The sequence below is a fragment of the Macrosteles quadrilineatus genome, unplaced genomic scaffold (genome assembly GCF_028750875.1).
Source record: "Macrosteles quadrilineatus isolate MER2022 unplaced genomic scaffold, UCM_ALF_1.0 Scaffold_5__1_contigs__length_97177068, whole genome shotgun sequence".
Taxonomy (NCBI): Eukaryota; Metazoa; Arthropoda; class Insecta; order Hemiptera; family Cicadellidae; genus Macrosteles; species Macrosteles quadrilineatus.
This window is the reverse complement of record NW_026542598.1, coordinates 92,720,141-93,008,498: the sequence shown is the minus strand read 5'-3', so window position 1 is coordinate 93,008,498 and position 288,358 is coordinate 92,720,141. Positions and strand designations below refer to the sequence as shown.

General features: G+C 35.7%; 5 protein-coding genes and 2 long non-coding RNA genes across 14 annotated transcripts in view; 4 read left to right on the top strand and 3 right to left on the bottom strand.

The window, feature by feature from the left end:
* Window positions 1-43,667: 43,667 nt before the first annotated feature.
* LOC128994004 (uncharacterized) lies at window positions 43,668-60,298 on the bottom strand. Of its 2 annotated transcripts, none has more exons than XR_008490861.1 (3): window positions 60,194-60,298; window positions 57,249-57,394; window positions 43,668-43,963 (listed from the first exon to the last, which is right to left on the bottom strand). It is a non-coding gene; the product is annotated as an uncharacterized LOC128994004 (long non-coding RNA). The 2 variants fall into 2 exon arrangements; XR_008490862.1 differs by lacking the exon at window positions 43,668-43,963 and adding an exon at window positions 54,279-54,367.
* Window positions 56,048-61,280, top strand: LOC128994005 (uncharacterized). The gene is made up of 3 exons (XR_008490863.1): window positions 56,048-56,293; window positions 57,271-57,374; window positions 61,145-61,280. It is a non-coding gene; the product is annotated as an uncharacterized LOC128994005 (long non-coding RNA).
* Window positions 61,281-63,032: 1,752 nt separating this feature from the next.
* Window positions 63,033-68,224, bottom strand: LOC128995797 (uncharacterized). The gene is made up of 5 exons (XM_054420816.1): window positions 68,046-68,224; window positions 66,572-67,082; window positions 66,012-66,132; window positions 64,488-65,271; window positions 63,033-64,142 (listed from the first exon to the last, which is right to left on the bottom strand). The coding sequence occupies exons 1-5, from the start codon at window positions 68,222-68,224 to the stop codon at window positions 63,272-63,274; spliced, it is 2,466 nt and encodes an 821-aa protein (XP_054276791.1). The 3' UTR covers window positions 63,033-63,271.
* A 759-nt stretch (window positions 68,225-68,983) lies between these two features.
* On the top strand, window positions 68,984-111,455 carry LOC128993995 (inositol-pentakisphosphate 2-kinase). Of its 5 annotated transcripts, none has more exons than XM_054418175.1 (3): window positions 68,984-69,179; window positions 104,714-104,807; window positions 107,223-111,455. In XM_054418175.1, exon 3 carries the CDS (start codon window positions 107,244-107,246, stop codon window positions 108,687-108,689), a length of 1,446 nt encoding a protein of 481 aa, XP_054274150.1. In that variant the 5' UTR covers window positions 68,984-69,179; window positions 104,714-104,807; window positions 107,223-107,243; the 3' UTR covers window positions 108,690-111,455. The 5 variants fall into 5 exon arrangements, with proteins under 5 accessions (XP_054274150.1, XP_054274149.1, XP_054274151.1 ...); XM_054418174.1 differs by having other exon boundaries at window positions 68,984-69,198; XM_054418176.1 differs by lacking the exon at window positions 68,984-69,179 and adding an exon at window positions 95,796-96,109.
* Window positions 111,456-118,906: 7,451 nt separating this feature from the next.
* LOC128993998 (cystinosin homolog) lies at window positions 118,907-157,960 on the top strand. The gene is made up of 11 exons (XM_054418184.1): window positions 118,907-119,022; window positions 126,441-126,547; window positions 130,945-131,026; window positions 132,511-132,690; window positions 136,769-136,909; window positions 140,459-140,558; window positions 141,683-141,802; window positions 143,537-143,707; window positions 147,160-147,277; window positions 147,999-148,101; window positions 156,824-157,960. The coding sequence occupies exons 2-11, from the start codon at window positions 126,463-126,465 to the stop codon at window positions 156,966-156,968; spliced, it is 1,245 nt and encodes a 414-aa protein (XP_054274159.1). The 5' UTR covers window positions 118,907-119,022; window positions 126,441-126,462; the 3' UTR covers window positions 156,969-157,960.
* A 3,816-nt stretch (window positions 157,961-161,776) lies between these two features.
* Window positions 161,777-240,764, bottom strand: LOC128994041 (uncharacterized). 3 transcript variants are annotated; one of them, XM_054418249.1, is made up of 8 exons: window positions 240,664-240,764; window positions 195,179-195,236; window positions 173,418-173,479; window positions 171,380-171,503; window positions 170,658-170,826; window positions 167,256-170,090; window positions 166,543-166,682; window positions 161,777-162,945 (listed from the first exon to the last, which is right to left on the bottom strand). In XM_054418249.1, the coding sequence occupies exons 2-8, from the start codon at window positions 195,201-195,203 to the stop codon at window positions 162,893-162,895; spliced, it is 3,408 nt and encodes a 1,135-aa protein (XP_054274224.1). In that variant the 5' UTR covers window positions 195,204-195,236; window positions 240,664-240,764; the 3' UTR covers window positions 161,777-162,892. The 3 variants fall into 3 exon arrangements, with proteins under 3 accessions (XP_054274224.1, XP_054274226.1, XP_054274225.1); XM_054418251.1 differs by having other exon boundaries at window positions 170,658-170,814; XM_054418250.1 differs by having other exon boundaries at window positions 195,179-195,233; window positions 240,664-240,742.
* Window positions 240,765-282,886: 42,122 nt separating this feature from the next.
* The window catches only part of LOC128995796 (CCR4-NOT transcription complex subunit 1-like), a 113,535-nt gene continuing 108,063 nt past the window's right edge, over window positions 282,887-288,358 (top strand). The window contains 2 exon segments of the mRNA XM_054420815.1: window positions 282,887-283,265; window positions 288,096-288,305. Coding sequence (XP_054276790.1) covers window positions 283,164-283,265; window positions 288,096-288,305 — 312 coding nt within the window. The 5' untranslated portion in view covers window positions 282,887-283,163.

Here is a 288,358-nt window from a genome sequence, read left to right as displayed (position 1 = left end):
CATAGTGACGTCAGCTTTGCCCAGGGGGTAAAATTCCAGGAGGATAAAATTCCGGCAACCCCTTCTCAAGTTTCACAGACTTTGTTGTTTGAAATTATCCCACGACATGGCGAAAACTCTGTTTTCGGGAATCGGCGCTTTTCACAAACCTTTTCATCAACTTTTCCATCAGTCACAATGCTCGGGCCTCCGCCCTTCGCTTCGTCATGACTCATGAACGTCAGATGCACCATTTCTCACAACTTTCATTCATTATGTTGTTTCCTTAAACTTCACATACTTGGTGAAAATGTCTTTCGGCTTTAAGTTTTTTGTCAACAAAAACCGTATCACCGACCTTACCTCTTAACTGGTGGTATTTTTAATCGCAGCACTAATCTTAAGTTGAAATTGTGAAAAAACCGGCAACACGAGAATGCTCCTGCAGCATGAGAATGCGCATTCACTAATAGATTGTAATATGTCTTCCGGAAATAAATAGGTCTAATGTCTTGCGTTTTGTCTTCACATGACCAGCCTGGAACGTTTGGGGTGCAATGACTTGAAATAAAACACCATTTGGGGAATTAAATAAAACCCGGCCGACTACATGGTTACGGTTTGCTGGAATCTTGAGGACTGGTCAGCAAGGAAACTTTTGGAACGGCGGTTAAACGTGGAGGGAATAGTGGCGTGATGGGTTGTAGCCAATCCGGGAGCTTTATTGAAATCATACGATATGACGTCACAGTCGCCTGATCGCAGTCAGGACACAAATGCAAAACATATTGCCAACTCTTTATAAAAGAAATATAAATTTCGTAAAAATGGCAAAATTATGGTACATTATTATTGTATACACTACATTTCCTCCCCTTTAAGTTTAAAATATTTTTTTCTTAAAATACGCAATTTTATCAACACATCAAACCAATTAAATAATCATTAAATAACCTAAAACAAAAACACTTTTTTAATAAAACAATATTGTATGACTCAATCAAATAATACAAAACAATAAACATTAAAACAAAACAACCTTGATAAAATTGGAAACAAAACACAGAAATAAATATTTACAAATTCAACCCTTCAGGAGGTTTTATTTCTCTGGCAGATCGCCTCAATGGCGATGCTTGTTTGGGTCGATCAGCTGATCGTACAGGTGATGTATCTAGGTCACGTCCGGTGGAGTAAGCGATGAGCGCGTACTACTACGTTTACTACGTCCTGGAGTACGAGGTGTACTCGGCATTTCCGGTCTCATGGGTGAAGCCCGACCAGCTGACTGAGCATTGCTACCAACATCCTGGTCAAACATGTGTTCAGCTGGAGGCAACACTACCTCTCTAGTAATGTCATTCTGTTGATCATTTAAATTTACATTAGAGTTTAACCCGACCAGCTGGTCAATATGGCGCTTCCATACAATACCTGAGTCTAATTTTACTAAATAAGATACAGGACTTAACACTTTAATCACTACACCTTGTGTCCATTTATTTCTTCCCCTGTAATCACAGACTAAAACAGGCTGTCCTATTGACAGTTCTCTAGTTTGACTGCCCCCTTTGTTTACAATTTGTTTGTTTTGGTTTGACAAAACCGTTTTACTAACAGAAGGACGTATCAAATCTAATGTAGATCGCAATACTCTACCGAACATTAGTTTGGCTGGAGTTTCATTGGTTGTATTATGTACTGCATTTCGATATGCCAACAAAAATCTACTTAAAGCTAAGTCTGGATTTTCATTTGAAAACAAAGCCCCTCTTATTCTTTTCTTTACTGATTTTACAGCATTTTCCGCCTGGCCATTACTAGCGGGAAAGTAAGGTGGTGTCAGCGTATGCCTAACCCCATTAGCTTTAAGAAACTTGCTAAATTCACAGGATGTAAAAGGAGGGCCATTGTCTGTGACACACTATTCCGGAATTCCAAACCTTGCAAACATAGGTCTCAATTTATTTATGACTACTTTGGCAGATGTGGAACTGACCTCCTCTACTTCTATCCATTTACTATAAGCATCAACTACAACCATATACAACTTTGAATTAATAGGGCCTAAAAAATCTATGTGTAATCGTTGCCACGCTGACTTTGGGTATTCCCATACATGTAAATATGACCTTGATGGGCTTTGACGTTCCATGAGACATTGCGAGCAACTATTGGCAAGTTCTTCTATGTCTTTATCTATTGAAGGCCACCATAGATAAGAACAGGCTAGAGCCTTCATTTTCACTATCCCTAAATGTCCACAATGTAATTCTTGTAACAGTCCCCTCTTATACATTTTTGGAATGACAACACGATAACCCCACATTAATATGCCATGCTCAATAGTTAGTTCGCTCCGCCTTATGAAATAAGGTCGTAATTCTTCATTTACCTCATTAGGCCAGCCGTACAAGACATAGCCAAATACCTTACTTAACTCGGTGTCTTTTTGTGTTTCCCTCTTAATATCAACAAAATTAATTGGAATATCTCCCTCCGCTAAAAATTGCAAATAGGTTACTACATAAGGATTTTCCTCATACTGCTCGTTAACATGTTTAGCTTGTAAAGGTAAGCGAGATAAACAATCTGCAGAAGCATTTCCCTGAGAGGAAACATATTGTATGTCAAAATCATAGCTGGCTAAAAATAAAGCATACCTCTGTAATCTGCTAGCGGCAAAAGCCGGAAGTCCCTTTTTAGGGCCAAAAATTGACAACAATGGTTTGTGGTCTGTTACTAGTGTGAATTTTCTACCAAACAAATACTGATTAAATCGTTTAACAGCAAACACAATAGCTAAAGCTTCTTTGTCTATTACACAGAGTAGTTTGATTCGGCTTTAGACAATGTTCTTGACGCAAAACAAATAGGTTTTTCAGATCCATCTGATTGCGTTTGACTTAACACACTTCCGACCCCGTAGGCGGAACTATCAGTAGCTAACCTTAAAGGTAAATTTGGGTCATAATGCGCCAAAATAGGAGCTGAAACTAATTTGCTCTTAATTAATTGAAACGCTTTGTCACATGATAAATTCCATTCAAATGGAGTGTCCTTTCTGAGTAAATGATACAGTGGGGATACAATGGTAGACATACTTGGCACAAATTTAGAATAATAATTACCGTAACTAAACCTAGAAAAGCTTTTAACTGAGTTACATTGGTAGGCACTGGGGCGTTTACAATAGCTTCAATTTTACTAGGAGATGTGCCTAGTCCTTGTTTACTTAAAATGTACCCTAAATACTCAACAGATTTACAGAAAAACTGACATTTATTTTGACTTACTGTTAAACCATGATTCTTTAAAGTTTCACACACTTGAATCAACCTCTCTAAATGCTGTTTGTCATCAGTTCCTGTTACCAAAATATCGTCTAGGAAGCAAACAACGCCGGGAATGTGAGCTAAAATGCGTTCCATTATACTCTGAAATATTCCTGGGGCGGATGCTACACCATATGGAACTCGGTTGTAAATATACAATCCTTTCGATGTACTTATTGTACAATACTTCTTTGATTCCTCGTCTAACTTTACCTGAGTGTAAGCCTGAGAAAGATTGATTTTTGAAAATGTCTCCCCTTTTTGTAAATTATTAAAAATGTCCTCAATCCTTGGAATTGGGTGGCGATTGACTACTAAATAGGGGTTGAGCGTTACTTTAAAATCGCCACATATTCTTATACTTCCGTCCTTTTTCAAAATAGGCACAATTGGAGTTCCCCATTCACTATTGCTAACTTGAGTTAAAATCCCATTATTTACTAATCGATCAATCTCAGACTCCACTTTACTTTTGATCGAAAATGGTATAGGTCTGGGTTTGAAAAACGTAGGAATTACATTTTCCTTCAACTCTAATCTAGCTGCATCTCCCTTGTAACAACCTAATGCATCAGTAAATACCTCAGGAAATTTACTGTACAGTTTACTGACAATTACTGGTTTTTGATCTAGCTTTTCAACCGTGTTCAAACTATTTTCTTTAGGGATTTGGATCGATATTTCTAGTTCCCTAATCCAGTCTCTTCCCATTAGAGGATTAGCCCCTTTAGACACAACATACAAAGTCAACTTTTTATGCTCAGATTCATGCTGTACATTTACGTTAAGTTTTCCTACAGGTTTTATTGGCTGGTTTGTATAGGAGCTCAAAACCAAATTAGTGGGCATTAATTCGAGATCAGAGAAATTATCGTTATAACACTTTTCAGAAATTACTGACACGCAAGCTCCACTGTCAACCTCAAATGGCAATACAGTATGTTCTACTTTAAGATTAACCTTGATAGGTTTTATTCTATCCCTCTGTTTAGTTTCCTCATCATTTATGGAAAATAAGTTAGCTAAATCACTATAATCATCGTCATTGTCATTGACCCCTGTGTTCTCTACATAGTTTTGTTTATACTTATGAGACTTGTTACCAGAGGTAAACTTAGGTGTACAGTTCTTTTGTCCATCTTTACGCTTATCATTAAATGCAAATTTAGATTGTGACTCACCATTGTTTTTCTTCATCAGACACGCACTTTCTAAATGGCCTTTCCTCTTACAAAAATTGCAAGATAAACTTTTAAAACGGCACTCACTTTTTAAATGACCAGATTTACCACAACAATAGCACTTTACTTCACTTTTTGAGCGCTGCCACGGCTTCCGCTGGTGCTGGTGCTGCTTCGAAGCGACGTTGTGGAGACGACTTCCTCCCCCCGTGTTGTGGTAGGTCAGGGCCGCGGTGTCTATCGCTGCCAACTCCATCGACGTGGCTATTTGGACCGTCTTCTCGTAGGTGAGATCTTCTTCGCCCAGTAACCTCTTCTTGGTGGCGTCGTCCCTCAACCCACTTACGATCCTGTCCCGAAGATGATCCGGTAGTTTGTCCTTAAACTCGCAGTTGACAGAGAGTTTCTTCAGGTTGACGATGTAATCAGCGACTGATTCATGCTCTAATTGTGTTCGTAGACTAAACTTGTACCTTTCGGCAATAAAAGATGGTTTTGGATGAAGATGTCCCTTAATGATCCGTACAATATCCTCGTAGCTCTTAGTAGCAGGTTTGTCTGGTGTACATAAGTCTTTAAGCAGGTTATAAGTTTTCACTCCGACAACCGTCAAAAGCGTACTAACTTTTTTAGCGTTGGTAATATCGTTACATGTAACAAACAATTCAAAACGCTCGATATATGAGTCCCACGTTTCTTCTGAATTATCAAAAGGACCGATCGCACCGATGAACGACATCTTGAAATTTAATAAAGTTCCAAAGTTATCAATAAGGTTCTCATCAAACGGCATTAATGTTTACACTCACACGCACTGTTCGAAGTTAACTTGACCGAATTCTTCTGTAAACACACGTACCTTCCTACGGTGCACTAGAAGTTCAATTGTCACTTTTAAAAACACACGTACCTTGCTACGGTGCACTTCGATTGTCACTTAAATCACTTAAAAACTTTTTACGCGTTGAGTCATTTTCGTACCTCGTCGCCACTGGAACGTTTGGGGTGCAATGACTTGAAATAAAACACCATTTGGGGAATTAAATAAAACCCGGCCGACTACATGGTTACGGTTTGCTGGAATCTTGAGGACTGGTCAGCAAGGAAACTTTTGGAGCGGCGGTTAAACGTGGAGGGAATAGTGGCGTGATGGGTTGTAGTCAATCCGGGAGCTTTATTGAAATCATACGATATGACGTCACAGTCGCCTGATCGCAGTCAGGACACAAATGCAAAACATATTGCCAACTCTTTATAAAAGAAATATAAATATCGTAAAAATGGCAAAATTATGGTACATTATTATTGTATACACTACACAGCCCATCTCAGTCTCCAACTTTTTATTTGTGCTATTATGTCTGGGTTTGTATAGATTTCCTTATTTTTTTTGTTTCTTCTCTTTTTTTTTTGTTTGTTTCAAAAACAATTATTTTTTTCCGTTGTTCTTCGCCCCAATGTCCAGGTTTGAGATCTGTAGAGTGCTATTGGCTTATTATAGTGTTAGAGTTTTGATTTGGTTCTCATTGACTAAAGTCTACTTTTTAGCAGTGATTTAATGGCCCAATAGCATTTATTCCCCATTTGTAATCTGGCGTTTATCTCTACTAAGATATTATTTTTCTCTTTGTGCCATTTAGATATAATATACATTTTTGTAATCTATATATTTAATACATTATTATTTAAGTTAAGGATTGTATAATTATTATGTAAATTCCACAAGTTGTACTATGCAGTTGGGAAATTATTATTATTTCATTTCATTTCATTTTTACTTATTCTTAATTTTATTGGTCTATGGTCACTCCCAAGTACTTCAACTCTGCAGCCCCAGTTTCGTCCAACTATGAGGTATTTTGTCTTTTCTTCACTGCTCTAGTTTTTCCTTAATTAGAGTCTCTGTGAGAGTTTTTAGACTATTTACATCCTCTGTTTCCAGCTTGGCTCATTCCCAACTTTTGCATTTGCATCACCTAATATGATTTTTACATCAAAGTCTGGGATCCGCCTCATCATCAACTCGTCATACAAACAATTCACAGATATGTTTTTAAATTTTCCTTTCAGTCAGGAGATTTTCGCTCACTGGTTCGAAAGTTAGGATTGCGTCTAATAGTGTTTTTAAACAGCAAATTCTATGTCTGCGTTGTGATTGCCATCATCGCAGCCATTGTAAGAGAGTGTATAACTCTTTGAGTTCAACTTACCATTAAATGGATATCTTGTCTACTACATCTAAATGGTAACGATCAAATTCTTCCATGTCTAGATCAAACTTCCTTGGTATTATTAGCGTCCGAAAATACATAATCCAAATCTCAAATTCCTAAACCGAAGCTTGGGTCTGGTGCCTTGATATCCCTCTTTTTCCGAGGCTTGTTGTTGGTGTTTCTGAACAAGAATGTATAGTAAATAAAAATCTATACTTGATTTATTGTACAAGAAACGTAGGCTACATATTCAACATTAATTCGTCTAACTTCTGGACATTCCTTGTTGCAGGCATATCACTGCGGTGTCTGTCAATCATAGCAAAAGTTTATCGAGGGAAGTAACGGAACTGTAGCCTGCACTATGTCAACTACCTACAACACTAAAGTCGCAGGTGAATATCATATGTTGGATATCCTAATAGAAACAAACAAATCAAGAGTTGTTTCATACATCGACACTGTAAAAGGTTTCTTAAGCTAAAACGTGAGCAGTTTCCTTCTTCCTAAAACGTAATACAGTATACTTTTTGTCATACTGTTGCAAAATCAGCAGGTTGTAGCTTATTGTTGCATTCTTGATAATAGTTTGACATATCAACAGTATAATGTACATAACCGTAACAGACAGATTTATTGAATCACTTATTAAACAGCTACTTATTTGCATTAGCAGTGTTGGAAACCTTTTGGAAGTTATTTTGAGAATTTGAGAGATCTTACACAAAATATATATTTGTTTTTTAACTTAGTTTGTTAAACTATATTGCATGTGATGGAAAATATAGTTCATCTCACTGGCAAAAAGTGTATTTGCCCCCTGCTCAATTTTTTCAATTACCGAACGGTTTCACCTCTTGGTCAAGTATATGGATATACTAATAGCAATAATGAATTTCACAAAAGTTTTTTCAGTGTAACGTACATAAGTAATTACTACTTTTGTAATCACAACATTAATTTGAGTATGTAAATTATTTTGATGTAATAGTTAACAACTTGGTTTGTTGCAGATCAATCACTGTTGTTACCTCGGCCTGGATGAGTTATGAAACATAACAGAGGATCAACCATATCATTGTAACACTAAGGTGATTCAATACTCGATAGTGAGAAGGAAGCAGCAATCTGGATTCCCCTGTTTGCAGGTTTTTGGTTACTGTCATACTAAAATTATTACCTTTATTTTTATATAGGGTGGGTCTTTGACAATCATCCTTTGAATTGAATCTCAGCACTTTTACTGAAGAAAGACAGGTTAACCAGCACTGGTTTTTTTTACCACAATGTTTGAACAACTAAAGTATTTTGAGTATTTTGGCCTATAAAAGTTATGAAATACTACAAGTGGTCAACAATTCCTTCTTTTCCCTGTGACGGGCCAACACATGGGACTGTTATTCATGTAGTTCTTTGATTCAGCAGTTTGCAAGTTTTCTGGGTCCTGTCCTATCAAATGTTAACGTACAGGCTTGTGGATTTGTTACGAGGGGAACCGAAGACCTGTAATCCGGCTGATTCCAAGCACTACATTTATTGCAGTCTTTAAAGTCTGATCATTTCAGAGTTGAGAAGGTATCGGACACCTCTTGTTGTTCATTCATAACTCTTCTGAGCCAAATTTTTCAGGATGGTACTTTGCAGTAAACACAAGTGCATTGTTTACCATGATTTACTCAATTACATATGAAACTATTGAAGAAAATATCACATATAAAGTGAAAACATAGGGTAAGGGACAGAATATATAGTATGCAACTGATCATATTTTACTACGGTACTTGTGTTTATACAAACACAGTGCCTCTCGTTGTTCCTCCATGACTCTTCTGAGCCAAATCTTTCAGGAGAGTAGCTTGCAGCAAACACTAGTTGAGTGTAGACCAAATATTTATCAACAAAACTAGGCATGAATACAAAGTACAAAACATACACTTGTATGTTCTTTTTTCAGTTGATAAAGGTACCTTGCCCTCTTCTAAAAACTGTCTTTTAAGACTCTGTTTTAGATTTCACAATTGTAGTGAGCGACTAGTCTGACCAGGGGAATTTGTTGAATCTGCTTCCTGACATCTTAGAACTTACTATACAAAGGCGGCGTGAGCTCTGCCTCTTCTGATAAATGCTAAGGTAATTTTGTTTGATTTTGGAGAATTTTCCATTATAGAAAATGAGCTACAGTATTACCTTTGACTATTAATACACCCAATAGTCAATGGTATTACCTTACCCTAGGTGTCATGGTAAGACCTTTTTACCACACTATGATGTGATTAGCTGTTTTACATACGTTAATTGGTGGGTGAAAATTACATATTGCTGGCCATGCCAGCTGTCATCCTCATTTGGGAACCGAGCTGGTTTTCGCATCACTAGGGCCGCAAAATCAGATTCCCAGATCAGATTAGCAACTATATTTATTATTATTTTTACTGATTCCTCAAATTATTTTTTCAAATAACTTTGAAGTCGTAGTTGTGTTGTCTATCAGTGTGCATTGTTTTATGGGGTTAATGTAGGTTATTCCCATTTTTTAACCTAAAAATGTACAATTTTAGCAATTTTACGCCTTACCGTTATGGAGAAAGTAAAAAAGTGTGAATTCAACATTTCCATGCTCATTTTTATTGAGAATAAAGTAAACTGCTGTAGTTTGCTTGTTTATGGAAATATTTTAACACAATTTGTCAATTTTTTTTATTTCATACTAAGTTTTTGACAATTCAATTAAAAACACACATTCCCTGTAGCAGCAAAGCTAAGTGCTCAATAATAATAAGGTTATTTGAAAGGTCCGAATTTTTGAAATCTGGTAATTTTTAGTTAATATTTTAGTGGACATCTAGCTAGGTAAATGGAAATTGGCTTAGTCTACAGGTTTGCTGCGGTAGAGGTACTGTACTTTATTAATGATATTTAAAATTATTTGTATATTACAAATCAGTCATAAAGATAAACTAATAATCAACATTGTAGTATAAAAGTAAGTGTGCTGTTTGTCTAACCTCTGGACGTGCATTGTTCCAGGCATATCACTGTGGTGTCTGTCAATCAACGCAACTGTAGCCTTCACTACGTCCATCTCCTTCAGCACTTTGGTGCCAGGTGAGTAGCAAACGTTTGATACCGTATCCTAATAGAAACAAACGAATCAACAGCTGTTAGGTACATTGACACTGTAAAAGGTTTCTTAAGCTACATAATTATTAAGTCATCAGGTTAGGTTAGGTTCTTGCCCCGAGCTGATCTGATTCCCATACAAGGTTCAAGGACACCCTTGATTTAACCAACTTTACTTAAATAAAAATGTCTTTCTTTTCTATTCAAAGCAAAGCTTGCCAGTATTCAAAATGTTGTGAAAGAAGATTTACCACCATGGATGTCAATGAAAGGTTTTAGGTGAAAACCAAAATCCCCATTCTTAGTAATTATTTACCAAACACTCCCCACATTTAACTGCCAACAACATAAAACAGATTGCATCGTTCCACACAGGCGATTGAAAGCAAGTGCCTGTCAATTTGAGATAACTTTTACTAATTATTTGATACTGTTTTAGATTGTCTATAGTTTTAGAAAATTGTCTATAGTATATAAACAATAAATCAACACATTATTTGGTATTAAAAACTAACAATTAAATTTACCTGACAGTTCACTAGCGTTGGCCCAGAAAAATCAGAAGAATCAATATATGGTGAAAGAATATATGGTTATTAAAATTCTAAACTAGGTTTATTTTACAAGAAATATTTATAAGTAAGTGTAATAATCGTTTAACCTCCTGACGTACTTTGTTGCAGGCATATCACTGTGGTGTTTATCAACCATAGCAAAAGTTTATCAAGGGAAATAACGGAACTGTAGCCTGCACTACGTCAACCTCCTCCAACACTTAAATCGCAGGTGAATATCCTATGTTTGATATCCGAAGAGAAACAAATGGGTCAACAGTTGATTCATACATTGACACTATAAAAAGTTTCATGAGCTACCCGATATTAAGTCATCATTTGGTGGACAGGTTCTAGCCTTATTGAGCTGATAGAACACAGACAACATTCTTTATTATTATTTTCTCAACTTTGGTTGAGTAAACATTTTTTAGTTGAACTGTTTAGCATATTTGGTTCAATGACGCTCTTGTCAGTGGTGGAGCAAAGTGCCATACTTCAAAAAGACTAATCTGTTCAACAATGTGGATAGAACATTTAGTTGAGATATGCTAGAATCAAACCCTCCTCCATGAATTGGCAAGGGACATTAATAGCTGATGCTGAAAACTGACGCCAAACAAACCTAAACATGGAACATGGTGAAAGCATCAATTCTCTTTCACTATGTTTTTGAATACTACAAAAGTGGCTCTAAAGGTGGGATACTTAAAAATTAAACACATATAATTAAAATTGATTGCCAGTCAAGCTAGTGTTTTTACCAAACAAATACAGGATATACATGACTAATAATCTTATAACAGTGGGACCACCAAAAATAGTAGAATCATTTAACACTAGTAATTAGAAGTGTATGCCGGTCTAGTAAGGATACATGTTAATAATTCTTTGATTCTGTTTTAGATCTTTCCGACTTTTCGTGCGCGTTAAATTTTTCAAGAGGATCACACATGAACTTCCTTTACATAGATGTTGACATCATGTGTCTTCTGTAAGAATTAGAGGTAATTTTTTTATATTTCTTGTAACTAAATATGTAAAATGGTTCGATAAAAACAGTGCCGGATTTAGGGTACTTGCGGCCCTTGGCCAAATTACTTGAGGGGCCCTATTCCTGTGGTGGAAATTCCTTGCGATCACGGAAGTAATCGTGTATATATCCTATGCATCAAGGGACATCATCATCGACACCCGTGATCGTGGATGAAATCGTGGACATCTCTCCTAAACCAAGTCAAAGCCATCAAAGGTATCCATGACCCCCGCGGGCTGCAACAAAGGGACATCATCCTTGGCACTCACGACCGCGGCGTAACCGTGATCATATCCCGTGAGTTGTGACCTTGAGGACATCATCACCGTCACCCGCGACCGCAGTAAAATCGTGAACATCTCCCTCGAAGCAGCAATCACGGGGACATCAACATCGACACTTGCGATCACGGCAAAGTCGTGTTAAAAACATCTCCCGTGGACTGCAATCATGAGGACATCATCATTGTCACCCGCGGCCGTGCCAAATTGTAAACATCCCCCTCGGGAAGCCATCACTGAGACATCCTCATTGATAGTAGGCTTTCTCAATTAAAAGATAAAATAATTGAGAAAGCCTACTATTCACTTGACGAATTATTGGAGAACCCTATAGTGTAGATAAAAATTCTCTGATATCCTAGATGAGTTTATTTTAATTATTTTAACTATTAATTTTACTAATACATCACTATGACGAAACACCTGTTCTAATGTATGAAATGTACTTTATAAAGAACGTTTTGTGTAAATAAAATATGTCTATGTCTATGTCTATGATACCCCCAGCCGCAACAAAATCGTTATAATCTCCCGTGAGGCGCAATCGCGAGGACACCATCGACACTTGCGACCGCTGCTACTTATTGAACGTCTCCCGTGGGCTTCGATCATGAGGATACATCACCGTCAACCGCGGCCACGACTAAATCGTGAAAGTCTCCCGAGGGCCGCAATCACGGGCACAACATTGATAGCTCGCGACAGCGGTTAATTCTTATACGTTTCTCGCGGCTGCGATCATGAGGACTCATCATCGTCACCTGCGGCCGCGGCTAAATCTTGAAAATCTCCAGAGGGCCGCAATCACGGGCACAACATTAATAGCTCGCGACAGCGCCTATTCTTGAACGTTTCTCGCGGGCTGCGATCATGAGGACACATCACCGTCACCTGTGGCCGCGGCTAAATTGTGAAAGTCTCCAGAGGGCCGCAATCACGGGCACAACATTGATAGCTCGCGACAGCGCCTATTCTTGAACATTTCTCGCGGGCTGCGATCATGAGGACACATCACCGTCACCTGTGGCCGCGGCTAAATTGTGAAAGTCTACAGAGGGCCGCAATCACGGGCACAACATTGATAGCTCGTGACAGCGGCTAATTCTTGAACGTTTCTCGCGGGATGCGATCATGAGGACACATCACCGTCACCTGCAGCCGCGGCTAAATTGTGAAAGTCTCCAGAGGGCCGCAATCACGGGCACAACATTGATAGCTCGCGACAGCGGCTAATTCTTGAACGTTTCTCGCGGGATGCGATCATGAGGACACATCACCGTCACCTGCGGCCGCGGCTAAATTGTGAAAGTCTCCAGAGGGCCGCAATCACGGGCACAACATTGATAGCTCGCGACAGCGGCTAATTCTTGAATGTTTCTCTCGGGCCGCAATCACGTGGACATCATCACTGGCACCCAGGGCCACGGCAAAATCGCAAACATCTCCCGCGGGCCGCAATCACGTGGACATCATCACTGGCACCCGCGGCCACGGCAAAATCGCAAACATCTCCCTTGGTCTGTGGAGAAATCATTATGGTCATTTGTGATCAAAGCAAACTGGTGGTTTGAAAAAATTAATTATTTTTTAATCTAAAATAGTAGTTTACGCAACGATTGCGTTAAGTGAGTCTTTACGACACGAGTAGAAAATTTAAGGCACGAGCCTTGGCGAGTGCCTTAAAAACTTCTACGAGTGTCGTAAAGACTATTAACGCGAGTTGCGTACACTACTTTACCTACGACCGTTTTTTAATTACTATCAATCTGGATTTAATTACTAACAATAACTACTGATAACTTTTTAGAGAGGTTATGTTTTCGTGTATTGTCATTGCCACTGAAAGTGATGCAACGACTTGTTGTATAATCAGCTGATTTCCTGTAATTACGTGTTTGTTAAACTTCGTTAAATATTACATTACTAGCAGCATTCTTACCATAAATAATATTGTATCAGGTACAATTCGGCAAATATTTTTTAATTTATTTTTGGACTTCCACCAACTTAATTAAGAATACGCGAGTATCAACATGAACAAGTTGGATCAACAATTAAATTGGTCAACTGATCAGCTGATCAGCTGATTAGTTGACGTTCGAAGTATTACAATTTTAATTATTTTCTCTCAATACTTGAACCTCATTGGTCCGTTACCTGTGTGGATATGAGAAAACTATGCGGATATGAAATGAAACTATGCGGATATGAAAGTAAACAGCTGTAAAGTGAAACTTTTCAATTCTAAGAACTGGACTGAAATTGCTACTTTAAAAAACGGTCGTAGGTAAAAACTTTTTTTCAAACCCCTGCGGCCCCCTTTTGCCAATCGGCCTAGTGGTAAATCCGGCACTGGATAAAAATCAATTGGATGAAAGATATTTTTAAAAAGTAATACGACCTCAGGTGTCTTATTTGAACTAGTCTGCTTTACTGGGACGTCAGTTCGATGGAGACTTTATCTACGAACAAATCCATAATCTTTCATTAAATTTAAACCAACCTTTTGGTTTCATGGGATCTTATTTCATGCATTTTGCATTGAAGTGTACTAAAGAGATATATTTTAAAAGGTAATATTGGAATATCTTTGTAATTATAAACTCACAAAATTTAATTTTTAGATGATGTTTGCTCACTTGCACTTTGCTATTACAGGGTTTGAGTTGCCGTCGTACCAAAGGTAGGAACTTTCCTTTTGTGTGCATTATATGTTCTGCCATCATTCATCGGATTGAGTCTTCGCTTCACTGAAGAAATCCCCGTCATTTAGTTTTAGGTTATTACAAAGAGGTTAGGGATGGTTAGAGTTATCACAGATAACTAAATTCATTTTATTTATAATTTTTTATTAGATCAGGGATTTTCAGGTTTTTTAATTAGATAGTGTTAGGTGAAATTTTACTATTTTTTTAATAGGTTAGCCACAAGCTTTTAGAACAGATTAGGGATTTTCAGGTTCTTTTTATTAGATAGTGTTAGGTGAAATTTTACAATATTTTTTCACGAATAAGTTAGCCATAGGCTTTAGAACAGATAGAAAATGTTTAGGTTTTTTTTACCATACAGTGTTAGGTAAAGTTGTCTATATCTTTTCATGAACAGATTAGCCATAGGCTTTACAACAGATCAGGGATTTTCAGGTTCTTTTTATCAGGTATAGAGTTAGGAAGATAATTAAGATTACAGTAGCTCAAAAACACTTCATAGCTATGATAGGTTAGTGCCAGGCCATCCTCTACGAGACATCTTCGAGAGCAGATCTACAAATTCAAGACGCTTAATTAATTGTTTGTTTGTTTTGTGTGTGTGTGTGTGTGTGTGTACTTATATTTGTTTCCATGTCCAGTTTCAAATCATCTGATATTGTTGCACGAACATAATGATGAAAGTTGATTTGACGCGATTTCAGATATGAGTCATAAAGTTGGATAGTTTGAGTTGATTGTTAATATTAGTTAAATGAACCAGAAAAAGAAGAAGATTAAGGAAATCGCGAATGAAAAAATAGAGGTAAGTTGTGTAGTTTTTTGTAAATTCCAATTTTATTGATTCCTCAAATGTTGCATACTGTACATATATTTTTATTATTAGATATTGTTTTTCTTTAACTAGGTGTTATTAATACGCCTTGTTAAGTTAGGGAATAATTGTAGGATATACATATATTTTGTATTAAGTTATTTATTAAGTCATTTTTCAGTAGCCTGGTAAAAGTTTAAGAAGTTTAACCATGAAAAGCCATTATATAACTCTTATCTACTTAGGCAAAGCCAATAAATAGAGAATTATTTACGCCTTCAGCAGATGGGGACATCAATTGACCAAAAAATAGATACAAAATAGATTCCTATGTAAGGTTTCGCATGATTAAACTTCTAAGATTCTTACCAGGGGTGGCAAGGAGGGATAAATGGGCTTCGGCCCTCAAATTATTTCAAAACTCATATCGTAAGATATATTTGATAAATTTCAAAATTTTTTCGGAGTTTTGAAAACAGTTTTTGATTAGTAATTCACACCTTAAGCTTGAGTTATGGCCCTACCACAGTACGGTAATATTATGTGGTATAAACAGGAGGCCCTCCACCTGAACATGGCCGAGGGAGCGCTTGTGTGTAGAGAGAAGAGGTAGATTAAAATAATTGTGTCTGGACCTCTTCTCCCTACCACGGGTGTTCTTTATCGAAAGTATCCCTTGAACCTTATTCCAACCCACTGTCATGATTTCCTTACTTTCTTCCATATTTAAAAATACTAATACTAAGAAGGAACTGCCAACTATTAAACTGTTCCTTTACGATTCGGATCTCAATAGCTTGGAAATATTGAACAAAATATCACATATAAAGTGAAAACATAGGGTTAGATACAGATTGGAAGTTCAAAGTATGCAACTGATCATATTTTACTACTTGTGTTTATACAAACACAGTGCCTCTCGTTGTTCCTTCAAGACAAATTTTTCAGGAGAGTATAGTTTGCAGCAAACACTAGTTGAGTGCAGACCAAATATTTATCAACAAAACTAGGCATGAATACAAAGCACAAAACATACAAAGTACAGGAACAAAAACAATTATGTAGGTTCTTTTTTAATTGATATACCTCTTGGCCTCTTCTAACAACTGTCTTTTAAGACTCTGTTTTAGATTTTACAATTGTAGTGAGCGACTAGTCAGACCAGAGGAATTCATAGAATCTGCTTCCTGACATCTTAGAACTTCCTATAGGCGATGTGAGCTCTGCCTCTTCTCATATATGTTTAGGTAATAATTTTGTTTGATTTTGGAGAATTTTCCATTATAGAAAATGAGCTACAGTATTAAGCCCCCCATACACGGGCGAGCATGTTCGCGAGCATGCTCGTGACGGTGTTGGCGACGAGTTTTCTATATCTTTTCATGAACAGATTAGCCATAGGCCTACCGAGCGACAAGCAAGTTCACGAGCATATTCGCGAACATGCTCGTCCGTCTGTTGGAAACGCTAAGCATGTTTGCGAGCATGCTCGTCCGTCTGTTGACAACGCCGAGCATGTTCGCGAGCATGTTCGCTAACATGCTTGCGAACATGCTCAGCCGTGTATGGGGGGTTTTACCTTAGCATAGGTGTCATGGTAAGACCTTTTCACCACACTATGATGTGTTTAGCTGTTTAACATACGTTAATTTGTGGCTGAAAGTTACGTTTTATTGGCCATGCCAGCTGTCAACGTCATTTGGGGATCATTCAGGATACCCTTCGTACCACGGACTGAAATGGTTTTGCAGCTCTCAATCGTTTTAAGTTCTTGACTTCGTCTCGAGCTTAAAAACTATCTCCAGCCGGCAAAACCTTATTTTCAGCCTTAGGTACGAAATATACTATTACTCAGGCCTTTTTTGTTTTAAGGTCCCCAGAGGCCAAAAACACCATCTGTTCAAATTTATCTTTATATATATGTATATATGTCCATTAGTGCGATAACTTAAGCAAAAATGATCGGACTCTTCTAAAATTAGGTACAAACAATTTAACATATCGTGTAAACATGTTTATTCAATGATGTTTCAAACCAGTGTGATCTGACTATGGGAACAGGAATTTATGGGTCGTTCAATGGGATTAAGATAGGTTATTAACATTTTTTACCCTAAAAATTTTCAATTTAGCAATTTATTTTTGAATTATTTTATAGAGTTAAAAAAAGTGCATCAAGCATTGTTTTACGCCTTACCGTTATGGAGAAAGTAAAAAAAGTGTAAATTCAACATTTCCATGCTCATTGTTATGGAGAATAAAGTAAACTGCTGTAGTTTGCTTGTTTATGGATATATTGTAATACAATTTGGCAAATTTTTGTACTTCATACTAAGCTATCAACGATTTAATTAAAAACACACCTCTGTAGCAGCAAAGCTAAGTGCTCATTAATATTAAGGTTATTTGAAAGGTAATAAATCTGGTAATTTTAAGTTAATTTTATCGGGAATCTAGGATAGGTAAATGGAAATTGGTTTGGTCTACAGGTTTGCTGCGGCGGAGGTATTTTAATAATAATATTTAAAATTATTTTTATATTACAAATCAGTCATAAACAAAAACGAATAATCAACATTTTAGTATAAAAGCAAGTGTGCTGTTTGTCTAACCTCTGGACGTGCATTGTTGCAGGCATATCACTGTGGTGTCTGTCAATCAACGCAACTGTAGCCTTCACTACGTCCATCTCCTTCAGCACTTTGGTGCCAGGTGAGTAGCAAACTTTTGATATCCTAACAGAAACAAACAAACCAACAGCTGTTATGTTCATTGGCACTGTAAAAGGTTTCTTAAGCTACATAATATTAAGTCATTAGCTTATTTGGTGGATAGGTTCTTGCCCCGTTGAGCTGATCTGTTTCCCGTACAAGGTTCAAAGACACCCTTGATTTAACCAACTTTACTAAAATAAAAATGTCTTTCTTCTCTATTCAAAGCAAAGCTTTAAGACAATTAAGCTTTTTATTCAAAATGTTGTGAAAGAAGATTCACCACCATGATGTCAATGAATAGGGTTTTTGGTAAAAACCTAAATTCCCCATTTTTAGTAACTATTTACTAAAAATGTATTTTAGTAAATATTTACTAAACTCCCCACATTTAACTGCCAACAACATAAAACAGATTGCATCGTTCCACACAGGCGATTGAAAGCAAGTGCCTGTCAATTTGAGATAACTTACTAATTATTTGATACTGTTTTAGATTGTCTATAGTTTTAGAAAATTGTCTATAGTATATAAACAATAAATCAACACATTTTCTGGTATTGAAAACTAACAATTAAATTTACCTGACAGTACACTAGTGTTGGCCCAGAAAAATCAGAAGAATCAATATATGGTGAAAGAATATATGGTTATTAAAATTCTAAACTAGGTTTATTTTACAAGAAATATTTATAAGTGAGTGTAATAATCGTTTAACCTCCTGGCATACTTTGTTGCAGGCATATCACTGTGGTGTTTGTCAACCATAGCAAAAGATTATCAAGGGAAATAACGGAACTGTAGCCTGCACAACGTCAACCTCCTCCAACACTTAAATCGAAGGTGAATATCCTATGTTAGATATCCAAAGAGAAACAAATGGGTCAACAGTTGTTTCATACATTGACACTATAAAAAGTTTCATGAGCTACCCGATATTAAGTCATCATTTGGTGGACAGGTTCTAGCCTTATTGAGCTGATAGACAACAGACAATATTCTTTATTATTATTTTCTCAACTTTGGTTGAGTAAACATTTTTTAGTTGAACTGTTTAGCATATTTGGTTCAATGACGCTCTTGTCAGTGGTGGAGCAAAGTGCCATACTTCAAAAAGACTAATCTGTTCAACAATGTGGATAGAACATTTTGTTGAGATATGCTAGAATCAAACCCTCCTCCATGAATTGGCAAGGGACATTAATAGCTGATGCTGAAAACTGACGCCAAACAAACCTAAACATGGAACATGGTGAAAGCATCAATTCTCTTTCACTATGTTTTTGAATACTACAAAAGTGGCTCTAAAGGTGGGATACATAAAAATTAAACACATATAATTAAAATTAATTGCCAGTCAAGCTTGTGTTTTTAATCAAACCATAATTGTGGGACCACCAAAAAGTGTAGAATCATTAAACACGGGCTTTGCCCCGTTTAACTTCTTAATTTTCAAGATGAGCTAGTTCGCATGGCTCAATCACGTCCTGGTTGAAGTTCGTTCGCTACGCTCACTCACCTTTTCATTGCAAATTATCTGTTGTCATAAATTAAAAAAAAATAATAGTGCTGCACCCTGTTGGTAATCCTTGTAACTTTAATGCTATTGAACATCATAGAACAGAACCAACTTGTTTAATTGAAACAGCTGTTAAGATTCATTAATTCCTTTTAAATATGAAAAATCATAAGGTTAACATGGGAAACTTCAGAGCCACTGGGGCGGAGCCCGAAAGCCCGATCAGAATAAAAACTACTTAGTTTTCCTATTAAATGCCCAAAGAATCGAAGAAAGAAAAATTAAATGCCCAAATTTCAGCCTCCTAGGTAAATGGGAAGTGGGAGAATTAGTGATGAGTGAGTGAGTGTGTCAGTGAGGGCTTTGCCTTTTATAAGTATAGATAAATCAACGCATTATTTGGTATTAAAAACTAACAATTAAATTTACCTGACAGTTCACTAGCGTTAGCCCAGCAAAATCAGAAGAATCAATATATGGTGAAAGAATATATGGTTATTAAAATTCTAAACTAGGTTTATTTTACAAGAAATATTTATAAGTAAGTGTAATAATCGTTTAACCTCCTGACGTACTTTGTTGCAGGCATATCACTGTGGTGTTTGTCAACCATAGCAAAAGTTTATCAAGGGAAATAACGGAACTGTAGCCTACACTACGTCAACCTCCTCCAACACTTAAATCGCAGGTGAATATCCTATCATTGTAGTTGTTAGCCTCTGGATTGCCAAATAATATTAGAAAAGGTTCAAATACCTGCTATTAAGCAATCCAAATTTGTTGTTAGAACAACTAGTTTCCGTGTCTGTGTGACACCATCATCAGGCTGCACAAGGACAGTTGTCTTTCTTCATACGAAGAGCGTCATATTTACACGAAAATAAATAAACATTTAAAGACGACTGATCAGTTAAGAAAACAGACGACGCTAACCCGGCGGAGTTTGAGTCCAGACTGCAAATTTGGATTGCTTAATAGCAGGTATTTGAACCTTTTCTAATATTCAACAACGCCAAACAAACCTAAACATGGAACATGGTGGAAGCATCAATTCTCTTTCACTATGTTTTTGAATACTACAAAAGTAACTCTAAAGGTGGGATACATAAAAATTAAACACAGATAATTAAAATTAATTGCCAGTCAAGCTAGTGCTTTTAATACTATGACAAGGCTATTCAAACCATAACTGTGGGACCACCAAAAAGTGTAGAATCATTAAACACAGGTAATTTAAAATAAGTGGCGGTCTAGTTAGGATTCATTTTAACAATTCTTTGACACTGTTTTAGATCTTTCCGACTGAAGTGGGTGTCAACTTTTGGGAGAAGATCATCATAGAATGAATTACAACTTTAAGCCAGACTTGAACTCACAAAATTTGCTCACTTGGACTTCGCTATTTGCAGGTTTAGAGTTGCTGTCATACCAAAGGTAGGAACATTCCTTTTGTGTGCATTACGTCTTCTGCCTTCATCGGATTGAGTCTTCACTTCACTGAAGAAATCCCTGTCGTTTAGTTTTAGGTTATTACAAAGAGGTTAGGGATGGTTAGAGTTATCACTGATAACTAAATTCATTTTTTTTAAATTTTAATTAGATCAGGGATTTTCACTTTTTTTTATTACCTAAACAGTATTAGGTGAAATTTTACTTTATCTTCTCATGAATTAGTTTGCCATAAGCTTTTAGAACAGATTAGGGATTTTCAGGTTCTTTTTATTAGATAGTGTTAGGTGAAATTTTACTATATTTTTTCATGAATAGGTTAGCCATAGGCTTTTACAACAGATTGAAAATGTTTAGGTTTTTTTACCATACAGTGTCAGGTAAAGTTGTCTATATCTTTTCATGAACAGATTAGCCATAGGCTTTACAACTGATCAGGGATTTTCAGGTTCTTTTTATCAGGTATACAGTTAGGAAGATAATTAAGATATTATTACGGTAGCTCAAAAACACTTTATAGCTATGATAGGTTTGTGCCAGGCCATCCTCTACAAGATCTTTGAGAGCAGATCTTCTCATGCAAGACGCTTAATTATTTGTTTGTTTTGTATGTGTGTGTACATATATTTATTTCCATGTCCAGTTTTAAATAATGTGATATTGTTTGCACGAACATAGTGATGAACGTCACTTTACGCGATTTCAGATATAAGTTATAAAGATGGATAGTTTGAGTTGATTGTTAATATTAGTTAAAAGAACCAGAAGAAGAAGGAGAAGAGGAAGAAAATCAGACATAAAAAGTTACTGGTAAGTTGTGTAGTTCTTCAAAAGTTCAATTTTTATTGATTCCTAAAATATGTAGCATACTGTACATATATTTTTATTATTAGATATTGTTTTCCTTTAACTAGGTGTTATTGATACGCCTTCTTTAAATTTATTTTGTATTAAGTTATTTATTAAGTCATTTTTCAGTAGCCTGGTAAAAGTTTAATGCCCAGTTTCAAATCATCTGATATTGATGCACGGACATAGTGATGAACGTTGATTTGACGCGATTTCAGATATGAGTCATAAAGTTGGATAGTTTAAGTTGATTGTTAATATTACTTAAAAGAACCAGAAGAAGAAGAAGATTAAGGAAATAACAAATTAAAAAAAGTGGTAAGTTGTGTAGTTTTTCGTAAATTCCAATTTTATTGATTCCTCAAATGTTGCATACTGTACATATATTTTTATTATTAGATATGTTTTCCTTTAAATAGGTGTTATTAATAAGCCTTTTTTAAGTAAGGGAATAATTGTAGGATATACATATATTTTGTATTAAGTTATTTATTAAGTCATTTTTCAGTAACCTGGTAAAAGTTTAATCTCCAGTTTCAAATCATCTGATATTGATGCACGGACATAGTGATGAACGTTGATTTGACGCGATTTCAGATATGAGTCATAAAGTTTGATGGTTTAAGTTGATTGTCAATATTAGTTAAAAGAACCATAAGAAGAAGAAGAAGAAGATTAAGGAAATCACAAATGAAAAAAGTGGTAAGTTGTGTAGTTTTTCGTAAATTCCAATTTTATTGATTCCTCAAATGTTGCATACTGTACATATATTTTTATTATTATATATTTTTTCCTTTAAATAGGTGTTATTAAAAAGCCTTAAGCTAGGGAGCTTTAAGTTAGGGAATAATTGTAGGATATACATATATTTTGTATTAAGTTATTTATTAAGTCACTTTTCAGTAGCCTGGTAAAAGTTTAATGTCCAGTTTCAAATCATCTGATTTTGTTGCACGGACATAGTGATGAACGTTGATTTGACGCGATTTCAGATATGAGTCATAAAGTTGGATAGTTTAAGTTGATTGTTAATATTAGTTAAAAAAACCAGAAAAAGAAGAAGATTAAGGAAATCACAAAAAAAGTGGTAAGTTGTGTAGTTTTTCGTAAATTCCAATTTCATTGATTCCTCAAATGTTGCATACTGTACATATATTTTTATTATTATATATTTTTTCCTTTAAATATGTGTTATTAAAAAGCCTTCTTCAAGTTAGGGAATAATTGTAGGATATACATATATTTTGTATTAAGTTATTTATTAAGTCACTTTTCAGTAGCCTGGTAAAAGTTTAATCTCCAGTTTAAAATCATCTGATATTGATGCACGGACATAGTGATGAACGTTGATTTGACGCGATTTCAGATATGAGTCATAAAGTTGGATAGTTTAAGTTGATTGTTAATATTAGTTAAAAGAACCAGAAGAAGAAGAAGATTAAGGAAATCACAAAAAAAAGTGGTAAGTTGTGTAGTTTTTCGTAAATTCCAATTTTATTGATTCCTCAAATGTAGCATACTGTACATATATTTTTACTATTAGATATTTTTTCCTTTAAATAGGTGTTACTATTTAGCCTTCTTTAAGTTAGGGAATAGTTGTAGGATATACATATATTTTGTATTAAGTTATTTACTAAGTCATTTTTCAGTAGCCTGGTAAAAGTTAAATGTCTATTTTCAAATCATCTGATATTGTTGCACGGACATAGTGATGAACCTTGATTTGACGCGATTTCAGATATGAGTCATAAAGTTGGATAATTTAAGTTGATTGTTAATATTAGTTAAAAGAACCAGAAGAAGAAGAAGAAGATTAAGGAAATCACAAATGAAAAAAGTGGTAAGTTGTGTAATTTTTCGTAAATACCAATTTTATTGATTCCCCAAATGTTGCATACTGTACATATATTTTTACTATTAAATATTTTTTCCTTTAACTAGGTGTTATTAATACACCTTCTTTAAGTTAGGGAATAATTGTAGGATATACATATATTTTGTATTAAGTTATTTATTAAGTCATTTTTCAGTAGCCTGGTAAAAGTTTAATGCCCAGTTTCAAATCATCTGATATTGTTGCACCGACATAGTGATGAACCTTGATTTGACGCGATTTCAGATATGAGTCATAAAGTTGGATAGTTTAAGTTGATTGTTAATATTAGTTAAAAGAACCAGAAGAAGAAGAAGATTAAGGAAATCACAAAAAAAAGTGTTAAGTTGTGTAGTTTTTCGTAAATTCCAATAACAATATTTTGTATTAAGTTATTTACTAAGTCATTTTTCAGTAGCCTGGTAAAAGTTAAATGTCCATTTTCAAATCATCTGATATTGTTGCACGGACATAGTGATGAACCTTGATTTGACGCGATTTCAGATATGAGTCATAAAGTTGGATAGTGTTTAAGTTGATTGTTTATATTAGTTAAAAGAACCAGAAGAAGAAGAAGATTAAGGAAATCACAAATAAGTGGTAAGTTGTGTAGTTTTTCGTAAATTCCAATTTTATTGATTCCTCAAATGTTGCATACTGTACATATATTTTTACTATTAGATATTTTTTCCTTTAAATAGGTGTTATTAATAAGCCTTCTTAAAGATAGGGAATAATGTAGGATATACATATATTTTGTATTTAGTTATATATTAAGTCATTTTCCCGTAACCTGGTAAAAGTTTAATGTCCATTTTCAAATCATCTGATATTGTTTCACGGACATACTGATGAACAAATATTTGACGCGATTTCAGATATGAGTCATAAAGTTGGATAGTTTAAGTTGATTGTTAATATTAGTTAAAAGAACCATAAGAAGAAGAAGAAGAAGATTAAGGAAATCCTAAATAAAAAAAGTGGTAAGTTGTGTAGTTTTACGTAAATTCCAATTTTATTGATTCCTCAAATGTTGCATACTGTACATTTATTTTTATTATTATATATTTTTTCCTTTAAATAGGTGTTATTAAAAAGCCTTCTTCAAGTTAGGGAATAATTGTAGGATATACACATATTTTGTATTAAGTTATTTATTAAGTCACTTTTCAGTAGCCTGGTAAAAGTTTAATCTCCAGTTTCAAATCATCTGATATTGATGCACGGACATAGTGATGAACGTTGATTTGACGCGATTTCAGATATGAGTCATAAAGTTGGATAGTTTAAGTTGATTGTTAATATTAGTTAAAAGAACCAGAAGAAGAAGAAGATTAAGGAAATCACAAAAAAAGTGGTAAGTTGTGTAGTTTTTCGTAAATTCCAAAAACAATATTTTGTATTAAGTTATTTACTAAGTCATTTTTCAGTAGCCTGGTTAAAGTTAAATGTCCATTTTCAAATCATCTGATATTGTTGCACGGACATAGTGATGAACGTTGATTTGACGCGATTTCAGATATGAGTCATAAAGTTGGATAGTTTAAGTTGATTGTTAATATTAGTTAAAAGAACCAGAAGAAGAAGAAGATTAAGGAAATCACAAAAAAAAGTGGTAAGTTGTGTAGTTTTTCGTAAATTCCAATAACAATATTTTGTATTAAGTTATTTACTAAGTCATTTTTCAGTAGCCTGGTAAAAGTTAAATGTCCATTTTCAAATCATCTGATATTGTTGCACGGACATAGTGATGAACCTTGATTTGACGCGATTTCAGATATGAGTCATAAAGTTGGATAGTTTAAGTTGATTGTTAATATTAGTTAAAAGAACCATAAGAAGAAGAAGAAGAAGATTAAGGAAATCCTAAATAAAAAAAGTGGTAAGTTGTGTAGTTTTACGTAAATTCCAATTTTATTGATTCCTCAAATGTTGCATACTGTACATATATTTTTATTATTATATATTTTTTCCTTTAAATAGGTGTTATTAAAAAGCCTTCTTTAAGTTAGGGAATAATTGTAGGATATACATATATTTTGTATTAAGTTATTTATTAAGTCACTTTTCAGTAGCCTGGTAAAAGTTTAATGTCCAGTTTCAAATCATCTGATTTTGTTGCACGGACATAGTGATGAACGTTGATTTGACGCGATTTCAGATATGAGTCATAAAGTTGGATAGTTTAAGTTGATTGTTAATATTAGTTAAAAGAACCAGAAGAAGAAAAAGATTAAGGAAATCACAAAAAAAGTGGTAAGTTGTGTAGTTTTTCGTAAATTCCAATTTTATTGATTCCTCAAATGTTGCATACTGTTCATTTATTTTTATTATTATATATTTTTTCCTTTAAATAGGTGTTATTAAAAAGCCTTCTTCAAGTTAGGGAATAATTGTAGGATATACATATATTTTGTATTAAGTTATTTATTAAGTCACTTTTCAGTAGCCTGGTAAAAGTTTAATCTCCAGTTTCAAATCATCTGATATTGATGCACGGACATAGTGATGAACGTTGATTTGACGCGATTTCAGATATGAGTCATAAAGTTGGATAGTTTAAGTTGATTGTTAATATTAGTTAAAAGAACCAGAAGAAGAAGAAGATTAAGGAAATCACAAAAAAAAGTGGTAAGTTGTGTAGTTTTTCGTAAATTCCAATAACAATATTTTGTATTAAGTTATTTACTAAGTCATTTTTCAGTAGCCTGGTAAAAGTTAAATGTCCATTTTCAAATCATCTGATATTGTTGCACGGACATAGTGATGAACGTTGATTTGACGCGATTTCAGATATGAGTCATAAAGTTGGATAGTTTAAGTTGATTGTTAATATTAGTTAAAAGAACCAGAAGAAGAAGAAGATTAAGGAAATCACAAAAAAAAGTGGTAAGTTGTGTAGTTTTTCGTAAATTCCAATAACAATATTTTGTATTAAGTTATTTACTAAGTCATTTTTCAGTAGCCTGGTAAAAGTTAAATGTCCATTTTCAAATCATCTGATATTGTTGCACGGACATAGTGATGAACCTTGATTTGACGCGATTTCAGATATGAGTCATAAAGTTGGATAGTGTTTAAGTTAATTGTTTATATTAGTTAAAAGAACCAGAAGGAGAAGAAGATTAAGGAAATCACAAAAAAAGTGGTAAGTTGTGTAGTTTTTCGTAAATTCCAATTTTATTGATTCCTCAAATGTTGCATACTGTACATATATTTTTACTATTAGATATTTTTTCCTTTAAATAGGTGTTATTAATAAGCCTTCTTAAAGATAAGGAATAATGTAGGATATACATATATTTTGTATTTAGTTATATATTAAGTCATTTTTCAGTAACCTGGTAAAAGTTTAATGTCCATTTTCAAATCATCTGATATTGTTTCACGGACATACTGATGAACAAATATTTGACGCGATTTCAGATATGAGTCATAAAGTTGGATAGTTTAAGTTGATTGTTAATATTAGTTAAAAGAACCATAAGAAGAAGAAGAAGAAGATTAAGGAAATCTTAAATAAAAAAAGTGGTAAGTTGTGTAGTTTTTCGTAAATTCCAATTTTATTGATTCCTCAAATGTTGCATACTGTACATATATTTTTATTATTAGATATTTTTTTCCTTCAAATAGGTGTTATTAATAAGCCTTCTATAAGTAAGGGAATAAAATTGTAGGATATACATATATTTTGTATTAAGTTATTTATTAAGTAATTTTTCAGTAGCCTGGTAAAAATTTAAGAAGTTTAACCATGAAAAGCCATTATATAACTCTTATCTACTTAGGCAAAGCCAGTAAATAGGGAATTATTTACACCTTCAGAAGATGGGGGCATCAATTTACCAAAAAATATATATAAAATAGATTCCTATAAGTAAGTAAGGTATTGTGTGATTAAACTTCTAAGATTCTTACCAGGGGTGGCAAGGAGGGATAAATGAGCTTCGGCCCTCAAATTATTTCAAAACTCATATTGTAAGATATATTTGATAAAATTCAAAAGTTTTTGGAGTTTCGAAAACTGTTTTTGATTAGTAATTCACACCTTAAGCTTGTGTTACGGCCCTACCACAGTACGGTAATATTATGTGGTATAAACAGGAGGCCCTCCACCTGAACATGGCCGAGGGAGCGCTTGTGTGTAGAGAGAAGAGGTAGATCAAAATAATTGTGTCTGGACCTCCTCTCCCTACCACGGGTGTCCTTTATCCAAAGTATCCCTTGAACTTATTCCAACCACTGTTATGATTTCCTTACTTTCTTCTCTTCATCCTGCTAGCTTTCATAAAGGCATCATCAGAGCTGTATTCGACTACCTAAGTAAGTATCTACTCTACAAACAGAAACAATAATACAACAACCTTAGTGTAAGTAGATAGCAGAAATTTTATTATCTCAACTCCAGCCAGTTCACTACAGGTTTAATGGAAAAAAATGGATGTCAGCAAATAAGATTTTAGGTCAGCTAAATGAAGAGACTCAGGTAAATACAAGTAAGTTTTGGTCAAGATAGGATTACTTTTAATAGTTCGTTGATCCTGTTTCAGATCTCTCCGATTGTAGCGGGTGAACTTTCCTGAGAAAATCTCACAGCAAGAATTTCAACTACTTCCAAGTATGAACTTCCCGCTTCGAGAAGCTGTTAATATCAGCTGTCTTTTTTATCATTTGCAGGTAGTTTTTTACATATCTAATAACTAAATGTTTAAATTGATAAAATACGATACTCAATGGATTTACGTTACGACGTACATGCTACATAACTACACAGCGCTCCCAGTGGTGTGTGCCAAAACCTATGGTAACCGCAGCTCGGCTGACAGTTTATATTTAATTGTTTTAGTCTATGAAGATACACAATGGATTTACAGATCATCATTACTAATTGAACAGTAAACATGCAATAGTATGTTAATAAACCGATGTATAATTTGGAAAAATAAACTGACAAATAAAATAGATCTCATGATAGATTTAAATTACCTAACTGAGTACTGGCGTTTGTCCAGAATAATCAGTAAATCCTATATAAATCGAAGATATGATAAATTAAATTCTAGACTTGGTTGCTTTTACAAGAAACGTATATATTTATTCATAATTGTGTTAATCCTTCTAACCCCTTGATGTGCCTTGTTGCAGGAATATCACCGTGGTGTGCTGCTGTCTGCCAATCGTACCAAAAGCGTAGCATGGGATTTAACACAGCTGTATATTCTGCCCCACGTCAGGCTCCTTGAACAGTTTCGTCCCTCAAGGCAACTATCTTACAAATGATTTACTATTTAAAACAAAGAAATTAATAGTTGTTAAATACATAGCCACTTTAAATGGTCTCTTAATTTTTTTAAGGTTCTTGCTATATTGAGCTGATCTGTTTCCCATATGAGGTTCAAGAAGAATCTTGTCAGTGGTGTAGCAAAAGGCCAAACTACATAAATACTCAGGGCTGTATTTCCCTAACAGCGGACACGGCAGTTGCGGGGACCTTGGCCTAGGAGGGGGCCCATCTTTTTTTATAAATTAAGTTCACTGATTTAATCTGTTTTTCCGCAGTTGAGAGAGGCGTTGATAATCGATAATGTCCATATGGTCGCAGGAAAAAGATAAGAATTTCGCCTCATTTGCTGAAGACGATGATGATCTCCATATGACCGTGGGAGATGATTACCACTTTGCCGCAATAGCGGGAGGCAATTACTATGTCCACACATGTGCCCATACGACCGTGGGCGACGATATAATGATTTCTACACGGCTGCGAGGGGTGATCAGAATTTGACCTCCCCGGCTATCGCGCAAGACAATAGTAATGTCCACACGAGTGCAGGAAAAGATCAGAATTTTGCCTCATACACGGTAGACGATGATAATTTCCCCAAGACGGCGGGATTTTTTTATATATTGTCACGATAATGGAAGACGATAATAATGTCTACACAGCCGTGGAAAATAGTCAAAATTTTGCCTACAGGACTGCGAGGATTATCATAAGATTACCACAATCGCATGCAAATATAATCACTATTTTTTAATTTACAATTTTTTGCCACCCACCAAAAAAGCCAATTGCCTCGCACCTTATATCGGCCCTGCACATTCCAATTAGTAAACCAATGGATCTTATGAGCGCTTGCCCACTGTACTACAGTCTAACAACCACATCATTCTGTCGTGGTGCATTTGTCCACTGAATCTGTGATCCACGACTGTCGTCAGACTGTCGTGCTCGTAATGGCGTACATGATTAAATGGGCGTTCACCCACAGCACAATTTTTTTGTCGGATGTCGTGCGTTCTCCCCAGTAGTCCTAGTTCTCGTTGCACCTTCTCTCTGTGCACTTTGCATACTGCGTTTGTTGTTTGGAGTGAATAGTGACAGTTGTGAGTGAAAATAGCTTCAAATGAATTATCGTGTAGATCGAAAATAGCAACTGAAGTGATAATCGACAATGATGGTTTGATTTAATTAGGGGAAGCGAACCCAGTACTGTGGAATGAAACTTTAAACTATTATAAGGACAGAAATTAAACAAAAGATGCGTGGAAACTAGTTTGCTCTGCTCTGAGAGAGGATTTTGAACAATTGGAGGGTAAAGGAAAAAAAAGTTGGTTTAATAACTTGATTAATTGGGTGAATCCAGTACTTCCGCTCAATCCTACGCTGCCTAATTGTGCGCCACATTGCAACATCACGTAAAGGATTCATTGTTTTGCTATTTTTGATATAGAACCACAGTTAGTACATTGCGCACTCACTTGTCCACAGCTACCGAGCAACTGGTCATTTACCCGATAAAAATACAGTAAAAAACAGTAAACATGAAATTGAACATAAATTAACTGATGTGTAAATTGGAAAAATAAACTAACAATTAAATTAATTGTTGATTTAATTTAAATTAAAATAATTGTGTTAATCCTTTAACCCCTTTATGTGCCTTGTTGCAGGAATATCACCGTGGTGTGCTGGTGTCTGCCAATCAAACCGTAGCATGGGATTTAACGCAACTGGATTCTGCCCCACCTCTGGCTCCTCGAACACTTTTGTCCCTTGAGGTAACTTTCATACACTTGATTTACTATTTGAAACAAAGAAATAATTAGTTGTTAAGATACATAGACACTAAACTGTGCTATTGAGAAACAGTTAGTGTCCAGTGAGTGTAAAAGCCAGTCTGTGCTCCCCCAACAGTGTTCTCCTCCTAAGCCTTCCAACACCTCTACTCCCTATTCAACCAAAATTGTAAATTTTTGTATTTCCAATACCCAAGCAACTGAATGTTCATCCCAAAATAGTTCATCCCAAAGTAATAGTAGTAGTGGTAATAGTAGTTTTAATTCACTAATGTCCAATGTTCCTGTTATAGGACAACCAGTAATTTCAAAAAACCTGCTATTGGTAATTAGTCTCAGAGAAAACATGAAAACCACTTTCAAAGGTTGTCAATTAATGCACTATAATATTAGAGGCATCAAAAATAAATTTGAGGAATTGTACACTATTATTAAGGATATTGACCAAATTAAGATAATCTGTTTAAATGAACACAAATTGAAAGAAAGTAACAAATCTATATTGAATAAATTACCCAATTTTACTTTAGCTGATGGGTATTTTAGGACAAAATCGGCTGGTGGTTCATGCATTCTAGTGCATGAAACAATCAATTTTATTGTGAGGCAAGATCTCAAGGAATTTAATGACGAATACTGTTTTGAATCCTCTTGTATAGAAATAATAGATTGTAAGATTATTGTTGTTTCCATATATAGAATACCAGGTAGTAGTGTTACACAGCTATTTTTATGTAAATTTAGATCTTTTCTGGAACTAATACAAAAAAAGGATTTCTCAAAGAAAATCATAGTAGCAGCTGATTTCAACATAGATATTTTAAAAAATTATAATGATACAAAAATGTTTGAGAACTTGTCTTGTAATTTTGGTCTGAAAATAAATTTTAGACAGCCAACTAGAGTATTTAAAACATCAAAAACATGCATAGATAATATTCTCACAAGTGTAAGCTATGATAAAAACACAACCATAAATATTGATCTTGGCATGTCTGACCATAATGCATTATTTTTACAATTGCCTAAAACCTTAAACTTGCCTGAAAGTGTATACAAAAGAATTCACTTTTTTCCTATTAAAAAATTACCACTTTTTATTAATTCATTAAGTGACAATATCAAGTCTTTAGCTCTAGACAAATCTGTGAATGACAACTACAAATCTTTTTTATCTAGTTTTACACTTTCACTGAATGAAGTTTATCCTGTGAAATTAATTAAAGAAAAGAAAAACCAATGTAAGGAGAATTGGATTACTCAGGGTATAATGATTTCTTCAGAGACTAAAAGAAGATTACACCAATTGGCAAAAACATGTAGACAAAAATCATTTTTGAACTATGTTAAGAACTATAAAAGAATTTTCAAAAAGGTAGTTTTGCAGGCTAAGAGATTGCATAATAGTAATTTTATTATTAAATCTTGTAACAAGAGTAAAGCTATGTGGGGAGTTGTTAAAAAAGAACTGGGCATTCAAGTAAAAACGGAGACTACTACTAAAATTGATGTTGGTGATAGGGTGATAAATGAACCCAAAGAAATTGCAGAATATCTTAATTTTCAATTTTCCAACATAAAGGAAATATTAAATGTGCCAAATGTCTCTTTCATCAATAACAAGTACATCAGTCAAAACTCTTTAGAATCAGACAATACAGATAAATTACAGTTTTTGGCTTTTACCAACAAATTTGAAGTTAAAAATGCTATCTTAAGTTTAAGTAATAGTAATTCTTGTGGTTGGGATGAGATTCCCACTAAATTATTGAAATGGACTGCTGACATTATTTCTGATATTATAGCTAGACTCATCAATCAATCATTTAGTGAGGGTGAATTTCCAGACTTGCTAAAATTGTCTGAAATCAGACCAATTTTAAAAAAAGGCAAACATAATAATAGTCAAAATTACAGACCAATTTCTTTACTCAGTAATATATCTAAAATTTTTGAAAAAGTTATTCATCTTAGAATTGCAAATTACCTAGAATGTAACTCAAAACTGTGTCAAGAGCAGTTTGGTTTTAGAAGAAATCTAAGCACACATAATGCTCTTTTTACTTATATTAGTAGTGTCCTTGAAGCTCTGGATCAGTCACAGTTGACTGCAGGAGTTTTCTGTGACTTATCCAGGGCTTTTGACTGTGTGGACCACAGGTTGCTGCTGATCAAATTGAAGAATATTGGCTTGGAGGGAATGGCACTAGAATTATTACGATCATACCTATTCAATCGAAAGCAGCGCACAATAGTAATAAAAAAATCAATAAAATATTATTCTAACTGGGCCAGCGTTACATATGGTGTTCCCCAAGGTTCCATACTTGGGCCTTTATTATTTATTATATTTATTAATGACTTGCCTAATTGCCTTTCCACAAATTCCTGTGCTTTCACTTTGTATGCTGATGACACAACTGCTCTTTTAAAAAGAAAAACACTAAGTGAACTTAAATTAACTTTTGACAGCACAATTAAAAAAATCAATGAATGGTTTGAGAGCCATGGCCTGAAATTAAATGAATGTAAAACTAACATTCTTCAATTTAAACTCAGAAACAGAGTTACAGACACCACAATCAGTAATACAAAAATTGTTAAGTTTTTAGGTCTAAATTTAGACTCAAAATTAAGTTGGTCTGATCACATTCATCATCTAAATAAAAAATTAAGGTCAACAAGGTATTCACTAAGTGTACTATCCAAGGTCACGCCGCTAGAAGTCTGCTTGACAGTATATCATGCGTATGTTCATTCTTTGCTGGCTTATGGCGTCACTCTATGGGGTAACTCTGCAGAGGCCAAGAAAGTGTTCACTTGCCAAAAGTCAATTCTCAGAACTATTTTTCACCAGAAGTCTAAAAACAGCTGTAAACCTTTTTTCAAAAAACATTCCATTTTAACATTACCTTCTCTTTATATATTTGAAATAGCAAAGTATGTTCATGCAAATTCCTTCTTTTTTGAAAAATATAAAATAAATCATAACTATCAAACGAGAAATAATAACAAAACTTTTCAATATCCCAAACATTCGCACACAAAATTTGAAACTGGGCCTCTTTACATGGGATTAAAAATCTACAATCATTTACCTAATTCATACAGAACTTTATCAAAACCAAATTTTACATATAAACTGAAAGAGACTTTGAGCCAAAAAGCGTATTACAAAATTCAGACGTTTTTTAAAGATAAATTGTAATAGTTTTTACTCTTGTCAGGGTATAATTAGATTAAGGAACCTAGATATAAATTGACCATGTACCAGCTTAGGAATTACTTTTGTAATTATTGTATCAGGCGTGATGTACAATAAAGCTTTGTCTATTGTTGTCTATTGTCTAAATGGTCTCTTAAGGTTTTTATGTTCTTACTATATTGAGCTGATCTGTTTCCTGTATGAGGTTTGAGAACAATCTTCTTGTTACAAGTAGAATTGAAAATATATTTCTAACAGTGCATTTAGAGTGGAGTCAACATTTTAGTAGCCCCAGTTACCAAGCTTTTGTGTTTAAAAAAAATACACAAATACCAGCTGCCTCGAAACAAAACAGCTGTTCAATTAGAACCCTATTTGCGACGTGCCACTTCAATGGCTGTGGCCTGAAGTTAAAGGGGGCATCAATGTAAAAGAATATTACAATAAAATGTTTAAATTACCTGTATCCGTCACGTTTGTAGTTAATTGACTACAGCCGTTTCGTGTTGTAAAAACATATCTTCAGGTCAAACATACATTGATTTATTCCATGGTCGTCATAAGGTTTAAAGTTCACAGAAATAACACATACACACACGAAACATTAAACATAAATTGGTCAATACAAAAAATACAAAAACGCCTATGACCTACCTTCTACCGGCACCGTACGTGTCCGATGTCTATTATGCGTTTTTCGTATTTTTTGTTTTGGCCAATTTATGTGTATGTGTTATTTTTGTGAACTTAAGACCTTATGACGACCATTCCATGGGATAAATGAATGTACATTTGACCTGAAGATGTGTTTTTACAACCCGAAACGGCTGTAGTCAATTAACTACAAACCAGGATCACTTGACGGGTACAGATAATTTAAACCTTTTATTGTAATACAGTATTCTTTTATCCAGAGGCTATAAGCTACCATACAAATGAAAAGAATATTCATTGAAAGAGACTATGTACAAGTAGTTAGGTCCCAGGTCCTACTATCAGAGTAGCGGTGATTAAATATGAAACATGTGTATTATGAGCGACTTATCAGTATTCAAAGTATCAGGTAGTATGTCCCTGATACTAGTGATGATATTGTCTTTCTTCTGTTAAGATGGAGGGAGAGTACTAGTTGCCGACATGGACCTGCTCTATGTCGCCATCACAGGAACAGTATAACCACAGGCTGTGCAGACCGACTCGCCACTCTGAACGACTTGGGAAAGCGAAGTATTGGAACATGCTCTGTATATTTCTAACCTTTTTTTGTATTAAACTCCGTTTACAAAATGTTGGTGGTTATAGGGGGTTCTTTAAATTTAATTACCTATTGAAAATTCATTAGACTTGACTTGATGAAAAAGTACATTTTTAACTGAGATAAAATTACAATGAATGAACATTAAAAGTATAAAAGTGTATTTATTATTTATTCATGCAACAAAAGATTATAAACAAAATACATTTCATACAAAGCTTCAAACGCCTCAGTAGGCTATCTGTTGTTGTGTAGAAAAGTACATAGAAAAGTAAACAAGCAAACAGATGTTAATTCAAACATCTGCTTATTACAACATCTCTCCCTTTCAGTTTCACTCATATCTTTTTACAGGTTTCACTAGTCTTCCAAACTTTGTTCCAATTTCTTCATTAGATCGTAAAGAAGGATGCTTTTTGTTATTATTACTATTATTAATAGATGGACAGATGTCAATAAGCTCAACCGCTTAATCAGCTGTAACATACATTAAGAGAAAAGTGGTAGGGAAACCCAGAAAAACTTCCCCTTAAACCGCCTGCATTTTGTAAACGGACTATAGTGATGTGATTGTTTGTATTAAATTATTGTTTGGTACTGTGTTGTCCATTCATGTAAGAAGGGTATAAAAAATATGCTATACTCTAACATAGTTTGCACAGAGTGTTCCGTTTTTTGTTTGTAACAATATTTTGGTGCTAGACTTAATTAAATAGAATCGGAAAAATTCACAGATGTATGGCTGGAATGGAGGAGCTACGAAAAGGTTAATACAGCGCTGTGCCTCACTAACTCCCAATACCCTTTCCTAACCCATCCGAAATAACAAGACTGGATCGTAGTCTCCTCTACTCCGAGTTAGAGCTCTGAGAGGTAAAATATAAACAAAAATGTTTAGGGAAATAACTGGCGTAAGCCTAGATTGGCCTTGTTTAGAGAATAGCCGGCTCTCTAACCCTGGCTACTGAGCCGGAGCACTCCATTATGTTATTTTCATTATTATTTTTTTTTTTTGTTATTTTGTGTAAGTTGTTACACGAGTAGTTTTGGGTTACCCATGTCTTTTATGTAAAATAATCATTTGTATGGTCTCATGTAGCACATATACTTACAATGTATAATACAGTAGGCCTACTCTAGTTTTTTGTGTTGTAGTGTATTTATGTATGACTGTTTTTAAGATAAACAAGTTGATACAAAAGGGACTTAGTAGACTAACCATGGACAGGAGTTCGGTGAAAGCTCCTGCGGTGTGTGTGTTCTTCACAGAGGGAACAGATAGCTTTCAAAATATAAACTCATGCGCTCGAACTCACCCATTAAGTATATCTTTTCCGACTGTTACCAAATTTCCGTTTTCCAATATAGGGGATAAGCTATTACCGTAATATCCGGACCTGGGACAGGTTGACTTATTCGTTTTGATGTCCCCAGAGAACAAAAACACCACCCGTTGAAATGCATTAATTCCATTAGGATGATAACCAAAAACTTGCGTAACTATAACCCGATTTTGATCATATTTGATGTAAACATTTAGTAAACCTTGTGTCAAATATATATACTGTTTTGTTCTAAGTATTCTTATATTAATTTTTAATTTTAATGCACTCTAATAATATGTAACTGATTTCACCACAATCTCCATTTAAATACCATTTCAAATAGTTAAATGTTTTCCTCATAGAGTGCATCAGTATCTTCAAATCCCAATGGTTTCAAGACTAGCTCTCTGATTGGTCACTGATATGTATCACATGACCAACTCCTTCCTTCAGTAGAGTAGTGGCACACTCTTGGGCAAGTCCTGTTGCTATGAGGACTTAACATGCCTTTTCTCCTACCCATTTTTAAATATCATAAACCTCTATACAAACACATAAATATTTACTGCTGGCTTATAACTTATTATAAAGACAATTGAAGTGTTTTTTAACATCATATAGTGTGAAAAAGTGAACTTATCAACATTATAGCATTTCAGGATTCATCAAAGGGGGCCCCCAGTCTACGCATCAGTTTAATAACAAAAGGTTAGTGTATCCAATTCAAAATTACTATAATACAGTCCACATTGCTTTCTAATTAACATAAATTCCCCACATTTTTGGTCCTTCGAGCCGGACGGATAAACTCAGTGCGTTGGAAATATTTAAAGAATTGTTAAGATTTAATTTCATTGTGAAATACATTTTTTATTTCACAAACACATTTTTATAATTTGTGAACATTTATTAAATAAGCCAGTGTTGTTTTATTGATTTTTAAATCATAGGACATTGTACTATATATTTTCAAAATCAAACATATTTAAGTTTGATGATTTTTCATATTTCATTTCCAAACATGCACAAAAGTGAAAGTCTAGTTTCATGTCCAATTTTAAATATTCATGATTATATCTCAGCCATTTCATGAGCCTTATCTCTAGCAGACATACCCCCTTCCCCTCTCAGTATTCTGTTTGCATTCCAGGATATTCATTGTGTAGCCAGAAATAATTATCCTTCCTTTCCTTGTTCTGATTATCTACAAATGTTATTGATTCTCATCTATCACGAAAACAGCTGATTGCTTTGTACAATTGTCGATTGATCATTATTGTATTAAATGATACTTCTGGAACTTCTGGAAAGAAAATTAAAATGTAAATAATTTAGTGTGATTTTATATTGCAAATACTTTGCAAAATAAGTTATTGAAATTTCTAGTGAAGAAATAACTTTAATTTATAAATTCCAAGGTGGATTTTATACAGACTTTTTGAGTTTTGTTTGACTATTCTATTCCAAAATGAGATTTTTATCTTTTGTCAAGCAAAGTCAACTTATTGAACAAAGACTTAGTAGTATCGACAAGCAAGTTACAACATTAAGTACTGTTCAAGCCCTTGAATCTTTAAATGATCAACAAATAAATAGAATAAAGTTACTTTCAACTGCAGCTTCTCAAAAACATGCTGAATTTGAAAAAATTGTTAATAAGTTGTTCTCTACAACTCCCCTACCTGAAGACATCGTAGATGAAAAGGTAACCAAACTTCAAGATAAAATATCTGACCTGTACATAAATATTAGTAGCTTATGTAGCACATTGATACCTACACCTGCAGTATCTGAGCAATTGAATCAGTCCACCGCTAGTTCAACAGCACAAGCTGTGGCTGTACCTCCGACAATAAAATTGCCTTCATTGGATTTAGGTAAATTCTCTGGTCAACCAGACCAGTGGATGTCGTTTCATAGCATATTTGAAAATGCAGTTCATACTAATGAGTCACTCAGTAACATAGAAAAATTTACATATTTGCTATCCTGTCTCTCAGATGAGCCATTGAGTTTGGTGAAATCTTTGCCTCTTAACGCTGCGAACTATGCTATAGCATGGCAATCTCTGATAGATAGATACCACAATACAAGGTTGCTAATCACTCTTCATACTAACAATATCTTAGATTTACCTCAACTTACTAGGCCTACTGTCAAACAATTGCGGAAATTTCTCTCAGTTTACAATGAAAACTACCAGGCCTTAAAAACTCTTGGTCATGATATTGCTAATGAAAGTTTGCTTTTGACAACGCATATTTTGCGTAAATTTGATTCTGCTCTCCGCACTAAGTTTGAACACTCACGTAATGACTCAAAAAAGGTCCCTACTATCAATGAATTAATTCATTTCTTGGAAAATAAATGTACACAAGAGGAGGCTGCGGAGTTAGCTTCTGTTTCGAACAAAACATTTTCACCAAATGAAAATAAGAGCAACCACCCAATCAAATCTAATTTTGCAAATAAGGCTAAAACTAATACTGCTAATGTTGTATTGTTGTCGTCTAATGACAAAGATCGAATGCTTAAATGTATTTATTGCTCCGCTACTACTCACATAGTATTCAAATGTCCTAAATTTGGGGGCATTAATACTAAAGACAGGTTTGACTTCATTAAGAGTAAGGACTTATGTGTAAACTGTTTTGGTATGCACAAACCTAAAATGTGTAAATCTAAACAGACTTGTCTTACTTGCTCAAAACGACATCATACTCTCCTGCATTTTGACCAGGCTCAAACAAGATTGAATGAAGCAAACACTGATCCCTGTACAAGTAATGTTAAGTCCCCTGATCATGTCAATCAATCGAATACTCTTATGGGTTTGGCTCGTACTCAGAATAATACTGTATTGCTTGCAACCGCTTTAGTGAAAGTTTCTACTCACAAAGGAAACGGTCTCGTTTTGCGTGCTGTTTTGGATAGCGCCTCACAAACCACACTTATTTCAGAAAGTTGTGCAAATATATTAAATGTAAAACGCTCTGCTGTTGGCGTCCCTGATATCAAAGGAATTTCTGTGGCTAACATAAAGCCTAAAGGTTTCACACATCTGAATATCTCTTCCCTCAGTGGGTCAAATTTGGCCTCTTCTCATCCTGTTCTTATTCTTGATCAGATTACAAGTAACCTGCCTCGAGTTCAGCTCTCACCCTTCATCAAAGCTCAGCTGAAAAAATACATGCTAGCCGATCCAACCTTTGACTTGCCAGGTCCCATTGATTTATTGATAGGAGCGGATCTATTCCCTCAAACTTTACTTGAGCCGCCTGTAAGTATGGGAGAAAATTTACCCTTCATTATGAGAACAATTTTTGGCTTTGTTGTGCTTGGTGCCGCACCTATTGCTCCCTCCAATCAACCGCTTCAATTTAGTGGAATATCCACTCTTCTCTCAACTAACGACTTAGATCTTCATGCTACTCTTCAACGATTCTGGTCAATTGAAGAACCGCCTCAAACTTTGAAAATTTCGCCAACTGATGCAGAGTGTGAAAAACATTTCCTAAACTCACACTCACGTGACAATACCGGTAGATATATCTGTCGTTTACCGTTTAAGGAATCCCCTCAGAAATTGGGTCTTTCAGCACCTGTAGCTAAACGTATGTTTAACTCACTTGAAAATAAATTTGCTGCTCAACCAGACTTCAAGATGAAATATGTTGAATTCATGCAAGATTATGAGACTTCTGGTCATATGGAAATTTGTGAATCAATTCCGCCCTCAGACGAACCTCACTTCTTCCTACCTCATCATGGTGTTTTTAAAGGAGACAAGCTAAGAGTGGTTTTTAACAGTTCGGTCCCAACTTCTACTGGAATCTCGCTTAACAGCTTACAACACCAAGGCCCAAAACTGCATAACGATCCCACTGATATAATTTTTCGCTTTCGACAACATAAATATGTCTTCACATGTGACATAAAACAAATGTTTAGGCAGATATTAATTCATGAAGATGATAGAAAATTTCAATTGATTTACTGGAGAGAAGAGCCCTCTCATCCGATCAAAGTGTATCAGTTAACCACGGTTACATACGGCATGAGTTCAAGTCCATATTTAGCCAATCGTGTTATCCAACAGCTAATGGCCGATGAAGGTGATAACCATCCGCTAGCAGCCAAAGCTCTGCAAGATCAAATCTATGTTGATGACGCTTTGTTAGGTTGTGACACTTTAAATGAAGCCCTTGACTTACAGCAAGATGTTATCGATTTACTACTCAAAGGAGGATTTCAGCTACGAAAATGGTCTTCTAATAATGAAAAACTTCTTGAAAATGTTCCGCTGGATCATCGTGAAACTCCCCTCATGCTTCGAAGCACTGATCAACCTTGTCACAGTGTCCTTGGCTTAAAATGGATACCACAAACAGACAAATTTTCTTATGCTATACCCAAACCCTTAGGAGTACATACAAAGAGAGCACTTCTTTCTTTTATTGCTCAGATTTATGACCCCATGGGGCTAATTTGTCCGCTGGTTTTTTGGGCAAAGGCATTAATGCAGCACATTTGGTGTTTAGGGTTAGAATGGGATACTCAGCTTCCTGAGACACTTTCTGAGAAATGGTCTCAATTTATCAGTGAGCTCTCAGAAATTGACAATCTAAAAATACCTCGCTACCTTCCCATGGTAAACGCCAGTAATATACAATTACACGGCTTTTCAGACGCTAGTGAATCAGGCTATGCTTCATGTGTCTTTTTAAGGTTAGAAGATTCTGATCACAATGTTTCAACTCATTTGTTGATTGCAAAATCAAAGGTAGCTCCGCTTAAACGCACTACAATACCTAGGCTTGAACTATGCGGCGCTCATTTACTTGCCAAGTTGCTTCACTATTGCATCAATAAGTTTGATAAACAGTACCATATTACAGCTATCAATGCGTGGTCAGATTCTATGATTGCTCTGTCATGGATCCACACCCCATCTTACAAGCTAAAACTATTTGTAGCAAATAGAGTAGCTCAGATACAAGAGCTTACTCCTTCATGCATATGGAGACACGTTTCCTCAGCAGAGAACCCTGCTGATTGCGCCTCTCGTGGCCTAACACCATCCGCTTTAATGAATCATGAGCTCTGGTGGTCAGGACCTAAGTGGCTTAAATGGGACTCAATTACATGGCCACAAACTAAACTTTCCCCAGATCCTGTAGAATCTCTTAATGAACTGAAATCAGAGACATTCAACCTCATAACATCAACCGATGACTCTAAACTACATTTTTTAAGTAAATATTCCTCATGGTCTAAACTTGTAAACGTTATGGCTTATGTTCTTCGTTTTATTAAATGTCTAAAGCTAAAGGCAAAAATAACCACTCATTTAACCAAACAGGAATTTGAAAGTGCAACAAATCGCATATGTTGGTGTGTGCAAAAGGAATGCTTTGCAAATGAGATCAAATCGCTTCAAGCTAAGAAAACATGTTCTACCCAAATACAACGGCTTGCACCTTTCTTAGATGGAGAAGGAATCATACGAGTTGGTGGAGGACTGAAAAATTCACCACTTAAGTACAGTGCAAAACATCCCATTTTGCTTCCCAAGAACCATTTTGTAGTCCACCTGCTGATTGATTTCTTTCATAAAATATATCTACATGCAGGACCACAACTCCTTCAAGCAATGTTAATGCAAAACTACTGGATATTGTCTCAGAGAAGTGTTATACGCTCCAGAATATTTAAATGTATTCGATGTTTCAAAGCTAAGCCTAAAATGACAGCACCTTTAATGGGCGACTTACCTGCTGGACGTGTTACGGCTACTCGTTGTTTCAATGTTTCCGCTATGGATTATGCTGGACCTTTTACAGTAAAGGTTCACATCTTACGTCGACTGCAGCCAATTAAAGTCTATCTCTGTTTATTTATATGCTTTGCCACAAAGGCTGTACATTTGGAGATGGTCACAGATCTTTCAGCAGATGCATTCATTGCTTCCTTAACTAGGTTTACTGCCAGACGAGGCACTATATCAGATTTATATTCAGATTGTGCCACCAATTTCATTGGAACAGCCTCAACGCTTAAAAAATGCTTCCAAGACCTAATGATAAAACCTGAAACACAACAGTTTGCCCAGAACAACAAAATAACTTTCCATTTCATACCACCTCGAGCTCCACACCAAGGAGGCTTGTGGGAGCGGGCAATAAAAAGTGCCAAATACCACTTGAAGAGAGTCATAGGTACACAAATTCTAACCTATGAAGAGTTTCTAACACTGATTGCTCGTGTTGAGTCAATGTTAAATTCAAGGCCTATTACACCCCTCTCTGCAGACCCATCTGACCTTGAAGCATTAACTCCAGGACACTTCCTGACAGGAGGACCTCTGACGTCTCTAATAGAACCTCATCTCACGGATATCTCTGTAAATCGCCTGAAACGGTGGAAACTTGTGCACGCATTTGCTCAACACATATGGAACAGATGGCATAGAGAGTATCTGCAGACCCTCCAAGAACGATCTAAGTGGACTACTCCAGAAGAAAACCTCAAGATCGGAGACTTAGTAATCATTCATGAAGACAATACTCCACCTCTTGCTTGGATGCTTGGTCGAATCATCTCAGCCTCTCCTGGTCAAGATGGCACTGTAAGAGTCGTTCAAATCAAGACATCTACAAAAACCTTAACACGACCTGCAGTTAAGGTTTCCCGCCTTCCTATAAACTAACCTAACATAACTCTGGCTACCAACCCCCTTCCTTATTTTTATTCCTCATATTTCAATCATGCATGGTTCTTGTTTTTCTGTTGAACCGGATCGGTTCAAGGGGGCCGGTATGTCAAATATATATACTGTTTTGTTCTAAGTATTCTTATATTAATTTTTAATTTTAATGCACTCTAATAATATGTAACTGATTTCACCACAATCTCCATTTAAATACCATTTCAAATAGTTAAATGTTTTCCTCATAGAGTGCATCAGTATCTTCAAATCCCAATGGTTTCAAGACTAGCTCTCTGATTGGTCACTGATATGTATCACATGACCAACTCCTTCCTTCAGTAGAGTAGTGGCACACTCTTGGGCAAGTCCTGTTGCTATGAGGACTTAACATGCCTTTTCTCCTACCCATTTTTAAATATCATAAACCTCTATACAAACACATAAATATTTACTGCTGGCTTATAACTTATTATAAAGACAATTGAAGTGTTTTTTAACATCATATAGTGTGAAAAAGTGAACTTATCAACATTATAGCATTTCAGGATTCATCAAAGGGGGCCCCCAGTCTACGCATCAGTTTAATAACAAAAGGTTAGTGTATCCAATTCAAAATTACTATAATACAGTCCACATTGCTTTCTAATTAACATAAATTCCCCACACCTTGTGTTTATTCAAATGAGTTTGCGAATCAGCATGCTTGGGCTATGAGGACGGAGTTCTAGGGAGCCGCAGTAAAAATTGGTTTTTCTTTTTCATTCCTAAAACATAAAATTGTTTTTCAAACATTTTTGTAAAACTTAGAAACCCAAATGATGATTTAGTAGATTAAAGTGTACTTTATATGGTTCCGGAGAAAAACGGTAAATCTGAAATTTCCATGTTATTTTAAAAATAATAAATAATCTTAAGTAATTTTCTTTTATGGCAAATTGATTTATTTCATACTTGACTTTTAGTATTCCACTAAAAACACACTTTACTGTCCAGTAGCAGCAAACCTAAGCACTCACTAAACCTAAGGTTTGAAATAGGAAATACATTTTACAAGGTAAATGACATTTTTAAATATCTTTTGCCATCCCAGATTCAAGAACTTCAATTATATGTATTAGATTTACCTTTGTAGTAGAGTTCTTCTAGGTAAGATATTTGTATTACCCCATGAATTTCTTCACCTTGTGTTTCATCTTCAAAGTCTTCTTGAATTCATCTTATTACTACACTAATTTATATTTACACACATGGTTACTGGTATTGCGGTCGGGTCGATCGGACAGCGACGATGTACACGTGGCAGAATCATGGGGGATGGTCTTTTTTCCTCCGTTTCATGAAAAAAGACTTAGGGATGTCGGCATTTGGGCCGATCGAAGGTTGAGGATAATTTTACTCTCCTGGTTTATGGTCGGTGATTTGATCTCTGTTGTTGCTGTGTTTTCAGTTTTGTCCGTTTCAATGTCGTTGTCTTATATTAATTTGAAAATTGTAGGACTGGTGTAGTCTTCTTTTTTGTTTAGGAGGGTGTTCGATCCATTTATATTTTGTAACTTTCTTGTACTTTTGTTAAGTATTTTGAGTCGGTTTTGTTCTGAATTGTGAGGGAATCGGGAATTGTAGAATTCTAGAGCTGTTATGATGACTTGTGTCATGATCTTTAAATCGTTGATAAACTGTTCTGTTGGTGTTGGTGTTGTCCTATGGTATTGGTAGTTATGGGAAATATTTTTGTGATTCTCCCATTTTTAATTAGCCTGTCTTTTATAAGGAATTTCGTAATTTGGAATGAGGATGGTTTTTACTTTATAGGTAGGTGTGTGTCCAACTCCTTGGAATTTTTAGGCTGATTTGTCTATATAGTTGGTGGATACGTACGTATCTTTTGGTTGGGTCATGTACGTCTGGTTGTTATTATTGCTTACTGTGTTGGTTGTTTCCTTTTCCATTTGGTTGGTTATCGTGTCAAACCTCGGATGGTCTAATGCTTACAATCCCAAGTCCAAGAATTGAAACGGAGGAGGAAAGGCCTACCGCCATGACTACGCCCCTTATTCATCGACGTGTTGTCCGTTCGACCCTACCGCTATAGTAGTGACCGTTTATGTATCAATATTTTTGTAAATTTAGACATTAGTGTAGTAATAAGAAGATACAAGAAGACCTTTGAGGATGCCACACAAGGTGGAGGAATCCATAGGGTGACACAAACATCTTACCTGCAAGAGATCAGGCAACAACAATCATAAATGTGACATTTTTTGCCAAACACCAATCAGGCTAATGCAAATTTACTTAAATTAACGGTGAATTTATTCCTCACAATTTCTAAGCGATTTACTGGCAAGTCTGCTGGTCTTTGTGGAATGTAATTCAATTCCTATCTGGATTTGGGGTATATGTACGTTTTTCTGTTTTTGTTAGCTGTTTTTCTGTTCTGTGTACTGTAGTTATTTTTGTTACTCGTAAACAATATTTAGGTGGTTTTAGGGGAAGAATCCCCTCCACTTGACCCTTACTTTTGAAATAATAGCTCAACAGCTGATCAAGCAACATATGGTGCATTAAATACAAAAAAGTGGTGGGGGAACTTCCCCTCAAACCCCTTAAATATTGTAAACGGAGAAGTAATGCAGATTCAACAACAACAATCATGTACACCATGTAGTTATAAGTTTATTTTCTGTTTGGATATTGTTCTGTTAACATTTCATTCTACATGATGACGCTATCTTAATTTAGTTTGGAAAAAAGTAAAGTTTTCAAAGTCAGTAAATCTTAATGTGTTAATTGTAGTCTTGTAGAATCAACATGTAAAGAAAATTGTTCATGTAGTTTTATTTTTTGTGGTATTCAAAGGAAAGAGTAAGTGATGTAAGTTCAAAATTTGAAAGGGGTCAAATATTTTGAAAGAGGGAGAATTTTAATCTGCTAGGGGCAGACATCATATACTAACCCTGTCCAGAAGTATTATATTTTAATTTACTTCCTATAAGTATCCAAGTTATTTTTAAAACCTTCCAGCCTAAGCTTGTATTTAAAAAAACATTTGCAAATATTATGACAGCTAGCCTGACCATACTACTGGACCGAATTACTTGGGGGTGTACCAAAAGACAGGTTGTTGGTCCTATGCAGATTTTATTTGAATTTTTAAAATATTCATGTTAGTTTTGGGTCAAAAATGGAGATGAAACTTTTTTATAGCGATTTAACATGGGGCCAAATTTCTAAGCTTACGACAGCCACCCTACCCTGGTGGACCTATTTACACGTTAGTTATACAAAAATAAAGATTATCGGTCCTAAATGTGTAAGTTTTATTTGTATTTTGAAAATATTTATGTAAATTGGATTGAAAATGGAAATTTCTTTTTCTTTTTGAGATTTAACATGGGGCCAATTCTGTATATTAACAGACAAGCGTGTTTTTGAAACCATTTTTTCTCAGATCCTCTGCATCACAGGGATAATCTGTTAGAAAGATATTTGCCTGTAGATGTGCAGAATACTTTTATAAATTAAAAGAGGCTCAAAAATAAGGACAAAAATGAATTTAAACTTTTAAAAAACTTACATGGGCCTTATGGGTTGCCATTTTGGTGATTAAATAACAACAAAATATATTCTGAAAATTTAACCCTTAGAGTGCCAGGCGAGAAATAAAAGTAACGCTCAAAAAATGCCGATGATTTTTCCCGAAGGTCGCGCTAAAAATGCCGAGCGCGATCTGGCGATTTTTAGGTTAAAATTTCGTAAAAATTGAATTTTCGATATTTCGACCAACGAAAATCGATGTATCGCATCTAGTAACTTTTGACTCAATGTTAATATATGGGTTAAAAGAATCCGAGTATCCATTCGGTTGTTATGACAACTGTTCGATCATTACGAAACGTCCGGTCAGCCGGACGTTGGCACTTTTGGCTCATTCTAAAAACGTCCGGTCGGCCGGACGTCGGCACTTTTGGCTCGTTTTAAAAACGTCCGGTTTCCCCGGACGTTGGCACTCAAAGGGTTAAAAAAATGGAAGAAATTCCAATTATAGATTTTGTTTTCAGCGTGTGGTGAAAATACCGAAGTTTGCAACAAACATACTTTTGGTCGAGTTTTTGACCACAGGACGAGCTCTAGTTCTAACCATCATAATTCTACACAATTTATTAATTTATTTTTTTAGTTTATTTATTTATTTACAATCCTAACAAGACGTCATGGCCTGGCTGGCTATACTGTATTATAAATTGTGCTAACTCTGCAGAATGTGGTGACTTGAAATTACGGCAGCGTGAAACCCAAGCTGACCGCAATTAATTAAAGAAATAGGTTTATTGTTAACAATTTAAGATATTTAAACCAACCTAGGGGTAGGTCCGTGTCGCGACTCTTACTTTTTCCTTACTCCTGAACTTTATTGTAAATTATTATTGTCTAAATTTTACTTTTATTTTAGTTTCACATTGTTTCAAATTGTTTTCATTAAACAAAATGTATTTATTTTAGTTAAATTAATAAATTGTAAATCCACTTGGTGAGTTTTTCTTAATCTTCCCACTCCCGTTGGGTTGAACAAGCCAGCTTCTACTCGTAGCTAGGTAGAAAAAAGTCATTTACCGTTCCTTTGGGGTCAGTTTGTTTTGCAAATATATCTGCTGTTTTATTATTATTCATTCCAGTGATAAATTGATGATACTGTAGTTACAATTGTTAATTAAATTACTTAGAATACCGTACCCCCAAAACTACGGTACCTCCAGAGTAGGTAATAAATTACCCTACATTTGCAGACACAACTAACAGTGGTCAATTGAGTCGAGGGTTGATTTTGAAGATCAAATTCATTCGCAAATAACTTGTAAGAAAATGCGAAACCTGTTTCGCCACTTTAGCAGAGATGGTGTTATGAAAGAACCTTGTGATTTATGAGTGGGTGTCAGATGGCTGTTTTCTTGCTTCCTTGTTGCTGGAATTCAGTTCAAATTTGTCTAATGAATCACTATAAAATATTACATTCTTAAACAAAATAAACCCAATCAAAAACAAATAGTTGCATTATTCAAGATTGCAGTATAGTAGCCTAAAGCTTGTTTGAATACAATTTGAGAAGCCAACTGTTTATTCTATTCATCTTTCAGATGATAATTTTTTTTTTATTTATTGACATTAGGATAATATGTTGCATCTAAGCAGTATCACATCTTCTCAAACAACTAATTCCATAAGAATATCTGGATGCTAATCAACACCTTGTATATAGAAAAAGAACATAATTATGTTACATGCAAATATATAAACAAGCTGAAATACAGCCTTGAGTAAATACAATTTTTGTTTTTTGAAACAGTGGTAGGATCGACTGCCAGTGGCTCTTGAATCAAAAGTAAATCAATTAAAATCAAACAGTCAATATGAAAGCTACAGCGATTGAAAGTTTAAACTTTTTCTTACAGATGAATTATTATTTGCAACTTATAACCGATTTACATAATTATAAATTATTTTTACTATCCTCTCTGGTAAAACAACTTGAGAGTTTGCAGAAATCGTAAATCTAACTTAAAAAAATAAACTTAAGTCAACATCATGGTGTATTTTCATCTGACTAAGTACAGATGTTTAAGGCGTAGGGGTTGGCGATCCCATCGCCCGGTGGCTTGTCCATCGCAACCAGCCTCCCTGTCTCCCTACTCTTCATCTGAGCAGGGGCTGTCCTATTAATCCATGTTTCTTCAGCTTCCTAACACATGGATTAACTTTCTCACCTATCCATCTTCCACTCTTCACCTACATTTCTGGTCCCTTTCCTCAAGTTATGTTACAGACCAACCTAAGATGTCATGTGGACCGTGCCGAGGGGTGGATGGCCTCAGGAGGACTTATGAGTGTCTGAAACAGTACCCTGCAGGTGCGGGATACCAGAGGACCTCACTGCAGAGCTTATGGTTTCCTGGACGCGTAATAGATGCACTGTGCTTTTCATCCAGGTCTCAAAACGCAGACACCGTCAGTGGTTTCCTAGACTGCGTACAATACACACGGTTGGTGCGCAACATAAGTTCACAGGAGAGATTACTTGCGGTTGCTATAATGTTATACCATGATTTAGATAATCACATGGGTATTTTGGTATTACAAGCTTCGAAAAAGCTTAAGCAGTGCAGTGTACATGATTAAGAACTGTATGTGGCCCTCACGGGTGTTTTAACTATAGTATTAAGGCAAACATGTTTATTTAAAATGTAAACAATAAATCCTTATTTAATCTCTCTAACTTTGCTTTTACTGTTATTATATTTACCTACTTGGGATTTACCCAGTCAATGAAAACATTCATATTCATATTCAAACATCTTTATTCATCATAAATCACGTACATTGGTGTCATAATACTTAAAATAAAAATACTATTATTTCTATTTATGGGAGGTGGAAAAATCATCAAAAGAATTGAATGCTAGATTTATTATATGTTCTTTTAAAATTTTCTTGAATTTAGATAGGTTTGTTTATTTTTTTATGTGTTTAGCAACAAATTTTAGAAAATCGTTACCAGCATATGAGGATTAAACAAAAATACATAAATCTATACAGTGAACCAACAGGTGATAAGTTGAGTGGCAGTTGGTATAGAGGTAAGAGTGTTATAATGTAGTGGGCGATAAGTCTGATGGGTGGTTACATGGTAATTAAACTATGCCAGCTTTAAATTGTTTTCTGGTTAACTTTTTTATTCCATCAAAGTTGTGTTTTCTCCCATAAGGTTAATATGGAGGAAACTATTTATTTAATTGAAAACATTGTTGCCAATAATTTGAGAATACTGCTGGGCTTAGAAGCTTGGTAGAGGTGTCCAAAGAAAGGTCTCAGTCTGTAGATGAACCATCAAAAGAAAAATGCTGAGGACAAGCCTTTTTTTAAGGCTTATGCAGTTTGGTATTGTAAATTCATTGTATATGTGCTGTACTAAGTAATAAATAAATAAATAAATATTTTGTTAAATCAATATTGGTTTACAGCACCTGAATAAAACTTAGGCCCGGTTTCCCCAACTCATTTAAACTTAGTTTTAAGTTAAACGGTGATTTAAACTTAGTTTAACTTTGATTTGTGTTTCTCCAAATTTAAACTAGGTATTAATCTAAGTTCAACCTAAACCACCTCTCGACTTGGTTTAGGCCCGGTTTCCCCAACTCATTAAAACTTAGTTTTAAGTTAAACGGCGATTTAAACTTAGTTTAACTTTGATTTGTGTTTCTCCAAATTTAAACTAGGTATTAATCTAAGTTCAAACTAAACCACCTCTCGACTTGGTTTAACTACTGGGGATAAAATAAACTGAGTTCAAATTAGTAAGTTACAACAGTAACATAACCTCAAATAATTCCAAAACAATAGGTAGGTTAATAATTGAAGCATCAACAAATTTATTTGAACGAAAATAGGCTTGGCTTAGGGCTAGCTTATATTGTAAAGACCTATAATTATAAGTTAAGTTTTATTTATATTTTAATTTATTTTGTTTGTTAAGTTCTTTTTATTTGTACATTTATTATTTTTGCAAGTTAGGCTACTAATAATTGCAGTATTTGCCTTAACTCAAATGGAGGAGTTAATTGACATTTTCAAAGAAGTTGAATATGAAGATTATAACACTTTGACTCGCCTTTGGCTCGCTGGGGGCTCCGCCCCCAGGCCCCTTTTTTGGTTGGGGGTAAATGAGCCACGGGGGACAGGGCGCAAGACCTACAATCAGGCCAAATTTCAGACATCCAGTTAATCTAGAAATGGGTAAACGTGATTTAGACTTACGCACCTGTTACAATAACATTGGGGTGGGGGAGGATATAATATTAGGGAGGGGGGGTTGGAAATACGATAGGGGGATTAAACTTTAAGTAAACCAGAGCATATACAAAATATTAATAATGTTTGCAAAAAGAATTTACTTAGATTGGGAAAAGTAGCGAAAATTGGGGGTAAAATTTTGTAAGTACAAATGTGCCACAGGGGGACAGGGTGCAAATTTCAGGATTTTTAGCTAATCTAGAAATTGGTAAACGTGATTTAGACCGATTAATCTGTGGTGGCTATAGGATAGATATAAGGGGGATTTCGAGAGGGGGGGGACTTTTTAAATGGTCCTTATTATATTCATACCTTGGTGTTAGCTCTAATACAGTAAACTTTGTATAGTTTTAATAACCTTGTGCATACAGAAAAGGTAAAGAGTCTATTATTACCTCGTGAAACTGGTAAAACCTTTTAAATTTTGATATTAAACTTAAGTTTTGGGGGTCAAGGAGTAAAGTTACGAAAAAACATGTATGATTAAAACCGAAATTAAGCCAAGGAAAATACAAAGCATTGATAACATTTGCAAAAAGTGATTATTTAAGTATGTAAAAATAGCGAAAACCGGTAAAAATTTTATAGAAATTTACCAAATTTTGAAAGTAGGGCATTTTTTTAAGCTGAAGGAGTGCAATTTTCGGGTAACGCTTAAAAGAGTTTTGTAGAAAATTTAATTCCTGTTCATGAAAAATCTTTCAAATCTTTTCTAGCTCTTACAGTTTTCGAACTATAGCCGATTGAAAAAAACGTGTTTTGTCGTTTTCAGAGGTCCGCCATTTTGGATTTTTGGGTGTGTTAAAATTTAAAAATTGGACTTTTGCAAATTTCACCATTAACTTAGGATCCATTACTAGAATACTAACAAATTTCAAGTCTCTAGCACATTTCTAAACGATTCATTTGACCATACCAAAGTCATCAAATTTCAATCTTATTCTGCATAAGAATAATATGGGGCTCATAAAAGTGGTAAAAACTTAAGTATTTTGGGTCAAGGAGTAAAGTTACGAAATAACATGTAAAGTGTAAAATTTCAAGTAAAGTAATGAGAACACAAAGCAATAATAATATTTGCAAAAAGGAATTGTTTAAGTATGAAAAAATAACGAAAACCGGTAAAAATTTGAAAGAAATTTGCAAAATTTTGAAATTAGGGCGTTTTTTGAAGCTTAAGGAGTGCGATTTTTGGAAAACGCTCAGAAGGGTTCAGTAGAAAATTTAATTTCCTTTCGCTAAGATCCTTTCAAATCTTTTCTAGCTCTTACTGTTTTCGAGCTATATCCGTTTGAAAAAAACTTGTTTTATCGTTTTCAGAGGTCCTCCATTTTGGATTTTTGGCGGGGTTAAAATTTGAAAATGGGACTTTTGCAAGTTTCATCATTAATATAAGATCCCCTACTACAATAATACCAAGTTTCAAGTCTCTAGCACGTTTCTAAACGGTTTAGATGAGCACACCAAAGTCTACCATTTTCAATGTTATTCTCCATAAGAATAACATGGGGCTTGTAAAAGTGGTAAAAAACCTTTAAAATTTGACATTAAACCTAAGTTTTGGGGGTTAAGGAGTAAGGATACAAAAAAACATTAAATGAGTAAAATTTAAAGTAAATTAAGGGGAACACAGAGCACTTATAATATCTGCAAAAAAGAATTATTTAAGTATGAAAAAATAGCGAAAACCGTAAAAAAGTTCAAAGAAATTTACTAAATTTTGAAAGTAGGGGTTTTTTTGAAGGTTAAGGAGTGCGATTTCCGGAAAACGCCGAACAGGGTTTTGTAGAAAATTTAATTTCCTTTCGCTAAGATCCTTTCAAATCTTTTCTAGCTCTTACCGTTTTCGAGCTACATCCGGTTGAAAAAAAAAGTGTTTTTTCGTTTTCAGAGGTCAGCCATTTTGGATTTTTGGGGAGGTTAAAATGTGAAAATGGGACTTTTGCGAAACTAACCGTTAATTTAAGATCCCATAGTACAATACTACGCAAATTTGAAGTCTCTAGCACGTTTCTAAACCGTTCAGATGGGCACACCAAAGTCGGCCATTTTTAATGTTATTCCCCATAAGAATAACATGGGGGGGAAACCCTTAATTTCGGGGGGGGTTAAAATTTAAAAATGTCACTTTTTGGAATTTTCCCGGGGGTTTGGGCACTAGACCTACAAAACACCGAAAATTTCAAGTCTCTAGCTCATCTAGAAGTGGTCTAGAATTTGTATCCCCCAGTGAGTTACACATGCGGCTGTAGAACAAGGGGCCTACTAAAATAAGGGGCAGAATTAATTCTTCTTGTTGTAAAAGAAAAATCAACTTTATAACATAACATAACCTTAAACAGTGATGTTATTCTAGCAGCAGCATTTGCACTTTGCTCGTCTGCTCTACCGAGTTGTAGCGTAGCGTAGCGAGCGTTGTAAGAAACACTAGCCCAAAGCCCACCGAAGATTCTTTGCAAATACACATTCAGGATTGCAAACCGCTCGAATTGCCGTTTATCTTAAACGAAGCTAGTAAAATGTCGGAGAAACCAAACACACATTTTAAACGGAGTATAAAAATAAACTAGTTTATTATAAACGAAGTTTACACCATTTTGGGGAAACCGGGCCTTAATAATTTTTAAGTAGGAATATTATGTGCATGATTTAGAAAGTCTTTAAGCTAGAATACGTACTGTATTTCCATGTCCCGTATAAGAGGTATCCTACAAATGTGCCCCATTTCGTTGCACAATTGCGATTTCAGGTACGTACACAAAAGTTTGGGTTGGTATTAGTTTGAACGTTTGAAGAAGCAAAACCGCCAAAATACACACAAAATAGGAGTAAGTTGTATAATCTAAATGTTAACACAAATTTCATTTATTCCTCTAACATAAGTAACATAAATTTTTATTATTTGATATTGGTTTCTTATAAATAGGTGTGATTGAGTGTACTTTACGTTAGGGTGTAGTTTTAGGATAGACATAGATTTTGTGTTAAGTTATTCTTAAGTCATTTTCCAGTTGCCTGGTAAAAGTCTCAAAAGTTTAATCATGAAAGGCCACTATACTATACATAAAGGGTTATCTACAGGGGCAACCTTGTTAAGTAAATTAGAAACTCCTCCCCTTACCCAAAACAGCATAATTTTAAGTGTGGGCAGAACTCCTAAACAAAATTCACTAACTTTTCCAGATTTCCTAATAAAAAACCTGGTTTTCCCGGACGTGATTACTAGTCGCCAAGTGTATCTTTTACTAGTGGTCTGCGAGTACTCCATTGGTCCATATTTTTGGATCTGGTCGGACCTCGGACCAACAGTCAGCACAAGAGGTCTGTACGGACAGAAAATATCACTCAGGTCAAGCTTAGATCAAGTCGAGCGGAGCGTAAATTTCTGTGACCGCTGAAAGTTTTTATGAAGATACACATTCGAAAAATGATTTTACCCTGATCGTGGGGGACGATGATGTCACTAAATAATGTCCAAGATTTTTTTTTACCTCAAGAGTTTTGAGTGATTTTGCTAAGTCTGTGTATGAAGTTCTCAATTTTGCCATGACCGCAGAAGATGTTAACAGTTTTGCCATGATGGCATACAGTGATCTCGATTTTACTGTGACGGTGGAAGATATTTACAGTTTTGCCGAGATCGCAGATTATGTTTGTGATTTCGCCGTGACTAAAGAAGATATTTCAATTTTCCTGCGAACATGAAAAAGTTGATAGTTTAGCCGAATTCCCGTATTAGCAAATGTTCTTGATTTTGCCATTACTGTGGAAGATGTTCTTGATTTTGCCAAGACCTCGAGGGGTGTTAACGATTTTGCCGTGACCACGGATGATGATCACAATTTTACCAAGACTGCAGACTAAAACCGGTTTTCCTTCAGTGCAAAATTTAAAATTCCTGCATAGTTCCAATTTCAACATGAATTTACGCAAACTTCATAAAATTCTCAGTCCGTATGGTCACACTGGTGGGGTCTTAAGGGGGAGGCTCCTTGCCCCATTTCAATATAGGCTTATGAATACATTAAATGGTAAGTTTAAATATACTCTTAAGTATCGTTTTGCATGATTAAACTTCTAAGATTCTTGCCAGGGGTGGTAAGGAGGGATAAGTGGGCTTCGGCCCATACAAAATTCAAAACTCATAAACTGCAATAGACATTTGATAAAATTCAAAATTTAATTGAGAGTTTTGATACCAGGATTTATTTTTTTAAGTACTGATTGGTAATATACGCATTAAGCTTGTGTTACGGCCCTACCATAGTACAGTAATGTTGTGGTAGAAACGGGAGGCCCTCCAACCGAACATGGCAGAGGGGGCCTGTCGATAGAGAGAGGAGGTAGATCTAGATAAATGTGTCTGGACCTCCTCATCTCTATCTTAGTTGTCCTTTATCCAAAGTATTTAAACCTTTTTCCAACCCACTGGCCTGGTTTCCTTAGTATCTTCCCATCATCCCGCTGGCTGTTATCAACACATCATCAGAGGGGAAGAGCTGTATTCTACTATCTATGTAAGTATCTATTCAAGAAATAACAGTCATAGGGAGTAGAACCTTAGTGTAAGTTAGAAACTACACTAAATATAGTGGAGCCACAACACGTTACATGAACATCATTAGATCTTGAAGAAGAAGAAAAAAGGAAGTTGTTTGATTGGTATGGGAAGATTTGATATGTTACGATCTTAACCTTTTTAAGTCCAAAACGTGTAACATCCGCATTTAACACTTAGGGCTGAATTGAACCACAATTGCATATTTTAGAGCTCAAGGAGAGTAAACTCATAGAAAAAATTTTAAGCGAATAAGGTTTTAAGTGAAATATCCTATTCCATATTTTTAATTGCTATTCAGTGATAATACACAGTTAACTGTCTCTTTAGGATTTGGATGAAGCTACAAAGACTGGCTTTTACACACATTTTACTGTTTCAAGAATTAAATTATTGATCATTGACAAACGATGTATACTTATGTGAACCAATTCTAAAACTTAAAACAGATTGCACTGTTTAAAACAGGTAATTAGAAGTAAGTTCCGGTCAAGTTGGTATACCATTTAAGAATTCTTTGATACTGTTTCAGATCTCCGACTGTAGTGAGTGTCTACTTTAGCAAGAATCTACCTAAGCGAGAGTCTACTTTAAAGAGAGGATTGCATATCACAACTTCTGGCCTTCATTTGAAATCCTTTGCAAATATGTTGTCATCAGCTGGCGCTGGCATGTTTTCTGTAATTCTAAGGTAATTTTTTGCATTTCTTGTAGCTGAATGTTTAATTTCTGTTTAGGCTCCAATAAGTAACAATTAAAATAGAAGATAATTTAACAATGTAAATCCATAGGTTTGTAGATAGATTTACTTGGGTAACAGAACCAAGTGATGATTTTGGTCAGATATAAGACCGGATGGTTTGCGCTATGTTTTGATTGGGTATTTGGTATTAATCAAATAATTAGCTGAGCAACATTTCAGTTACCGGTAGTTGCAATGAAATTCTCTATACCATAAGAATCCTCAGAAACTTTTAAAGTAACTGGAATGCACTGTTTCTAACATGAAAGAAAAATATTGAAAAATCCTTAAGTATATTCCTGCTTGTAAATCATATAAAATCAAATTATCATTTATATCACAAAAAGGTACTAGGCCTTTGCGATATTATCTCCCACAAAGGAGAATTTAGTTACTCCTGTGAGTGGAAGAGAGACGTTACACTTTTAAAGATTTTTAAAATTTAGGGATGAAAAAATTGGAGTTTTTAAACAGATAAGAAGCTATGCTGGTGGACCTCAGTCTGATTGGTGGCAGACATGATATTAATTGACAACTGGATAAATGTAGACCTTTTCTCCTCTCCCTCCATCCTTCCCAGAAAAGACAAATAAGATATGTACAAAATTGAATCCCAGCGATCGAAAGCATACCTTGATTTGGTTTCTATAGTTCTTGTATTTTGTTCTCTTCGCATTACATTACATTACATTACATCGGCATATTAATCGTAAATGTATACAAACAATTAAATAGAAGTCATGATAAATAAAAATTACCAAGAACTGTTGACTGTTGTTTGCCCGGAAGTCAGAAAATCATTACATAAATTGTATGTATCTTAAATATAATTTCAGATCTAGTTGACATAAAATAAAATATATGAAAGTGTATAATATATTTATAAATATGTTGTTTGACTAACCTCTTGACTTGCATTGTTGCAGGCCTAACACTTTAAAGTGCCCAATCACAGCTAAAGTGTATCAAGCGATGTTATTCCACTGTATGCTATACCACTTTTACCTCCTCCAACACTTTAGTCGATCAGGTGGATATCCAACGTTCATCCTATAATAATTATTATAATTGTTGATAATTTTCCTAATAGAAACAAACTAAACAACAGTTTAAAAAGGTTTAAATAGCTATTTTAAATGATTACTTATGATGCGATCAAAATATAAATTGTTTTGAAAGAAGTATCTGTACGGCAATTCTATGACAATTTGAATTACTCAAGCAGTTTGTCCTATTCTCAACTCGACTGAAAAATCAACCACCCAATCCATCTTTTTGTACAGTAATATATGTTTTTACCAATTCTGCAAATTTGATCAAGAGTTTTCTTTATGACTTGAGTAAATAATTGTACATAAAATGCACTGGTATATTGCACATGTACATTTGATTACTGAACACTTAAAATTATTTATAAAATTCTCAAATAGGCCTAATTAGGTATTTTACATTATAACCAAATTAGCCCTTTTCAGAAAAATCTGCCATTTAAATATGGTTGAAAATCTGATTCAAAAGCTGAAAGCCCTATTAAAAAAATTGAGCACCCGCATTTTAACTGGGGAGATGCCTGGATTCTCCCAGCATGGGTTGAACATCGAATTGGGGGGGGGGGGATTCTGCGACCTAGGCTCTAGTGAGGGGGGGGGCACCCCTGGTTAGGGTATTAGGCTAGTTGTCTTCTATATTATACTAAAGAACATTAAGAACTTCATTTTCATTGAAATTGTTTGAAAATTATCTGAAGATAGATAATGATAAGGTAATGATTTGATCAAGTGTAAAGTAGGCTTGTTTGATTGATTGATTCTGTAGGGGCGGACCTTGTCCTGTTGCACGTCAGCCACTGTTGGGCTTTTTGCGCTCCCCACATGGTACTTCAGAGTCCGTCAAACCTGAGTTGCTTAATGAACTTCAGCATCCTGTCTATGAGCTCCTCCTGAGGAAGGTGTCTGCCCCTTGTCATTGCACCAAGAGTACTGTCCCTTACCTCGGTCAGAGCTGTGCTGTCGTAGAGTAGGTGGTCAGCAGTCTCCTCTGATTGCCCACATTTCCTAGTGGATCTCCATTGTGGATCCTCAAGCGATGCAGGTGCAATTTTAGGAAGCCATTGCCAGTGACCATTCCTGTGATCTGTCTGAGTTTCCTTCTGTCTAAACGTAGAGCATTGGAGGCGACCGTCTGGGAAGGAATTCCAGCCCCTGTCCCACTTTTTACCTTTGAACCATCAGTACCTACACCTACCATTCAAGGTCGCCTTGTGAAAGAGGATTCCCACCCAACACCCACTCATCCCTAGATGAAAGGACGGTGAATGGCCTGGCGAAGAAGAATCGAGTCATATGGTCCGAGGGCATGTCCATTACCTCCCCTCTTACCTGCTGAGTGATCCGATAGTGACCTCAGGATCCTCCAACATCCAACCAAAGGTTTTCACACTGGAGTCTGTAGGCAGTCCTCCTCGCAGTGACCTTGACATGCAGGTCAATTGGAGTGAGGTTGAGAAGGCAGTCCAGTGAGGCAACCGGACAACTGCTCATTGCGCCCGTGATGATGAGACAGGCGAGTCTTTGGACGGCAGCCAGATCTCTCACCGCCGACACCGAGTCCATCTTGGGCTACCACACGAGTGAGCCGTATGTCATGGCAGGCCTTACCACAGATCCAGTGCATGAGCCCCGGCTTGAGCCCCCAGGTTCCTCCCACCATCCGTCTGCATGCCATGAGTGACCACTTACCTCGATCAATGACCTTTTGGAGTTGTGGTCCCCATTGCAGCTTTCGGTCCAATACCACACCCAGGTACTTTACCTGATTCTGCATTTCAAGCACTGTGTCTTGTATTCTCAAAGGTCCTATGCCATTTAGATCGCGCCTCCTGGTGAAGGAGATAACCGCCACTTTGGAGGGGTTGATAGAAAGGCCTACTGTACCTCTGTGCACCACTGTCCAACTGACCTCAAAGCTGTGTTCAAAGTAGGCTTTGTCTTGAAGTGAACTTAGCGAGTACTGATCGAATGTTTACCAAAAATAAGGGATAAGCAACAAACTTGTTTTTGTGGATAGAAGTAGTCCTACTATCAAAACAGTTCTTTACAAAATTTGTGTTTTGAGACTGTGTCCACCGTTGAAGGACATCAATTCTAGCTTAGGCAATTTTACAATAGGCTAAGTTACTAAGAGTATCTAGAAACTAGAGGGTTGGTTTGAGGTTGTTGAAGTGTTCATCTTTAGAGTTCTGAACCAAAAGAGATTTCAATCGGAATATTTACTATTGAAAGTTCTTATAGGTAGTTCTTCCTGACTCCTGAGGCTTCAAAATGGCTTCTTTTTTGCCAGAAAAACGTCAGAGTTATCATAAACAGTAAGAAGTATAAGTAGGCCTAGCTTAAATTAGAAGATACCTAGTGTTGGCTGTTCGCTCCATCTAAGTAAAAGTTTAAGTTTGGCGTTTGAGCTGCGGTTATTTCTGAGGGACATGATTGAATTTAAGTTTAGTCACTGATAGCATTCAATGTTTCAGAATATTTTGAAAAACTCATTTATAAAGCTAGGTCTACTCAAAGAGTAGTCTACCATACCTCAGCAAGTTTTTATAGGCTAGGCTATTGTAAATAGTTGGAGTTAGAGCATTGACTATGTTGGAGGTATTTGAGAAGGACAGATCAGGGTTAAATAGAGGTTCAATCAATCAATCAAAATAACTGTATTCATATTGCACATTTTGTACAGAATGGAGTCAGTTATAAAAACACAATATTAAACTTAAGACTACTTACAAAGAATATTGTTAAAATCTTAGGTTTCTTACAAACTTAATTTCTGATATAATATATTGAATAAACTTACGATGAGATGCGATGAGTTTTTTCATTGACTTTGAGGTTTGAGATATAAACATAAACATAACCCTTCTCTACAGTTTTCATCGTAGCCTCTTCTTCTATACCTCCCCTGAGTAAATACCCTTCTATACCTCCCCTGAGAATACCTGACTGCATGGTGGAAGGAAAAAACACCTTTTTTCCCTTTTTTCCTTCCACCATGACCTGACTGGGTATCATCATTTACAACTTCATTGACTAAAGAAAACAAGAGCTGAAAAATATGAAGCAATGAATATGGAATACCAGAAAGAGAATGGTTGAAGCAAAGCGATGATAAAATTAATTATTGTGTACAACGAGGAATAACAACAGGACCTGAGTGTGTTGTACGACGACAATATTATTCCAATCCAATTCCGTGTGCACATAGCGTCCACACTATTAATAGTGAGTTTTATGACGTTCAGCAATGGTTCCTCAGGTTGCGGAATCTCCGCCGTGCGGTGCGTAATTTTTCGCATCGAAAAATCTAGAGGGGTGGTTCTACAGACTGCGAAAATAACGATGCGGAGATTCAGTTCTGTGTCTGTCCAAACTAGCGACGAATATGGATAGAAAGAGGATCGAAAGCCCTCTTGGCTTTGATGCTATATGATGACATTGATGATGATGTTGTCGATCTTTTATCTTTGTTAGTGTCAAGTCACAGTGATCGAAGTGACATATTTAAGAATCGAGACAGTGAAGGGGCCTATTTTTGCTATTTATTTAACAAAAGTTAAGGGGTGTCAATCATGAGATCCCGTTTAACACTTGATACCCAAACATCTCAGGATAATTGTTCGTCAGGTCTATCATTTTCGACAGTTTATGTTAAATGTATTATAATAATTTTTTTAACAGTTAGTTTGTTGAAAATCGGTGTTGCGATTATAGGTGTTACTTTATAATCGTTTATCTACTCTTTTTACAGCACAAGACATAATGAAACTGCATGGTCACAATATTTGATGGCTCTTCTCCGCTGGCGGAATCCGCACTGCTACTGCTCTCAGACCAGTATGATTTCTCCGCCATGCGGAACGGAAATTTCGGGATGCGGAATCGCAAGTCAGTGGAACCGCACACATGTATGGGAACTCCATTAAAGCTATGGTTCCACAGGATGCGGAATCTCCGCCATGCGGTGCGTAATTTTTCGCAGCGGAAAATTACGCAGCGAAAAATCAGAGGGGTGGTTCTACAGACTGCGAAAATAACGTTGCGGAGATTCAGTTCTGTGCAAACTAGCGACGGAGTATGGATAGAAAGAGGAAAGCCCTTTTGGCTTTGATGCTATATGATGACATTGATGATGATGTTGTCGATCTTTTATCTTTGTTAGTGTCAAGTCGCAGTGACCGAAGTGACATATTTAAGAATCGGGACAGTGAAGGGGCGTATAACATTCTGGTTTGTAATCATTTAGTTGACAACGAAATTAAGTACTTCCGTGTGTCAAAAGACCAATTTTTCTTTTTGGTTGATCTCATCAAAGATGACTTACCCACCAACACTACTAATCGAGACATACAACCATTGAATGCCGAGATAAAACTAGCGTGGTACCACTAAGGTATGTACCAATATTTAATATTTTTGCTATTTATTTAACGAAACTTAAGGGGTTTCAACCACGATCAGATCCCGTTCAACACTTTGATACCCAAACATCTCAGGATAATTGTTCGTCAGGTCTACCATTTTCGACAGTTTATGTTAAATGATAATAATTTATAATTATATAATAATTTATTTAAGCAGTTAGTTTGTTGAAAGTCGGTGTTGCGATTATAGGTATTACTTTATAATTGGCTCAAATGTTGTGTATAGGTAAACGTGACCTAAACTAAACAAACCATTACTTTTATCATTGAATGTATTCTGGTGTGATTGTGTGCATACGTCTTCGCTAATTTCTCAAAAACCCACTGACATGCGATTTACACATCATGTTGGTCAAGACACCAACTCGACAAGTTCTTCCTCTTCAGTCGAAGAAAAACGTTCATCTATAACTCTTTTTACAGCACAAGACATATTGAAACTGCACGGTCACAATATTTGATGGCTGTTCTCCGCTGGCGGAATCCGCACTGCTACTGCTCTCAGACCAGTATGATTTCTCCGCCATGCGGAACGGAAATTTCGGGATGCGGAATCGCAAGTCAGTGGAACCGCACACATGGGAACTCCATTAAACCAGTGTCGTTTTAATTCCGCAGCGGGAAAAATCGCACCGCACGGCGGAGATTCCGCATCCTGTGGAACCAGGCCATAAACCAGTGTCGTTTTAATTCCGCAGCGGAAAAAAATCGCACCGCACGGCGGAGAAAGACTCCGCATCCTGTGGAACCCGTGGGGGGCGTTTGGACGCGAGCAGACACTCACAGTTGAGATGCCGTAGTTCCCAGAGTCGCCACGCGGCGCGCTGGGGGCACCGTTCGGAGGCTGCTGGAACTGTGTGTGTTAGCTGGGGGTGGGATGGGTGGGTGGAAGGGGGGAGTAGGGACGGCCGCACCAACGCCACAACCACACCACACCACTCACCAGTCACTAGTCCGTCCCTTGTACCTGAGTGCTCGCAACTACACAAGGCTCTCGCGGCACATGCAGCACCATTAGCCAAGCGAGATAAAAGTTAAAATTGGCAGCCAACGTAAACTCTGTATAGACATTTTTCCAATTGGTCATTATTTATATTATTAGTTTGAAGAACATGCATTATGGTTTTAAGTTAGGCCTATGTTCATTTTTAAAAGTAAATAAGATGTTCTCTCATTTATAACAATTAAACACTATAAAAATGAATGAAGGTGTTACTAAACATTGTAAGTGAATGCAGTAGTGAAAGCAGTAAATATTTTTTCATTGATGTTAAACAAAACCAATGAGTTAAACCCAGAATAAACTACTGTATTTGCTAATGTTTGATTAAGGTTTACAATAAAATATAGTAAATTTAGAATTCACAAGGGAAATGTATTTCATCAAAAATAAACATTAAGATTGGTGATATTTTTTATAATGAAAACTTTAAAAAAGTCACAAACTTGAAGGCCTAATTAACTTTTTTTCGTTTTTCCTGGGCCATGATTATGTAGTCAGGGTCTCTAACTCTCATTTCCCTTGCAATTCTGCTGTCCGCAATTTCAGGCAACATGCAGTCCATGTAAAATCTTTTCAGTTTAGGAAGCATTACTTGACGCCATAACTCACTATCAATATAGATCCTTTCGATAAACAATTGTTTAATCGCCGTATACACAATCAGATCACACCACTTCCTCCCAGTCACATTTAGCTGTCCCTGAATTTGAAAAAAATAATTGTGCCTTTTCTTAAGACTAATTATTTCCTCCTTGTTTATTTCTAAGCAGAGGGTTTTCTTTTCTTTTACACATTCTACCAAAGGAGCCTTCACTGAAGGTAAACATTTCACCTCAACGAGTCCTTCGTCGCCAACTAATCCGTCCGGCGAAGCGCCCAAAAATGGATATGCGTTATCAATAAATAGGCCGCATTCTTTGACAACAACATTGTGCTCTTCCTCGTATTTAGATATGGCTTCTTTTTCATGGAGTCTTCCAAAAACAACTGCTGCACTGTTCAGGTTTTTGGGATATAGCAGGTTCTTGACCAGGTTGTGGCACGGTGTATGGTCTTTCCGTTTTACGATTTGCCCAAATTTCGAAGCAGTTAACCTATTTTTTCTTTTTTCCTCCCAAAGGCTGTTGTTGTGTTGTCCAATTGTATCCTGCTCAAGTTTTTCACTTTCTCTAGCATCCAGCTCCAGCAGTTCTAGAACACTTTTCTTTTTTATCTCTAGTTCCTCTTCAGACACATCTGGTTCCGTAGCACTCGGTCCGTAGTTCTTATCATAGGAGTTCATTTGGGATGATTTCCTTTTTTTTGGCTTCTCAACTGAGTACCTGAAACAGATTAAATATATATTCATAGCTACAGAATTATTAGACGTATACGTTAGTTTTTTTTTTATTATTAATTACAACAAAGTTATATTGTCATAAATAGGGTACTATACAAGACAAATACTGGTTTTGTTTGCAATAAAATTTACTAGATAAAATTTTGTTGGTTTAACAAAGCATAATTTATTTTTAAAATGCTTTTGAATTGGTTATATTTGTATTCAATTGAAAATTGATGTTGCTCAATGAATTGTTGAAAAAATATATATTGCATGTTGAAAGTATTGGAAGATAATCGAACCTCGAACACATGAGATACATTTTACGTATATATTTTGAACATACCTTAATGCCCTTCTGGCACGTGTGCGTTCTCTAGCTAGGATCTTCCTCTTGAAATTCCCACCCGGGCTTCGGCCTTGAAACCTCTTCCAGGGACTGAGATGCCAACTGGGTCCTTTAGTATGGCTAAGGCCAGCGGCAAAACACCTGCGCTTGTATGAGCCTCTCGCGGTGAAATTAATCCTTTTGCCTCCGATAAACTTAGAGACCAACCCCATATATCGTTCCGCAGCATTGGTCGTTTCATTCAGTACTAAGGTCTCTGCTTTTCTTTCAAGTTTGTCGACCAGCTTCCTTATTTCTGTAATAAAGTCAGGGTCTAGTTTATTTAACATGTTTTCCTCTTCATCTGACTGATTAACACAATATGTTTGTCTGCAGACACTATGATCTCCAAACACATGGTTCGGAGCATTCTTCAAATCTTGCCTTAATAAGGCGATGTCCTGCAAACTTCTCGTGGGGCCAGCATGTTTGATTGCCGCTCTGACCCCTTTCACTAATCGCTCCAGGCGAGTGATTGTTTTCCCTTCAGGAACCGAGGTTAAAATCTTCCGCGATTCCAGAGGGAATTTCGTGTTTGTACATAATTTATGAAGACCGTCACTTAGACATCTTGTCATGTGATTGGCACATTCCACTTTCGTTACAAATCGCCCATATCTACACTTCTCTTGTATCCTGGCAAATACACTGCTATCGCCGTCTCCGATATAATGTTTATACACCAAACCATATTCAGCCTCACTTTGTCTAAATGCCTCTACAATTACATTGCTCTCCATGCCTGTTGATGGACCATTGTAATTTAAAAAACATTCATGAGGCGGCGTTTCTTTTTTAGCAGTTTTTGCTTTGGTGCATACATAACAAAATTTGTTTCTAACACCTAAAAACAATATTTTCTTTGTTTCGGCACCAATAACGATTCCCTGAAATATAAGGAAAATATTAGTTAACATTATACAAAGCAATAAACCCAAAACTCAGAATACAACAAGGTAGCCTACTGAAATGAAAATATAACAAGTATAATACAACCTCAGCAGTAGATTCTAAATTTAAATGAAATGCTTAGAAAATAAACTAGACGGAAGTTTGTAAAATGTAATTGTAATTTTTTTAAATTTAAAGTTACAAATTATGCAGTACTCTAGTTTTGGTTGTTATTTCAGCTTCAATTTTAAGAAAATGACAGTCAGTATATACTTCAAATCACCAATGTTTTTGGTTCTGAAAGTAACGTTCATCTCTGTGGTAAATTTCAAATTACAGTAGAGGTTTGACAACAGATTAAAATATCACTGTTAATATAACGTTTATACGTTCACTGGTTTTTGGCCTTTATCCAATTTATTTTTAGTTTGAATGGTTACCGACCGTTAAAGTGGACCAAAATGGGTTTGAAAGTTTATGACAAACTTATAGGTGATAGAGATAGGAAATTGCTTATTTTTGTTTTGCAGTGTTAACATACCACGCCTGATGAAGAGTTCATCCCGTGTCCATATGACCGTTTGGCCCAACCGCCATCACCAATCACAGTAATGAACGGTACACCATTTAAATAGTTTCCCTTTTCTATAGCGATTTGCTTTTCCTGCTCAGCGTTTTCTTTCATTTTTTTGATCATTTCCTCTTCCCAAACCTACAAAATATAAAAGAAAACATTGAACAGTCAAGAACAGTAGCTAGTTAGACGTGGTATAACACCTGACATGGTATCAAGGACAAGGCATGGTATTATGTGTATCCATATATTGAAGCAATGAAACAGAACTGTTGCACATAGACAAATAAAAATTACTTTAATATAATGGATAAAACCCGGATATATTAAAACGGCTAGCATGAAGGTTATTGAAGGTAATATTATTCATTTATAAGCATAGAGAAATATAAATACATTTAAGTAGCCTGTACATATTAGCCTAACACATTTCTATTAGCTCTAATTACTGTAACCAAACGGCTCTTAATTTAATCAATTAAGTTATTGTATAGAAAGTAAACATTTTCCACAATAAGCAATAAAACAAAGATATGTAATATTAAAGTTTCATTACTTTTTAAAGACTTTTACTCACCTTTCCAATTTTATTTTCATGAGCCCTAAATTTCTTCGCCGACATTGCAGGTACATCTAATATACTCAATAATTCGGTTGCTTGAGAGTGGCCTATGCCTACCGATAGAGATCCCCAAACAAGAGCATCGTTTGCCTCATTTTTATTGGTATCAGGTTCACTGGTAACTGTAAATTCTTTATCACAGTTATCACAATGGTAAACAAACTTTGAAAAAAGGCCATTAACAATCTCACGATCCAGTCTATATCTACCCATTGTGCAATGTTTTCCATGATTGGCCACTATTTCGAGTTGAAACAAAATATGGTTGATGTCCACTAGCCTTCTGCCTGAGACAACGTTCGCCTCTTCAAGCTGCTCAAATGGCACGCGCTCAACTAAAAGTTCTGCTAAATCATCACATGTACTGCCGTCATCCCCGCTACGACTAGATGTGTCTATATCCATGTCTTCGTCGACAGAGGTTGTTTGGCAATTCAATGGTGTGATTGGAGCGTTTTGAACCGACCTAAAAAATTAATACATAAATTAGCTAAATTTATTCTTATACTCATACGTTATTTATTGTTTGTTTCGACCTTGAGGTTGTCTCTACGACAATATGGGAAAGACTTTGTATTAGCTCAGTTTTTAAATAACCATATATACATATTACCATACCTATACAACTATGCCTATAGTTCACCGTACCAAACTGTACTATGTGTAACAAAGAAACGAGAACTTTAACATATAAAATTAAATCCGGACCCTGTTAGGTATTTATTCAGGGGAGGTATAGATGAGCTCACGATGACAGCTGTGGGCTTCTCATTAGCTGAGGGAACACCATTACCGTAACAATACGAATTGCAGCCATCGGCCTCGGTGGTTTAGTGGTTAGCGTGACAATAATACACGATATCAGCATTCCGACACATACTTTCTCCCATAAGGTTGTAAACAACCTTTATCATGGGTAAGCGGTGAGAGTAAATATGACATTTTATAGTAAAAAATCACAAAAGTCACAATAACTGTTAAACTGTACTTTTTACGGTAATGGGATTTGTACCATTTTGTTCAGAATGTAAAGGACTATTACGTACTTAATTAAAAAAACATTTTTCGGGTAAATTTCGAGAAAATCTGATTTCCCATTATTTTATGGAAAAAAATCATTAAAATCACAATAAAAATATAAAAAACATGTCTGGAAATACCATGAGCATACATAGCAATTTTCATCATAACCGGACTACATGTGTGGTCTGTGGCTCTGTACACATAAAGACACACATCAGACATCACTTCGAATACTGTACCACTTTTTTTGGGTTCAGGGGGACCCAAATAGAAATACACTGAAAACTTTGACGAAAACAATACTTTCTCCATACACTACATATACGGGGAAGATATTAAAAATGTAAATTTTCCAAATACGTAAAAAAACAACAATTAAATATGATTTAATTCAAATACAACTTACCTGGATGCCACAAGACGATCAAAAATTTCCTCGCTAGTTTCTTCGGAGAGATTTGAACTATTGTTAGTAGTGTTTACATCCTCGCCCTCGCGTTTCCGTTCATGGATTCTTCTAAGCACTTTCGAGCGTTTACTGCGTTTACGTGGTTTGTATTTACTATGCGGTTTTTTGGTTCCCATCGCACCTTAACAATACTAACAATAACCACAAACAAGAGAAACAAAATTTTATTTCCTTAGTCAATGCTATAACACAATCACAAAATATAACTACAAAATACAAAACACGTGACCGGTGACAGGTTGGCAGCAGGTAGCTGAGAGTAGGTAGCGCGCGGGAACCAGGGTAGGCGCGGCCGGTGCGGGGGTTGAGGAGGGAGGGGCGTGCGCCCGCGCGCCGTGAGTGCGCGTATGAGCACTGTACACACTCACATCGCACGCCACGCTGGTTTTACGTTATTTCTGTTTTCTTTCCAGTTTCAAAACGCTTAAGAATTTTCCATTGGAGTATTTTTTTATACATTCTGTACATCATTGGCTTTGTTCTGATATGTGTCTTGTCTCGATTCATTTAAAAATAAACAAGTTATCGAATTTTCAAAAAAAGGTACTTTTTTATTTATAAACGATATGGGAAATAAAATGTTTTAGCTTGTAAAGATATATTTTTTGGAATTTTTAAGACTAGTTTGGTGAATATAGTCGAAACCGTTTTTGAGCTGGAAAGCAAACGGAGTTAGCACTTCAAAGCCCCATAACTCTCTTATTAGGCCACTTAAAAATTTCAGGTGACATTTGTTCTTACCCTTATAAGGACCCTAACAATTATACTTTAAAAAAAAAAATAAAAAAAAATTTTTTATTTTTGATCGAAAGGACTGAAACACTGAATGAAGAAGAAGTAATGAAATGAAATGAAGATAAATTTGTGTACTCACTTCACTTGTAGGTTATGTTATCAGGTGTTTGTGTGGGTCGTGTTGTATTATTGTATTAATTATTTAGCTATAATGTTATCTATTTGTCTTTAATAATTAAATTGTTTTAAAATGTTTCGTCCCAACTTTATTACTACACATTTAGAAGAGAAAATTTTTTCATTAGAAAAACTCTGCTGGGAAGTTAATTAGCAAAGGTATGCATTTCCATTTTGAGTAAGTAGTCCTTCACTGTTTTAAACCTCTTGCCTCTTACTTATGTAGGCCTACAAGGATATTCTTGTGCAACACCCAATGGTCTTAAAATGTTTGAATAATGACTCAATTAGTTGAAATTGAGGAAGGAGTTCAATACAGTAACTTATACCTAGCCTAGTAATATATAGCCTAGGTTAAGTTAGTAGGCTATGAGAATGTAAAATGGGTAATTTCATCAAGGCCAAACCAACATAGGCCTAACATATTAGTCTGTTGAGTAAGTTAGTCCTACATGTCTTTCCAACTTTTCATGGTTGTAGGCCTAGTTAATTTATTGGTACGTAGGCTAAGTTTTGTGTGCAGTTTAGGTTTGTGTAGATTTTATTCATTTCTAAGGTCTTTTTAAGTTTGGACCTATAATCTAACTGTTCCACTGTCATTGCTCGACCTTTTAGCGAATTTCCCATATAGGGAATAAGCTATTACCGTAGTACTCATGGTAAGACCTGGACGCGGGACCGATTTTTTTTTTCGTTTTGAGGTCCCTAGAGGCCAAAAACACCATCCGTTCAAATTCATATATATATATATATATATATTTATATATTTATATATTTATATATATATATATATATGTGTCCGTCAGCACGATAACTCGAGCAAAAATGATCCGATTTTGATGAAATTTGGTACAAACGTGTAAACGTACGTTTATTCGAACGAGTTCGCGATCCAGCATGATCGGACCATGGGAACGGGGGTTTACGGGGGGTTTTATGGGGTAAAAATAGGTTTTTCTCATTTTTTACCCAAAAAACATAAAATTTAGCAATTTCTTTCCAAACCATTTTGTAGAGCTTAAAAAAACAAATAATTTAGTATATTGAAGCGTTATTACGCGCCTAATGGTTACGGAGAAAATTCAAAAATAAGTAATTTTAAAATTCCCATGTTATTCTTATGGAGAATAAGTAAACTGTTGTAGTTTTCTTGTTTGTGAACAATTTTGATCAAATTTGGAAAATGTTTTCATTTCTTACTAACTATTCACATTTTACAAAAAAAAAAACATTTTTACCCTCCCTGATGCAGCAAACCTAAGTACTTGTTAAACTAATTCTATTTAAATCAAGAATAAAAATGTTATATTTTTAAGTAGACATTTCAGTGTAAATCCAATCAGTCAAATGGAAATTCGCTTAGTCTGCAGGTTTGCTGCGGCGGGGGTATTTGGCAAATAGCCTATAAGGGCTTCGAAGGTTTTCTGCTAGGCCTATACAGGGTGGCTGAAAAGGGATACAGTTTCTTAACTGGGCTATGCTAGTGATGTGCGTATCGATACAAGGACCGCTAAATATCAATATTTTGTATTTGAAGCGTGCTACTATAGTTTTATAGCAACGGTACTGGACTCATAAGGATCGTTAAGGCTCAATATAATCAATCTAGTGTTGCTAGCGATATTCTGAGTTGAATAATAAGATCTTAAATTAATTACTGAGCCAAACCACATCCATATCACAGCCATTTTGATGATCTAATAATTTCTAATGCTTCTAATTTAATATAATAAGGAAAAGAACACTGAAAACTTCCACTCGTACCTTAAGGGTACGAGTGTGCTCAAGGTATAATTTACATATTAAGCTGAAATAAAATTATAGTTCACTAACCCCTTAATCCCCCCCTTTTACTGAAAAGTTAGAACATATTATTAAACATCTTATTCTAAGGTTAACTTATCAATTCGGCGATTCCAGTCTTGACCATCGAAGTCCGTCCGCTCGCCCTGATATCCGCCGCACGACTCTGACGCCCTCCCCGCACTTCATAACCTCCCCCCTTGTTCTCCAGCGACCAGCTGATTTACCGTGACGCGTCTTCGCTGTGATACGTGGGAGTGTATCGATACACCTATAGCCAATATCGTATCGAATATCGTATTGCTTATTTATTAATATAAATCTTATTTTATGGTAAGAAATTTGTCTTCCCATCTTCCTCTTCTCAAAAGAAGTATTGGAAATTTTATATTTTACCCTAATCTTCAAAAACACTGATAAAACATGTTTGTTCAGCTATGTTTTGCAAATAACCTCAAAACTAGGGCCACCATTAATGGAAGTGGGGACCCTCATTGTCCATATTTTCACGGCCGCCTTTAACTCCAGTCCAGGCCGCGGCCTTCGAACTGGCAACGTCGCAAGTGGTGTTGTAACAGCTGATTTTTTTGGAAGCAACTAATGGTATTTGTGTATTTACGAAAGATTGATTACCGTACTGGACTATGACAATATTGACTCCGCTTAAAAATGTACAGATATAGATTTTAATTCATATTGTTTCAATTTTCAATATTTTAATACATTTATGCTCATAAATTAAAAACTAGGGTTGCTTTCAGAGAGGTGAAAGCCAGTTGAGCGGAACAAACGTGATTTGATATTTGTATAAGTAACTAAATGTAAAAAGGTCAATAGATTTATTTACTAATGCTGGTTTTAAAGATTAAAATTATAATAACTCAAATTTACCTCTTCGAGAAGTGCATTATGGTAGTTTTGACCAGGAAAATATTACAGTAGTTGGAATCTGATATTAACATCCAAAAAGTAGGCTAAAGTATAAAAATGAGAAAGGTAATTTAACATTCAAATGCAACGGTAGCCTACAACAAAAAAACATTGGACTACATTTTTCACCCTTACAATCGGTTAAAGTATTTAAGTATAAAAAAAACAGTAACTATAAAAAAACGAGTATTAAAGTATAACAACAGGAGGGGAAATTTGACATTTAAATTCAACCGTGTAACATAAAATGGCTGAAATGTAGGCCTAAACATAAGTAATAAGTAAACATTGCATTCAGCTGATTTAAGTGAAAACAGAATAATATAATAAGTAGGGAAGACATGCCTTAAATATACAATGTAGATAATATAATTAGAAATTAGTAGCCTACTTCTGGACAGGCCTAGACAATTATCCATACCGTGGTTAAAAGTGTACTTCTATAAGCCCAGGTTTACTTATCAACGGTTGTAACTGGACGTATGTATAGTCCGTGGCTTGGCAATCAAATAACAGTATTTATATAGGATGGGCTACTGTTATCAACATTTGAAATAACTGAATTGTTACCAAATTACTGTTTCACAAAATGCAGATTCCATTTTCAGCCGAGCCATTAAAATGAGGATTTGCCGAACAATTATTAATATTACAGAATAGTATATATAATGATATACAACTTTTCACATTCCATAATTATATGTTAGTTTTGCTATGGTCAAAGGTACAAATCCAAAAGTTCTCTTTTCTTTTGGTCAGTATGTAATAATTTGCTAGAATCATTGACTTTATATAAAGTCAAAGCTAGAATACTGTAGATGGTTTGTTAAGTTAAGACCATATGCAAGCATTTTTGAAATCGTTTCCCCGTTTAACCTTAACCAACTATTCCATTCCAAAAGTTAAAAAATTATATGGTGCAACACAAATAAACAACCCGATCACCTACCTATAACTGACGGGTGGCGTCGTCCTGTAATCCAGCTACATGGAGGTCACGGATTGTGGAAATTTATAGGCATGCGCTGTGGATGGGATACTCCCTGGTGTGGATTAACGTCCGCACTAGTGAGTACTACTACTATCCGCAGTACTATCCTGATAATTAGACCAATTCGTATATACCAAGGAAAAATGTGGTTCGGATTCCACTATAAACTGTAGGTCTCTTAGTTGCCATTAGCTGTTTGGGCTATTAATTAACAGCTGTGTCTAAGGAATGTCGGCCTTAGTCACTAACAAGACTACAAGATCGCGCCACTCATCCTACACTCATCTCCATTCATACTTGGCTTAAAATACCTACATAGTATGGTCACCGGGGACGCGCCAAGGTCCGCGGCCAACAAGGTCTACGACCACCAACCTGACCTACGATTGGTGGTGCGAAATGTCCGAGCTGAACCAGTTCCGTGACGGGTGAAGGGGATGTAGTCGTGTTTGCTGCCGGTAGACCTTGTTGCCAGTGGCCAACGCATCTGTTAGGCTGGTGCGGTCAGGACAAAGTCTCCTTTACATAACTAATATGCATTTGTTTATTGATACTATCATTATCATAGCATTTAAATGGGATAAGAGTAAGACTAATACAAAAGTAACCCGTGCTATATATTTGTATAGCATTTTTGCTACTAAGATAAATAAATCTGGTTTCTGCTTATTTTCTTAGAATAAAAAAATCCTTTTGTATTTTTTGAAGTTAATTACCCTTTTCGAAACCCTCCTATAGTAGGTGAATAATTTACTTTAAACTTTGCAATGTTAAATAAATATTTTAAAATCAGAACGATAATTAAACTTTTGGCCAGAAGATATCATAATAAGTTTTATTTTAAAAAATGCAACTTAAATTTTTGGGGAATGCTATTATTGTATTAATTGTAATAATAGATGAGTGAACAAATCTTCTTACTACACTTATATTAACAATTGAGTTATTTGATTTTACAAGGAAATCATTGTAAAAATAAAGCTTGTTATACATAGCCGGCACTTATTGTATATGTATGGCTGAGTACCATACGAAACAACGCCTGCAAAAACTAGTATAACTTTTGCAAACCCCGCTGTATTGTGGGATGACAGGAACGCCTTTTCCATTCATTTAATCAATGGATTGTTAATCTTTGTTGCTTTTAATAATATTTTATTTATGCGCTGCTATGTTGTAGTTTTGTAAAATTTCTCAAAATGACATCATATTTTCAATTATTGTATTGTACTAGAGAACCCGTGAGGCTCAATGAGCCGCATATGAAACATAACGCCAAGAAAAACATTAAGCTTAAATTCAAATAGTTTTAGTTACATCTTAGAGTTCTTTGAAAACTTATTAGAAACTAATTTTAAATATCTCTATTTGCGTCGTCAAGGCTCACTTACATTACCGGTATTTATGCTCTCAGTTTTAACTGATGACTTCTAATGAATGCTAAACGATCTGCTTCAATTCGAGGTAACATGCTGCAACAAAGTGTTTCCAGAATCGAGAACTTAAGAAAACCTTATATGCCTTACTGATAACCTGTGTTAAGTAATTTAAGTCGAGTCATTTTATTTCTTTGATTTGAGACATACGCCAACCTACTCAAACGAATTTTCTCCGTAGAGTAGAGAATCCTGAAAAATGAGGTGATATCAACCATTTCATGTGCTACATGTTTTAACACAGAATACAGTACCTAATACAAAAAAAAACACACTTATTTTAATAAGGAAATAAATTGAAAGAATAACAAACAAATAAGTACAGCTAAGGTATTTTTAACATTAGGTAGGTATATGGAAAGTTCGCTTTAGAAATGAATTATGACCTTAAAGGGCAATTTACGAAATAATGGATAGTTTGGATAGTAATGGAAGTTTGACAGTTTGCTACAAACACTTGGTTGAAATGAAACATTTTACTACAAGTGTACATGTTGCTCGAAATCGAGCAATTGCGAAGAAGTAAAGTACGGTAGTTGTTTAAAAACAAATAACTTATTTAAAACCTAATAAAAGTCATAATTTCCGATGAGTTTAAAAGACTCAACTCATAGATCACGTACCTAACAGTTCCATATAATCAACATTTCTTGTAAATATTTTATAATTTTTCAAAAGCTGATCTAGTTTTTTAGTGTATTCTACAAATATTTCCCACTTATAGCCGCATTAGGTTGTCCATGTTGATCTTCGTCAATGATAATGTAGTCTGCATGGTACTACCCATTGTTGCCAGTACGTTTACAAATTTCTGTAATTTTTTTACAACGATAACATTTTGTTTACATTACTTAAGAACTGCCTGATTTTCTGCATAACCTCTCTATCACAATTGTATTTGCTTCAATTGGGAATAATTTGGCTAGTTACTGTTATAACGTATGTTATATAATTGAGTACACGTATATTCAATTATATACGTGTATACTCAATGGATAAATTTACCTGAAAAAATGCAGGATTGAAAGGCCTAATATTGTTTAGATGGTTTTTTGTTTCCCTTAAATGTGAATAATGCAAATCCTTCAATGAAAGTTTTATTAAAGTTTTTTAGATGTAGTCATATTATTTTAAATCTCTTGACTTTTAATAAAACATATATTTAATGTCCTTGCCGTAACAGTTTAATTCAGCCTTAGATTGTTTTCCTTTGCCAATAATCATAAAGTTAAGTCCGTGTTTCCTACAAAATAGTAACACTTCGACTAACATCCTTGTTCATTTTTTGTGGGAATATTCATACTGTAGGTGTTCTTCATTATATAGGAGGTAAAATATATCAAATTGCCAAGGCTTTTTCGATTATTTAAATTGTAAATTAAAGTAGTACATTTATTTCATTTCTATTCAGCCAAAATCAGTAAATGAACCCAATGCGTTTCGTTGAATTGAAAGATAAATAACAGCAATTAAATTATACAGCTGATCAAAATGTAAACAATTATGTTCTTCATAAGGAAAACATGGGAACCTTTAAAGCCACTGGGGCAGAGCTTAAGGGACTTTTTCATAAATGTAAGGCCAGTTTGCAGATCTACTCGACACGCTCTTTCCAATGAGACGTCAATGGATAAAATCGGTTAAGAAATGGCGGAGGAGTTCAACCGACAAGGTGTAATGTAGCGTATTAATTATAAAGATTTGAATTTGGGTTGGCGCAAATATTACAATAGAAAAAAGAGAGAGAGCCTGGATGAATTGATATACTAAAAAGAAAACAGCAACAGGGACACTATAACAGTATATCTATCTATTACTTATTTAATACGCAAGCAGGTTTTTTGTGACAATTACTCCTCCGAAACTACTGAACCGATTGGCATGTTTTTGGTATCATTGGAAAGAGCGTAACGTGAAGTTGTGCAGGAAACCTTCTGCTTAGGGAAATAATTAGAGAGTGAGGCCCAGAGGTCCTTTAAAGTTTCGTATTTCTCCATAAGATTAACATGGGAAACAAACACTGTTATGAAATTCCAACCACTGTTGGCAGAAACTAAAAGTGAGAAGAAGAACATATGTTAATTATTGTAAACAGTCAATACGTTTGCTACGAAACTATTGATTTCCTATAGGAAAATTTGCTAAAAAAACCAAGTGTTGCACGTGGTAGGGACTTAAACGTGAAATCTGTCCATAAAGCACATTTGTCTGATATAAGGTTTTTGCGTAACAATTAAGCTCTTAATTAGGACATTGAACTATGATAATTATTATAATTCATTTTTATTTTAACAATATCTATCCACCACCGTAAATGCGTCGATGATATTATTTAGCTACAACTGCAGCGACCCTTGTCGCGGCTGTAGCTACCAGCTACCTGCCGCCGAGAGAAAGCTCGCACCCCAACACATCAGTCTTTGTTTGGGTTTCAAGGAACGCAAACTCTTTGTTCTCTTGCTCGCAAAACTGGACGCTCTGGTCATCGAACCGCCGCGCCGCTCCGCTTCTGCGGTGTTATGCAGCCCACGAGGCTTTGCACCCCCTGTGGCCACCCCGTGTTTTGTAGTAGGTGTTTGGTGTTTGAGGGCATTTGTCTCTCAACAGTTATTCTCTATTAATGGAGATGGTACTCAAGTAAGAGTACCGATAACGTGCCCGGCATGTCATTCCATTGTGGACCGAATAATTAGGGGTTGTTATTTAAATTAAATGAATTGTTGTTTTTACATATTTTATTTTACCCAATCTGGCTGCTTCCATAATTTATGTTACTTCAATTATACATACACTCACTCACATTTACGTACGGAAAACACTTTAATCTGTCATATTATTCGTTATTATAATATGTCGTATTATTATTATATTAAGAATCTACACGCTGAAGAAACACTCTTTTCCATTTTGAAATTCATAATCTCATATGTAATAATTTATTTATCTTAGGAAGGTGGCTAAGGGATGAATGCGTCCTAAAAATAGCCTACTATTATGGAGGGCCCACCACGAAAAGCAGTTTTCTTTTAATTAAAAAAGTTTGCTTATTGACACTGGGGACATTGGGTCACTTATTCTTGCCCCATAAGGAAGCCAATGGGCCCCATTTTTAGGTAAATCTTCTTCTAATTAAATAACAAATACTTATCATTCTATTTTCACTCACAATTTAATAACTCTTTATAGGTGTATTTAATCTTTTAACGGTGATTGAAGGGGTATACTGTAAGACATAATAAGTGGGCCTACAACGTATGAAATCACTTTATAATGCAATAATCATTTTCGAATTAAATAATGCCAGAGAGGAGATAGGATTACCAAAAAGCTAGCTGAAGCCGGCAGACGTTGTCTTGCCTTTGGCTATTTATATAATTTAAGTATCGAGTAATAAAAACCCAAACTAATTCCAGGAATATTACAAAAATGTGTACGTTATCTTATATATTAAAACGTAACAGGTTTTTTTTATTTCACAGTCCATATTTTATATCTAATGATAAAAGGAATTGCTTTATAGATCTATAGCCCTAAGGTAGACCTGTAATTGAAAGTTACTTTGCGACGACACTTTCTGCACTGGACAAAATAAAATATTAAAAGTGCAGCAGTCGTCGCAACCGTTTGCCTAGGATAGCTCAGCCTACAATGGCTGGGTAAAGTTCCAGGGTCTGCGATCAGGTCAGGGAAACCACTAGGCCAAAAGCCGGGTCTAACCGGTATAGGACTGGCTCATACACGGGCACTGTGAACAAGTCAAAAACAAGTCACCAAAACAAACGTGCAATAATCACTACCAGGCCTACGCCGATTCTCCACACTCCTAGGGGGTCGTTGCTGACTACGCAACTCGGGCTTCGTCCTAACTATCCAATAGTCAAGCCCAGAGTGCCTAAAACACGGTGAGTTACACGACGACTTGCCAATAAAAACCACAACGCGTGTTATCACCAGGCGGGGTCTACTAGGCCACTATAATCCAATACACAACTCTAACGCCCAAGCTAAGAATCAAACAGTTCACTCAATAATCGTACCACATAATAATATACAAGTACACTATAGGTAGAGTGACTACACCACTAGTAGCTGGTCTCAATAAATACCAAGCCAAACAAGCAAAACTAAATGGCAATTGCACTATTAAAATATTGAGCTACTTAGTAGCAGATAAATAAATATTAAATACGTTCCAAACACTAGATAAATATATTATCTGATAGCCGGTACTCCGCTATCCAAGCTACCAAGCTAACGTGTTGGGTTACTAAGCAAGCTGTTCAGGTTAAATTAAAATAATTAAATGATTAATCAATACCAACCCTACTGCTACTACCACTACTGCTACTATATCAACGTTATTGCTTAGCCGGGCTTCTGTTAATAGGCTAATAAAACTAGCTACTAGCCTACTGGCCTCGTGCTTCCAACTACGCACGCTAAATCGTGCACTGTGCAGCCTAGGTTTGTCGGGCCTCAGAGTTATTAGTAATATAACTAACTCTAGGTACAACGCAAAATAATATCTACTACAGTCAATTAAATTATATTATTTGCGCTCTAGCACCTACCCAGAACCGTCAGGAATATACTTTTATTCCTGACACCTGTAAATAAATCCTAACTACCGTCAGGCTTTGACCAGCACGGTTACAACTCTAACTCTCGCAATAAAACCAGATATTAATATTATGAAACTAATAATATCAAGTCGTCCACTCACCTCAAGTGGGTCACGGTCACTGACTTACTACCCAACTTGACACCAACACGCCTTGATCACCAATATCACACCGATGTCACCAAAGCACTTCACGTCGCACTCGACAATCACGAACCACCTGTCCACTGCACGGGATCCACGACTAGAATGTCTGTCCTAGGCTATCCTGAGAAACTAGGATATCCCAGGCTTATCGGCACTGATAAGCCGGGTCAAAGGGCGCTAGCCAGGTTCGCCGCCGCCGCTTGCCTACCTCAACAATCGGTGCGCGGCCAAATAGCAAATATTTACCCCCCTAGGAAAAATAACTCGTTACATCCCCCACTTACATCGGGATGAAAAAAAAAGAAAACGGCCAAAAAGAAAAAAAAAAATCTTTGAACTCCGGCCAAAACAAAATACTCCAACCCCTAACCCAATGGTGAACCCTACACCACAGGTCTCAAACTTAAAACAAAGAAAAACTCTTCTACTCGCCACTACCAGCCAACGTGGTGCTGAATGATTTAGCATCATAAACCAGACGGGGATTTCCATTGCAAGGGCCTTCGGGGTCTTCGTCACCAATTTTGACACTGTCTATGCGGCCACCTTGGCCAGAACAGTAATCACCCACGCCCATTCTTACTACCTCTGTCCCACATGTCACCAATCCGAGGTCTCGGATGACATCCATACCCAGAATCATGTCTATGGTGAGGGTGGGGACGTACAAGGCATCTCCTACCCACCGTCTTCTCGCAGCTTCTCCTGCCAATCGGAATGAATACTCGGCTCTAGACCGTGACCCATCTGCCATCCTTAGAGGAGTGGGTTTCTTGTAAGGCTCTATCCCCTGGCGTTGAAGATGTTCGGCGACTCCTCGCCCAACCAAGTTGACGACGGACCCAGTGTCCAGTAACGCCACAAAAACGCTGCCCATCAGCACAACTTCAACGAAGGGCCTAGAGTCCAAAGTTAGCCGGTCCTCGTCTACTCCACCAACCAGGCTGTTCAGTTTTCCGAGCCACTCGGACCACTCTTCTGAGGTCGTTCGTTTTCGGTGGCCGTGCCCAGTTGACCTCCTGATGTCTGAGCTGGCCTGCCGTTTCCTGCACGACATCCACACTGGTTCACAGTAAGACCGGGTTTCCCACACCCAAAACAGGAGACGGTCCTCGGCTTGCCACAGCCTCTAGCAAAGTGACCAATCTCCTGGCACCTAAAACAACGCACATCCTTTGCACCATCTGCAACTTCCCTAGTCATTACGGGCCTTTGTTCATGGACCCGGTTAGAGTCAAAATCTACTCTCTGCCCAATCGACTTTGCCTCAAGGGATGGTCTCTGAAAATTATGTCTTTCGACCGCGGCCGTTTCAAAACACTTCCCAGCCTTCTTCTTGGGAACATAGGCGGTTTCCAAAACCAGCGCTACGTTTGGTGAAGGAGGAGGTCGGAAGGCTGCCTTCTCTCGCAGATAGGCCTCGTAATCTTCAGCCAACTCCACCATCTCGGCCAGGTTGCTGAAGTCACGCCGGCGTACCATCAGCTTGTACTCAGGACGCATATTGTTGTAGATCAAGTCCAATCTACCATGCTCTGACAACGTACCGCTACGCCTAAGCAAGGTACTTATGGCCACGACATAATCTCGGAAGTGTTCGGTCTCACCCTGCGTCCTTTTCCGGATCTCCTCATCCAAATTCCTCTGATAACCAGGTGGAAGGAACTGGATCTCAAATTGATGCCGGAAAGCTTCAAAAGAATACAGGAGCTCCTTGCAGTTCCTATACCAAAGAAGTGCTGAACCTTGCAGCAGCTCCGGTAGCGCTCTGAGCAGGTCCTCCGACGATATAGAGTACGAGACCATCAGCTCTTCAAGACGCTCCAGGAATGACACAGGGTCTCTACGTCCATCAAACTTCAAACCCCACTTTCGGACCATGTCACATATCTTGGAGCAATTCTTCGGCTCCACCCTGCTGGCCTCATTTGAGAGCATATCCGAGCCTCGAGGCAGCTCCAAGCTAGAAGGCCGGGCTGGTCTCTCAGAACTATCATTGGGCCGCTGCCATCCCTCGGGTCTACTAGGTAACCCAAAGGTTGGCATTGGAGCAGCCACAACAGGGGACGTAGGGTTGGCGGGTCTTCCGAACCCATAGCCGACCTCATTACTCGGCGAGCCCCTCGCCTGTCGCACCACCAATGCAAGTTGTTCTCGAAGAGTCCGGGTATCAGTCTCCAAAGACAACCCAAGAATCTCTTTGACCACCTCTAACTCCCTGCTAAGTTGGTTAGATTCCGTATTACCCAGTACCTGAGGTACGGTTCTCGGGGGGTCAGGAAGCTCCACAGTCGTAGTAGCGGGCGGTAAATATGTCGGTGCAGCAGCCCCAGCTGTACACAGCCTATCATCGCTGTACCGACGGGCATTCCGCTGCTTCCAAAACGACGAAAATCTCTGCCGTAATTCCGCAGAAGTCCCAGTGGTCACCAAACCATACTGGTCCATCGTTCTCATGAGCTCCCCTTTCGAGAGGTCATAGATCCAACCCACGCGACCGTCCCGGGGCTGCAACCCCAAGGACATACCCAAGCGACCGTCCCGGGGCTGCGACCCCAAGGACATAGTCGCTGGCGCGGAATAGGTCAACGAAGTTGTCACCGTCGTAGCCACTACCGAAGAAATTGTCGGCCAAACGGGCGAAGACGCCGGCCACAATGACGATGTCGTCATCACCGACAGTTCGGAGCTAACCCCAGAACTAGTCGTAGCAATAGCAGACGTAATAGGCGTACCGCCCAGCACAGACGTCGTACTCGTAGTGACAACCATATTTAAAACTCAAATACCACGACTAATCCGCAAAAATAAGAGCGAAACCGATTAAAATCTATTTAACACCGTACTATTAAATCAAACCCATTATAGGTGTGAAAGTCAAACCACAAATGCACAGTAAGGGTTCTCACTCAAATAATATTCAATGATAAAGCTCAATTAATTAGCAAAATAATAAATCAAACCAATTATGGGTGTGAAAGTCAAACCACAAATACACAATAAGGGTTCTCACTCAAATAATATTCAATGATAAAGCTCAATTAATTAGCAAAATTTAAATTACTAACTAATATCTATGTATACAACCACTAAATAAATTAGGGTTCACAACACACCACGCTGTAACAGAAAACAGGTTAGGCCTACCCAACCGACTATAAAATCACAGCAGGTCTGCCTAAAACTCTGCTCAACAGCTCAGGTCCGCAGCCAATCTGCACAAGTCCGCAGCAAATCTGCACAAATAAAATTATTTTGTTCGGGCGCCGTTAATATGTCAGCAACTCAGCACCTCTGCCAACCTCAGTCCCTGTTCGCAGGCGCCATCTTGCGACGACACTTTCTGCACTGGACAAAATAAAATATTAAAAGTGCAGCAGTCGTCGCAACCGTTTGCCTAGGATAGCTCAGCCTACAATGGCTGGGTAAAGTTCCAGGGTCTGCGATCAGGTCAGGGAAACCACTAGGCCAAAAGCCGGGTCTAACCGGTATAGGACTGGCTCATACACGGGCACTGTGAACAAGTCAAAAACAAGTCACCAAAACAAACGTGCAATAATCACTACCAGGCCTACGCCGATTCTCCACACTCCTAGGGGGTCGTTGCTGACTACGCAACTCGGGCTTCGTCCTAACTATCCAATAGTCAAGCCCAGAGTGCCTAAAACACGGTGAGTTACACGACGACTTGCCAATAAAAACCACAACGCGTGTTATCACCAGGCGGGGTCTACTAGGCCACTATAATCCAATACACAACTCTAACGCCCAAGCTAAGAATCAAACAGTTCACTCAATAATCGTACCACATAATAATATACAAGTACACTATAGGTAGAGTGACTACACCACTAGTAGCTGGTCTCAATAAATACCAAGCCAAACAAGCAAAACTAAATGGCAATTGCACTATTAAAATATTGAGCTACTTAGTAGCAGATAAATAAATATTAAATACGTTCCAAACACTAGATAAATATATTATCTGATAGCCGGTACTCCGCTATCCAAGCTACCAAGCTAACGTGTTGGGTTACTAAGCAAGCTGTTCAGGTTAAATTAAAATAATTAAATGATTAATCAATACCAACCCTACTGCTACTACCACTACTGCTACTATATCAACGTTATTGCTTAGCCGGGCTTCTGTTAATAGGCTAATAAAACTAGCTACTAGCCTACTGGCCTCGTGCTTCCAACTACGCACGCTAAATCGTGCACTGTGCAGCCTAGGTTTGTCGGGCCTCAGAGTTATTAGTAATATAACTAACTCTAGGTACAACGCAAAATAATATCTACTACAGTCAATTAAATTATATTATTTGCGCTCTAGCACCTACCCAGAACCGTCAGGAATATACTTTTATTCCTGACACCTGTAAATAAATCCTAACTACCGTCAGGCTTTGACCAGCACGGTTACAACTCTAACTCTCGCAATAAAACCAGATATTAATATTATGAAACTAATAATATCAAGTCGTCCACTCACCTCAAGTGGGTCACGGTCACTGACTTACTACCCAACTTGACACCAACACGCCTTGATCACCAATATCACACCGATGTCACCAAAGCACTTCACGTCGCACTCGACAATCACGAACCACCTGTCCACTGCACGGGATCCACGACTAGAATGTCTGTCCTAGGCTATCCTGAGAAACTAGGATATCCCAGGCTTATCGGCACTGATAAGCCGGGTCAAAGGGCGCTAGCCAGGTTCGCCGCCGCCGCTTGCCTACCTCAACAATCGGTGCGCGGCCAAATAGCAAATATTTACCCCCCTAGGAAAAATAACTCGTTACAACTTTTCACACTGGTTAAAAGAAGTTAAAAAAACTACCTCAACCTCACTACTGCACACTTTATTCGGGTTGAAATTTTCAATAACAAAGGTGCTCTTGTCTTTTCCAAGAAACACTGAGAAATAAGGACATTAATGCGTTACCAACAGACATACACACACAATAGCAGTTAGGGGATTTGCTACGCTTTAACCAAAGCAAATTACAAACAAAATAATTATTTGAAAGTTTTGATAGTGTCATCAAATATTATGATAATCGTTTTTAGGCCTAATCAAACTGTAAAATTTGTGTAAATCCGTTGGTAAATATATAAATAAGTAAATAAATACACAGTCCACAAAAAATTTATTCGTTAACAACGCCAAGCTTTAAAAATTCATGATGGTTTGCTAAAAAATCTTTCAATAATGTTTTATCATTTCATAGCATAAACTAACATTTTGGAGTCCAGACAGAAAACGCAAAAATTATACAGTAGGACATCAATTAAATTTAATAAGAAATAAGGTGCAGCACTAACGATAACTATAGTTGTAAATAGTGATGTGTTTCTACATAAAAATGATTCTTACTGCTACCACCGGTTCTAAGGAAAAGTATCAGTACCATAAACCAACGTTTACATTTAAGAAAAGAACTATAGTACTTGCAACCAATTCAAACTGTCCTTCTAATCAAACTGTTTTATATAGGTTTTAATCCGTTGGCAAATAAATAAATACACAGGCCACAAAACATGTAACATGTAACGTTAACAACGTAAATAGTCCAGTCAAGGAATGAGGTGTAGAGTGCGTGAGCAGGTAACTAAGCGATTCCTTCAGAAACTTGTTCAGGGGGCTTAGGGTGTTAACATACCAAAAGTCCTGACTCCTAGGTGGTGAGCCAGGGGGTGGAGAGGGGAAAAAGGGGGGGAGAAAGGTACGCATTTTGGGTTTTTTGATTATATCTCGAAAACTATCAACTTTTTGTATACTATAGTAAATTATAAAATTGAAGAAGATTAAATTTTCTACAAGAAAAGTATATAATGTGTTTATTTTGGTTCAACAGATTACGAGTTATAACTTATTTAATTGATATCTTATTAAAATACTCCTTCCATAAGAAATACATGTAAATTAGTATGTGAAATGGGGCGAATCCTATCCGCCCAAAGGAAATATAAATGATATTCTGGAAATCTTTACAAAATTTCCAGTAATTTGACACTTTAATCATTAAAATTGATCCAAAATTAAGGCGAGGGCGAGGTAACAAAATTTCGAGTTTTGGTGTTTTTTTATTGGAAATATAAAAAAAAACCTTAAATCATCCCATTTTTAAACGCTCACCCTCGCTTTAATTTTTGACAAAATTTCATGATTAAAGTGTCAAATTACTGGAAATTTTGTCAATATTTCCAGAATATCAGTTATATTTTCTTTGGGCGGATAGGATTCGCCCCATTTCGCATACTAATTTACATGTATTTCTTATGGAAGGAGTATTTTAATAAGATATCAATTAAATAAGTTATAACTCGTAATCTGTTAAACCAAAATAAACACATTATATACTTTTCTTGTAGAAAATTTAATCTTCTTCAATTTTATAATTTACTATAGTATACAAAAAGTTGATAGTTTTCGAGATATAATCAAAAAACCCAAAATGCGTACCTTTTCCCCCCCTTTTTCCCCCCTCCACCCCCTGGCTCACCACCTAGGAGTCAGGACTTTTGGTATGTTAATACCCTAAGCCCCCTGAACAAGTTTCTGAAGGAATCGCTTAGTTACCTGCTCACGCACTCTACACCTACTTTTGGATCATTCATTGACTGGACTAAAAGCTTTAAAACTCACTATGGTTTGCTAAAAAAAAACTTTCACTTGATGTGGTGCAGTACCGAAGTTATTAATCTCCCTTGGTTTTAAATGTCTTTTAAGTTTTCTAGAATCAAAGTTATTTCCCAATAATAGCATTAATTGTAAGCAACTTTCAATGTTAACATATTAATGACAGTTTGAAGAAACCACCTTTATCCAAACAAAGGTTTCTTATGTAAAATATTACGTAATCTCTCTCTAAACGATAATTGGTACATATATCTAGCAAATATTCGGAGGAAATGTGACAAAAAACGCACAAATCTGGGGTTTTGGACGTTTGTAGTTTTAGTTCCTAAGTAGGAAAAGTACCGATATCGTTGTCGAAATGTAAGTAGTAAAAACCAAAAGTGACACATTGGAAAATTGAGTTTAGCTACATCTGTAAGTTAAACCTCTGTTACGATCACAGCAAAATCAGAAAGATCTTCCACGATCGCAGCAACATCCACGATCACCCAGTCATCCACTGCAGCTGTGATTTTTTACTTTGCACTTACCACAACTGTCCTTGAAGCGCCGTCAATGAATGGAAACCTTTTTTGTAAGGCACAACGTTTTTAATCTCACTTGGTTTGGATGTGCTAACAAAACTTGATCGGAAATGGTTGCGGTATTTGTAAACAACTTTTACTGTAAACATATCAGTGACAGCTAGAAGTGAGAACTAATCCAAACAGCTGATCGTTATTTCATCAAATGTAATAGTAAACATTAGGAGAAAATTTGACAAAAATCGAACAAAATTGGGTTTTTGATAACACGTTATTTGGTGTTCAAAGAAGCGAGGCCAGGTTTTTATAGCCAAAGACACTCTCACCAATCCAGTAAATACAGACAAATGATTAGAACCTTGATCGGTACTCTAGTTTTCTAGGAGTAGGCCGCGTAAAATGACATTTTGGCGTTACAGACGCAACCACAGAATGGACGGACAAACAGATAAACAGACATACAGACAGAAATTGAGATAAGACTCGTTTCGGCTTTCTTAGCCTATGAAACGTAAAAATAACCAAAAACTGCATGATTCTAAGCAATGAACAGACAAAACTGTAATTTTATTTATATAGATATTTAAATTATCTCTCGTCCTCTAACCGATTAAATAAACGTATCAATTATTAAAGCATTACACATAGTATAGAAAGTCAACCCTACGTATGTCATTTCATTTTCATCCAAATGCTGAATTTGTGTCGAAAACGCTGATTGTTCAGCTGTTACGTTAAGCAAATTGTATTATACCAAAACCTAGAGTAGAATGATAGCGTCGGCTGCTGGACTTTTTAAAATTTTAAACTTAATTTAAAAAAACTGAAACCCTTAACTAAAATTGTGGCTTCGACATTCCCTAACACGATCGGGTGACATTTAATTGCGAAGCATTCGTTTTGGCTTTGAAACTGTCAGATATTGTATTTGCGAAGGATTATATGTATTCCTATACAGTAATAGTTTTGCTAGCATATCTGGAAAAATGCACACTATACAGGGTGTTGAAAATGTCTGGAACCAACATTATATCTGGTGAGTGGTTAAAGAAAAACAACTGATATTTTGTGTACGGATATACTATGGTTTTACCTATCTTTTGGTGCCTTATGCAATTTTTTACCACTTATAGGGAACGTCCTGTGGAGGATGCAGTAAAAAGTTTTAATGGAAGCCTATGGTAAATGATACATCATTTTAAAGGCCATTTTTTTCTGAGTAAGGAGCCATAAGTTTCATCTCAAAAGGACCACCCTAGCAAAAATGGCGACTGTTTGAAATTTAAAAACCCACTTATAGGGAACGTCCTGTGGAGGATGCAGTAAAAGGTTTTAATGGAAGCCTATGGTAAATGATTCATCATTTTAAAGGCCATGTTTTTCTGAGTAAGGAGCCACAAGTTTCATCTCAAAAGGACCACCCTAGCAAAAATGGCGACTGTTTGAAATTTAAACCATTGCTATTTAATTATAGCAACATCTTTCAATTATTTTCAAAAACTTCAAACAGTCGCCATTTTTGCTAGGGTGGTCCTTTGAGATGAAACTTGTGGCTCCTTACTAAAAAAAAATGGCCTTTAAAATGATGTATCATTTATCATAGGCTTCCATTAAAACTTTTTACTGCATCCTCCAAAGGACGTTTCATATAAGTGGGGTTTTTAAATTTCAAACAGTCGCCATTTTTGCTAGGGTGGTCCTTTTGAGATGAAACTTGTGGCTCCTTACTCAGAAAAAAATGGCCTTTAAAATGATGTATCATTTACCATAGGCTTCCATTAAAACTTTTTACTGCATCCTCCACAGGACGTTCCCTATAAGTGGTAAAAAATTGCATAAGGCACCAAAAGATAGGTAAAACCATAGTATATCCGTACACAAAATATCAGTTGTTTTTCTTTAACCACTCACCAGATATAATGTTGGTTCCAGACATTTTCAACACCCTGTATATGCAAACCAACTCCTGTTCTGAATATAAGCATTGACTATGAATCCTTAAAAGACAATGCATCTAGTACTAAAAAGCGTACCCAGCAAAATATCCTAGCGGAGATTAGCAGAACTAGTTCAGTACCTCTATGCGGTGGCGTTCCTAGCGGCAATGGCTGGAAACTCGTGTTGTAAGTGCTGCGCGCGCACGCGTGCATCCCCGCTCCGCTGCCGACACTCCAGCCAGGTCGCGGTCCTCTTTGATCTCCCTACCGTCCGACTCACCGGCGCCGCCACATGGTCACAGAATATATGGCATGGTTCGCCTCCATAGGCCCTGCGCGGTGATCGATCCCTTCACAATATTCTCTAGGCAAACGCGTGGTCGTTTTTATATATCATATTAATTATATATAAATTAATGTATTTATTATATGCATTATTATTATCACGTACACAGATTTATGCTATATTCGAACCTTCGTAAAAATAGATCCAGCTGTCATTACTGCTATAAATATGGCCGTTACAAATGCTGGTAGATTGGTCATGTACAGCAACAAAAAGCTGTAATAAACATTGAGAACTGTCAAAGTAGGATTGTTTTGAGTTATGTTTATGTTTTAATAAGAAATATGTGATTTTGTGCATGTAGAAATTTGTGTAGAAATGTATGGGGTAGAAATTGGTTTTTCCCATTTTGACTAAAAAAACATATGATTTAGCAATTTGTTTCCAAACCATTTTGTAGAGCTTAAAAACCCAAATAATTTTGTCTATTGAAGTGTTATTATTCATCTAATGGTTACGGAGAAATAGTTATTTGTGCAACTAGTGAGCAAAGGGAGCAATTGACTCACTCGAGGAAATACTTAGGCCTAATGAGGAATGGTTTCCCGAGTGAGGCAATTTCACTTTGCACTCGAGTTGTAGGCCTACATTACATTTTTCCTACAGTTACCATAAAACAAATACATTGGTAAAGAAACGTGACATATTTTACACAGAAGTGAACTTTTAATATGACATTTAAAAACATAAACTTAGAAGATAAAACTACAACATTATACAACAGATTATACAACAATACAACAGCTGTTTATGAACATTAATTAAATTGATAAAATACATACACCTACATTTCTTACTTAACTGTATACCCCTACCTTGTAGCCAATTAGGTAGTATACTTTAATTTAGGATGAATCTAAATTAAGCTGGTAGTAGAAGTGAGATAAATTAAAAGACAAAGTAGGCCAAAGATGCATTTATTTTACGGATGTCAAATTTCTCAAAATACACTTTCCAAATGAAATTAAATATCCAGTTGTTACTTCCGAAAATTATACTAAATAATAAAATAGTGGAAAGATCTTACTTTAAACAGAGACACTGGTTTAATGGTCAGAACAGGCACTAGCAGATACCATGCAAACTAGAAGTGGTGCAAAAAGCTACTGGACCAATCATAAGAAGGTGAACAAGAAGTGGTAGTACCAAGAAGTGGTTGATTTCTGTAATTTTCTACAGCAACCACAACTTAGATGACCATATTTCCAGTGAACTTAAAACTGACAAAGTTGAACCTAGTTATCACTAACCACTACCAACCCTACAAAACTAAAACTTCTAAACTGCTGGTCACTCTTTCTTAATCTTTCTAGCCAATGATTAAATAATATTGTTTTGTTATTTCAAATAAAAACTAACTACCATCGGTACAACTGCAGTATTTAAACTTTACAATAAAAAAAAACTTTTTTACCCTCCCTGTTGCAGCAGACCTAAGTTATCGTTAAACTAATTATATTTGAATAGGTAATAAATATGTTATATTTGTAAGGTGACATTTTAGTGTAAATCCAATCAGTCAATTGGAAATTCGTTTAGTCTGCAGGTTTGCTGCTTTGGGGGTGTTTCTATGGTTTAAACGCAAAGAACTAGTAACTGCAATACGCATTTGATACGTATACGCCTATCCCGTACGAAGGACCTTTGCAATACCTCTATATATTTTAATATCTTTATATATTTTAACAGTGCAGTGACTAAAAAGGTGCGTTTTATAATATATATCGTTTGGGCGTTGACTGTATATAGTTGACAAGTTACGGTATGGGCAACGTCGGCTTCCGCCAACAGTGGGGGTTGGGTTGGGGGAAGCTAGACCAAGGACACTTCGCCCGCCCCGCAGTGCCACTGACTGTGAGCGCAATCCAGTACTCCAGTAGTTCTTTAGTTCTTTGTTCTTTACATCACTTCGGTTTGTTTGCTGAGTTGAGACTGTCGAAAGTTAGTTTATTGTTGCTTTGTTCGTTTATGGTTAGCTGCAGAAGTGAGTGGCACTTGTCCGCCAGGTGAAATTTTCTTTGTAAGAGACAGTGCATTGTATTTTTGAAATAATAATAATAATAATTTAGAAAAATAATTACATTTGATTTTTAGCAGCAAACGTCTTGATTATGTCAGAAAATGGAACATTTGCCGCTCTTACATATTTAGCACAAATTGTGAACTACTTTATGATTAACACTCGACGAGTTATTTTGAATAAATAGTCATACCATACGACAACCAATTGTTGTGTTCTGTAAGGGCTGATTTGTTTTATGGTTACTAACAGCCAGCGTCACTTTGTGACTACAAAATCCGTGATATAGCCTATTTGAAATAATTTACGGATTTCTATTGCAAATCTTAAAAAAAAGAAAAAAGCTAACGTAAGTTCTTATTTACAATTTATACAAATAAGATTGCAATATTTTACTTGAATTCACTACATCACCAACTCTAACGATTTTCGTATGGATGTAAACGAATTTGTAGCATTTTTATCTGTTGTTATGTAAACAAATTAAAATCTATATAAATAGAATTACAGTTTTGTCTGTACATTGCTTAGAATCATTCAGTGTTTGGTTTTTTTACGTTTCATAGCCTAAGAAAGCCGAAACGAGTCTTATTTAAATTTCTGTCTGTATGTCTGTTTGTCCATTCTGTGACTCCGTCTGTAACGCCAAAATGTCATTTTACCGGCCTACTCCTAGAAAACTAGAGTACCGATCAAGGTTCTAATCATTTTTCTGTATTTACTGGATTGGTGAGAGTGTCTTTGGCTATAAAAAAATGCCTCGCTTCTTTGAAAACAAAATAACGAACCACCAAAAACCCAATTTTGTTCGATTTTTGTCAAATTTTCTCCCAATGTTTACTATTACATTTTATGAAATAACGATCAGCTGTTTGGATTAGTTCTCACTTCTAGCTGTCACTGATATGTTTACATTAAAAGTTGTTTACAAATAACCATTTCCGATCAAGTTTAGTCAGCACATCCCGCACATCCAAACCAAGTGAGATTAAAAACTTTGTGCCTTACTTACCGGTTTAATTAATCGCAAGTGCAACGATTGTTCTTGAGTTTTGATAACCGGGGAAAATGCCGTGAATTAGTGTTGTATCAGTGCAAGGAAACTTACATTTTTTTTTATCATCGTCACCAATACCGTAGCTTACAAAGGTTTCCACTCATTGACGGTGATTGAAGGACAGTTATGTAAAGTGCAAAATCACAAGTGCAGTCAGTGCCGGATTTACCACTAGGCCGATTAGGCCGCGGCCTAGGGCCGCAAGCAGAAGGGGGCCGCAGAGGATTGAGAAATAACATTATTTAGATAAAAAATATATTTTTTTACCACCAGTTTGCAGCGATCACAGGTGACCCTAATGATGTCTCCGCGGACCAAGGGAGATGTTCACGATTTTGCCACGGCCGCGGGTGACGGCACAGAAAACATACTACTACAACCTTATAGTATAAGGTTATATTAGTATGTTTTCTGTGGTGACGGCGATGTGTCCTCATGATCGCAGCCCGCGGGAGACGTTCAAGAATTAGCCGCTGTCGCGAGTTGTCAATGATGATGTCCCCATGATTACGGCCCACGGGAGACGTTCACGATTTAGCCGCGGCCGCGGGTGACGGCGATGTGTCCTCATGGTCGCAGCCCGCGGGAGACGTTCAAGAATTAGCCGCTGTCGCGAGTTGTCAATGATGATGTCCCCATGATTGCGGCCCACGGGAGACGTTCACGATTTAGCCGCGGCCGCGGGTGACGGCGATGTGTCCTCATGGTCGCAGCCCGCGGGAGACGTTCAAGAATTAGCCGCTGTCGCGAGTTGTCAATGATGATGTCCCCATGATTGCGGCCCACGGGAGACGTTCACGATTTAGCCGCGGCCGCGGGTGACGGCGATGTGTCCTCATGGTCGCAGCCCGCGAGAGACGTTCAAGAATTAGCCACTGTCACGAGTGTCGATGATGTTGTCCCCGTGATTGCGGCTCACGGGAGTTGTTTACGATTTCGGCACGACCGCGGGGGACAATTATGATGTCGTCATGATCGCAGTCCACCGGAGATATTTTTAACACGACTTTGCCGCGATCGCAAGTGTCGATGATGATGTCCCCGTGATTGCTGTTTCGCGGGAGATGTCTACGATTTGGCCACGGTCGCGAGTGTCGATGATGATGTCCCCGTGATTGTGGCTCGCGGGAGATGAGGGTGATGATGTCCTCAAGGTCAAAGCCCACGGGATATGATTTCGCCGCGGTTGTGACTGATGTTGAGGATTATGTCCCTTTGTTGCAGCCCGCGGGGGATGTTTACGATTTTGCCGCGGTCACGGATACCTATGATGGATTTGTCTTGGTTTAGGAGAGATGTCCGCGATCACGGGTGTCGATAATAATGTCCTCTAGATGCATAGGAGATATTCACGATTACTTCCGCTATCTCAAGGAATTTCCACCACAGGGGGAGGGCCGCTCAAGTAATTTGGCCTAGGGCCGCTAGTACCCTAAATCCGGCACTGAGTGCAGTGAGTGGGTGATCGTGGATGTTGCTGCGATCTTGGAAGATCTTTCTGATTTCGCTGTGATCGTACCGTAACGGAGGTTTAACTTAACAGATGTAGCTAAACTCGCTTTTCCAATGTGTCACTTTTGGTTTCTACTTACTTACATTTCGACAACGATATCGGTACTTTTCCTACTTAGGAAGTAAAACTACAAACGTACAAAACCCCAGATTTGTGCGTTTTTTGTCACATTTCCTCCGAATGTTTGCTAGATATATGTACCGATTATCGTTTAGAGATTACGTAATCTTTTAAATAAGAAACCTTTGTTTGGATAAAGGTGGTTTCTTCAAACTGCCATTAATATGTTAACATTAAAAGCTTCTTACAAATAATGCTACTAATGGAAAATAACTTTGATTTTCGAAAACTTAAAAACTTTTAAAACCAAAGGAGATTAATAACTTCTGTACTGAACCACATCAAGTGAAAGTGTTTTTAGCAAACCGTAGTAAGTTTTCAAAGCTTTACGTTGTTAACGTTACATGTTACATGTTTTGTGGCCTGTGTATTTATTTATGTATATATTTGCCAACAAATTAATTAACACCTATAATACAGTTTGATTAGAAGGACAGTTTGAATTAGTCGTAAGTACTACAGTTCTTTTCTCAAATGTAAACGTTGGTTTTTGGTACTGCTACTAGTTCCTTGAACCGTTGGTTCCTTAGAACCGGTGGTAGCAGTAAGAATAATTTCAACATATCACTATTTTCACTATTTATTTATAAACACTGCACCTTATTGCTTATTAAATTTAACTGATGTCTTACTGAATAATCTTTAGCGTTTTCTGTCTGGACTCAAAAATGTTGTGTGAACTCAATTCTGTATTTGTGTGTGTATGTCTGTTGGTAACGCATTAATGTCCTTATTTTTCGTGGAAAAGACAAGAGCACCATTGTTAATAAAAATTTAAACCCGAATAAAGTGTGCAGTTGAGGTTGAGGAAGTGTTTTAACTACTTTTAACCTGTGTGAAAAGTAACTTTAAATTACAGGCCTACCTTAGGGCTATGCCTCATAGATCTATACTGTAAAGCAATTCCTTTCATCGTTTGATATAAAATATGGACTAACACGATCGGGTGATATTTAATTGCGAAGCATTCGTTTTGGCTTTGAAACTGTCAGATATTGTATTTGAGAAGGTTTATATGTATTCCTAAACAGTTATAGTTTTGCCATCATATCTGGAAAAATGCACACTAAATATGCAAACCAAACTCCTGTTCTGAATATAAGGGGTCTTTTATAGTATTCGTGGGTTTTAACTTACTACTAGATTCCCGTACGTAGAACGGGCAAACAGCTAGTGTTGACATGAAAAAGTTAAGATGATTGACAACTGATTGATGATTGATAGATGATTAATAAACTCTGAAATGGTAAAAGCCTATTGGACGAAGGGCTTTCACGGGTTATCATCTAAACCCACAAAAGGCACATCTAAATAATTGGAGCTTTAAAATTGATACCCAAAATGCCTAGGAAAATAAATATTTAGGGGTCAATGTGCTGAATACAAACATCCAACAAATTCTTTTAATAATATAAATTTCAATGGTATAATATATTTGGGAATTTACCGCTAAGCTAAAATCCATTCCGTAAAAAATAATTTTTACTATATTTCAATTTTTTTATATCCCTGGATGCAGATTGAAAATTAAAGTAGTTCTGGGTAAATGGGTAGTAGGGGTATGGTGTTGGTATATGTGTGTGTAAGTGTGAAAAAATGTGTGTGTAGGTATGACAAATTTAATTAAACCATAGGAATTGGGTAGGTAACAATGCTCGGTTGCGGTCATAATATAATCGCATCGTTGGGGTACGATGCAGTATCAGTGGAACTGGAAGTACGGTGAGAGGACAGAGAGTGAAGGGACTGTGTGGTGTACGTGTAGGTACGTGCGCGTGTGCGCTGTAGCGATTAGCGAACCGGCAGCACGGCGTACTCTGTCTAGTGTCTGTACTGCGAGTGCGCCGAGTGCGGGCCGGGCCGCCGGGCGCCGGGCGCCGGGCGGGAGTGCGCTGCCAGCACTCTCTGGCAGAGAAGGAATAAAACAATTGACGCACGCGCTGTCTTTCGGAGGTGCAGACCAACTAACTGAACCCACGGACCTGGCTCAGCTCCGGCCATTACAATGGGCCCGTATGTATGCGTTGTCTTTTAAGGATTTATAGTCAATGATATAAGGTTTCAACTTACTACAAGATTCCCGTACGTAGAACGAGCAAAACAGCTAGTACAAAGTAAAATTAAAATAATAGATGTTCTAATTTATTTTTTCAACAGTCTATAAAATCTTTAGTTTGTTTTAGTGCAATATAATTTGTTATAACTAACAGCTGGTTGAATATACAAATATTCTAAGAACTATGAGGTTAGTTTATGAACGAGTTAGTTTATGAGTTTTGCATAACTCGAAATATACGTCAATAAAAATGAATGCCGATTCTTGATTGCAAATCTGTAGTGCGTCCATACCTTTAGTTTGAGGCCAAAATTATGAAAATCGGCCGAGTAGAAGAGCTAACCCGACTCGGAAAAGAAAACCCAAATAAATATTATTATAGATGGCCATAGGTGGTTTATCAGTATGCATAATCTAATCATACGAAACCTTTTGTGTTAATAATTAAACGGCTTATTGTTATTTGATTGATTTGTCTTTAATTAACAAATGTAATAATGTTGTCGTTGACAATTTGCATTTGTGTTTAAAGTGAATTATTATTCTAATGTTATGTGCTTAATCTGTACCATTAATATTAGTGAGTAAAGTGGTGTATGGATTTCAAAACCATTAATAATCGTGGAATAGATATGACAATTGAATAATTATTTTCTCGTAGCCAAGCAAGTGTACGGTAATTTGTACAATTACTACTTTACAGAAAACGGTCTCATTAGTCAGCCCGCAATACAGCAGTGCTTTGGTAAAGTATCCTACATTTTGCAGGCGTAGTTACGAGTGAAGTAGTCTCCAGTTGTCCGCCGCACCGTTTGGTTAGGTCGGCCAAACCAAACTGTGCGACTCAGAGGCAAGTGGGAGGGATTGTTGGTCTCATGCTCCGCCGGCCGCAGACCTTGCAGAAACTAGCGCGGGGGAGATTGACCGCGGTGGACCTAGGTATGACTCCATGGTCACCATTTCATAAGAAAGTATAAAGTATACCTACACTATACCTTCCTAATCTAACCTTACTTCAAAACACTTAATGTAGTCACGAATACTCATAAACCCCGACCTACCTCCCCACATGCCTAAATCAGTGTTCAATCTGCGTTTTATCAATAAGTGTAATAACTTACTGTACCGTCGATGTAATTAAACATAATATAACCTATGAGGTATTATCGGATTAAATACCGATTTCGATGCGGTTCGATATATCGCTTATTAAATCCTGATTTCTAACATTGGCTGTTTCTAATCAGCTGGCATCACAAATAGGTTCCCAAGAAAGTAGTCACCGGTCCGTATCCCTCCGCTCCTTGTTTATGCTCCGCGCATTGAGAAAGTAGTTCAGTATATTTTCTCGATTTTCAGTGAATTCCGTGCCTTAAAAAATGTTTTAACGGCATTTTCTTGTTTATTAAAATCATAGGAATGGTTTAAAATCGTTTAAAAGAAAAGTATAGAAAGTTCAGAAATACCTTATGATTCTCTTGTTTACATTTTTCTTGTAAACAAAAAAACTGTCATAGCTACTTTAGTCCCATAAGCCCAATGTTAAAAATTTTAAATTTTAAGTTCGTTTTAAATTGCATTAGCATTATCTAATTGAAATTTGTTTGTTTACAAACCATCTCATTATTAGTCTAAGTAGTCTTGTTAAGTTTGGCTGAAATGTGTTCAGCCGTTATTGAGTGATGGTGTTATATTGTTTGCATTGAAGTTGATCCCAAAGAGCTTCGCTCAATTAAATCAATAAAGTGTGAATTAATGAGCTGATGTCACCTGTCTGCCATGTTATCTTATGGGACGTCTGTCACTGAACAACACCACTTGCAATGTTGCCAGTTCTACCAGGCCTACCAGGCTACTATTTAATGTGTAAGTGGCATACCCACCATCATTATTAGTACTTTTTGGTCCAATTAATTAACTTATCCCAGTGTAAAAACTAGGAAAACAATAACAAAATGTTTTCCAATTAGAGGGTTTACAGGAATTTGGAGGTTATGTATGTATGTTTGATACAAATAAAAAGACACAGGAAGGTCTTATAATATAATAAGTTATTAATAACCTATTATAACCCTCTTCACAAGCTTGTAAGTAACATAGCCTAGTATTTGTCTATGCAGCTTGTATATTTGAGATATTTAATTTTTTTATATAAATTATAAATAAACAATACGATACGATATTTTATCCGATACAGATAAAAATCGATACATGAGGATACGATACGATACACCACGTTCCGATACGTATCGATACGCAGTATCGATACATTGACCCGTATCGCCCATCACTAGGCTATGCTAATATTGATTGAAACTTTCGATTTGATTAATAAACTTTCATGCGAGTTTTTCACCATCAGCAAGTTTGGTTGGTTAGGTTAGGCTATGATAGTTTTATTTAATACTTGAATACTTACTTACTTGAATACTTGTTGTCTTAATCTTTGAACCAAAGTATATCGGATAGATTGCGTCGTTATACTAATATTTACAAATTTATTAAGTTAGGGCCTGTATACAAAACTTGCTTTACAAAGTAGATAAATCTTAAAAACTTAAAACTTGAAACTTAGGCTGTGGTAAGCGTGTCTGTTTCTCAACCTGGCATCAAAGGATCATAACTCATAACTCATTTATTAAACCAAAATAACAAATACAAAATTTGCATTGGTCATGTCAATTAGAACTAAAATTAGAATAAACAATAGATGTTGCTTCAATAACTTAAAACAATTACCAATCATCATTTGATCATAATTGACAACTTGTCAAGACTATACAGGGGCCTATTTGTGAGCAAGTTCTTCAGCTCGGACTTAAACGCTGTACAGTCAAGGTTCCTTAGGTGGTTTGGAAGGGAGTTGTAGATTTTGATAGCCGAGCGGGGGTGTCTCCTTAAGGTAGGTATGGCTCAAGCGGCAGCAAGGCATATCCTGGTCATGGGCCCTTCTTATTCCATACTCATGCCTACCACCTCGGGTCACAAAATCACTAAGGTTTTCCTTTAGCAAGACCAGACTATTAAGTACGTACTGGCTCACCACTGTGAGGATTCCCAATTCTTTGAAGATGGGTCGGCAATGTTCTCTTTACCTAATAGATATATTAAAAAATATCGATTATTAATCAATATTTTCAATTTGATAGTTTCAATCAATATTAGCATAGCCCAGTTAAGAAACTGTACCCCTGAAAAGTAACTTGCATCCCCTTTTAACTTTTTAACCATTTGAGATATTTGAAATCGGTTTGTGGCAACCTTCTTAAATATGAGGGCTACAATAATTATGGTCAATTTTGAAAATTTTGTCCTTAGGGGTAGCTGAAAATTTTTAAATGGCAAGTAACTTATAGTTGAGTTTGGTATAATTTTACAGGTCTTGAGGAAACAAAACAATTGACCTAAAGAAAACCAAAATCGGCCTACTAAGTTAATAACAAAATGGTGCCCTAAAACGTATCAAATCCAAATAACCATGAGGGTGGCTGAAAATTAACTTGCACCCCTGTTAGCCTATCTTTTTAACTAGGCCTACCTATAAGAGATATTTGAAATCGGTTTGCGGCAACCTGTTTAGATATGAAGGGTGAAGAATATGGTTAATTTTCAAAAATTTTTAGGAAATTAAATTTATTTCAAAATATGTAGGCCTATAGGTAATAGTTTTGTCTTTAAAATATAGGGTAAATAACAAGACTCTATTAAAAATTTCAATTAGAATTTTTGAAATTTTTTGTATTTTGCCAAAAACATTACCGTAGGCCTACCTACCCAGATTTAATTTGCATGTATGTATTTATACTCCCCTGGCTCTTCTGAATGAAATGAATAGGCCTATGCATATTGATAGGTTTACGCCATAAGACAGAAGACATTTATTCGTTAATTTTACATGTATAATGCATAGACAAGTCAATTATTTTTTGTAAATACATCTTACGGAAAGGAAAAAAAAAGAAACGTCTTATAGGTAACACTTAAAACATATATTTACGCTTACTGTTACTCACAAAACGGCAAATATACAAAAAAGATGGTAAGTGGTGATCGATTTCGATTGGACACTCCAATTATCATCAGACCCAATAGGCGAATCGCATCAAATCATCAGCATAGCCTATACAGTCCAACCTCGGTATAACGAATCTGAAGGGACTGATCTGAATATTCGTTTTATCAAGGATTTCGTTAAAACGAGATTCGTTATATTGAGGTTAGGTTTGCAGGAATTTCGCTAAGTCGAGGTTCAGAACCAGCATCAGTCAATATAGGTCGTGATTTGATCTCATTAAAACACAATTAAAGTAGCATAGGCTACAATACTTTACAGTAGTACAGTGTTTACATTGTAAAGTAGAACCTCGATTATCTGGGGTACTAAAGGGTAGGAATCTTTAATATTGCGCAATCATGACATTTCTAGTCATTAACCTTGGTACAGTTTACAAACTGTAAGTTTAAAATCACAGCTTACTCCAACCCACCTAAAACCTAGCCAAACACTGTATTGTATAGCAATAAACCACGTAAAGAACAAATCAAAACAGTAGTAGAAAGTTTTGTAAGCTACTGCTCGTGATTGGCCGGTAGGCTACAGTGCTACAGTACTGCTTTAAATCACAGAGGTATGTCAATACTCATCAATATAATAATCATCAACTATGGAATTGGTGTTGCCTTAGTTAAAACAAATCGTATTGAAAATAATAAAATTATTAGATAAGTCTTTATAAAAGTGTATAATAATAGGCCTAGCCAACTTGAAGATAATAAAACCACTCGTAAAAGGAATGTTAAGATACTGGTAACGATGTTTCTATTCTTTCTCTTTGCTTTGTTCTTCTATTTTTTTCTTTCTTAGGTTTTTCATCCTCAAAAAATTGTACAATTGACCATATATACTTATCACCCAATCACAGCTTACTACACATTACGTCGTCATCAGTCCTCAGTGAATGAAATCAGTTCTCGTTCTCAGTTGTGACATAGCGCGCATGCAGCGACGACAGCAGACGGCAGACAGCGATGTGTTAAAATGGAGCAGACGAATGTTAGCGCGAGCGATGATGTCACCTTTCTATTTCATTTGATGAAGAAACTGCTTTTTCAAAAACAATAATGGGGGTGGGGGGTTCGTTGTATCGGGGTTGCAGATTTTTATCCCCCTGGAATTTTACCCCCTGGGCAAACGTGACGTCACAAACCAGGGGGTAAAATTCCGGCCGCGAACTTTTGAGTTTCGCGAAATCAGCTCGATGGATTAACGCGGAATTAAACATATATTTTCATGGTTGTGAATTTAATCAGAACACATAAAATTATAAAAACCTAGAGTGTACGGCCCGGATTTTTACCTCCGGAATTTTACCCCCGGAATTTTACCCCCCGGAATTTTACCCCCCGGAATTTACCCCCCTGGCCAGATATATAAATTAGTGAGAATGATTAATTATCTTCATTCTGTTTTAATTTAATAGCAAACATTTTATTATTAAGTAGCCTACTGTATATTAATTTATTTGTAACATTAACTAATTGAACAAGTTTTTAATTTTAATTTTGAGATTCTAGTATTAGGATTTGATCTTTTAAGCCAACAGTTGTTTAAAAAAGGGGTATGACGTATAAAAAATCAACTGAATGATAATTGTTTCGAACATTTCTTTACAAAATAAATAAATAAAGATTGACTACTAAATAATAAAATGTTTACAATTAATTAAAAACATAAATAAGAAAATCAATCATTCAATTTCTAAAATCAGCCAGGGGTAAAATTCCAGGGGGTAAAATTCCGAGGGTAAAAATCCGGGGGTAAAATTCCGGGGGCTAAAAATCCGGGGGTAAAATTCCGGGGGTAAAAATCCGGCCCGTACATTTTTAGTTGTCTAAACGCTAGTTATATGGACAGGGGGTAAAATTCCGGTTTTTATCGCTAATCTAATTAATCACGCTCTGGCTATTTTCATTAGACTTCCAAATCCGCGGGGGTAAAATTCCGGCCGCGAACAAACTTTTGGCCACTCATGTTTCTACGTCATAGTGACGTCAGCTTTGCCCAGGGGGTAAAATTCCAGGGGGATAAAATTCCGGCGACCCGTTGTATCGAGGAAGAGACGCAGACAATTCGTTAAGAAGAGGTTAAATTCACTATGTTGAGGTTCTGACAATGACAAATTCGTTATATTGAGGTGTCTTGTTTTAGCCGGGATCATGAAAAATTCGTTAAATCATGGTTGTTGATATGGTTTGTTCGTTAGAGGTAAAACATACATTGTGTCTTATGGAGAGTTCTAGGGGATTAAAAAAAAAATCTTTGTATCAAGGAATTCGTTATATATCGAGGTTCGTTGTATCAAGGTTAGACTGTAAATAGGTACCCTACATGGCTACATGGCTTGTTGATAAACCGTCCTTGTCTGAGATATGTGGCTTGAGTTTAGTTTGAATGCAAGTGGTCTAACACATGTACCTATGTGCCAAGAATTTGTTTAAAGCCCACCTTCAGTAGACCTAATTAAGTCCATTGATAGAAGGGAACCTAAATTTTCACATATCTATATGATATCCAAAGCTTTTGAAGGATTTTTAAAGATCCAAGTACAGGTACTTACATCTGGGAAAGTGAAAAGTATCGTCAAAACACATACAGTTACTACTTACAACAGAATATTTTATAAAAAAATCTAACTTGGTCATTTAATATATAGGCTATGTTTTCTCTTGAAAAAGCAGTTAGGCCTACATATTATTTTTAAACATTTATAATTAGGTGAACATGTTTTAATTTTCAATCTGTCCACAAATTATATTCTGATTGAACATTCAGTGAGTCATGGTGAATCTTTATTTTTTGAGTCATCACAACGACAATGTGATATCTTCTTGCATCATAGTGTACTTATGATAATTTTCATACATGAATCATTAGAGTCTTATCTATTGACCATTCATTGAGCTGTTGTCTGACATGGATTTAGCTTCTAAATAGTTTCTGGGCTATTTTAATTCAACAATGCCATTGTATCAAATGGAATGTAGGTAAGTTTACAGTAATTCAGTCTTTGTTATTGGGCAGTTAACTTAGTCATATTTGAAAAATAAGAATTTGTACAGTACTTAATATATTATTGTTCAATATTTTGGTATTAATAAAAAAAAGTTTAATATTGGCCTTGTATCCTTTTAGCTAATTTCCCTATAGGGAAGTAGCTATTACCGTTGGTGGCACGGGAAGACCTAGGCCCGGGACCTAATTTCTTTTTCATTTTGGTGTCCACAGAGGCCAAAAACATTATTTGTTCAAATTTATGGTAGCCTATATAGATTTATACATCATGTATACGACTGTGAACGCGATAACTTGAGTAATTTTTGTTCGATTTTGATGGAATTTAATTTAAATGTGTAAGGCGGGATAAACTTGAAAGAGTTTGCAAACCAGCATGATCATCGAACCATGGGAACGGGGTTTTTATGGGTTAAAAAATGGTTTTTCTCAATTTTGACCCTCAAACACAAAATTTCCCAATTTCTCTTTAGACTTTTTTAAAGAGCTTAAAAAAACAAATAATTTAGTCTTATTAAAGTGTTTTTGTAAAATTATTGGTAACGGATAAAATTTAAAAAATTGTAAATTTAAATTCACATGTTATTCTTACGGAGAATATTGTAAAATGTTGTAGTTTGCTTGTTTATGGATAAATATTTTGATCAAACTTGGCAAATTTATTTATTTTATACTCTTAGGCCTATTAATATTTTACAAAAAAACACACTATTAGTTTCCTTGTAGCAGCAAATCTAGGTAGCCTAACTGGTTTAAAAAACCTAATGTTATTTAAATAGATTTGATTGAAAATCTTATCAATCAGACATATGGAAATTCGCTTAGTCGGAAGGTTTGCTGCAGCGGGGGTATTTAAAAGATTTTTACCAGGCCTACAAATGTTTGTAATACTAATTTTATTTAATTTTCTGGACTAGAAATACATTTTCGCTTTAGTTTTAAAGGTCTATAGGCAACTCATATTAAGTTTTCTATCAACTCATTGACATAGAAATTGTGTTACCTATATGTATCTTTTAAATAATATTTTGACAAAATTTGCTATAGGCCTATAAAAGTTAATGTAAAACTAAGTAAAACCGGTGTTCAATTCAATTAATTTATATACGACATTTAAACCAGTTTATTTATTTAGCCTGGATTTTTTTACTGTTAACTGGTGTTGGGTGGACACTGTTTATTACACGTATTAGTAAGCTTTACATGGATTGCACATGTACGAGAATCGAACCAGCATAATGTAGAAAGACCTCAGATCTACACTGGTCAGTACAACAGCTTAGTCAACTGAATCACCAGATCACTGTTGCCCGGCGTGGACAAGTTTAATAATTACTGAATGTGACACTAGCACTCGACTAGGTTGGATTCAACCATCTACTGAAGCACCAGAGAACCAGCATAATGTAGAAAGACCTCAGATCTACACTGGTCAGTACAACAGCTTAGTCAACTGAATCACCAGATCACTGTTGCCCGGCGTGGACAAGTTTAATAATTACTGAATGTGACACTAGCACTCGACTAGGTTGGATTCAACCATCTACTGAAGCACCAGAGAAACAGCATAATGTAGAAAGACCTCAGATCTACACTGGTCAGTACAACAGCTTAGTCAACTGAATCACCAGATCACTGTTGCCCGGCATGGACAAGTTTAATAATTACTGAATGTGACACTAGCACTCGACTAGGTTGGATTCAACCATCTACTGAAGCACCAGAGAAACAGCAGTATGACTATCACACTGTAAAACGCCGTGACAAACTACACTTTATGGAATAATTCCAGTTAAAAATATGATTGTATCGGTATAATTAAGTAGTCAGGAATTACTTTTACTTCCTGGTAAAATGTTTTTTCCTCCTTTTGTAAATGCAACTAGGACTGAAACTCATTCCTCACACACAGGCTTACTATGTGGGGATCATCCATTTATTTTTAGAATTATTGCAATTTATGTAAAACATTCAATTTTTCATGGAATAAATTATATTTGATTTGATTTATATGTGAAACAAAGAGGAATGTTCTGGGCCCTCTTAAAAGAGATCAACCTTTAAGAGATTTTCAAGTATTTAAAGAAAATTAATGATCATGTATGTTGTTACTGTGTTTGGTTGCACTTATAGAGGAGAGGAAATTAGAGAGATTCAGAGAAGGGTCGTAACTCCCTCTAGGTTTCAGTTCCGGTTCTCAAATGTCAGCATTCAAAGCACCTGCCACATTCCATAAACTTGGCACACAAGGAAAATTATCAAGAAAGAAAAAAGAGAGTTTTTTTTTTTGTAAGAGCAAGGTGATTTATATAGTCAAATGACAGTTTAGGGTTTTTGTCAAGGTCTACTCAAATTTCAAGGTAAGCCAGCGTTAAACCATAAAAACTATCGATAAAATAAGACTATATATTTGGATATACAGCTTCTACATTCTCTTACTATCTTATTTTGACCCGTGGCTTTGATTTCAGATGGGATTCGGAACATAAGTCGGGTGTTCCAAGTAACCTCCAACTGGTAGGAGCTCTTCACTGTTATGCACCTTCTGACTGTTTAATTTCACAGGTTAGTTTGTTAAATTAAACTTACACTAGGCTAAAACCAATTATTTTACGTTGATTTTATTGACTCTGATTAGCATTTTAAATCTTTTAATACTTTGCCGTTGGTTTGAAAAAAAAAATTAAAACCTAATAAACCAGGAAGCACAGTTTTCTTGACTTTAATGACTATCTCAATGAAAACTAACGTGCACCCTCGTTGTGGATTCATTTTACAAAATATGAATCCTTTTCAAACTCCCTACGCCACATGCACTATTGTCTCAGTTTTCTGGATACAAATCCGTGTAATGGATTTCAATAACAAGTGATTTATTACTTTATCAGATTTTTCATCATTATCAGCTACTGTAACAAAACTAACTGCAGGTGAGGACCAGCTAGAATAGTTGTACCGGTAGGGAAAGTGTAAAGAACCATCTGGTCTTGCTGCTAACACTCATTGGAGACTTAAATTTACAGACAACCTTTGTACTAAGGATACAAGTTTCCTTATAAAGTGTTATGAAAAGCATTTACATATTTTTGTTACCTTACAGTTTTGATCATTTGAAATAAAATTAGCTTTTTCAAAACTTATTGTACCTTCATTTTTTTCACTCCAAACAACGTTAGCAACAGAATATTTTGAGTCCACTTGTTGTTTTGACACAACAAACTGCTTTAGTAATGAGTCAGAGTGAGTATTGCTCAAACCCCACCGATCGTCAAGGAATCCACTTTAAGCTTCACCTTTCTATACAATCAAAAAGAATGTCTCTCTTAAGGTTAAGGGATGTATTTCCTAAAATTCTAAACACAGTATGATTTATAATATAAAATATTTGACAAATCAAAAACAGTTCCATGAGAATACTCAAAACACTGTAGAACAAACTGATGGATGATATGATAGGTTCTGTACCTTTTGTATGTCTTCAGTCTTTAGGGTCAAATACATATTTTCAAACCCACATCAAATTGGTTGTTCTATGGATCCAATGGAAGTTTTCTTTAATATTTAAACACATAAAGTTCACATTTAACATTAAAAAAACATTTGATAACTGTTGGCCAGTCACATTTAAACAAGAGACAAACCGACGCAGATTGCATGGCGGACTCAATAGAACTAGCCCACTCCAGTTAACAGCTGACATACCCCCACCCCCATGGTCAATGTCACCGCTTCAACTACGGCTAGTTCCGCTGCGTCCAATATGCAATCTGCTTTGATTTACCCCTCGTTTAACGGTGACCCGGTTTACTGTTATTAACAGTTGTTTTTTTAATAAATAAATGTGAACTTAATGTCTCAACATGTGTTTATATAACGAAGACTTCTGTCAGATTTATGGAGCAACCAATTCAATGTGGGTTTAAAAATGGGTCCTTGACCCAAAACTAGTCACCCTAGACTAATTAAAAGATTGATGACAGACAAAAGGTGCGTAACTCATCATATCATTCGTATAATCTGTCTTGGTGTCAAAAATGTTTAAACTGACGGATACGTTACATTCACCTATGTTGCCTTATAGAAGTTAGGCCTACTCAGGATACACAGCTTTGTCTTTCATGAGACATCTTTACATTTGGCCAACTTGAACTGGTTTGTTGCCCTCTTGTCTGACATAGAATGAAGTAACATATGGAATCCTTTATCGTAGTACCAAAGCAGGCGTTACTGTATAATTTATTGTCAAGCCATCATGCATAAAATTAATTTTGGTTGGGACAGGTAATCTGTGCTCTTTTTACAAACATTGAAATGACCGTCAAACGCTAAGTACTGAATTCAGTACATAGCTTTCCCCAACAATAGTCCATGTTGATTTAGGCTACAGTTTGATTTGTTTATATTAAAAGTAGTTCTTTATTACAGAGGACGAAATATCAACAGTGGTGAAAGAAACCCTAAGTTTTAATTTGTTTAATTTAATGTCAGCTCAGTTTTGTTTGCTTCTTGAATAAATGCATTTTTATTTCGTTCTTCATATTACAACAACCATAAAAAACCATGTATTTTCAAGATAAGGATTTATTTTTAGTCTTTTGCAATGCATTTTCATCACGAAAAATCTAAATATGTTGTAAGACATGAGTGGAAACCTAATTATTGTTTGAGTTCCAGTATATTGTTTTTGAAGATAGTTAAACTTGTCAGTAGTTAAAAGTTAATGTTAAAAACATTTTTAAATTAGAAAGAGACATTTAAAACAACATATAAGTCTACTAGTTTCAATTTGCTTAGTCCAGTCAATGATCCTAACTCATAAGGTTATTAGTTGTCTCTTTTATGGAAAAACTCCAGGTTTTTATTAAAAATATTAACTTTAATACAGTAATGAAACTCATCTATTGTACATTTATAAGTAGACAACATATTTTGCCTGTAATGCCATGTTGCATTGGAAGGTTAAGAGTTTGTCTCTCCCAGGACCAGGTGCTGAGTGAGGAGATGATGTCTCCCGAGGTCACCCATCTCAGTATACTGAAGAAGAAGTGGAAGTACCGAGGAGAAGGGAACGCCAACTTGGTAATAGCATTGCCTGAAGACAGAGTCATCCTCCGACTGCACAAGACCCGCAGAGACGCACCCGTCTCTGAAGACGTTGAGCTGGATGAGCTGAGGCGAGTGTGTCGAGAAGCTTACTTCTGTCGGGCAGTGATGGTCCGTCTCCTGGGAGCAGCTTATATTCAACCCCCGGTGGTTGCTAGGGTGCCCCATGAAGAGATTAGAAAACTTGACCGTCTTCTGATACCGCAGCGACCTAATTACCGCCATCATAAGGGAATCAGCTTCGGTTATGTTAATATCTACCCGGATTATGCCTTGTTACCCGAGTGCTTAACTCAGCACACAGCATCGGCTAGTGAGGAAACACAAGTTTGTTTCAATGTAGAAGGTGCCTCCTCTCTGCCCTCTGCTGACTCCAACTGTCGTGAAATAGATTTAGTTTTAGGCGCGAAGAACAATCCTACCTTCTGCGTAGAGATCAAACCGAAGCAAGGATGGATACCGAATACTCAAACTCATCTCACCAAGTGCACTTTTTGTCTCAACCAGTACCTCAAGCTATCTAACGGTGCTGTCAGTAGAATTAGCCAATACTGTCCTCTAGATCTGTTTTCTGGTGACGAAAAGCGCATGAGTAAGGCCATGAGAGCACTGTTGCGGACTCCTCAAAACAATCTGAAGATTTTCAAAGAAGGTATTTTAGTGTACAGTGACGAGTGTGACGATCTCACAGGAGTTCTCAAGGATTGGTTAAAACCTTCCCCGGACAGTTCGCTTGTAGATAGTTTTTGTAGGTTAGTTCAACAAGTCTTGACCTCAAATTTGCTCGGTTCCGACGAGTTCCCACCCATCAAAGATGAGTTCTATCCCATAATATGTCCTCCGCACATTCATCCTACCAGCGATCACGGAGTAAAAAAATTGCAACCCTGTGACACCTCCAGTCAAGTTCTCCCGGAAAATTGCATCCTCGACCGTATTCTGAGGATACAAAAGCTTCAGACGTCGGACACCAACACCGTCTACCACATGTTGCGGCAAGACAAGAGTTGTGATGATTACATGGTGAACTTACGTGATCCGGACACGGACTGTCTCTGCATGGACACTGTCCAGAGGTACCTGTTGGCCACCACAGCTAAAGACTGTTCTATTCTCATCGCCTTTCAACGTCTCGGGGACGACTCGTCAGTTCCGCCTCAACATGTTGTGGTGGACAGAGACTCCGGGGCTCGGTTTGTGTTTAACATAGGAGTATCGGACTTGGATCCGAAGCCAATCTCTTGTGTTGAGAAACATTACCAGAGAGATGCTGACATCAGGTTTGTCTGCTCTCAACTGAATGCATCCTCGGATCCAAGTACAGACACAAGCGTGTGTAGATAGTGCTTTAGGTTAGTTATTAAACAGCCACCACTCTTGTTTTTATACAGCTCTTCAAATTCACAATCAGTTTTCTCAATTCAAGTAGGCCTAGCACTATACGTCAAGCTTTGTTGAAATTTTTTATAAAGCGCATCTGATATTCCCAGCAAAGAATGAGTCTAATTTTTTTTTTATAATCTACAATAACAAGGTCATTTTTAAATGCTTGATGTATGATAGTATAGACCTACTATGGAAGAGAATTCAATTTGTTTAAATAAATGAGTTGTGGCCGTGTTTTCTCAGTACATCTTGAATTAAGATATTATTTATTGGTTACATAGATTCTTAGATCTGATAATTAAAAAATGAAATCATCATGGATAATTCTATTCCCTAATTAAATCACTGTAGATATCTCCATAAAACCATAAGTAACCGATTAGATACATTTACGTTACCATAACTGACAAACACCCATTAATTGTATTTAATTGTATTTTTAATCGTTCCTTTGTTTTACCATCAATACAGTCACTAAATATGACATAAACTTTTAATTATTTATTTGCATGTTTAGTTTATGTTAGTACTGTAGTATTTATATATGCATTTTAACTTGAACTATTTTATTTATAGATCGGTTATAAACAAAAATTATTATATAAGAATGATTTTACAATATTGCAGTACCCGTGATGATATGATTTTAAAATAGTGTTGATAATAATTGTAACTTTTCTCAGCTGGTTAAAATCATTCTCAGTAATACAAATGACTCAACATCTGTTTTATTGTTATTTATTTAAATTTATTTTGTTTATACCTATGTCAACACCAGGTGTATTACTTTATGTAAGGAAGCTGTCCAAAATTTAGTATTGTTACTATATAATTGCCTACCTGTTTACTGGAAAGTGTTATCATATAACAGTCCAATGGAAAATAACAATTAACTTTTTTCATGATGTGAAATGTCATCCTCGTCCATCACTGTTAATACAGGACTTGTTAAAACTAAAGTAGTTAGACAGTCTCACGTAGCCAATAGATTGAAATGAAATACTAATAACAACAATTTACTGAATTAAAGTAAATACTAATGCTCGTCTATGGATTATAAATTAACAAAAATTTTGTTGGTTGATAGGTCTAATAGTTCATTTTGTTTTAATTTAAACCATAAATTACTATTTTATGGCTATTAAAGTGAAGTTGCCTTTAAATATGATATAATTGTAGATAATTAAACTTAATTTCAATTTGGTTAAGTAAAAAATAATACTCAAACGGTAAGATTCTGTTGGCCTAATATGCATTATAGAACGTAATGCTGTTAATTGTGTACAATGTTGATCTAGTTATAATTTTATGTAAAAATGGTGATGCCCTTAGAGTGTCCTTGGGTCCATGGAGTTCATAAGCTATTAGACACCCTTCAAAAGTCTATGGTACCGTATACAGGTAACAAATTGACAGAACAAATTAATGTGAACTTCCCCCGCACTACATAGAGAGTACCTAGTTGGTTTCTGTACTCGTGGTCGACTAGAAAGTTGTTTTTCAAAGAAAGTGTTTTGTAAAATCAGCTGATATATGCAGATACTGTAAGATACCTAATACCATACAAATAGAATTAAACATACATTGTTAGCAGTGCTGCGGTTAGCATAAGTTCTGGTGTCATAAGTTGCTGGGAGCGCCGTGTAGTTGCGGCGCACGAGATACGTAACTTATGCTAACTGCAGCACTGCTGACGGTCTGTATTTAATTCTATTTGTCTATGCTAATACTTTCTTAGTTATGTTGGCAAATTAGGTTTGAACATGCAATTCTAAGTGAAAGGAATAGTATTATGGTTAAACCATGGCGCAAGTTGTTCCAGAGTGAGTCGTTCAAACCTCCTGGTAGAAGGACAGTTGATGTTGTAAATGAAGCCTTCTCCCTTAGTTTAACTTCAGTAGACACTTATGTTTTACTTTGGTGATTATCACCTGTACTGTTTATGAATAGATTTAAGAAAGATATTTTGACTGAGACCAAACATTTAACTTTTTAAATTGTAATTATTGTGAGCCAAGCCACAAAAAGTTCTTCTTGTGTTACTCATTAGATGAAGCAGGTTTGATTTTCTGATTGATTTCAAACTACAATCCCTGTGTATTTTAATTTATGTGTGATTTTTTTAATAAATCCGTGTGTCTAATACCTTATGAACACTTGTGTGTTTAAGATCACATTCAATTGTACCACTGTCAGACGTACACTATCATGTCAATTATTTATTTACTATTTTAGCTTTTTGTAAGAAAATAACATGTACATTGTGTTGACTGTAATTGTGTGAATGAAAATGTTTAAATTTAAGAATTATTAATTAAGTATTGAATTGTAGTCTGTTGAGCATTGCTTATAGAAACCTGATCGGCCTCTTGCTAGTGAGTAGGGTGGTAATTTCATTTGGCATGATCACTTTGTTCATTGTTTTCGAGGAAAAGGAGTTTTTTCACCGAATTGCTAAAGAAAGGTGAGCAAATTTCGAAGCCTATTTTTAAAATCCCAAAATGTTATAAAATTGATAAAGGTAACTGAAAAACTCCCGACTGGTTTCTATAAACAGCGCTTTTGGGATTCGTATGATTGTTTTAGGCAACTATGTTTTATTAACGGTTGTAATATGTTATGATCAAGTATTTATTAAAGATTTTTGCATGTAATTGAAGGAGCAACAAAACTAGCTCTGTTTACAATGATTGATCATTTAATTCATTGTGTTCAGTAAATCTAATTTTAAAACACGAGTTGTTTATTATTCCATATTTACTCCCAGGGTTGCTTTAGTATATGGGCATGGTGGAGCGTTAGCCTAGGGGCAAGCAATGAGCAAATATGTAAAATCGTGCACCTGTTAGAATTCTCATCCCACTCGGTTTTTGCTCATGACTCATTATTGCCATTGTTTGCATATTGCTACTTGATCTTGCTCTTTCTTTGTCAGTTTGTTCTGTCCAATCTCATTAGGCAGCTTATTATTTTAGTTGTGAATAAGTTTCTTGACCTGATTTGCTAATTAATTCAATATTACCAAATCAATAATTTCAATGACAGCTTTGCTTAATATGATTGACGAAATTTACAAAGCCAAAAATAACAAGCAATGCAGCGTATTGTCGTCATTAGATTATACACAGGCGTTTGATTCTGTAAACCATAGCATGTTAATTTCAAAGTTAAAATACGTCATATTTGACGGTACGGCTCTAGAGTGGATGACCACATATTTGAGTGGGAGATCACAGATTACAAAGGTTGGAAATCAGCTCTCATCGTCACTGGCAAAGACAGTCGGTGTTCCCCAGGGATGTTGTCTTGGTTCTATCTTATTTAATATGTATATAGTAGGTATTGAATCTGTATTGGATTTCGGGATTATGTATTCTTATGCTGACGACTGCCAAATCTTATTATCATACCAGCCTACTTTGGTTGGGGAGGCATTACAACACATGAGTAGTGACCTTTCAAAGGTTTGAGAATGGTCTAGGGATCATGGGTTAAAACTAAACCCTGAAAAATGCTCCGCTATGCACTTTGCCAATGCAGCAATCTATGAGCAGTTGGAAAAACACAGCATCAAAGTCACAGTTGATAATTCAGAGCTATCAACTTCCAAAAGCATTAAGATTCTTGGGGTGGCGGTTGACTCACAGCTGACCTTTTCTAACCATGTCTAACAGATAAGCAAAAGTGTTGTTGGAAAATTAATAGTTCTATCAATAGAAATTGATGGCCATACATTTTAAAAAGTCAACAGTTGTAAATACCTAGGAGTAATTATATCTAACCAAAATACTGATGAACTAGAAATCCAAAGCCGAATAAATTCAGCAAATAAATGTTTTCATGCTTGCAATAAATTACTTTCATCTAAATCTTTGTCCCGCAAAACAAAAATCAGGCTGTACAAAACAATAATTTGCCCAGTTCTCCTATATGGATCAGAAACCTGGAAATTGAATAAAAGAGATGAAAAGAAACTAATAGTATTAAAAAAAATTTTAAGGAAGATTTTTGGACCAATATTTGAGCAAGGAGAATGGATAATAAGACACAATAGGGAATTAAGGCAACTGTATAATAGCACAGATGTAATTGGAGAAATCAAGTGCCGAAGAATCAGATGGGCTGGTCATATATTATGAGGAGGTGAAGATTGTAGACTGGGAAGAGTTTTAAAGGGAAACACTACAGGAAGGCGACCCTGGGGAAGACCTAAGCAGAGGTGGTGGAAGCAAGTGCAAGAAGATTTGGAGAGAATTGGGGCAATGGAGGATGATGCGAAAGACCGGTTAACTTGGCGAAGATTTGTTGGTGTGGCCAAATATCACCTCCGATATAAATGGCCCTGGGAGTAAGTAAGTAATAGGTTTAGAACATTGCTCCCAACAAACATCAAGTTGAGGTTGGTCAAATCCCTGATTTTCCCTACCTTAAATTACTGCCTACCTGTTTTTGGATACAGTTTAACACAGGAACAGATCACTATACTACACAGGCTACAGAATTGCTCTCTAAGGTTCGTATACAAACTTAAAAAGTATGACCATATCACAATTCACCGTAGGATGTCGAATACAATTTCCGTCCAGGAGAGCTGTGATAAGCAGGTTGTCTGTATCGTCCACAAGACACTTATCACTGAGGCACCACAATATTTAAAGGAAAAACTGAAAGCGAGGTCGGCCGTGAGAGAGCGCAGAACTAGACAGGACTTGTTGCTTGACATACCAAAAATTGTTCTTGATGCTGGTAGAAGGGGGTTTTCTTACTTCGGGCCGGCTCAGTACAATGCACTTCCTTGTACACTAAAAGCACTGTCTTACAAAAAATGTAAAGCTCGCCTGAAGAATTTATAATTAAATTTTTATTTTGTTTTGTAGTGTTAAGAATGTTTGTTTAGTTTTAGTCCTGACTTGAGTCAATTTGTAAAACAGTATTGTTACTGAAATTCGCTCATGAATAAAGACCTTATTTATTTATTTTTTATTTACTGTATATAACTATATTTATTAGGGATGGATAGGTCCCAAAAGTTTGGGATATTTTAGGGATAAATGTACTGTAATTCCGATCTTAGAGCGGGATCATATTCAATTCAGTATTTTCTCAAGGCAGCGTTTGTTCCAACTATTAGTTATTTTGTTGCGATCTCAAAAGATGATGACAATGTCTCTGAGACCGATTAAGGTGATCACCAATTCATCGCTGTGGCGGATGACGACAGTTATGTTTTGCGATTGCGAGAGATAATAACGATAGCACGGCAATTACAGTTACGATGGATGACATAGAACAGTGCATTAATGAATAACATTTTTTTTATCATTACTGCCTGCCATAAGCTGGGAAAGTGTACATTTTACCAGTTGAAATTAAATAATATTTTACTGAAGATTTTAATTATACAGTAGAGTCCCGCAAACTCGGCGTAATGTGGACTGGAAGGGTGCCGAGTCTGTGAAATGCCGGGTTATGGGGAACTAGGGTTAAAAATAAGAACAATGCAATTTTAAAGCTTTTAACCGCCTTTTTTTATTTATATTTATATTACAAGTCAGTATTAAGTCATCAGATATAGTACAACAAATCTTTGGTACGAGTTGTGAATGATTTGACTTGAGCTGGCTTGAGTCCATGTTTAACTCGGATTCAAAAAATCACTAATTATCTGAGCCAGGTGATGGCCGAGTTATCCAGACTGCCGGGTTATCGAGTGCTGAGTTTGCGGGACTCTACTGTAATTCATTTTGATAGCCCCAGGATTGCGTTTCATGACTAATAATGGTTAAACGTACCTTGTCAGACAATCCTTATCATGTACGTAGTATCAATTTTTGCTACACTCATATTTCGGTGAATCTTCATATGACTCCCCCCATTGTCAGGCTTACAAAAGGACCCACTTCTTGAGTTGTGGTCAGAATAAGTTTTAACATTTTACACGTAACACAAAATGAAAATACAAACCAATTACAGATAGGCCATCAACTACAGGCGTGTACGTACATTGCCGCAAGCAGGACTGAAAGCAGACTCTGAAGAAAAAAAATAAGTATCCCTTGTTGCACGGAAGGAAAAATCCATTCTTTAATCGAAAATTGGGAAGTACATGAAAACCCCATCCTGAACAAAAAGTACAACTCTGACAATCTCTAGTATTTATGTTTGATATGATAGTTTACTATAAATTGTCTTTGGTGTTGTGAATGTGTGTGTCAAATCATCAAATACCTATGACTAGAGTATTTTTTATGGATGATGCATATCAAGAGAGAAGAGGTCTCTGGCACCTACCGTGTCATACAAAATGCAGGCCTGTTTTTGCCAGAAGACGGAAAAAAGCTATACATTAAAGTTTTCAGACAGAACTGTGTAGATATTAAGTTAAAAAGGAATATTTTCTATTATAAAAAAATAAAATAAGGAAATGCTTTAAAAGTGTTAGGACTTGCTGTCTTTGGATCTGGCTTTCAAACAAACATTCAACTCTCTACAAAACTTAAAGCTCAGAACATTTTTACATTACTTAGATTTTAGATATTTTTTGAAATTTTCTTATTGAACTAATATCATATAAAAACGTCTTTCCTTTTTCGACACCATAATTTGCATAAATAAGGTATATGATGAAAAATATAGTTCCCTACACGGGCAAAAAGTCTTTTTTCAACCTTCGCTCGTTTTCCAACCTCGGTTTTGCCTCGGTTGTGAAACATGAGCTCGGGTCCAAAAGACTCACTTTACGCCCTAGTGATGAAATGTAGCAAATTCCTTCTCGCAAATACCTGCAAGGATAGGGATGAAGTACCAACATACTATTCCGTTATTTTGGTGGAATATGGACAAGTTGTTAAGTTATAGGATGTGTTTTATATTTAGAACGTTGTCTAAAACAAAATCTTGTTATTTTTTGCTGACAGTCACAATGAATTTATATTTTTAATATTTTTAGAATTTATAACATGGGTTGTCAATAAAGGTTTATTTTTTACTTTAAACAAGTTTGTTTTGTCCCGTCTAGATTTAGTTTTTCTCCTCTTATATTCCTCTAAATTAAGGGAGAACACAAAGACATAAGATAATTTATTTCCCTTAAAACACAATTAATTTATACAAAATGATAGTAATACTAGGCCTATGCACCTGCAAACCAGGAGATGTTATGTGCAATACAGAGTTGTGATGCAAAATGTAGTCTTAGTTTTGAAGGCTGCATGATATAATTAATATTCCAAAATAGGTGTGATAAAAATATTATCCGTTTATTTCATAGAACTCATTTATTTTTCAAACGAAGGTGACTCCTCTTATACTTATAAAACATGACTTGTAGTTGATTCCAATATTAATTCGGGGGAAAACATTTTTCCTACGTGCAAAATTGTAATGCAAATGACCAATTAACTAGATTAAAAGGAAACATTTTAAGGATGAGGTCAAATTTAAGCAAATTCCATCTCGCAAACACCTGCAAGTGACGTCGGGGAATTGCCAACATCAAATCGTGGACCGAGAGAGAACAGCTGATGACGCATGTCTATGACGTCATTGATGACAGTCATGTTTTGTCCCGCTTTACTCGCCAATCTAGAAACAGCTGATCGTGTAGTTTGATTGTTCGAAAAGTATATTACTTTAAAAACTACATTTGGTCCAAATAAATTTAATTATCGATGCGAGCTCAAGTTTTATAGAGATAGGCAAATTTAAAATTTTTTTGGAACGATGATGAATAGTTTTGTCGTAATTAAGTATATATGTATGTGGTAAAACTGTACATGTAACTTCTGAACTTAATTGACTGGTTTACCTTTGGCCTCAACCCCAAAAATAAATCCGACAAAACTAAAAGATAAAACTGTATTTTATCACAATGCCACGTAGCCACGTATATGTTTCTTGAGTTTATGAGTTATCGTTATACTTCTGGCAGGTGACCTAACCGTGCAGTGGTTCTAGGTCTAGTATTTGTTCCCCGTGTTCATGACGTAACTGTAAACCAATCTAGAAAGTGATGGCGACTTTTCAAGGACTCAACATAGTCAGCCGTGTAGATATGATAGAAATCACTTAAAATAACTAATGTGGTGAAGTCGCGTACCAGGACAATCAAACTATGGGAACAGGGTTTCTTGGGGTATACACTTTTTTTATCATTTTAAACATAAAAATTTGCAATTTCTTTCCAAACAGTTTTGTAGAGTTCAAAATATATTTGTATGGTAAGCGTGTGTTACTGATTTTTATTTACAGTAGACTAGCTGTTACCCACGGGGTTCACCTCGTTTGACTTCATAAGTATTAATAAAACTATAGATTGGCTATTGGGCTGAAATAAACCAAACAGAATACAATAATACAAACAAACAATCACGCCGGTTTTAATAAGGTAGTAAATTGAAAGAATAACAAACAAAAAAGGAAAGCTGAGGTATATTTTTAACATTAGGTATATGGAAAGTACCCTTTGGAAAGGAATTACGACACTAAAGGGCAATTTATGAAATAATGGATAGTTTTGTGCAAGGTTTCTCGTCATTACGAACATTTTAAGTATATTTTTTATGGAGGTGTGACTTTTAGTTTTCTCAAAAGTTTATGGGTACTTTGGGATTTATATTTGGAGTTTGAGCCCCACATTTGGTCTTAAGTAATCGTTCTTCACATTATACTCATTTTAGATTTCTTGCCTCGTTGTGAAGCACGGACAGAACAACTAGCTAAACATAATTTTGTTTAAATGGGGAATAATCCAGACATTTAAACGATATATTTGAGTGAACGTCCAATCAGGCAAATGGAAATTCAAATATTCTGCAGGTTTGCTGCGGCGGGGGTGCCAAGATTGTTTTGCATACATTGTAATGCGTAGTTCCAATTTGTGTTTCTGTAATTAATCAGACAGAATTGTGATCAAACGGTTCAAGTAAACATTGCTTCCTACCGCAACTGTATGCAAATAGATGAACGTGTGTCTGCTATTGTTAAAATAGGATCAAGGGTCAAAAACGTGACTTCATACTCAGACTTGACCAACAACTCAGCGCTCATCAATGTGTAAGAACAGGAATGCACTGATTGTTTCCAAATTAGTTTAAAAATTATGTGAACTAAATAAAACATGTTCCAACCTATATTAAACATTCGTGAGTTTCTAATGCCCACAATTCTTCTATTGTGGGCTGGTAGAAATGGAACATCGCTTGTTCGCAGTACTATAAAGCTGTGATAAAATAAGCGGAATAAAAGAGTTATTGAATTATAAGAATATAAAAATTTGAATCTTCCAAACGACTACAGTGCAACCTGCAACGCGACCAAACTGGAACTGCACACCTATTGAAATTGGTTATTACTTTATTTCATATGCAATTTTTTTATATCTACGTTCTGCAGCGATGATTGGTAAAATGACAACGATCGTTGAGCTCATCCATATCTGCTTAGAGAGTTAAATTCAAACTCTTGGCTCTTGGGTCGTCTGATTTTGTCATCAAACGGGGAAGAACAGAACGTGGCAAGGTTAGTAAACAAACCGGGAAACAATGATACTTATAAACATCACCACAGCTTACCATTCATTACCTACAACAAACAGAAAAATTACCTATATACAGTATACTGGACAATTTTTTAAGGAAATCTAAACTTGAATGAATGAATTGTCGAGTTCATTATCAATCGATATAGGCTACCTACTTAGCTGTGTAATTTGGAGTAGTCTTAAAGTGGGGTTTCGATTGTTGAAATTAAACATGTACTTGATGAAACTACTAATACCTACTTAAGAAGACTAGTTAATCCATTGAGTAAATACATTTTGTACGAGCACGATTAAAATTAACGTGTAATTTACTTAGAAAAACGTGGTGCGTTAGCGTTAGAATACCTGTCATGTGGTGATGTTTCCCAAGTCAACGATCCCAACCCAATGAATGCTCAGACCACACTTACTAATATAAAGTGTTTGTATTCCAAGAAGATTGTAAATCTTTTTTGCTAATTCTAATGCTTTATAAAGCGATTGCAGTATCAACTTTTATTTTTCAAACTCGGTACTTTTCCTGAAGTAGTTGGGAAATTTAAGTTTATCCGTATAAACAAGTAACCGTGACCGTGTACCCTGCGGTGTGTTTTCCTGATTTTGAGGTTATGTTTTCTGTTTACGCGTGTTTGAGGATAATCAATGCGCGAACGATCAGCTGTGAAGTATATTATCAGCTGATCCAGTGGGGCGGCTCAGTCTCAGTCGTCGCCGAACGACCGGCCAGTGCATTCCGTCCACAGACATAAGGTACGTCCGTGCTTATATACCGGATGAATAATGAAATAATTCGATTGTTATTTTGGTGTGTTGCAGTACAGTTAAAATAATTTTTCCATGTTTATATAAGACATGTGTTTTTTTGCTCTACAGTTTGAGTTGGTAAAGTTAGTAAAGTTGCACGCAAAATATTAAGATATGATTTGATACTTTAAGGGGGGGCTCCACCAAAAAAACTAGGAATTTAAAAAAGTATCAAATTTCAGCTATTTACCAAAAAGTGTTCTACAGTAATTCCTGAACATTTTAATGTATAACAGGTAGTAAAAATATTTTTTATGCAGTGTTATTTTACAAAACAGTACCCCATTACAGGATTTACAGAATTTTCATTTTCAACGATCTCCTACCATTCTTTGAGGTATTATGTTGCAATAAAGTTTTTTTTTTCATGTACCTACTAAATAATAATATGTAATAGATTTTTTATTTTGGTAGAGTTCCCCTTTAAACTTTGTTAAAACAACAAACAACATTGGTGATATATATGTTTCCATAGCGATTAACTAAAGTTTGGTTTTTTATTCGGGTAGTACAGAAAAATACATACCGTACGGTATCTCAAGTTCTCACATACATTATACAATTTTTGTTTTGTTTTGAAGGGGACATTCTACTCTAGGGTACAAACTGTAGAATGGAATAAGCCAAGTTCAGAGAAAAGTGTTGTGATGAATAAACAAAAATATTTCATAATAAAATTGAAAAATAAATTGATAATAAGATTTTTATAGAAATATTTATGTTTAGCAATTCCCAAATTACAGTTTGTAGATGTACATGTATTCTTTAAATTAAAAATTATCTTACTGTACTTACCTACTTAGGTACTGTACCTAACTCCAGATATATCTGTCCCCATAAACATCTGTTTTTTTAGGAAAAAAACACCCACTAAGGGGAGGAATGCATTTGATTTATCATATCAGTCATATTTTTGAACAAGGAAAAATGTTAGTAACTGTACTACATTTATGTCATATTCAACTAATTGTATTAATAATAAAAAATACGGATAACTTTTAGCATTTGATGCATTTATAATTTTAAGTAAGCAAGTACTTTATTTTTTATTTTAACGTCCAAGAACCAGTTTACAATAACTATAAAAAGATGAATTATTCTAACTTTTTTAACAAACATAAATTATTATTTGAGATTACCTGCAATAACGAATAAATACGATTGGACAGTAACAAAAAAGTTAACGAATGGTACTGTTTTGTAAAATAACACTGCATAAAAAATATTTTTACTACATGTTATACATTAAAATGTTCAGGAATTACTGTAGAACACTTTTTGGTAAATAGCTGAAATTTGATACTTTTTTAAATTCCTAGTTTTTTTGGTGGAGCCCCCCCTTAAAGTATCAAATCATATCTTAATCATTACAAAAATGAGCTCACTACATAATCAGGTACAAAGAAATTAGATAAGAAATTTAAATTAATTAACATAAGAAATTTGCAAAACAAATCAATAAATAAACAACCAATAAACATTATCAACAAACAAGAAATACAAATACTACATTTATGCGTAGGGAAACGGAAGAAATCAATTAGTTATTACATTGTAAACCCACTTAAAATAGCAAAAATATTAAAATGTTATTAACAATACAAACATATTTTCAACTACGAAAATGCCTTTACACACAATTAATGTGTTCTTGCAATTTGTAGGCATAAAAGAAGCTCTACTATGTAGTTTGAAGTTTTGACAATGTATTTTGTTATAGCTTGCCTGTGTAGGCCTATTTGCTCGACCAAAAACATTTTTGACCTTAAACCTGTTCCAAACTAGCAATTTGCCAAGTCACTGTAATTATGTTTGTTTTGTTATCCAAGCACATTAGTTGATTTATTTATAACCTCTAATTACCTTATTGTTGTAAATATAATAAGTCGGATGTGAAATAGACTGTTGCAGTTCAAATTGTGGAATTTGTTACTCGGATTAAAGTTTTCTTTCCATATACGTCAAGTTAATTCAATATTTTTATTTGGATATATTTAAATATCACGTTGAAATGTAACATAGTAACTTATAATCTTTCTCACACGTTTCAGAGGACTGCGCAAAAAAAGACCGAAAATGATTATTAAAGAAATACTTTCCGGTCTCACGATATATTAAATAAAAAAATATATAATAATAGTAAATGTTGGATCCGCTAACGCAACTAGAGCTTAGATAGTCATTGTGCTGTTTTCCCAACCATTCAAGGACGCCGCTGAAAAGACGATTTGAAACGGTTGGAATGGTTTCATTTTGGAGCAAAACTTTTATTATTTATGGTTTTTATGCTGAACAATGGTTTAAGTATCTTGCCACCCCTATCTAGAGTTCTTCCTATTAAACATTTAATTTAATGGATTTTCAAAAATTTGGTTTTAAATAGTTTTTAAATAAATTGAGTTAATTTAAAAATCACGTAAGTAAATGTGACGTAAAAATCACTTTACGTTATGTAAGGCATGTGTCAAGTTGAGTATATGTATACATATACTGGGAGGTCCATATATTTTACATGTTTCATGTTGAGAGCTAATCCATTCAATCTTTACCTTGATGTGCCCTGTATAACACTACACACTTACCACACGTAAATTGATGATAAATGTCTGAGATATAAGTAGTTTATACATTTTTGTCTTTTGAAAAAGTATAGTTCCACATTATTATAGAATTGTCTAATTGCAACTTGTAACTTAGTAACCATCCACCATTTCAGTTTAGCTTTATTGCAAATAATTATTCATTGTATCTATTAGACTCTTTAATTGAGAAAACTAAATAACAATTGTTTTATAAATGTGTCTGTATAAGAAGAAGTACCTACTCTACAGAATTGTCTTACTGTGAAAATATTTTAATAAATATTTCCTTAGATTTGTCTACTTTTATTATATGAATTACAGCTTTTTGGTTTTGTTATTTAGTATTATAACACCAAAACTATGTGTTGAGTATGTTAAAATTGAGTTTTTATTCAGTTTGAAAGCTGTTAATTTCGTAAGGGCCACTAGGCCTAGATAAAACTTGATATGTGTTTCAACATCTGGCTGTGTTTCGAAGTTTCTAGTTTTTGTGTTGACAAACCCACAGGTAGACAATTCAACTTTTCACTTGAGTTTCATGTTTCATTTAATATTTTTTTATGACGCTTGATCTGTTGTTTTGTTGACTTCAGTTAATTTAATCTTGGTTTATGTTATTTGTTTATATTAAGAAGTTTTTTTTTTAATTGTTTTGTTTTAATTGTTACCATAAACATTATTGCGTATAAACTAATTTGTTGAGATTGATTGATTGTACCATAGATAAAACATTGTACTCACTAGTAGGTTATCATGTAAGAGAATTTATATCAAGTTTAATCAATTATGGTGGTTTAACATCTTTTGTCAAACATCTATATATAGGTACTCAAGAACCCAACATTTCAATTGTGATTCTCTTAACATTTGTGTACATTTATTTAAATCTGTAATGTTTTGTATAAGTATAGTACTTTTCTGTGGCTCAGTAAAACAGTCTTAAGAAAATAACATAGCCTCCAACTATTGATTTAAATTGTTATTTTTGGGTGTTAAAGTTATTAATTTTTTAAACCTTTACTACATGACAACCTATTGTTCAATTTTATTAAACGGTATCTTAACACAATTGTATACACTAGGTCTATTTGTGAGACTGTATTTTCGGGTAAATGATTGTGTCGATTGAGGTTTTTTTCAATTTATACCAAACCCAATTAGCTATTGAGCATGCTACATAAAGTGCTTTTATGGCTTCTATTTAAGTTGGAATTTTTAATGTCTTGTTGTTTAACATCAATTAACAAAACAAATTACAGTTTATTTAGCGGAGGTTGTCACTGAGAAACACCTATAAAAGATTCCACTCACTTATTTTGTATTACGAGGAGTTTGTACCACTTACTCTGTGGGGGAAAATACAATTTGAAACAAGAAATTAAACGTTGCGTCACGACTCTAGACTCTTGTGCTAGTTTACTGACCAATCAGTAATCTCAATCGCCATCATGACCACAGTTTGGCATTGGAAGGTAATGAACCCCTCTCTCTGCACTTGTCCCAACAAACTTAATGTCAAACTCAATCTAATTGCTAATTTATATAGTAGGGGAAATTATTTTGCCTATTAGGCTAAGTTCCACAAACATATTCTAGTTTGTAGTAAAATAATGTTTAGATAATAGTACAATAATAATAGTAGTGTTAGCATGAAGTAATAATGTACACTTTGGCCCCAAAGACTCCAGTTTAAATACAGTCAATCTCTGTTGATTTAAATAAGACAGTGTGCAGTTTCTGGTCACATGGCTTACCCTAGAAACCAAAACAGTAAATTAAAATTACTGAAATTCAACTATCGATTTACTGGTGAGTTTGTGGCTCATTTGGTGACTCGGTAGCATCAAGGCAATGTATTGGGTTCAAGTCCTTGTGCTGGTGTCATCTCTTAAAAAATGTATCGTTACAGTTGATTCTTGTTCAGTTTCCGCTCATCCCTTTCTTTGCCTGATACTTTCTACCCACAAGCCTTTTATGCCCATCTGATCGGGTAATGGAAAATAAATAATACTAACTTAGTTTTAAAGATAAATAAAATAAAACGCTTATATCGAAATTTATAATATGTTCCAAAACTGCTGCATGGAGTGAAAGAGGTAACTGTCCTTTCAGGAAGTGAAGTTTTCTTCCTGATGTGGCAATGTAAATGTGAGGTCTGACCTCCATAACGGGGCCAAGGTCGTATCTGATATAATAAGGATGCGAGTCCTGGTGTACTGCACCTGACCCAGACCTTTGGGATCCTTACTTCTATGGGGCTGAAGGAAGCTATTTAAAACAATAAAGGTCCTTTGGGCTTTAATATAAAATAATTTATGTTTTCATGCCAGTGGCATTAAGGTAGGATACACTGGCCTGGTGAGTATCTAATGTCATACCTTTGGTTGGGAAGCATCATTAATTGATATGGGATTAGAAGTGATCCAACATGGTGGCATCGTCCTGTAATCCAGCTACAAGGAGGTTATGAATTATGTATATTTATAGGCATGCACTATGGATGCGATACTCCCTGGTTGAACATATTGTTGAACATATTGTGGATAAATTAGACAAAGGTGACCATACTGTTTCTGCATTTCTAGATCTGACTAAAGCGTTTGATAGTGTATCCCATTCTATTTTACTAGAAAAACTAACTTCTAATGGAATAATTGGCAAAGATTTAGCTTTATTAAAATCATACCTAATAGGTCGAAGGCAATATGTGGAAACTAAACACCTCAATGGCAATAAATTATTTAAAATAAAGTCAAAAACTAGATTAATTAAATATTCCGTTCCCCAGGGATCAGTCCTGGGACCATTCCTATTCCTTGTGTATTTAGGAAAGTTACCAGAATGTCTTTCAAATCTAACATTAAATAACAAATTTTGTATTTTTGCAGATGATATTAATCTAACGATAGCTAGTAGCAATAGAAGTAATGTTTTTGATCAATTATCCCAAGCAACAAACAAAGTCAACGAAAGACTAAGTAACTTGAACCTTTTAACTAATAAAAATAAAACAACAATAATTAAATTCTCTTGTAAAAATGGTAATTCAAGGAATGACACAGAACCAACAGACTGCCTTAATACTGTTGACCTTGCCGAAAAGTCAAAGTTCCTTGGTATTCTACTGGATAGAAAACTGTCTTGGTCAGATCATGTAAAAGAGGTCTGTTCAAAAGTTAGTTCAGGAGTCTTTGCTCTGAAGAGATTGTCCTCTTTTTGTGACATCAAAACATTGCAATCAATGTATTTTTCAATGGTCCATACCCATATTGGGTATGGTCTTGAAGTATATGGAGCAACATCAAATTTTAACCTCAAAAAAATTTTACATCTTCAAAAAGATGCAATAAGATCAATGCTTAAATTGGATTTTGATGCACACTGTAAAAAACATTTTATTGGATTGGGTATCATGACAGTTTATAGCCTTTATATTTACAAAACTGTTCTTCATGTTAAACGTAATATTTCAACATTTACTAGAAACGTCGATAATCATAATTACAACACAAGAAACCGATATAATTTCCAAATTAAAAAGCATAAAAAAGAAATATTTAAACAAAAACCATCGTACATTGGAATACAATTTTTTAATCAATTACCAATAAAAATAAAAAATGAAACAGATGACAACAGATTTAAAAACGCTCTAAAATTACATTTGACACAAAATGCTCTCTATAAATTCAAAGATTTCTGGGCTAAGCAATAACAGCATTGACTTAAAATGTTTTAGGCCTATTGCTGTTTCACTGAACTATATTTTTGTTTTCACTGAAGTATGCTTTTGTTTTATACCTACTTGAGAGATGACTGTATTATTTTGTTGTTTTGTTCTTGTGTATTGTATTTGTCTTTTATTTGTGTTTATATTTTATGTAATGATGAATTTGACACCATTCTTGTATATACAATTTTATATACTAATGAATAAAGATGTTTTGAATTGAATTGAATTGAATTGGTGTGAATTAACGTCCGCACGAGTATGAGTACCTACTACGATACGACTATCCGCAGTACTATCCTGATAATTAGACCAATTCGTATATACCAAGGCAAAAATGTGGTTCGGATTCCACTATAAACTGTAGGTCCCTTAGTTGCCATTAGGGCTATAATTAACAGCTGTGTCTAAGGAATATGTCGGCCTTAGTCACTAACAAGACTACAAGATCACGCCACTCATCCTATACTTACCTCCATTCATACTTGGCTTAAAATACCTACCTACTTTGTATGGTCGCCATTTCATTGAAAAGTATTAAAGTATTAAAGATCTTGCTTGGAATTAAACCAGTAACCCTCAGATTTGAAGGCCAGCACTATAAACACTCAGCTATCTAGAAAAATAGTCATGCTACAATTTAATCAACTGGTTGAAATATCTGTGTTACAAAATATCTCTTATTCACAGAAAACGAATTGTAGTATGCATATTCAATTTTACTTGCTATACAGATGGTAAATATTACAAATTTTCTTAAACCATAGGAAAATAGTTCAATCCCTAAAACCGCTGCCAATTCCTCATTGCCTGAATCATGAATCAGGAAATTAAGTCCTCAATAAAAATAAACCTTGAAATCAGTGATGAAACTTTTACTCAGCCTTATCAATATTAGTTCAAACACTTGATATCAATACATTATCAACCCAACTGCAACCAGCTCACAGCTGTTCTGTTCTGCCACACAGTTGTGTAGAAATGTACTGTTTATAGTTGTGAAGCTGCAAGTTTACAACCATGGATAACTGTTATTGCCTCGTATGTTGCAGATAATATCACACTTCTAAGAATATGTTCCCGACGCCCATCTTCGGTTTTGGAGGCAAAACTCCAAAAATGCTGTTTCTCACTTTCACCTTTGTATTTAGTTTTTCTGGTAAGTTACATAATTTCATGTATTTACAATACGACTTGTAGCATTGATTTTTGTTCACAGTTACATATCTAGTTCTATAAACCTGTGGGTGTACCTTAAGTTGTTACCTTATCAAATTTTGAAGGTAAATTGTCTATGAACAAATAAATTCTCTTACAGTTCTCTAAAACTCATTTAAAATTATAGTTTTAGAGAACTTTCTTATTATTCGTCGTTGAACTTCCGTGTGATAGAAGGTATTGTACGGTTTCAGTAAAACACAGCATACAAACTTAGTTTCTCAAGTTATTGCTCAGTCACTGTTTGCGACATAACAAACAAATGTAATTAATTCTGTTGTAAAATACACTCATCCGCAATACCACAAATGTTGAAGACATATCAGCTATTCAGCATTATTGCGGTTGGTCCAGGTTTTCAGGCAGAGATTCGGAAAAGCCAAAATAGATTTCTGCAAGCTCATGTTTAGTCTGGACATATCCAGAGGCTGCCGGCCTTGTACTTGAGTTGAACTTGAGAGTGCCCAGTGACCCTGGTCTGGCAATGCAGACTCTTTTTAGTCATAAAAATAATCAACAAGCTGATCTAAGCTTTCCACTTACTCTCGATACCGTACTTCATTGATTCAGTAGGGCTGCCACAATTGGAAGTTTATTAGAATCAATAAGTTTGAGTTTGTTATTTTTGGTTCTTTTGTAAGGATCAACATTTTGTCCAGCTTATCTGATCGGAAAAGAGTTACCCTAAGCACAAGAATAAAAAAAAACCTTTCAATATACACAAATATTCTAATTTTTGTGCCCAGTATGAAGGTGTGTGTGTTTCTCTTGCCAGAATTGATTCTTTCCCATTCCAGTTAGCCTGTCATCCTAATAACAATTCTTAAAACTATTCTTGTGTGGATTTATATAATAATTATTTTGAAAAACTTGTTTTCTCTTACAAAATTTTTTAACTTAAAACTATTGTTTTGTCCCCTTAAAATCCTTAACTACAAATGCTCTGACATTAATGTACCACACATTGCCTTATTCTGCCTCTACATACAAAATAAAATAATTAAGTAGGAACTTAACTTAAAAATGTTGATGATCCATACATTGTAAAAAACTGACAAACAATATCAAAACCCCATGAATTCCTCACTTTCGTACTATCACTTTCCTAGGTCTCACAATTGTAGAATTTGAGATAACCAGCCAAACTTAAAACACAACTCATCCTATAAATGGGTAGAAGATAGTTAATGACGTGAGTGTTAAGCTAACTTATTAGCTCATAAATCTTATTGATGGTTTTTGTTTTTACTTTGTTGGAACAGTCGCTACTCGCTACTTGCTACCTATGCAATAAGTTCTCTTCTTTAAGTCAATTGTTGTGTTCTTCTTTAAATCAATAAGTGTCTGTTTTTCTTGGTAATCTCTCACTACCACTACGACCAAGCAGTGTATAAATAATCTGAACTACCCTTGTACCAAAAGTAGTAGTACAAAAAAGCAAACTTTTCCAGAAAGATCTACTGAACACTTCTGTTACTAAGGTTTGCCTTGCCAAATCTTTCATCAATTATTTACAGACACTACTGGTCAGTAGACCATGGAACAGGTACATTACGATTTCTCCAATCACTAATGGCAACTTAATATGTGATAATACCAATAACAGCCTACGTAAGGTGATGTTACGTGTGATCTAAGGTGACAAAAACTGTGTCTATGTTGACTTCTCTCCGTACAAAAAGTCAAACAATAACAATAACTATTATTTACTTAGAGTTTTGGTTTACAATAAGTAAATTACCCTGTAAAATTGTGATTTACAAGCCACAAAAAGTTTTATTTAGCTAATCCATCACTGAGGGATAAATCTTGAGTAGTGAGGGCATTAGACAGGAGATAAGATGTTTTATGACAAGAACAAACTGTGATCCACAATCAGTGTTCCTACAACTTACACAATGGTATCTAAAGTAGTTGGTAATATTAAACAGACTATTTTAAAATCTAATTTATCACTAAGTATTGACATATGATGCCTTGTGGTAATGGAGACTAGTGTATTCTTTCTTCAACTTCTCAACTAAATTTTAAAACTCATATGTTTTATTACATTCAAGATTAAATCATCATTTTTTTCAAACTACCCAATTTTCTACCTTCAAAACTAAAAAAAAATACAAATAATACAAAACGATTCCCAAATACACCTATTCATACCAGGAAATGCGGATATGAATTTTAGGAGGAAGAAAGAACACTCACTCAAGGTATGATTTGCTTAATAATTGTAATTGAGACTTAACGATACAGAATAAATTAGGTAATACGCCAAAAACCATACAACACTCGTACATAAAATAAAATAATCTGAAGGGTGGATGAATTAGAGTAGGTTTTATTGTTAGGGTTAATAACTAGACCACTGACTTGCTAATTCATTAGGTACCTGAAAAATCAATATTTAAACTCAGCAAGTGTTTAGTGCTGATGCCGATCCAATGCCAACCAGTTTCAGCACAGCTTCAGCCGCTGTCAAGGTCATGGTTCTGGAATGCTGTCTGTCGGCAAATCACATCACTAGCAACACTTTTCTACGCAAACAGTGTGTTGCGCAACATTTTCATTCTTTGTTTGCTTAGAAGAATGTCGACTGAAAGTTTAAACCAGTTGTGTTCTATAGTAAAAACCGTTACGTGTGTTGATGGAGTTCAACTCTTTAATACGAGTCTTTGTCTTCATGTATTTAGAGTATTTTTACCATAAGAAGTAATGTAAATTTTGCTTTCTAAGACTGAGGCATTTTGAATACAGACACAAAATATTTTACGCAAAATAAGTCTAAACCCCAAAACCTTTTGTCTATATAGCTGGTGTCCAACTTATCAATTTTGTACAAAAGTCTAAAATGTACCAAAAAAAAAACTTTGTTGTTGAGGTTTGAAGTTTTTTTTTCCTTGGAGATATGTTAAACCTAGTTAAGTTAATGTTAGTAATAGTAAATTCCTTAAAGAAGCGTCTTATACTACAGTACAGTACTAATGTTGGTTTTTTTTTTTAATTGATAAAAGAATAGGCCTCAATAAGGAACAGAAGGTAAACTCATTACTGTTCTGATAGTGGCTTAAATGAACTATTTATTTTTTACTCTAAAGCTGACTATAATGTTTTGATGAAAGTGGTATGTCTTATCAATGGTACTGTTGAAGACATTAAGACTTTTCCCCTTTGAACTGTCTCTATCATGTGTGTGTATTTGTCATATGTTATTATTTATTTTTGTTTACTTTTTTATTACATTGTTTTCCTTGCTCATGTTAACATGTTTTTTTTTATTTCTTTATAATAATTTAACCTTTCCCAATCCAACAGGACTGGAGTCTAAACCTTCGCTAAATCATCACGATGTTGTCCCCTGGCGCTGCAGAGTGGGGGAAATGATTCTCCCTCCACCTCCCCTCTAGACGGCGTCCAAACAAGCCCGCGTTGTTTTACATGCATAAACCTATGCTGCAGTTTTTCAATAAGTTAAAAAATGAATATTTATAAAATTAAACTGTCATAAACTAACCTAACCAACCAAATATGCTGATTATATAAAAAAAATATATAAAATAATAATCGAATTAAGGTTTACTAATCGAAAAAATAGTTCTGTTCATAAAATAAAATTATAAATGCCTTGAATTCAATTTTAGAATTTATTAATTATAAAATTAAACTGTCATAACCTAACCAAACCAACCAAACTTGCTGATAATGAAAAATCTAACAAGGTTTACTAATAGAAAAAAAATAGTTCTAAAATTATAATAGCTCCAATTGAATTTTATAATGTTTTAATTAACAAATTAAACTGTCATAACCTAACCAAACTAACCAAACTTGCTGATAATGCAAAAATCTTAGACAAAAAGTTAGTGCTACCGAGAGGATTTGAACCTGGAACCTTCAGATTCTCAGCCCGGCACGTTATCCATTAGTCCACCGAGGCCGGTGGCTACAAATCGTATCGTTGCGGTAATGGTGTTCCCTCAGCCAATTGAATGCTTTGCTTCCCCCACTCCGCAGTGCCAGGGGACAACATCGTGATGATTTAGCGAAGGTTTAGACTCTAGTATCCAACAGGTACTGTGTCTGTATTCAAAACTTGTGTTATGACCCTACAAAAGTTTTCTTTCATTATCAACAATAAAGCTTCCTCAAAACTGATCTTTTATCTTTATAAACTTCCTGATTTGTCATTAAACTTGGAAACCCCAATCTTGGTGCATTTCATGCACAGGTAGTTATGTCAGAATTTTATGTTTTAATATTTGACCATAAGTTTGATTCAGGTACATCATGATCAATGGTTATAAAAACAAATTCTATAGGTTTAATGCTGATTTATTGTTGCAGTGGTTAGTGGAGACCTGACAGTCCTTGAAAATGAGTTGACGATTCTCGTTGGAAACACATCACATTTTACTCTTAATCTGACGTAAGTTGAATAACTATGAATTAAGGTGTGAAAAATTGCTTTGATAAAAATAACCACAATTAATATAGCTACTTACTCTTAAGTGATAGTTCATTTGTGTTTTTAAGTGTTTTATGTGATCCATTTTTATATTTTATACAAACAGATCAATTTGTTTCCTTTAACACAATGTGGTTTGTGTATATCTATTGTTGGAAACAGAGCTTAGGCCAAATTGGTACTAAGATATATGCAGATTTTATTGAATGTTTCAGTCTTCTGTTTGCTATCCTAGAGTTGAAGATGAAAGTGGTCGATTAACTTTCGCCTCTTGATGGGTCCAGGTCGTGATTTAATATGTTTACTAATCAGGCCAAGTTTATAGATTAACTCTAAACTAGAATCGCTGGAAAATTTGGAAATTTTTTCATTCCTTTATAGGTACATGTCTATAAAATCTATTGGAAACTTGGATTTAAGTGGTAAAATGAATTGTCTTTAATTAGGAAAGTTTTAAATCACTAAAGAACACCTGGATATTGTTTTATTTGTTTTGATGAAAATTCCGGGTTCAGTAGCATTATTATAAAACACTCTTTAGCTCATGCAATTATTCTGTAAAATATAATGGGCATATTTATCCCTTAAAAACACTACACAATGATCTACGCTTTTTATAAATGTCATTTTGAGCGATTACAAAACTGGTTTTTCAATATTTTAGTTGACATAAAATGATTATATTTCTGATTTTGTTTTGACACTGTTAAAATAGTTTCACATAATTCCGCATTTAAATTTACTAATTTCTCTCACGCAATTTTTCATATTAGAATTTAAATAAATAACTAATTCAATGCTATTTTTATTAAAATATGTTACTCGAAGGGAGACCCCTTTAAATAGTTTCATAGCTGAAATTCTTAACTGAACGGAAAAAGTTGTGCTACTGTACATTTAAACTCTTTTACCATTAAAAAGGTTAAAATTATGTAGATGTAGCTCTAGGGCAAAAAAGTGTTTAAAAATAATATACAAGATTCTTTATTTGGTCAATTGAACAGTAATACAGTTATAGACCACGTCAAATTGTTAAGTTAGGCTAAATGAAATATTGCATACAGTAACAGGTACATAGTGAATGGACATTTTTGCTTGACTAGATTTAAGTAGAAACATTTAAGCTGCAAATACGATACCCAAAGGAATAAAAACATAAATATTACGAGACACAAACAATGATATAGTTCTAAACAATAATTAGAAGTTGTGTTCTATAATGTATTCTTTACAATAATTAGTCGGTTATAGATTATCACCTAATTTTCTGGATTAACCTTACTTAGTCAAATATTTTAACTAATTTTCAGTATCATAGTCCATCACACTCTGTATCTGTATGTAATCATGTTGCAGTACATTTTAGTTTTCACTAACTTCTCAGGTGGTGAAATTCAAATTCCATTTCTCCAGTCTTGGTGTTAATTTCATTGATTGTGTTTCAGAGAGCCAGTTGCTCAGGAACTGGACGTATCATTGATAGTTCCGGAGAAGGATGTTCTCAAGATTGACCCTTACCAGATCACTGTTGCCCCTCGGTCTGCTGGGCCGTGGAAGATTGATGTGACCGGTGAAGAAAGAGGTCACTTCCTAGTGTATGCCAACGTCACACCTCACGTCGTCAAGTGAGTTACTGAGACACTTAGTGACATTGTTACAATGTCACTAGTTTGTTTAGTATCGTAGATTGTAAGTTTCAGTGGTGTAGTTGTAATTTTCCCGTGTGGTAGTGCTCACTGTCTGAAAACAGTCTATCATCGAAGATTCTCGCAATTTCATTGTGAAATGCTCTCAATTTTACGCAGGGTTGCGAAAGATGTAGGCGTCTCCACGACAGTGAGACGCGGCCTTGAGAAATGTTCACAGTTACGATCACATGAGACGTTCACAGGTTTATCATAATCTCTGGAGATTTTAACTATTTTGCCGCAATTGCGAGAGATGTTCATAATTCATTGGATAACCACGTTCTCATCTCCAGGACCACGAGGTCATTACTCATTTTTTCATGAGCTGGTCCTCGACCCCCTTTCATTGTAGATCTTTACTGTTTTAGATATTTTTTATTCAACATACACGTTTAAATTCCATGCATTTACCTAAATAATATGTGATTGAAAGTGGAATCGCACCCTTTATCATAGATAGTCTGAGTTTTACTGTTCTTAGTCAGTGATATGTTATGTTATGAATGATGAACAAAAAAACAAGTTTACCATTGTTGAGTGGCCTATTTTAAAATCTTAAAATATTCATTCAACTTTTATTGTTTGCATGTGCTGTGTGCAAAAACAGTTCATCATTTAAATAGCAGAAGGTATAATGGCCATAAACTGACAACAGATTATCCTCACTGAATTATCTTCAAGGTTAACATATGCGATGATCCGTCATGGCATCTGTTTACACTCTTCTGTTATGGTTATGATCCATTAAATGTGTGAAGAATAAGTTTTTATCAGTCAATGAAAATTATATGCTTAATGTACTGCACCTATAATGATTTAATTAATGTGCAGATTTGTTTGTTGCTAGGTAGTGAAACTTATCAGTTGGGATATAGAGCGTGAAATGTCAACGGTGAAGTTACTTCTTGAATTGTTTGGATTTGATTTATTTTTATGGCTTGGAAAATGTTAATGTATTGTAAATAATTTATATTGTGAAATAAGACACCTTTGTGCAGGCATGACACAGAATATTTACTCTTAAACAATATTATTGTTAACAATATAAATTGTACAGAGCATTGTTACTATTGACATATCGGTTTGAATTAAACATTTTCATCAGATCTTATTGAGTCTTGTCCAAGATACAGATGATTTTTGAATATTATCAACAAAGAATCGTCAGATAAAAGAACAGGAGATTGCTGTTTTTGCAGCTTTCTCAAGAGGAAGTGAGGCAGGAGTTCAACGTCTTTGCACCTTATATTTTGTTCTGTGATGGGAGATTTTAGTTTATTTCATTTCATTAATATCAAATTTTTTTTCAAAATCTTTTTTCTTGTTCATTTTATTAACTTCAAGGTTTTGCCTGAATTGACAATGGTTCTCTGTACCAGTCAATGCTGTCTTAATTAATTTGGTGACTCATAAAAAAAGCCAAATAATAATACCAATCACCTCTTGTCTTCTCTTTTTGTATTAGATTCTTAATCTTTATGTTATCTCAGTTAGTGAAGCTTAGACCAATTTTCAATAGTCAAGATTAAAGAAACAAATTATTCAATACTAATGGCAGTTTACTACTTCTAACTAATGTTTTATCTCTTTAACAACTTTTGAAGTGTTCCGAAACAACTGATAGTCTCCTACTGCTTTCTGTCATTCGAACTATTTTACATAGTAGTTATCTGAGTGAATGTTTTACTATTTTGACCAAAAGTTGATGTACCTACAATTCAAAATTTGACATTAAACTAAAAAAAACTCTTTATAAAAAACACAAAACATTGATTACTACAAACCACCGTATTCACTTTACTCTGTAAATCACACAACATAACTTTGATTTTCTTGTTGATTTTCTTTCATCATAATTTTCACTGGTTGCATTTAACGCCTTAACTCTCCCCATATCATCATTGACTCAGTACTGTATGTCTTAAGTCATGCATTAAGAAAAATTTAGTACTAATTATGGACGAACAAATAAATAGTATCATAAAGTAATAATGGAATCACTGAGAAGACTTGTAATGTGGATAAACTTACAAGAAATGGTTGTTGAAAAGGTTTTTTTTTATAGTTTTTGTGTAGAATACAGAAACATTTACACTGCTTTGACGTGTGCCCACAAGTGGCTGCTATATGTATTCAGGTGATTGAACTGTTTCATCATTATTTGCTCAGTTTGTGGATGAATCACTTGTTTTTGGCATATCTTTCTCTTTGCATTTCAATAAGAAATCAAGTTTATAGCTTAAGCCAGAAAAGCTAGTGTACATTTATTATATCATCACTTTCTTAATATTGACCAACAATATTCATGCCTCCTGCTATTGCTTTTTAAAGGAACATTCATCGACAAGTTAGGTAGGATACCAGCTGATTATTTTTTCATCATGAAGCTATAAGCACTCGAATATAACTTCCATACGCAATGTAGCCTATACAACATCGTATCATTTTTGTACATTGGTTTGTCAGTAAAAATCTTGATTTGATCGATTTAACATATTGTGCAAATTAAGTTTATTTTAAACCATCTGCAATTCATCTAAAATAAAAACTGAAGCTATAAAAATTCATTCAATTACATTTCAACGATAAAATATTATCAAAACCAAAATCTTCAAGATTAAATATTGGACAATTTTCATAAAGTCTGACATGATTTATGAGTATGTAATCTATCTCTTATCAAGTTGAGGTACTTGAGATATCTATTCATCTGAGGTAATATCCCTCAGTTTTACGTTGTTTTACTTGTTTTCCTCTTGGTTAAATATTAGTTTGTCATACCTTGTGTAGAACTGTGCCACAGACAAGGTCTTGTCACAATACAGGTCAAATGTCAATGGTTAACAACTCACTCTCACCATAGCAGACATTGTTCAGACATAATTACAGTCAAATAACTTCCGTATTAGGCGCAAGTCATCTCTTGTTTGTAAACACTAGTGGGCCACTCTACTTCTTTGTTCTCATAATGTATACTTGTATTGAGTGGTTTCAACAGTTCTTTGTGAACTATGAATAGACCAATGGTTGGTTCACCATTGTTCTATAGACCTTCATTTCAATTTTTGGTGTTCATAAATTGTTTTACCAGTTTCTTGATTTTTGATTCTCAAACAGTTTTTTAATGTTTTTAAAAATGATTTCTCCCATCAGAATGTTAATGAAAGTAAAATTGAAAACCAGAGGTACATGACAAGCTGTTACGATTTGACCAGAGTAAAATGATTCTCCACAGATTTCTAGAAGTGATTAAATCTTGTCAAAAATATTTCTGAAAATTTATCTTCCTAAACAGTATTAGAAATTTAAAAGTACAGTAAGTTTATTTGTGTTTGGATTTCTTATACAAACTTATAAATACAATTTGGAAAAAATGTTATTACACAAATAAAACCAACTAGAAATTAAAAGGGTCAAATAGTGGGATTATGATTTGCCAATAAAAACTCAACATTCATTAGAAAACCCAATTTCTATACTAATGCAGATAAATATGACAAAAAATACTTCTTTCTACCTTTACTTTTTATAAATTTGTATTGATAAAAGTTGGTTATAATTCTTATATTTAGCAAGTGGGGAAGAGTAGTGTGGAAATGTTACCTAATCCACTCAAAGATTACTCATCAAACAACCTTTCCTGGGGTTTTCAAGCTTTCTATTTTGTGTTAATGATTGAAAATCCGAGGAAGTATATATATGCACAGAAAACATATTACTATAACCCAGAATACCAACCGCATGGTAAAAAGCATTAAGTGTTTTGAGAGAGCTTTGCCTGTCAATCGTAGGCAGCGCCACCAGCGTTGCTATGCTGAGTGCATAGTAATAAGTTTTCTGTGATATATGTGGGGCGAAGTACAAAAATATAAGAATCAGCTATTTTGCATTTTAGGTACAAAAATATTGCTTGGTTAAGTAATCAAGGAAAAATCTTAACAGTACTCATGTTCTTTTAACAATAAAACTGTGAAACAAAATTTGTAAATGCTTAGCACTGTTCTGTTTGTTACAGTGCAGACAAGGCATTCATCCGTGTCACTGTGCAATACTCAGAACTTCTCTCTCTGATCAGTGTGATCATTGGTTGGGTCTACTTCATAGCTTGGTCCATCTCCTTCTACCCTCAGATCTACGAGAACTTTGTGCGCAAAAGGTGAATCAAAAATTTTGATTACGTACAAATAGGCATTCAATAGTTCAATAGCTTACCTATCTTTCATATCGTGGTATTAACTTGAATGAACAATGTATTCTATGGTGAATGCAAAACACAGCTTGTGCGATCTTAATGATTATAAACTATTAGGTGTTGTTATGTATCTTCTATTATTATTAATTGACCTTGAGGTAGACTTTTAGAATAAACCTATAGACTTCCTAATTTTATTTGTTTTCATCAGCTGTGTGTTAATGTAAAATATTTGGCAAATGAATATAAAATATGTTTGGAAAATTTTAACCAAACACAAAGAATCAACTAACATCCAGTCTACAGGATAGACCATACTACTCAGAAGCCCATTCCTGAACAACAGCGCCAGTGAATTAATTATGTTAAGTGTGTTGGAAACAATAACACCTATCTATCTTTGTATAATTTTTCTTAACATTGGGTAAAATTTGCAAAAATTGTAATGTTTTACCAAATTATTTATATGCACTTGTCATGATTTTTTAAACATCTTAATTGAAAATCCAACAAGTCACCCTCTGTTTACTATCAAAAGTAATTTAGCATAAAAACAGAAATATGAGCGAAGCAAGCCTTGATTCCTTGATTGCATTTTTAACTTCTCCATTGTTATGATTTATCACACAATAAACATATTTGAGGCAGGTAGAGTATAACCATTACCCTATGTAATTTCACTTAAAGTCATACAATGGGTCGTATAACTATTAAACCTACATGAGCTAAATATGTAGATAAGGAAAAAGAAGTTGGAAAGGGTAACAATGCAACCAAAAAACAGCTGATGGGGTAATCTATATTTATATATATAATACGCTAAGCCGATTTTTGTGAACAGAACTCCTCCCTCATTTTTGGACCGATTTTGATGATTAAAGTGTCAAAAGAATGGCCCTGATCTGTAAGTGTTTTTATTTTTTTGAAATCTTTATTAGTTCGGGCTGGATCTTCCATCAAAGTTGGGTTTTCTCCCATAAGATTAACATAGGGGGAATAAATATTTTTAATTAGAAACTTTGTCTCCACTAATTTAAGAGAACGACTAGGCGTAGAAACTTGGGAGAGGTGTCCAAAGAAAGGTCATGGTCTGTAGATGAGTTATGAAAAGAAAAACGAAGTAAATCCCCTTAGGGCTCTGCCCGAGAAGCCTTTAAAAGATCCCTCCACAGATTTGTTTACATTTTGGCCATGTGGATAATACTTTTTAATGAAACAACTGTTAATTTTTAAATTGTCTTTTAAACAACACACATTTATTAGGAGTTACTGAATTGTCCAAAATAAGTATTTGCAATGTTATTTTCTGATTTTAAAATTGATTTTCTTCTGTATTATGTCATGTTTTGCAATATAACGTTACATTACGAAATCAGTGGAAAATCCTTTTATCACAGTAACTCTTACAATTATTCCTTATTGAACTATCTTATATCTATTAATTGGGTTGGTGTCTGCCTTTTCGACCACTTTTGCCAATATTTTGTTAGACAGATCATCACAGGTTAATGAGATTATTTCCATACACGTTTTCAATTATTGGAAAAGTTGTCCATATTATGGAGCCAAGTCCATATTTTGTCAAATTAATATAGTAGTGGTTTACAGCAACTTGATTAATTCCTTAATAATTTTTATGAAAAAATATGTGCATGATTTAGAAAGTCCTTAATCTGCAAAATTGTTACATTGTGTATTCATTCAGCTTAGTGAAAACACAATAGAGCCTTTGAATGTTATTAAAAGTAACAAAAAGGGTTGTACATGTTTACTAGCGCTACTCAGCACAACAAAAACCATTTGATTTATCTCTAAAGTAGTTCGTTGAATCATGCCTAAGAGCACTAGTGTAACGTGAGCTCGCTTATAACTGCAAACTACCTGGTCTTTCGATGGTGGCATGGTAGCTAAGTCGGCTGAGGCATTGCACTGACAAGTGTAGCGCTGAGGTCTTTCTACATGCGCGGGTTCGATCTCTGACGTGTGCAATCCTGACTAAGCTCAATAATGTGTGGCTAAGCTAGGGGAGTGGCCCACCTTAAATAAACGGTGTCCGGCTTAAGTGGAAGTTGATTGAGTTTAAAAGGGATTGCACACAACACCTGTTTTGCTACTTTTTCCTATAGAGGAGGAGGACATGATTTTTTTTTGCTTTATTTAGGTTAAAAATGGGCATATCCTGTTTCAAACTGTTAACAGCAATAACACGATATAACGTAAAAAAAATACTTCAAAAGATTGGGAAATAATTTAAAAATTTTTGATCATTTTTTCAGTCACATTCCCCTTAATAAAATATATTTAAAGATTTTACAGAGAGTGATATCTATGATCATATAAGACCAATAGATGGAGCACGTCTATCTAACTAACATTAAAGTAGGTGAAGCCAGGTCCGCCATCTTACTGTAGGTTAGAAGTGCTAGATGTCGATGAAAACGGCACTAAAACTCACTGTTCCGCTTCCAAATAACTGAACATTTAGCCTACTTAGACTAAAGGTACATCGTTCAAACTTCGTATGAGTGATATCAATAAGTCTGTCTAGGACACTATTGATTCTAATTAAAAGCTTAAAAGTTAATATTTTCTATTTTAAATCTTCAAATAATACTATACTTTGAAATGAGTTTAAAAATATGACATTAAAAAGTTTGTCGGCTGCTACGTTTTTTATTTTTTGGTCAGGTAAGTTGAAAAACAGTGGATTTTGTAGCTAAAGAGTTGAATTTTTGGATCATATTTTTTTTTAATTTTTAGCTGGTGTAGTTTGGTTGTAATTCAAATTGTAATATAGGGGCTACCCGCCGCGCCGCGTTGCGTCATGCGGGCAGATTCTGCCTAAAACCTCACTTGTAATACAGTTATTACATACTCAAGTTTGGAGCTATACAGAAAAGTTACAAAAATAATTAGAAAAACATGGAGTACATATAAATGTTCTTGATTTTATTTTTTGTAGGTATTCATCTAAAAATTAATATTTTTTAGCTCTTTAACAAAAGTTAATATGCCCGTCTGAATATTAAGGAGAGTTGTTTATAGAGTTTCAGAAACTATCTTGTGACTTTGAAAATTAGTACATTGTAAACCAAACACCCGAACTTTACCAAACTTTAATACAATATAGATACATATATAATAAATGAATTTGTAGCTTTTCAAATTTTTCTTTCACCCAAAAAGTTTTTGTTGTGAATTATTTAAACTAACTTTTTCTAAGAAATGGTTAACGCTAGAAAACAAATAAAAAACGTATTTTGAAGGTCATTGTGTTAGTAATAAAAAATGTATAATATAAAGGCGTATTGTCACGGATATCTTTGATATAAACTAACATTTAATTAGTTGCGCTCGCTATTAGGGCTCATCACAGCCGGCAGCCCCATCTTAGTGAAAATTGGTCAAATATACTGGCTTCACGTTGCGGCCAACATGCTCCATCTATTGGTCTTATGTGATCGTTGAGTGATATAAAGTCAATTTTATACTATGTCAAATTCTGTGTTACAGTGTGGTTGGGCTGAACTTTGACTTCCTCGCTCTCAATATCGTCGGGTTTACAATGTACAGCTTGTTCAACATTGGACTCTACTATGTTCCTCAAGTTGAGGTTAGGAAATTGTGTTTTGACTCATTCTTCCTTGTTTTTGCGTGATTGGTTTATGAGCACAATATGACCAGATTTCATGATATAACTAAATTGGGTACACGATAGTGTTGTATCAGTCGAGCATAGTAAGAGATACAGCTGGTTTATCTTGAGATTGGAATCCTAATCACGAATGGTTTTTACTGTTTTTAGCTCTGTGATGATTCTGTAAAGCCGGGTTTACACGATGCCAGTAGGCGAGACAATGGTCTTAGCCAATTGCCATCATGTGGTTGCGGAATTGTCGTAGGCCAGGCAAGTTGAACAAGAACCTGTTCACACGTTGTCAACACTTGTCTAGGCATTTTACAATGAACTAAGGTACTATGGCCAAAAGACAAGACAGCGCTATTTTCCTACATTGTTTGCACGGCGCCAATTGTAACGACAACTGGGGTTTCGAGGGGTGGGGGGCCTCACTGGGCCCAGCTCATTGTCCTCAGTCTACTCAAATCAAATCAAATCAAAAGATCTTTATTCATTTGTAAATACATATTTACATGAATAGTGTCAAACAATGAACACAAATATACATGAACAAGTAGGCTACAATCAACATGATCGGTAGGACATTATTGATCACACTACTCCAGGTTGCTGTTTTCTGAATTTTAGATCTATTATCAAAATTCATCTTAAGGTAACAACAGTAAAAACTCCCGGAGACAACTGAATTTCGGGGTAATTGGCTGAAGTGTTTACATGAAGCCATTAATTTCAAGCCAGTCAGTTGTCTCCTGACAATTGTCTCGTCAACTGGCATCGTGTAAACCCGGCTTAAGATGATAGGTGAGTCCCTCTCAAACTGTTGGTTCACCTACAAAACAAAACAAAAATTATAGTTGCCTTGGACGATGAATTGTAGAACTCCATCACTAAATCACATGATACTCTTAAAAACTGTATTTTAATTTCAAATTTTGGTTTGTTAAAAAAGGACATTTTTTTCAGTGCACACAGTGTGACTCAACCAATACGGTGTAATAGGAAAGAACTTGAACCCTTTTCAGACTGTTAGACATGTATTTAGATATATTGGATTGTTTACTCATTTCTATTGTTTAAATCACAATTCTGTTTTCTAGGAGGAATATTTCCGAAGACATCCTAGAGGTCTAAACCCAGTCCAGTTAAATGACATTGTGTTTGCTGTCCACGCTGCCTTCGCTACGATCCTTACGATCCTTCAGTGCTTCTGTTACGAGGTTTATTTGAATACTCTCAAGCTTAAATTAATTATAAATTAGTGAAACTAAAATATTTCAGCTCTATAGTGATAATGCGTACTCCTTGACGTGATGTAAAAGTATTTTTCATTTAATATTAGTAATACAATATAAAAAATCTGAACTTTTAGTTTTTAGTAAATCTTTTATTTGATTTCTTTATCAAATATTATATTAATGTATTATTCACGAAGATTATTGTGGGCTTCACTCACCTTAATTTTTGTCTGTGATGTCCGGGACTCGTCAAAACACACACACATATATATACAACACAAAATCGTCCACGGCATCAAAAGTCCTTTTGATGCCGTGGACGATTTTGTGTTGTATATATATATGTGTGTGTTTTGACGAGTCCCCGACATCACAGACAAAAATTAAGGTGAGTGAAGCCCACAATAATCTTTGTGAATAAATAACACCTCACCTAAAAGCATGTCGTTCAGAAACATTAATGTATTAGTAAAAGTATTCAATTCCTGGAATTTTGGTTGGGTTATTCATAGAAGTAATTCCACAACATCAGATTTGTATTACAAGTTACAATTTCGAGGGGTTTTATCCTAACTGTTCTGAAAGTAGAATTGATGTTATTGCAATTTTACTTTTAAGTAAAAGTAAGTTAAGTTATCAAATCAGTCTTCTACCTAAAAACAGCAAAGACATAAGGAAAAAATGTAGCACAAGATTTGACTCTAAACATGTGAAATTTTTAACAGAACAAGCATTTTACTCCTTTAAAGAATTTTACAATTTAAAATATTTTAAATAGTTAATTACAATATTCTCCTTGAATCTATTTATTGTAATTTTGTACATTTATGAATAAATCAGATTTTAATTTTATTTGAAGTTAGAGTGCACATTTTAAGTGTTATACAGGGTGCGCCAAAATAACCTGACGGTTTTTAATACTAAATAACTCAAGAACAAAATACAGTTTATGTTTTAAATAATGTTATATTGTACACACTACTATGCCATTTTCATTTATAAAAAATTATATCACTTAGGTGATAACCTTCTACTAAACGCAGGCTTCCCATTTTTTTGTTTTTTTCATATTTGCAGTCATCTTTACCTGATGAATAGAAGCAATCTCTTCCCGGATACACTGCTTGTGTTTAGGGATGGTTCAAAATTTCGAAACAAACCCTTTGTTTTTCAAGTATCCCCATAGCCAAGATTCACACGAAATTAAGTCTGGGGATCACCACGGCACATCGCCAAACCAAGAGATCACTTTATCGGGAAAGAGTTCACGCAAAACTGTCATTGAATAATTGATTGTATGACAAGTAGTGCTGTCCTGTTGAAACCATTTGTTGGTCATGTCTATCCCTCCTATCATTCACAATTGTGGAACCAAAAACCCCTTCAGTATTTCCACATAGTGTTCCGAGTTTACAGTGTTGGCGTTCCCCATTTTGCCCTCAAAAACATATGGTTCGATGACTCCAAACCTTGCCACACCACACTAGACAGTAACTTTCTTTCGGCGAAATGATGTTTCACCAAACATAACCTAAAAATGGCATAACATAAGCAATCGTTTACTACAACAATGAGGTCTCTAGCTTGTATAACAGCTGACTTATTATAAAACAGAAACCGTCAGGTTTTTTTGGCGCACCCTTTAAAAGGTTTTTCTATGAACAAATAACCATTTATAAGTGCTAATTCTCAACTAAACATTTCTGTTTTGCCTAGAGAGGGAGTCAAAGAGTGTCCACCACAGCTAGATCCATCTTGGTTGCGTTTTTCCTCATATTTGTTACTTGCCTCGGACTCGCTCTCTTCAACTACATCGACTGGCTTGACTTTCTGTACGACTGTTCTTACATTAAGCTCACTATCACTCTCATCAAATACATCCCTCAGGTAACAATTTTGTATAATTTAATTATTCATTTGTCTTGACACGTCTGAGATTATTTAGGGGTTTTGTTGCAAGAAAATTATGTAAATTTTGACTTTCTTTTGATGTCAATTATTGTCTGACAAGATAACTGGGCTAATGACAAGTGGATGAAGTATTGTTCAATTTTGCTATTGAACCAGCAATCTTGTAGTTGAAGACAAGCTAAACCATTTGACTACCTTCTATTAATTTTCTTTGAGTCAACAGTTTTTGTCAGAAATTTGGAATCCGTTAAACTAGATGGTTCCGAGTTAAGCTTAGGTCATTAAATGAGCAGCTGTGACACTTTTAGCTAAGTTCTTGACTGTATGTAACCTTTGAAAATTGATAGAATAGACATTCCATTCCCATGTTTAAGCTGTAGACAGTTTTAGAAAGAAAATTCTTGTGGTATGGATGAGCTACCAACAAAGTGTGTTAATGTCAATTGCAGAAGACCTCCCCTCAACCATTGAACCGGACCTAGCTCGGATAACTCAAAAGGTCGGTTCAAACGGGCATCTTTAAAAACTTTAAAAAATGAAGGGCAATTAGTTTGGAAAAATTGTGTGTGCATTATTTACTAAATAAAATAGATATATCTCACATTTTTTTTAGTATCCACGATAGATAAGTCACAAATAAACCCTAAACACGTTTAAAAAAGACACTTTATTTGAAAACACCTATTTTTACAGTGTTATTAAAACCTAAGCACAGTTTCAATTAAATAAATGAAAAGAAAAATGTATTTTTGTAAATAGCTAAAATCTTCTAAATAGGGGGATCAGTATTTTGTTTTGTCTTTAGTTTTAAGTAAGGATTAGTTAATTGACAAGAGTCATCCTGTAAAACAGTTTGTACTGAGAAGCGCTTGCTAATAAAAGGCATTTTTATTTATTTATTTATAAATAAACTAAATGGCTAAACACGCACTTCAATGCACTACACTATTATTATAACTTTGCCACACTGATGACAAATCAGATTTGCTCACTCTACGAACAATGGTGACAAACTGGCAATATGCAATATTTTTTAGGATAAATAATAAATAACTTATTCTTAGTAACATATTGTAGAGTTTAGCGTATTGTTGCCATCACCGAGCGTGGGAGCAGAAATGCCGAGATTCCTAGAAAGTGGTGGATAAATCTAACTGCTCCCAAAACATGGTTGGTTAAAACAAACTGTAATATTTTACGAGCGAGGGCCGATAATCCGATTATCGGTGAAGAAATATTTCCTGTAAACTATAGAGTCTTGGCTCAGCCATAAATTATTGAAGTATCGAAAATAAAAGAGAAAATATAATTTTGACTGCTGTATATTCTGCAAGGGGCTCAACTAACTGGGTTCTAATGGGATTAAAAATTGGCTGCAGCTGGAGCATATAATTGAGATTTCTACTTCAGTATCCACAAATCAATGATGAAACACTCAACAATTTTTGGGTAACATTTCGCTTGGAACACTGAACAATTTTTGGGTAACATTTCGCTTGGTTGATGTTACTAGAGATTAACTAATTCCTCAAATAATTTAAACTAATTCACTAATTTCACTAATTCACTAACTTCACTAATTTTGATCAACTAATTTCTCCTTCGGAGATTAACCTTCCGTTATTTCCATGAAACAGAGTGAGTAATGAATTTCGGCCAACCCTCTATAAAAGGTTGGTATAGACATTGTTTGCTCTACCCAAGAGAGAGTGAGCAGGGGTGCCCAGAGGGGGGGTACTGTGGCGCGTTTGCGCCACAGGAATTTTTGGGGGGGATTATTTTTGAGGGGATTTAGGGGGGGATATTTTTTTGCTAGCTGTCATAATTAATGTATAATTTTGTATAAGCAGCCCGAAAAAGTGTTTCTAAGTAGCTCACTATTAACACCAACAACATTTTGCCGTTCGTAATTAAGATTGCTTCTAAGAATGGTAAAACGCACCTTGTCAGACAATCCTTAATTTACCAGTGTCGAGTTTTACTTGCTAGATATGTATTGGTGGTTCTTTAACTTCAACATCGTCAGGATTTACAAAAGATCCCCTTCTGGAGGTGTCGTCAGAATACGTTACAAACATTTAACACAACACACGAAACCATTACAGATAGGCCTATCAATTCACGCGTGTACATTGCCGTCGGCAGGACTGGAAGTAAACTGAATCTCAGGTTCATGTTATGACGGACCGACGTAGTCTCTGGATTGTCGTCTGCGTTTTCAACAGCTGATATTGGACTATTGTAGTGACTGAGAAGAGTGTTGAAAATATAATGGGTTCTTAGTTTTCACTCAAAAATTTTGTGCTGCTCCCAGTTTTATGTATGTATATATTTCAAACTCCTCAAAGTATTTAATAAATTTCCTTTCGTGCAGTACTGTAGAATTTCGAGACCATCATTTTATATCCAGCATATAAATTGGTTATTATTGTCAATAATTTTGAATGGAAAACTCAATTATGAATCTCATTATATTTTCAACACTCTCCTCCATCACTACAATTAGTCCAATATCAGCTTTGATAACACAGACGACAATCCAGTGACCACATATTTCTGTCATAACCAGATTCAGTTTACTTCCAGTCCTGCCCGCGGCAATATACACGTGTGAATTGATAGGCCTCTCTGTTATCGTTTCGTGTTTTGTGTACAAACGGATTGTCTGACAAGATGCGTTTCTACCATTATTATTCATAAAAGACAATCCTGGGGCTATCAACATGTATTATAAGATTACTTCCTCACAAAAACCTCTTGTACTGGTGGCAATTAAGGTATTGTGGGTATTTTGCCCGGCGATTTTTGTAGAAGGCAGCCTGGGAGTGGCGAGCAACAAGTCAGTCTTATTTCAAGACTCTGTCTATAATTTTAAAACAAGATACTTTTTCCAAAATATTATTAATGCACTCAAATGCGGTTTGAATTCTTAAGCCCTGTAAAAATTAACGCCACCTAATATATTGTACAGTTACAGTACACTGTGTTGGAGTAGAGTAATTCACCGAGTATATTGTTGAATGTTTTTTGAAGACGTTGTCAGATGTTGGCTGACAATACAGATTCGGAATTGTAAATTGAAAAACTTCTAACTCAACCATTAGTTAGATATAATGATTTATTGTTAAATGACGTTTCCTATTAAACATTTAATTTTGCTTATCAGCAAGTTTGTTTTTTGTACCTCCTACTAAATACTTGAAATGCTCGTTCTATGAGGTAAAGGGGGAATTGTCAGATAAATTGGTGGGGGAGGGTAGGTTTAAATAGACGGCAGCATAAATTTGGGGGGGGGGGATTGCTCAAGATTACTATTTACTTCCACCATGTTGGATTACTCCGTTGGCTTGGGGGGGGGGATTGCGCCTCTGGGTTTGGGGGGGATGGGCACCTCTGAGAGTGAGTGACTTTAGGTATGTTTGTTGTAGGCTTTCATGAACTACCAGCGCAAGAGCACGGTTGGCTGGAGCATAGGGAATGTCCTGCTAGACTTCACTGGAGGCATACTCAGCATGGGGCAAATGATACTCAACGCCTACAATTACAGTCAGTATTACCAGCACAGTATATGAAGTTGGGTTTTCTATATGCCAAATATAGCTACAGGATTGGTAACATCATTTACGTTTTCTAGAATCTTTATTTTTTCGGCAAGGGCATTTTCCTAGAATCACAGAGTTTTTTGCATTAGTTTCTAGTAATCTAGTGTCCAAAATTTGTTTCTTTTAAAAACAGTTTTAAAATCTAATATGCTGGGTTTTACAAAAATTCATCTCTCATCCTCAGACAATCTAAATTAATTGTCAAAGTTGAGTTTACTGAATTGTAAGCTTCAGAACATAAAGTAACTGATACTAGGAAAAGTTGTCCAAACCCATTACGTGTTTTAATAGGATATGCCACGAATCAAACCCATTCCTTTAGCACTGAGTTCAGAGATGCTAAGCACACCAGCAACTTATTTTTTTGTGAATAACATTGATAACTTTGAAGTAGGGCAAAACCTTGACTGAATTTCTCAAATGGTCTTCATGTGTTTATTAGTTAACTCTTTTGTCTTTTCAACGTTCTTGTGTTTTAACGCTTCTATAGTTAACCATAACGTGGCTCTTCGGAATGACATGATAATGAAGTAAAAGTATAATTAAATTACACCTGTCCTTGGGAGATCAACTCGGCTACGTTATGGGATGGGATGTTTCATGATAGTGTGTTCAAAGATATTACCATTGCACAAAACATTACATTCCCAATGTTTGATTTCCAGATGACTGGGTATCAATTTTCGGAGACCCCACCAAGTTCGGCCTGGGACTCTTCTCTGTTGTATTTGACATTCTGTTCATCGTCCAACACTACGTTCTATACAGGTGAGACTGGTAGTGTAGCACGCACTTTGGGTAAATATTAACAGTTGTGCACATTTTAAAATATATACCTAACACACTAGTTAAACAAACCTAATTATATAAAACCGTTTTATAGGTCAAATTATTCTATGGAACTTACTACTTACTATTTAGCTACGGAAAAAAAGTCTCTACATTTATTTCAATTCTCACCCTGGCAATAGGTAGTGTGGACAGGCAATATCAAGTGAAATATTTTTCAACCGGCTCGAAGACAAGTGTCTGGAGTTTACCAGTTTCTTGGTTGCGGCGATTTTATAAAATAATTACAAAGGTTAATATAATTTTTGTTCAATTAATATTTCACGTGTGAAAAGCTTACTGTGCACATTTTATCAATACTATTTTATCTTAATTCACGTTCAATTATATTGTCAAGCTTAAAACAGCAGGAGTATTTAAACTCTACAATTCATTTTTCTTCGGTTTTAGTTTTTTTTTGTTTTTTTTTCAAACTCCCACAATCTTGCTCATATTATAATATAGAAATAATTTTTTTTATGTTTGCGTAGATATTATGCAATTTTTTATTAGGTCCACTGTCTAGTCAATTTACAAGTTAAAATCTAATTACCTCATAAATGAGTTTTATAATTTTCAGGGATACTGCTAAACAAAAAACTAAATTATTAAGTTTATTTCTTCACCATGTAAAAAAATTGAAAAGCTATGTTTTAAGTAGTAATGTTATTAAAAGTTGTGTACAGTATTTCACTTATTTTTTTTTAGTAGTAACAATTCCATTGGTTATTGTATAGTGAGAACTAACAAGGGGTTTCTTGTTTTTGTTTGTTGTTGTTGCATTTTGCTTTCTTTTGTAGTGTCTGCATTGTTTACTAATCTTCTTAGTTTGCATTTTTGAATTTTTATATCTGAGATATTCTAATACTTTGCATTATGGTTTTCCACAGAAATTCTTCCAATGAATATGATTTGACATTTAGGGTATGATAGTAAACGATTTTAACATTTAGAAGAAATGCTACCAGTTGGACAGAAGACATCTTTACAAGAAAAAAAAAAGAAATTACAATTACATAATAACATCAAGCTGAGTGTTACAGTTTTCTGCCTTATACAATGGCACTTTCAACATTTTCCAGTACAGTATTATTTAAACTCTTTTTCATGTTTACTTCTAGATATACTAAAGTTTATATATTATCTTTGCTCACCATGTATTTTTAAAGTTTTAGTCCATATCGTTTACCTAATAGGCAAGTTCAAGTTCTAAATTCGTTCAGGAATCCTTTTTTGTCTTTGTTGTTTAAGTTAATATCACAGACAATAACAGGTAAATATTTAAATGTAAAAAAGACAAAAAAAACACGTTAACAGTATTTACCTTTGTCAAAACAGCTCTTCCTTTTGGGTATAACTGTAAGTTTAATGAGATTTTTTACTGTTAGTAATAATATTTGTCAAAATATAAATATCTGTGATATAAGTGGTACATTAAGTTTTAGCTATAAATAGTTTATTCAAAGTTGACTAAAAACAGTATTACTTTATTACATAATTTAAAATCAATTAAAAGACACTTATGACTTTTTTGTAGAAAGATGATGTTAAAGATAGTGTTTTTTTTACTTTTTAGGTATTGTGAAACATTTTATGTATCGAATAAACAAAAAATAAATAAAGAAGTCACACATGATTTAACTTAACATAGTTTTACTGTTTTACATTTCTCTCTTTTGTGTTGTGTTTAAAATCTAGGGCTGATAAGTTAAAACATTGACTGTGTACACTATGCTATAAGACAAATAAAATATATTGCCATAACAGCTAATCCTAGATTACTAGCATTAGACCCCTAGATTAATATATCTATTATTTTTCATATTTCTTGGTATAGTTTACATTTGTTTGACAAATTAACACTGAATTGCATAAGCCTTAAAAGGTTTGTTCGCAGCACCTTTTACTAAATTTCTTTCCTTCCTGTTATGTCGAGTCAGTCACAATATTAGCTTTTCTACTTCTAGCACTTGTTTAACGTAACAATTTGTATTATAATTTTTAATCTAAGAGTATCTAACTGGACTTGCTACTTGTGTTGTGTAGAGTGTACATAGTCAATGGTAAGCCCAGAAATAAACATAAGTAGCATCGGAATCTGTGATCACCAAGTTGTTATGCTCCTAATCATTGTTATTTAGATAGATTGTAAAGTTAAAGCTTTTGTAAATATATTTTATTTTTCTCCATGGCTCTTCTTTTCCCTCAAGCTTTGTGATTTTTTTTTGAGTTTGTTGAGTGAGAACTAGTTTAATCGTAACATTTTTGTATAACTTAAAACTTTTCTGTATCTTCTGTTTTTTTCTTTTTTTGTAAATATGATAAACTGCATGATGGCTGCAGAAGGTAGGTAGTATTGTTTTTTGTTTATACCTTCTTAGTTTCTTTACATCTGTTGCTATTATCTTTTTCCAGATATTTACAAAGATATAACTCACCGAGTGTGCTACAGTCTCAGATCATATTTTCTTTCTTCTGTTTCTCAGATAGCTGGAGTGACAAAGAATCTATAACTTACAATAATTTGTCCTATAAGCTTGGTTAGAAAGTTGGTGTATTTGACCATAGACAAATGTAATAAAATATAGACTGTCAAAGAAAGGTTCTGCGATGTGGCCGCTAGAGTGTGCTCGGTGTTAGATTCGCTGCAGTTGTCAGCTCCTTGCCGTCTGTCACCAGCACTACCACACATGCGCTGCAGCGGTGTGCGCTGTAACTACATGGCACTCCTAGCGGTGGACGCCAGAACATATGCTAACTGCAGCATTGCTGTCGGTCTATATTTAATTCTTTTGTCTATGATTTGACAGAAGTTAGTAATTTACATCAGTACACTCCGTCAGTCGCTCAATTGAATTATGTCTTTTTTTATTAAAAAACTGATTACATCTTTGACATAAAGATGGAATGTCTAACTGAATCAATAATCATATTTTATGTTTGATCCTTTGTAAATGTCTCACAAATTGTTATTTATAAACAGTATGATCCACATTAATGATCCTCAAAAGTCTCGGTAATGTTTCTCTTTTAATAAAAAATCCACCGACTAATGTATTTATCAAAACATATTTTACCAAATATTTTAGGAACCACCCAACTATTTTATTTTCTCCCTCTCTACCAAGGTACTGTGGACGCTATAAGTCAGGTGTTGTTGATAGATATGTGTTGTGAAAATAATTTACTATTTAGATAAATTTTGTTGATAATAAAAAACTCGTGAAGAAATGTTGTAGATACTTATTACGTCGAAGTTATAATAGGCAAGCCAGAATGTTGACTGATAATTTATTAAAATGATCTTGATTTGTATCTGATAACAGATGTGCATCAGTGTAAGTGTTAGTCAATGTAAATTTTATTTACTAATTTTAAATGTTAATGAAGTTTGTTTCCAGTCTTAAACAAACCAAACATGGCAAGTGTGGGATATCTGACCTACATTAGTATGACCATTGCATGAGTTAAACCAGCTACATGTTAAGATGCTGATCTATGTAATGAAATTCAATAAATACATTTTTTTCCGAGCAGTGTCTTCTTGTCACATTTTTTCAGAGTGCATTCTTTTGGTTCTCAAAAAATAATTACTATTACAAAATTATGAATTGATGTACAATTGATCGTATTTTACTTTATGTGGTTATTACGGCTATCTTATTACTTAAAAGTTACTGGGGAGCGAGCTGGCGTAGTGGTTAGAGTGGCGGGACTTCAATCCCTGAGATCCCGGGTTCTATCCCCGCCAAGTCACCAATGGATTTTATCTAAGTGATAATGCCGCAACCACTAGGTCTAGCCTAAAGTAATGTGAAAAACAATCCCAGGCTCGTGCCTAGCGTTCTGGGAAAAAAAACTTGAAGTTACTGTGAATTTACAATGAAAACCCACTAAATGTACATTTTTCCTCCTAGTAACTCTCTTTAACTTTGTTATGTAATTTCATTTACAAATTAATTATTTAGGTAGGTACCTATCTGGATTACACATTTTGTTTTACATTTCATACGGTTAACACAAAGTTTCACAAAGATTAATTATTAAAAGCAGAGAAAGTAAATGATTACACAAGTAACTACAGTTACTACCTCTACAAAAAGTGGTATAAAAATGAATTCCTGTCGTTAGAGGTAGCTTTACTCCCAGTTAGGTAGGGGGAGTGAGGTGGTCTAGTGGTTAAAGCGTGGGACTCTGGTTTCTGGGGCCCCGGGTTCAAATCACCAATGGATTTTATCTAAGTGATAATGCCGTAACCCCTAGCCTGAAGTAATGTGAAAAACGATTCCGGGCTCGTGCCTAGCGTCCTAGTACAAAAAAAAAACCCCAGTTAGGTATACAAGTTAAATTATCATTAGAAATATTCTGAATGCAAGACCCTAACTACCGTACTTACCTTATGTGCCAAACTTACGAAAATTATGTTATAATGACATTATTATCTGAAGTGGTGAAATTCACGTAGTTGCAGCTAACTGCCACACTCACTTCGGAGAAGAATATACAGGGACAAGACTAGGAAAGGGGATTGAGGTTTCTCCTCCTCATTCCTCAAGCCGAAAGTGTTATTGCTTGTCCACTCACTGTTAGGGGAATTTTGGAGCAGTACCTCAGCCTCAGATTTGCAGAGTTGTGCCTGTCGTAATAAGTGTGAATGACTTGATCTACAAGAATTAGTATTGGAGGGATGTTAAAATATCAGGCCTTCAATTTGTATTTCTTTTACACACTTTGAGAGTTTTCACAACTAAATCTTGCTTATCACACAAAAAGAATAGAACTGACAGTGCTGAAGTGCTCCAGTATCACTTTTTAAATCTCCAAAACATACCAAACTTGTTTTTTGCTGTGCTAAGGTGTTTGCGGTTACTGGTTGAGTTTTACGCTTGAGTTACTGCAGTTTGTGAAGAGTGTTGAGAAGAGGTGATGGTGTAAAACAAACAGCTGCTTACAATGTTGGACATAAACTCAACATCTGTACATAGCCAGGGAGTGATTCAAGAGTCTAACTTATGAAATAACTGTTCCAGAGGACATCTCGACTACTTTGATGGTTGCCTTTACCAACCAAACAAAAAGGGGCTCAGTTTATACATTGATCTGCCTCACTTTATTATTGAGGAGGAAACTTACAATACTTGAGGTGTCAGTGATATGATTTGCAATAGACTTTAGCTTGATTGTATACTCCTAGTTGGTATGTTGACTAAAATATCGACCAGAGAGTTAGAAATAAAAATAATCTAAACTTATAAAGTAATTCAAATGTTAACCTTCACTGAATAAAAAATAATGTAAAGAAAATAAAATTTGTGGGAATAGTTTATATTAAGATAAATTTACGATCTGGCCATTCAATTTTCACGTCATTCATTCGAATGTGGAATTAGCACAGTCTAAATGAATTCACAGAAAGCTTAAGGTATTCGTATGGCCAGTGAAAAGAATTGGTACTGTGTAAAAATTATGAATTGATATGGACATTTTCCAACTTTGGGATGCTTTACAAAGAAGGAATGAAAACCAAATTTTCTACAATCTAACTTAAAAAAATTAGGCCTAAATCAATCATACAAACTTAAAAAATATTGAACAATGACTTAAAAAACATCAAACTAAGGTAATAATCTTATTGCTGTAGGGTTAAGTATAAAATACATCTGATGTATGATGATTAATGTATGATGTAATAATTAAACAATAAAGAGTTTCAATGATAAATCTATTGATTATTTTTGCATCACCTTATCATCCTTATTGCAACAATGTCTAATATACCTCATCATTCAGGCCAAAAGCTACCTAGAATTGTAAATTGTGGTAAGTGAAATTCATCTAGCCAACGCAGATGCATGGATTACATCTAAGGTCTTATATTTTTTGCAACCAACGTATCATATCTTTCATAGAATATTGTAGAAGATTAGTGGCTCTTATTCGGCATACTAAATTCTGTCTTTGGAGTCAAATTATTGCTATAGTCTTATCATACTTGTTTTAAAATCAGATTCAAGCTAAGTAAGATTTAATTGCTTTCTCCAGTTCTTTTGTGAGCTCTTAGGTTCTACCTGAGATTAGACGGATAAAAGTTTTGGTTGAGTTGGTTTTGTTTATTGGTAATCAGTTATAGAGGTCCTGTCTGAAGTCACTTGTATACATGGCCTTGATTGTGAGGATACTGGTTATCAATCAATATAACCGGAGCAAATATTTTAAGAGATTGTTTCCTGAATGGAAGGAGACAATAAAACATGGATTGTCTAGTGAATACATTCAGCTGTATTATATCTAGACAATGTTGGTAAAAAAATGTGAACTTCTAGTGTGTTGAGCCCAAGGTATATTTTAAGGGTTCCTTCTGGCTTGCTCATTTTAATACCATCATTGCTGTCTTTGCTTTTGAAACTTAGAAACCTGGCAAACCATACAGATGTAGCAATGGCAGGTAAACATAAATTATTCAAAACTTGTTTTATCCCAAAAGTAACAGTCTATTGATCTTACTTCATACTCGAGTAAAAAGACCTCCCGTATTTAAGGTTGTCAGCTGTGTGTATTTTTGTATAGGTAGTATAGGGATATGGATGTGGAGAAGACATCTAGACAGCTGTGATAAGTGTCATTTTCAGTAGTTAGTAACAATGGCGTGGGATTGTGAGCATCAAGTGGTTAATGTGAGTTTATTTTTAATGTTGGTCCAGTGATTACTACTCAGCGAGCGTTTTGCATTCGGTTTGAACTTGGCCGAAACAACTCTGTTTCTAATAGGAAAACTCTTCAACTTTGTGCAACAAGTTCTGCATCAAAACGGAAAGCGTCTGGCTGTAACGACCCAGAAAATGTGAGAGCGCCGAGTTAGAGCGTCCATCCAGCAACCAACAAAACGTTCGGCAACCAAACACGCACCTGCCCAAGGAGTGTTACAAAATCCTACATTGATATCTTAAAATGCACCTGTACAAGATTATGGTTACTTAAATAAGTGAGGGAGATTTACAAATTTGCAGAGCTGCGTGCGGGTACACTTCATAATTTACCCTAAAGTGCTGGTTTGTTTTTGTCTGATAAGGCCTACTTCCACTTGCCAGGTACAATAAACAAAATTTCCGATACTCGGCTGCAGGAATGACCACTGTACAGCTCCCGTGTGACAGTTTAGTGTGCAATTACTGAATTTTATGTTTAGCGTCCATATTGAAGAAGATGAGATAACGGCACCAGTCAACTCAATTTGCTACTGTTAAATGATCAAGAGCTGAAATTAAGCCAAATTGTTGATGAAAGTGAAAAGCGAGAAATCTGATTTTAACAAGACAGCCATAGCACACACTGAACAGCGTTATGTAGCAATTTTGAGAGAGTTATTCCTGGATGTCTTATCTCTTTGAGAGGATAGATCAACTGGCCCACTAGGTCATTTGCCCCACAAACCTTCAAAGCTCTTTAGGATGCAATCACTCAAGCAGTGGCTGCCATTCTACTAGAAATGATACGGCAAACAATGGAAAACTCCCAGAAAAGGCTTTGTCAATGTGTCAAGAATGGACGATGCCATTTACCAGATAATTTCCAAAACTGAATCGTGTAAAATGACATATTATTGGCACTTCATAAATAAAAGTATATTTTTTGTCTATATTTTTTTTTGCTTATATTACCTTTTGAAATACGGGAGCCAGGCCCTGTATTAAAGTTAGAAACATTTAGAATTTTGTAAAATCCTTTTTGTAATAATTTTAGTTATTTTTGAAAATATTTGTGATGTAAATCTGAGTTTGAATTGCATTGTTGTTGCATGTGTTTCAACTACTTTTATGGTAAAAAGTTAAAACTGTAACATTGCATCTAAAAAGCTAGCACGAATTGTTTTTATGCTACACCTTTGTAAGCTATGATTTGTCCTCGTTTCCATGACATGTTACTGCTGCTACAGTAATATCCTTTACTTAATTTTGTTACAACTATTAGAGATTAAATAAGTTGTAATATCTGTTTGTTAATACCTGGCAAATCATAAAGGCACAAGCAAGATAATTAGTTAATAATGTTGAATTTACACTCGGCTTGTCAACTTCAATATTGTATTTTCAAACTATAAAAATCTACTGCAAACTATAAAAATCTACATTATAATATGTGAATCTGTTCTCTTTTAATTAAAAAATGTAGTCCTCGAAGTACACTGATTTGATGTTACTATCTATTTAGTGACATTTTTATTAACTCATATTTTTACTCTATGGTTGTTTCTAGGTTTATGACAGTATAGTTAGTTGTAATAAAGATTAAAAAATCAAAGGGAGTTGGTTTGATTAGTGTTGCAAACAAACAAGAGCAGAATAAGAGCTTACATAGTTAGATAATAAACACAAATAATCTTAGTAACATTATTATTATGAAACCAATAATCTTGAAAAGAAAGGCTAGTGAAATTGCCTTATTTAATACCACCAAAGCAAAATCTTAGACATGTGTCAGTTGTGCGAAGATTAATTTCTAATTTTTAGAAAGGGTTTTGCAGCAGACCTTACAGAAACCAGGACACCCCTAAAGGAAATGGGATCCACACAAAGAGAAATAAGTACAAATTGATTTGCATGGATTAAAAAATGTTCAGATCAAGACATTTAAATGCTTAACTAAAAGATTATATTTGTTTCAGAAATCCTTACGAGCCAATCCCTGGGAATGTTTTTGTCCAAGCAACAGAAAACGAAGTCATCACTGACCCAGGAGGGTCTGAAACAGCTGACTCTGAGAAACTCACACAGGTGACTGGAGCAGACGACACCCTAGGAGGAGACTAACAATGAACACTTCTCCAGCTGAGTTTGTACCATCTGAGATATCCTTATAAAGAGGAGATGGTTAATCCTTAACTGTGAATTACCTCCAACTAGTGGAACATTATCACTCGGTTTGAGTGAAAAAGTTGTGAAGTAAGTGAGACATTTGTGAAATGCCAGTTTTGAATTTGGTCAGATTTATAGAAATAGTTTTATATTTTGTATTTGATTTAAGTAGTATTCGTAAGCACTTTTACACGTTTTATTAACAAGTTTAATTGTGCTATACTAGTTAGTGACATAAGAGTTTTGTACTGTAAAGGCATTTATACTTTACTGTAAAACCAATTCCAGATACAAATTATTACAATTTTATTAAACAGTATGAGCGCTTGAGTTAAGTATTTTTTTTAGGAAAGGAATGGAAGTTGGAGAAATTGAATGAGTTGAAATTAGAGGATGATTAAATCCACACTTGTCGCTAGAAATTGCATTCCTCCAAGTCTGATGTAGTTATAGTGATGCTAAATATGATAATGATATTTTTATTACATTGATACTGGCTGTATTTTACATATATTGTGTGTTGTTAAGATACTGACAATATGAACTTATTGTGTTTTATGTATAAATATATATATAAAGTAAAACCACAAATTAACATATGGTACCTTCTTATAGATTATAATTATCTTGATATTAATTACCTTATATGAATGGCTGAATATATTTTATCTCAGAAATACTTTGGTATATTGATGTCAAATAAAATGACAACCAAATAGATCAATATTCAAGTATTGCCCATGAATAATCAAGGTCTCCATATTCACTCTAAACCCTGGCCTGATAATATTGTGCCTTTATTAGAAAATGTCCATTGTTTAGCATACAACATAGTCTGTGTTCTGTGTTACCTCTTAGAACATGTTATTAATAATAATAGTTAACACTTCTTTTTAGGCAACTTGTAAACACCTAAATTATTAAGCATAAATTTTATTTAAAAATAATTTTGGATGTTTGGTTTTAAAATCACAGTGTCATTCATGTAGTAAATGTTTTAAAATGATCTACTGAAACATGATACTATGTTGCTAATTTTCATGCAGGTGTTTATATATTTTATTTAGGATGACTTTAAGCAGTCCACTAATTATAGAAATGTTCCTGTTGGTCATGGTGTAGCCGTAAATTTCCCAGTGCTGACCAATGTCCCAAAGAGATACTGGTTGCTTATCAATATATAGGTTCTTTGGAAAAGCAGAGTGGAAACACAGTTCCGCCCCACTACACCAATGCTGTTGGTAGCCTATTCTTTGCGTTTAAAATATTCTGTACTCCATACTTCAAATTAGTCATTTGGCCATTAACTGAAAAAAATTATGATTATGTATAACAATGATTACCGGTACTATCTTATTACTTGTATGATATTATTTTCTAATTATGTCTACTCAAAAATATACTGTAGAATAATTCCCTAGATATAAATAACCAAGTTCTTTTGTGTAGTTGTTTTTCTTTGCATGACTCCTGGACAAAATAATCTTTCTTGTATATGAATTTGATAGTAGAATAAATAGAATTCATTAAATCAACAAAAAGCTGACCAGTTTTGTAGCTAGCCAAAGTGATCTAAAACCACTGGGATGGTCAATTGTTTTCATATTGTCACCTCTTCATCATATTGTAAAATATTAATTATTGAGCGGAGCGAGCGAAGCTCTTATACGTCGACTCTTATGCATTTCGTAATACGCAAACTCCTCCTAGACGGCTGAATCAATCGTTTTCAAATTTTGCATGGTGATAAAGACCATATCGGTGAGTGCCAACATCTATATGGCATTAAAAAAGTCCCTCAGGAATCCGCCCCACTGGGTCTCAAAGTTTCAATGTAATCCTTATGGAAGCAGTATTTGACACATAAACAAAGACATATGATCAGCTGTTGACTTTTGAATGCAGTAGATAAAGAAATAGCTGATAGCATTATTTCACAGATATTGGAACAGAAACGGTATGGATCATAAATATACTCAAATGACGACACTAGCTTGAGGTCCGTGACGTAGGAAGTGATGAAGGATGTGCAGTGTGGGGGGGGGGGGGGGGGAGCAGTCTGGAGTGTGGACACTGTTTATGACGATTAGATTTAGGTATCTGCATTCCTAAAATTCTATGGGAAGGGAGGAAAACGGGTCCGCGGCGTAGGAAGTGGTGAAGGAAGTAGTCAAGGCGAGCAGTCAGGAGTGTGGGAACTGTTTATGACGATTAGATTAAGGTATCTACAATCCTAAAATGCTATTGGAAGGGAAGGAAACAGGTCCCCGACGTAGAAAGTGGTGAAGGAAGAGGAGTAAAGACAAGCTGTTTGGGGAATGGGATCTGTTTATGACCATTAGATTATGATATTTGCAATCCTATGATGCTATGGGAAGGGAGAGAAACAGGTCCGTGACGTAGGAAGTGGTGAAGGAAGTAGTAAAGGCAAGCAGGACTGTGGGAACTGTTTGTGACGATTAGATTAAGGTATCTGCAATTCTAAAATGCTATGGGAAGGGAGGAAAACAGGTCCGCGATGTAGGAAGTGGTGAAGGAAGTAGCCAAGGCGAGCTGCCCGGAATGTGGAAACTGTTTATGACGATTAGAATAATGTATCTACAATCTTAAAATGCTATGGGAAGGGAGGGAAACAGGTCCGTGACGTAGGAAGTGGTGAAGGAAGTAGTCAAGGCGAGCTGTCCGGAGTGTAGGAACTGTTTATGACGATTAGATCATGGTATCTGCAATCCTAAAATGATATGGAAAGGGAGGAAAACAGGTTCGTGACGTAAGAAGGGGTGAAGGAAGTAGCAAAGGCGAGTTGTTCGGAGTGTGGGATCTGTTTATGACCAATAGATTAAGGTATTTGCAATCCAATAATGCTAAGGGAAGGGAGGGAAACAGGTCCGTGACGTAGGAAATAGTGAAGGAAGTAGTAAATGCGAGCTGCCCGGAATGTGGAAACTGTTTATGACGATTAGAATAATGTATCTACAATCTTAAAATGCTATGGGAAGGGAGGGAAACAGGTCCGTGACGTAGGAAGTGGTGAAGGAAGTAGTCAAGGCGAGCTGTCCGGAGTGTAGGAACTGTTTATGACGATTAGATCATGGTATCTGCAATCCTAAAATGATATGGAAAGGGAGGAAAACAGGTTCGTGACGTAAGAAGGGGTGAAGGAAGTAGCAAAGGCGAGTTGTTCGGAGTGTGGGATATGTTTATGACCAATAGATTAAGGTATTTGCAATCCAATAATGCTAAGGGAAGGGAGGGAAACAGAGGTCTGTGACGTAGGAAGTGGTGAAGGAAGTAGTAAAGGAGAACAGTCCGGAGAGTGGGAACTTTTTATGACGATTAGTTTAAGGTATCTGCAATCCTAAAATGCTATGGGAAGGGAGGGAAACAGGTCCGTGACGTAGGAAATAGTGAAGGAAGTAGTAAATGCGAGCAGTCCGGAGTTTGGGAACTGTTTATGACGATTAGATTAAGGGATCTGCAAGCCTAAATGCTATGGGAAAGAAGGGAAACAGGTCCGAGACGTAGGAAGTGGTGAAGGAAGTAGTCAAGGCGAGCAGTCAGGAGTGTGGGAACTAAACACCTCGTCATAGAAAATTGTGAATGAATCAGTAAAGGCTAGCAGTGTGGAGTTAGGGGAATGTTTGTGGAAATTAAATTAACGTATTTCAAATACTAAAATGTAATGGAAAGTGATGAAAACAAGTCCACGATGTAGGAAGTTAGATTAATGTATATTTAATCCTAAAATGCTTTGAGAAGGAAAGGAAACAGGCCCACGACGTAGGAAGTGGTGAAGGAAGTAGTAAAGGCTGGCAATGCAGAGTGGGGGAACCGTTTGGGCAGTAAGATAAATGTATTTAATACTTAAATGCTATGAGAAGGGAAGGAAACAGGCCCTACGATGTAGGAAGTGGTGAAGGAAGTAGTAAGGCTTGCAGTGCAGAGTGTGGGAACTGTCTTTGGCAATTACATTAATGTATCTGCAATCCAAAAATGCTATGAGAAGAGAGGGAATCATGTCCACGACGTAGGGGGTGGTGAAGCAAGTAGTAAAGGTGAGCAGTTTTGAGTGTGGGAATGGATTAATGTATCTGCAAAGCTAAAATGCTATGGGAAGAGACTGTAGACTGTAGGTTAAAATGATTACGAAGCATGAATCGATACATGCAATCGTTTACAATATAAATTTACAACTGAGTTGACAACAGCCCATTTTTACTCCATAGAGGCTAAAAACGATTTTTCCCTAAAGAGTAAAAATGCTACTTTAGACCAGCAACGCATGTATTAAAAACGACTGTTTTCACTGCAGTATGACAAAAACAATATAATATGAACCCTTGATGACTCCGCTCAATTTTGTGGATGCCTCTGCGAACGCCACCTAGTTTATTTACATTCCTACTGCTTTAAATAAGTAAACCATATATATTATTAAATTCTTGGTTATTCTCTGATAAATGCCCATCCCAAAGAGTAAATGCCACTGTGTTAAACTTAACCTTAACAAAGAAAAACACAATTTATTTGGTTTTCATCATAGAGCACAAGATAGCAACATGGTACAAAAACAAATCAAAACAGGCTTCAGGCATTACAATAGGATAAAATGTCAACTTTAAGTATCCACAGTCTATTGTAAAAGAAAAAGGTACCTATAGCCCTGCTGGACACTGCAAACTTATTTTTATACTTTTAGTTCAAATTCCCACTTATTTAGTTGATATTTTGAAGTAATTAAGGAGCTTAAAAACAGAAAAATATTAAACACCTTGCTGAAATGATATATTTATTTACATCTTAGAAAACTAACATTCATTTTTGTAATTTAACTACTGGTAGTCAGTTTTCCTATCAATATCAATACTATACACATGTACAAACTATAGATACAAAGTAATGATACAAAATCTATCAATAAACACAACAATCACAGATTATATTCTCACAATTAATCCAACTTTAAGTATAAAATTTAAAAATATATATTCCTCAGTAAAAATTAAGAGTACCTAAGTAAATTGTGTGACTTATAATTTTCTTTACAGTTGATAGATAATAATATAAACTCATATTTTTGCTTACAAACATATTTTAAACTTTTAGTACAATATAAGTACATTCTTTGCTTCATAAGTATATACAGAGTAATGAAATAGGTTTTTCTTTTTTAATCCAGACTTGGAACAGAATATAGAATACATAAACTAATCACTCATTCTTAACATTCATTAATATACACATAATAATAAACAAAATCCACATGTACGCAGGTAAAGCTGAATACAAAAGGACAAATGAGCAAATAAATTATTCACTATGACAAGAGCTCAGTCGGTTTGCGGGGAGTGAATAGAAAACTGATAAATCTGGTGGCAAGACTTGCAATTAAAGTTAAGGTTTATATTCAAATTTTGATATTCCCGCTTTTGTACAGATTGTTTACAACCCATGTTTACAATTTACTCAGCACAAGGGATGGTCAGTGTTATCATAGACAAAAAGAATGAAATATAGACCGTCAGCTGTGCTGCGGTTACCATAGGTTCTGGCGCACACCGCTGGGAGCGCCACGGTAGTTACGGCGTACGCGCTACGTAAACTACAGCGGTGTGCGCCGGAACCTATGGTAACCATGGTAACCACAGCACGGCTGACAGTCTATATTTCATTCTTTTTGTCTATGGTGTTATGCATTGAATACGACATTTAAACTTTTTAAACAATAGCTTTGAAAAAATAGTTTTTTAAAAGTGAGCTTGGGGTTAACTGTTTGATTTTTCAAATTAGCTCTGTGCCACATTTACATTATAATAGAGTAGAATTATCAACCTTAACAATATTATATTCTAAGAATAGGTACTCGGTGAATCTGAAGATCATGACTTGACCTTTGATGGCTCAAAGGAATCCCTTACAAGGTCGTCAGGATCTGGAAACAATGTTAAAGTAAATAACCAGAATGTGAATAAATAACTTTAAGACTATAGATATTGATGAATGAAAAGAAAATATTCCCTTAAATGCTTATGGTAAGTGTTCTTTCAATGCTTAAGAACATTTAGTGATTCCCAGGCCAAAGATATCACTTATCCAGCTTTCACATGTGTCTTGGAAGTTAATATAGTCAGTGGCGTAACAAATTTGTACGGGCCCCACTGCAAACTTATTTTTTGGGCCCCCCTCACATGAGTTATTTTTAGACCACCACAACATAATCAAATGCCCTTCTCCTCCCCCCAGAGTTATTTTTAAACCACCGATACAATGATCAAACAGATTAATCATAAAAAAAGTGGTAAATAAATTATGAAAAAAATATTAAATTACAAATTAAAATATTAAAATATGGGTTATGTTCCATAAAAGGGTGTGTTAAGTATTTCAGTCGTGGTTTGATGAAAGTGTTACATCACTACATCACTATATATCAATATTATTGTTTGTAAATAGTTTTGAAATCAAATTAAAAAACCTTATTTTCCATCTATCTATCAGAATGTTTATACAGGGGTGACTGTCGGGAACCGGACGTTTTTTAAATGAATATTACAACCTTATTTTATATAGTAAAATTATTTAATTGTTGAATATATATTGGTGAAAACATACCATTTCAAAAAACATATGTTTCATGGAACCTTTTATCCTAGTTTGGGTTTATTTCTTAAAGATATCATGCATGTGATGGCCGTTAACCTGGATACAGGTTTCCAACCTCTGGAGAAAATCATTACGCACTCTCATCAATATGTCTTGTTCAATCAAATTCACCTCTTCGGTGATTGCATCTTTTAGCTGCAATAATGTTTGTGGTTTGTGAACATAGACAAGAGCTTTCAAATATCCCCATAAGAAATAGTCACAGGGCGACAAATCTGGTGACCTCGGCGGCCACGGCACGTCACCAAAACGTGAAATCAACTTGCCAGGGAACATCTTCTTCACAACTCGCATCGATGCAGCGGCAGTATGCGCTGTGGCGTCATCTTGTTGGAAGTAAACATTTTTCACATTTATTCCTCGCCTCCGAAGTTGTGGCTTGAGATATGTTTCCAACATGTGAACATAGCGTGCAGAATTCACTGTCACTGTGACTCCATTTTCCTCAAAAAAATACGGACCAATTATCCCAAAGTGGCCTACAGCACACCAAACCGTTACTTTTGGAGAGTGGAGTGGTTTTTCATGAAAGTTACATGGATTTTCAGGAGCCCAATATTGTAAGTTTTGTTTGTTCACTGAACCATTTAAGTGGAAGTGAGCTTCGTCGCTTATTAACATCATTACATCAGGATTATCAGTAAACAACACCTGCATACGTACTGCGAAATCTTCTCTTTGTCCATAGTCCCTCTCTTTCAGTTGCTGTACCACCTGTATTTTGTAGGGATGAAATTTCAAATCTGAATTTAAAATTATTCTGACAGAATCGCGCTTCATGCGTAGCTCTTGTGCGTGTCTTCGTGCAGAGCGACCCGGGCTCCTCATCAAATCAGTTCTCACTGTGGCGATGTTGTCTGGTGTTCTCACTGTTCTTGCAGGACCGGGTGGCTTTTTCTTTGATACTGTTCCTGTTGTTCTGAACTTGTGCACCCATCTTAGCAATGTATTCCGGGTTGGAACAAGGCCGGAACCGTGTCATTTCGAGCAATATTAAAGGGGTGTCGGAAGATACGCTGTGTTTTGATAACGGATTCGCCATTTTTAATAAATGTATCATATGCAAAAAACACGATGCTGAACTGACCACTGATCCATCGTGACTAAAATGGTAAAGCTCACTCAAAACAATGACATAACCTCAATCTCCCTAGCACGTGTAGCAACAACGTAACAGCTGTTGCAAATTTGTCCGGTTCCCGGCAGTCACCCGTTATCAAGGAGGTTAAAAATTTTACATTTAATTTATCACACATGTTAGGCTATCCATTTTTATTACCCTGATAATTAGACTAATTCGTAAATTACAAGGCAAAAATGTGGTTTGAATTCCCATATTAACCCCCTTAGTCCCCTTAGTTGCCTTTTGCTGTATTGGCTATTAATTAACATCTATGCCTTAAGGAATATGTCGGACTTGGTCCCTTTCAAAACTAAAAGGTTTGGTCACTCATCCTACACTCATCTCCATTAATTCTTGGCTTAAAATACCTACATTGGTATGGTCGCCAATTTTAAAGTAAGTTATTAAGGCCAATCGATCAATTATTTAAGATGGGGACGCCACTATGTGCGTATTTTAACCCAAATATGGGTGAAGGATGAGAAAGTATTAATTTATTAGGTTAGTTAAATCTTTGGTTATAATTAACTCATACACTAAAAGCTGGTTAATTTAATAGATTGGCGTACTTTTATCACAGGCTAAAATAGCCTATTGCATTTGTTATTTTATCTTTGTATGTCTTTGTATGCGTTTATCTTACAACAAATGTCTTTAGTATTGGTTAATTGTGAGGTTAAATAATATATGGGCTAACAAAAACAGTCAGTATAGTAGCAGTATATTGTATTTAACAAAATACAATCAATATTATGACAAAACTAAAATGTTAAATAATACAATATTAAAAGCCCCAGCCAACGTTCATGACTCCAGGCTCCAAAGTAACAAAATGTTTACAGACAACATAAGCAGTGTACAAAATCACCGAGAAGTAAAATATTTCTCGGTGACGAAAGTAAGATTGCATAATAATCAAAGACCCTTGTTATAACACGTTAAATTTTTTACCCTAGTTCGTTATCACTGAAGAGGCCTATCGAAATTAGACGATAACTGATAACAACATATTATTAATAACATCAATGTTATTACTTGTTCAATACAATTAATTATTAAATGATTGATATTACATTTAAATAAGAATGAACTCAAATTTTTCGGTCCCACTCGAATGATGATTTTTCATGTGCCTCTCTGCTCACCGTTTCCCGTTCACCGGTTCGCGGGCCCCCTCAGCTCCCCCCCCCCCCCCGCATCGCGGGCCCTGCGGACCTTCTGTTACGCCACTGAATATAGTCTTGCATTGTCATTAGTAGGAGACACAGCTGGTTTAGTAGTTGTGAGTGACACTTCTGTATTGGAGGCTCATCTTCAAAACTCTCTAATTACCAATGGCTATTAGCTATGTAATATACCTTACTTTGTATGTTCAAGCTCTGGTTGTGTGACATATAGTGTTTATGGCCTCGAGATACATCAAAATGAAAAAAAATAAATTGGTTCCAAAGCTAAAAGTCTGACCATGAGATCTAAGGCTGTACCTTATTCCCTTTAAGGAAAATGTGTTGTGTGGTTGTTTGTTGTTTATAAGGAATTGTTGTTGTTTGTCTGTGTCCTAGTGGTTAGCGTATATTGGAGTTGGTGAAAAACTCTGCTTATGAAATTAATATCATTGAAGTGATTATTTAAAATTTTTGCTATTGGCCTTGGTGAAATTTGGAGTTTCACAAAGCTTATTCAACAGTGTAGGAACTTAATTTCTTGACAAATATTAATTTTTAATTCATTATGGTAAAGAACCTGGTAGTGAAAGGATGTCCTTGTTGAGGTGGTAGTATCTGTGGGACACAGAACAAGCGACGTTAGCTTCAGCTTGACACGTACGACTGCGTTGGTTGAACTTGGTGGTTGGTCCACACCAGAAGTGGCTCTTTAGTAACCTGAAAGAATACAGAATGATAGCAGTCTAACTGATAGAGACAGGAATGATGGTGGATTAAAGAAAACTTGTACTTGTCATTAAGTTGAAAAGACGCCTTTATACACATTAAAAAGGCTTTGGAATAAACAATTACTTGGTCAAGATCACTCAAGCAATTTTAAATTCTAAACTTATTATCTTGATTTGTTGATACGTTAAGACGATAATAACAGCTCTACAAGGGCTTTTACAAAAACCAATCAAAGTAGATAGTATGAATAACTTGAAAATTATTAGCGGCATTTAGTTTTTTTCAAACTGTTTGAATGTTGAAAGAATTTTAAACAAACAATATGTTTTAAACGCTAATAAAACATGATAAGCCTAACATGTTTACATTATTGGAATGTTACAATGTAAACACATTATTTTACAAAATCTGAGTAGTTCATATTTGTAATTGTTAAGAATACGCAATCCCCACAAATGGCAGCCGTTTTGCCATTTTCAAACTTTCAAACCTTACCCTCACTTTAATGCTCTTAACACTAGGGCTAGAACTATGAAAGAATAAAGAATTATTTAATCTTACGGTCCATTAATAGCTCCTTGGGAGCAAATGAAGTAGCCGTAGCATTCAGCCTCCACATCAGCGTAGTAGCCTCCCTTGATTTTATCATCGCAGTTGAATGTTGTCCCTGGTTTGAGGTTGAACGGATACGTTGTAGAGACTTCAACCTCATCATCTAATGTTTCTTTCTCTGCTCCCTTAAAACATTGCGGGCCTTCACAAAAGTGATACTTTGTACCTTGCTTCCTCCTACCTGCTGACGGTGAACCAAGAGTCTTATCACTAATTGGTGAAGAATCACTCAACGGATGTCTTGAAAATTGTTCTTCAGTGTGACTTGGCTCATGCGTTTCTGGCAAAGAATCTGATGGCTGAAGACGTTGATTTGGTTGTCTTCTTTGAGGAATATTCGCTGGTCTGGAATTTTGCAAAAATTCTGGAGGATAGTTTTGCTCTTGTTGAATTGCCAACTGTGCAGGTGCTTCAGGACGTGACGGTTGTCTTCTTTGAGTAATATTTGCTGAAGGTCTTGAATTTTGCAGTTCATGAGGGTAGTTCTGCTCCTCAAGTTCAATTGGCAACCGTGCAGGTGCTTGAGGACGTGAAGGTTTTCTCCTTGGAGGAACAATAAAAGTATGTGACTCTTTTTGGGCATTAATTTCTTCTTCTTCTTCTACAGGTAGTACAGGTCGAACTGGTACTGTACGTGAGGTAGGCAGTCTTCTTTGTGTGGGCCTCTGATGAATTGGCTGAGTCCCAGTTTCTTCAGATTGTTCTACAAACTGAGGCCTTTTCCTTACTACTGTTCGACTTCTTTGTTGATTTTCGCGAGTGTGGCTTTCTCTACCTCTTACTACTGGACGCACTCTAGGGCTGTCATACGAGCCGCTAACCGAGCCTCCCTCAGAACTTTTGTAAGAGGGACTTGATTGTGTCTGCCTTTTACTCCTTTTTAACTTTGGAATGACTTTTTTCAAATACTTTTTCCACATTGCCATTTCACTCCTTTTCCTTTTGTCGCCCTTAAAATTTTCTCTCTTAACCCTCTTAAATCTATGGTGGATTGAACTATTTAAGCTATTGACTTGTACGTCTTTTAATAGCTTATTAGAGTGTTCCTGATCTTCCAAACCCTTAATAATACTATCCCGGATGGACTTGAATTCACTTGGGAAGTGAACTAATAGTAAAATATTACTTGTGGAATTTTCTGACTCGGTTGAACTAGAAATAGTTTTGACCAAGTACAAAAAATCTTTGTTTTCTTTTGGTAGTACAATCTCCCATTCGTCCCCGGATTTGTAATCACTAACACTGCTTTTATGATTGTTATTCGCACAGTAATTCAACAGTAAATCACTAGAATTAACTTTACTATTGCAATATTCGCCTAAAATAGCATGTAACACGTCTTCACTATTCAACTTGAACATACTATTTAACAGTTTGCCCTTTAGTTTTCTTAAATATGTATAGTCTACCGTAGTCACTGAGTTTTCTTTATCTACATCATTCACTATGTTTCTTTTACTCCTAGAAATTTTTGGCACATCTTTATAGAACGGATCTGAGCGTACATCTCCTTCCTTGTAGTCGTCGTAAGACTGAGGACCTGTCACGTAATGTTCAGTATCACTAGAATTGGAGGTCTGAAACAAAGAGTCAACGTATCCTGAGCCTGTTGGATTTTTCTTGAATTGCTGTATGGCACTTTGGAGAGGTTTCCCTGTTTTCACACTTGAAGAAGACGTAGTACTCGTGGCTGTGATGATGGCGATTTCAGGAGTCGTTACACTTCTGTACGAGGGAACGTTGAAAGGCTTACTAGACGAAGAAGATACTTCTCTTACAAAGCTACCGTGATTAGAAGATTCACTCACTTTAGCCTGACTGGCACTCTGTACTTGGTTGACCTTTAGCTGATGAAGCAAATAAGGTGTAATAGTCGAAGAATGAGGTTTTTCGTCGTAATAATCATCTTCATAGTCACCAAAATCGTACTGCTTTGGTGCTTCAGTCTGGGGTTGAGACGACGGTTGAGATTCATGATCGGAATACTGATCTTGATAATTTGGTTCATGGAAATGTGTAACTTGACTGTTGATGTGGAATGAGTGCCTGAAAGGTAAATTACCAAATCGCTCAGAAGTGGTGTGAAGTTTGGGGAATGTTGGAGGATGAGTGACTGGAGGTTTAGGTGGTTGATATTGGGGTTTAGGCTGACTTTGAAACTGAGTTTTAGGAGGACTTTGATAAAGAGTTTTAGGTGGGTTCTGAAACTGTGGTTTGAGTGGAGTAAACTGTGGCTTTTGAGGATTTTGGAACTGTGTTTCAGGCGGATTTTGGAACTGAGGCTTTGAAGAACTCTGCGGAACGTATTGTGTCTGTGTCTTGGAAGGGAAAGGTGTTGGCACTCTCGAAGAAAAAGTTTGACCATTCTTGATTTCAAATGTTTGTGCTTCTTGTGTAGCCTTTTCTCTATTTAGTGATTCGACAAATCCTGTGATCTTTGGAGGATTGATTTTATCCTTGCTGTTTGCGTGCTGCTGAAGACTCTGAGTGAATGCGTTGTGCAGAGCGAGCAATGCTGCGATGGTCTCTGGTGAGCTGGAGGGGAACTGGAGGATCTGCGGTGTTGGAGTTGTGCTGGGGAAGCTCGTAGAAGTCACAGGTCTCCGGGATGTTGTGGAGGATGACGAAGGCTGAGTTGTAGTTTCCTCCTCCTTCTCAACACTTGACACTTGGGCTTGTTCAGTGGGAGTCTTCACTAGACCCTCTGGTTTCTCTGTTTTACACTCTTCCTCCTCCTCTTCTTCACAGAGAGTTTCTGGAACATCCTCACTCTCCGGTTGTATCCTACAAATCAAATTAAATTGTTTAATATGAGACTTATACTTTCTGTTATTTACTCATAATAACAGTTAGTGTATGAAACCAAATTGATACATTGTAAAATTGCCTTTAATTTAGATTTAAAAATTAGTATCCTCACAGTTCCTTATCTGAATGGTAAACAGATTCATTGTGACTATGGCACTGTGAGCCTCTCTAATACAAGGCCCTGGCGAGAAAAAATTGAAAAAAACATAGTTTTGACCGGCCCACCAAAACAGGCGTTGCACTAATTTGTATGGATTGTCTGTACCATGTTAAAGTTTACACGTTTGTTATTACTGTCATTACCATGGCAATAGGTTGGCGAGTGTGGCATTGCCACATATTGTTCACCATGGCGTTGTGTTAGAGGAGGGTAAGCACAGAGAAGGAGTGATTGTATTATTATTATTGTCATTATCATTATGAGATTTAGAATGCTCAACACTGATCTGTCAACTGGAGTTTTCTCTCCCCCTTCCTTTTCGTGAACGGTAGCTACAAAAATTAACTATTGAAAGCAAATATTTTTTTTATCAAAATGTTTACCCAAAGCCAGCAGGGTTGTTTCCATAGAGCTCGAGGTTTAGGTCGTAGAAGCTCTCGGATTTGCTACAGTCAACTTCGTCCAGCCTCTCGCAGACTCTAGTCTCCTGGTCAAACACTGTACCGTTGAGACAAAGGAACTTGATGTCCGTCACTTCACCTGCAACACCAGCTGTTCAACCTCAACTACTTTGTGTTGTGAGAGAGAAAAGGAGAAAAGTATGGCCAATCAATAGTAACAAACAGAATAACAATATGTAATACTCTAGATCGTTTGTGTTGCAAAGAAACCGTTCAGTCAGTGAAAAAGTCGATTGTTATTATTGATTAGTTATGGTTACAGTATCAAGTTTAAAAAAATGTCGCTGGGGTTTCAAATTAGTAATCATAGCAAACTCCAGTATTAAAACTATTTTAGTTTAAAAACTACCACCAGCATCACTAAAATAGCTTATCTATATCTATATACAAAAATCTCAGTTTTTTCATGACATGTACAGTAGTAGTCAACCCAGCGTTTGAATCAAGGGAGTATCAATAAAGGCACTTAAGTTTTATCAATGAAAACACTGTAGCCCTTGTATGAACTGTATGGTTGTAGCGGTTAACAGTTAGGTCAGACCGATAACAGCATAGTTCTGAGCATTTCAGCAAACGATCCAGTTACAATGACAATCATATATATGGATGGGAACAAATGTTTATTGACAAAAGAACTAAGTTACCTTTTTGACCGATGGTACAAACATGAAACATCTGACATCCTGTCTCCGTGTCCGCGTAGTAACCACCAATCACCTTCCCTTCACAAGAGAAATTGGTCTCTGGCAAGTTGTCAAAGTCCAGAAACTGAAAAAATCCAAATTTGTTGGTTAGACAGAATTTGTTGGATATTCATGCATCAGCCAAAACTACTTATTGTCCGACTAGAGTTGTAAGGTTAAATGTCGTGTTTTCAGCTGCTTCATGGACAGTCTGGGTTGTTGGTGATTTCATCCTTTTTCACCATTTATATTTTATTTGAAATGTTTCCTTGTTTTTTTTTATTAATTTTTTTTTTTTTAGCATGCACTATTGAGCTCTATGGAAATGCCCTTCCTGGGTAGTGTGCATTTTAATTGAGCTATGGATGGGATGGAAAAGAATCTTCAGGATAAGTTGTGCTGTTGTTGTAAAACACTTTTCAACACTGTAAGGACAGCTTATTGCATTTGAGTGAAAATTTAAAAACGTACGTTTTCATGTCCCTAGCCTTTTACTTTGTAGATACTGGATTCGTAGTTTATTATTATGTGTTTTAATATTTTTTGGTACGGGGGCAACATGTTACACACATTTATTTGGTTTGAAATAGGTTCTAGGTATTTTTTTCGTATTTTTAAAGTCTCGAAATTCACGACCATGGCGTGTCCCTAGGGTCACATTTTCCAACTTTCACGCTGTTTTTAGACTAATTATTCATGCCGAAATATATAAAGCCATATTTTTATGTCATCAATGGTTATTAAACTTACAAAAAAGGAGCATATTATAATTTTATTGTCATTGCAGACTGACTACCATGACAAAATAAGTCTGTCCCTCGATTTGGCGTCACGACCATTTGGGAAAAATTTTCAACTTTGGATCACGACAGTGGCAAGCCTGGCGTCGATGGAGTCAGTTGGTTTTAGAGACTAGTTCAGGGTGTACGTCAGGATTGTAGTGCCGGTCGTTTTGAGTTGAAAGGAGGAGTTACAAGATTAATAAAGGAAAGATTGTGTTTTTTGTAATTTTGGTGTGTCCATGACCGTAAGTAGTCATTCGATGAAGTAGACATGGTGTTAATTTTTGTTTATAAGATATTTCAATTGCTAGATCAACCTAGAAGTCCACTTTGTATCCTCGAACATGAGGTGCAGGGCTACCACCAGAACAGAGCCAAATAACACGTAATTTCACGACCAAAGTTTCACGACCATCGTGGTTTTTTTCACGACCAATCCAGCCTTATGGATTATAGTGTGTTTGGTCGTGACAATAACTTTAATATAATTGTAAATTGAACAGTTTAGTTCAATTGAAACACATAGTTTTATTATAACTAACAGTATAATTGAAGGATTGTTTAGAAAGATTTAGATTATTCCAGACAATTCACGACCGTACCGCTTGTCCCTGACCATCACGTTTATGATTTCTATCATAAAAATTTCAAAAATTAAAATATCGTCATATTTCAATGTTTTATACACAAAAGAAGCACACCTCTATACAAACATAACGATTTTTTGGATGTCAGGTAAGTTTTTTCGGAGTTATACAAACTTAAAAAGATTTTATTGGCTTTTTTCTATTTTTTGAGTTTTTTTAAAGTTTTTTCTAGAAAGACCAAATATACCAAAAGCTCAGTGACCTTTTTATTGTATAATGGTCATAAAAGTAAACTAGTTTATAGCAAAACATAGTTATGAAAATAATATTAACTATTTTTAATATTCATTTAAACGTCTGTTATGGTCGTGACAGGATTTTGTGTTTTTCTACTAAAGATGCTCTTTAAAAAGAAAACTACCAAAGATATTGCATTACCATGGAGATTTTATGAAACTTAAAATGTTAATGAAATAAAAAAAATAATAAAAGTTTTGAAAAAAGGGGAAAAAATTTGCAAAGTGCTTTTCCTGAAAACGTACGTTTTTAAATTTTCACTCATTTTCTATACATTTTTTTGTCCTCATCATCTATCAAACAAATTATTTAGGTAACTTAGTGTTGGCTTACCCCAGGTTCAGTTGCAATGGAAAGTCCATGGTGGTACCAGTTCAAGAGTAGTCCAATACAAGCTGAAACAAAAATATGTACCAGTCAGAAGAGAACTTGTAGCCATCAAACTAACACTTAAAGGTTAACACATTTGCAATAGCCATAAATTTATAAATTATGTTGAGCCGATTGATTTTTAAATTGTTTAGTTAGATCATTGACTTTAGACACTGCATTAATAAATAAGCTTGCTTTGATGCAAAAATTATCATATTTAACATTTAACGGTCATAATCATACCTTAAATAGTGGGGTGTTATCTATGAGTCACTGTGGATATTTATCGGCATGCACTGTGGATGAGATACTCCCTGGTGTGGATTAACGTCCGCACGAGTGAGTACTACGGCTATCCGCAGTACTATCCTGATAATTAGACCAATTCGTATATACCAAGGAAAATGTGGTTCGGATTCCACTATAAACTGTAGGTCCCTTACTGTAGTTGCCATTAGCTGTATGGGCTATTAATTAACAGCTGTGTCTAAGGAATGTCGGCCTTAGTCACTAACAAGACTACAAGATCGCGCCACTCATCCTACACTCATCTCCATTCATACTTGGCTTAAAATACCTACTATGTATGGTCGCCATTCATTGAACAGTATTGAACAGTATTGTAATTAATTAAGTATAAAGTAGAAGTAGAACTAAGATCTCATTTTCCCTCAGCTTAAAAAAAGAATATTTTAAAAACTGTTTTGAAGTATTATTTTTAGTTTTTTTGTTCAACCATTACCACATTATTGGAGAGTACTGTATAAAATAATAGAGTACTGTACATAGTCAATATGGTTCTACTTCTAAAAGGCACAGTCAATATTAAAAACCTCTACTCTTGATTGTTGAGTTTGAAGCTGCAATTTCAATAGCATTAAGATAAGATGGTGGAGATCTTATAAAAAATTTAAATTTTTACAGGTTACTTGATTAGTTAAAAATACATTATTGTTTTCACAAGATCTACAATATAATCTTTTCAGCAGAGTTCAACATTGTCACAGCTCAATGTCTTTCCATTCCTATTTCGCCACAAACTCTGAACGTTGTTGTTTATAGAGTAATTTAATACTTTCTCTGAACTCTTGCATTCCGAGAGCTCAGAATTCTTTTGCTTCGCTCTCTGTCTACATCTTTTTGCAGCCTGACTACAAACTACTCAGCTGGAAATTGTGGAATACAGATGACTTAAGAAAATTTATTCAACAAGATGTTATTTTGCACTAGCACGAAACTGTGTAGTAGTTTATTATTTGTTTTGTTTTTCTATATTAGTCATTAAATGTTCATAACTTTTAGTGCTTTAATGTGGGGGATTGTGGGCTCTCTTGTATACTGGGATACAAATTACAAATGAGTGGTTAAAGTACATTAATCAAGATATGAGCAAATTATAAGAGGCTTTGACTATTGATACAACAACATTCCTTTCCCATGTTAAAGTTGCCTTAGTTTATGTGAGCCAGCACAGATTGTGCTATCTAAATCACTAATTTATTACATGGATGGTTTTACCAGGTATGGAATAATGGAATAAACTATTGTGAATCACAATCAATTAACAACAGTTTGGGGTGAGTACTTTCACTGTTTGAGTTGCCTCATTCGACACCTAGAAGCCCTATGATAGCAACTGTTTCCAACTGTTATTACCCATCAACTTAGCTTAGTCAGCAACAAAAGATAAGGTAGAAAATATAATTTTAGACAATAGTAGCCTACATTCTGTGACTAGTAGTTCACCCAATTAAGTTCTTTTCTAGTAAAATTAAAAAAAAATTGCGACACCAAATTGGGATGTACAAGGTTATTCTAAATGATGGACCCATTTTTAATGCTTATAATTGTTGTACTATTAAACTTACCGCTATAAAATACACATCAAACGAAAAAGCAACTCAAAGAGTTTATGCCTTCCCTCATTTAACAATATCGATCCAACAGAACTGTAGATTTAATTGTACAAAGTTAAAAAGTAATCTCCCACTTTTTTTACCACTAGAAATTTGGAGGTTACTTGACGTTTTTGCAAAAAACTTTTAAATGGTGAGGAAATCGACCAAAGTGGAAGGTAATATTCCGAAAGAGAATAAAATTTCCTACAATCTACTATTACGCATATCTTGAAAATACTCAATAAATGTAGCCTAAATTTGGCTTAAAATAAAAAAGTGTAAAATTTAATGTTTGCTATGTTTATTGTCTACAATTGAAGACGGGGATTTTCAATTTTTTTTTCATTTTGAGGCAATTTTTGGTACCTTTCTTGAGTATTTTCAAAAAATGCTTAACAGTAGATTGTAGGAAATTTTATTCTCTTTCGGAATAATACCTTCCACTTTGGTCGATTTCCTCACCATTTAAAAGTTATTTGCAAAAACGTCAAGTAACCTCCAAATTTCTAGTGGTAAAAATAGTTGGAGATTACTTTTTAACTTTGTATTATTAAACCTACAGTTCTGTTGGATCATATTGTTAAATGATGTGTCTTTGGAAGGCATAAACTCTTGCTTTTTTGTTTGATGTGTATTTTATAGCGGTAAGTTTAATAGTAAAAAAATTATAAAGCATTAAAAATGGGTCCATCATTTAGAATAATCCTGTATACTTCCAGCATCCAGTTATCAATGATCCGAGGCATTTCAACCAAATCTTTGAGGAGTTGGACCACTTTTTCTGCAGTGCGTAGTTTATCACAAAATACCAAAATAGTCAATGAGTTAAAACATTGTCACTGCAGAGTTGATCTAACCATGGTTTATAGACTACCTTATATTTTTATCATCCTTATAAATCAGCTCAAAATAATCAAGCGACCTATAAAACTCTAAAATTATATTTTCTATCTTATCTTTGCTGACTGAGTTATCAGTTAAGTAGCTCTGATGTTTGTTGACCTTTGATTGTTAACAAGGTGATTTAATTAACTTGTCCCTTACAAATAAGAAGAAAAGAGCATGTTGTTAAAGCTACCTTAAAAGAAAAAGAGCAGTTGAACTTTTAAGTACTCCACCATGAAAAACACTGAAAACAGACTTCATATTTTGCAACAGAGGAGCACCGCAGCTAATGAAAGAAAAATTAAACTAAAACAATCAGCCATTTTAAACAGGCCATTCGCTGGCTGCGGTTCTTTGGAACATCAGCTGACTGAAGAGTGAAGATGAGAGTACAGTTCACAAGCGGCCTTCACATTATCACACACCGGTTACCGGTTCACATTGATCCCCCAGGCGCGGCTCCCGCAGCATCGGTTGCTATTTCGGTCAGTGACAGTGTCTCGACGGCGATAACCTGATCACTTCGTCAACCGGTTCCTTACATTTTGGACCAATAAAAATCAACAAAGGTCAGTTGCTGACGGCTGGAGCAATCTGTTGATCAGTGAAAATCCGCGGTTTTCAAATGGCGGATAAATATCAAAAGATATTTACCAAGCTATCTATAAACCTTTGAACGTAGATTGTGTTGTAATTTGCGTTAGGAGGGAGTCCCGTTATGTGTTGAAAACCCAAAACCATTGTATATTTATCCATAAATAAATCCCAAAATACCCATGAACTTTTGAGAAAACTAAAAGCCACACCCCCATTTAAACCATAAAATGTTCGTCATGACGAGGAACCTTGTGCAAAACTATCCATTATTTCATAAATTGCCCTTTACGGTCGTAATTCCTTTCTTAAGGGAACTTTCCATATACCATGTTAAAATTACCTCAGCTGTACTTATTTGTACGATTATTTCAATTTATTACAATGTTATTACCTTATTATAATCAGATGTGATTATTTGTTTTTATTACTGTATTCAGTTTTTTCTATTTCGGATTAACTTAACCAATCAAAGGTTTTATTAATACTCGTGAAGTCAAACTGGGTGAAGCCCGTGGGTAACAGCTATTTTAGTATAGCAATTGTTATGTTTATACTCAATGGTATAGCTAAGTTCTAAGTTTAATAGCTAATGTCACATGTTTCATGTTAGCTTTTCACAGAATATTGTCATTACTATATCATTATATTTTTTGTAGACGATTTAACTAAGTTCGTTTTTCTTTGCATCTTTGTCATGATTATATCTTTTGAGTTATGTTTAAGTTTTTGCTTGGATGAAATCTATGAGTGGATGCATTGTTTTGTGTGCCAACCATTAAACCATAAGAATTGGTATTTGGCGTATGAATGAAATAAAAAAAAATTAAACCAATGGTATTTTTTTATTATCTTGTAATTATTCGGTAGGAGATGACTGGCAAAGATGACACGGAAGTGGGGAATATTAATTTGAAAGACATTATCTGCCAGCGTCTAGACGAGTCGCCCTAGGCTCCAGACCGATCCACTGATGTCATCTCCATTTAATACATTACCGTAACCTCGTTTGTACATTCTCTCTGATTCATCCTCGTCTTTCAACACCTCATTGGTGTTGTTTCGTTAACTAACATATAAAGTCAATTAAGCTAAGTGATTGCAATACACTATTGATTTATCACGAATAATAGACACCTTTTTGTCAATATAGGAAATAAATACACCTCAACCCGAGTAAATATATTTCGGTTAAGGGCTTAACAAACACACGTTAGTCAAAAACCTTATGAATAGGAAAATAAGTATTTATTCAAAAACCGCACTGCAAATTTCCGCAATTTGTTCCACTTTTGTTTAAAAGTAGCTCAGTACAAATGCACGCCATGTTGATGTGCTTGGTAGCCTACATGTTGTACAGTATTCAGTAATGTACCAAAGTAACAAGATTTAACACGGTGTTTCAAGAGAATGACTCTGGATCAGGAAACAGAGAACTAAAGGTTAATGATGAGCGAAGAGGGTGTAATTGTGTTGTTACGCAACATGGACCTACAACGACGACTCTAGCGGCTAGCGGCAGAAGGAAAGGATCAACTAAATCTGCGTCTTATGTTGATGATAAGCTAAATCATCGTAGATACAACATAAATTAGTAATTATGTCCAATCCTATGCCTACTGCCAACCCCTTTTTCTTGGCCGGTGAAATATATTTCCATATGACTGCTACAGACTTACAAAAGCACGATCAAAAGGTGTATAGCATGATCTTATCCGTTCCTCAGCCACCCATTCATAATTACATCACGGGGAATGTTGTAAGGAGTCTAGAAACCACCCTTTCGGCTTCCAAACTTTTAAGAAAACTGAATGTTGTTTCAAAATTATGTGTTATTCCTCTCTTTCTCGAAGTGTCTTGAGTAAAAGTAGGGTATGATAAAAACATCTTAACAAGTGACCTACTTAACTAAGGAATTTAGTCTGTACTGTATAGGGGATTCAGCACACACACTGACATCAGCTACGAAAATGCTACTAGTGGGTTTGAAGGTCGAGTAGCTGATAGCAAACCAATATCAAGTGGTGGTGGAGGTTGCGCAGTGAAGAGTGTTTCACAAGTATTACGCAACTTGACTCTAGTCCACTTGCACTGAATATAATTATTGTAACTGGACTGGACTGGACTCAGCTTCCTAGCCGCAAGCCGCGCCCCCGCAACGGTCCTTCTGAGTGGCCTAGTTACTTACAACATAACAAACAACAACAAAAAACACGTGTTACATGTATGAGGTCATTCCGTTTGTGTACTATTTTTGTAAGGTGTATAATAGAACTTCTGGAATGCTTATGGTTACATAGCAATTATTCTTTTTTACATTTATTTTTCTTTGATTCGAGTCAATTAAATCATAAGTAAAAACGCTATAAATGTGTCATAAACTGTGTAAAATGTCTACAATACCACTAATTACAGAAAACAGCTTATTTTGATAGAGGTTTTGTAATTTTGAAATGGGATTTCGCAATTAAATGTTTAATTATAACAATCCTTTTAAAGACTTCTTGATACGTGGAAACCAAAGCAAAATTATTAATATTACATATAATAGTACTATACTAATTGGGGAGGGAGCTGGACTGGCTGATGACCAGTTGCACCGATGGCCAAACGAATTTGCAAGGGTCGACAAAGTCCTCCCTCCCATGAGTGCCCACTGCCCAGTTGCACCGGCGGCGGTCAACAATCTGGCACGCTTGGATGCTTCTTCCCCTCCTCAAACGATTTTATATACCTATCCCCTCTTTTACGTCCCATCGTATATATAGCCTGCGCTTAATATTTACCATACATAGGGAACTAGCACCTAACCTAACCTAACCTAACTTTACCTTACCTTACAACATTTCAATGGGAGGGGAAGGCATCAGGGATCTTTGACCGCCAAAGCAACAGGGCATCACCCTAAAATGACCATCGGCGCAACTGGGCAACTGCCGCTGGACTAGTAGTTGAGAGCGGGACTTCGGTCCCTGAGGCCCCGGGTTAAAATCCCACCAAATCACCAATGGATTTTATCTAAATGATTAATGCACAGCCTCTAGGTCTAGCCTTAAGTGATGTGAACAATAATCCCAGGTTAATTAATCTATAATGATCATATTTGCATGATTTGATTTCAGAATCAGACTTATAAGAGATATAGATAAAATTACCATAAGAAAACAGATAGAAGCAGATAAATCAAGAGCAATAATTGGTATTCCAAGACACCCCGTAACTTCTAGCCGGATTGAATCAGCTCCCACAACCCACCCAAACCCTGCCTCAGTAAGTTTGATCACGTCCACAGCCACCACTTAACCAAATACTGACCATTAGTCAAATAACGAACATAAACAAACGATAAATCGACTGTTGCTTCGCCTACGATATCGGTATCGCTTCCTTATCGATGCAACAGTAACAGCTGAACAATGTAACCGGTTTCCACTTGAGTAACAATGGACAAACGTGCAAATGCTGCACCGACGACGCCTTATGTTTATGTATACACCTTTCGCCTTGTTTCGCATAGATTGCAAAGGTGTTATGTTATTGTTATTGGAGATCACCTGTTATTCCCAAAAGGGTTATGTTTACTACTGAACGAACCATTATTATTAACATAATCAGAAGAAATATTTATGACAGATATTTAGTAAACTATGAGTTAATAAAATCCTCTTTAAACCACGTGCCCTCATTCTATTGTTGAGCATAACAACAGTATATTGAAATGCAAGTGTTGGATAAAGTTAGGTAGAGTCAGACCAACTTCAATTTTGACTTTATTTAAGTACTTACATTTATGATAATCTGAGGCTCAATAGATTTGTTGTGTTGAACGAGACGTTTCAATCTGTGCATGAATTTTTAACAGTCATTTAAAAAAGGGATGGGAATAAGGCAAACAACATTTTCTAGAGTTTATAATCACCCTGGTTTTAAATATCAATTCACTATTTAAAAGGCCAAGATACAATAATGAACTGAATAAAAACTGAAATTCTGTTTTTGGTAATGTAAATGAATAAAAATATCACAGTTAAATATTTTCCATTTACACATTGTGTTAACTTACATCTCTACACACACAACAAAACGGATTTTAACATGAGCGAGAGCCTTGAAAAACACAAAGAAGTATTGTGGGAAGATCTTGATGCCTAATGTCTGATGTCTGATGGTAAAGGTCAACCTGGGGCTGAACGGGACTTGAACACAGAGTTGCCAACTTTCCCAACAAAAATGACCTTGACATCTTCATAGTCCGTTTTCACTTTGACCTTCAACTCAGCTGATTTATGGCGACGAGAATAAACTTTAAAAAGAAAGAGTTTATGATTTCCCTTGTTGACGGATAGAAATCGGTAAAAGTTCGATTGAAAATCATACCGGTAGACACAGCTATAAATAATGGTTTGATTGGATTAAACGTGTACGTTAATGTTATATACCATACTTTCCGGGTCCACGCTAAATAGTACCATGTCAGAAAAAGTTAGATTGCAATAGAAATTACTGCACGTTGACTAACACGAAAAATGTATTGTGACATTGCATGAATCCAAATTTAATCAGAAGCAAATACTGTTTTATATCAAGACAAGAATATTGAATTTGTACAACATTGTGACAAAATACAAAACTCTAATGGTTATTATTTAGAAATTAATTAAAACCAATGTCAATTTATGCGATTCCTTGATAGAGGGATGCATAATAACAGTATTAAATGTTAAATTAATTTGTCTATATTTAAAGTACTGTATTCAATTGAATCAACTATACCTAGTATATGTTGGTATCACATTAGTTAGTTAAATTAAGTTTTGAACGTAAGTTCAAAGATTTAGTTGTTTACATAATGATCATATATCTTATGTCTAAGTTTGTGTGAAGTGTAGCTATGGCGATAAATATTACGTAGTTTGTATATTTTACACTTAGCTGTATACTTTATTCTATTGAGATTCATTGTGTACTTACTCATGTACTCATGTAGAAATCGTGTTTACACATGGTTTTGCTTTTAGATAATATAGTATTTATTATTGATATCAGATTTTCTAGGTTATCCTTAACTAAAATGTTTATGCAAAGAGCAATAATATTATGACAAACAGACAATGGACATCACGAATACTTATTTTAGGCATATCTGAATTCAAAGTCTGCTTCAGGTAAAGTAATTCGATAAGAATCGTAAATTACTATAGTCAATGGGTTTATTTTTTTAAAATTTATTTATTTACTGATAAAAATTTCATTTCACAATGACTAAACTGGTTATTTCATTAATTGCAGGTAACAAATTGCAGACACGAGGCAGCAAAGTAGTTAAATAACAAACACGAAGGAAGAACTAATAAGGACTACTGCTTCTGCAAAAGACTCAACAAACACAATTCTGTAATACTTACTTATCGTTAGTGGGTTTGTAAAATGTATTTACGAATTTATTTACTAACGGTAACTTTTTTTACAATGACTAACATGATTTCATTCATTGCAGGTAACATGATACACACATGGCAATAAAGTAAAGACTTGAGGTAACACAGTACAGTCATAAAGAAGAAACAGGAATAAATAAGGACTACTTCTGCAAGAATATTCAACAAACATCTATGAACATGGAAAACTACGAACGTATTCACAATATATTGGAAAACAACTCTTCTGGCATATAGTAAAACCTTTAAAAATATCTACTTGACCAACATATACAATTGGACTAGAGGTTTAACTAGTTCAATGACTGACCAGTCTTTTATTTGAAATACAGAACCCAAATAACGAGTTTGTAATGCATACTGAAACAATACTACTGAATCAAACATCACATCACCTGTGGGTCAGTACATTCACCTGAATGTATGCAATGCAACTGTAAATATGCGAAACGAAATCACAAAACAAAATCTACAAACCCATTAGGAGCACAACAAGCGTATTAAGGGAAGGACAACTTTCATTGCATCAATCAAGGATGGGTTTTAAACCACGCTCGTTACAGGACCAATGAGAGGATAAATCTTGAAAAAGGTCAGCTACAGACGTGACTTGGGCAGTGGGACCAACTTTCGCCTCAAAAGTATCTCTCTTCCCACCTTCCATAAAGATCTTAGATACAATTATAACATTCCCAAACATTTCTGACTCGAGAAATGATTGAACAAAGATATTATACCAACATGACATGCATGTAAAGCATAAACACCATAGAAAGAATAATAAAATTATAAAATACATGTTGTTGTAGAGTTTACAGGGATATTTAATTATTTATCTGTAAAATACACGATTCAAGACGTTTCGGTGTCTGATTTCAGTGATTACATACCCCAAAATGACGTCCATAGTGGAAATTTACAACTATTAAAAAATAACATTACATAAAAAAATTCTAGAAAGTATGTAGTAAATAGTTAATTTTGGTCATCGTTACATGTGGTATTTGAATAACTGTGAAAAAATTTATTTTGACTCGATTTAAATTCCTCTTTTGTAAATGTCTTGGTACTTCTGGAAAAGCTTTCAAGTGGTGCCGGGAATTGTGTTATTCTCGTACTGGTGAACAAATGCTTCGTGCATCTGAAAGTTACAACGTGTACCAAAATAGTTTATAGTTTATCTTATGCAAATAATTAGCTTCCTTCTCTATAACTAGTTCATACAGATAAAACTACTAATACAAGTATATTAGCTCATCTATGGCTGTACGTAACATGCGCGCGATGGGTGTGTTTTTGTTTTGACCGTTTCAACGCCCATATCATGTTTGCCCTCTGAATTATTGGGGTTAATCATGCCACGTGCTGTATTTATAATGAGGGTATACGTTTTTGAGATTTCGATTAAATTTTGTATTGTTTATAACGTTTACGCGTTTTACTTGTAATAAAATTTTCAGCCCATAAGAAGTAAACACGTTTATCGTGTTTTTTCAATTATACGTCTGTAACAACTGGTCTCTCATATATACGATGGAATGCTTAACAAACATTACGTAAGGTAGCTTATGTTACTAATTTGTACCCTAGCTTTACCTTAAAAAAAGTACCACGGGCTTAACAAAGATGAACCAGAGCGAAAAGCTTCTTCCGAACTTTCTTTTTTTATAAATGCGTGACTCGTATAGTTTTGTGAAGAAAGAGTTCAAACTTTATTACGGTTCCTATGTCGATATGTTAAAGAACATCTAATATCCCAATGTCATCACTTCCATTAGGCTATATTAATTTTAAGGCCATATTAATAGGAAGGGAAGAGTCATTTTTTTCTTATCTTCTGTTTTAGTTTCTCCCAGTACTTTTTTCTTGATCGGACCCGAGTTTTCTTCCTTCGTCTCAAAGTCTTACTGACTTTTATTTACCTTGATTTTTTCACGTCATGTGTTTGTCTTTAAATGCGTCGTGTTTTTCATTTTGTTTTTCCTCAATTGTAGTTTTAGTTTTTTTTTTATTTCTATAATCCATTTGTCATTGGTTTAACTATTCAATTATTTCTCTACAATTCTTCTGGTTATCTTGGATTTTGGGGACTTGAAAACTTTACAACGAATGAGACTTTTTTCTTTCTTTTCTATTTGTACCTCTATTTCTGTATTAACTGTTTTATATTTTACGTTACACTAAACTGTGTTAACGAACTTAACACGCAAGGAAGCAGAACTTCCAGAAAACAGCTGTTTGCCACCAGCTTAATCACATGGTGTTTCATCACGTAGTTGTTAATGAGTTTTTACCGGACACGAATCAGCTGATTTTGGCAATGAGTAGTTATAAACAAAAACATAACCTCTCTTAGAGGGTTGAGGGGTGATTGTTATATCGTACGTCACTCGTCCGGTAAACACCTATGTTCAGGACTCGTAATATATGGCCTACTATCGCCAATCAATTTTCTTGGTAAGTTTTACTGACAAATAACGGTTCTTATTTATAATTTAAACAGTTTGTCAATAATTGCTATCGTGTATGTTATTTAAAGATGATATCAATAGCATATGTTAGCATTACTGGCTGTCTGACTGTTTTGTAATGTGAGACATTTACTATTATTAGACAGTTCCTGTTATGGAGACGTATCGTGCTATAGTAAATTTATTTATTCGGGTTTTCCACATGTACTTTTAATCAAGTGGTATATTATATAATTTCGCCAAGATACTTATTCTGCTTCATGATTTACATCTCTAATATGACATCCATAATACAAAGGCACATCACCATGTAACACGAGACCAAGCCTTACGTCGACCATTCACCCTCCACATAAGGAGGTGACAGGCGCATGGCGTTCACCGCACAAGGAAGGAAGCTGGAACTAGTTCCAGGGCTGGAACTGTAGCTGGAACAGGTGGTTGGCGCGGGGCCCACTGTGTCACAAACTTACGTAACTGGCCCACTGCTCCAGCAATTATCACTTCCGCTAACTAATCACTACTTCCGGGCCAACTGCCTTATCTGGTCCTAGATTTGTAGCGGATTTAGGTTGCGAGAAAGGGAGGTGGTGTTAGAGCGCAGAGATCCTTGAGATAGCATTTGTTTGGATGGAGTTCTGATGGAGTTGATGGTTGTTGTAGGTTTGGATTTAGGCTGTTTGAAAGGGTTTTTGTTTGACAATGACAGTTTAAAAAACGCATGTGCTGTGTTCTGCTATCTTTTTATACACATTTTCTAGTAATCTAGTTGTTTTGATTTTTGAAAAGTTTCCATCAGAATAAGGAAATCTAAAAGAATGCGTTAATTAAGTCACTGCCATATCTTTCGTACATTGGAAACTCTCAAGGAGATGAACAAATGAGCAAGAAGAGAAGGTGTTGAATAAGGGGAAGTGAAAAAGGAAGAAATGAAGGTAATGAAAAGAAGAAGAACGGAACAGAAGAAGTGGAAGAAGGATAAAAGTAAAACAAGTAAGGAAGTATACAAACTAAATAGTTTAAGGGAAATATACCTGGATTCAGTACAATAAATTGGATAAGGAATGCCGATTTATGGGATTAATGATTGACATAGCTTGATCTAAAACAGTTTGTATCACCATCAAGAATAAAACACTGTGCTCAATCTAAAAAATGTTTGAAAACCGAAAACCTTTAATCCGCACTGGTTCCAGTATGGGAGAGTTCCCATGCCGTGGTAGAGACAGAACGCAGAAGATGCGCGCCTATCGTGGTCCAGTTCCCACGAAGTTACGTGTTTGTGGCAAACCATCACTTTCACACAACAACGCCGCCGCGCACGCGTCTCCGGCAGCTGGAAATGTACCAGCTGAAGATATCAATTGGTAAATATTTTATTATCATTTTAAAGACTGTTAAACCTGAAAGGCACTGACAAGGGGTAAATCCATCGCCTTTTTGCATTTACTCAGCATTAAAATGCAAACTATTTACAATTATTGAAATTATTAATACGGTTTCAATAGGGTTTATGGATCAGTTTTGGTGGCCCTTCATGTTTACCGCAGCATTAGTATTCAAGAATTGACGATTTTTGTAGTTAGAGCGCAAAGAATTTTCGGTCCGCTGTATGAAACATAGTTCAATACTTCATCTAGTTCAAGACCTATCAAAATATACAACATTTTACTGATGACTATAACTACACATGAGCTACACTATAATGAAGAAAAATCCACTAATATGTATGTACACTGTTATGGCTACTTTTACGATGAAAAATAACTAGTCAATGGAGACATTATAGAGTTGTGCTGATGTAAAAGTGTTTCTCTGTTCACCCCTGGCTTCAAACTAAGCTTTACTGTTAGGACAACTTGTCATAAACTATGGCATCTTGTATGCCATCATCTGTCATAGGACTAACAGATAAAATATAAAATAGAATTTTTGATATGTGCTTTTTAAGTCAGAAGTATTAAATAAGTAACTTGCCTTGTTAGTGCGTGTTCATGGAAATACGCAGTGTCTACTTCAGTGTATAAACTGCCAACGACATTATACATACTAAATAAATAAAATATTTAAATGTAAAAGATTGTCAGAAAATTCCACACATGTACTTACGATTGCATTAAGATATTTTATACCGTGCCAAAAATCTCTGTTTTCCTATAAAATGCCAAACCTCTTATCTACTCGTGAATCTTTGAAAGACTTCAACGCAGGGTTCACCGATGGCGCTGTACCCAGCCTATGTATTGGACACGTATAGATTTTAATCACTACTTCACATGTAATTACTGCCTTGGTAAAGATCTGATATGATTTTCACTTGTTTGGCAGGTAATAAGGAAGCTATCAAGGTTCATAGACGTGGAAATTTAGACACTCAAACGTTTTCACATAGCAATCGTCGTGAGGGCAAAGTTAATACAAATTTTCGTCGAAGCATTGACATGGTTAGTTCAAGGAGACCTTTCATAATCCAAAGCATATTTTTATTCGTGCTAGGTATACCTTGTAAAGTAGGTCGATACTAATTAATTCAATGTATCTTTAAGATTTAAGAGTAAATCTTACATGTGTTTTTTTTTTTATTATGATAATAATACACGCGGACAAGCAACAGTTTCCGATTGTATTGTTGTGTTTGGTGTTGTTAAAGTTTCGATTTTAGCTATACAATGATAAATAAGTAACCTCATACGCACAGGAGAGAATCTCAAAACATACTTCATCTGATGCATATCGCATAGGGATTGTTGTAGAGACATCTCTGCAATATAATGCACAAAATAGTTGAGAGTTTTTTTTTATGGATTACAGATTAGAGACGTATGCATTCCACATAATGAAAGTTTAAATTAATATAACTATGTAATTTCCATCGCCATTTTTTGTGAAGAAAATCGGCACAAACATAGCTTCGTGGAATTAAATATTGAACAGCTTTTATACAACAAACTCTTTTAAGAGAAACGTTTATGGTTAATCAAAAGGAGGCTATAGTCTACCAAACTGTTTTAAATTTGTTGGTAATGTATGCTGTGTCAATACAAGTAACTTTTCGAATAGCAATCAATTGCATTGATACAATAATCAAACACTCTTTATGTAAACCATAATGTACTCATGTCCTTGTTGTGAGATTACAAGTTACGACGAGCTAACCATTGTTCTATACAGTTTTGACAACATTACAAAAGAATTAGCCGATGCTGGTTACAACTTTAATTCGTGTTTGCAACTTCAGTAGAGTGAACGTCATTCGGTTACTGCTTAGTGCTTATTTACCCTATTATGAGGTATTATCATAAAATCCCAACAATAAGGTCACACCCGAGGTTAAGGCTGATAGTCAATTTCTAACCGGATGAAAGCTAATAACCTGTCCTTGACATTTGCACTTAGAACGGAGCTACTCAAGTATTGAAGGTAGTAAACAGCTGTGCGCTGTGCAGCACCGCTGGTAATATTATGCAGTATGCAAATGGCGTATATTTACACGTCTTTGTCTGATAATAGGTTAAATATCAGAGCGGATATGTCCCAAAAGTAATTTATACAAACATAGATTAACTTTGGATACTACTAAGTAGATTTATACTCTAAAACGTTATCCAATGATGAACCTTATGGGTCAAACTATCATATTGAAGTAACGTCATGTTAATGGTAAAACCACACTCTAATTGTAAAACAATTTTTCACATTGTATCTGAAGAAAACAAATCGCATAGTTTCCTATAAGTGAGATTGCTAGGCTGAGGTTTGGAACACGCCATAATTTCGAGTTCTCATCAATCGTACTGCTAAACAACAATCTTAACACGCATTTAATTCCGGTATCAATTAGTACTATTACATACTGTTAGGCTATGAAACACGTTGACTAGTTGTGCAACCTGTAAATTCAACAAAATAAAACATATAATCGGGAAACTGAGTGCATTCAAGTGACTGAACACTATAATCTGCAACACCTATAAAATATCATGGACAATTTACCTTGAGGGAAGAATGCAACCAAGCGAAACTGTGCATTTTCCCTCAATGGATGCATGTGGTTATTTTACACAACGAAGTGTGCATTATCGTGTTTGCTGTAAGCGAACAAAACAACCAGTTATACAATCCAGGATAACCTGCTAGGTTAGGGGCAAGGTCGGACAGGTACACACACACACACACATGCAACATAACATGAACAAGTGAAGGGTGGGCTCGTGTCCTTCATTAGCCTTCGTGCAGTCAAACGGTGCCACCGAAATAGACGCGGAAATGAAGTGATCATTTTTATGAAGATTGAGAATGATGAGAAAAATGCAATTTAACTTCCAAATCTAAAAAAAAAAAAACATTTTCACCTCAGAGATTGTTATGTACTGTTTTTTTTATTAGATCTCGTATTACAACAGCCTCATTTTGGCAACTTCACCAACGGATCCAATCCTATTGAATCCCTACAAAGCGATCACTCGACCATCACCGTTAATCCTCTCTAGAAACACTCAAACTCACGTTAGTGGCCGATTCTTCAGATCATGCTAGTGAGGTTTCCACTCCACAAATGACTGAGTGACACCTGGGTGTTCCGCGGAAAGTCTAAAGATGGCGCGTGCTGGAGACTAAAGGCTGTTCGTGTGTGGGTGGCGGTGAATGTGGTGAAAGCAGAGCAGTCGAATGGTACAATGGCCAGAAATTCCAATACAGGAAGTGCCACATTCGGTTCCGCGACAAGTTCAGTGCGTTGCGCGACGTCTGTTTCCGTCACCGTCGGACCTGTCTCCTTCCGCACAACAGACTTCGTGGATTCGTTTTACTGTCCCACCTTCCAGGACAGTAATCACCCACCTCGTGCTTTCAAATCATAGAGCGATAGGACACTAGGTTATAAGAAGATGTATAGTCAATGGAACCGAGTCAATTGCACCGAGTGTGGAAACGTGTAAACATTACTTTAGACGAGGCTTAGAGGGTTGCGACATTTATCACTCAAATCAAATCCATTAGTGATTCAGTGATTGGAGGGATTTGAACTCGAGACCTCACCTCTACCAATAACCAGCTCGTTCTATGGTCTTATCGTGGATAGAGCTTTGACTTCTTAAAATGGTATTAACTTTTAAGCAAGTAGTTTCGTCTTCTCAATCCTCTTGCTGTCAGAAACTTACGTCTGTTAAGTACTTTGCTCTTGCTCTTTAAAACAGACGGTCATAAGAAGATAAAGTATATTCTTGTACAGCCTAAGGATGGAATATGAGTTGATAACACCCACAATACAAGGATGCAGGCTTCACGAATAGTTCATCCACCACGATGCCGTATACTGTATACTACACACAGCTTCCAAAACTAAAATAATAGTAGTACTTTTAGTCGGACCTGTACCATCTATTTTAATATATTTAATAATACGTTATGTGGAACACATTTTCAACATTACACAAATGACGGAAAATTCAAATTGAATGCCGTCGCGGAAGTAGAGAGCAGCAAAAGCAGGCCACATTACGTAATGGCCCCCGATGGTGCTGGCGTTTCAAAACTGGACCGAAAGTCGTAAAACTTATTCGCATGAGTTGCTAATTTCCCAGCGAACTTCTGCATTCTCCGAAGTGATTGGATTGCAGCGGACTACTTCAGCATTATTGGTACTTATCTCAACAATTTATTTAAAATCGGTTTCAGGTATATGTCTAGGAAGGTGTGGTCCAGGGAACAAAGATTCGTGGAAATAACAAGTAAAACACCTAAACAGTTATCTGTTACCCAGGCTATATCCCATTTTCATTTTTATCTATATAATTAATACGCTACATGAAACTTTGTCGGTTGAACTCCTTCGCCATTTCTTAACCGATTTTATCCATTGACGTCTCATTGGAAAGAGCGCGTCACGTAGATTTGCAAACTGGCCTTACATTTTTGAAAAAGTCTCTTGGGCTCTGCCCCAGTGGCTTTGAAAGTTCCCATGTTATCCTTATGAAGAACATAATTGTTTACATTTTGATCAGCTGCATAAATTTAACTGCTGTTATTTATTTTTCAATTCAATGAAACACATTGAGTACGTTTATTTAATATTTGAGTTTGTTTAAACATAACCCCCAAGACGGATCGTGTTAGTATGGTTGTATCTTAAATTTGTGTATTTATCGTTGTTTTGTGTCGCTATGACGGATCGTGTTAGCATGATTGTAACTTAAATTTTTGCATTTATCGTTGTTTAGTGTAGCTATAATTTGTTTATTTTTTTTCTTCTTTTAAATGCCTCCGACGCGACGACAACGAAACATAGACAGGAGACGTCAGCACCTGACCCTGGACAATCTCAAGTATTGGTTACAAATGCACCCTAACACTACCCCAAAACGACTTTTCGTTCTCAATTGGCCCTCTATCAATGACCTGTGTTGCCTGTACAGCGAGGTATTTTGAGAAGGAGAAAGCCGGCTGGAATGATTTAGGTTTATCAATAACGAAGATAAACACGGTCTGAGTTACACACCGGTAATCTTGAGTTGACTCTTTTAAATTAATTGTAAATATGACTGTTATTCGTTTTAAAAAAATCCTGTAACACTTTGCGATTGCTCGAATTCGAGCAACATGTACACTAGTGATAGACTAATAGACTACGCTAACTCGCCTCCAGGTTGAAGTTCGTTTGCTACGCTTACTCACCATTTGGTTGCAAATTAGCTGTTGTCATAAATTTATACTAATATATAAAAATGAGATGTTGTGTGTTTGTGTCCGTCTGCTACTCAATAACGCAAGAACCACTGTACCGATTGTAATAAAATTTTGTATGAAGGTAACTTACACACCTGGTTAACATATAGGCAGGCCTATTCCTGTTATCATATTTCCCTTGGGCTACACCCCATGGGCTTCCTTAGTTTCAATGTTTACATTTTGAAAGAGCGTGAATAGTCAAAAATATTAATTGAAGTCAGCTGTTAATACTAAAATTTGACAGTTGTTGAAACAGCAAAGGTTAAGAGGTAAAGGTTCTGCTCCAATGATTCTAAAGTTTTATGATTAAGAGAATTGTTTCATGATGATTTTCAAGAAACATTATTTACATGGAAACAGAAGGATCATTTCAATGGTAAATGTTTTTGAATAATTTGATATGGTAGATTTTTGTTTACCAATTTGAACTGATCAACAAATGTTTGGATTAGGATTTTAATAGGTTTTAAAAACTAAAAGAAATATGTAGGGAGTTTTAAAAATTTTACTGACTCAATGTGTAACTATTTTATACGACAGGCTTAAAGATCATAGTTTTCGCTTCAGTGTCTTCTCCGTTGCGAAGCACGGGTACAGCAGCTAGTTAAAAAAATAATAGTGCTGCACCCTGTTGGTAATCCTTGTAACTTTAATGCTATTGAACATCATAGAACAGAACCAACTTGTTTAATTGAAACAGCTGGTAAGATTCATTAATTCCGTTTAAATATGAGTACTGATAAGGTTAACATGGGAAACTCCAGAGCCACTGGGGCGGAGCCCGACAGTCCGATCAGAATAAAAACAACTTATTTTTCCTATTTAATGCCTAAAAAATCAGTGTACCAAATTTCAGCCTCCTAGGTAAATGGGAAGTAAGAGAATTAGTGATGAGTGAGTGAGTGAGTCAGTCAGTGAGTCAGTGAGGGCTTTGCCTTATATATATCTTCTATAAGTATAAAAGGTGTTGATATACAAAAGTACTGTCACATTGGGGATCTATACTGGGAGAAGAGTAGTGAATGTGTTGAGATACAAAAGTACAATGATGTCACATTGGGGATCTATACTGGGAGAAGAGTAGTGAATGTGTTGAGATACAAAAGTACAATGATGTCACATTGGGGATCTATACTGGGAGAAGAGTAGTGAATGTGTTGAGATACAAAAGTACAATGGTGTCACATTGGGGATCTATACTGGGAGAAGAGTAGTGAATGTGTTGAGATACACAAGTACAATGGTGTCACATTGGGGATCTGTACTGGGAGAAGAGTAGTGAATGTGTTGAGACTCGGCCTTGTGCAGTGAGGAGTGTAGAGTTTAGTAGGAAGTAGAGCGAATCACGACCTCTCGACGCACGTTTCTCGTCCTCTGCCTCTGATACCCTCGAGGCATTCGCCGTTTGATACAAACATTAAATAAGGCATTATTTCCCGCTGACAATAGCCTTGTTGCAAATCGTCGCACCGTAGGGACAGCAGTCTACGACACGAAATTCCATTAATAGGCCTACAGGTATATTGAAGCTATTAAAATATTGTGTAATAAGTGCGGCTCTTACTGGGTTTACAATTAAATTTAAGATAACAGTTAAATCCATGGTCAAAGGTCTTACCCTATTAATTGAAATCTTTACTTTAAATCCAGAGTTTAGCGTTCGAATTCTAACAACTCACTCTCAAACTCCGTGACAAAAATTATCTTAGGCGAGTATTCAAAGCTAAACATAATGGCTGCACGATTACTAAAACCGAAATGAGGAAATAGAAAGGAAAGTATGCCAAAGATCCCTAACTAAAATACTATGTAGGACCATATCGAAGAACCTTTTAACTTTTACAGTGTACAGTACCATTTCACCACTAGAAGATCAGTCAATCTTACTGACAGGTATAAAGGTTTCCCAATCCCTATTGTTTCTTTGTTTCCCTGTTTATGTAAAGGGTATAAACTCAGAGTTATGAAAGAGAAGCGACCGCAGAAAGAGGTGTTAAGTCTAGACTGTTATCACACAAATGAAAGTGGAGTGAAGATTCGGATAATTTGTCTCTTTCCCAACACCAGCTGTGTTCTGTCCTATGATACAAGCTTTGACTATTAATACTTCAGCATCTAATAGTCAATGATACAAGCTTTGACTATTAATTAGAAAGTTGTCGACGAGTAAAATATGACTTTAATATTTCTGGGAACAAACTGGATAAAATTATTGATTTTAAGAAAGGGAAAGTCTACTAGCCCCTTAACATGTAATGGAAAACTTTTTTCGAGTTTTTAATCGACGCGTAAAAAGTATACCCTTGACGGCTTTGAATAAGTAAATACACTTCTTCTGAGTGATGGTATTTTAAGATTGTTAGGCGAAAGGTTGACGTTAAAACTTAGAAGAGGTTTTGGGCGGTTTTCTCTCGTAAAACATCACACATACACGAAAATAGAATTGAAAGGATGAAATGTAGTTTGTCATTACTCCGCCTATTTACATTTCTAAAGAAACCAAATTGTAAAAAAACTTAATACATTATCATTGTTTTAAAGATTTACAATTAAACTTTCAAAACCATTCGATACAGTAGTACCTTTGACTCTGAAATTCAATACGACTGTGAAGTCGAAATTTATTTCCAATGATTTGATGCCAGTATTAAAACATAAATTAAAATAGTTCAACTAAGCCACATTTTTAAGTTATTAAGTTTTATTAAAATCCCTTCATTTTTATTTCTTAAACGCCAACTTCTTAGCTATTCAACACTTAAAGACTAGTTTGTTGTCAACTACAATTTGAATCCATCTACTATCAAGCTATGAAAAGCTAAAAACTTAACCTTAATTATTATCACACTGTGTGAGAGGCTACTGAACCATGGGCCAAAAACTATCTACACCACTCAACACAAATGGAATGTTACATTAGCAAAAGAAATTATTGTTCTACGATTATACGTTATTTGTAAATCTAAAACCACGTGCACGGGAAAAATATTCACAAAAATAAAACTTGAGAACTATTTAATTTGCGGATTGAGATGTTGTACAGTGTACAGTAGCCATGCTGTACAGTGTTAGTGTACAGTAGCCAAGTTGTTTACAGTGATCTAAATACAAGCAAGGTCGACTTCCACACCCGCCCTATACTTGACACATATCGTGCAGCCAAAGCCGTGTCAATTAGGCCTACTGCAGCTCACTTGACACTTTGGACTAGATAACATGGTCTGTGGTTTAAAGGGGATTTATTTTCGTAGATGGGTTGTTTTCCCAGTGAACAAAAAAATTGTTAATTAGTTTTACTCATTGCTTTAAGACTTTAATAGTAACACCAATTCTATCGAGAGTGAAGTTTTAGGCACTTGCAAGGAAAATATCCCTAACTTTTATGTGTGTACTGTACTGTGTATCATTTAGATTTATATCAAGCCTAATATTGTTCATTTGTGTCTGATATTTCAAAAACAACGAGAGAATGTTACAATGTTGATATTCGAAATTATATTATTTGCATTAATTAGTGTTCGATAAATAATGATTGGAAAATTGGTTTACTCTTGCATCTTTCATTCAAAAGTACTTATTTCTATAAATGAATTATTAGAAATTGAATGTTGATGAAATAAACATTCGGTAAAATTAGTAATCAGATAATTTTTGTTTTAAGAAAGATTTAAAATTAAGTTTTCCTTGGTTAGGGCGTGTGTTGTATTTACCTGTGAGGAAGTGTCCTCTGCACATAATGGCTGAAGGCCCGCCCGGCCGTCCCTCCTGCTGCAACAAACACAACAAGTTAAACAATATACAACGATCTTGTACCATAATAATCAGAGAAAACTCGGAGAACCAAATATAGGGACAATACTATATTTAATGATTTTGAGTTAATGTTTTCAAACTCAGAATCAAACAATATCTCTTCAGGCTTGGTATAGATGAGGCCGACGTTATCATCACAGCTGATTACCGGCGCGTTTGACCCGAACCTTGCCCCCTCTATCCTGATCCAGCATTAATCCTAGTAGTCCAGTCCGCACCTGTTCAAAACTGTATTCATTGTAGATCTTATTCAATTTTACAATTCATATAAATCTCCTTTCTAAACTAACAACCTTTTAAGCAACAGTCTACATTCCATTATTCATCTTTTTTATAGGCAACAAATCCATATGACTTGGTTACTATAAATATTAAATAACAACCCAACAGACGCACAGGCAGCACTTGCCTATGTCTGCTGTATTTCATACAATCAATTTAATTTAGTGTATACAGAAATGTTTTTTTTTATTCTTCGTCTTAGTTTTATTTTGTAAGTATTTTGTATTAAAAAGTATGTTTTTGTTTTCTGTATATATTATGTGGAAACAAGCATATTTCATTCATTCATTCATACTATATCAGTATACAGTCTTATTTGCATTGCAGTTTACTGATTCATTATTGATTCAATTCCAATCGGCCATGGCTTGCAACAACTTTACGCTTAAAGCTTTATGAACAAAATTGCTGTATTCATGAACCAAACGAAACAGCCTGTACATACTCTTTATACAGAATAATAAAAAAATCGGAAGAAAATTATTGAAAGTTTACTTGTGACACCATCGACGTGTGCTAGAGATGCAATGTTGTACAGTTAAATTATGTTACCTCTGGTTTTAGATACTCCAATAAGAAGAGTGCCAACTTCAGTATCCAAAATTAACGTTACAATGTACAGTAGTATGATTCTACAAAAAAATTAAAAGCAATGCTACAGGATTATGCGATTTCAGCTATTATTGACCTTTATAGCTCAACGAAGATGCGATAAGCAAGCATAACTCACATTATTAGCTGCATAATCTTGCATTCACTTAGCCAACGTGTGATAACGCATGCGTGTTTTGGGCAGTTTCCATTACACGGAGAGTCAGGTGAATTAAGAATCACTTATGTTTATTAATGGTTACACAGTTTTCAGACGCTTAGAAAGTTGATATTTACAAAAGTGACAGTGCCAAAGGCGTTGATTACATAAAACAGCAAAATTTGTGACCGTCTTACGCAACGCGACATTCAAATTACGTTGTTAATAATTACTAACAATAAACTACAAAGTTGTGGAGCCGTGCGTGCCGATCTCGGCTTGAGGGGTATGAATTATGGAGACAGTAAAATCACATCCTTAGTCAATGGTAAAATGTTTTAGATGTATTATAAGGCAGCTTGATAACTTACCTTGGGAAGGGGCGAGTAGGCCTATAAGTAAGTTGGTTGCTAACAAAAGTTTTATTTTGAAAAATCACATGTTATAAAAGTGAATAACCTGCTGCAAAAGCCAGGCATTTTGGTTTGTCTGTAGCTCATGGAGAAAACTGGATTGATAATATAACAATAATTCACAATGTACTTTGTCCTCAGTCAATTCTTATCACTACTTTTGTCTTCCTTGTTTCCTGTTCAAGTCTGCCTCACTGATGTTTCAACTTCTACTCTACATTTCATGGAAAACCATTGTCGATATATCTAAGCCCAACATTAACTATTTTTAACAAAACTAAGATGTTGAAACAATTATCCATGATAAATCAACAATGAAATCAATTAATAACGTGCATTGATAGTTTTTAACTTCAACAATAATATAAGTACATGCGAGTAACAGTAATGGTAATGTAAGTAATGTGGTTCAAAAGACGTTTTTTTCAGTTTTCTATAGTTCATGCAAACAACGGTTAAACCAATGCATAAAAACCCTTTTTGTATTGAATACAAAAGGGTGTGTATTCATTGGTTAAACCACAGAAAACATACTTAAACGCAGTTAACGTCATTTAAATTGTTTTACTTGGAAAATATGTTGTAGAACATTTAAAACACTATAATAACATTCAATTATTCAAGCATAATCGGACAACAAACCGACGTCAAATACACTTAGATTTAACGATACCATAAGAAGACTTCTACACCATTCAAAGTTATCAATGTAAATGCCAGACGATACATACAAAATTGCACACAAACTGCACAAATAGATGTAAAGGTTCTCAAGTGTTGAAAACAAACAAAATTTCCTTCGGCGAAAACCTCCGAGAAGGTTCGGAATCGTGATTAACCTGTAAGACCGGTGATCATTGACTCATTACTCCTAGCGCGGTCAGTCCATTCAATCTGTAAGGTTATAATCACCTTTCACTGTTAACAGAGTACGGTAACCAGTTGCCCAACATTGCTAATTGATTGTTGTTTTGTAACTGTTTAGCCAAATTGTTTTGCAAGCAATACTTTAATGGCCTGTGGTTTTACTCTGACACTGTTTATGCTTTCGATTCTACGATGAGGAATTTCTTGTAGGCTCAGACGAATTTTCTTGCATAACAATTTTTATATATTATATAGTTCTATTCTTGAAGGAACCGTCTGTCAAGAAGTAAAATACAAATGCATTACCTTTTAATATTACAATTTGGGTAAATTTGTAATAGCATTAAAGTGTGGTAGAAAAGGTAATCATTGTAACTTTAATGCTATTGAACATCATAGAACAGAACCTACTTGTTTAATAGAAACAGCTGATAAGATTCATTAATTCCTTTTAAATATAAAAAAATCAAAAGGTTAGTATGGGAAACTCCAGAGTCACTGGGGCGGAGCCCGAAAGCCCGATCAGAATAAAAACTACTTACTTTTCCTATGTAATGCCCAAAGAATCGGTGTACCGAATTTCAGCCTCCTAGGAAAATGGGAAGTGGGAGAATTAGTGATGAGTGAGTGTGTCAGTGAGTCAGTAAGGGCTTTTCATTTTAAAGTATAGATTTCAATTATCCTTTAGGAAGAAGGTCGTCCACTTCACAGACAAACATACAATTGTGAACATAATCACAAGCAGACGATGATTTTGGAAAAGATGAACCGCCATACTCCAGTATCTTCGTCCTATCAACCACAGAACAAAGGAATACTCCAAGTGACTTTCCTAATTTGTACGTCCATTAGACATGTATTAGAGTGCGGAGACAGTTGCCTCACACAGTACAGAACAGGAACTCGTCAGCATCAAGTTCGCATTGCATTGTGGGACGGGGCACGGGGGTGGCGCACCGCGCACGACGTCTTATATAAACACATGTCGCAACGGACAGATGAAGAAGCCGGGGCAGAGGGCCGTGGTAATTGGAGGATCATGATGTAACGTAACAGCCATTAGAAGAGGACGTTTCCGGTCCGGGGATGAGGGTCAGGGGTTGCTCAGGAGGATGGGAGGGCGGTGAAGGTCGGAGGTATGAGGAGGAACTGGACAGCGGAGAAGTTGATAATCTAGAGAGAAGAGGGGTAAATGTTATTTGGAGCTGATGAGGTTGAGGAACTAGAAGATTGAACTCCTTGAGGGGCTGGAAAGGGAGATGGAATTGGGATGAAAAATGTTTGGAAGAAGAGGGTTCAGATAAGAATTCAGATGGAGAGGAAAGGTTCGATGGTAAATATATCAAGCATGATAGAGGAAAACTTTTATAGAAAAATTAGGTTTGAAGTAGAGTGAGATATTTAAAGATGATGTAGGGAAACAAGTATCTTAAGCTGCAAAGCCGCTTGAAACGGAATCTAGAGGCAGATTGATATTTCAAAAGGCTTGTGTTCTGAAAGAATTTACACATAATACGTGTTAAGTGCTTAAACTGTCGTCTAGTCAGCTCTATATAATATAATACTCGCTACGAAATATAACACATTTGATTTTTAAATGGCTACCTAATAAATTTAAGGAGAACGACTGTTGGCCTGTAACGAAATATAATAAAATACATTTTCTAACAGGCTTTTTTATATTGTCCACAAAGAATTAGCTTATTATTATGGTGAATCCATTATAATTTTAACTTATAGGCTCTGAACGTCTTATAGTCTTTGGCTTTTAATCAAAGATAGTCACATACTGTCGCGGGAGTCCCAAACGTACAAGTAGGTAATGGAGCTAACTTATCAAAAACACCACTTTCATAAATTCAAATTGAAATGCCATAAACCTCAATAAAGGACATATAAAACAAACGAAAGAAAATAGTCGTTGTATGAATACATGGAGTTCAACGAAATTTTTTAAACTTTAAAGACAATTTTTATTTGCATTAAAAAAATGGTAAAGTTTGGAAAACGCAGTTCACGGGATTGCACTTTGATGTGGGCAAACAATCGACGGGACACCGGCACTAACTAGTTCATTAGTGTATTGTGCAGGTTTCGATTGCGCTGCACTGGCCTTCATCAAGTCCCGCTTGTGTCTGTGACGTGGCCGTTACTATGCAAGGTCAAGTCCCTACAATGTATGCTGAACCTTTCATACAAGCTTCATCTGCAGGCTGAAAGGCTGCATACACTCGGGGAAAACAGACTGCCGTTGCAGTTACGAATATGGCTGTCTTTTTACTTGTGCGGTTTTCTAATTTGAAAATATTAAAAGTGGCGGTTTTTGGTATTGAAATCCTAAAGCGTATCAGATCAGATTTTTTAAGAATATATTTTTCATGTATCGAAGAAAAAATGTTCAACATCTTGAAAAGGTGGAGATTTTTCATGAATGGACGCCTAAAAGAATTCCTAGATGAAAATTGAAGCAATGCATTTCTTTAGAATTCACTTTAGTAATACGTTGAATTTAAATAACTATCAATAAATTAGTTAAGCTATGCCAGTCCTACCTGCATTTTACGTATATTCTGTTAATACGTAATGATGAATTTAATTTATTTGTAAATGATCGTACTAATTAAAAGTTTAAATATAAGAGACTCGTTATTCGCCTGACCAATTAATCATAAACGATTTACCTTCATTCCTCCTAATAGTAAGCTATAAATGGCAATAACACAATCGTGGTTTAGACCGTATTGTAACCATTGGAACACAGAATATGAAGACATTCGAGCCGGTGAGCTGTGAGAAATCCAATACTGCCTAACAGGACCAGATCAAATCTAGTGATTAGATTGGGCAAGGCTCAGATAATCTAGCTCTTAGGTAACCATGAGATCTATCATCAATGAGCTCCATTGGATACAGAAGACATTTGAGGATCCGCGGATGAAAAGAAGCCTTCACCCTGTTGGAAAAGCAATTATTGCCATCGTGAGTGGAGAGGAGTTATATCATCGCCGATGGAAAGGTTATCTTCTTTGTCAGCGGCAATAGGAGGTAAAGCAAATAGGAAGGAATTGCTGCTTGAAAATAATGGAATGTCTTCATAAGAGTAGATTGGACAAATTAACATCTTAAACGTGTTGAAATAAATCTAGAGTAATATATCTGATTATTAAAAGAAAATCGAATATAGAAGTTCATTTTAATGTTCTATTGCCTAATTGAGCAATGCTTTTGGTTGACATCATTGACGATTAGATTTAATTTGAATTAAGTTGATAAAGTAGATTTGTCTAATCATAGAATGCTTTAAGTCGATTGTCCAAAGTTTATATTATTTTGTTAGGTACCTAAAAGGGATAACTGTTTGGTAAGAGTTTATGTATTTACGGGTACTAACAAAAATGCAGTTGAAATGGTCGCTAAACATGGCCAAAAGCTTCTGTATAATAAGCTGTCTTGAAGGGAAATGAACCGTTATTTTTTACAGAAAACATATATTGGTTTAGTTATTGTTTTATCAGCACAAAAATGCACACACAATTACTTATCAGGTGCTGCCTATTTGATTGTGATACTTGTTTCTGTGAATAGCACAAGAGACAAGGCCAACAAGTTCTTTAGAGTTAGTTCTAGTAACTACTATATTAATATTAATGGATTATTGAATTCTAGTAAATATGTAAATTCTCCACTCCAACAATTCCGCTTCTCACATTATTGCTAAAACGTTCGTCAGAGTTGTACGTAAATACCTTTGTTGGCATAATCTGTTCCTAAATATCATATAGTTTGTTACCGTTTTAATTCAACTGTTATTTAAGACAACTGTGTTTGTCTCTTCTACATTGTAGAATGTAAGACGTAAGACCACCCCGGGCCAAGTTCAGTTTTCTCACTTTCGCTAGTTCACTCCTAGAGCTTTGAAATTTACTCCGAATACAAGGAAAGATCAGATTGTAATCGATGACTTTCTTCGACATTCGATCTTGTGTCGTGATGTAGCGATATGTGTGTAAAAGCGCTTTTGTAACTTTCTGTCAGTTGGGAAATGTATCCGGGTTATTAGTAGACTAAGAAGAATAAAATTGGTATACTATGATGTTTCACTAGCACATATTAATATTCTGTTTGACTTTTAAAAAAGAAAATTATCTATAAGAGAGGAAGCTCTTGTTGCTTAAGACCCTTTTTAAACTAAAAATTATTAGTGATTGGCAGGACTTTAATCTGTTACGCCTGGAAACAAGTCCCGCAATATTTAGCATTTAGACCAGCCGTGCCCACCACCTTATAAATTGTATAATGATATACTTTATTATAGGGAAGCAATAAGCGGTAACTTATCCTAAACATACACGAAGGTGGCGTCAAAAGTGTTTATAATGGAATGCTTTGCTAAATGAGGTAACAATTGTAAAGCTCTTGAACCCCAAAATAAAAACGAAACCAAACTACACAATACAGAGATCCTTAATCTGGACCAGTTCATATTTTATTTTTAAACCTTTCGGAATGCTAAAAGTTGTGATAACTGATATCAACATCCTGCATTCAAGATGATTCACCAATCATTAGCCAGACTATATTTTTGTTCAGAGCTCGCATAGCTGATGGGTCCGTAAACAGATCTAATTTACGGAAAGTCCTAAATTGTATTTTCAGTGTATTGCAGTGGTTCGCGGGTAAAACCATTAACTTTTGGTTAGTGGCGTAGAGATTGTAACTCTGACAGTGTTTCAATGATAAAAGAACACAGTTGCTAAGCTACTAACATATTTTATTACTGTACTTAACTAAAATTATATTTTATTCCTCAGTTTTTGTTAGTGTGATTGTTGATGTGATATAATATAATGCTAGTATACTATAACAGACTAAGGAACCAATTTTAATGGTCTATAGTCAGGTGATACTTCGCGGTAAACAGAGCGAGTGCCGTTCTATTATTTTGGTGGGAGTCGTTACCCGTCAGGTAGGGCCGAGTGCGGGTTGACTCAAGGCCGCACTAAATATACCTATATCTAGTGTGTACCTAGTATATACCAATATCTAGTGTAGGCCTATATCTAGTGCGGCCTTGGTTGACTCCCTAGAGCGAAGAGTAATTGAGTGGAGGGGTATTATTGGAAGGAAGTGTTGTGGATAGGATGTAACGGAGACCGGGTACAGGGCTACCCTGATATCGATTGAAAATATCGATTCGATTATAAAACTTTCATTCAACTTTTCTTTCATAATCAGCAAGTTTGATTAGGTTAGGTTAGGTTGAAATAGTTTCGTTTTTATCCCTGATAAAAATTATTATTATTATTAAAAGTGATTTTTTCACTGGTAACTGGCTGGAACGGCACTCGCACCGCCAAGTGGGCTGTAAAATGGCCCTCGTCAAAGTTTTTAGGCAATTGGCACTCACTATACGCTGTCCATCCAGTTTTGCTCGGTAAAAAGGATGACAAAAACACTAATTTACCCCAATGCACTCATAACAGATCTAGATGATGGTGGTGGTTCCTCCAGACGAGGGTGTTTAGGTCATGTATCAGACAGTTCTGATCTTTATTCTTGTTATGCATGTGTTTGATGGAGACAACTCTTCTAAGATAAGAGTTGATTCTCAGTTCATAGATAGGTTCATGACAGTTCTAGTGATGGTGGTGGTTCCTCCAGACGAGGGTGTTTAGGTCATGTATCAGACAGTTCTGATCTTTATTCTTGTTATGCATGTGTTTGATGGAGACAACTCTTCTAAGATAAGAGTTGATTCTCAGTTCATAGATAGGTTCATGACAGTTCTAGTGATGGTGGTGGTTCCTCCAGACGAGGGTGTTTAGGTCATGTATCAGACAGTTCTGATCTTCATTCTTGTTATGCATGTGTTTGATGGAGACAACTCTTCTAAGATAAGAGTTGATTCTCAGTTCATAGATAGGTTCATGACAGTTCTAGTGATGGTGGTGGTTCCTCCAGACGAGGGTGTTTAGGTCATGTATCAGACAGTTCTGATCTTTATTCTTGTTATGCATGTGTTTGATGGAGACAACTCTTCTAAGATAAGAGTTGATTCTCAGTTCATAGATAGGTTCATGACAGTTCTAGTGATGGTGGTGGTTCCTCCAGACGAGGGTGTTTAGGTCATGTATCAGACAGTTCTGATCTTTATTCTTGTTATGCATGTGTTTGATGGAGACAACTCTTCTAAGATAAGAGTTGATTCTCAGTTCATAGATAGGTTCATGACAGTTCTAGATGATAGTGGTGGTTCCTCCAGAGGAGGGTGTTTAGGTCATGTATCAGACAGTTCTGATCTTCATTCTTGTTATGCATGTGTTTGATGGAGACAGCTCTTCTCAGATTGGTGTTGATTCTCAGTTCATAGATAGGTTCATGACAGTTCTGATGATAGTGGTGGTTCCTCCAGAGGAGGGTGTTTAGGTCATGTATCAGACAGTTCTGATCTTCATTCTTGTTATGCATGTGTTTGATGGAGACAACTCTTCTAAGATAAGAGTTGATTCTCAGTTCATAGATAGGTTCATGACAGTTCTGATGATAGTGGTGGTTCCTCCAGACGAGGGTGTTTAGGTCATGTATCAGACAGTTCTGATCTTCATTCTTGTTATGCATGTGTTTGATGGAGACAACTCTTCTAAGATAAGAGTTGATTCTCAGTTCATAGATAGGTTCATGACAGTTCTAGATGATAGTGGTGGTTCCTCCAGAGGAGGGTGTTTAGGTCATGTATCAGACAGTTCTGATCTTCATTCTTGTTATGCATGTGTTTGATGGAGACAGCTCTTCTCAGATTGGTATTGATTCTCAGTTCATAGATAGGTTCATGACAGTTCTAGATGATAGTGGTGGTTCCTCCAGAGGAGGGTGTTTAGGTCATGTATCAGACGGTTCTGATCTTCATTCTTGTTATGCATGTGTTTGATGGAGACAGCTCTTCTCAGATTGGTGTTGATTCTCAGTTCATAGATAGGTTCATGACAGTTCTAGATGATAGTGGTGGTTCCTCCAGAGGAGGGTGTTTAGGTCATGTATCAGACAGTTCTGATCTTCATTCTTGTTATGCATGTGTTTGATGGAGACAACTCTTCTAAGATAAGAGTTGATTCTCAGTTCATAGATAGGTTCATGACAGTTCTAGATGATAGTGGTGGTTCCTCCAGAGGAGGGTGTTTAGGTCATGTATCAGACGGTTCTGATCTTCATTCTTGTTATGCATGTGTTTGATGGAGACAGCTCTTCTCAGATTGGTGTTGATTCTCAGTTCATAGATAGGTTCATGACAGTTCTAGATGATAGTGGTGGTTCCTCCAGAGGAGGGTGTTTAGGTCATGTATCAGACAGTTCTGATCTTCATTCTTGTTATGCATGTGTTTGATGGAGACAGCTCTTCTCAGATTGGTGTTGATTCTCAGTTCATAGATAGGTTCATGACAGTTCTAGATGATAGTGGTGGTTCCTCCAGAGGAGGGTGTTTAGGTCATGTATCAGACAGTTCTGATCTTCATTCTTGTTATGCGTGTGTTTGATGGAGACAACTCTTCTAAGATAAGAGTTGATTCTCAGTTCATAGATAGGTTCATGACAGTTCTAGATGATAGTGGTGGTTCCTCCAGAGGAGGGTGTTTAGGTCATGTATCAGACGGTTCTGATCTTCATTCTTGTTATACATGTGTTTGATGGAGACAACTCTTCTAAGATAAGAGTTGATTCTCAGTTCATAGATAGGTTCATGACAGTTCTAGATGATAGTGGTGGTTCCTCCAGAGGAGGGTGTTTAGGTCATGTATCAGACGGTTCTGATCTTCATTCTTGTTATACATGTGTTTGATGGAGACAACTCTTCTAAGATAAGAGTTGATTCTCAGTTCATAGATAGGTTCATGACAGTTCTAGATGATAGTGGTGGTTCCTCCAGAGGAGGGTGTTTAGGTCATGTATCAGACGGTTCTGATCTTCATTCTTGTTATACATGTGTTTGATGGAGACAACTCTTCTAAGATAAGAGTTGATTCTCAGTTCATAGATAGGTTCATGACAGTTCTAGATGATAGTGGTGGTTCCTCCAGAGGAGGGTGTTTAGGTCATGTATCAGACAGTTCTGATCTTCATTCTTGTTATGCATGTGTTTGATGGAGACAACTCTTCTAAGATAAGAGTTGATTCTCAGTTCATAGATAGGTTCATGACAGTTCTAGATGATAGTGGTGGTTCCTCCAGAGGAGGGTGTTTAGGTCATGTATCAGACGGTTCTGATCTTCATTCTTGTTATACATGTGTTTGATGGAGACAACTCTTCTAAGATAAGAGTTGATTCTCAGTTCATAGATAGGTTCATGACAGTTCTAGATGATAGTGGTGGTTCCTCCAGAGGAGGGTGTTTAGGTCATGTATCAGACGGTTCTGATCTTCATTCTTGTTATGCATGTGTTTGATGGAGACAACTCTTCTAAGATAAGAGTTGATTCTCAGTTCATAGATAGGTTCATGACAGTTCTAGATGATAGTGGTGGTTCCTCCAGAGGAGGGTGTTTAGGTCATGTATCAGACAGTTCTGATCTTCATTCTTGTTATGCATGTGTTTGATGGAGACAACTCTTCTAAGATAAGAGTTGATTCTCAGTTCATAGATAGGTTCATGACAGTTCTAGTGATGGTGGTGGTTCCTCCAGAGGAGGGTGTTTAGGTCATGTATCAGACAGTTCTGATCTTCATTCTTGTTATGCATGTGTTTGATCGAACTCATTACTAGACAACTCTTCTAAGATTAGTGTTGATTCTCAGTCCACTGTTAGACTCGGCAGTTCTAGATGATGGTGGTGGTTCCTCCAGAGGAGGGTGTTTAGGTCAAGTCTCAGACAGTTCTGTAGTGCTCTCCAGGTCAAGGTGTTGCTAGAACACAACACTTTCACATCTTGACATTTCTGATTCATCCGTCTGCGTCGCCCACGCCCCTTCTTTTAACTTATTGGTTGGAAATATCTAAAAAATATTACTGACACTTGTGATAATGTTCAATCACAATTAGTGCAAAAATTAATTAAAGTGATTTTAAAGATAACTGGAATTTAAGGAAGTTTTACAATTTACAAATATATACCTAAATCCAGATTTTTGCCATTCAGCTGCAAACCTCAGCTATTTAGTAGATAATGAAATACAGAGTCGTCATAATGCACCGTACATAATTTACTTTGCGCGTTAGCCAACTTGACAAGACTCGAGTATGCGACTTTGAAGAGTGCAAAGTGGGATAATGGGTGTCGTGACGAGGCGTTAGGGTTTATAATTGCAAAACGGGATATAAGATTACCCACAAGACCTTGCGGTGGCAGCTAACTGTATCACCGCGATGCAAGGTTAAGTTACATCATCATCAAGCCATAATACACCTAAACACAACTTAGATGTACTGTACCTAACATCTCACCAAAACTCTATAATTTACAACTGGTTACAATAAACATCATCACTGTCGCCTCATCATCAGAATCATCACATCGCAAGTGAAATTCTGAAATGCTCCTGTTAACTTGAATTTATTTATAATAACTATGTATATTGTGTAGCTACAGAATTAGGAGTTTATATGTCTGCATCTTATTCTATGGAATAGCCCAGGCTAAGATTTGTGCCTAGATCTGAAAATCTTTCAACGGTACAGTGTTTTTTGTCTGAGTATGATAAAACAAAGCTGTCGAAGTACGCGTATAAGCTCTTTGCCTATCAAATGGAACGAATCTTCTCTTTGTAACATGAATCCTTTAAACACATACTCTAAAATGTCTTTTCCGTGGTCTTAGGGATCTTAGGGATCTTCCTTGTAGCGTTTGAACTCAGGCATAATTTAACACTTTTTTCTCAAAGCCGCATGATTACTGTATGGAAACTATTATTTTTTAGGTATAGTTCGGCCGCTTAGAAAACGACCTGCGCGCTAATGCTAAACCAATGCTGGAGGAGGTCGCTTTCTAAAGGAACCTTTAGTTACTTTTTCTAAATAAGTCATTTTCGCTAATCCCCTTAGAAACTTCGTCTTACTTAAAACTTTGTAAACTTTGCACCCTCTGATACTTACTCTTGCCGTACTTGTCGTGGTAATCGCATACTCGTGGGTTTTCCATCACTATGTCCGTAGTTTATTTGCTTACCTGCTCCTAAGCAAGCTTTTTGTAGTTGAAGTTAGTGGCTGGGGAGACAGATAGTAGATACTTTATTTAACTCATTTCTACAAAGAGTTAAAACCATACACTCCTTCATCCCTAGTAATTTTTTATCCAAGCAATACAAAGTAGTTATCAGCAATTCTCGAACGCAATTCTTTACTTGTATACTCAATGTTAACACCCGTGAATTGAATAACGACAGCTTGTTAGACATTATGAAACACAAGCCTTCACACAGCAGATATGCGGAAGTAGTTAAAACCCCTAATTGGGTTGGAAATCTCCAAAACAGCGAGACTGAGACTGGCGGTCACCGCCGGAACTAATGATGACTCGAGCGCAAACCACGATATGTTACCACCGTCATCATGTGTCACAATCACAGCTATCTCAATCACTGAAGCTATTTCTTACGTGGAGTGATGCTATGATAATATTCCTGTGGAACTAACTTTCGATGCTTTCAAAATAACCACACCGTATTTCCAAAGAGAGATAAGTAACTGAAGGGGCTTTCAGTAGATCAATGATAAAGAGAGTACGTGCCACTCATCCTACACTCATCTCCATTCATACTTGGCTTAAAATACCTACTTTGTATGGTTGCCATTTCACTAAAAAAGTATTAAAAAAAGAGAGAAAAAACAGTTCATCTTAATTTATTCATCTCTTACGAGTAAAAATACTAAAAAAATAAACATTATAAATATTATCAGAATCGGTTAATCCTTGCACCAATTTGGCGTTTATAAACTCTAATAGTGTCAACCTTTTGCAGGCAATTAATTGTCATCATATTTCAAGCGAAATTTAATAACTTGAAATCATCAAATTGACTACATTTCTAACGTCTATTGAACGTTTATCGTACACTAAAGCATGGCAGTGCGACATCTGTGATAACTACTAATCACAAGAGTGCATAAGTTAGAGAACCAGTGCCTATAACGGCTCACTTGCCGCATTACCGCATCCTCGGACTCCTACCTCGGCATCCAGAGTACGCGGGTCAGGGACGCCCGAGGCCGCGCTCCCAGGACGAGTGAGGAAAGACGGAGGAATGCAGAAGAACGATTCACTTTCACCTCCTAGACTCCTGGAAGACCTACGGTCCAACGGTCCTTGGAGTCCTTCGTTCAGTTACGGATTAAAATATGAGTTGAGTGACCAACACATTGTCCTGAAGGGATGAATTGCGCATTAGTTATGAATTACTCGTTTGTACCTCCCAAGAGTTTATTTCCCCCGTATTCGGTTCAAATGTATGGTACAAAAGAACATTTTTGGGATCTATTTAGTTGAGATGGTTTACTTGTGTTGGTCGATACCATGAGTCGAAATTACTGGCACTAAATTTTAATGTGGAAAATCACTCAAATTAGATGTAGATCTAATCAGTCACGTTTAAAAATCCACACCTACACATATCGACCACATGGCATGGTAAACCACGACGAAGTTTCAGTTAAAATTATTGCGTTTCATCAGGGATTCGGTGAAAAATTAACCACGTAGAAACGACTGTCTGATCCAGCTTTTCAATCCTTCACAAGCGTTGGGGCAGTTGAAGAGAAGTTAGTCAAAAATGCAATGTATAATTTGCATCTCTAAAATGGTACTGTATTTCTTTAACATAGCGGCTTGTCTAGTGGTCCTGTAGCTCTGTTTTTGAATCCCGCCTTTTACATCTTAGTTATGTGATACTTCCGCGACCGACTATTGCGGGACACAATTTCGTCTGAATATCCACTTCCATATTAAATTAATAAAAAAAATAATTGAATAGTTGTTTCTGGAAAAGAAAGCTTTTCTCACTTGGAAATCCTCCACTTACTAAAATACGTGTTTTAATTTATTTTTATTACTACTTTTACCTCAAACCTGGTAACTTATATTTTGTTTAGCTAACTATTGAGTCATTTATATGGTTCGCGACTTGTCGCAGTAGGTCAAGCAAGGAATTGTCCAAACCTTGTTACATATCGCTCCAACTACAGTTGCAGTTGAGTAACCGAACACCTCCGTAACATATCAATTGCTCCAGTCGTTCTTGGAATGTAGCGGATACAATAATCACTGTTATTTCTCTAACTAGGTGGAACGTAGTGGCACGTCGATAGGGAAACCTCATGCAAATTAAAATGCGCAAAACACAACTGTAAACCGGGATATTTTGATTTGTTCTCATTGCGATTATATTCATTTGAATCGTATATCTTGAAAAGTTTGTAATATACATAAAAGTAGATCAGTAAGCGTTATCAAAATAAATTAAATAGCTGATAAAAACTCCCGTACAAGATACAACCAAGACTAATCCAAAGCATTTCACAATACCAGCTTCGAAACTAATTTCTTATCAACCGCCGAACAAGTTCCGTTTTGACTTCTAATCTAACTACCGTCTCGTTCTATCATAAACCCCAATAAAGGGTTGGGTATAAAAACCTAACCAACAAGGCAGTATAAAGGAGCGGACAGCGGTGTTAACCTGTTATTACCCGCCTTAACGAGGCGGTCGCTTGTTGTTTCTTCGCGGCTATTTATAGATTTTTTGTCTTCAGCAGACAGTATTCGGCCAAGTAGGAATGGAAAGCTGTGGCCTTCATATAACAGTTTGATAAGGAGTGGACATCAGATAGACACGATCAGGATCATCCGGTTGCTTAACTGTTTGAAGAATTCGATCGCACTTCGTAGTAAGAGTACGAGGACCAAAAAAATCTTTCCTACAGTTACCTAACAATGTACATGTTCTCTCGCTGATTTGAGAAAGCAAAGTGGCCAATTCGCTCATCAGTGAGACAATGTTGTCTCACTCTAATTACTTTGTCTCACTCCAGATTTGCAACGTGAAGGCACGAAATAGTGAGCGCGTAACATGCAGACAAGGTCGTATGCGCGCGAAATACGTTGGCAGCACTGGCTGTAAATCAGCTGGTCAACTGTAGTACTGTTTTATCAATAAATGTCATAATATTTATAATAATAATATAATATATTTATAATAATTGAGCGGAGCGAGCGAAGCTCTTTGGGATCAACTTCAATGCAAACAATATAACACCATCACTCAATAACGGCTGAACACATTTCAGCCAAACTTAACAAGACTACTTAGACTAATAATGAGATGGTTTGTAAACAAACAAATTTCAATTAGATAATGCTAATGCAATTTAAAACGAACTTAAAATTTAAAATTTTTAACATTGGGCTTATGGGACTAAAGTAGCTATGACAGTTTTTTTGTTTACAAGAAAAATGTAAACAAGAGAATCATAAGGTATTTCTGAACTTTCTATACTTTTCTTTTAAACGATTTTAAACCATTCCTATGATTTTAATAAACAAGAAAATGCCGTTAAAACATTTTTTAAGGCACGGAATTCACTGAAAATCGAGAAAATATACTGAACTACTTTCTCAATGCGCGGAGCATAAACAAGGAGCGGAGGGATACGGACCGGTGACTACTTTCTTGGGAACCTATTTGTGTTGCCAGCTGATTAGAAACAGCCAATGTTAGAAATCAGGATTTAATAAGCGATATATCGAACCGCATCGAAATCGGTATTTAATCCGATAATACCTCATAGGTTATATTATGTTTAATTACATCGACGGTACAGTAAGTTATTACACTTATTGATAAAACGCAGATTGAACACTGATTTAGGCATGTGGGGAAGGTAGGTCGGGGTTTATGAGTATTCGTGACTACATTAAGTGTTTTGAAGTAAGGTTAGATTAGGAAGGTATAGTGTAGGTTATAGGTAGGCGATCGGGTTCTTTATTTGTGTTGCACCATATATTTTTTTAACTTTTGGAATGGAATAGTTGGTTAAGGTTAAACGGGGAAACGATTTCAAAAATGCTTGCATATGGTCTTAACTTAACAAACCATCTACAGTATTCTAGCTTTGACTTTATATAAAGTCAATGATTCTAGCAAATTATTACATACTGACCAAAAGAAAAGAGAACATTTGGATTTGTACCTTTGACCATAGCAAAACTAACATATAATTATGGAATGTGAAAAGTTGTATATCATTATATACTATTCTGTAATATTAATAATTGTTCGGCAAATCCTCATTTTAATGGCTCGGCTGAAAATGGAATCTGCATTTTGTGAAACAGTAATTTGGTAACAATTCAGTTATTTCAAATGTTGATAACAGTAGCCCATCCTATACAAATACTGTTATTTGATTGCCAAGCCACGGACTATACATACGTCCAGTTACAACCGTTGATAAGTAAACCTGGGCTTATAGAAGTACACTTTTAACCACGGTATGGATAATTGTCTAGGCCTGTCCAGAAGTAGGCTACTAATTTCTAATTATATTATCTACATTGTATCATTGTATATTTAAGGCATGTCTTCCCTACTTATTATATTATTCTGTTTTCACTTAAATCAGCTGAATGCGATGTTTACTTATTACTTATGTTTAGGCCTACATTTCAGCCATTTTATGTTGCACGGTTGAATTTAAATGTCAAATTTCCCCTCCTGTTGTTATACTTTAATACTCGTTTTTTTATAGTTACTGTTTTTTTTTTATACTTAAATACTTTAACCGATTGTAAGGGTGAAAAATGTAGCCCAATGTTTTTTTGTTGTAGGCTACAGTTGCATTTGAATGTTAAATTACCTTTCTCATTTTTATACTTTACTTTTTGGATGTTAATATCAGATTCCAACTACTGTAATATTTTCCTGGTCAAAACTACCATAATGCACTTCTCGAAGAGGTAAATTTGAGTTATTATAATTTTAATCTTTAAAACCAGCATTAGTAAATAAATCTATTGACCTTTTTACATTTAGTTACTTATACAAATATCAAATCACGTTTGTTCCGCTCAACTGGCTTTCACCTCTCTGAAAGCAACCCTAGTATAAGTTCACTTTTGTGTAAAAATATGTTACGTTCTTTACTAATTTATTTTTTTTATGGTAACTGTAGGAAAATATAATGTGCAACTCGAATGCAAAGTGCAATTGCCTCACTCGAGAAACCATTCCTCACTCGCCTACGGCTCGTGAGTAAGTAATTCTCTCGAGTGAGTCAATTGCTCACTTTGCTCACTAGTTGCACAAATAATTATAGAAAATAGTTGGTATGAAAATATGTTAAAGTGTTTTAATATTCATGTTGTTTTACCTTTTGGCCAACTGTAATAAGAATAGAACCATTAAGCCACAAATAATAATAATAATATCTCATATAACTCTTAAGACGTAAACAAAAATCTTGTAATTATTCCGAAAGCAGTCCTGAAGTAGAAGAAATCAGTTTCTAGTTTGAATCATCATAATAAAATCATTATGCTAACAAAAAACAAATACGCTTTATTAACGTTCCTGGTCTGATCACACATATCTTAACCACACAAGAATTAACGGTTCAATGATAGGTTTGATCGCCAAATCTTTGTAAAGAATATTGTCTTTTTTTATCAGAAAAAGTGTTTAGCTGTCCAAAACACAATATTTCAAAGTTTCCACACGAAAGTCAATCAAAGTACAATACCGCCAACCTCCTACGATACAGTCGACGAAACAGATTGCACATTACATAAACAAAGGCACAATCCGACAATCAGACAGAAGGCCACTGTGTCCGATGGACATTATCAATATTTACATTTGCCGGGGTAATTGGTAGTTACAGGGGTTGCCTAACTTCCGTGACTATGACAGGACGAAGATAAGATAACTGGGCGTGTCCTTGGAGCCCTTCACTGGGGAAATGTGGCCAGAGTTGGGCAACAGGTTGAACATAGCACCAAATTAGTAGCTTTGAAATTGGTCAGGACCTTTCTTCCACTGACTGACATTCGAAGAACAAAGAAATAGTTTGTACCAATGTTTATTTTGTTAGCCATGTACCAATTTAGAATTTGTTATTGACTGTGGAAACTTATAATGTACTATTAAAAGACAGGTTTATGTTTCCTATGCCCGGTTAAGTTTGAGTGTGCTGATGACGAGCAGTGTGTTCTATTACATAGGTAGATTTACAATGTAGGCTACGATTTATTAATAATGAATACCATTAGTCTTAGGGCTGGCGTTGAAATTACTACATTATTAATAACAAAATATATTGACACTAAAAATTATTGTAATTTATTGACAATTTTTAAAGGTAAAAAATTTATCACATGGATAAGTCGAGATATCAAGTTGATGGGGAACAATACGCCTTGCCCGTTGGTACTAATATAAAACTGTAAGTATAAAGGAGTAATAAGGCTTGAGTTAGGTCGATTTAGATTTTGTTAACGATGAATTTGAAAAAGAACACGCGTATTTGAAACAACAAGTGTTCGTTTTATACTTGTTATTTTAGTTTGACAAACTCACTTTTCCCCTTATAGACACAAGACTTTACATAATAATTTTTATAGTATCTAAATGAACTTAGCTCCTCCACATTCCACCTACTTGTAGCCCTATGTAAGGACGCCTCAGTGTCCAGTGTCCTCCTGCTCCTTCCTCGGTCACGGCTCTCGGACACGCGGCGGAAGCCCTTGGAGATCACATCTCAGTTGAATTTGATGATGGAAGATACAAGTAATTTGGTTTTAATTGCGGTAAAAGTAGTTTATCAGTGAAAGTGAGATTAGAAGTGGACGATGTGTGGTTCCGTGATCACTTAATTACTGACGTAAGAACAGGTGGTCAAGTGTATATCCCTGGTAACAGTATGCAATTATTGTAATTGAATTGAAAACATACACTATTAAAGTTTATTTTCTAAGTCAAGTACAAATTTCCGTCAAGTACACTGTTGCTGAAAGGTTCTCTATATTACACGTGATAGACTACATTCAATTCCAATGATCGTAAGACTTTTGGGTCATCAATTTAATAGTTGTGTAATTGTGTTTACTTGAACAAGTCTTCAGAAACTGTTGTTTTTCTTATACAAGTGCAATGCGGTAATCGTGGATTGTGACCGGATAAAACCGATGACACATTGTATTACTTTGACGTGGTCGTGCATTAATTGCGCCAAAGAGTTCCTTAATTGCGCCAAGCTCTCGAAGGGTCCCAAAATGTCCCTTAGTTGCGCCAAGGCCAAGCCAGGTAGGGGTGAGTTGCCGGCAGGAGAAATGTCCTGGTTGACATGTCATATTAATCTATCCTAACCTAATCTAATTTAACCTACCCCTGACCAAACCTAACCTAACCACTCAATTATACAGTCAAAGACGGCCGCCACTTGGTGGACGTATCGGGTGGCTTCCTGGAGTAGTTGGCGCTATTCAGGAATACCCGACTACCTGACTCAGGTCAGTTGGCGCAATTAATGCCCTTCCCTTCGACGTGACCTTGACTCTATTTAGAAAAATTGTTGTTCATTGTACTATAATAATTTATATACTAATCGTTAATTCGTTCTACAGTGAAGTCTTCTTCGTGGTAAGCAAACTGGTCCGAGATTATCTTGCATGATAAGCCCAATGGATGTAATAACAATAAGCTGGTTTGTTCACGGAGGAGAAACTTCAGTAAATCCATTAGTGCACAGCAGGAGGCTGCTATCACTAGCTACCATCATCATCATACACTTCAAAACAATCAACTTGTGCCGAAACATCAAGGGATCTAGAATATGTAATGAGTTTGTTGCGTCTGCTACTTTAAGACTAATATATTGTAACGCAATTTAATATTTGTTAAAAGATTTCTGAGAGCTGATACGAGTAATAAATATGACGTTTATTTTCAGTCAAATTACGTTTTAAAAGTAAGAGGTACATTACAACAAAAGTTTTGTAGAGTAAGCATGTTTGTGCTCTAAACATATCAGCCTGGATCCAAAATGTTTAACAAATATGTTAAAACAAATAATAATTAGTTTATCAAACGGCTCTCAAAATAGGTTTTAATCAAATTAAAATATTTCATGATTCTCTTTCTTGATCTTAAACGTTTTGCAAAATTGTTTTTGATTGGTTTAACTTGTGAACTTTTTGTTTTTCCTAAATAAAGGTGTGTATTGACCACACCGTTCCTTAAAATTCCGAGGCATCCGAGGTATGTGTATTATATAGGCTAGAAGGTATCTCCTACATTTTAACCTTATTTTCACCTGTTTTTACCTTGGTTTCCATGATTTTACCCCTTGGTTTCCAAGTTTTTACCCTCAGTTCCCATGCCAGGCCCGTGAAATCAACTTACTCTCAGATCCCACGAGCACAATGACCGATTGATTTGCTCTGCTTCCCAAGTCACGACCATGAGACCAGCATCCCTGGGCCTGGGTACATCGCCTTCTGTCTTCGCATAGCTTAAACTAATAATATGGAGATCAGCAGAAAAAATGAGCTAGACAAGCGCATGTGATCGTCGCTCGTGGTAATACTAATAATGCAAATAACCGATCAATACACTTGAAAAGTATCCGTCATTTCCATGTAATCCTTTAAATATTTACTTCGATATTTTTCACTCTCCTCCATAAAATAAAAATGATAGAACTTAACGAGGAAACCAATGTACAGTACTACTTTACCGTAATTTCCTTACAATGTATACGATGTTTTGCACATGTTAATCATATAATCTACATCTTCCCTCAAATGGTCCTCAAATAGCGGTGTATTAACTTTGAACCCAATATTGTTTTATACATTTAAAAACTTTAAATCAACAAAAAGTGCATTTAAAAAATACTAATCTATATACTAACTTTGAACTAATACTGTGATTTTTTCATTCAGTCAATTGTTTTTCCAAATCGTACCAAATATGCTGCCACTTAAGTTGATAGAGACACACCCGGGGACCAAGCATTGCTCGATGATGGTGTTTAATTTGTTTGGAATGTTAAACCTCCTTAATCGTTATTGGTACACTAGACCTCGCTGGGTGATGAAACAAACATTATATGTAAATCATCGTGTTTTTTTTTGTGCTAACAAAGATAGCCACACGTTTTAAGGGTTTAAACGTTATTTGTAAAAACTTGTTTTATTGAAATGCCGACATCAACAACTGAGTGCATAGTACTCAACTGAAAGAGGTTCTTTATACAATGATCGAGTTTAAGAAATATTACTTCAAATATTGTATTTTAAGCCTTAACGTATTTTGTTTGATAAAATATAAGGAAATAAATTCATTATATTTTCTGTACTTTCAGATTTTTAAGCGCAGGGAGAAACCTCACCGATAAGGAAAATAATAACGAAACTAACATTTAAGTTTAATTTTAAATTATGTTTGCAGGTCAGTTGCTCTCTTGCCTCAAGCATTTATTTCACAAGCTTGGTCTAAATGTCAAGAAAGTCAAAGCGTGTCCATGGTATCTCTGTATTCACGTAACGGACTAAGCGCCTTGTTACGTGCCTCTAAAATGACATCTAGATTCTTTTTGACCTACGATCACGAAAACAACGCGGTACTTTCTAAAGTGTAACTTTCTAAATCGAGATCAGAAAGCCCCAAATGGTCCATTAAGTGAACGGATCTTGAAATAGAGTTTTGTGCCACCAAATTTAAATTGAATTTCATTTCGGGTTTTAACACGTTTCAAATTTTACAATGAAAGTAAACTGTATTTTTATTTACTAATATCAGATACTCCTACGATTGTAATAATATTACCTTGCTCGTTTGTTACATAGCCTTTATTTTATACATATTTCCTGGTAGTTTCATTAGGATTCGAAAAATTTAACACTAAAACTACAAATTTAGTACATACTACAATGCTACATCATAAATCAAAAATCTATATCAAAATGCATCATACGAGAACATCTATATTTATGAAACATTATGTCTTGCTAGTGTTTAACTGATCTTTTACTATCATCTTTATCACGAGTGTATAGAATTTTAACTTTTGGCAACATCCAAATTACCAACAACTGTTTCACTTTTCTTTACTACTGCATAACTAGTGGTGACATATAGTAATTTTATATCGCGTTTTATTTAATCCTATATGTTAGTCAGTTTTTGAGCGTTTCCGAACTGAAAATTTATGACTACACAACTATAGCGTGATAGTTTACTTTTACTCAATATAAGAAACATAATTGTCGTCAATCTCATGTTTTTCCTCAATTTTTTCGATCTATATAAATATGCAAAAACTAACGGTGGCTCACAAACGCAACCTGTCGGATGAAAGCGGCAAAGCAGCAGATGATTACTTCGCTCTTCTTGAAGCAAAACCCACAAACCAGATATTCTAATGAGAAATGCGAGTGAAAACGGCCCGCATGAGTGGCTGAGTGATTATCTTAGACAACAAGTACCAATCATCATGTCCAGATCTGTCTACAAGCTGTCGGTCGAGTTTCCCTTACATGTAGCACTTCATGTAAATTGGCAAATGCTTCTGAGCCCAGTTAATATTCATCTAAAAAGCATCTTCACTTATAAGAGGTTGGAAAAATATACTTAATAACATAATTGAATTTTACACATGCAAAATCGATTATTTTAAAGTACACAAACATCTAAATGTGGATTTGCACCGTAAATATACAAGTTAACATACGTCTAAAAGTGAAACTGAAGATGAACCTATATAAGAGGATGTACATTTAAAAGTCCATTTACACCTATGTACAGTATCTTGATCTTCTTTTACAAGTGAATCCATATTTTGCTTTAGCAGTTTATCTTCACCCGATACTATGTCTAGACAGATTCTCCAGCATTATCTTGCACTTACAAGTGAATAATTACCCACAATTATGTTTTCATGCATGTCTAAATCCACAGGGGAATCTACTAGTGCAATTTACAGTACAGTTTCATCTGGGGCGGGTGGCGTCGTCCTGTAATCCAGCTACTAGGTCACGAATTGTGGAAATTTATAAGGGATGCACTGTGGATGCGATGCTCCCTGGTGTGGATTAACGTCCGCACTAGTGAGTACTACGAGTACGACTATCCGCAGTACTATTCTGATAATTAGACCAATTCGTAAATTACAAGGAAAAAATGTGGTTCGGATTCCACTATAAACTGTAGGTCCCTTAGTTGCCATTAGCTTTATGGGCTATTAATTAACAGCTGTGTCTAAGGAACATGTCGGCCTTAGTCCCTAACAAGACTACAAGATCGCGCCACTCATCCTACACTCATCCTTTACTCATATTTGGGTTAAAATACGCACATGGTGGCGTAATTTAAATTGATAATTGAATCTTCTGAGTATAGTTCAAATGTGAGAAAAACAATAATCAAGCGAAGTTTTTAAACTGGTAACAATAAAAATCACATTCTCAAAGACACAATATATATTGCATTTTTTATCGAAATTTTTTGTTTTACAAGTAATTTAGCTTACATTTAAATATGTCTACTCTCCAAAGCATTTTAAATCTGTAAGACCACGGCAAACTACACATATTTGGGTAATCTGTGACTCAACTGATGATGTCAGAGCATATATCTAATTCAAGGGTTTGACTAAAGGAGTGTCCAGGAGTGGCCGATCTCCTTGCTATTTACGCTCAATGGCGTCATAAGTCAGCTGATCCACTTTGATGGACAATGCCAAGGTAAACATGCATTAAATTCTGTAAACAGTGTGTCAACGATGTAACATTTAACACAACAAATTTACTGTTTTTATCTGAATTCAACTGGCAGTCCTAACACAAAATCTACTTTTCTTTTCTAGTTCAATTTTTAACTGTAACGAAGCCAAGGAATAGAACGAAGTCAACACATGGAGTTTTAATGCTGATACGTCATTTGATCTAATTCTAAAGGTGTGATTTTGAAACATTTTCATAGATTTTACAAGCATGGTTGAAGGCGTATTCAGTTTCATGGTATCATCTACTCCAGAAGTTTATAAAATTCTACGAAAATCTTTGACCAATTCAAAGGTTAGGACAACTAACTTACCACATTAGGACAAGTTTAATCGCTTTACCTGTTACAGAAAAACCACTGGTAAAATTTTACTCTTTCATAGATTGTTTTACGAATTATGATAACATAGTAATTACAGCTTTTAAAACTAAAAGCTTTATGCAACCAATACATTGATTGGAAATATATTTAAAAAAAAAATACACAAAACTTAAGTTTTTTCGAGCGTATTTTCTACTAATGTTTTTTATCAGCACGGCATCATTTTCAAATAGAGAAACAATCAACAATGTTTCCTCGTTCTTTTACCATTCTGGGAGATAGCAAGACTGATTTGTCTACTTATGGGATTCTCCCTAAGGAGAAAAGAAGAAACCGACTTGGATACAAGCCACGAATGACTCAGGAGTAGGTATTGTTCTTTCATGTAAGGAGGCGTCAGACATTTACTGTGGGAGTATCCTTGAGGACATCTGCAAGTGTAGACGAGGAGTAGAAAGAATATTTTATTACTGACTGTGGATACATGACTCACTAACAACCACAGTAGGAAAAACGTGAAGATACAATTAATCTGAACTAACACAAGAAGGTTGTATTAGTAACAACCTTTATGAAATATGTTTGGCTAGGCTCACTTTGAGTACACTCGATGTTCTGTTAATGAATCTACTGTCTTATTCAGTATTAAAAATCAATGGTATAACACAAGCACAGTGTTAGTAAATTTAAAACTCAAAAAGTGTCTTGGAGGACTTTTAATTGAAAAAAATGTTGTATAATGTAACAAATATTTAATTTTATTTTAGTTACTAAATTAATACATAATTTTGAAAAGGTACGTTTAAAAAACTCGACTACTCCCTGAATAGAAACTAACAGCTATATGATATAATAAATTTTAATTACAAACACTTGATACAAGCACACCAAAGTCTTTAGATCATTCAACTTCATAGTTTTATAAACTCCAAAGCCTTGACACTCAGACAGCATTCCTTTGTTACAACATGGTTTCACTTTACAAGTTTAAGGTTATCACGAATAAAGTATTTTATAGTTTCCGATGGGCTTTAAAATCCAAGCGACGATTTTCAGAACTGGGTTTACTATTTTTAGAAGCTTTGGCCACCTTCGAGGTTCAGACTTATGGGCTGATTAGACCCAGAGGATTTAATAAACACGCACCGGTGTCGATTTATCGTCTTTTCTAGACTTAAGTACGACATTTGAATCCCCGATGATGCCCGACGGCGCCGCTGCGAACACGAGGGAGTGTTTTATGTCATTGACTAACTGAATACTTCGCTGGTATGTGCATGAATATAGTAGGAGGAATTCAATATTACAATTGTTAATTTACTGTCTGTAGTGTGTTTGAATTTCCCTTGTGTTTGTCCATGGTCATTATTTTAAGACCCCACCTGGTTACTAGAGGCAAAATTAAAACATCTACCTCATACCATGCACTCAGTGTAACTACAAGGTGAAGCGTACCACCTTAACTAAGAGTGAAAAAGCGTACGTGTTTTCTTAGTTATTAAAAGTACATTAACAAACAGATATAGTTAATTGTAATGAAATATAACCATTGAATGAAGTAGACATCCTATCCCCAATTTTTTTTCTAAAAAAAAGAACATATCGTTGTGTGAGCCAGTCACAGAATGCGCTAGTGTCTAAAATTGAATTTTCTACCAATTTTGTTGCTGCTAACATAGTTGATGGGTCAGAACAGTCGCTATAGTAATAAGGTATAACAGTTCGTGTTTTCGGCAGAAATTAGTATAGTACCATTAATTTAGTTGTGTGAGCCAGTCACAGAATGCGCTAGTGTCTAAAATTGCATTTTCTACCAATTTTGTTGCTGCTAACATAGTTGATGGGTCAGAACAGTCGCTATAGTAATAAGGTATAACAGTTCGTGTTTTCGGCAGAAATTAGTTTAGTACATTAATTTAGATAAGCACAATCTGTCGGTAGCTCAATCAACTACATTTTGTTTACAAATCTGACAAAAACTTAAACATGGGGATGGAATAGTCAAAGGTATGACCAAGCAACACAACCATTCCACACTATAAGACACGTAGTTGGCTTGCATTCATAAAAATAAATACATAATATTTTAATTGATTGGTCGTAATACTTCTTTGATCGAATATTCCTCAGTTTAATCCACCTAATATCGAATGAAATATAATAGTAGTCTTATGCATCACCCTAGTAAATGTTGACTATCGAGTTCTCTATCGATACTCAGCAATCGATGGTAAATCACCAGCACCGCGGTTTCGGAGGACCACCACGGGTCTGTAACTAGGAGGTCCGGGGTTACGGAGGACCACCACAAGTCTGTAACTAGGAGGTCCGGGGTTACGGAGGACCACCACGGGTCTGTAACTAGGTGGTCCGGGGTTACGGAGGACCACCACGGGTCTGTAACTAGGAGGTCCGGGGTTACGGAGGACCACCATGGGTCTGTAACTAGGAGGTCCGGGGTTACGGAGGACCACGACGGGTCTGTATCTAGGAGGTCCGGGGTTACGGAGGACCACCACGGGTCTGTAACTAGGTGGTCCGGCGTTACGGAGGACCACCACGGGTCTGTAACTAGGAGGTCTGGGGTTACGGAGGACCACCACGGGTCTGTAACTAGGAGGTCCGGGGTTACGGAGGACCACCACGGGTCTGTAACTAGGTGGTCCGGGGTTACGGAGGACCACCACGGGTCTGTAACTAGGAGGTCCGGGGTTACGGAGGACCACCACGGGTCTGTAACTAGGAGGTCCGGGGTTTCTGAGGACCACCACGGGTCTGTAACTAGGAGGTCCGGGGTTACGGAGGACCACCACGGGCCTGTAACTAGGAGGTCCGGGGTTACGGAGGACCACCACGGGTCTGTAACTAGTAGGTCCGGGGTTACGGAGGACCACCACGGGTCTGTAACTAGGAGGTCCGGGGTTACGGAGGACCACCACGGGTCTGTAACTAGGAGGTCCGGGGTTTCGGAGGACCACCACGGGTCTGTAACTAGGAGGTCCGGGGTTACGGAAGGACTGTGATTAATTGATTTCCTTTTATGTCAGAGGTTTCAAAAGATGAAGCTAATGTCGAGTCTGATGAGCCTCATTCCTACTTCCTGACGTGATGTTTCCTAGAGTGCATGTGAAGGATTTCTTCTTGACGAGACTTTAATGATGCCATCAAGAGCTTTTTGTGATTTTTAAAATCGTGTTTTTGAAGAGCGGAATTTGTTTATATGCTGTTAAAACCAAAGTGATTTGTCTCGTTCTGGTAGCCGGCCTATGTGCAATTTACTTTTGTTGAATGCTGTCACAGATACGAAGTGAATACGGTCGAATTTTGGGAGAAGTCTTTGATGCGAACAACACCTGTATTGTTAACTACTCTCTAAATAAATTTAGGAAGTATAAATATAAATACAAGTTTATTATTTTGTTTATGATCTTACTATTGGTTATATGAATCTTATAATTTGATATATTGCCTAACGAAATTACCTGCAAAAACAACAATTAATTGTGTTTTATAACTAGAAACAAAACAAACTAACATCTCGTAAAATAAAATTGTATTCTCTACGAATAAATTCCCAATCCACGTATAAGTTAAAGTTACTTTTATTTTGTTGCATCTGTTTCTCCATCAGTCGTAGGTAGCGCTGATGATAAATACTGATGACTAATGACACACTGTCACGTGACCTATGACCCAGCTGATTGAATCATTCTGTCAATTCCAGCTGATAATGCTGTCAATCTCGTGCATGTGGTCCTTCCCACTAATTAATATCGTCAAGGTTTATGACAACATGCTCATCTTCAAAACGTGTTATAACATAGACTCCAAATTTGGTTTAAATCAAAGGGGACAGCATAACATTCAGTATAAAAATAATGAATTAACTCACAGTAAGGTAAGCAATTCTCTAAATCACGTCAACCACGGCCGCACTTTGCGTGAACCCCCAGATTACCCCATTCTCTTCTGTGTCTTTTACTCCTTTTCGAAGCACGGGTAAATTATTTTTATCCGTTGACAAGTATAATCTTTCTTCAAAATTGGATTTCAAAAGTGTGTGTGGTGATTAGGGCATTATTCTCCCATGGTTATATAATTGTATCTTTCAATAACAGTGAAAACAAAAACACCTTCATTTTAAAAATATGATTTAATTTAGACACATTAAACAGGTCAGAAGTTTATTTCTACTGATGGATTAACTAATTTAAAATACAAGACGAAATGACTAAGCAGTCTGGAAACTCACCAGAAGATACAACAATCGAATAGAACACAGTTTTATAAATTAAAGCAATAAATGAAATCGGCACCATCCACTAAAAGGACGATGACTTGCCAGAAATAATAATACCCCTAACAATAACACGTGGCAGTTTGTCTCTATATAGACATTCATATCAAGTTGAACAATGGAAACGTTATCTAAGAAATCAAACTAGGCCGGATCAAGAGTTATGCAACATTGCTATTGAAGGCTGATCGCTTTTTGACCTTGGTTTTTACCCAAGAATTCCAATAACTCAAATTTGAGTAGGCAGTCTGGGTGCGCCTACTGTGTACTGGGTCTGGGTGGCGCCTTACGGCCTTGGTGGCTGTTTTGCTATCGCGTCAACTTTCGTCGGTACCAGCAAATAGTAACTACATTTAATTAAGAAAAAACGTATAGGTAAAGTACGGGTCATACATACGGTACATTCAAATTGTAAAGTCCCAGATACTTGTATACCAGACAGTTCTTATTTCAACATTTCAGTCCACCGTCTCAAACACCAATAGCAGGAATATGCTACCAGGCTTACCTTTTAGTAAAACCCAAGAACACAAGGGTTTCCAGTTTGAAGGTTAACAAATTCATGAAAAATACCAAGACTTTTCATATGTGAACCTGAATCTTCTGGATTAATACTTTTTGTGGTCAAGGGTCGTTTCCATTTAAATAAAGGAGAGGTTGAATTTTCGGTCTGCCGATGAGAGCCGCGTCAAGTCAGTATTTACACTTTGTACAAAACAAGACGTGTCGCCCATGTTGTAATGAGGGATCCTCAGTTCCCTGGAAGACCGAAAATTCAGTTTCACCAGCCTCTTGAGTCAACGAATGAAAATAAGAGGGACGTGTGCATCAATGCAGATTAAATGGACAAAATCTTCATTTAAACCAGCCAAACAAAGTGTTGAATAGGAACCTCCAAAAAATGTCATGGAAGCGAAACGTTTATTAGAACATTTTGTGAGTTGTGATGTGCGAGTGATATGATAACGTAGATAGCTTGATAAAAGAATTCTCGTTCTTTTGACTCAAGTAAGCAAACTTGAATTAGTGTTTCCAACATGTAAAACAGTTTATAGATTAATGTCTACAAAATTAAATTTTAACTCATTGACTGTGTACAGCATTTATTTAATAGGAAAAGAAGCACGGGGAATATTTAAAAAATGTTCAGTTTGAAGTCAATGAACTCGGAGAGCTGTTGAGAGTGATGTTGATACGGCTCGACACTTTCTCGAGTTGGCAACTAGGACACAGACTAGAGTGGAGGGGATCAATGAAATGGAAACTGATGCATAGTGACGAACAATCCAGCACCAACAGTTGCATAGTGACGAACAATCCAGCAGTTGCATAGTGACAGACAATCCAGCAGTTGCATAGTGACGAGCAATCCAGCAGTTGCATAGTGACGAACAATCCAGCAGTTGCATAGTGTCGAACAATCCAGCAGCTGCATAGTGTCGAACAATCCAGCAGCTGCATAGAGTCGAACAATCCAGCAGTTGCATAGTGTCGAACAATCCAGCAGTTGCATAGTGACAGACAATCCAGCAGTTGCATAGTGACGAACAATCCAGCAGTTGCATAGTGTCGAACAATCCAGCAGCTGCATAGTGTCGAACAATCCAGCAGTTGCATAGTGTCGAACAATCCAGCAGTTGCATAGTGACAGACAATCCAGCAGTTGCATAGTGACGAACAATCCAGCAGTTGCATAGTGTCGAACAATCCAGTAGTTGCATAGTGACGAACAATCCAGCAGTTGCATAGTGTCGAACAATCCAGCAGCTGCATAGTGTCGAACAATCCAGCAGTTGCATATTGACGAACAATCCAGCACCAACAGTTGCATAGTGACGAACAATCCAGCAGTTGCATAGTGACAGACAATCCAGCAGTTGCATATAGTCGAACAATCCAGCAGTTGCATAGTGACAGACAATCCAGTAGTCGCATAGTGTCGAACAATCCAGGAGTTGCATAGAGTCGAACAATCCAGCAGTTGCATAGAGTCGAACAATCCAGCAGTCGCATAGTGTCAAACAATCCAGGAGTTGCATAGAGTCGAACAATCCAGCAGTTGCATAGAGTCGAACAATCCAGCAGTCGCATAGTGTCAAACAATCCAGCAGTTGCATAGAGTCGAACAATCCAGCAGTCGCATAGTGTCAAACAATCCAGGAGTTGCATAGAGTCGAACAATCCAGGAGTTGCATAGAGTCAAACAATCCAGGAGTTGCATAGAGTCAAACAATCCAGGAGTTGCATAGTGTCAAACAATCCAGCAGTCGCATAGTGTCAAACAATCCAGCAGTCGCATAGTGTCAAACAATCCAGGAGTTGCATAGAGTCGAACAATCCAGCAGTTGCATAGTGACATTAGAAGAGTTTTCATGCGCGATCATATTTGTGTAAACTAACATTTAAATACCACTTCAAGAAAATTCTAGCGAACAAGCATTTGATCTAATTAGCGGATTACGATTACACATCTTCTTAATACTGTACAAGCAAACATTTGCTTTAGTCGCGGGATCCTGTTAAAGAAGCGTGTTTACATTCGAGTCGCTGACGTAGTTTGTTGTTGTTTAAGTCACAACTTACCGCAAATATTATCCAGTGTGACTCGTAGCTGGCGAACAACAGACACGTCAAAAATATTAAAGTGGAAAATATTTGCATGAAGATTTCGAAATCAGGAGTAAAACACACAATTTTCTGAGACTACGTTTCACACATGACGTGTATAAATTATATACATATTTAAATCTGAGTTTACGCATGTCTGAGTATTTCGTAAAGCCTTTGATCAACTGGCACTGTCTGAAAATGTTTTACATTTCTGGAGGCGGAAGAAAGTATTTAGCATAGAAAGAGCCACGCACTGCTGTAAATAAGGTCCAACAGTAACGTTTTCCGGTAGTAATCAAAAGGGATTGTAGAGTAGTTGTAGTGCGGTTGGCTATTATTGCACTGTAAAAGCAATGAAGTTCAGTGACTAGGGTAAACGGTGAACTGTAGGTGTTTTATTGTCGAATATTGGTTTTTACAGTGTAACCTGGTTGTTGAACTGGCAAACATTGTAGACGTTTGTAGCAAACCATCTTCGAGGCAAAGTAGAATTTAGAGTAGTCCCCAACTCAACGATGCAATTATTTTCAGGAACCCCAAATTCGAGTTTACTTTCTCCGTGGAAGTTAACAATTGTATTCGTGAGTGTTTCATTGGACGGAGATCCCAAAACTACATTGACACTTCTAATGGCATGAAAGAACAATTATCTTACTTACTTGATAAGTTAACCTGCATTTTTCGAACGTTTACGGTGTAGACTGGCAGTGATTCATTGCCAAAATTCAACGTGGCTAAATATGTAGATTGGATTTTTATTATTTACAGTATATTGTTTTCAAAAATACTATTATCTTCAATAGTGCATGTCAAATTATGAATTTCGAATGTCATTTAGTACGAACAGGAAACTTACTGCCAATACACACAACAAATATAGGTATTTTGTGTTTTGTAGTAATTTAAAAGAATAACCATTTCTCTTTTATTCAAATGTTTCTTTCAAAGAATTCCAAAATGACGAAACACCACCTCTCATTTGCCAATCACATCTGAATGGTTCTTTGTACGATATAGGCGATTCACATCACTGCCTCAGTAAAACCATTCCCTTTCTATTCATGTCAGTATCGGAGTTTCAAGAGGCTGCGAAACTGTTACACATCAGTCACGCGTGCTGTAATATTTGTAAAACTCCAGAATGTCAAGTGTTACTCAATATTCACAGATCCAAGGTCAAACGTTACTTATCACCAACCGTTATTGAAATTGTATCTGGTAATTAGATGGAAATAAAATAGTGACAGTTTGTAGTGCCGCACACATTTCCTGATCATGTAGTAAAAACTAGCCATAAACAACGTTTACAATCTAGTCACAGATATTAAGTAATGCCAATCATTAGTCCCTATGGTACCCAGTACCCGTTGTTTTTTAGTCACTAAGTAAGTAACTGTTACACACCAGAGACAGATACAGAGAAATACCACTTGTTAGTCGGCAGTGACCTGACTCGCTACTTGTGTAACACATTGATAATACCGATGAGTCACTCGTGCTGGCATAAATGAAACGTGACACTAGTAATATAACAGTAACCACTATATAACTTAGATGGCGACGGTCTCCTCGCGGGATGTGTCTCAGTGAATTAAGAGATAGGTTGGACTTCAGGTAACATATTTTAGTAAAATTAGGATTAGTAAAATGTTTAAATAATAATTATTCCCGTCACGACAAACCTGAAAACCAAGCGTATCTCCAGCTTTGCTAAAATTATTATTCTACTCATCAACATAACATTAAATTTGTGATATTAGAGAATACACATTTAATAAAACTAAACATATACATCTCTTCAGCCGTTTAAACCAGCCTAAGGAAATGACTAAGTTCAGTGACATAATCTTACATTGTGAAAGATCGCCTTCCAATGACTCTTGAGTTAAGGAAGTGTGACTGTAGCGTTATACTCATACATTGTGTATATACGTAACCAGTGACGTGTGTGTGTGTGTGTGTAGCTAGAGATATGCTTAACTCGTGACTGGACCATTTACATAGCCTCTGATGTGTCGGGAGATATTAGATACCACGTTGGATAACTGGAAAGGAGGAAGCCCAGTAGCTATTGAAACACTCTTTACAATAACCCTGTAACGACTATTTGCATTTTGTGTGATTACAGTTTTATGAGATCAATCATCCTCCATTTACTTTAAAACTAATTATGAAAGTAACACACATATAAATTGGCTATCGAAACAATATTGCAACATGAAAATAACATATTATACTCCCTTATACGTGTACATGTCGGGTGTACAGAACTATCCTTGGTTGTTAACCACTCATAAATATTACGAGCATATTAACAAAATTATTTGTAAACTGTTTATCGTTATTGATACCAAAGAATAAGCTCAAATTGTATAATGTAGCCTACACTAAAATATTTCAGAAACAAAAACAACATCAGCACACTCATACATATCCACACAAACATTACATAAAAAGACATGAAGAGACTACTTGAAGTATTCCAAGTCAACATACAGCAATTAAACAGTGAATTACTTCGGCAATACTTGTTCGCTTAGCTTAATACGTTGAATATAAAGTGTATTTTCTGGACATCACAGTACAGACAGACATTTGCTAGCCTTTCTCTTGTTTGTTATTTATTGGGCTTGCAACTTTCAAACAGAAGATTAGTATTCTATCGAAAGGTTGCGATCCAACCAAGCAACTATGGTGTAACCTAGTGTGGTACCATGCAATAAGTGGAGGCTTTTGATTGAACAACCAGAAACATCTTCAATTTGATGGAAATAGATTATAACAATAAAATTTAACAATTAATTTTATCACGAGTTTCACACGGTTTTGCTTGTTGTGTTTCCCACAGTTCGTGTTTTAAAAATCAAGTTATTTCAAATAATTTGTAGCTTTCAATTTTACGAGCGTAAAGTTAATTACAAAATATTTGTGCACATATTTATAGATTGTTCATAGACTATAATAGCAAAATCTACCTGCTTTGAAGCTACTAGAGTAATACTCAACATTACTATGGAGGTTGCAAGTATGACACAATAATTTGGTTTCAAAATTCCAAAGTAATTCTATAGTTGCAGTGAATGGACGAAGGTGTGGAAAGGTGACGGCATTGTCTGCTTGATATCAAAAGGTTATAATCAATTACAGGTGGGAAATGTGGGAGGGAGAGGGAGGCAATGGAGTATGACCAAACTTGGCCTTACTGTAGACGTCTGGAAAATAATAGAACTGACTGTGAGCATAGAGATAACGAGTGTTTGTTTTAGTATATTCATGTTTGGTTCGCTTGAAGTTTTGCAGAGTATTTAAAATACTACTACTACTAGGCTTGAAATACGTTTAAGAATAAGTATAAGGAAATTATCATGCTAAAACATGACGGTGCTTCAGTGAGAAATAACCACAACGGTTATCGTAAAAATATGACATGTTTCTATTTAATTTACACTTAGTTACCTCAAATTGCTGCTCTAGAAACTCTAGAATATCGTAATTGTTTTAGAAGGTTAATTGACAGGACCTAATAACACAAAACGTTTTCTATCTATTAATTTAATCAATATACGATTATATTACACCACATCTAATCACGAAAAAACCACAACCTCCACGCCCCTCGAGCGTTAAATAGCTTATCTGTTCACTCTGTTAATAGACTAGGACTAGTCCTTTATGATCAGTTTAATTGCTTGTCAAAGATCTTGTGCAAGAACTCACACCAAGAACAGTATGAGGTCAACCACGGAGATAACCTTTGGCAATTCTCTTGGTTACTGTGTGGTCAACTTTCATTTCACAATGTTTCCTGATCGAATCTCCTAAGAGATTCTACGTTGTTAGGGGGAATTTATTTTACGGAGTACTTGATACTTGTTCTTGATTCACTTGTCAGTCGTTTTACAATTCTAAAAATACATTTGTCTTTTAAATACTGGATACGTACCCAGGAGACCTTATGGAATGGTGATGGCTGGAGAGGACAAAGTCCTAAAAGGCCTCAGTCCTCTGGGTTTCAGCTCTCTGGATTGAAATGTCAAGAGGACGACGACGAATTTTGACAATGTTTGGTCCCACCATTCCCATACAACTATTTACCCAGTTGTAAGAGTTAATCTTAAAGAAAATCACATTTACATTGACAGTTTGAATACCAATTTCTTTAGGACCTCCCAAACCGTAATCATCAAATACTCAACATCAGATCATATTACACCACAATCACCCCTACGCCTATCTCAAGCGTAAAATTACTTTCAACATTCACTGGGTATTAATAGCCCAGTCTTTTACGGTTTTAATTGCTTGTCAAACTCTTGTGCAACAGAGATTATCAAAGGCTGAAGGAAATGACGGGATACGTAACCACCATGAAAGCCCGTACGTGTGCAGGGACCCATTTAATCGACGATTGCCCAACGCGATACACAAAGACTAATGGTTTTGTATCTTTGTGCGAATCAGACTAAGGTGTAATTGATGGTGAAAGAGCGATGGTCCTAGCACGGATCCTTGCGGCACTCCTAACCTTTCGATGTTATTGATGCTGTACTCGTTATCTTCTCTGTTTCCGTAACGGTATCCCAAGGTTGTAAAACCAGTGAAGTTGTCGGTCTCAACGTTTATTACGGGGTGAAAAAGCGAGATGTTGCGAATTACATTAATGTGGAATCTGAGTAATATATTCTGCAATGCCTTGTGACTTAAAATATAAAATTTAGTAACTTTAACCTCGTTTTGTTGCTTGATTTGTCACTAGTCAGGTACACACACACCTACGAGCACACGATGATTAAAATGATATGGATTTCATTGCTATTAAAACCCTCAGTTAGATTTCGTAAGCCTTTCTCTGTGATTCTTTAACTATATTCTGTAATAGTTTGTGGCCTCATTAATTTCCACAGAAGCAATATTTATTGTAAGTTCGCTCGAGGTGGAACAGAAGAAAGTATGCCACAGCGGTGCAACTGTGTGCCGTGGGAATCTAATATGTTGCTTCACGAAATGAGTTTCGAATACGTTGCGTACTGCGGATTCAGGTATTCTGTTTAGTCGTCTTCTAGGCTAGATACCTTCAGAATATGTGACAAATTTTGATTAATTAGAGTTAATTCCAGTTTATGTTTTAGAAAAATTGTAAAGCACATACCGTGTATTCGTTTAATTGTATCTAACTTATTATAACTACTCTAATAAATAATATCAAAGATAAAACAATATGTAGCATGCTGTTGAATGAAATGTTATTTTTAAATAGGTCACTCTTATCATGACAACTATTAGGAACTAAATATTGGTGATAGTGTGCGAACTATTGAAACAATAATAAAAGTAAGATATTCCTCTTCCGCCTCCGAGTTATTGCGTCTTACTTCATCGCATGAATAATTTACCAGTTATTATTATTCCAAAATCATTTTGATCTAACAGAAATCCCCTATAAACCCAGTAGTCTTCAAGCAAAAATACACAAAATAAGAAAACTTATCATCTAACTATTGAACCAGTCTTGTTGCATTTTAGACATAACATTATTTATGAACGCAAACTTAGTTTATATTGGTACACAATGCATTGCCCTGAGTCAATGAAAGTTTGGCAAATAACCAATTTAATTTGAGTGAAAGAGGTGTTGGAGAAAGCATTGTAGGCGTTCTTTCATCACTGGACATTGATAGAATGACGGTGGCCTCTATCAGCTGATTTACTTGTCACTGTCTAGAATCTAGAAGGCCACGAGTCTCAATGTCGTCAGCTGTGCTAGACAGAGAAAGTAACGTGTAGGTCGGCTATCATGATGACATGATCTCCATTCTCGTTGCTCTAAATACTATAAATAAAAAGTGACAATTCTTTGTCATAATAGGTAGGAAACTAATATGCAATGAAGTGGTTTTACTCATTTCACAGATTCCACTTTTTTTAACTTCTTTTCTTAACCCTTTAAGGAACAAAGTTTAAAAAAATGGGAATCTGTGAAATGAGTCAAACTACTTCAGCTGCGTTTTTGTAATAAGACAAATCATTAAATAGGATCCGTTGTTTATTTTTGGACTCTTTAGGGCTGGCTAAAGCCACTAATTAGTTGTCCAATCGTCTTAGTCTAATAGCTTTGTGAAGGGATTAAAAAACTCTACTAACCCCTGATGCCTTCAAGGTTAGACGACGTTGATTTAATGTTATTATTTATAATTTTTGTCAACAGTACGATTTTAATTTAGTTTCACAGCCTATCATACTATTGGAACTTCTAATTTGATTAGAGAACACTTAATTCTAACTCGGTGACTTACTGGTATCGTTTTGGACTAATATGCTAGAGATTGCTGGTTCGAGTCTGGATCTTACTATTGCAGTCATCACTTACTTAACCTATGTGACTTTGTAACTACTTCACTGTCTTCAGATCAATTTGTCTGTGAAAATAGACTGATCAGATTTTTTTTAGATACCATTATTCAAAGCTACCATCCAGACAAAACGTCCACCAATAACTTCTCTTTCACCTTGAAAATGAAACGAAAAGATTTACACATTAAATCAGTCGCACCTCACCTCATTAAGTTTACTTTCGATGAGAGAACTATCGTAACACACGTAGAGCCGTCTCCAGTGGTTTCACCTCACCACACATGAACTGTATTGTAGTCATGACGTGGCTCAGCCATACTGAACACAGACTCTTGGCACTATCTACTGTAGTTAAACTGGGAGATCAGAGAAATCACAGGCTCAGTAGCCAACTGTTCGTCAGTAGAAACACAGTCACTGGAACTGATTAGTCATGTAACCGACATAAGGTGAGAGGTTTATAAGTAGTACCACAGAAAACATACTACTAGTACCGAGAAGGTGTATCGACAACAGTTTTTAGAACCCTGTTTAAATCAAATACATCGTCTATAATTTTCAGTGACAATGTTTATGTATTTTGAGTATGGTACCAGTTATTTAGACACGTTTGCATAGTTACAGTTATTTTCTATCTACTGACAACTAACATTTTATTTCACGATGAAGTAAATAAATTGGGTTGTGTTGCTAGCCTAGTGGCTAGCGTCTCGGACTTCGGTGCGGGAGGGACGGGTTCAATCCCCGGCACATCCACTAGACATTTATCTCGTATAACTCTCTCGTGAAATGCCACCGGCGTTGAAAAAAAAAATAAAAAAAAAAAAATTTAGTTACCCAATGGAGCAATGGTACACAGTAGTCAGTACTACACACAGTGCAGTTACTCATTTTTTTGCAAACAAGTATTGTGTCATATACTGTGATGAACTATAATTAAATGAGGACTAACGATTGGTTAAAACTAAGAACTGTATGGCTTTGGGATGAGTAACATGTATCTCAGCGGTATTACGATTACGTTCGACTGTATTACTAGCTATTTAACCTCATCAGCACATGACATCAGACACGAATAGCTGAAATAAATTCAAGTAATTAAAACGTACATTAAATTCTCAATCTCAAAATACGACCTCCGCACAACAGAGAAGTCTTACAAAGCAACACGCAATGTTTATGCAACAGAAAATTAACTACGACTTATTGAGTCACAAATGATGAATGAGCAAAGAAGGTATTCTCGGTGAATAATCAACAATAGAATCGATGAGGAAAACAGTGGGACTGAAGATACGCCCCTGACAACCACCAAGAGCCTCAGTGACATCGTCATCGCCCACGGACATTCCTGATGTGTGGGAATAGAGGATGGCGACAATAGCAAACCTTAGGATAAAATACTCCACTGATTTATATTCATAATAAGGATCAACTGGACGCAACAGTTGTCTGTTCCTGTCCGGTACATGAAATATGGTCATCAGGCTCGCCGGCTGCCGAAGCAACCCTTCGGAGAGAGGGTTGCCCCTCAATCCTAAATAGGGATACCGGCTACTTGTTTAAGCGTCACTCCACCTGGGTTCCCCCTGGGTTTCGTACCTGGAGGAACCCAGGTGGAGTGACACTTATACAAGTAGCCGGTATCCCTGGTTAGGATTGAGGGGCAACCCTCTCTCCGAAGGGTTGCTTCGGCAGCCGGCGAGCCTGATTACCTTAAGTCATCCTCCCATGGTGTGCCAAAGGTCGGTGCGTTTGCTTCGGCCTACATCATGGGGCCCGGGTATGTTTAAATACAAGTACCAGGTTTTCAGTCAGGGGCTTAGGCTCTTAAGACAAAACGAAATGGAATGGATGGAATGGATGTCCGGTACATGACGAGTGTGGATGTTGACACTTTGTTACATTTTTTATCAATTATCGAAAACTAGTTTAAATAAACCGTTCCAGCCCTCTTGTGCTACATTGGAATAAAGCGCGCATCGTTCAATTTACTGTAAACAGAAAGAAAATATTTTAGTATAAAAATTATTTAGAGGAAATGTTGCTGTAAGAATGTAAACAATCCTTTTCAGATGTACTTTTAACACAATATAAAATCAATTTTAGAGACATAAGATAATTTACCAAATTACTGTAATATCTGATCACCATCTTTTACCAGACCATCAACAGTCCTGATCGTAACTATGAACAACTGATTTATAAATGCAGCCTCCAACCACTCACCATGCAACCGCAAGGAGCACTGCTAGTACGATTACGTGCCGGAAGCGACCGTGCCAGAAGCGACCCAGCAAAAATCGTGCCAGAAGCGACCCTGGTAGTAGCGTGAGTGCCACTAGCGACCCATTGTTTGATAAGGGTTTTACAATGTTTGGTTCAAATCGGTGTTAATGGCTTATAAACAAATCCTATTCTTGTTATAGTAATATGTACCACCTGGAAGAGCCCAATATTCGCCTAAAGAGCTGTTTTAGCATCTCTAGTTACTAGCTGCTAGCATAGACTCGAGTTATGTGTAGTAACTTAATAAAACAATTTTTCTTGAATTTTTATCATTTTATAAAAGCCAAAGATAATCAATTAACTTATCTTTTCTTTATTTTTCAATTTATTAAATAAATATGTAAATATGAGATGGTGGATGTGTGTTTGTATAGGTCTACTACTTAATCGCACGGGAACCACTCAAAAGATCTAAATAAAACTTCACATGGAGGTAGTTTATCAAATATAATCAAAATAATGTTTATTTCAGTAAGTAAAATACTATGTTACAATACTTTGTCAGTACATATTTTATAATTATGCCATAGTTATGTAATAATATACTGACATAGTCATTAAATATGAAATCCCCCTCACATAGGCTACTGTCCGTGCGTGAGAAATTTCCTCTATCAGTAAATAAATATTCTAAATTGAAAAAAAAAATAGATATTTATAAAACGCTAGCTGGCCCGACAGACGTCGTCCTGTCCTAATGTGGTTTTATGTCAAATGCTTGTTCATTTTCAAAATTCAAAAAGCAGAAACCATTCGAATCGTCAAACTTTGGATTTTTTCTACTAGCCTGTTTGGAGATAGTGGCTTCTTGGAGCTTAATGAAGTTGACGTGTTAACAATTATTGTTAACATATTATGTTTGGATTAGGATTTGAAATAGATAGTTGGACTCTTTCTTCAACGTCCTGCCTGTTGTAAAGCGTAGGCCTAATTACAACAGCTTGTTTTCATTTGACTATTTTATTTCATTTCATTACGTTTAAAATGGCTCTCCGATGTTTATAAATGATTCCTTTCCTTCCCCCAAATTTACTGCATAATAGAAGTAATTGTATTTCCAAAACATATTTCGAAACTGAAATGAAATACTGAAATTGATCTTTAGGAAATACATATTTCAGTTCAGAAAATACAGCCAATCAAATAGGGACTTTCATAATAAAAAATCAACAGTCTGGCTACAAAGTTTTTTTTTTATTTGTGTAACAATAACAGATGGAATTAAAAAAAAAACAAGATTTGTATAAAGATGAATTAAGAGCAATAAACTGTTTGGTGATATAGCCTATGACAGATAATTAATAACAATGCAATGGAGTTATTGACCTACACATTTTATCTAACGGTGCAAAAATATAAAAACAATAAAAATAGACTATATAGTTTAAATCATTAAATTAAAAAAAAATATTTACAAATATACAAATCGTACATTTACTACAACATACTAGCAGGTGCAAAAGAAACAATATTTGTGACATAACCGGGATTATAGGCATAACAAAAGCCACAATTTTTATAAGCGTTTTATTTTTTGGGAGTTTTTTTTATCTAAATCATCAGCTGTATAGATAGCTTCGTCATTATAAATATATAGAGTTTTTCTACAATAAATTCCTACCCTTTTCTTGCCTCATATTATTATTTTTGAGTTAGTAGTCATTTTTCGTGAAAGCAGGTCAACAACATCAGGGGTTGTAAGCTGCCATACTATGACTAGAAACCTCAAAATCTTCTTTATTTAGTTGTGCTAGAATACTCTTTTCCATTTAGGGAATAAGCTGTTACCGTAGGTCTCATTGAAAGATCTAGACCCGGGACCTATTTTATTTTTCGTTTTGATGCCCCGAGAGAGCAAAAACACCATTCGTAAAAAATATATGTAATTTGTAATTTAAGTAATTTGGTTATAATTCATTTCCATTCTAGCTCCTGAGCTGTAATATTTAATATGATAAATAGGTTTGGATAAATGTCCATAAACTTTCACACACACATACACGAACGAATAAAAAAATAATATGCCTATTACAATAAATGCACCTGGAGTCTACAAACTGTTATAGTTTGCTTATTTTATTTATGGATATGTGTTGGTAAATGTATACTCGTATGAATTATACGATACAATTTACACAAAAAACTATTATTTCTTTCCCAAATGGGAATAAATTTAGTCTGCAGGACTGCTGCGCAGGAGTACTTTGTTATGTATTTAATGTGACAGCAAATCGTTTTAATGGTTTTATAGTGAAATTCTGTTTAGTTTTTGTTAAGAATATAAGTTGAATCGGCGTTAATTCATACTCGCCTCCCGCTCCAAATTCTTGGGTCGCTAGCGGCACGGTAGAAAATTGGTGGGTCGCTAGCGGCACGGGTCGCTTCTGGCACGGTCGCTTCTGGCACGACACCGCTAGTACGCATGAAACACCAAAGAGCAAACGATGGTTACTCGTGTCCGCCCGCGGCCAAGTCCAGGTGTTATAATTAATCTATATGGCAGTCGTAATCGCGCAATTACAAGACGTCTACTTCCTGTCAATATCTCACACGTCTGTGACTTCCGCTAGATTGACTTCCGGTCGGGAGTCGGGAGAAATGGCGCCAAATTGATTGAGCGGTCGACGTTTGCGGTCGAGCGAGCAGTATGATTGATAACTACGCTCCTTAGTGGCTCTGATTGGAGGTAAATCGAGCGACTGGAATAGCAGACTGATTGCTTTCTAGCGGCTTCAGTGGTCATGCAAGACAGGTACATGGATTTCACACCTTCATTTGCTCCCGCAGATAAGACAGTATATAGTGTCCGTGTAGGCAACCTTGGTGGCCAACTACGTCTCGAGATTCTGATCGGCGAGCGAGTGAAGATATTTTTTAATGCGATTAGTAACAGAAAATAAACTAAGTTTGATTCCTTTATGAGATGCTAGCTTGGAGAAACTAATTGCGACGTAATGAAATATAAACGACACAGTCTGTACAGAAAATCGGAAAAGGGCTGTATCGAATTGCATACATTTTTGTGTTGTTCATAACAATATAGCCAATAATAGTTCCTCATTAAGCCACGTACCCCCTCATTTTGTACCCTCATTTATTTCATTAGATCACAATAATTCGTTTTATATTGAAATGTCACTATTCAGTTAATCTACGATAAAAGACACCAGTTTTGCCTGCCTTGACTGTCCGGCCTTGTTCCTAATATAACCTTATATAAATGTAACTGAGAAACTATACACCTTAGTCTTATGAAGATAATGTATGCATTCATTGAGTACAGTATCCCTAAGTACAGTCTTGGGGCCAGCGGGGTTGATGCTTATCTAATTTAATAAAAACAAACATTATAACAGTAGACGAAGGCGATTAAACCTGACGTACTGACATTAACCGTGAGTCAGCAGAATGCACCGAGTCGTTTCCCCAAAAAAATTACACCGACAGAGTTCACACAGTACGTCACGTAGAGTTTTCCTTCGGGAATAAATAACAGAAAGTAAAAGTAGGAAGAACAGTGGCTCAATAAGGGTTGCCAAAACGAAAGCCATTTAGTTACTATCCGTGAGAAAATTCAGAGCGAATAAATTACACAAAATTGTTTTATAAGTCAATGGAATGACCGTTCACTTAAGAAGTTATAGATTTCTAACTGGGGAAGAGTCAATTAACATGTAAATATAGGCTATGAAGAAGATGTTCCCACAAAGATGTGAAAGGTGATATGGAACTACAATACAGGATGGTCCCATAGTAAATCATTGGAACGGGTTAATAGACTTTACTACTTTACTTCATAGTCTTGTTTCATGGGAACTATGATGTCTTCAGATTGTTAAACGAAGATAATTTAGTCTAAACATGATGCACGCCTGGCATCTTAAGTGAATTGAACAATCTTATTTTACACTGTTAAAATAGTTTACAATGAGTGGGGTTTGAATGGTAAACGTATGCGTTAAACTAGGAGATTCTTTTACTAGACCTCATTTTTACAATAAATAACCAATTCAAATTTAACTCAAACCGCTAGCTTTCTCTTGGCTGCTGGTTTTAAACATTGAGACTATTATTTTGGATCACTTTGGATTCAAGAGAACAATAGATTCACCTAAATACCAAAACAATGCAACCTCGTCTCAGCCCGGACTACACGATTCTGTTAATAAAGGAGATTGAACTATTCGGATATTCCGCTGTTCAATTATTCAACAAAATACAATTGGGTTCAGAGTTAAAATACTAGGTATAGTATTCAAAAGCGATGTATGGCGGTTATGGATTGATTAATTTATCACTGCATCTTTACTATGTATAACACGGTTATTTATCTTGCGTTTACGACATGGAATCAAAACTTATAAAATAGGCTATACATTTGTTAATACAGTATTTATAATAATATTGAGATGAACAGTTATTGCTATTTTTATTGTGATATATTTCAACAAAGTGATACAATTTTATAAACTTTCACTATTGATGCTTCTTCTATACAAACCCGGTTGTTCTACGTCAGCTACAATAGGCGTACAACTCTTTTTCAAGTTTTGTTTCCGACCCTAGAGCGCGGCGATATACGCGCTCTTTTTACTGTGCCCAGGAGCAAGAGTCATACTGTATTCATTTGGTCCATAAAACTCCATACAATTATGAAACCACCTTCCCTTGAAAAACTGCCAAAACCGTCCCATCCATCACCCATGTAAAATTCCGTTCTGAGCTCTAGCCCTCACAAGTCACCCCCAAAGTCCGCCTTCACTCTTTTCTGACATTTTTTTCTTCTTTGAAAGTTTAATTTCAAAAATCGATTTATTATTTAATTAAAAAAATAACTTACCTCAACTCAATGCAAATGTTATTCATATTGGAATTATTTTGATCAGGCAGTATGTACGTACGATCCAATGATAATTCAAAGGTTGAAAACAAAATTCCTTTAAAAGCCTCGCGGGAAGTTGGAAGTAAACAACATTTAAACTGAAACACTAATAGTCTCGTACCACCACACTAACAATCTAACACAGGTAAAAGTGAAAACTTATTACACACATATTTGGTCATGCTGATGTAGAGACTAAGAGACTTGTGTTAATGTTGCATAATGATTTGTCCATGAATTTATATTAAGAAAATAAACTGTAAAACAACGGTAAAGTTAACGAAAATTAGAGTTGAGATTGAAGAGAAAGAATTTATATACAAATAACTGGGCCTTGCAATGGCTTTAGTTAGAAAATATTTGTTAAGATCTACTTAACTTGTAAAATAACTATTTATAAAAATCCATTCAAAAATCGAACTTTTCAAACCATTGCAGTCGTGTGACATTAAAGGTATTAAAGTAACTTTTACGAGCATAATATGAATATCCACAGACTGCTTCAATACATATTGGATTGGAATAATGCTTACAATTAATTGAATTTCAAAACCCACCTTAATTTAAACGGCATCCCTCCCCATGCCGCAGCACGGGACACAAACACTCACAACAGTACACTCTAGACGCGGCTGAACCGAGACTGACTGAGACTGAGACTGAGGGACTCCGACACCGACAACTGTGGAGGGGGAGAGAGCGAAAGTGTCATGGTATACGTAATTAGATTATTGGTCTGCATACTACAGACTACAGACGACGGGCCCGCCCCAGTAATTGAGGCACAAGCGGCGTTTGGGTGTCATGTGGGAAAAAGTCCATGACAGCAGAGAAAAGGAAAATTACCAAGTTATTTTTACAAGTTTGTCATTGAAAAATGGAGTGTATTTTGGAAGGACGTAGTTTGTGTCGCTTCATTGTAAAATATACCAGTTGGAGAATTTAAATGACTTTATTCTAGATCGGTTATAAAATATATTTCATACATGAGGACAAACAAAATTTCTTAAAATATTGGAGCATCAAGTATAGAAAAACATATCAGTAAACCAATTTTTTCCCATTTAAAGATTTCGAATTTTTGAAATCATACAATAATACTGATGAAAACGTGTAGGCCTAACATTTCAAACGCAATAACAACACCCTAAACAACGTCCATATACCGTACATTCATATCTCGTATCCGAAATTGAGTTTTTACTGAGAGGGACTTCGACGAACGGTTTTGGCGACGTTGTGCTATATTTCTGATGAAATCAATTTTCTGTTGAACATTATTTATTTTAATTGGCGTTCAGGGACGCTCCCATATATTGATAAGGATATATAAAGTATTTTTTGCGTAATGGTTTAAAAATGGCATTGTTTAAAATAAATCGCCAATATTTCAGTGGTGACTTTGGTGTAGTTCATTTCTCGAGTCATAGGAAAACTTAATATTTGTTCATTTTACCGCTTTTGGCTAAAGCACTGCTTATAGTGTTACTATACATATAACCAACCTTAGTAATATTTACCAAGAGTAATCAAAATCAATTTAGTAACACTTCATAATATATTTTCTAAATCAGTATAGTAAAGAAAAGTCATTAATTGGACTAATGTTGTTTGTAGCAGGAAATTTATTTGGAACTTAAAAAAGATGCAAACAAAGAAGGGCGAAGACAGTAGTCTGTCATATTGCACAGCTTGCTGTAATTCCCATTCTGGTTTTCCGCAATTAGGGAGTTTCATCTCAAATTACTCGAGAACCGCCAACGCGATGTTGCGTAAGAGAGAAATGACGGCTCACTAGGCACAACGTCGTCTCTAGAACAAGAAACCCCCCTCATTAGAGAAGGGAGGCCTAGACCTACGAAACTAAAAACATTTTTTTCAATTTCATAAATATTCCAAAAATATTTAAGTACTTTAAAGCACTTACCTGATTAGCTAAAATGTAGGCCCTGTTAACCTTTCCCAGGGGAATTGCAAGCACATTGTCAGTATACCAGCCGGTTTACAGCTGTCCAGTTAATTGCGGTCAGCTGTTACAGATCAGCTGATCACTGTAGATGGTGTCAGTTGATGTGTGGGAGTGGTTGTGTTGTGTCACTGCTGGTTAGAACATGCTGGGCACGTAGACAACGCAAACCTTGAGATTAACTGTTGCGGGGCTGCTGGAAAGTGTATTGAGTACGGTTGAACTATAATTCATTCTTGAGTTGCAATAACATAAACGGATTTTATCATAAAAATCCCTTCTTGATCTAAAATTTTTCTTGATCTATTCACATCAAAATTGTTATTGCCAAATGTTCTATTAGAAGTGGAAACCTGAAATGAAGAAAACGCCCATATCAAATTACCCTTTTTGCAAACTCAACTCTTTATCTAATCATATTTTGTTGCAAGCAATCGTGTTTTTTATTGTTGTATAAGGAACAACATCTGGGCGTATGAACTTTCCAGGTAAAAGAGCACATGAACAGTTAAAACAATAACTAGGCTAGGCCTAGACAACGAGACCAACTCTTGAGAGACTACATCTACTAACGCGACATACAAAGAGTGTTCCATACTATCAACTAATAGCGTTATCTAAAAAAAAAATACTTCAAGACCTACATCCCTGGTAAAGTCTATAGACATGGAGATGCTCCATCAAGTAGATGTGAAGAAAGAATATCTCATATGATCCAGCCACAACAAGAACAAATCTCAAGACACATGGATCGACGCAACGTGCGTCAAAGGAACTACACACATGAACCAAGTGCATGTTCAAACCCCCCTTTCAGGCCCTAAACATGAAACGGAAACACTCCATCTAGTGGAAGTCCAGTTGAAAAACTCTCATTTGACCTGCCAAAACACTAATTGTGGATCGAGACCGATGCAACACATGACACAGGAACTAAACATATAAAACAATTACATCATGTTAAAAACCCTAAACATGATGTTCAAATGGATATATCCCATCAAGTAAGTATCTCGATAAAACCTATCAAGTCTTGTCCTTCTATCTATCCTGTTCGACCCAGATTGGTAACAAGGTCGCAATAAATCTCAGTACAATACCGTTTGGACAACCGCAGTGCCCCGTTTTGGCTGACTTTGGTACAAAATGCCTCTTTAGAGATTTATCCCCGACTCCACCCACAACCTTTCCTTTCTCCGTCTCGTCTCAAGTGTCTGATAGTCGTGCCGACGTATTGTCCCCGTTGTGAATGCATTGGTTGCAGTTTTACAATATGTCACTGAGTGTGAATACTGCACGATCTTGTACTCCTATGTCAATTTGTCAATATGTCAATATGTCAGTATGTCAGTATGGTAAAATGTCCAAGACAACTTATTTTGTTTGTCGTTTGTTTGATTTGTGTTTGAGTACGTTTCATATTATTTTGTAGAGTATTTATTAGTGATTATGCAAGGTTAAAAAGTGTTACTACTAATGAGAACAGTGTTACGGTCAAATAAACTGTAAATTAAACGTTAAGAAAAGAGTTCACGGCTGTTCAGGGAACTTGAATGGTTCTACACAGTTTGGTAAATGTTTAATGTTCTATTGAACTTTTGGATGTCTAGCAGCAAGATTAAATTGGAACGAAAGTTAATTGTATAGAAGCATACTTGCATGATATATTTCACTACTGATAGGTACACTATCTAGCAAAATATTTTTTTAACAGGATAATTATTTAACAGAACCAATTTCCACTCACAGAAGCATACTCTTTAAATATTTACTTACTACACCCTAAGGCTTACTCTATAGTAGCTTCAATTTCATACAAAGTGTACCTAAAGTGTTAATAAATCTATCATCCTTCTTATATGATAAAATATATGTAGGAGAATCAATAATTTATAGGTAAAATAATATTTTTATTAAATTAACTGCAAAACAGCTTGTTTACAAAAACAACATTGATGGGAAAACAGTAATCCAATACTTTGATTGTTAACTAAAAACACACACACATACTGCACAAAACACAAAATAACATTTATAAGCAAAATGACTAACCTACCTGACGTTTACTTAACACGTTAAGGTTGAGCGAAATTTGACGGTCTTGTCTTCATTTGTTGTTTCTTCTGTGTTATATTAGAAACATCACATTATGTGATTTGTATGACTTGAACTTGGATTGCCATCTTGATTCTTTGTAATTTTTGTGAAATGGTGTAATCTGTTGGAATGTACAATATTTAAAAAATAAATAAAACCTATCTAACCTAACAACTATTACTAATAACTAGTTAAACTAAATAACAGTCCGTGCAAATAAAGTAACTAGGCGCTTATAGTCCTTTTGAAGGTTGTGTCGGTCCAAGATGTATCCATACATCTTGGGCCTTCCTCCTTTAATAAGTTTTTCAGTTGCTAGACAGTTTTTCTTAAAACAAGCTCGTATTCAGTCGCCTCTGGCTAACTCCAATTGTCGTCAGGATGCTCTTCGTTTTCTCCTGAGTAATAGCATAGCTACATATGTCTAAGTATTTGGCCAGGTAGAGGAGTGAACCGATGGTGTTGTATTGGTTGGGGTTATACAGTATTGTGTATATGGGCCGATTGTGCCACACTACTTGTAGCCACCCGCTGTGACTATCTCTATGCAGTTATCTGTATCACCCGAGGTCCATTCCATTGTCACGAGTATTTCACTTTCCCTTGGTGAGTGATCCAAGTCGGAACGTTTCCTTTGCGATCCTTCTTTACATAATGGCTTGTAGGGATCGCTGGAGGGAGCATTCGGTAGTTTTGCACCTCAAGGAGAATACAACTACTTAAATGTTACTTGACGTAAACATCATTTAAATGGTCTATAGCTGGCCTTTTGCGACACTCCCACCACCTCTCTTCAATATCACAAAAATGTATCCTTCAAGAAAGATGATAAGCACTTTTAATACTGGGACTGGGTGTGGTGTTTCAGGTCTACTAATTGAGCGAAGTGAACAAAATAGTTAACAACTAATATTTTATTCTAAATAAAATTTGAATTTCAAAGCAGACTATAACATAAAAGCTTAAGACAACTTAATGGTCAATACAATACTTCATCATACGAGTAGAGCACCTAACCATTTACTGTTTGTTTTTGCCTGTAACTCTCACTATCGAAAATGGCTCAGTTAGCAATTCCTTGATAGTTCTTGTTCTTACTCGCGACAACGCTAGATAAAGTAATCTGAGGAGAAATGTTGAGTATTCCAAGTCGACCACAGCCTTATCTTGTCTGAGATGTACTGATATCGCACAGGCAAGCTTTAGTGGGGATTGCCTTATGTGAATATTTTTCTCCGTTCAATTTAAAGGAAGCAGTTAATTATGAAGAAAAAGTGACAGGAAATCATTCCATTCGTATGGTCACCATTTCATTAGAAAGCATTAAAGTATAAAACGACAACCTTATAAGTAAAGCGTTGTTAAGGTATTTGCACTATTGGTAGTCATCTGATGTGGCTTTAGCAGCAGTCATGCTGTTCATGGTTACAGATCCATTAGCTTGTTCTTGTTAATCACCTTAATATAATCTTTTGTTTGTAATAATATGTCTATTTTTTAAATTTGTTTTTCGTTTTAACATTATAGCTCATAAATCTTGAGAAAAAATGTATGACGCATTCATGAAATATCTTTAGTCATACTCTTTACGCACACCATAGAATAAAATAACATCACCTGGTAGTGGTTTTTCCTTTTTACTGTAATTAGATCGTATATTAGTTTTCTACCAATCATGCGTTATGTTTCTTTGTTTACATGCACGTTTTTATCTCGTAACCAACATAATTATCAACTAATAAGGTTAATGCTAAAGAAATATTATGTTTTAAGTTTTAAATTGTAAAGTCATTATCAAATTGAACTTTATTTGTTCAATAACGTTGAAACAACCCTGATAAGTTTGGATTCAATAGGTTCATCCGTTATTGAGTTAATTGATTACATAGTTTGCATAAGGTCCGATCTCAAAGAGCTTCGCTCTCTTCGCTCAATTATACATGTTTTTATAATAACCTTTTTGCGTGTATGCTAATTGATAACATATTACTATCATAAAATTTACAAAGCAAAGAGTACTACTTTCAATTCTTTTGAAGTCTACCTATATAAATTCATATAAATAACTATAGTGCAAGATGAACCCATACCATCTTGTAACTGAGATATTTTAATTTATTTGTTAACAGCTTATTAAAAAAACCATTATCGAGTTTTTTGAGGCTACCTCCAATAGTAGTCATGATTCTCTTGTGTTTGAGGCTACCTCCAATAGTAGTCATGATTCTCTTGTGTTTGAGGCTACCTCCAATAGTAGTCATGATTCTCTTGTGTTTGAGGCTACCTCCAATAGTAGTCATGATTCTCTTGTGTTTGAGGCTATCTCCAATAGTAGTCATGATTCTCTTGTGTTTCACCCAAAACGTAAAAAATGACATTTTAGTACAAAAGTCGTCATAATTAATTTATATTTTTCTTTTAAAAAGCTCGGTAGCCAAGATATGTTTTTTTTTTTTTAGTTATATATGTTATTCTCTTTTTCCAAAATATATCATTCAAATAATACTATCTGCAACACTTCAATCAACTATTGTAAACAGAAAAACTTTTTATTTTTCTGTTGCTCCTTTCCTGAAAGTAAAACCAACAAAGTAGGTCTACACATTAAAAAAATATTTACTCTAAAAATTAATAGTCAGATTCAGAGTACTCGAACATATTAAAATAAAGTTCCTTCACCACAGTGTTAGAAGTCAAATTTTATTTTTGTATCTAATTTACCACCTCAAACTTGACAAAGATTCATTTACTTGTTTCCTATTTGGGCTTGTCGTGGGTAGACTGATTGGTTGGCTGTTGCGCCTGTTTAAATCATCCTCCGCTTTTACTTTCCCACATGGGTCAAGCGTCAATGGGATTTATCATGTTCGGTCGAATAGCCACAACACTTCCCGCCAGACACGAGTTATTATCTGAAACAACAATTTATCTGAGTCAAAAGTTGTCGATGTTTATGTCGGGTTCGACATAACTCCAACACAGGAAACAAAATGTATTGTATAGTTCTAGATAAAATATAGTATATGATAAAACAGGTGGCAGATGAGCGTTCTGAATTTCAAATTAGAAAAGTAAACAAACAAATGTAAGCAGGGTGTTTTTTTTTAGTTTATTAGCTTAAATAAAAAAATCTAAACCCAGTTAGTTGTCAAATCTGCACACCCAGACGGTTGTTTTTATGCATAAAATGCATAAACAGTACTAAAACAAAAAAGCCTTGTTGGGAACAAACTTTCCATGTACCAAATTAAATAAATAGTTTTAGATTACAGTTTTTAGTATGTTTAAATCAGTAGTTGTTTGTTGAATTTTTTCTTGGCTCGCTTATTAAATAACTAGCTGGCCCGACAGACGTCGTCCTGTCCTAATGTGGTTTTATGTCAAATGCTCGTTCATTATCAAGATGAGCTCGTTCGCATGGCTCAATCACGTCCTGGTTGAAGTTCGTTCGCTACGCTCACTCACCTTTTGGTTGCAAATTAGCAGTTGTCATAAATAAATAAAATAATTGTGCTGCACCCTGTTGGTGAACCTATTAAATTTTTAATGCTATTGAACATCACAGAATCAAATTCTTTAATTGAACCAGCTGTTAAGATTATTTAATTACATTTAAATATGAATACTCATTAGGTTAACATGGGAAACTCCAGAGCCACTGGGGCGGAGCTCTTTTGACGGATCTGCACCAAACTTCAAATAATATTTTAAAGGAGATGTGGTGTCTATATGTCAACTGTGTGCGTGTGTGTTTGTACGCGCTAAATACAAAAACTACATACATATAAAATAAAACATTATACATATAAAACTATTCCCGCTTCGATATTGGTGTAGGACTCTGCTCCGTGGACTTTCAAAGTAAATTTGATTGCTCTCCATGGCAACAAATAGCAAGCTTACAATGTATAATGCTAATTAATATGCCGATGTGACTAAATGTTAACAAGCAGGACTGTAAAATGCATTTGATTTCACGTGTCAAGGGATCCAGATTGACAATCGATAATTGCATCTTTGTGAGGTTTTATTGCATTGGACGATTTTGAATAATTTCTTTCATGCCTACGGAACTTGTCTGTAAAACCCTAATCACAATGTGTCTATTGTATGAATGTAAATTAGTGCCTAATGACAGTAAATGATTATCTGACTGTTTCCAAGGGCCTTGCAAACAGCGTAAAACCCTGACACTTCAATTGTATGAAAGGACCGATCGCACTCGCACTTGTTTATTTATAATTCTATCGAATTTGCAAATCGAGTATCAAGTATGGGGGGTTTGATGTTTGGAACGTCCGATTGCAATGGTATGTTTCTATCGGCCTTTGCTAATAGTAGGTCAAAGTGATGCCCTTGGCTGGCTCCCGGTTGCATATTGATTGCTTCCAATGTTAGTCTTAACTTTTACTTTGTACCTCAATATATTTCCTGGTGCTTTGTAAATCACGCAGCATTGAGTAGGCCTACATTACAATTGCATAAAACATTGAATTCGTTTATAGATAACGCATGAATACATACAACATTTACTTTTGTGAGTTTATTTTGAACAGTTTTTCAAATTAGAGAGTAGGTCTACCTACTCAGTACAGTACTACAAAATAAGAGTTACGGTATTTTTGTTTTAACACGAACAGCAGTTGTGTTTACTTTCGTGTCGATGTAATTTATTTATGCCTCTTACTCTCCCCAACTCTTTCTCTTGATGTTGAAAATAAATTTGTATTAATAATATGGCCTTTATAGTATTCTTTTAGTGGCCGTAACTTAACCTTTCACTAGACACACTATTTTTAAGCATACATGAATACTACGCTGTATACAGTACTAGGATAAAAATTACTTCGGCAGTTTAAAAATGTTTAAGTTTAGGAAAGGAGGTTTGAGCCAAGGAAGAAAACCTCTGCGGTAAAGGTCAAAATCCTATTTTCCGATGGTGGTTCATTTTATGATCTTTTGTATGCGAAACTTTAATGGATGAACTTTGTACTACAAGACGGTGGTCGGCGTCATTATATTTATGAGCCCCAAGGTACATGTTAAGACAACGGTACTGTACTTTGATAAAACAGCACATGAATCATTTTAGACATTTATGACGAGTTTAAAAAGTTAGTTTGAGGTACCGGTATGCAGAATTAAGCCTTTAAAGCGCATTCAAACAGTGATTGCAAATTAATATAAATTTTTTATTGTCCGAAATTTCAAAAACTACGAATTATAAATTAGTTTGAAATCATCTTGGAATCATGTATCAAGTCATGTTGTTCATGTTGTTTCAAGTCTTCATAATGTGTATACAATTTTTATGTGTAATCACCATACTTGATCGTTGCCGAGTTAGTACGAGTATATCAATGTACTATGGAAAAATCAACTTGCGCCTCATCAACCATCTCTAAACCTTCAACAATTTATAAGGCTTTTGGTTTAAATTTAAAAACAAAAGTAAGGTGATTCACACGGATCATAGTCCTTTATAAATACTTCCTGATCAGCATCTTACATTTTATTAAATTACCTAAAAAAAGATATTAGACGTAGGTAACACTTGTACTCACAAGACACATAAAAAACAAGATACATATAAAAGGTGGTAAGTGGTGATCGCACTCCAATCATCATCAGACCTATTCGCCTATTGGATATATCTTTTTGTTTTTCAGGTCCCTTATACACAAAAAAACCTTTATTTTGAACATTTAAAGTAAAATAAAAAGTTATCTCTGACAAACATAAAAATTTAAATTAAATAATTTCTTATGCGGATATTCTTAAAAGAACTTTTCAGCACAGTGCTGGTCCATGATAGAAATAATAATAATAATGATAAAAATTATTTAATTTAAATTTTTATGTTTGTCAGAGATAACTTTTTATTTGACTTTAAATGTTCAAAATAAAGGTTTTTTTGTGTATAAGGGACCTGAAAAACAAAAAGATATATCCAATAGGCGAATAGGTCTGATGATGATTGGAGTGCGATCACCACTTACCACCTTTTATGTATCTTGTTTTTTATGTGTCTTGTGAGTACAAGTGTTACCTACGTCTAATATCTTTTTTTAGGTAATTTAATAAAACGTAAGATGCTGATCAGGAAGTATTTATAAAGGACTATGATCCGTGTGAATCACCTTACTTTTGTTTTTAATTTTTAACCAAAAGCCTTATAAATTGTTGAAGGTTTAGAGATGGTTGATGAGGCGCAAGTTGCTTTTTCCATAGTACATTGATATACTCGTACTAACTCGGCAACGTTTAAGCACAACGTATGCGTACTTTGCGCACAAAAACAAGTTGGTTCAAAAATGTATGTATCTTTAAAATAATTCGTGTATATTCAATTTTCATTCGAATTCTTCATGGTACACTCTTCCCGTCTATCACTGGATTGAATCGACGTGAAAACATTCGCAGGAATCCCGATACAACAAAAGTAAAAGTTGAAGAAAATGGGAGTGTACACCGAAGCTCAGTGTTGAGTTTCAGTCCTTGGGTATCTTGGTTGATCTGGCCTTGCAGGACATCTGAGATCTTGAGATCCATTACACTGGATGGGCTGATCAATCTGCTCAAATCTGCACTGTCGGGTGCGTTAGGTCAATTGTCTCAATAACTAAACATCACCTCAAATGGGTAGTAAAGAGTAGTCAAAGATTTACAGGAAGATCAGAAGCATTCGGTGTCTCACCTCTTCCACAAAATGTGACCTCAAAAATGAAGGAGGTGACTATTGACCAAATCTGCACTATCAGGTGCTTTAGGTCAATTGTCTCATCCAGAAAACGTCACCTCAAAAATGGAGTAGATGAAGAGTGGCCCAAATGCACTGATCAGGTGCATTCTATAAATCAACTTTCTGACAAAATGTCACCTAAAAATAAAGGTGGTATTTACAAAACGGTAAAAAATAACAGGAATATCAGGTGCATTCGATAAGCTGTGTAAATAACAAAAATTATGGTTTTACAAAGTGGTGAAATGTGTATAGAAAGACAATGTACATTCTACGAACCGTACATCCAATTCGTTATACCACAAATATAAATATAAAGTATTACTCTAGACTAATACTGAGTGTACTAAGCAAAGTTTTTGTCAAGCAATAAATGCACATTCACCATCGAATTAGACAGTGTATAAACAAGGTTTCGTTCCATGGAATGGCTGTGGAATTCAGAGGCATAGTAGCTCAAGGTCTGTAGATGTATGTTGTAAGTTGGTGATTAAGTCCATTGTAAAATTGTATATTGGTTATGGCTAGCCTTGAATGCGGTGGGTGGCATTGTTTAACTGAACTGTATCAAGTTTGACTCCACCCTCTAAAAGGTCATGACCACGAGTGGCCCATTTATGTTTATATCTGAGCAAGTTACAATCCCTAACATTATAAAGTCAGGATTATCAGTTAATTATTGTACGATCCTTTCCTAGTGATGAATTACCCTCCTACATTTGGTTAAGGATAGTGCGTAAGTAGTAGAGCAAGATGAAGTTTAGACGACGGAAAATACTTCTAAATAAAGTATTTAGCCTTAACACGTACGTATTATTCGGTAATATACATTTCTGTCTATATACATCAACGGCTGTCAAACTGTGGGTAGCGAGAATGATTTACCATGTGATTTATGTCATTCCCCCCCCCCCCCCCCCAAGACGGATGAGTGATTACCAGAATTAATTGTGTTTGTATGAATTAAACCATGGACAATTTATCATTGGACAAATTTAAGCTATAAAACAATTCCTCAACGTTTCATAGTGATCATACGGACGCATTGAGTATAAATTTTACGGACAGACAGACATAAATTAAATTTAAATACTGAATATCGAGGTACATGTTTGTAAGAAATCTAAAAAAAGCTACTAATAATCTTAGAAAAATTTATATTTGTCTCAACGTTAAACCCTGACTGTTTGTTCCACTGTCTGTGGAATTTGACAAAATTGAAAATAAACTTTGAAACACACTTCATATACCGGACTGAAGTATACCTTATATAGCCCTTATTGTATTTATTACTATGATGAATCTATTAGGAGAAATGTTTAAATTTTTAGAATTCATATCGCAAAATTACACATGTCCAAACTAGAGACACGGACAGGGTGGGTAGCGCCCCAAATCTTTACCTATTATATTATGGTGTAAAGTCGGCGCTACGCATGCTCAGTGGCAATGTGGGTAATAAGTATATTTTCTGTGGTAATATACAGTCAGGGTTAGATAACTCGTAGTCGCCGCTATTTAGTTATAACTCGTGAGAGAAAGGGTTTCCACTGTCTCGCTCTCTGTGTAAATGCGAACGAGTTATTGTACTGGCGGTTATTTTACCGGTGTGTGTTTGTTCAAAATGGATGGATGAATTCAATTTTCAGTCTTCACTAGCATTTAAGACATATAATTACACAGTTTGAGACCTATGATATGCTCGATTCGCATGATAACCGACCTCTCTCGTAAATTTTGTGTAATGGTAATGAGTAAATAATTTGGAAAGGTTTTTGTGAGTTCTATTGTATTTTGTATTGGTGTTGTTCACGCAACGGTTTCAACTGTGCCTATAATTAATTATATCTGTAGGTTTTAAGCTTGTGGGCTTTCTTGAATACGAAAACAACACATTATTATTGAAGGGATCAAATTTTATATCCATACCACTTTGTGTTTGGATTATAAGAAATTATAATATAATACTACCGGTTTGCAAGAAATCGCACAAAACATCTATAACTACAGAATGCACCTCACGATGCTCTGTTATCTATACTCAGTCACATCCATTACTCTATGTAGGTTGTGGTTGGTAATCAGCTGAACAACAGTGGTTGGTGATCACGTGACAGGTGATCAGCTGATCAGCTGGTGGAATGTCAGGGACGACGGTGTTTTCCTGAGTCATTCATCAGCGGTGCAACTGTGTAGTTGAGGTCAAAGGGTGGGCGTGGGACGTGCAGGCTATTGTGTTATAGTAACCACCTAGTATTATCCTTTTTGTACCTCCAAAATGTTTTCAAAATCAAGCAATATTTATCAATCTTCAAAGCAAGGGAGGCTTTAAAAATTGTTATAAATCTACTGAACAAGTATTTACTTTTGCAGAGTATATGGGAAAAATATAGTCATTGCCTATGAAAGCTGTAGCAAGTTTAGATCAACGTAGTCTCGTAGATGGCTGCTGTTAAATACACTAATATGACCCAAGCCGAACTGAAACAGCAACAATTGTAAATTTTAGCATCTTTTATATCACCTCAACTATTGGAAACTTGTAGATACGGTAGAATTATATTGCAACACTCTGTGTAACACGCTATGACAAGCAGTAGCGATATAAACAACAAGTAGCTACAGTTGGTCCAAATGGTTCAGATTTATACCTAGTCAGTGAACAATGAATGCTTCAAGTCCTTTTTGGCCTTCATCAAGAGTATTAAGTTTATTTTACTAAATAAGTAAACTAGTGAGATAATGAATCAGTACACTGATTTAAAAACAAATTACCCAACAGACATCAATGCTTTGTAATTACGGTACTTTTCCAAACATTGGGTCATTTATTAAAAATAATTCACTCAGTGATAACTGATCAAAACCTTTAGTGTTCGTAGAGAAACTAAGCTTGTCAAACTTGCTTTCGTTCCGAATTCCACCTCAATTCGCCTCTGTCTCTGGCTGTAAATCACCAAACAGACAGTTTTCAACGAGGTGTGGACGAGGAATTTCCTTTCCCTCGATCAGACTGACAAATGAGGTCTGAGACCTTTGCTGGACCAGAGCAAACTGCGACCATTCGTCTTCGGTGGCATTGAGCGGTCAGTGGCGACCTCTGCCAACAATCTACTCAACTGCCATTAAGATAACATTGCAGTGTCTTTGATTTTATGTTCATGTAGTGAAGTAGGTTAAATATATTGAACAAAATTTTGTCATTGTTAAAACCCCTTAGTTGAAGAAATTATTTTTTTACCTACGGCCGTTTTTTAAAGTAGCCATTTCAGTTCAGTTCTTAGAATTGAAAAGTTTCATTTATCAGCTGTTTACTTTCATAACAGCATAGTTCCATTTCATAACAGCATAGTTTTTCTCATAACAACACGGGTAACGGAGGTTCAAGGATTGAGAGAAAAGAAGTAAAATTGTAATGCTTCAAACGTCAACTAATCAGCTGATCAGTTGATAATTTTAATTGTCGGTTAATATAATTAATAATGTTATTTTTTTCTTTCTTATATTATACATAACCTGTATAGCAATGTAATGCTGATCGGTTAATAAAATTGTTATAAAAAAAAACTTGTTCCTGTTGATACTCGCGTATTCTTAACCTAAGTTGGTGGAAGTTAAAGGAAGGTGGATTAAACTGATTTAAAAATGTCAGTTAGTGAAAGTTAAGTTGACGAGATGGAAATGAGAGCACAAAATGTATGTGCTAATCTTTTGCCACCAAAATCGAAACAAAGGTATGGAATTACATACCAGCAATTTTCATTAAATGGACGAAACAAATGAGGTTTATTGGTAAATGAAAATGCGCTTCAACAATTTTGGAGATTAAATACATGGGGCGTTTTGCTCTAATTTAGTTACAGTATACCGTTGTAAAAATAAGAAGTGTATTCTACTTAAATTCCACTTAATTTTAAATACACACTGTGTTGTGAGTGCATCGTTAATGTAAATATCGAAGCACACTCGTTGTAAAGGTGTATCGGATACACCTTTATAAAACCTTTACGAAAACTTAGCCTATACTCAACTTCAAAAAAACATATCTTTCAATTTTACTTATCGTTTTTAATTTTTAAGCCAAAGGTTTATTTTTTTTTATTTTTGGGAAATGTGTATGAGAGTAGGTTCTTCAGTGATGTTTCACCTCAAATCATTGTTATACCAAGCATTTACATTTGTTTAGTTTTGAAAAATGTGTTAACACAGTAGATTCGGTGATCATTCGCCTTTCCGTCCATAGATGAACAAATAAGAATTCCTCCATTTGGAAACAAAATCATATAGATAGTTAGGCCTAATTAAAAATCCACCAATACCATAATGGGTTTTTTGCATTATCAAGAGTTAAAATGTTTACAAGCTGCACCATAATCTTATCCTATTCGAGTTTGCTCCAGATTTAATTGCCAGTTTGATCTGATATCGCGACCTTCAGATGTAGGCTGGACTGTTTATCTTATTTCAACATAGAACAATTAGTGGCACAAAGGTCAAAGGGTGTCCTCGAAGGTGATATTAAGGTCATTTAACACTCCCACATGTACACTGTACAGGTCTATCAGGTTTGTATTGGCCACATACTATACGATCTTAGCTTTCAGAGTCAATTATTTTGTCGTTGCATAAGTATAGGCGATATGATGAGCGAATGAGTTTTTTTTATTTTGAGATAAACCTTTAACAGTTTGAATTTTAGTAAATTGTCTGGTGATTGAAATAACATGAAATATACCTTGCCACAGCAAACCTGCAGACTAAGTGAATTTCCATTTGCCTGATTTGTTTTTTTTATGGGCTAAGTAACATTAGGTTTAACGAAGACCTGGGTTTTCTGTCACAAGGAGGGTAAAATATTAATGGCTTAGCATAAATAAAATAAATAAATTGTCCAAGTATGATCAAAATATATCCATAAACAATCAAACTACAACATTTGACTTATCTTCCATAAGAATTATATGGGAATTTTAAATTTTATATTTTTGAAATTTCTCTATAACCAATAACTGTACAAAAATACTTTAATATACTAAATTATTTTTTCCTTAAGCTTTTCACAATGGGTTAGAAAGAAATTTATAAATTTTATGATTTGACGGGGTTTTATCCACTGGGGTCACAGGAGGAACACGTGCTTTCAAAGGCAGTCACACAACTCAAAATGTTTCAGTTGTTAAACTACGTCTACGTTTCAATGTCCTGAAGTCAAGTACATATCTTCTTATCTGTTTCCAGTGGAATTTTAACTGTTACATTTCCAACTCGCACTATCTAATCTATTCACGAACCAAAAATTCACCATAGGTTGCTTAGATATGTATAATGTACCCTAAACCCATCGATAAAATATAAAATGCTTCCGAATAACATCCATAAAACCCCTTGATAACTTTATCTAACTTATACCACTACACTTTTAAAAATGTAAAGTTTGTTCTATATCTCTCAGATGGGACTTCGTGGGGGAGCGAGCTGGTCTAGTGGTTAGAGCGCGGGACTCCGGTTCCTGGGGTACCGGGTTAAAATCCCGCCAAATCACCAATGGATTTTATCTAAGTGATAATGCCGTAACACCTAGGTCTAGCCTGAAGTAATGTGAAAAACAATTCTGGGCTCTTGCCTAGCGTTCTAGGACAAAAGAAATCTCAGATGTGTTAAAATTGTAAGCTTTGTTTTAGTAAACTATTAATCATTTATTTTTGGGTTTCCTTTCGTTTGCATCACCCCGTATGTTATATGTAATACGAAGTATGCCTACAGTAGATTTTCACCTACAATTAATTCAACATGCTATTACATTTTCATCACTACAATCTTCAAGGGAGCATATAATGGGTTTTTTTCGAAGAACCATGTACAATACTGTATGTAGATAGAATCAACTGCGACGCTGATACCCAGAACATTCCAGGGCTGACCTCAACCCACGTAACCAGAGCCCGGTAAACAGTGTGGAACTGGACAACAGACATTGCGAGGTCAAAGTAAAAGTAAACCAATGGTATAAAACAAATTCTACTTGACCGACCACGCCCTGGCGACATTTAGCCGACAGACACCTACAACCCACTGTGGTCTCTGATACTACTACTACTACAGTATGCGGTCACTGAGTATGAATGACACCTACAACCCACTGTGGTCTCTGATACTACTACTACTACAGTATGCGGTCACTGAGTATGAATGACACCTACAACCCACTGTGGTCTCTGATACTACTACTACAGTATGCGGTCACTGAGTATGAATGACACCTACAACCCACTGTGGTCTCTGATACTACTACTACAGTATGCGGTCACTGAGTATGAATGACACCTACAACCCACTGTGGTCTCTGATACTACTACTACAGTATGCGGTCACTGAGTATGAATGACACCTACAACCCACTGTGGTCTCTGATACTACTACTACAGTATGCGGTCACTGAGTATGAATGACACCTACAACCCACTGTGGTCTCTGATACTACTACTACAGTATGCGGCCACTGAGTATGAATGACACCTACAACCCACTGTGGTCTCTGATACTACTACTACAGTATGCGGTCACTGAGTATGAATGACACCTACAACCCACTGTGGTCTCTGATACTACTACTACAGTATGCGGTCACTGAGTATGAATGACACCTACAACCCACTGTGGTCTCTGATACTACTACTACAGTATGCGGTCACTGAGTATGAATGACACCTACAACCCACTGTGGTCTCTGATACTACTACTACAGTATGCGGTCACTGAGTATGAATGACACCTACAACCCACTGTGGTCTCTGATACTACTACTACAGTATGCGGCCACTGAGTATGAATGACACCTACAACCCACTGTGGTCTCTGATACTACTACTACAGTATGCGGCCACTGAGTATGAATGACACCTACAACCCACTGTGGTCTCTGATACTACTACTACAGTATGCGGTCACTGAGTATGAATGACACCTACAACCCACTGTGGTCTCTGATACTACTACTACAGTATGCGGTCACTGAGTATGAATGACACCTACAACCCACTGTGGTCTCTGATACTACTACTACAGTATGCGGTCACTGAGTATGAATGACACCTACAACCCACTGTGGTCTCTGATACTACTACTACAGTATGCGGTCACTGAGTATGAATGACACCTACAACCCACTGTGGTCTCTGATACTACTACTACAGTATGCGGTCACTGAGTATGAATGACACCTACAACCCACTGTGGTCTCTGATACTACTACTACAGTATGCGGCCACTGAGTATGAATGACACCTACAACCCACTGTGGTCTCTGATACTACTACTACAGTATGCGCTTACTGAGTGCTTTTACCTAGTGGCTTAATTACTTTGTATTTTGTATCTAAAGATCTTTCAATTTACTGACATTTTGCATTTAATCCACTGAGTGCGTTGTAATAATTTAATTCAGTAAATTGTCACAATTCCTTAAATCTATCAATGGTCATTGTGAAGGCACACATACATTGGCCAATGGTTCGAGGGCCTTTTCTAACTTACAGATTGACCATGGTCCTAATGAGCAGGGAAAAAAATTAGGGAGGAGCTTACAGCAGCGATGTCCCATGTGGGGGAGGAGCTTGTCTATTCAAGTAAAGTGTTTGTTAACTTTTTCTAATCTTACCAGACACAGAGGTGGCCTCTTTAATGCTATTGAATATCATAGAACCAACTTGTAAGTTGAAACAGCTGACAAAATTCTTTAATTCATTTGAAATATGAATACTCATAAGGTTAACATGGGAAACTATGGAGTCATTGGGGCAGAGCCCGAAATGATTTTTGGAATAAGAATATGTCTAGATATGTTAATCGGGAATGTTAGCTATCTCCATGCCAAATTTCAACCCAATCAGGACAGTAGTTAATACGTGATTGGATATCAAACAAACAAACAAACTCAAAAAATTTAACAATAATAGTACTACGATATATTGTAGTTGATAAGGATGAAAACTTGATGTCTCATCATATCTCTATTATTTTCATTGCATGCGCGATCTCTTCAAGGCAACTTAGAAAGATTAATAATACTAATGACACATACTATGAAAACACAAAATCTAACGTAAGCCATTTTCTTCTTTACATTTTATACAAAATAATACAACATTTTCTTGATTTAACTTAAACATCACCGACTTACAGATAACCCAATTTTCGTATGGATGTAAACAAAACTGTACTATGGACATATGTTTTTACTAGCTGTACCCGCGGGCTGTGCCCCGTTTAACTTTATAAGTGAGCTCGTTCGCATGGCTCAATCACGTCCTGGTTGAAGTTCGTTCGCTACGCTCACTCACTTTTAGGTTGGAGCTCGTTCGCTGCGCTCACTTGCCTTCAGGTTAGCTCGTTCGCTGCGCTCACTTGCCTTCAGGTTAGCTCTTTCGCTACGCTAACTCGCCTCCAGGTTGAAGTTCGTTCGCTACGCTCACTCACCTTTTGGTTGCAAATTTGCTGTTGTCATAAATGTAAAAGAAATAATAGTGCTGCACCCTGTTGGTAATCCTTTAACTTTAATGCTATTGAACACCATAGAACAGAACCAACTTGTTTAATTGAAGCAGCTGTTAATTTTTTGCAGCAGATTTTTTGTATGGTAAATGGTTACAGAGAAAATTTAAAAAAGTTCAAATTTAAAATTCTTGTGTTATTTGTATGGAGAATATTGTAAAATGTTGTAGTTAGCTTGTTTATGGAATATTTTGGTCAAACTTGGCAAATATTTATTTTATACTAAGCTACTAATATTAAAAAAAAAACACACACTTTATTAGCCTCCCTGTAGCAGCAAACCTAAGTACTCATTTAACTTATTGTTATTTAAATAGATCTAAGTGAAAATCATAACAGGAAAATGGAAATTCGCTTAGTCTGCAGGTTTGCTGTGGCGGGGGGTATTTAACAGTTGCAAGGCCCATACCGATTTCATTTTGTAATCTGTGGAATCATCAAACAACCCGCCCATTCCGCATCATTCATTTAGCATCGTCGAAAACTACAAAACGTCCTTTCTTTTCCTTTATATTACAGTTTCATTAAATATTAGCCTAGTGTATATTGTTTTATAAGGCTCTACGTTTTTAAATAGTCGGAATCATCCCTTATTTCTTAGTAATACACCCCAAGTGTATATAATCAATGCTAAATAAAATTCGTAGTCTATCATTTTCTTTTGTACTGTATTTATAAATTTGTTCTGTACTGTAGATAATTTGTTACAAGCATTTATACTATTACTAGCTGTTGTACCCGTGCTTTGCAACGGGAAGATGACACAAAATAGAAACATTTTAATCTTTACATCTGTTGCATATAATGGTTACACATCCGCCAACGCTTTTAGAAACAAAATTCAACTTTTATGGCCTTAATAGAAACGTTTAAGTTATGACTTTTAAATCTGGTAAGTAGTGGATACCACAATTTTGGTTTTTATTCATTTTAAATCTTGTGTAGGCTAATATGAGAAAACCTGACCAAATCTTTGAATAAAACTTTGTCATAGATGATTTACCTTCATCTCCCTTAGTTACATATCTTTTAATTTATTATTGACATTTTAAATTTCAATTTTGAAGTTGCAAAAATACTAATTATTAAATTTAAATGACATTTTCTTTTAAATTCCACTCTTCTTAATATTAAATCACAAATCCTTCCATCTTCAGTTTCTTCACTCACGATAAATTGTTGGCAAAACTAAGTCAGCTGTTATAAACTTTAGAAATATTGCTGTGCCTTATCAATACAGTCTTTTGAAATATTAAAGAAACTATATCTATAGGTACTATAATAAATTTTAAACAAATAATTTAGTATTAAAGACGGCAGACAAAACTAATATGATTATCAAAGCATCAAGGACTAAAAAATGTAATAGCAAATACAGTATATATGTTTCATTGCATCTCTGATTCTACTCTACAAAAATATCAACAAACAACTTAATATACAAACCAGTTCTTTTAATTAGGCCTAGTTCCATTGTCCATTGCCTTTAAATTTTAACACTTACCATTAAGTAAACATAGTAACGGACATTTCATTGATTTTAGAAACAAAAGAACATTGTGTACTGCTTAGTTTTATGATATTTTCCTTGGTTTAATTCAATCAGTGGTGTGGCAAAACACAAATAATAAATGCATCAAAAAAGTAAATGTGAACTGAAAACTATGTTAAGATAAAATAAGAGTATTTTGTATTACCATTTGATAATTAAATATAGTTACACATATACAACAGATTTTAGTACACAAAAATCGACGTACGATTTAGTTATTGATGATATTCTTTAGTTTAATTCAAGCATAGGTTTAGCAAAACACAATAACTAAATTTACCTAAAATACACATATAAAAACAATGTGATGTGCAAGTTATGTTAAGTTAATCTAACACATGTTAAGCTGTTAGAATTAAATTCTATTTAAAGTAGCCTCCAAATTCATACAAAACATCTATACATTGTAATTTTCATACTGTATCCATAAAAGCATATCAATAACATTATTTTCATAACTTAGACACTTTAAAAAATCAAAAGCAGAGCCGGACACAGCAACGGTTATAGAATATTTTTGTTCTATAATCATTGGCATAGTTTTAGAATAAATAATCCATGATAAAAGGTTAGATTAAAATAAACCTACCTCATAGTTATGGAAAATATTATATTTAATTTCTTTGTATCAGCTGTCTGAAACTGTGAAATATGCAGTTTAGCAGTTCCTTTTGTTTACATTTAAATGTCAAAGCAAATGTAAACAAACATTGTTAGTGTTCTCATCGCAGCAATGGAGACCAATCAATATTTACTTTTAAAATGTTCACCTCAGAACTTCTAAAGCCAAAGGGGCAAAGCCTTCGGTCAGTATCGAAATGTGAATAGTCCTATAATGGTTCTTGGTATGGTAGCTAAAGTTCGTGCGTTTCTTGGTGAAGCCTGGGGGGTGGGTGGTTAGAGTGGCTCTAAACCGGTTTTGTATGGGCTTCAACCCTACCCCCAGGCTTCACCAAGAAACGCACGACCTCTATATTTTCGTAAAATTTAAGCCCAGTTGGTTCAGTAGTTTTTGCACCTATTAGTAACACACGTACAGACAGACACCATTAGATTTTTATATAATAGTATAGATATAAAAATCTAGTGGTGTCTGTCTGTATGTTTGTTACTAATAGGCGCATAAACTACTGAACTGACTGGGCTTAAATTATACAAATACCCCCGCCACAGCAAACCTGCCGTCTAAGCGAATTTCCATTTGGCTGAATTGATTTTCAATTGATCTATTTAAATAACATTAGGTTTAACGAGTACCTAGGTTTGCTGCTACAAGGAAACTAATAAGGTGTGTTTTTTAAGTAAAATAATTATTGCTTAGTATAAAATGAATATATTTGCCAAGTTTGATCAACAGATATCCATAAACAAGCAAACTACAACATTTTACAATATCCTCCATAAGAATTACATGGGAATTTTAAATTTACCATTTTTTTAGTTTTCTCCGTAACCATACAAAAACACTTTGATATACTGAATTGTTTGTTTGTTTAAGCTCTTTAAGAAGGTTTAGAGAAAAATTGGGAAATTTTGTGTTTTGAGGGTCAAAAGTGAGAAAAACCAATTTTTACCCCATAAAACCCTGTTCCCATGGTCCGATCATGCTGGATCGCGAACTCATTCAAGTTTATCCCGCCTTACACCTTCAAACCAAATTTCATCAAAATCGGATAAAAATTACTCAAGTTATCGTGTTCACGGACACACACACACACACACACACACACACACACACACACACACACACACACACACACACACACATATATATATATATATATATATATATATAAATTTGAACGAATGGTGTTTTTGGCCTCTGGGGACATCAAAATGAAAAAGTAAATCGGTCCCGGGCCTAAGTCTTACCATGAGACCTACGGTAATAGCTACTTCCCTATAGGGAAATTCGCTAAAATATAGCTACCATACCAAGGACCTTTATAGGACTATTCACACTTCGATACTGACCGTGGGCTTTGCCCCTTTGGCTTTAAAAGTTCTGAGGTGAGGATTTTAAAAGTAAATATTGATAGGTCTCCGTGGCTGCCATGAGGAAAAATTTTTTTAACTTTATTTTATTTTACAATGTGTTCAGTACAACTGTGAACAAATTAGTAAAAGACATAAGTAAGTGACTTGACCAAGAATCTCCCCAGTGAAAGATCTTGGAAAAATAAATAGTCATAGCATGTAACTCAAACTATACAAATCGGTATAGGAGTTCAAGAACTTTCACAATTTTTAGTCTGTTGGGAAATTCACTATTGTCCAGCAAGTTAACGGCTAAACTGTTCTGGTGGGTTTCGAGTTTTTCTTGATATTTCTTGCTAATTCTTGTTATTTCTTCAATCACTGTAGGTATTTTTAAATCTTCATGGATTGTTTGATTCGAGACAAACCACGGAGCATCAACTATTCTCCGTAACGCCTTTGACTGAAATCTTTGAATAATTGCTAAGTTGGATTTGCTTGCCGTTCCCCAGATCTGTATCCCGTACGTCCAAATAGGTTTGATCATAACTTTGTAAAGTGTGAGTTTTCTTGTCTCAGCGTGAATATATGTAAAGATTTTATTTCATTAACTTTAGTTCTCCATTTTCTTAGCCACAGTTCGAAATTATTTAGTGTAACTTGCAATTGATTTGAAGCATCTTGAGGGTTTTCGTGAATCGAGAGAAATGCAGTATCATTTTTAGCGAATTTCCCTATTGGGAAGTAGCTATTACCGTAGGTCTCATGGTAAGACCTAGGTCCGGGACCCATTTACTTTTTCATTTTGATGTCCCCAGAGGCAAAAAACACCATTCGTTCAAATTTATATATATATATATATATATATATGTCCATCCGCACGATAACTTGAGTAATTTTTGTCCGATTTTGATAAAATTTGGTTTGAAGGTGTAAGGCGGGATAAACTTGAATGAGTTCGCGAACCAGCATGATCCGACTATGGGAACGGGGGTTTATGGGGGGTTTTATGGGGTAAAAATAGGTTTTTCCCATTTTTGACCCTAAAAACACAAAATTTCACAATTTCTTTTTTAACCATTTTGTAGAGCTTAAAAAAACAAATAATTTAGTATATTAAAGCGTTATTATGCGCCTAATTGTTACGGAGAAAATTTAAAAAAATTGTAATTTTAAAATTTCCATGTTATTCTTATGGAGAATAAGTCAACTGTTGTAGTTTGCTAGTTTATGAACATATTTTGATCAAATTTGGAAAATAGATTAATTTCTTACTAAACCACAGTACCTTTTAACATTTTACATTAAAAAAAACTTTTTTACCCTCCCTGTTGCAGCAAACCTTTCTGTCTAATTCTGTTTAAATAGGGAATAAATGTGATATTTTTAAGGAGACATTTTAGTTTAAATCCAATCAGGCAAATGGAAATTCGCTAAGTCTGCAGGTTTGCTGCGGCGGGGGTATTTGTTTTTAAATGCAGTAAATGTTTTTGTTTGTTCAAGTAGTATATAATGAGATATTTTTATAATCAATGCTAAGTGAGCAATGCTTTTTAGAAGCAAGATCACATGTTTCTTTTCATTCAAACCGCAATATAAACCAGATGTTGTAAACTATTGTTTGTCTATGTTTGATTTTACAATTTAAAAGTAAGCAAAAGTGTTGGGTTTTTTATTTCTTTTATTGTTTGAAAATGTTTTTTTATGTAATTAGTAAGTTAAAAGTTTTTGATAGGTACATTTATTGGAATTTAATCTTATTTTACACGGTTTTACATTTAGATTAAAAAAAGCACCATTTAAACATACATCAACCCCGGACGAAGGACGGGTACTCTGCTAGAATGTTATAATTAATTTATTTACATTTTCTAAAAACTGTCATAGCTTCTTAACAATCCATAAGACTAATGTTAAAATATTAAAATTCCATTTTTAAGTTTTAAACGAAAACCGAATTTTTCCAGAACTGAGACTAGCATGGATATAATGTTTGTAGCACAAAACTAAGATATTTCAAACAATATTTGAAAATATTGATATTTATATATAGATAATTTTTTTTATATTGATATTTGAAAATGCGAATTTTCTGATTTTTCCCGGGGGTTTGGGCACTAGACCTACGACCACCGAAAATTTCAAGTCTCTAGCTCATCTAGAAGTGGTCTAGAATTTGTATCCCTTATAGTATTTAGAATATAAACCCCCACATTCAGACTCTGTTATAACTTTAACAACGATATGAGCGATTACCAGCCTATTTGCCAATACCGTTCAATATCAGCTGTTGGGCGACTGTATAATCCAGACCTTTCACTGTGCTACTCGTGGCGGCAGCAGGCCCAGACAGTGGCGTTCTGCAATGTACAATCACTACTGACTGTTGCCATTTGTGCATTCATCCGTGGCTGCAGCTTATGAAGTGGCATGTGTAGATAAACCTGGTGCGTTTTCACGTTCTATTCGTTTGATCCCGAGGACGGTTAACATTTGCTAAAGTTTCACGTCTACTTCCTCCATAAAATGTGATTATATTCTCATAATGTTCCACCTCTTCACCTAAACAATAGGGAAAAGTAAATTATCAAAAAAATCGCTAAATGTCACGAATTATTCATGAAATTAAACACATACACATTTATAACTTTAAACAATCCTAGTTTGACAGTTTTTATTGCATATCAAAGTTTTTTTCCTACAGTCACCCGACAAAGTTGGCTTCCTTGTAATGTTTATAGTACAGAAAGCTGCTAAATGCTGCATATTTATACTTTGCCGTACGGTTTATACTTTGCCGTACGGTTTATACTTTGCCGCACATCAGGATTCCAACGAAACAACACAAAACAGCGTGGTTCTATTATGCACGTAATCCGTGTACGCTTGGAAATAGGTTGGCAACACTTAAAGATAATAATACTATGAGCAGCTGATTGACTATAACTACGATTTAAACTGTCATTTCGTGTTTATAGTTTCGGTATTTCTGAACTTTCTGGACTTTTCTTTTAAACGTTTTTAAAACATTCCTACGATCATAGTAAACAAGAAAATACCTTTAAAGCATTTTTTTAGGCGCGGAAACCACTTCAAATTACAAAAGCATACGGAACTATATTCTCAAAACGCGGAGCACATTTCTTTCCGAGGAAAAATAGCGGAGTGATACGGACCGCGGGTACTACTTTCTCTAGGGTACCATTTGTGTTGCCAGCTGAACCTAAAAACGTGTTGTATAGTGTTTGAAAGACTAATTATTTATATGCTTTATAGTGACTGTAGGAAAAATATAATGTGTAACACGAGTGAAAAAGGCCTTTGCTGCACTCGAGATCATTCCGCACTCGCCTGCAGCTCGTGCGTAAACATTGCTCTCGTGTGCAGCAAAGTGCCACTTTCACCACTAGTTACACAAATAACTATTGTCGCTGCTTAGTTCAAATTAGCTGTCAGTGCAAAAAAGTAATAGTGCTGCACCCTGTGTGTAAAGCTTATAACTTTTTAATGCTGTTGAATATCATAGAAACAACTTTTTTCGTTAAAACAGCTGACTAAATTCTTTAGTTTCCTTTAAATAATATGAATACTCATAAGGTTAACATGGGGAACTACAGAGCCACTGGGGTGGAGCTCGAAAGGATTTTTGAGACAATAATATGCCTATATGTTAACCAGGAATGTGAGCTATCATCATGCCAAATTTCAGCCCAATCTGTCCAGTAGCACAGAAAACCTACATCTGTTTTCTGTGCCAGTAGTTAATGCGTGATTGACTTCAAACAAACAAACACAAACTTTCACATTTATAATATTAGTACCTAAGAAGTAAGATAAGATAAGATTAGTGCAACTTGAGAACCAATACTACATGTTTCGAATAAGGTATTTAAAGTTCAGCAGTTAATATTTTAAAATGTATGCCCTATCCTAATTAGTTGCTACGAGAGCTAAACATACTATACACATACTATACACAATTCTTTTAATTTTAATGCAAGACTTTCGGAGAAAATATTAAGTTGTCTCTGGATACACAAAAATCATAACCATATTTTTCCTTTATTTTTTTAAATACATTTGATTTGCTTTATGTATTTCACTCTTACACAGAAAATTAAGTAAATAAAAGAAACATCTTATAACACTTAATACATATACAGTATTTACGCTTATACTGTTACTCACAAGATGGTAAATATACAAAAAGATGGTAAGTGGTCATAGAAAATACAGACAAATCAAATGGTAGGACAATATTAAACCCTATTTGGAAACTAAACAATGTGATTGATTGCTTTATGTTTATAGTTTTAATTTAAATTCAAGATTGTGACCTGTTTTCTACCACTGGCGAGCAACAAGTTATTTATATACTAGTTGGATAATCATACAATCATTTACAAACATTGCAATTTATAGTGCCGTAGTGTTTAATTTGTTTACTGTTTGTGTATAATGCCGAAACTGGTTGAATCATTTAACGGTGACGGGTACATAATTGGTCAGGTTTTGACACATTCTATAGGATGTGCAAACATAAACAGCCAGTATGGAGATTGGAGCTTCTTATTCGACCAAGTTTATCATAGGGTGCTCAGCATCGCCATTCGCTACAGTCCAGAGTAGAGCGTATTGCTGTAACAGGAATGTTAAGGCATAATTAAGAGCTGTTGCTATCGAAGTATTGAAAGTCCTTGACTCCCAGACAGGTCAAAGTATAACTCTGAGGCGAAGGTCCTTGCTACCGCCTCCTACGTCCGCGACCTGCGGCGTGACCGAGCTGTCGGGTTGTAGAACGGATCTTGATTTGGTTTGATAGAACAATAATTCTTATTTTTCCGAGTGGACAGACAATAATCCGAAGTCCGGTTGTATTGTGAAAGCAGATTTGAATATACTGTATCTCGATCCCGCTTATCACCAAGCACGGACAGAATAGCTTTTCATCTTGGTTGAAAACAAATCTACATTTTAGTGACAGTTATAAATCCTCGTTGATTATTCTTCCACGTCTGGAGATTATTCACTAAACAATCTTGTCCATCTCTTCATGTAAATATTACCAACCAACTACAAGGGAATGCCGTCTTTAAAATAATCAGCATAACTTTATATTCGGTGCAGCGTATTCACATGTACGTTTAATCTGAGGTATACCTAGTCAAAGTTTTCTATAGCGGTGCTGTTGAGTGTTATGTGTTATAGTAGCCAAGTAATTAGAAACTACTACAACTGCCAAGACTGGAGCTAGTAGGAAGTTCATAAATCGCACAACGTGTAACACAAGCAGAGAGCCGCTGATGTGATCGCTGTTACGTGATTTCAGCGGAAACATTGCGTTGAACAAGTGATGCGGGGACGCTGAACACGCTGAACACGCTGTCGTACTATGCATTTCAATTTACCATCATTCAAACACTTCAATATCTATTTTGAAGTTTTTCTAAAAGACTGGCATTTAATTATTACTGGAGGACTGTTTTGTTTTCAGTTTAACCGTTTAACCTAAAGCCATATATTTGAATTGTTTTAATAATGTAAACAAGTTTAGTTTGTGTTTGGACTTGTTAAGAAAACTCAAGCTCGTATTGTGTTGAATAAATCGTAGTTTTGTCATTGAAGTTTATCACTGACATCGTCCGTTAACTCTGAGGCGAACGTACTACTACAAAAGGTAAATTGCGTAAAAAGCTTGCGACTCGTCGTTTTAATTGTGTTTTTCCACTAGTTACAAACTCTTTAAATGTTGTAGGTACTTCCATTCCCATGGTATCTCCAAGCGTTTTTTTTCATTTTATTGAAATTTTGATTTTTAATTGGATTTCCCCATAAAAACCCATAAAATAACTGAAAATCTAATTTGTTTAAAAATGATCAAAACAATTTGGATAAAAATTTAGTATGTTGTAGCGGGGTAGCGGAAATTTATCCCCTGTGCAAAACTGACGTCACAAACCAGGGGGTAAAATTCCGGCCGCAAACTTTTGAGTTGCACAACATCAGTTTTCATGGTTGTGAATTTAATCAGAACACACCAAATTATAAAACCTAGAGTGTACGGGCCGGAATTTCACCCCCAGACTTTTACCCCCTTCGTGAGGTCAGCTCAAAATGTTCGGCCCGGATTTATACCCCTTGGATTTGTACCCCCGGAATTCTACCCCCTGGCCAGATATATAAATTTGTAAGAATTATTAATTTTCTTCGAAATTAATTGTTTTTCCACGGCCCTATAATAAATCTTTTGAGAAAAGTTCACCCAATTATCATTCAAATGGGCTACTCAGTTTGATTTTACATACATAAAAGTCGAATCCTGAAACTCGTATATCAAAATCAAACAGCAACACATGTTTACTTAGTTGAGATTACAAATAAATTAAGATAGGCTACTTAATAATTAAATGTTTACTATTCAATCAAAACTGAAATCAGAAAATTAATTGATCCCAATAATTTCTATATCTACACAGGGGGTAAAAATCTGGGCCGTACATCTACATTTGCCTAAATGCTAGTTAGTTATATGGACACGAGGTAAAATTCCGGCTTTTATTGCTAATCTAATTTAGTCTATCCCCATAGCCTATCACGCTCTGTCTATAATTTTCATTAGACTCCCAAATCCGAGGGGGTTAAATTCCACCCGCGAAAGAACTTTAAGCGCTCAGGTTACTAAGTCATAGTGACGTTAGCTTTGTCCAGGGGGTAAAATTCCATAGGGGTAAGATTCCGGTGACCCATTCTTTATAATTCTAAAAAAATAGTGCAATTCCCCAATTCCTGTAAAAATTACGGTTAAAAAATTTAGGCAACTTTGTGATTTTACATATTAAATATTATAGTTACTCCCATCGCTTACCCATAATAAAGGTTGTTGACAAGGAGAAAGTATGCATCAGACTGCTGATACCGTTTATTTCTTAGGCTATCGTGCTAATAGTTGCATATACAGTATACAAAACATACTTATATGACTTTGTACTAAACAGTGTTTTTTGCCTCTGGGGACCTTAACTAACACTTGTTTCCTATTTCAGATCCCGTGTCACAATGGAATACCTGGTCATTGAGCATTTGCCCCTAGAAGTTCTAGAAGTACTTGTTACTTTTCTCTCGGCAAAAGATTTAACCAATTGCATAGGAGTTAGTGTAACTTGGTATAGATTATTTAGTGATGATTTATTTTGGAAAAGACATTGTATAAGCTCAAATCACTATTTTTCAAAAACCAAGTGCCTCGTTGAGCCTGTTTTCCAACTAACAGACAATGCAGTTTTGCCCATTGAAGAAAACAGGCTTCAATTCTTGCAAGAACAACACTTATTGAACAATTGGAGATGTGGGCGCTTTCGGAAAGAAGAAATAAAATATGAATTGGATGGAAGCGACAGCATGGATGGTTGTAAGGTAAAATTTCTGGACAACGACCATATATATGAAGACATGCATATTTCACTTAAAAATAGAACATATGAGACTCGAGTTTGGAATGTAGCTGAGACTCCAGTCCTAGTATTGACTATACCCTACTGTTTGTGTGAGTCGTGGCCAGCCAAAGTGTATAAAATAGCCAATAGCAATGTGATAATTGTCATCCAATGTAATGTAACTCAAGTTTACAAAATCTACTTGGATTCCAAAAACTGTGTTCTGGATCATGTCTTCTTTTTCGATAAACCGAAAGAGTTCTCTCGTAGTTTAACAGCTGTTAGCAATGTTCAAAGTATCTTTGACTCAACATGTGACTTATCAAATCGTTATGAGTGTGTTGTTTGTGGACACTACTTTATTGGAGCCTGTATAAATTCGGAATCTCCTCTCTTGCACATTTGGGACATCAAGACGGGGGAAAAGGTTAAAGAAGACAGAATATACGAAATCGGACATATAGAAAGTATAACTTTTAGGTGTAATGAACAAGTCAGCACTGATAAGGTCCTCGTAACCTACAAATTAAAACATGTCACAATCGCAGATAATGGAGAAAGAGTAATAAGTATTAAAGGATGGACCTCAATTATTTATGATACTTCACTGTTACAGTTTATCCTGCCTAGTCGGTTTGTGCACAATGGACATGTGTTGTATTTCGGTGGTCATTTGAGTGTCATTGATGGCAGACCCATCAAGATAGTACATCATAGTGATGCAACGAATCACAAGAAAAATATGACTGGACTAAGCAAATCTTTAGATTTTGATTATGTGGATACCATTCAACCCCTAGGCAGTAACCTATTGATATGTACCGGGAAAGAAATCTACCTTGTAAATCCTGTCAATTTAGAAACCCGTACCCTAATTAGGACACATTTATGCTGGATTAAAGTATTGGCTACCAGATTTATTTTGTTGCAAGATTTGGATGATATTAAAGAAGTATGGGAGATTGGCAAAACAGAATGCAAAAAAGTTTTGGAATTTTCCTGGGATCGTGAAACATATTACTCGGCGTCAAATAGCGTCTGTTCTAAAGTTGTTTTGGAGAATTGGAACACAATTATCGTATTGAATTTCTGGTAGAAAGTGAAATATGTGGTTAGGTTGTGGCATGATCTTGTAAAAAGTCAATTGTAATGATCATGTTTCAATTAATTATTGAAGACCCACTGTTTATAGAGGATGAAACCTTTTTGTAACTTACCAATTTAGAGTTATTACGTTTATAAAATAAATCTATATTTGAATGTTATTATTAATATTATTATTTTGTTTGTATAGTTTAATGCAATGTTTATACCTCAAGATTAATTTAATTTTCATTCCTTAATGAGTATTGTATTTATTCTGTTGCTTTCATAAAACAGCACAAATAAACAATTTATTTTACAGTTAAAACAAATAACTTTGATTTAATGTATAGGCTACAAGTATTAGGAGTTTGAGAAAATATGTCAAAAGTTTTATTGCTGAAGTAAATGCATATGGCACCCGTCACTACCGAGGACATTCTAACTCGGCAATCTGGTTTGTATTCTGCCTCAAAATTAATTACTAAACTTGTCAATAACTGGTTCACAAATTATGGTAACCAGTGAATGACCGTTTTGGTCGTTAACTGGATTTGGGTCAATTTTCTTTATTAGTATTGATGACTATGTTTTCTGATGGAGTAGGCGATTGCAAGGAAACACAAAATCTCATCAGAAATTATGTGGATACACTATAACCAACATTTGACCGGGACTGGGCTACCTACAACCGCTGCCGTGCCGTGTCATGATAGCGCTATCGTGTTATTTCGTGTTTTAAACGTTCCGTGTCCCGTGTTGTATTTTATGTAAATTATTTGATGTTTTTGACGTAAAGCTCCGACGATGTTGCAGTGCAACGAAACATGTTAGCTTTTATTCGTAGTCCAGCCAGGGGCTATCAGAATGAATAATATAATTATTACAGGTAACCACGTTATCCCTGGTTTTATATAGTGCACAGTACATTGCAGAATTGACTGACAAATGAGTTAAGTAATCTAAATGTAATATTGCCCACTGACTTCTTAGATATATTGCGATCAGCTGAATTGAAGTAAAACAAAAATCAGCAGTAATGGCTTCAATAACAATAATGGGTTCTTAATGAGCACATTTTACGTTATATCTCGTTTTCTGGTAACTTTATGGGAATCCTGCTATCTTTCCCGAGTCCCTGGGGTCAAGACCTTTAATTTAAGAGCCCTCCCATTTTTTCTGAAAATTACCAGACGTCCACAATTTTCTGTTAAAATTTTGTCTTACAGAATTATATATAAGGACTAGCTGTAACCCACGGGCTTTGCCCCGTTTAACTTCTTAATTTTCAAGATGATCTCGTTCGCATGGCTCAATCACGTCCTGGTTGAAGTTCGTTCGCTACGCTCACTCACCTTAAGTTTGGAGCTCGTTCGCTACGCTCACTCACCTTTAGGTTGGAGCTCGTTCGCTGCGCTCACTTGCCTTCAGGTTAGCTCGTTTGCTACGCTAACTCGCCTCCAGGTTGAAGTTCGTTCGCTACGCTCACTCACCTTTTGGTTGCAAATTAGCTGTTGTCATAAATGTAAAAGAAATAATAGTGCTGCACCCTGTTGGTAATCCTTGTAACTTGAATGATATTGAACATCATAGAACAGAACCAACTTGTTTAATTGAAACAGCTGTTAAGATTCATTAATTCCATTTCTCATAAGGTTAACATGGGAAACTCCAGAGCCACTGGGGTGGAGCCCAGAGGTCGGAGGGTATAATCCTTTCTTAGTGAGCGTCTACTACCCAAAAGGAAGATGCCTGCCAAGTTTCAGGTTCCTAGGTCTTATGGTTTCTGAGATTTCGTGATGAGTGAGTGAATGAATGAGTCAGTGGTATTTGAGCTTTATATATATAGATTTATTTTTGGGTTTCCTTTTTTGCACCACCCGGTATAAGAATAATAATATGAAACTAAAAATAATTTTAAGCCATGTTTCTGTACGGTACACACACAAAGTGAACGATGCACGAATATTACCCTTTCTTACATGTTACTTTGGCATCTTTAAACCTTGTAACTGGATCTACATATCAATAATTATCAATTATCAATTATTTAAGATGGGGACGCCACTATGTGCGTATTTTAACCCAAGAATGAGTGTAGGATGAGTGGCACGATCTTGTAATCTCATTAGTGACTAAGAGACCTCACTTTATAGTGGAATCCGAACCACATTTTCCCCTTGTAATCAACGAATTGGTCCAATAATCAGGATAGTAGGTACTGCGGATAGTCGCAGTACTTACTGGTACGGACATTAAATAAACACCAGGGAGCATCGCATCCACAGTTCATGCCTATAAATATCCACAATTCGTGGCCTCCTCAGTAGCTCACAGGACGACACCACCTTCCCAGCTAAACAATATATTAACTTTTGCTTCATCTTAAAATTAGAGACAAACATTCAGTCAACAACCGGACTACAAAACGAACATCATCACAGGTTTTAGATTGTGCAATTAGTCTTCGGATGGTGTTGGAGGGTGGGGTTGATTTATTATATCTATACATAACCAATTGTATAGAATATTTATAAACTGTACCTTCAGTATACAAAGTCAATAGTGTCAGTGATGACACGCACACTAGTACAGTACTTGTATGGTGAAAGGTAGGCGTAGTGAACTTTATTCTGATTACACGTCACTTCATTACACGCCGTGTAAAACATGGAGTCACGGGACGCTCTCGTTACATCTACAGAATCTCAGCAATTAATCACCAAGTAACCTTTCTGCTTATCTAACTGGGTCGACCAGATCTTCCAGAGATGACGTCGCGTTTTAGCTAGAGTGTTTGTCTGGAAGGTGGTCTAAGGCGGTAATTTCGAACACTTACGATATTACAGTACTCCATAACACACAAAAAACGTACAGCGGTGTTAGCTTGCTAGTTTCTACGGATAGTCAACACGTTTGGGTAACATTTTTAAATGTTATTTTAAAACGGAACCTTTGACTTCAAAAACAAACAACAGTCAATTAATGAACAGTTTAAAAACGCCAAAGCGTGTGTTACAATTAGTTATTAGTTGGATCATTGACTATTGGAAAGGTTGGACATTCGGGCCAATGACTTCATGTGTTTATGTTCATGATCCGTACAGTCATAATAAATGGTCCTGACTAATGAAACAGGTCTTAGTAATAAAAAAAAAGAACTACACAAAGCTCTCACTCTATTCTATACTCATCCTTCACTCGTGTTTGGGTTAGAATACTCATATAGGTGGCGTACCAATCTCAAATGGTAATAAAAATAATAGCGATAGTAATAATAATAATAATAATGGGAAGTATTATTTTGGGGTTTTATGGAATTTAACCCCATTCCCCTCTTTATTCCACTAAACCATATCATGTCTCCGGGCAACTCTGGGTCACTGCATTATAATCAAATCGATTTAATGAATTGTTTAAATTACATAGGCATATTGTACCTATACTAAAAATATTTTAAAATTCGGTAACTGAAAAGCACACCTTGCATGCAGACTGCAGATACATTATTACATAGCTGAGTTATAAGCGATTGACCGAACATGAGATCGGGCCTTCAAGCCTACCGCAGAGTTATGCCTACTAACTTGTGTATTGTGGTGCCTCCACCACACCACCAAGTTGATAGGTCAGTATCTGGGATGGTCATCTTGTGTGAAATAAAAATCATGGTCAACCAGAAGTAGTATCCGTCGAGCTGGATGATGGCGTGGGTGCCCTACCACGTCAGGGTGGTCATAATCATAACCAGGTCAAATGTTGAGGGTGTGGTTGCGGCCTTGTCACCCCCCCCCCCACATACAACACAACCACAACCACTCACACGCGCACACATAACCGGTCAGTCCCAATTACATTTTATGCCAATTTGGGCTTCCTGCACTATAAATATCGGTATCGGGCCGTGGGTCACAATTTATTATTTAAAGATTTTTTTCCTCCAAGGTGATTTATGATCTGCAAACTTACCTAGGCACACTTGAAGAATAATTCCTTACTGTTTAATATCAATTTGTCATATTGAATTGTTAATTGTACCATGATTTAAAAAATCAAATCAGATTCAGTAAACATATTAGACATAATTGAACATGCCTTTCCTACTAGTAGAGTGAGCTACTATTAGGGTTATTTTTCTTTTTGTGTTTTTTTTTTTCTTCAAGGAATAGTTAGTTGATGGGGACAACTAAAAGAGAGGTGTGTGTGCTAAAGATTTTTGAAAGATCCGAGCTCTAGTCAATCTTATTTCTTATTTCGAGTCTATCTTTTGCACAACTAAATTGAAGAGGCTATTTGAATAAGAATTTTGTCGGTCTCAATTCCTTCTTACAAAATAGCATACATCTTAATGTTTTGGTATGGCATTAACAAGCATGCTGAGACGAGTTAAAATAAACGCTGTGACGTGCTTTTTACACTAAAACATAAAACAAGAGCTAACGTTTCCCGATAAAATCTGTCAACACCCTTTCAGGGTTCGCATTAGGATAACTCTCAACAATACTTTAATACTTTTCAATGAAATGGCGACCATACAAAGTAGGTATTTTAAGCCAAGTATGAATGGAGATGAGTGTAGGATGAGTGGCGCGATCTTGTAGTCTTGTTAGTGACTAAGGCCGACTTATTCCTTGGACACAGCTGTTAATTAATAGCCCATTCAATGCTTTCCCTTGGACTAGGTTCACTGTATCAGCGATCCTGAGCATCTGGTTTATCAACGAGACATCGCTGGGGTACGGAAACATCCTCATTGACTGATCACTGCCCCTTCCACAGCAGTATAGATCAACGTGGTGGCCTACAAACATGCCTATTGTGCACACGCCATCTAGCATCAGGCGCTTGGATTTAACATACGAAAAGTATTGGGTCACCCACATGCCGTTCATTACCCATTACTGTTACTTGATTAATAATTTGTGCTCCAGTGTTCCAGACTAATGTTGAGCAGGTCATAGCTAAAGTTATGTATAATGATGGGTCTATTGTGCACTACATGGTACCATTGATTATATTATACAATATGCATGATCAGTGATGGAAACAGACAGAAACAGAAACCCCATCGTAGAATACCATCACAGACAATAGACCATTATTGGCCTTTAGTAATTGGTAATTTATTATTTGGTCTATAGTCTGTGATACCATACTGTAGAAGGATGGTGTAGAATTGTGTAGGATGGTCTTTGTTGTATTGTTTTTGACTGATGTATCACCTGTTTCGCCAAGGCCATTTAAGGGGATTCACCACTGAAAAAATACTTTTTTTTAAATACACAATAAAAATGGCTTCACTATTTTTTTCCTAGTGTGTAATAGACTAACAAAAAATACAAAAATAGGAAACGGCCAAAAAGTTGTCACATACAGACTACAGCGAATAAAAACGGTTTTTCATGTTTTTTAGACCATATTTCAAAGTGATATATCTAAGAAACTATGCAACATATTGCACTGCTCTTGGTCTAATTTTGAAGATATTGATCTAATCTAAATATTTAGGTAGAATAATCATGGTAGTATTTGTGTCAAATATTTTATTAGTGATAAAATTTGATTTGCTTTTAAGTTCTTAAATACTTGTATTTTATTTAAAAACCAAAATAAACTGACATAAACTATAGGCTATGAACAACCGTATTCATTGCTAAATGTTGTACAAGAGAAATTGGCTATGAACCTAATAACAAACATAATATTAATACATCATGGAACTATTGATCACGTTTCTTAGATGACTAACTTACTAACATAAAATTACATGTGTTTCTGTCTGTTGTCAATAATTCTTAGTTTCATTTATTTTCTGCCTAAATTTAAATAAATTTAACTCATAATTTTTTTTATTTTAAGTGCTTTTGACGATTAAAATAAGCTTAAACCCCTCTTTTTTTGTTTCAAAACTGACGAATTTCCCGGGGGAGGACCCCCGGACCCCCCTTGTTTGCTGGGGGGTATTCCATACCCCCGGTGTTTGCCCCCCCCCAGGAAAGGATTTGGTGAAATAACGCCACTGTCCGAATCCTATACTAATATAGCATTGAACATGTTTGGGCAGTTCCATTCAAGCAATGTTAAATAATTTTTATTTTCGGGCCAAAAACGTCATTTTTTATGACACATACTTTGTATTGCTTGTAAATTGGTCGTTAAAATACGAAGGTAACTAGTTGTTTCCAGTTAATAATATTAACTACATTTCAATGTCATTTTACCTTGTCACTACATAATAAATCAAAAGTCAATACGCATTACTGTTTTAATAAAGTTTTAAACAGAGTTCACAATAGGTACTGCCCGACAAAACAGTTAACATTTACATCTTACTTTTGAAATGTTAAAGGTGAAACACTTTCCATGTGATCTCTTTGCCCAAACACTCTAATAACGTCTTTAACCAGATGACCTTGGTTTCGTCATTCGTTAGCCATTATTTTTAGTTAATCAAAAGCGCGGTACGTGGGTACGTACAATGCCCCATGCTGAAAGCATGGCAGATAAGACCAACTTTTTCAAGTGCCTGTCTTTGAATTTTTGTGATGGTCACAGGGGCGGCTCCAGAGGGTAGGCCAGGTAGGCTGCACAGCGGTTTCGCACCAGAGACCCCAGAGACTATACACACACACACATATATAGCTACTATAGTAGCTAGTTGCCGGAAATTACCTCCAAAATCCTTTCCACCAAAAGTCTCTTCTGGCAATATCTCGCAGTAATAATTATTCTACAGATGATCTAAACTTTAGTAAACTGCTTTAGTAAACTGATAGGTAAACACAAAAAGTAAATATTAAAATGAAAGAAGGGAAACAGGCTATTTTTTTTAAACAGATGTTTTCTTTTAATAAATGAAATCACATGTTAGGCAATCTTAACAAATTTTGACTTACCGTATATATTTAAAATACATGAAAACTTTAAAGTTAAATGGAGCAAAGTACATTGACCTGAGCTTGACAAAAGTTAATTCCATGATTTTTACAGAGAATTCCTTTTAATCTGACACCTTAATCATCAAAATCGGTTCATAAATAAAAGAGTTTTACTATATAGACAAGAAATTCCTTACGGAATTAGACATAACTCTAATAACTAAACTCCTTACGGAATTAGAATAATAGACAAGAAACAAATTGTAAACAAAAGCCTGACTTTGAAGTCATAGAATGGCTGAACCAACATTAATCTATATATTAATTTTGAAACTGTTTTTCTTTGTGACAGCTAATTTGAGAGAACGGCTGGGCGTAGAAACTCTGTATAGGTGTCTAAAGAAAGGGCTTGGACTGTAGATGAGCCCAGGGCCGATTTACCGAATAGGCACGGTAGGCACGTGCCTAGGGCGCGAGGCAATTGGTTTTTTTTGGGGGCGCCAAAAAATTGGAAAATAAAAAAATTGTGGTTGTATTTGCATGCGATCGCGGTAAACTTCTGATGATCCCTCGCGGCCGTGTAGACATCGTAATCGTCTCCCGCGATTGCGGCAAAATTCTGACTATTTTCCGCGGTCGTGTAGAAATAATTATCGTCTTCCATGATCGCGGCAATATATGAACATATTCCGCGGTCGTGAGGAGATTGTCATCGTCTACCGTGAATGAGGCAAAATTCTTATCTTTTACCGTGGTCGTGTGGACATTATCATCGCCTTGCGCGATCGTGGGCAAAATCTGATCGACACTCGCGGCCGTAAAGACATCATTAAGTTGTCACCCGCGGTCATGTAGATATGGTAATCGCCTCCTGCGATTGCAGCAAAATAGTATTAATCTCCCACGCTCTTTTGGAGATCATTAGGCCTACCGTCTTCCGCAAATAAGGCAAAAAATTTTGATATTTTCCTGCGATCGAGTGGACGGACATTACATATTCTTGCGCGATCGCAATAAAATTCTGATTACCCCTCACGGCCGTGAAGACATCTTTATATTGTTCCCAGTGATCGTTTGAACATAGTAATCGCATCCCGCCATTGGGGCAAAATGGTAATCATCTCCTGCGACCATGTGGAGATCATCGTCTTCCGTCAATGGAAAAATTCTGATTTTTTCCCGCGGTCATGTGGACATTATCATCGTCTTGCACGATCGCGGCATAATTCTACATCCCTCTCGTAGGCCTATTATTATTGTATCTCCCGCAGTCCTGTAACCATCCTAATCATCTTCAGCGGTCGTGAAAACATCCTAATCGCCTCCCGCAATTGCGGCAAAATGTTAATAATTTCCCGCAGTTGTGTGGAGATCATTATCGTCTTCGGCGATCGTGGGCAAATTCTTGCTGTTTCCCGCGGTCGCGTGGGCATTATCATGGTTTTCCGTGATCGCGGCAATATTCTGATCATCCCTCGTGGCTTTGTAGATATCATCATGGCGGTCTGTTGTTATGCGGGATCACGGAAAAATGACAATTCCAGGTAGAAAATACAAATTTAATGCATAATTCCCGGTTTAAAAAACTCACTCATAATTCACGGATTTCCCAGTTTTCCCGATTTGTGGACAGTGTTGGGGAAGCTACTTTTAAAATGTAGCTAGCTACAACTACTGCTACATTTCAAAAAAAGTAGCTTAGCTACAGCTACAGCTACAGTTCCGAAAAAGTAGCTAGCTACAACTACAGCTACAATGAAATGTAGCTACAGCTACAATTTTAGCTACTTTTCCAAAGACGTTACTTTTTATTCCACACACATTAGGTAAATGTAAAATTAATTGCAACTACATTTTTACTGAACAAACATTAAAAAAAATGTCAGTATTGTATCTAACATTAATTGGAAAACAAATTATTCCTAGATTGTATTTAATTTTTTGGCATTATAAACCTAACATTACAACAACAGAACCAAATAGTTCGGTGTCCCATCATATTTAGTACTTATTTTTAAATATTGCATTATTTTTAAGCATCTTAAATGTAAATTTCATTAAGTTCAAAGGACATACAACCAAACTATATTTTAAAAGCTCATTTTATTTCTTTAATATAGATTCATTTATAGATGTCTTATATCAACAATTAAGACCAATAAAACTATAAAACGATTATTTAAAAATATTTTTTTTACAGAGCCTAGCCTACTGAAATTGGAGTTTATTGCCTTTCTTTTAATGTTAAAAACGACATTGCTATAAACTTTTAAGTGATAAGTTACTTGTTCTATGAATAACACTTTTCAATGTCAAGAAATCGTCCTTTATTGTCATTATGCATAGGGCAAATTGTGCTTCAACCTAGTTGGTACAGAAAACAGTATCCAGTAACTTATCCTGAAATCGGCTTTTAATTTAAACATGTTGAAATTTGTAAAGTAAAAATAACATGTAGGCCTACTTGGCTATGTAACAAGTTGGCTATAGTAGGCTTGTTCTTGCAAGGACTAAACATATATATTCCTAATAATTGAACTTGGAACTTGGTATTCGTCTTAAACCATAGCATAGCCTAGGAATTAATAGTCCTATACAAGAGCTGTTAGCAGGAGCAAACTATGCTATTTTTTCAATGTAAGTTTCATGTTATATGGAGATTTTTTCGTTACAATTATCATGTAGTCTAGGCATATCTAAAATCACATCAGGTAATTTCCTCTTTGTTAATTTAGTAAACCTTTGAAAAACTTCGTAATCTAACCAAGGAAGGGCTTGTGATGATGAACCACAATCAACAGCTGAAGCAAAGGTTGATAGACCAGCTTTCTCATTATTTTAAGGTTTAGTGTTGGTTTCCATTAAAATCCAAGTTTAAACACTATCGGTATAAAAATTAAACTAAATTGATTACTAATTTCCCTGTCAATCACTTGCAAGCATTCAATAGCTTCTCTTGTCACCGGTAACGTTTAAACGTCGTCTGCATAGTGCATCTAGCCATCTAGCGATTTTATTTTATCTGACAGTAATCATAGAGTAGTAAATTAAGGAAATGAGAGCCAAAAAATGTGGATAACACTCATTTAATGGCCTCCATGTCCACACAACGTTGTAATAGGGAATGAAACGGCTGCAACCAGCTGCATGAAGCCAAGAAAGTAAGGCCTAATTTTTTTGAAAATCTCAGTTTGAAAGAGGTTGTTTCACGTAAGGTTGAGGTTATGATAAAAATCACTATCTCAAACAATGTTAAAGTAGCGAGAAAAGTAGCTAAAATTCCGCTACAACTACTTTAAAAATGTAGCTAGCTACAGCTAAAGCTACAAAATCTTAAAAGTAGCGTAGCTACAGCTAACGCTACAAAAAAAGTAGCGCGCTACTGTAGCGTCGCTACTTGTAGCGCGCTACTTCCCAACACTGTTTGTGGACACCCTGTTATGTATATTGCAAAGGGGCGCTACTATTAGTTGTGCCTAGGGCGCTGACAGGGTCAAAAACGGGCCTGGCGCTACTATTAGTTGTGCCTAGGGCGCTGACAGGGTCAAAAACGGGCCTGGATGAGCCATCAAAAGAGAAACGTGGTAAATTCACTTGGGGCTCTGCCCCAGTGGCCTTTAAATTCCCATCCCATGTTATTCTTATGGGGGAAAAACGGGTTTTTGTCACAGCTAATTCGAGAGAACGGCTGGGTGTAGAAATTTGGTAGGGGTCTCTAAAGAAAGGTCTTGGTCTGTAGATGAGCCATCAAAAGAGAAACGAGGTAAATCCCCTGGGGGCTCTGCCCCAGAGGCCTTTAAAGTCCCCTCAGCAGATTTGTTTACATTATGACCATATGTATAATTTTACACCAATTTTTAATGAAACAGCTGTTAATATTTAAATTGTGATTTACTGAATTTGTCAAAATGAAGTACTGTATTTGCAATGGTTTTTTTTTTCTGATTTTAAAATATATTTTCTTCTGCATCATGTCATGTTTTACAATATAATGTTCTATTGCCAAATCAGTGGAAAATCCTAATATCACAGTAACTCTTAAAATTATTTCCTATGAAGTTAACTTATGTTTATTGTCAGGGTTAGTGTCTGCCTTTTGGAGATTGTATATGTACATGTAACAATAAATTATTCTATAAATACTCCCTTCAGAATGCATTTTAGATGCATTGAATTATTTATAAGGGCATTGATTATATATCTCCCAATGGCTAAAACCAAAATAAGAAAATATTTATGATTTAATATTTTATTGATTAAACCATAGACTAACCATGTTTTATCTATGATTAAACGTAAAAAAATGTCAACATCAGAGTGGATAATTTATTTTAGACATCAACACTCTTCAAACCTTTGCTACATAATATTTAGTCAGGTTTTGCTGGCTGCAAAATTAGATTTCAGATGCGAGTGGAATACGTTTTACCTGTGGTGACAAACACAACCTGGAACCCTGAGCCTGACGATGGGGAAGGGAAGGGAAGGGACGAAGGGCTATGAAAGAAAAGAAAAAGTGAAGCGAAGTAGCGAAGTGTAATAGTGTATAGTGATAGTGGAACTGAAGTGTTTTTCGATCTGTTTCTTTATTGATGTTGTAACTTTAAAACGATGTTAATTTGAAGCTGGTGACAACATATTCATCCCGATGTTGGACTTAAACCTTTGTTTATGTAGTTTATTCAACTTCTCAATCCAGTTTTGCCAGGAAAGCATTTCGTGGATACCGAAGAAAGCTTCAAACAAGTTTGAAGCTTTCGAGGCCGTATTCATGGAACTATGAACCTGGACTCGTTGTCATTTACTTTGTCACAAATAAGTTATTTGGTTGCGAATTTGTCGAAGAAAAATTATAAATCAAGCATTCAAGAAATATTCCAAGTAAGTTATCAGTTTTCTGTTTGGTAACTTAGTCTAAAAAAATCTGCCAAATCATCTAACTTTGGCCCCCTAGTAACATCTTCATTCGGACATGATGGTTCTAATGATATTCATGTTTGTTGTTGTCGATATTTCTGTGGAAGGTGTTCATCTAGTAATTACATGCTTAACCTAGGCCAGTCCAGTAAAATTAGATAGGTACTTAGGCCCTTAGTTAATCTAGGCTAGCCTATTTTGTCAAATGAATCCTGGATTGAAATAGCCTAAACTTATGCCTAAGTTAGACCTATTTTAAGCTTGGGTCAGAGTTGATAGGCTAGGCCTAACTTAGTCTAGCAAAACATTCTAGCCTACAACAAAAATGATGATCCAATTTAATCTTAACGTTTAGGAAAATGTTACAAAGGTTGGTTGTATTGTCCAAAATTGTAGGCCTATCCTTGGCCTACCTAGGCCTAGGCTATCGAAATGAGTTTTTCCACTAGGCTAACACGTTTACTACCGGTACTGAGCATCGCATATGAGACGCTGCGGTCATTGCCACTGACCGAGGTAAACTTGTACAATTCAATCTTCACATAGGTAGGCCTACTTAGACCAGCTGTCACTTGGTTCACAGTACACGCAGACCACGGGAAAAAATCTGTTAAACAGTGATCATTAAGTTTGTAATACCGAACTGTGCAATCGTAAAGGGTAGAATTCCATAAGTTATCTGTCGGCACAAAGAACGGTAAAAATTTAGGACCCAGACCCCAGCTTATAAACACTTTCTGTTGTGAAATTGTGTAAAAAGTGTATTAACTTAAGTAAATGAAGTTTTTTAGGATATTAAAAGCAATTCCAGTCCCAAATATTGACTGGAATTTAATAAAACCGACCCCAACAACAGTTCCTCCAAAACCTCAATAGGTACTTATAGGCTACACCAATTTTACACAATTCCACACTTCAATAATGTTGGATTCACTACATCGATGTTAAAAAAATTCACAAGGAATATAGGCCTATGCACTCGGCATATAATTTAGCCTTCTACGGTCTCACTCAAAGATAACCTAAACCGGCACGCCAGGAGAGCACCATGTCTTTGGTTTGCCGATAGCCAACCAGCAAAAACTAGCCAACAACGAAAATTAAAATCACTTCGTCCACCAAATAGCCTACATATTGATAGGTAGGCCTAGGCTATCCACATATTTCATCAGGAATCACCCCGTTTTCTACATAATTTCCGAATGCGATGTTCCGACACAATCAGAATGCAAATTAATCACAAATTTGAGCTACGTCCTCCTTTGTCACTACTTCACTTTGAACTAACAACATGGGAGTCATGGAGACAGTCCTAAACTAACAACTACCTAACAAAGAAACCACCAGCCAATCAGATTACTTCACGAAAGAAACCATCAGCCAATCAGAAATCTGCACAATTACATTAGGTATCTGTTGATCTGTTTTACCACAAACAATAGCAATGCAGTTGCAGTGACATGTCACCGTACCACCATTACCCCTAGAATTCATTCAATTTAACTTGAATTCCTTCTGTATTTCTCGTAAAATCCCATTTTCAATAGCAAAGTACTGCACAGTTACGATTTCAACATGTAGATCTTAAAATGACACTCACTTGTTGAGAAAAAAATGTTGATTATGAAATGAAACTGTTCTAAGCTAACCAAACCAACCAAACTTGCTGTATGATTTTATGACAAAAAAATAATCGTTCATTATGAAATGAAATTGTTTTAAAATAACCAAACCAACCAAACTTGCTGTATGATTTAACAAGGAAAAATAATGGTTCATTATGATATTAAACTGTTCTGAACTAACCAAACCAACCACACTTGCTGTATGATTTCACGAGGAAAAAATAATAGTGCCTATGGGCCCTACCTAAGGCCTAGCCGGTAAACGTTTACAGCTCCCAACTCACCCAAAATGCAGTTCCTGAAGTGTGAAATTGTGTACCTCATTTATTATTTTGGTCTTAAAAATTACCAAGGCTCTAGGGTGGTTTCTTACCCATGTCTTAAGTTAAGGGCAATGTGCTAAATTTTAACTTCCAGGCTCTATAGGTTATGAGGTAAACGGTTGTTGATTCTATGAATCGGTCGGGAAATCTTCCCGTTATCTTTGTTTTTGTAAGCCTACCGAAGAGAATGCGCCAATTATTCCGTACCGTATAGCTTAAACAATGGTTAAAAATGGTTTCGGTTTCGATAAACTTTCCTTAGTTAAACTTAGACCTAACTTATGTCTACTTAGGCTACAGTTTTTTGCACACTGAATCCAAAGATGCATTAATTTGGTAATTAGGCCTGTATATAGCCTATTAAGGTGATCATGGGAACCTACATAGTAAGTTAACTTAAATATCTTCAAGCTAGATTACCCCCAATTACCAATTAGCCTACATCTCCAAATGTTTTCAGATTTTTACCTGAAAACAATAATAGTGCACAAGTTTTTCTGCTGTGGTAAAAATTACTACTGTAACAAAGCTATATTTTTTTAATGTTGTAGGCCTAGGCCTATTAGAAACGTTGATCTGCACTTCAGAGTTTACACTCTAAAATCTAAGTTAATAGCCCAAGTCACTATTGATTGGTTAAGCATGTATTTTTACATTAAATATTTGGCCTACATTAAGACCCCACAATTCGACAAGTAAAAGGAAAAAGCGTCAAGTAACTTAGGCACCTAGGCCTGTATAACCTAAATCCCATTTGATTAAAATTAAGATTTACCTTTTGGTCGGACATATTTCATTCCTGGACTGGGTTATGAAAAATTAAGAGAGAATATTTTTTTTCGGTTCTTCTCTCCACTTTGAAACCGAGTGGCTTAGCTTAGGATTCACCATGTACCGGTAACTTTTATGTCCCATTATGATGATGGTGTAGTGGCAGACTTAACCAACCCTAGACTGGCCAATATTTAATCTTTGACCAAACTTCTTAAAAAAATTCATACATTACAAATTGACACCATTCTAACCTAACATAACCCAGCTAAACTTCTGGAACAGCTTTTAAAAAATTAGTTTTATAAGATGGAAAAGACATGTGAGGTAGGTAGGATGATGGGCGTTGTATGGGTTCTTTCATATGAATTTTTACTGGATTTAAACCTTGGATGTGATTAGATTATTATCTGAGCAAAATCGTATTATTGACTCAGATTAATTTTTAAATGTTATTGATGTTTTTAAGAAATTTACCCCAAATTATCTGTTCTTTTATAAAAAAACCCTTTGGTACATAAAAAAAACCTCTGACTGTTTCCATGTTGATTCTGTCTCTCTGCAATTTATTGTTATAATAAAATGTTTACAGACAGTTTACAGTAATGTTAATGTTACAGACAATTATGTACCGGTACTGTAATGTTTACAGACAACTAGACAACCCATGCGGCTCAAGAAACATAACGCCGAGGAAAACGTTACGCTTAAATTAGAGTAATTCTAACATCTTAGAGGGTTTTGAAAACTTGTTATAAACTAATTTTAAATATCTCTGTTTAGTTGTAATTAATTAGTTCTAAATAAAGGAGAAATTTTTTAGCAACATAGTTTTCTATGGCATAAAAATATAACAACAACACCTATTTGTAAACAGATGTAAGATAAACATAAATAATCATATGTTATTTTAATAGCATAGAATATTAAATATCTAAATATCTTCCTCTTTGACAAATTCAACTTTTCTTTTTCTTATGAAAAACTAGCTGTACCCTCGGGCTTTGCCCCGTTTTACTTCAAAAGTGAGCTCGTTCGCATGGCTCAATCACGTCCTGGTTGAAGTTCGTTCGCTACGCTCACTCACCTTTAGGTTGGACCTCGTTCGCTGCGCTCACTTGCCTTCAGGTTAGCTCGTTCGCTACGCTAACTCGCCTCCAGGTTGAAGTTCGTTTGCTACGCTCACTCACCTTTTGGTTGGAAATTAGCTGTTGTCATAAATTTAAACAAATAATAGTGCTTGTGGTGTAGGTAATCTACGGCAGTATAGTTATAGGCGTGCTATAATATATAAATCTATATATTATAATACATTTATATATTATAATACCTATATAATATATAAATATGTAGCCGTCTGCGCTTGACACCCCAGAGTGTTTCATTACCGTCAATGCATCGATGTTTGACACTGGGAGGGTTAAACATTTCTTTGGAGGCACCTATATAGAATAATTACCGATTGGCATACCAGTAGGTTACATTCAGCGTACCCAGAATAACTAACTTATCTGAAGGGGAATGCCATTTAAGCAACTATGTACTAATACAGATGTCACCAAAACCGCAATCTTGGTTTTGGCAAATGTTTGTGCCAGAGTTGGCAGACAATTTTTACTGCAGCAATTCTTCTATGCTCTAGTAGGCCTAGTGTAAGTTTGACCATTGACTATATATACCTGTTTGACGTTATAAATTCAGGCCCACTGCATTTTGTCACCTTTAAAATATTGAAATAAAATTTTGAATAGGCCTAGTTTTTTGGAATAAACCCTTCATACTGGTACTAACTAATGGTATAAGTAGTTTTTAGTACGCCTATTTCTCAATAATGAATAGGCCATAGGACTACCCTGTAGACTATGGTTGGTAGTGTCCAGGCTTAAGTTTATAGCCTAACATAGATATTTTCAAACTTAAGGCATGGAGAAAAACTAAAAATGTGACATGAAAAAGTAAGGCCTAGTCAATTAGTACTAAAATTATTGTTTGTTGTCAGAGAAGTTTTGTCTAGGTGAGGAAGTTGTAGACGATTAAATCTAAGGGTACTAACTTGCTCGTGTTTGTTGTTCCAGTTGGTTGCGTTGCACGGTCTAGAAGCGGACAGACACTTGCTGCGTTGTCTTTTCTCTTACTTGGATTTAAGCCTCGAGGGCATCAAAAACCTCTCAAAAGACAACCTTCAGGTCCAACTACTGATACAGGAGTGTGCTGCGCTTCTAACAAAGCCTGCGCTCATATCCAACCTCTGTTACGCCGTCGACAACCCTCTGCACCACCAAAAGGTATAAGACTAATGGTTGTTACTGCTTTATAACTTAGTTTATAGAATGTTGCC

What these genes read in the sequence shown, in the direction of transcription:
- LOC128994041 (XM_054418249.1), bottom strand. Translation starts at nt 195,203, where the DNA reads ATGTGCAGAGGACACTTCCTCACAG. An exon ending in CAGAGGACACTTCCTCACAG is followed by an intron (nt 173,480 to 195,178) that starts GTAAATACAACA and finishes TTTTTGTTTCAG; the next exon opens with CTTGTATTGGACTACTCTTG. An exon ending in CAAGGAGCTATTAATGGACC is followed by an intron (nt 166,683 to 167,255) that starts GTAAGATTAAAT and finishes GTATTCTTTCAG; the next exon opens with GTTACTAAAGAGCCACTTCT.
- LOC128993998 (XM_054418184.1), top strand. Translation starts at nt 126,463, where the DNA reads ATGTTCCCGACGCCCATCTTCGGTTTTGGAGGCAAAACTCCAAAAATG. An exon ending in CTTTGTATTTAGTTTTTCTG is followed by an intron (nt 126,548 to 130,944) that starts GTAAGTTACATA and finishes TTATTGTTGCAG; the next exon opens with TGGTTAGTGGAGACCTGACA. An exon ending in CAACACTACGTTCTATACAG is followed by an intron (nt 148,102 to 156,823) that starts GTGAGACTGGTA and finishes TATTTGTTTCAG; the next exon opens with AAATCCTTACGAGCCAATCC.
- LOC128993995 (XM_054418172.1), top strand. Translation starts at nt 96,960, where the DNA reads ATGGGACGTCTGTCACTGAACAACACCACTTGCAATGTTGCCAGTTCT. An exon ending in ACCAGGCTACTATTTAATGT is followed by an intron (nt 97,037 to 104,713) that starts GTAAGTGGCATA and finishes CTTTGATTTCAG; the next exon opens with ATGGGATTCGGAACATAAGT. An exon ending in CTGACTGTTTAATTTCACAG is followed by an intron (nt 104,808 to 107,222) that starts GTTAGTTTGTTA and finishes TGTCTCTCCCAG; the next exon opens with GACCAGGTGCTGAGTGAGGA.
- LOC128995797 (XM_054420816.1), bottom strand. Translation starts at nt 68,224, where the DNA reads ATGGGAACCAAAAAACCGCATAGTAAATACAAACCACGTAAACGCAGT. An exon ending in TACTGTGATTGGTGATGGCG is followed by an intron (nt 65,272 to 66,011) that starts GTTGGGCCAAAC and finishes GTCCATCAACAG; the next exon opens with GCATGGAGAGCAATGTAATT. An exon ending in CGTGCCAGAAGGGCATTAAG is followed by an intron (nt 64,143 to 64,487) that starts GTATGTTCAAAA and finishes AATCTGTTTCAG; the next exon opens with GTACTCAGTTGAGAAGCCAA.